A 246998-nucleotide genomic window follows, 5' to 3' on the forward strand; every position below is an offset into this window, starting at 1 on the left:
AAGGTGTTCTTTTAAGCTCCGGCAACCTAATAACTTCCCGGTGTAACACCGTTTGTTCTCCAGGAGGTAGTTTCCAAGGGCAAGACCAGCAGGCAGGCTTCTCTCGCTCCCCCGGCACCCGGCAGTCTCTGCGATTATATCTGTCACATGGTTGGAAAACTAAACTTAGAAGTGAAATGGAAAAAATGCAATGCTTGCCCCTGCGTTGTTCTTGATAATCATCTCTGCTCTGACTCTCTACCTTTGCAGGGAAAGCAGAACCCCTTTGCAGTCCTGGGGGTCTCGTTTGTACACACAGATGCCCCCTAGTGGCGGCACCAAAACTTGGACATTGTCATAACGGCCCCTTTCCCCGGGCAAAAATGGGGTTTCTTTAGCCTTAGAACTGAGAAATTGCCCAACGGATTTATTGTCTGCCTTTCGGCTTGTAGAATTCATTGCTATGTATTATTTTTCACCTCCTACATAGCTTGCATATCTCTAGAGAGAAGGAAGTTGCATTCCTGATGAGGTGGTTCCGTGTGTGTTTTTCTCTACAGGCAAAAAAAAAACAAAAAAAACAAAACACCAACAAAACCAACAAAACAAAAAAATCCGGCTGTGTGAATGCTAAGAGCTGAGGGTGCCCTGTGACTTTCAAAACCGCCCACGAGGCCCTTGTTCCTCTCCCGATCTTGCAGATGAAGGAACGGTGCCCCGGACGTGTTGTGGCCAAGGCCGCGCTGCTGTTCCTCGCCGAAGTCCAGACTGGAAACCTGATTGCTCTGCTCTCCCGGCTGATGAGCTCCTGGAGGACAGGAAGCTTGTGGGATCCTAAGTCTCCGAACCCCCAGGCACCTGGCCCTGCAGCTGGCGCCTCCCAGAACCTCCCAACACCTGGAGGAAAAAGCGGGGGTGGCCAACGTGGAGGAAGGGAGAGAGATGCAGGAAAGATGGAGACCCCTGGGGACCTGAGGGGAAGGTTATGAGTGCACTGGGGACTCCAGCCCAGGCTCCAGGGAACGAGGATGTGAGGTGATGGGCCGGGTTGGGGCAGAGGGAGGAAGGGAGGGAGGGAGGGAGAAGGAAATCCAGAGACTTGCCAGGACGGGCTCGGGCACATCCTGCCCATGTCAGCCCTGCTGTACCCGGAAGCTCAGGGTCTCTTATCTTCCATCAGAACCAACATGTACTGAGGACGCACTTTGCGTCTGTGGTACTTGGCAGAAGTGTTTTATTTATTGTTCTCAAAACACAGCAAAGGCTGCATCCTCGCCACAGTCAGAAAAGGAAGCCTGCGCCCTGGCCGGTTTGGCTCAGTGGGTAGAGCCTTGGCAGTGCTTCCTGCCGAGACGCCGACAGGTCCTTAAAGGGGAGAAAACAGGGAGAGAAGCAAAAGGAGGCTTCTCAGAAGAGCTGATACCAACCCTGGAGGAGCAATTCCGTATCCCCCTCGCTCACCCACGGAAGGGCAAGAGGTGGCCTGCTGAGTCCCCCCAGCTCTCCTGCGGTCAGTGGCTCAGGCCCCTGCTCGCGCCTCGGGGCTTGGTCATGTCTAGATAGGAATCCTTGATAAAGTGGAATCACAAGGCATCGGTTTCCTCGTCTGCCTCCCACAATGCATCAAACACTCCCCAGGGGCAAAGATCTAGTTTTGGCCATTCCCGCATCCTCTCAGGCTGCTGGGCACAGAGGCCGCCCTCACGTGGGTCCCTACGGAGGAGGAAGGAGAGCTTCTCCGGTAATGCAGGCCTATAGGCTCCCTTTTCTAGAACCCACCCCTTCCTAGGAGGTGGGACCCGCTCAGAAGCTCCTGGCCAGAGTTTAAGGCTGAAAATATTTGACACTGATGGTACTGGAAGGTGACTCAGCTGCTGACTCAAGACAATCGTCTTCCCCTTCCGAGATAATTGCCTAATCCTTTGTCCAGTTGTTCTGCCCAGACACATCCTGGCCTCGTGCTTTCCTGCCACCTCTGCGTGTGCCTTGGGGGACTGCCCGGTTGGCTCAAACACCCTTTTCTGTTCTGGTACCCTCTGTTCTGTTGCTGTCTTGGGTGACATCCTAATGACCTGTGCTGTAGCCCCTCAACACCTCCACCAGGAGACCCTGACCACACACAGGCAGCACCCGGGGACCCCAGGCTCCCACCCCCAAACCAGGATACAGTCCTTTGCGATCTGGGCTGTCCCGGAAAATCTGGGACACACACTCGTTAGTATAGAACCGACACTAAACCTTGATCCATTTTCAATTTGAATGGTTACCGCAAACATATGGGAGAAACCACACACATATGGGACAGAAACAGTAAACAAAGCTTGTTCAAGTGTGTCTGACAGTTCTTGTTTTTACAGGCCTGGTGGCCATATTCCTGTAATTTTCTAATGCAGTATTAATTCCAAATGTTCCATTAGTGGAAACGTTTTAACGCTGAATATTACGATCCTTTTCATGTTGTCTTTTTATGTTTTCAGTAAAAGTAGTTCTTTTGGTATATAATGAAGTATGATGGTTTCTACACCACTGTAGACTTTTCATCTAAAGTTACAGACCAGACCTAGCCTGTTTGGTTCAGTGGATAGAGCATCGGCCCTTGGACTGAAGGGTCGTGGGTTCAATTCCAGTCAAGGGTGCCTGTCTTGGCTGCAGGCTCGATCCCCAGCCCAGTTGAGGTGCGTGTTGGAAGCAACCAATCGATGTGTCTCTCTCACATCAATGTTTCTCATTCTGTCTCTCCCCCTCCCTTCCACTCTCTCTTAAAAAAAAAAATCAATGGATGAGAATGAACACTAAAATAAAATATCTGTAAAAGTAAAATTACAGACCAGATGAGAATGTCAGCAACCCCAGCTTTGGAGTCATCCCAGCCCAGATGCCAAATAGTGAGTGAAGAAGCCTCCGGAAGATCCCAGCCACTTGGATCGACCCAAATGGAGCAAAGACAAAGCATCCCCACTGCACCTTGTCTGAATTTCTAATCTACGAATTCATGAATGTAAAAAAAAAAAAAAGGTTGTTTTACACCAAAAAAAAAAAAAAATCACCAGTGTAACACTCTTCTCAGACCATTTTCCTCAATTTAGTACAGCGGTTCTCAACCTGTGGGTCACGACCCCTTTGGCGGTCGAACGACCCTTTCACAGGGGTCGCCTAAGACCATCCTGCATATCAGATATTTACATGACGATTCATAACAGTAGCAACATGACAGTTATGAAGTAGCAACGAAAATAATTTTATGGTTGGAGGTCACAACATGAGGAACTGTATTTAAAGGGCCAGAAGGTTGAGAACCACTGGTTTAGTGTATGAAGATAGTTACCACTGAAGTTTTACTAGTAGTTGAAGAAAAGGAGTATCTCCCTCCAGATTTTCCAGACCAAAAATTCCAGATATTCTAGTGCTCGGTGGTCCCATTCCATTAAGAGCAGAAGTTATTTCAACCACGTGAGTCACGCCCTTACGCTGGGGGAGCTCTCTCCTGTGCAGAGAGGAAGGTGCCCGCCTGGAAGAGCGTCTTAGGGCTGGACCAGTCGCCCCCGGAGTAGTGAATGCTGGATTTCCACACCCTTTCTGGCATCCTGGCTCTAGGACTCTCCCTGTGACTGTCACATTCTCTGAAGCACACGCGAGGCCCTGGAATCACAGCTTCGTCATCTATCAAAGGCCAGGTTTATGAGCCTCCAAGGCGTGACGCTACACCCAGGTGTGCTGAGCCTTGTGTGACTAATGCAGTGCCAGGGCTTGGGTACTTAAGTCTGATGGCCAGATCTGGGACGTTCAACAGGATGCAGAGGCCTAAGCCGTGGGTGTCTTTTGTTTTGGTTTCATACCTTTAGAGATAGGAACCAATACCTACTGTACATCTCCAGACGGGAGAGATGGGCCTCCGGGTCAGCATCAAAAGTAGTCGCTCGTTGAGGGTGACTTCAACCACAATCCCAAATCATGTGACTCAACCAGGAGTCTGGTGAGAACTCTGCTCTGATAGAGGCCCCAAGCCCTGCAAACTTTGCTTGGATCCATCTGGGTCACCCAGAAACACCCTCCCCCCTTACTTGTGTTCTAAACCCAAGTCATCTGGTTTCAGTATCAATTTTACCTCAACTTTCAGCATATTTTCAACCAAAAAGTCTAAATCAGAGTATCTAAACCTTTTCTAGTCTGTGACACTCACAGTATGTGTGTGTGTGTGTGTGTGTGTGAGAGAGAGAGAGAGAGAGAAAGAGAGAGAGAGAAATAAAAGAGAGTGAGAAAGGAGGAGAGAGAGAAAGAAAGAGAGGGAATTAGGGCGAGACAGAGAGAGGAGGAATTTCTGTGTCAGGAAGAGAAGTTGAGATCATTTAAAACTACTTTTCCACTAGTTCTGGAGCCCAAACAATTCACTAAATAAGAAGATTTTACAATGACTGGAGAACAGTCAATTGAGGTTCTTTAATGTCATTTTATAAAGTAATTTTTACTGCATGAGTTTTGAAAGAAATCAAACAATACTTGAGAGTCTTGGGCATGGATCCCCTTATATTTATAACTAGAGTCCCAGTGCATGAAATTGGTGCACTTGGGGGGGGGAGGTCCCCTCAGCCCCCGCCACCGCCGCTGTGCTCGCCAGCCATGAGCCTGGTTTCTGTCTGAGCAGCACTCCCACTTTGGGAGCACACTGACCACCAGGGGGCACCTCCTGCATTGAGCGTCTGCCCCCTGGTGGTCAGTGCATGTCATAGCGACCAGTCGTTTCGCTGTTCGGTTGATTTGCATATTACCCTTTTATTATATAGGATACTATTAAACAGCTCTTCAGCTCTAGAATGCATTCTGTGTTCATTGAGAAGTATAATTATCTTCACCTCCAACCTTAATTCTACAATATTTACTAAGCATGTTTATTAGAAGGTGGTATATTTAATTTATATGTTCAGTTATTAAAACATGCTGAACAGTGAAGCAGCTCAGAGCCTCCCTCCTCTCTCAGTTACCCTCTGTTCCAATGCCTTACCTCTGCCGATCCAGAGCCACCATGCCTCAGCTTCCCCATTCTGTCTCCCACCCTGGCAGATGGAGGACAGCATTTGGACTCAGGTGGACGCAGATCTGCAAATACACTCAAGGCCGTCGCAGAGCTGTCCGAGCCCAGGGCTCCACCCAGCCAGCGAAAGACATTTGAGAAACAGCAAGTGTTTCTTCTTTCTCCTCCCTGGTACCCACCCTCTCCCCTCCTCAGGAGCCCAGTTAGTTCATGGAATAAGCCCTGCTTTCGGACTTTCCCCGAGGACTCAGAAAGGCCTGCCCCCAGGTTCTGCCGCCCCTGGCTTGCTTCACCTCCCACACACATTCTCTGTTGCTGGGACCACAACATCCACACCATACAATTGAATTCTGGATCACACACTGTCAAGTGCCTGACAATCATATCACAGGTGCTAGTCTTGCCTTCACTACGGGAAGCCCCTGGAAATGTACTTCTCCTTGACAACAGCTCCTGGCACTGTGCTTCACTTATAGCAGGTGCTCGGTAGATGAAACACTTGCCTTTATAGCAAGTCTTTCCTGTGAGGGTGGTGAGTGGACTCAGACAACCAGCCCTCGCAGGCCAGGTGCTGAGCTGACGCTAGGCCTGTGGCGTCCCTGAGGTGCCCTGCCAAGCAGTGATGTCAGCAGTGCATTCCATAGCCATGCCCAAGGCCTGTCTGGAAGGTCCCTCTGGCCTCTCCTCGCCCTTGTAAATTCAGTTTCTTTGGAGCTCCCTCCTCCCTCCACCCCTCCACAGTAGCCCTCCTTAAGTTTAACCTGAGGCGTTTGTGAAAAGGGTATTGTTCTCTCTCCATCGCTGCTGCAGAGCACAGCCTCTGGCCTTTGAAAGGGCAGGTTGGATGAAGGAATTGCTGGACGAACAGGAGGGTGAGGAGGTCAGTGGGTGAGTAGAAGAATGAAGCAGGCATGCCCCGGGATGACGCCCTCAGGGGGAGAGATTCCTGCTGGTTCAAGACCCCACTGGGATGCCATTTACTCCTCAGGGCGAAATGTTTTCACAAACATTTTCAAACGTCTGTAACTTAGAAACTGGAAGATTTATGAACGTGGAATCAAAACACGGCAAGACACTTATAAGGTTAATTCTAGAATTCGGTACACCTAAGCATAGTCATTTATGCCTGGTTGCTAGGTGATCGTTTTTTGAAATGTTCAATGTTTTTATTCACCACCTATGCTAGAGGTCCATTACTTCCCTCGAATGAAAGCAAAATATGTCTGCCATCACCATCAATATTCTTTACCCTTGAACTTGAAGGAAGCTTTTAAAGAAAAAGGGCGAGGAGAGCTTTAAGACCCCGCGCAGTTTCTCGATCTCAGCGGCATCACCTGGGGGAGGCTTTTAAAAGTGTTGGGGCCCAGGGTGCACTTCAACTCTATTACATCAGCGTCTCCAGAGATGGGACCCAGGAATTGGTATTTTTCCTTTTTCTGTTTTAAAACATTTTTTTCTTTTTAAGGTTTTTTTTTAAGAACCGCTGGATTAATGGCAAGACGAACTGTGAAAACGCGAGAGGGTTAACGTTCCCTTTAAGAGTCAGGCCTGAAGCCGGCCTCTGCCCTCACTCTGGCCTCCCCCGCCCCCATCATCTCCTTTCTCCTCTCCACTTAGTTCTGTCTTGGCATCAAGAGTGGCTCCCACGCCGAAACCGGTTTGGCTCAGTGGATAGAGCATCAGCCTGCGGACTGAAAGGTCCCAGGTTCGATTCCGGTCAAGGGCATGTACCTTGGTTGCGGGCACATCCCCAGTAGGAGATGTGCGGGAGGCAGCTGATCGATGTTTCTCTCTCATCGATGTTTCTCTCTATCTCTCTCCCTTCCTCTCTGTAAAAAATCAATAAAATATATTTAAAAAAAAAAAAAAAAAAAGAATGGCTCCCGGGCCAGCTCCTGAGGACCCCAGCTCAGGTGAACAACACAGTCATTTTGTGAAAGCTGGACGTTCCACTCCGCAACTCCGAACTGGGCTTCGGTGCCTGGAAAGGAGGTTCAGGGATTGAGCCAAACGGAGAGTTGAAATAAATCCACCTGAGGACGTTGTAAACCACCCTGAACCGAGGCGGCCATGCCCCCAGGTCCTGGGCAAGCTGAAAGAAACGACAGCTGCATGGCCGCCCACCCTTGGTCCGTGGACATGCATTTCTCCTCCGACTGTTGCCCAGTAAGAAGGCCGACCGCAGTTTGCCTGGGGCGTCCCTCTCTCTCCAGTGCTCCCCACTGCAGCAGCTTCGCCAAAGCACCTGCCTTCACCCTAGCCTGCGCCTGCGCCTGCTTTCACGGTGTGGTTGCTGGGCTTGGCCATTTCACGGCACCATTTGGACACACAGTGTCTGGGTTTGCCCACCAAGAGCATCTTGTCCTGGAACTTGGCAGCAGTTGGGTGTCGAGGAGGACACGGGAGGGCAGATCTCTCCCTTCCATTCCCACCCAGGAACTCCTCCCAGGCCCTCTGGCCGGGCAGGGCTCCTGCCTGGGTGGGACCGAGAGACTTTGCACACGACACCAGCGAGTTGCACTTATGTATTCAGTTCCCTATGTACTGGAGTAACGGGCCTAGAAGGGGAAGAGAAACACTGGAAGAGCTGCCTGGCTGGAGTAACTACCTAACTACATCATGGCTTCCTACGCTTTACAGAATCATCTTCCTACAGGAGAATCGGCTGCCGCAGGGGTAGCAGGGGTTGCAAGGGTCGCAGGGGCTGCAGGGGCTGCAGGGGTTACAGGGGTTACAGGGGTTACAGGGGTTGCAGGGGTTACAGGGGCTGCAGGGGTTACAGGGGTTACAGGGGTTACAGGGGCTGCAGGGAGACGTGCAGGGGTAGCACGGAGACTCGATCTTGACGCAGCTGCCCAGCCCGTAGGAGTAGGTCACGTCCTTCTCGTCCACGCACGGGGGCAGGCTGAACTCCTTGCAGATGTTCATGTAGCTGTACTTCTTCGAGCCCAGACAGTCGTACCTGTTCTCCCGCTCAGCCGACACACACACCTTTCCATCTTTCACGCGGACCTTCACTTGATCGGGTTCAAAGCCGCACACGTTCACTGATCCTAAAATGTTACTGCTACAGCAAGAGGAGGCCAGAATCCTGTTGGTTGTTCTTCTCAGTCTGCGATGGAGAGCATGGAAAGGGTGAGAGGACAATCTCAGAACTCGGCTTGAGAAGCCATATGTTGATCTCTATTTTTTAAAATATATTTTATTGATTTTTTACAGAGAGGAAGGGAGAGGGATAGAGAGTTTGAAATATCAGTGAGAGAGAAACATCGATCAGCTGCCTCCTGCACACTCCCTCCTGGGAATGTACCCGCAACCAAGGTACATGCCCTTGACCAGAATCGAACCTGGGACCCTTCAGTCCGCAGACGATTGCTCTACTCCCTGAGCCAAACCGGTTAGGGCTCTATTTTTTTTTAATAGTGAAAGTAAACACCCATCAGTACGAACAATCAAATTTTACAGAAGTGTGTAAAGTAAAGCACAAAAGGCCTCCCATGTAAATGACACTCCCCACAGGTAAACCTCTGTTAACAACAGTTAGAGGTGTGGCCTTCCAGATATTTCTTTTGTATTTAAATCCCAGCTCCTCCTTTGATCAGTTACGGAAACTTGGGCAGGTTCCTTACCCTCTCGGTGCCTCAGTTTCCTCATCTGTAAAATGAAAATAGTAACAGTACCTACATCATAGTATTGGTTCAATGAAATGATGTATTTTGCCTAAAATTGTACTCGGCACATTATACACCCTGCTTAATTATTACCATGATCATTATTATTGTTACTGTTATGTGTTGTTTTTTAACAGGATCCAACTAATAAGATGCCGTTTAAAATGGTGGCTGTCAGCCTTAGAATTCAGCCCTGCTTACCCACGGGACTGGGGCCACCACTGGGCCATCACACAGACTCAGCCTCAACACCCCATCAACAAACGACAAGGCTGGATGCCAGGGCCTGCCTCGTCTCCTCCTGCCGGAGGCTGCTCCAGGCTCTGGATGGCTGGCCCAGCAGGGAAGTCCCCTTGCAGGGGCCTGTGTGCTGGATCCTAGCACCTCCTCATCTAGTGACTTCGTGCTGGCAGCTTGAAATATAGCATGGTGAGCACCTTTATACCATGGGAATTGGCAAACGCTACACATCAAGGTTTTTCTCTTCCCACCACCAAACTGATGGGTAGGTACCCCTGCTGGTGGCCCATGGAGCAGATCTCCATGGGTTATGTAGAGCGGCCTTGTTGCTGCTGCTCAGTCCGGTGCATAAATCCTGAATCATAAAACAACAATAACAACAGCTCACAGGAATCAATCACTGATGATACATCAGGAGGTGGTCAAGTGAAGTGCATACGAGCACAAGCCCTGCAACCCGTTTAGGTCCAAACCTTGGCTCTGCCACCGTGGACAAGTTACTGAATCTCTGTGCCTCAGTTTCCTCATCTGTAACTCTGGGACCTACTTCTGGAGTTGTTGTGAGGCTTAAATTAGTGAATGAATAAAAAGTATTTATAATAGTGCTTGGCACATGATGAAGATGTTGGGTTTTGTCTCCGCCCCCCTCCCCCTGCCCCCGCCCCCACAATGTACCATAGAAAGTGCTGACCTGGTAAAGGCATTGTTTTGTTTAATCTTCACAATAACCCTTTATTGCAGATGTAATTATCACCGTTTTACAGATGAGGAGAAGGGAACAGTGGTGAATGGCAGAGTCGGGATTCGTATGCAGGCCTGTTAATGGCAAGGTTATGAGCTCTCAGACTCTGGCCTGCCGGGGTCCATTTTCTAAATGCCCAGTCCTTCCCAAGACAACTCAGTGCTCTGAAATGGTCTTTTATCCCTTAACATGAAGACAATTTGTGTTCTAAGAGAGACTCCTGGCAACTCTTACATCTCTGTCTCCAAAGGAAGGCCTTGGTGTGTGGGATTCCTAGAACTTTTTCCAGTTTGAGGCATCTGGACTCAATGATTGGGCTATTGGTTTGAGATACATTTTTAATTCTTACTCTTTATGCTGAATTTTATTTATATGCTTCTTTTTGTTACATAAGTTAGGCAAGTTCATTGCAGAAAACTCAGGAAATACAGATAAGCAAAAAGATGGTGTATATTTTTTTAAATACCCATAAGCCTATATAACATTTAACATTTTGGGGTTAGACTCTCCATGTGTGTGTGTGTGTATCTATTTCTACATAGATATATAGTTTTGTGTGTGCTATTATGAAATCATGCTATACATATGGCTTCAACTCTGCATTTTTCTCTTGATAAGCCCTATCATGATTGGTTTAACAATGTGAGCCCTTGTACTGACAGTTATAAACCAGGGTTCTTACTGGCTAATTCCAAAATGGTCTAATAGAAGATGTTGAGGCTGACAAAGATCTTAGGCAAGGCACCCAGAGGACCGGGACAGTCATTCGGCTCCATTTCCACCCCTGGGGGTGGTATGGGGCCCGGGTGTGCCAGGATACCCATAGGCCATACTAAGAGGAAAGGAAGAGAATTGAACTGTCTTTGAAATCTGTACGTGACCCTGTGAGAACAACAGGAGAAAAAGCGTTCTAGCTGTCTGGATGGGCAGAGAGCAGCGCACAAAGGGGCTCCAGGCCTCTGTGGATGGAGCACAACAGCCCGAGCCAAGAGCGGAGCACAGAGCAGACGACTGCCCCCGGCCTCCAAGAATCTCCCTTGGTGTGTGGGGACTGAGAGCCAAGCTCTTCTGTTCAGCTCAGACCTTCCAGGCGGAGATAAGAAACATCACAAACATCAAAGCCCGCCATGCAGGCAGGGCTGGGCCTCACAAAGAATGGCCAGGGACCCCAAGCAGGACTGCTAGACCTGGCTACTGCCACGACTGATTTCACCGAAGCCCCAGGCCCTGTGCAGGAGGTGGATCTGGGAGCCAGATCTACAAGCCACAGCAGACTCCAAGGTCCATCTCCTCCTCTTAGCAACCTGCATCTTCGGGTACAATTTCATGTATTTTACTGCTTCGACTCCCCCCTTCTCTGTTCCCATCACTCTATCTCCTCTGTCCCTGCAGCAGCTGCACAGGAGTCTCTCCAAAGTGGATCTTCAGAAAGTTGCCCAGGAGGTCTTGCCACGGTGGGGTTTTTCTTCCTTTTGCTCCTAGGTCAGAGGCTAACAGCGAGGATGTGTGGGTTTCGGAGAAATTGCCAGAGCCACATTTCGCTCATCAGACTCAACTGTCAGCGTGCAACTTGACTCCTGTCTAGAGGTGTACTCATCATCCCACGTGGGACCGTCCGTGGCTCCGTGGGGACTGCCTCCTACACTTGTCATGATGGAGCTTAGCCACAATAAACAGGAAACTGGCCCCTCCGGTTCGTTGCGGAAGCCTCTTGGAAAGCTGGGGTAAAGCGAGTGGACGGCCAGTGTCTATGCCTGCCACCTCTTCTCCCTACTGACTCTGAATTTCACCTGAACGTACAACCAAGCTCCTGAAGGTGACACACACAGAGGCCACTGCAATGATGAGCTACACAGCCAGCCATCTTCACAAAGATATAACCGAGATGCAGCCTGGTGATGAATACAGTAACAAAGATGTCAAGAAGGCCTCTTGCCCTAGCTGGTTTGGCTCAGTGGATAGAGCATTGGCTTGCGGACTGAAGGGTCCCGATTGCAGTCAAGGGCACATTCCCCGGGTTGTGGGCTGGATCCTCAGTAGGGGGCGTGCAGGAGGCAGCTGATCAATGATTCTCTCTCATCATTGGTGTTTCTATCTCTCTCTCTCTTCCTCTCCCTTCCTCTCTGAAATCAATAAAAAATATATATGTATATTTTTAAAAAGGCCTCATTTTACCCAAGAGCCAAGGGAAGTAGGCCTTTCTCTAGTGGTCCTTGAGGTACTTGGCTCTTCTTCTCCAAATTTAGAGCCCTTTAGGACCTAGTAAACTAGATCCCTCTTTTCCAACATGTTTTTCCCCTTCTCTTTTTTCTTCTCCCTCTTCCCTTCTTTTCCGGCCTTGTCTCTCTTCTCCAGATTTTGGTTGATACCGAAGAACGATGCCATGGCAGGAGCAGCGTCCCCGATGCAGGTGCACCCCCCACAGAGCTGGTGGAAACAGGTGGCTCGGCCCCACCCCCAGAGTTCTGACTCAGCGCCCTGCCAGAGGAGCTGAGAATTTGCATTTCTAACAAGTTCCAGGTGGTGCTACCGCTGCTGGCCCAGAGACCGCTCTTTGAGAATCACTGACCAGACTAGGCAAGTCTGGCTTCAAGTCCCGGATCTCCCACCTCCTGGTGACCAAGGACATGGCTGCAAAGTCTGTTTCATGATCTATAAGATGGCCACGATGGTACAAGGATGAAACGAAGGTCGAGGGACAGTTTCACTCTTAAAGGGTAAGTCTATCAGGCTCCACCTTATTCAGGCTTTTCCAAAACCTGAGGTTTTAAGTGACCAAACCCCCGTCCTGTATTATCAAACAAGGCCAAACCAAATAGCAGACATGCACTTGGCCTAGATGGGCAGCAGCTCCTACTCCTGCCCTCCGGGGGTGGCTGGGCTCCGAGACCTGTGGGTATGAGGAGACTGAAATTCCTCCCTTCCCACGGAGGGAAGCCAGTCTTCCACCCGCCAGCGTTCCCCCCTTTAACGAGGCCATAGCTTCTGAGTCAAGGAACGGGGTGAGGGTGGGGGATGGAAAGGTTTCCCCGAGGGCTTAGAACTGGGCCAGGCCCTGTTAACCTGGCCAAGAAGCCACCATGAGGGCTGGCCATCATCAGCCTCTAGAGTAAGAGTGATTCCGTGAAAACCCCGTTCTCAGCGTGTGAAGGGACGAACCAGGAAAGAAATGAGAAGGCAGATGTGTGAGGTTCACAGAAGACGGGTGCCCCTTGTGTGGGGATCTTCGAGGGAATTTTTCACTCAGACTCAGGCCGACCACAGTGGTGAGCGGAGCGAAGTGCAACCCCAGGACCAGTTTCCCGGTGTCAGCCAAGGCTGCAAGTCAAGGTTCCTTTGTCCATGAAGACTTCTGCCAGGAGCAGAGCAGCTGCAGGGCCTCATTAATTAGGTACCAAACCCCGAAGGGCAGGGGAGCGTGGCAGCTGGCTCTGGTTTGTTTCTCCCACGTGAGCACAGAGCAGGGAGAGCCCACAAAGTGAGGCGCTGACCGAGGTGCAAACCAAGTCGGGTTGGCGGCACAGCTTCTTACAAAGGAAGTCCAATTCCGCTACTTCAGTCCTTGTACGTCCAGAAGAGGAAGGAAGGGTCAGGGGAGCCGCTAGCGTGTGCTTGCTGTGCAGGCGTTAATTTGGTGGGAAAGAAACCAGAGTACTTACTTGGGTCTCTACTGAGGAAGACCCCGCCAACGTGTCTCTTGAAGCAGCTGCTCAGTAAACAAGGGGAATGATCGGCCTTCCAGCCCCAGCGTCTACCCACATGCACACAAGTATGCAGGCTCACGCATCCATCGCGTAGATACACTCAGGGATGCTCAAGAAACTCGGGGTGCAATTCAACTGTCAGCAAACTCATCCCATCAGTTGGTGAAGGAGCAGCAGAGCAGAGCAGACGGACTCCCGCACAGAAACTCTATGCCGGTGAGGCCGTGGCAGCCGCAGACCACGGGACCTTACTTTCTGGGTCGACAAAGAACCTTCTGGACAACATCTGATAGGACACATCCTACCTAACCAAACAGCTAGCATGTTTTTTTTTAAAGGAGCAAAAGGTCATGAATATGATTGCTAAACTCAACAAGCCTCGGGCAATGTTTCACACCGAAAATTGTTTTTTTAAAACATCGAACCAAGCTAATATTTCTGGATCTGTTTAGTCACGGATTGGGCGTTCGCTGAGATGTAAGCACAAAAGAGGCATTTCACTGGAAGAAAAAATATGAACAGTGAGAGTCCTCTGGGATTGGGGCCAGAGCTTGAAATTTTCATCCATATTCAGGAAAAATGGAATATTTAGGATAGTGAAATGCTGAGCTGTCAGAAATAGAGCGTAGGAGGGTGTGCATGTGCTGGAAGGGAAGTGGCTTTGAGGAGACACAAGAGGGCAAGTCTGAGGTCACCTGTAAAATGGATCTACCAGTTTAGAGATCTAGGAATCACATAAAGACCTCACCAGCTTCCTGTACTGCCGCAGGCACAGAAAAAGTGAGCAAAAAATCCAGACATTGTCAGGGGAAGTATCACAAACCATTGAAAGTGTTACCTCGTGTACAAACTACTCTGCTGAGAATTAAGCTTGAGGTCTAATTCAAGAAGTAGGGCCTCCTGGAGGCAGAGGGTGCCCAGAGGATAAAATACAGAGGCTTCCTCCCCTGGAGTGCCTGAAGTGGAGGGACAGCCAGGGGACATGGGCTGAAAGGATGTGAATCCAAGGTCTTCAGGTGTTCAAAGGGAGAGGGAGAGTGGACACAGACCAAGTATTACAAAAGAACCCCTGGTTCAATGTGCATACTTCTTGTAACTTGGTACTCGAAGGAGTAAAAATTAAAAGTGGTTCAGGTGGAGTGTAGATGAGTTTATAGGCAGTGACCCCATCCTCCACTATTAAGGCAGGTTTGTTCTTGGCCTTTGGTGACTGGTGACATGAACAATAATTGCCTTGTTACCCTTTCCAGTGAAACATCACTGTCCAGGGTGATGTTTCTTTGTTGTCAAGGGTCCCACTCACTCTCTGTCTCCCTCTCTCCTTCTCTCTCCCTTCTCTCTCTCTCTCTCCCCCCTATTAATTAATCATCAGGATGGGACAATGCTGTTTAAAGATACAAACTTGCAATGAGTAGTAAATAAGTTCTAGTGATCTAACATTAGCACAGTATAGAAATATAGACAAGAATATTGTATTATAATCATCAAACTTGCTAAGGGACTAGAACTTAAGTATTTCAACCACTAAAAAGAAATGATAATTACGTTATATGACAGAGGTGCTAATTATCGCTACAATGGCAGTCATATTACATTATGCGAATGTAACATATTAACATGTTGTACACCTTAAATTTACACAATGGTATATGTCAAGTATAGTTCAACAAAAATATCTATTTGTGCACATCCTTAAAAAATAGCATATTAAATAGTTTTTTTGTACCTTGCTTTTTTCACTTAATACAACAATACTTAAATGCTTCATCAATCCTTTTTACATCTACATTATCATTTCAATGTATGGATGGACCAGAATTTATTTCACCAGGGGACTGGGCTTTCAAGCAGTTTTTTCAATAATTGTAACAGACTAAACAGCCTATGTGGAAAGTAAGAAAAAGGAAAGCTTCTCCAGACCAAAAAAAGAAAATGTAATGAAACAGAAAACATTTTAAATGACTTTTAAAATTACCCAATTCAATTAATTAAGCCTTTTCAGCTCTGTTCTGAAAGTGGAGACTCTCAGTTCTGTAGTTTATTTGCACGACCTTTCCTAGAATTGGAGAGAGAGGCCAACATAATAGAAGCCAACTCCAGATGAATTTTAAGTCTTTATCTGAAGTTGGGGGATGAGAGAAAGGTTTTCCGACATCACCCAGAAAATGCCTCTATTGTTCAATTTGCTCTTAAAGCCTCTGGCAGACTTTAAGGATTTGATCAATTATTATTACTTCTCCTGGAGTCATTTCTGTAAGTCCAAATATACTCAAATCACTTTATTCATAACCAGAAAAAATGTGTGGTTCACTGCTTGCAATAGCTTTTTAATGACACCTCCTGCTTCTCTCCCTCATTAAAGCCATATTATTTATCATGTTGGCACTCCTGCTATAAACCAACAACCACCCTGCCAATCGACATCATCACACTGTCTTTTGGGAATCTTCTAATCCCCATCACAGACCCTTTTCCTCTTCTTTTCTTAAATCTTTGCTAAGCCACCAGAGGCATTATCCTGAACCCTCTTCCTCTTTGTTCAAGTATCGATTGTCCCGTCCCCCCTTACCCTTACTCTAACTTATAAGGCTAATTATACCAACTATAAAAATCTTAAAAAGTTCCTTTACTTGGCAAGCTCTCTCTTTTCATCTTCTATGGCTCTAATGGCTTTCCTCTCCAAACTTCTGAGGGATGGTCGGAGACAGTAAAGCTTGAAGTCACACAGGCAACAAGGGTAGTAGAGATCGCACAGGCCGCAGGATCGTGAACGCTTCGAATAGCACAGGCAGTACGGGTAGGGGTGCAAGTCACAACAGCAGTACGGGTGCATATATAAGTCGCACAGGCATCTGAGCTCGTCGATGCATCTCAATTGCCTCAGTTCTCTGTCCACCTTCTTTATGTCCCTTCTAACACTGTCCAAAAGACAACTCAGTGCAGCCATTACAGTCACACCTTATTGTTCTGTGAGTACCGTTGGGAAATGGCACTCGGGGGAAAAAAATTGTTCTAAGCTCTTCTCAGAAGTTTCTTTTAAAAATAAATGAGGCACACATGCTTCACTTACTTTAAAGCTTGTGTTCTGTGACCTCACCACCCCTTAAGGATGTCATAGTCGCTTGGTTGCCGTGAGAACCGTACACAGACATGGTCTCCAGAGGCCCTCCTCAGGGTTATAAAGCTACTCTCAGAACTATACTATTGTTGAAATCTCATTCATCTTGAAGTGGGATGGGTCCCCCAAGCACTCACAGCTCCTTGGGGTTCATGGGGCTAAACTTGAGTGTCCTTGACTTGTGTGTGGGTGCCCTGAGGACTGGCTGAAGCTGTGAAGATCTTAGTGTGGGCGATGGAAGGAGCTGCCTGGCTCCTTTCTCTACATTCTAGCTGCTCAGCCTTGACCTCACACTTAGCCTTGCCCCTTACACTCTGGGATTCATTCTGGCTCCTAGTCTCTTCATATGTAGAATATAAAGAACTTTCCCATGGTTCTCCTTACAGAGTCATCCTCAATCAGTCTTTGTCCTTGACCTTCTGAGCCCCAAGTCTCTGAGTCCTGCCCCCCCCCTTTTTTATCCTCACCCAAGGATATATTTTTATTTACTTTAGAGATAGAGGAAGTGAGAGAGAGAAAAAATTGATGTGAGAGAGAAACATCGATCAGTTGCCTCCAAATGCACCCAGACCAGGGATCAAACCCGAAACCTGGGTATGTGCCCTGACCGGGAATTAAACGGGCGACGCTTCAGTGTACAGGGCAGGACGTCACTCCAGCCAGCTGAGTCATCCAGCCAGGGCTGACTCCTGCCCTTTCTTTAAGAGCTGGAGTCCTGGCCATCCTGGGACATCAGTTCTCCAGTGGTCTGGGTCCTGTTCCAAAGTGTCCATCTCTCAAGGCTTAGGGTCCTGTCCTCGGTCACCACTACCCAGCAACTACCCCTCTGGTCTTGTGTCCGAGTCTCCAATGCCTTGGCCCTGAGTGATTCCTTGATACTCTTGTGGCCATGCCTCACGTTGCTCGAAGCCAACTGCCTGAAGCCCCTACGTGGGCAGGTCTCCTGTGCTCCCAACGGGCTCAACACACTGGACCTCAGGCTCAGCCTCAGCCTTGGCTCGAGGACTTGGGCCCTTCCCCTCAAACTGCTATCCAGCTCTCAAATCCCCTTTTTATAGACTCAGGCCCAGGGTACTTGAGGACAAGTAGTTGGATGTGACACTGGAGAAGGAGACAGGGGCCAGGCTTGAAGTGACTTGTGGGCCAGCCAAAGAGTTTGGACTTTATTTTGAACACAATGAAGAATCACTGATTTTCTTTGTTGTTGCAAAAAGTTGAAAGGTAGGTCTGAGAGCCACACTGAAAGTACATTAAAAGGGGATAACAGTAGTGGTGACTTCTGCTAGAAGGCAAGAGACAGCCAAAGTCTGGACTGGGGGTCCCTGCTATAGGGATGTCAAGAAGGAAGCCAATGGGATCACCTTCCCCACATCCACTCAGGCCGCATCCAATCCATTCAGCTAGAGTGACTTTCATATATAAATCGGTCATTCCTTAACCCCACTCCCAAAAAAGTCTTCACTGCCTTTCCTGTCCTTACAGAAGAAGGGCCCAAATCCTTTTAAGGTGCTGAACAACAGGGCCTCTAACCTTCCTTTCCAGTCTCCCCTCCCATCGTTATTCCTGTGATTCATCAGGCTTGAGCCACAATGGCTTCTTTTTTTAAAAATATATTTTATTGATTTTTTACAGAGAGGAAGGGAGAGAGATAGAGAGTTAGAAACATCGATGAGAGAGAAACATCGATCAGCTGCCTCCTGCACACCCCCCACTGAGGATGTGCCCGCAACCCAGGTACATGCCCTTGGCCGGAATCGAACCTGGGACCTTTCAATCCGCAGGCCGACGCTCTATCCACTGAGCCAAACCGGTTTCGGCTACAATGGCTTCTTGAAGTCTCTCTCAGTCCATCTCATTTAGGACTGTGGGCGCTCTGACCCGCCTGTTTAGAAATTGAACTCCCACACCATGTCCTTGATCTAGTTAACTCCCAAGGAATTCTTTTGGTCTTCTCTAAAATTTCCCTTCCCCAAACTAAACACTCATGGCTTTGCATATTTCTTTTGCACCATCATTTGTCTGTTTCCCCAAATATAAAGGCAGGGAACTTGTCTTTTTATTTTAATTTTTAAAAAAATTGATTTGAGCTCTCTCTGCTTCCTGTCGCTGCGTCCGCAAGGTGGGGGAGCGGAGCTAGCTCGAATAAAGACTCTTATGCTTTTGCATCGGAAAAAAAAAAAAAAAAAAAAAAAAAATTGATTTGAGACAGAGAGAGGAAGGAAGGAGGGGGGGAGAGGAGAGAGAGAGAGAGAGAGAGAGAGAGAGAGAGATTTGTTGTTCCACTTATTTACATATTCATTGGTTGATTCTTGTATGTGCCCTGACGAGGGATCCAACCCTACAAACTTGGCATATTGGAATGACTCTAACCAACTGAGCTACCTGGCCAGGCAACCTTGTCTTTTTTTGCTCACCATTAGTTACCTACCACACTGCCTGGCCCAATACAGAATTTAATGAACAGCACAAGGATAGAGAGAGGGAGTAATGACTCCTAGGTTTCTAGCATGGCAGATTCATGGTGCCATTGACTGGGGTAAGAGACACAGGAAGAAGAATGAGTTCGGAGGACATGCTGAACTTGAGGCGTACATGACAACTTTAAGGTAGAAACGTGGAGTAGTCTGTGGATAAGTGCATCTGGAACTCAAGAGAAAGCTGGGCTAGAGATATTAATTCCGGAGCCACAGTTTTATAGGTAGTTGGAACCCTGAAGTGGGCAAGATCATTTAGAAGAAAGAATAGACTGAAAAAAGGAGAGGGTGGAAGAAGACTCCTCGGGAACAGTAATAAGAAATGAGAGAAGGACAGGAGTTCATGGAAGGCTCATAGAAGGAGAATTAGAGAGGGAAGAGCCCCTACACTGAAGTCCCTAATTTATCACTAGACCAAGCCCGGCATTCCCCAGGGCTCCCCAGCCTTGACCGAGGGGCCCCTTTCTGTGAGATGAAGTGTCTTAGTAAAGAAAACAAGTTTCCCTGGAGGTATTAGAATGGGAGGGTGGCCCCTGAGTCCCAGGGGATGAATAACACTCCTCCCTGGACAGTGTGAAGTCTTTCAGGAGTGATTCCACCCAGCTCTGAGAGTGGACTCCGCTGACAGGAATATGGCCTACTCTTTCCCGAGAGTTCATCGCAGGCGGACAGATGTCTCTCGCCCCAAGTGATAGACTTCTAAACTCTAATATTACCATGAATCTCATCCCTTAGCAAATGTCAGCAAAGGTAACACAAGCAAGTTCTCAGTTTTAGATTCTTAAATACACAAGTTCGGGAATTTAAGTACACACATCTGTATACACATGGCACATTATGAAGATGGCTACCGCTGTATTTTAACTAGGATTCTCCCACAATCCCATCCTTCTAGTGATTTCAGTCTTCATCATGATGCATTTTCTTGACATCACTTCAAGTGACTTAACAAAGGTACTGGTGACTCCTTTAAAGATCAGATGGAGCCCTAGCTGGTTTGACTCAGTGGATAGAGCATCACCCTGTGGACCAACGGGTCCCAGGTTCTATTCCGGTCAAGGGCATGTATCTTGGTTGCAGGCTCCTCACCAGCCCTGGCCTTGGTCGGGGCACATGCAGGAGGCAACCAATCACAGTGTTTCTCTCACATCGATGTTTCTCTTTGTCTTTCTCTCTTCCACTCTCTCTAAAAGATCAATGGAAAAATATCCTCGGGTGAGGATTAACAGAAACAAAACAAAACAAAACAAAACAAACAAAAAACGAAAAGAAAAAAAGATCAGATGGAAATGTGATCTGTTCATGTCAGAGGGACAATATAGAAACTCATCAAAACCTGCAGAACTGGGGGAGGAAGAGGAGAGGAGGAAGAAGGTATATGGGGTATAAAAGGTGATGGAAAAAATAAAAAATAAATAAATAAAAAAACCAAAACAGAAACCCACAGGAATGGTCTAGAGTCACAGCTTCCTGAAGCACAAACACAAGGAGCTTCTGTGGGCTCTAACATGAGGATGGGGGCCCTCCTGACACAGGCTGTGTCTGTGGAAGCTCCCGTCCACCTTGGCTGGTGTGCAGAATGAGCCTCCTCTGCGGTGGAGGGCAGGCCTTGGCAACTTCCCGGGCTGGGCACAGTGGATGCTGATCCCCCGTGTTGGTGGAACTGTGGGCCACAAAGAGTCTCCTCTGCCTCTTCCGCCAGGTAGGACAGTGGCAGGTCACACCCATTCTTCGGGCCAATGTTACTAAGATTCTCCTCTAGCAGCTTTGGATCCACGTGTGGCACTTAAACATCAAATACAAAATGATATACACAATGTGTCCTCAACTATGTTAACAGCAATTCATACAAGGAGAAAAGAAACCCTGAAAAAGGAACTGGCATTTCTAAGTCGTGGGATGACAGATAACTTTTAAATGTCTCTTTTCCAGGCTTTTCTGTGATTTCTAAGTTTCTTCAAAGAAGATGTCACCAAGTGTATAAAGAAAAAATGTTTGATGGTGTGCTGTCTGTCACACTAGCAACTTTGCATTGAATTGCTAAGCCCGCCTCTGGACCCTGCCTCTAAAATTGAGGTGGGCTTCAGAGCCATCCCTCTGCGAAGTCTGCTGTAGTGAATATCTACAGTTCGGCCTGCCCATCATCCATGGCACCTTCATTTAGTAAAATATCTTCCCTTCTACCCCATCCTCTGCTATGGGGTCCCACCAATACGGTTGCCCAGTCAAGGGGCAGGGCACTAACCAAAGCTGGCCAATCGGCTTCTCTTCTGGGAATTTGATCTTTCAAAGACTGAAGATTGTTGAAGCTGATTCATACTGAAGTGGATCCAAAGAGACTATACTATACTTTCGTTTCTGTCCTATTCTGTCATTTTCAAATTAGTTCTTCAGCTTTCCTTTGAGTACGTGAGCTCTCCATATCCTTCCAATAGACACCTGCCTCTCTTAAGCGACCCTGTCAGCTTCTGATACTTCTAAACAACAGCCTGTGCCCCCAGACCAGTCCAAGGAGGACCAGTCCAGGCAGAACTGATAGGTCAGCTGATACACCGTAGACTTGTCCCATTCTAGCCCAGCTCCTGTCTCTGAACCCAGAAGTAGCTGCGTCAAGGCCACCATTTCGGAAGCTCCTATTAGTACAGGACAACAGTGGGGGGGGGGGGGGGGGGGGGGCGGGGGGTGGAGAGGATGTCTGAAAACACCCTATCCATGGACTGTCCCTGGGGCAGGAGAGCCTTCACTGAAGTCAGAATCTCAGAACCTTAGCTTGGAAAAATGAAGTCATCCAGACTAGCTTCCTTCTTTTTTAAAAAAATATATTGTTATTGATTTCAGAGAGGAAGGGAGAGGGAGAAAGAGATAGAAACATCAATGATGAGAGAGAATCATTGATCAGCTGCCTCCTGCATACCCCACAATGGGATCGAGCCCACAACCCGAGCATGTGTCCTGACCGGGAATCAAACCATAACTTCTTGGTTCATAGGTCGATGCTCAACCACTGAACCACACTGGCCGGGCCAGACTAGCTTTCTTTTTAACAGGGATTCTTTGCTCAAGCACCCCAGGCAGATAAGCAAGGAAGAACTGGGGGCTTGTATATGGAATGGGGTGCCCGCTTATTAGTTTAGAAGGACCAGTACTCCTATCACCAAACACACAGGTCCATTCAGACCCCCAACCCCATTCGACCTTTAACAAATGTCTTCCTTCTAAAGAAGGTGAGGGAGAAGGAGCTGGAGGGTGTTGGTAGATCACTCTGACAGCTGCACCCCACAGGAGTGAGTGAACTTGGGGTCCAAGTTGTTGCAGCGGGAGATTGCTCTTGGCTGGCAGGGGCTGAACACACCTCAAGAGGTGATTTCCTTTTTCCTTCAGCAAATATCATGCAGGCATTATTGGGAAGGAGTCATGGGAATTCTATACACCAAGTAACTACATGAGTAAATTTCCTCAGTCAGATTTGCGGAGTGGATGGGGGTGTTAGTGGTCACCATCCTGGTTTGCCCTGGAACTGAACGCTTTCCTGGGATGTGCGACTTTGGTGCCAAAACTGGGGCAGGAGACACAGGCTGGAAATGAGGATAGGAATAGGAAGTGCCTGCGGTGGCCCATCCCGTGTGCCCCGTGTCAACGATGGAGCTGGCTGCAGCGGGGTGCAAACCTGTGTTTCTCCAGATCCTTCGTGACAACTGCAGTCTGACTCTTTCCCCCACTCTCTCATATCTCCACCTGCCCTTCCTCCCCTTCAGACTCATGAATTCTCCAAGAAAAATTGTTAGCTGCAATTTGGATTGTTCTTGAAAACAGAGACCAAAAAACTTCCTGAACTTCCTCAAACTTCACACCGGAATCATTCAAACCTACGAGCACATTTCCACGCCGTCCTACAAAAAGAAGGGCCCTCTTCAGCCACAGACGGTGTCCCACTTAGCGCCAGGGGTTGAGAATTTTATGCTCCTGCTACCGCCCCCACCGTAACTGCCTGACTCTTAGTAGACGCTTACTTGAGTAATAATATTTCACACTTAGTGAGTGTTCAAGTCTGTGCCAGGCTAATTCTCACAACGACCCTCTGAAGTAGGGTCTCTTTATCCCCATTTACAGATTAGAAGACTGAGGCACAGAGTTCCCACAGCAAGTGACAGGGCGAGGGTGCCGCCGGGGCAGTCAGCCTCCGGTCTCTGTCTCTGAAGACCAGGGACCCTTGAGAAGAAAACGTCGCTTTATTCTCACCTGCAAGATGAGAGAGGAATTGGACTTGAACCTTAGGACTCCCACATTCCCCACTTCTGTCACTGTCCACACACCTAGAGCTTGATTAGCTGCACGTTGTGTTGTTCGAATGGAGCGATGTGCTTTCCCGCTCTGGCCCCACCTGTGGCCCGAGGTAGTCGGTCACCTTGTGATGGGTGACTCAGTGCCTCTCCAGCACCTGAAACCCTCTCTCTGCTCTCAACAGCGGAAGTTTTCCTCTCCCAAAGGAACATTTCTGACCAAGGATTTTCCCTCACACAGCATGGATGCCTTATCTTACAGGGAAGCAAGAACTTTCTCTGACAATTCCCACCAAGGAAAATGCGCTCAGAACAAAATGTTCCCACAGAGGCGACCCAAGTCTTTCTGCCCAGGAAGTGGATTTCCTACCTCCAGCTGGGGTTGCTTTTAAGCAGAGGCTGTACCCAATGTTCTGGGTGACTCAGCTTTCCAGGAACATCTCCCTGGAGAGCTGAGGTACATTCAGATCCCTGACTCTTCCTCATCCCTGCGAAGCCCAGCAGAGAGAGAACAAGGTGGGACTCCCAGCGCCAGGAGCTAGACAGAGGCCAGGGACCAGGGTCCCTTTGGGCTGAAGGTCAGGAGGCCCCAGGAGGAAGGGAACAGACCGAGGAGGGAGAGCTTGTGGTACCGGTCTTCTTGCTTTCATTCAGTTGTTCTCAAACTTCTTATTCTTAGGACCACTGTACCCGTAATTATCAAGGGCCTCAAAGAGCTTTTGGTTCTGTGGGTTTTACTGGTATTTACTATATTAGAAATCAAAGCTGAGAAATATACAGAATATGTAATCATTTAAAAATAATAATAAACACAAGTAATGTTTTTTATGGGAAGTCTTTTCAGAAAACAAATGTTGGGAACAGTGGCATTGTTTTACATTTTCACAAATGTGTTTGAAGTCCAGCTCCATAGAGGACAGCTGAAATATCTCCTCTGCCTTCAGTCCATTACGACCTATCTTCTGTTGCAATATGTTTGCCTTTTAAATATATATATTATTTCAGAGATGATTTCAGAGATGAAGGGAGAGAGAGAGGAGAGAGAGATGGAAACATTAATGATGAGAGAGAAACATGGATCAGCTGCCTCCTGCACACCCCACACTGGGGATCGATCCCACAACTCAGGCATGTGTCCTGACTGGGAATAGAACCGTGACCTCCTGGTTCATAGGTCGATGCTCAACCACTGAGCCACACCAGCCAGGTGCAATATGTTTGCTTTAAGCATAAAAGAATCCAGCCTTACACAGATGTGGAGTTGAAAAAGGAAGGACCGCTCAGACCCCTGAAAGGGTGGGGGGATCACATGTGGAGAACCGCTGCTTTAGTTCGGATTCCGGAAGTTGCACGGCACTGTGACGCCACAAAGCAGCAATAACTAACCTCTTCCTAAACCATTCGATCTAGCCTCACATTGCAGAACTCTGTTGTAGAGCCTTTGGGGAGCCTGCCTATGCACTCACCCCTTCTGTAAGAATTGAACCCTCTCCCACCCGTCTGGGGAAAGGAGGGGAGGACTCTGGCTGAAGTCCTCCTAAGACAAGACCTGCCTCCACCCTGGGCATAAATTTCTGCACCAAGATATTTATGGGTACAAGAAACCCTCTTTGTACCCAATGTTCTGGGTGACTCAGCCCAACAGCAGCTGGTCAGCAGGTTCCCTGCTCTGGGACTTTGGCATTGGGGGACGTGGACTATGGGAGTTTGAACTCAGAAACAGAGGCTGACATGGTGGGGCCCTTGGTTCTTCAGGGCTTCTAGAACCTGCTTGGAAGCTCTCAAATGAGGAGGCTTCTGTTTCCACACATTGCTGATTGAGTATCTCATTCATTTGCTCTTCTAGCAAACATCCAAAGGCCAACAGCAACCCTGGAGCTCAGGAGCAGGAAGAGTTAAAAGTTCCATGTCCAGTTGTGAATGATGTGTGTGTGCACACCTGTGGGCGTGTAAAAGAAAGGGAGACGTTTATTTGTTATGAGTGAAACTTTAAAAACCTCTGAGGCAGGGGCCTGGCTTCCTGGAATGGTGAGTCCTGTTAGGGTCCATTTGCTTCTTGAGAAAGAACTCACCACCAGGAGCAGGGAGCATAGTCTCGGATTCGAGGGAAGCCTGGACTCGGTGCAGCATGGCGTCCGTCTGTGGCTCCATCTCCCCTGCCTAGATTCATGTTGCAGTCTTAAGTATGGGGAGAGGGCCAGGGTGCATGACAGCAACACCACACAAAGCCAGAGCGCCTTTCCTTAGCTATCCTGTATACTGAGGGGTTCACAGCAGTCTTCATCATGATGAAATGTGCTAGTTTGGTGCGTGGATCATTATGAGCCAAAGGCAATCAGGACCTGGAAGGACAGCAAAGGAAACCAACCAAAAAAAAAAGGACAATCCCCTGAATGGGAGAAGATATTCGCCAACGATACATCTGATAAGGGGTTAATATTCAAAATGTATAAAGAACTCAGACAACTCAACACCAGAAAAACAAACAACTCAATTGGAAAGTGGGCAGAAGGCCTGAATAGACACTATAGACTCTTCTCCAAGGAAGGCATACAGGTGGCCAATAGACATAGGAAAAGGTGCTCAACATCACTGATCATCCGAGAGATGCAAATCGAAACCACAATGAGATACCACTTCACACCTGTCAGAATGGCGATCATCAGTAAATCAGTAAACAACAGATTCATGTTGCAGTCTTAAGTATGGGGATGTGGCGTAAAGGGAACCCTTGTGCACTGTTGGTGGGAATGCAGACTGGTGCAACCACTATGGAAAACAGTGTGGATGTTCTTGAAAAAATTAAAAATGGGCTTGCCTTATGACTCAGAGATTCTACTTCTGGGAATATATCTGAAAAAACCCCGAAACACTAATTTGAAAGAATATATGCACCCCTATGTTCACTGTAGCATTATTTATAATAGCTAAGATTTAGAAGCAGCCCAAGTGCCCATCAGTAGATGAGTGGATAAAAAAGCCGGGTACATTCATACAGTGGAATACTACTCGGTTGTAAAAAAGGAGGAAATCGTACCCTTTGTGACAGCATGGATGGATCTGGAGAATATGATGCTAAGTGAAATAAGCCAGTTGGTGAAAGACAAATACCATATGATTTCACTTATTTGTTGAATCTAATGAACAAAACAAACAAACTGCACTCTGATAGAGAGAACAGACTGGCAGCTGGGTTGGGCGCCTGGGTGACAAAGGTGAAGGGATTAAGCAGCACAAATTGATGGCACAGAATAGTCACAGAGATGTAGATTACAGCATAGGGAATACAGTCGATAATATCGAGATAAACAGGGATGGGTGAGATGGGTCCTTGAAGTAGTGGGGGGACCACTCTGTGAGGGACATGGTTTTCTAACCACTGTGTTGTAATTCTGAAACTGATACAGAATAATACTGAGTGTAAACTGCAATTGAAAATTCAAAAATAATAAATACATACCCAGCAGATTCAAGAAGAACTTTTACCGCCCCCCCCCCTTAACTGCTTAAGAGAATTTAGGGAGGGATCTGACCCAGAAAGAGCTCTATCACCAGAGATAATTTTTATTGGAATGACCCAGCTGTGTGGCAGGACACATGTCTAATTACCAACACCTGTTCTTCTAATCGCCCTATGAATTACCTTCTCCCCTCCCTCAGGCCCTCTCCTGCTTTTTAGCTCAGGATGTAATTATATTTGTTTTCTCCTGCTAATTCAATTATTCCACCAGACAAAGACCCTAGAAGGGTGGCAGGAACATATTTCCTCTCCTAGGACAGTAATGGTAGCTGCATATCCCAGACAACATTCTAGGTGCTGGTCCTGCGTTTGTGCATTGAGTCTTCCCTGCTGACCCTTTGAGGTAGGTGCCAACATTGTGGCTTTTTCACAGGTGAGAACAGAGCAGTGAGGTCTCCACGGTGCCCAGGGCTCAAGTCCCAGACGCAGAAGGCGCACGATGCTGGCCCTGTGGCTCCAGGCGCCACCACTACCCACCTCTGCGGGCTGCCTGCTCCCCTGTGAGCCCTCCCATCACTTCCAGCGGGAGGAACAGTGTATTCCTAGAAGCTGGCACAAGGATTTCTCTTAGGGAGGAAATTCTCTCATTTCAAAAAGGATGGACAGAGAGAGGGACCCAGGGGAGTGAACCCTGAGGGGACAGGGGCTGGGCAGCCCTACAGCTCATGTCCTGAGCCTTAGACACCAACCAACAGGACCCGTGGCCTCTGGGAGAGGAGTGGGAGGAGAAGGAAGGTGAGACGCAGGCGGGCGGACGTGTTGGGGGGGGGGGGGGGGCGGCAAATCCCACAGCGGCAGGAAGGCCTTCTTTTACTGAGTGTAAATTTTACTGAAGAGCAACATCTACATAGAAAAGTGACACCTCGGTGTACAGCCTGGTGGGTTTTCACAAGGCAGCCAGCACCTACACTGGAAAACAGGGCATTCGGAGTAGACCCTGGTTCCTCTGCTCTGCTGCACCAAGTTCTAAGTGATGCAGGCTCTGCCACCACGTCTCCCCAAGGCTCCTGGAGAAAGACAACTGTTTCCTAACCGCTGGCTGTGTGGCTCACAGTTGCCAGGTTGAAGACTCCTTCATTCCCCAGGATTATAAGCCCTTCTTCCCTTGCTCTACCGTGGCAGAGGGCTTGAAATGCCCACACCTACACTGCCCTGGACATAAATGGACATGTGAGCTGTGAGTTGGTCAAGACAGGGACGGCAACCTATTTGAATAGACGTATGATGATGTCACCGAAACACTGCCTGGAACATGGAGCTGTGACATGGCTTGTGTCTCCTGCAAAATCCCTACGTTGAAGTCCTAACCCCCTCCCTGTGCGAATTGGATACTGGGCCTTTAACGAGGGAATTAAGGTCAAATGAGGTCATACTTCAATAGGACTTTCGTCCTTAAAAGACTGGGAGAGACAACTGTGTGGCGCACACACAGTCAAGGCCAGGTGAGGACTTGGTGGGAGGAAGGCCATCTGCAAGCCAAGGACCAGGCTGCTGAGAAACCAGCCCTGCCCATGCTCTGATCTTGGGCCTCCAGTCTCCAGAACGGTGAGAAAATCCTTTTCTGTTGTCTCAGCCACCCGGTCTGTGGGATTTTGTTGGGGCAGTCGGAGCTGAACTAAGACACATGGTTAGGACCCAGCCTCTCACTGGGATGACTGGCCAGCAGTGGTGATAGATCTGTGCAACCAGCTCTCCAGGGACAATGGCCTGATTTACAGGTTTGCCAATTACCATGTTGTAAATACTCTGACTGTGGCTGGTTTCAGGCTATCAGTGTGGCATCATTGAGTGTGGGGTTAGGGCTAGTGTGCACCTTGGACTCTCATACCACTGTCTGTCAGCCAATCCCAGGAGCAGGCATCCAGGTTGAAGACTCCTTCGTTCCCCTGCCTGTCCCTGTCCCACGGGGATGCCAAGGTGGCCACTTGGTGCTGTGGCTGTAGATCCTGCTGGAAGACATCCTTTGAATTAGGGACTGTCCTGAGGTGGCTGGAGCAGGCTCGTGCCAGCATGAATTGCTGATGGTGGGCCTCTCCCCCCAACCTCACGCTCAGTGGCATCACATGGGTGGCTTGAAATTGGACCATGGAGGGAATATTCACTTGAGGGAAATCATCAAACGCTACAAATCAGGGCTTTTTCTTACCCCCGTCCCCCGCCCCCCCCCCCCCCGTCCCCCGCCCCCCCGCCCCCCAAGCATCTTTTACAGCACACAACTGGAAATATCCCTTTAAAAAAAAGAGAGAGAAAAAAACCCTCAGCAGACCCAGCAGCTTGTGCAATCCCAGTCTTCTCCATCCCACCCTCCCCTCATCCCGGAAGCTCCTGGCGTGAAATGGGAGCAAAACAAATGTGAGCCACACAGCCTCCTTCGAAGGGACGCCTTTCTTTTCCGGCTCGTCGGTTGTGGTCCCTCGTTAAGACATCTGGTGGCCTGGTGGCCGCAGGGCTGCAGGCTCTCCCAGCACCCGCCACGCGATGGCTCCTTTCTGTTCTTTACATCGACTTCTCTGTGGGTTCATTTCTAATCACCTCCTGATCCTGCAAGCGGTGCTGTCTGTTACCCGGGAGGGCGGCGGAGTGGGGGTGGGGGGGGGCGGTGAGAGGGGGGCTGCTATGAATACAGATGGCAGGGCTCAGCCTCCAAGGCACTCCACCAGTGACACTGGGCTGGGGCCCAGGAATCTGGATGTTTAATCCGCCAGCCAGATCCAGACGCTGGGCTGGGCTGGGCTGACTTTTGGAAGCCACTACAAACACATCTGTGGACGTGCCGGCTTCCCTTCGGCAGCGTCGGGGAGTCTGAACCCAGCCGGGAGGCGGCCGCAGGCTTCCCGGTTGGCAGGCAGCACCTCCGAGGGCTTCTGTTCTGTCATCCTTCAGCCCACAGGACGCGGGAGTCCCGGGGCCGTTCTCGATGACCCAGGGACACAGCCGGACGCTGAGGCACAGGAGGGGGTGAGCCGATGAGCTGCCTCGCGGAAAGCGTAATTGCACAGCATTTTCTCATTTGTCATTTCCCAATGAAGCACCAGGCTGCCAGGGGAGCTCCGCTGCGTCCAATCAAAGGGCAGGCTCACCAGTGCAGAGTGACTCAGGGTTACACCCTAACCCCCCCCCCCCCCACAATGAGTGGGTGTCCCCCTCTCACTGGCTCCCAAACTTGGGATGCAAATGACCCCCGGGCAACTGTGAAAAGGCCCATTGTCGGCCCCTGCCGCCGCGTTTCTGTTCCCGCAGACCCCGGGTGGGCCTGGGAGTCCCTTTGTTAACAGCTTGCTCCTAGGGGATTTATTTGACTGAGCTCGTTTTACTGAAGCCAAAGAGGTTTTCCTGCAAAGTCTCATCTTGAGGGTATTAGCATCCCTTCAGGCAGTGGTTCTCAACCTTGGCTGCACATTAGAATCCCCTGGGAATCTTTTTAAAAATCCTGATTTCTGGGCCTCATCCTCTGGAAATTCTGTTTCTTTGTTACTAATGTGGTGGCCCCACCCCATCACAAAGAAACAGAATTTCCGGAGGACGAGGCCCAGAAATCAGGATTTTAAAAAGATTCCCAGGTGATTCTAATGTGCAGCCAAGGTTGAGAACCACTGCCTGAAGGCATGCCTCTGGGGTAATCATGAATCAGCCTTTTCCTTAGCTCTTTAAAAAATAAAATAAACACAGTGCCGAGTTTGGAAAACAAACCATGCCCTTCAGCTGAGGCAAGTGTGCGATGCCGGGGCCCCGGGCCGCCACGCTTCCACTCAGAAACTGGTGAGTGACAAGGGAACGTCCCCAAGCAGGTGGGCTGTTCCCTCAATGGATAGGGGGGGGTGAGGGGGGCGGTGCAGAAAACCCCTGCAGTAACCGATGGATGGACTGTCCCCCCACCAGGGTGAGTTCAAGGGATTTCTTTTTGTGAGGGTGATCGCCAAACTCAATGTCTTCATTCCTGAAATTATATGCGTGTTTCTTCTGAGAAGAGAGCGAACGGGAACACAGGCTCCCCTCCCCGCGGGGAAGGCTGCTTCGCTGGCAGGCAAGGGGCTGCCCGGAGGAGCCCATTTTAATTTCCCTATGAAACCGGCTTGCGAAATAAAGGCATAGACTGACAAGTATTCCCAGCCAGCTGTGACTTAATGAGCACCATTCAAAGCCTGGAACCTGCTAGCCACATCCATATTAATATGTCTGTGGAAAAAGGAAAAAAAAAAAAACAACAGAGGCAGCGGCAAACGGCGATTCCTAGTGTTTGAAATGAATTTGAAATGATTAAAATGGCCAACGCCGGTGAGCATCAGCTGAGGCAGCCCAGCTGTCCGCCCGCCGATCCCCAGTGCCCTCCTCAGAGCAAAGGCAGGAAGGAACTGTTTTCACACAGTTCAACCCCCCACCTCCCCACCCCCCCCATCCCTCCACCCCCGCCCCCAGTCCTGGGGCAGGTCAGCCCGTCTAGCCCGAAGCCATCCTCACCGCCCAGCCAGGCACACCGCCCGCCCGCCAAGGCTGCTGCTATTTTGAATTGTTTGCTGCAAAACCATCCAAGTCGTCATGATCGTAAGAGTCGTTGTGATTCTGATTTCCCCCGTCCTGAGCACGTGGGAATAATAAAAATGTCTTGTTCCAACATTTTGAGATCCTAAAAATAAAAAGTGCAGGGGAAGCCCGCACTGTTGACAAGTACAAGGCACAGGGAGGGTGGGGGTGGACGGGGAGACAAAGGGAAGGCAGCCCCAAGAGAAACCTCAGTCTGCGTATTTTGACATTCAATTCGAAATAGCCACCTGGTCAGGCTCCGGGAAAGGCCCCTGGCCGATGAGCCATTCCTGTAGTACCTCGGGGGTGGGGGGGAGGCCCTCTGGTTCTGGAGAGCGGGGCTTCAACACCCTCACGGTGAAGGTCTTTGGGTCCCCGTAGGCTTGAACACTGCTAGTGTTTGTTGTTGTTATTGGTAGTGGTGTGTGTGTGTGTGTAACTGGTGGGCCGTCATAATTCAGAGCAGGGCTTTCAAATCAAACAAAAATCCTGGGCCTCCATTTTTTTTATCTGGAACTGCAACCGAAATACCAATCTCATTGGGCATCCTATATAATAAAAGCTAATATGCAAATTGTCCCCTGGACCAGGAGTTCTACCGGAAGTTCGAACAGGGGGAGGGGTGGACCCACCAACCACCAGTGGCCCTGACTCCTCACCCACCTCGATCGGGGGTGGGGCCGGCCTGCCAACTGCCCGCAGCCCCTCCCCCATGCAGCCCCGATTCGGGGTGGGCTGGCTGGACCCCACCCATGCACGAATTCGTGTACCAGGCCTCTAGTTTTCGATAATTAAACAAGAAAATATGTGTGCATGCCGAGACTCAGGGCCTGGCACAGGGTGAAGATTTCTGATACTATCTCTGACGTGTCTCAGTGGCATGAAGTTGCAGGTGATTCCTCATTTGAAAACATTTTCCGGCACATGTTGGCTACTCAGAAGTCAGCGTTGCAATTCAGTGCCTGGTTATGAAACTCTGACAGTGTGACAACCTTGTGAAAAAGGGCAAAATATTTCACTTCTGCTTTCATATGATGCTCATGGTTAAATCTGGATAAAGGATGCAACCCAGTAAGTCATGTCTGAAACTAGGAGAGGGGATTAACTATCACCCTCATCACTGACTACATTCTAAAACTCACCAAGAGTCCATGGATATCGTGGGAATGGAAGTGACATAGTTACCAGCATGAACAGCAAACCCACTTTCCCGAGCAGACCACAACTAGAATCCCGAATTGATCAAATCCTAGCCTAATGACCGGACCTAGCCTCAGTTTTCTCATCTGTAAAATGGACACAATAGCATCTGCATCCCAAAGGGATGGTGTGGATTTAACAGGTGGAGTCTGCAACGTGCTTAATACAGAACCATGCGTATAACGGCACACTCAACACGTGCTGGTTCCCTTCTCCAACCCGGTGCAGGGACTCACACCCTTCCATAGCCCTGAGGCCTGGGGTGCTTAGCAGTCTTTTAAGCCCTAGCAGATTGGACATTTTTCATTGCCATCCGTTATGGGTTGAATTTGTCCCCCCGAAAAGTCCCAACCCCAGTACTTCAGAATACGATCTTATACGGAAATAGGGCTTTTACAGAGGAAATCAAGGGAAAATGAGGTCACTAGGGCGGGCTCTAATCCAATCTTGCTGGTATTCTTATAAAAAGGGGAAATCAGAACACACAAGACGACGGGAAGACACACGGGAATGCCACGTCAAGACAGGTGTGGAGTGCTGCCTCTGCAAGCCGAGGAATGACGGAGATTGCTGGCGCACCACCAGAAGCTAGGAGGAGGCAAGGACAGATTCCCCAGCAGGTTTCAGAGGGAGCATGGCCCTGCCGAAAGCTTGGTTTCAGACTTCCGGCTTCCAGAACTGTGAGCGAATACATTTCCGCTGTTATGAGCCATCTAGTTTGTGCTAATTCGTTAGGGCAGACCTAGGAAACTATTACACCATCCATCTTACAGAGGAGCCTTGGTTATTCGTAGAATAGAAATGAAGGTTTGGGAACCAGGTCAAAGTAGGGGTGTGGAAACCCAGCAAAGGGTTCCTCTGGGGTGAACTGAGCAACCAAACCAAAAGGAGGAGGTCATTCGGCTTTGAGACAAACGAGCACACACTCCTTTACACGCGAACCATTGTTTTTCAAACTACCGATGACCCTTCAAAACATGAGTTTGAATTGCATGGGTTCACTTCTATGCAGATTTTTTTCAGTAAATACTAGAAATGTATTTTCTCTTCCTTATGATTTCTAAATAACATTTTTCCCCTAGCTTATTATTTTTAAAAAAATATATTTTATTGATTTTTTACAGAGAGGAAGGGAGAGAGATAGAGAGTTAGAAACATCGATGAGAAAGAAACATCGATCAGCTGCCTCCTGCACATCTCCCACTGGGGATGTGCCCGCAACCCAGGTACATGCCCTTGACGGGAATCGAATCTGGGACCTTTCAGTCCGCAGGCCGACGCTCTATCCATTGAGCCAAACCAGTTTCGGCACCCCTAGCTTATTTTTTTGTAGGAGTACAGTATATAATACATATAACAAACTAGATATGTGTTAATCGATGCTTCATGTTATCAGTAAGGCTTCTGGTCAACAGTAGGCTATTAGTGGTTACGTTTTGGGGGCGTCAAAAGTTATGCTAGTTTTTGACCAGGAATCAAACTCCTGATCCTCCGGTGTGTGGGCTGATACTCCAACCACTAAGCCACAGCTACCAGGACTTAGCTTCCATTTTTGACAAAAATTCATGGAACTGGCAATAGTTAAGTTCACAACAACAACTGACTCTACTGGTTCAGTAACACATGATAGATTCAAGGGTTTCCTCCACGTAACAGCTGATGAGCAGTATAACGAATAACCATAGGTTTTCAATGCCCTGAATTTTCGCAAGCTTTGTAAATTTCCCCAACTAATTATTTTTCTGCTCCACACATATTATTTTCCCCCCATCATCATTTGTAACACATCTTAGCAGATTCCACTTCAGGTTGTACTGAATTCATTTTCTCAACTTTTTGGAAAATATTCTCACTTTTAGTTGTTCTGTACAGACTATTCATAGAGGCTAATTCTTTAGCCACTTCAGAGTTGGCATCGACTTCTCAGATTAACAATTGAGTATTATCTGTAACATCTATCAACTCATTATGGGCCAAAGAAAACCACTCAAAATCATTTGTTTGTTTTTTTTTAATTGACTACTAATGTTGCTTCCAAAGTCCTCAAATCTTCAAGTAATTTAAGAAAATCTAATAGACTTAAACATGTTCATTTTCTCTGGACATATTTCCTTGGCTGCTATAATCAAATATCATCTCATTAACTCGCCATTAATAAATGGCACTCCGTGCTTGGCTAATGATGGGCCACTCAAAAATGAGCCACTTTGGTTGCAGCCTCCTTTTCATTTTTTATTTTTGTGAAGAAATTCTGTTGTCATGAGATATGCCATTTTAAACTCTGTAATTTTTCTGATTGTTGCTTTTCTGTGACTTTGGGAATATTGTGATGTGTGTTTAGTCTAGTGATGTCGATGCATACTGTATTCTTTTAGTGTAGCTATAGAATCACTACATGCTTTGCCATCGGGTTCAATATCAAAATAATCCACACTTCACTGTGTCTAAAAATGTGACATTCCAAGTCCATTTTTCCCTTTTTGTTTTGACATGACAGGTATGCACATATTATAAACATATAAAATAAAAAAATACCTATGAATGCCACCACATAGTGATAGAGTTGACTCTCAAAATACTGTCCAGCTGTAACTACCACTGCACCTGCAACTTGTGGTGCACCGTTGCAATGCAATTCTGATGCTACCTGGAGTTAGGTCAGGTTTCACAGGTTAAGGGCACAATTCTCCACAAAACATCTTTCACTTCAGACACCAGTCTCAACCTGTGGGGTTTCCAAGATATCTACCTTTAACTGATTGGCTACAAATTTGGGGGTTCCCATTACTCCCTGAGGTTCAATAATTCACTAGAATGACTCACAAAACTCAGGAAAGTGCTATACTTACGGTTACAGTCTTATGTTAAAAAATACAAATCAGGATTAGCCCCATGAAGAGGGGAGAGAGAGAAATCGGGAAGGTGGCAAACATGAAGCTTTCCCCGTCCTCAGCTGTGCCACTCTCGCAGCACATTGATGCGTTTCAACAACCAGGGAAGCTCACCCATGGTCTGTGTTTAGAGTTTTTATTGGAGTTTCATTATGCAGACATGATTCATTGACTCAATGAGCAAGAGGATGAAGTCAATCTCCAGCTCTCCTCCCTCCTCTCACTGCCCCAGAGATCATGCTGATATCCGCCCCAAATGGTTCTAATCACGTGATTGGTCTTCCTGGTGTGGCCTGTCCCCATTCTGCCTCATCTCATCAGCATAAACTGTCCGGCATAAGTTCACGTAAGTCACCTTATTAGCATAAACCATCAGTAACCACCAAGCATAACAGAAATACTCCTGTCACTTGGGAAACTTTGAACTTAGAAGATACCTCCCAGGAACTAGGAACAAAGGCCAACCCAGTTCTTTACATACAACAGCCACTGGGCAGCACTGTAGATCAAAGAGGGTGCCACATACCATCTGTTACAACTACTCATCTGTGCCATTGTAGCATGCATGGGAGCAGCCATCGCTCAGACATAAACAGATGAGTGTGTGCCAATAAAACTTTATTGTTGGACACTGAAACTTGAATTTCATATAAGTTTCACATGTCATAAATCTTCTTCTTTTGTGTTTTCCAACCATTTTTTTTTCCAAATGTAAAAATCATCTTTAGTTCACAAGCTACAAAAACAGGAAGCAGGCCAGATTTGGCCCATGGGCTCTAATTTGCTGACTCCTCTGTCATCCTGATCGAGGGCTGGCAAACTACAGCCTGTGAGGCGAATCCTGCACACTGACTGTTTTAATAAAGTTTTACTGACACAGCCATGCTCGTTCATTAACGTACTGCCTATGACTGCTTTGGGGCTGCAACAACAAAGCTGAGTAGTTGCAACAGAGACTGTATGGCTTGCAGAGCCTAAAATCTTTACAAGGCAGCCCTTTTGAGAAAAATTTGCTGACCCTTTGCTAGATCAATGAAGGGGAGGAGTCCAGGTATATTGGCTTTATTAGTTCATCTAACCCTGTGAACACAACTAGGTAGGAGATATTATCATTACTTTACAAATGGGAACCCAAAGCTTAGAGAGATGAAGGAAATTGTCCAAGGTCCCTCAGCTTACAAATAAATGTTGACATTGGGGTCAGACGCAGACTTCTGGTGGCTGTTGGCATCCCTTGGGATGTGGCCATATGACTCCAGTCTGCTCTGTGTCACATTGCTTCATCTTCTTGCCTCTCTCTTATAAGGACACGTTGTGATTGCACACAGGATCCCCTTTGCAAGATCCTTAATTTAGTCACATCTGCAAAGACCTTTCTTCAATATAAGGTACACAATACTTAGAGGTTCCAGGGATTACGGACCTGATATTGTTGAGAGCCATTATTTAACCTCCTACAAGGGGTACTGCCCAGACTCTGTGTGGGTATGATAGAGAAATGGGTGCTTTTTCACACTGCTATTGATGTGGAAATGTTAACACACTCCTTTATGGTACGAAAGCCTCAGTTTGCTTCTCCAGATCCACTGTCTACTCTTCTCCATCCTTCTGTGCCCCTGGGGGCTGACGTGTGTGGACTGGCCTCTGGTTTCTGGCTGGGCCCTGCTGATGAGAGTCATGGGCGGACACCGTTTCCCCGGATTCCTCTGCTGACTCTCCAGTCAGGTGACCCTCCCCATACACCATCTCCAGGTCCTGGTGACGGCTCCTCCCTCTCCCCTCCAGTCTAGGGGTGGTAGTATCCCTAGCACTGTACTGTCCCTCGCTGGCTTTATGCCTTTGTACATTGTTCTTTTATTAGATGGCCCTTCATTACCCAATTTTAGCTCTGGCTGGTTTGCTCAGTGGATACTGCGTTGGCCTGCGAACTGAAGGATCCCAGATTCAATTCCAGTCAAGGGCACATGCCCAGGTTGTGGGCTCGGTCCCCAGTGGGGGGCGTGCAGGAGGCAGCTGATTAATGATTCTCTTTCATCATTGATGTTTCTATCTCTCTATCCCTCTCCCTTTCTCTCTGAAATCAATAAAAAAATATTAACAAAAATAAAATAAATTAAAAATTACCCAGTTTTAGTGTGCCATCTGTTTCCAGTCAGGCTCTGTGTGTCAAATCAAAGATCTATTTATAAGAAAGTTAATTGGCAACATTATTTATGACAAAAACTCAAAACAGCCCAAATAACCAAAATAAAAGACTGGTTAAGCAAATTATGATGTCTTCATATAGAATATAAAAATATATTAATAATAATATTGTAAAAGAATATTACTGAAATGATAAAATAGTCAGTGTATTCCTAAGTAAAAACCCCATAAAATTACATGTATAATAATGTCCCATTTTTGCAAAACAAAATTTAATAGGAAAGATTAAAACCATATGTAATGTTATATTTTACTAGAACTATATCAATATGTGCTTATATATCTTATGTATAAAATGTGTGTATTTTGTTATGTATATATGTCATATAATATATATCATATATGCTATGCAATACAATCATACATTTATATAATATACACTGTATTTACATAGATTTATATATAATGCTACTTTTCTAGAGAATTATTTACATATCTACTTGTACGTTTATATCAAACTTGTTTTTTTAAAAATATATTTTATTAATTTTTTACAGAGAGGAAGGGAGAGGGATAGAGAGTTAGAAACATCGATGAGAGAGAAACACCGATCAGCTGCCTCCTGCAACCAAGGTACATGCCCTTGACCGGAATCGAACCTGGGACCTTTCAGTCCGCAGGTCGACGCTCTATCCACTGAGCCAAACCGGTCAGGGCTATCAAACATGTTTTACATAATACGTAAGACATGCATGTTATAGAGAGCATGTGTGTATGTGCATGTGTATCTCTCTTCCAGTTTATTCAGCCCTTTAGGCTTAAAATGAAATTGGTTCTATCCCCTATCCCAAGTTTGTGGAAAGAACAATATCCTGCCCCAGATGTATCCAGATTCTCAGGGCTCACTGCTGCCTCCAGTCTCATTCGTTTTCTACTTCACTGCCCCAGCTCAGACGTGGGATTTAGCCACTTCCCTGAATTTCTCCAGAACCAGCTGCACAAGGCAAATGTGTGTGTGGCAGACTTTTCCTTAGTGTTCGGAGCACCACCTTTCCTGCAGTGAGCATCTCCACGATCCTAGGCTCTGACCACAGTGGGGGCAGGCTTGGCCCTGGCCGTGGGTGGGCGTGGCCATGGTGGGCATGGGCGTGGCCATAGTGGGCGTGGGCGTGGCCTTAGCCAAGGACTTGGCCATAGAGCTGGAGCCAGGGCAGGGCAGGTCCGCTCTCTAGGTTCTTCCCTCTTCAATCCCCTCCTCCCCACCCCCTCTTTACCTCGTGCTCTCCACCCCAAGATTACAAACCATGACTCCCTGATGACTGACAGAATTCAGCCCGGGACAGAAGAGACCAACACGGAGAAACGGAATCGTGAGTCCCTCCCGCCTCATCAGTCTCTAAGAGAAAGTCCTGCGCTTGCAGGCACAGCCCATCACTCGCTTCCCAAGTAAAGTAGCAAACCCCAGCTCTCCCACTTACTGGCTTGTGGTCTGGGGCACGGTTCTTCAGTGCCTCCGTTTCCTTAAATATGAAACAAAGATGCACTGACATTTCATAGGGTTGCTGAGAATTAAATGAGCGAAATGCAGAGCAGTATCTTCGAACGTGGCGATAGGCAAAAGTTCTTAGAGCTAATAATGTATGAAGTGCGTGGGGTAATGTTTGGCAAAAAGTAAATACTATTGAATGTTATTTTATTTTTTCTCTGCAAATATGAATTTTGCCTCACCTCAGCCCTCCCATGAACATGCAGGAACAGTTACAGGCAGTTTGATTTTGAATTACGCATTTCCATCTATAGCTATATCTAAAATACTGGAAAAGAAATTTCAATATGTTGGAAGTGAGATGATGGTATTTATTTTTTTCCTTTTATTTTCCTTGTGCCTTTTCAAGTTTTGTACATTGAGCATTTATTCTTATTTTGCAACTACGGAAAAATGCAAACTTTTTTCATAAGAAAGGCAAGAAAAGCCTCCTGGTCTGTAATGGTGTGGGTTAGAAATCTTCCCCCCGGGTACGTGGATCAAACCCTCAAGTCCAGGCACGGCTCCTTGTTTTTTTGGGAAATGGGTGGACTTGAAAATTAATGATGCCCCGCTGTTGGCATCTCAGGAGAAATCTGTGATTATTTACTGCTCTCTAGACTTGCCATTTCAGCACCTTAAAAAGAAACCAAACAAGGAAAGATTAAAATGCAACACTCGATTTGTTCCTACAAACCAAACTGTTCTAAAAACTTCCCCTTTGACTCCTAGATTGTAAGAGGCTAAACCTGCTTCCTGCCCCTAATTGCTCTATTAATTTAATCTGCTCAAAGTCTCCCCAGAGTGTAAGTCATGAGTCTCGGGGGCTGGTTCTGGCTGGGCTGGTCTCTTCCACAGAGTTGCATGGAGCTGCTTTTCACGTTCCCCTGAGTTCTACGTTGCTAGCGTTTTCCTTCCAAGACGGGTTCCCTGACCCAAGAAAAAGAGCTCTGGTGTTTGCGCGAAGTCACACATTAAGTGAAAGGATCTGGACTCGTTTTCGTTTTCTCCAGGAGAGACACGGGCTACACATTTGTCCTCATTTTCCTGTTTTGGTCCCTGATCATTTCGCTTATGAACACTCAGTAGCTTTACGTTCATCCAGCGTAAATCGGCTCTTTGCATAAAAACAGAACCCAAGCAAGTTAGTTCACTTTCATTTCCTTATCTGTAAAGTGGGGGTAAAAGCATATATATTGGTCCTAGGGCTGCTGTAACAAATGATCACCTGCTTGGGTTAGAAGGAAAGGGATGTATTCTCTCCATAAGTCTAGAGGCCAGAAGTACAGGCCTGAGATGGCAGGAGGCCGACTTCCTCCAAAGGCTCCAGGGAGAACCCTCCCGCTCCGGCCTTCCTGGGTTTGTGGTGACATCACTGCATTCATTCTCTGCTTCCATCACCACATGGCCTTCTTTGCTGTATCTTTCCTCCGTTCCCTTCTAAAGACATGCTTGAAAGTAGGGCCTACTCTAAATCCAGGATGATCTTATCCCAAGATCCCTAATTGCATCTGAAAGACACTATTTCCAGATAAGGCCACACTCAAAGGTACCTGGAGTAATGATTGGGTCATATCATGTTCAATGTCATGAGCTGAAGTGCAAGACCCCGCTTTTACTAAACCACTGATAAACTCACATACACACACACCCTTGAGTGAGAGGCTTTTAAAAAATACATAACTTTTTTTCTTTATTTCAGAGAGGAAGGGAGAGGGAGAGAGAGAGGAATGTCAATGATGGGAGAGAATCATTAATCAGCTGCCTCCTGCACAACCCCCACCAGGGTTTGAACCTGCAACCCAGGCATGTGCTCTGACCGGGAATCGAATCATGACCTCCTGGTCCATAGGTCGATGTTCAACCACTGAGCCATGCCAGCCAAGCTCAAGGATATGTTTTCCATTGCTTTTTAGAGAGAGTGGAAGGGAGGGATGGAGGGGGAAGGAGAGAGAGAGAGAGACATTGATGTGAGAAAGACACATAGATTGGTTGCCTTCTGCATGGGCGCTGACCAGGCCCTGGGATTGAACCTGCAATGGAGGTACATGCCCTTGACCAGGAATCGAACCCCTGACCCTTTGGTGTGCAGGCTGATGCTCTAACCACTGCCCACACCGGCCAGGGCTTAGCTTCCATTTTTGACACAAAAACCACCCCACAACCTACATGCACAGAAATTCTTCCCATATACCAGGCCTCCCTTGCATATTCACGTTTAATTTTAAAACACCAAAATTTTAAAATGATTATTCATAAGGAAAGGCTCTTTTTAAACTATTAAATTTGAAAACAAATCACCCGCCCCCCACCCCCCATCCCTAGTTTTTGTCTGGATATTAATTAGTAGGGGAATGTGGTGATGGTTTCGTGTTCTAGTTACTCTGATTCCCAGTTTCCCCATCTATAACATGAGGATATAATAGTACTTGCTTTGGAGAAGTGATGTGAGGATGAGTACGTTAATGTGTAAAGTCCTTCACACAGTACTTGGCACATGATCCCCAGGAAAATGTTACCTACACTTATGTGTTCCCTCTGCGAGCTCTCCCAGCCACAGTGAATCACTCACTCACTCACTCACGGCTTCTGATTGCTCCCTCCAGGCAAAGAGGAATGCAAAGATTCACCAGACAAGCCCCCAAATGGGTTTTCAACCTGGAGGGAGAGAGACAGGGGCATAGAGGAGGGATGATCCAAAGAAGCTAGGAAGGGGGCAGGGGAAGGACAAGCCAAGAGGTCAATGAACCAGCTTCAGGGTCACGAATTCAGAATCAGCAGCGTGGTCACGTTGCCAGGGCAGTCAGCCCGGAGTACCCTCACGCAGTTCTTCCGTCAGCTTGTCATCCGCTGCCTATTTTATCGCTGTGCTGGTGTGGGGCCTGCCACTGCTGCATTGCGTTGATGATTTCAACATGTGTGTGCCAGACAGGGCCCGGCAGGGAAGCAGAACCACTGTAAGTTATGGGATAAGGAATTCACTGTAGGTGTGCCGCGCCGGCACGGCCCAGGGTGAACCCGAGTGGGGGTGATGAAAGGCTTAGAAAAGACAGACAAGAGAACGAAAGTTGGGTCTCGGTGGGACGCTGCCTCTCTGATGGAGACAGCAACCACGCCCACAAGCGGTGTCTTTATTTTAGAGCAGATGCCACGAGGCAAAGTAAGGGCGTGATCAAGTTGTTTACAACATTCTCATTGGTTTCAATCCCACTCCACTACATGCACCTGAACTCTATCACTCAGGCACGTGGGGCCACGTGTTCGGACCACAGGCTCAAGCTTACAACTACAGCTGTTGGCTATAATTGTGCTGCGAGGGCTCTGCCATCCAAGCTGGGACTTGCACGTGGCAATGAGAGGACTGTGCCCTCTCAGTTGTCCAAGGCTTGAACCTGTCCAAACACCCTGGCCGCGCCCCACATATAGGAAATGGACCTTACATACTTCTGGGAAGAGCTGGGGAGGTCAAGGTCTGGAAAGGGGAGTTGAAGGATCGGAGTCAAGTTACCACCAGTCCTGACTTGCAGGGAAATCTGGACGACCAGGCACCACCAGCTGCTGGAGCAGGATCGGAGGGGGCTGGGGTAGAAGCTGAGGGAGGATGGTTGGCTCCTCATGACAGTGCCTCTGAGCTTCACAGCACAGCATCTGCTGGCTGCGCCCGGGCTGCTGTGGCTGGCAGAGCAGGCAGACAGGAAGAATGAGGGCAAACCAGAGCCTGCTGGCATGTCTGAGTCTGTCTCGCCACCTCTTACCAACAACAACCTTTAGACTGTGGTGCCTGGTTCGTTTCTGCTTCCTGAATCTCACACAGCTTCGCTTTTGGCCCACGCAACCCAGAATCATACAGAGAAAGGAATGCTGGGAAAGAGTTCCCAGGAGAGTCATCCAGCACAGCCTTCCCTGTGGATCTCAGCAAACTGGATACATGACTGGCCACTAATATCTACTTCTTGGAACAAAGAATACAAAACATTAAGAGGGAAACATTATAGGACCTGAGCAAATGGCGGAATCAAAATTTTAGAACAGAGCTCATCATGAGACTCCCACAAACACAGATAGAGAATACAGGTTAGAGGTGATTCTGCAACAACGGGGAAAGGACAGTCTTTTAAAATAAGGGATGCTGGGCCAATTGGATGTCCAAATGGCATAGACATGCATCTTGATCCCCTGTGTCACAACATATGTAAACATCAACGCCAAGATGTAGATCCAAGTGTGAAAAGTAAAACACTAAATCTTCTAGAAGATAAAATAGGAGACCATCTCCGTGATTTTGAAGTCAGTGAAGATGTCTTAAATGGAACACAAAAGAAGCACCACTAATCCCTTTTTGGAGAAAATGCAAAGTACAGATGTTGGATGGAGTATACTAAGTAAATCCAACCACTTTGGAAACCTGTGAGGCTGAGGGGAAGCAGAGATTGACTGCTACCCTAACATGTGCCTTTGGGGATATTGATTGCCTTAAGCTGGTTATTTTTGAGAAACTAAAGACTTGGGAAAAATCTTTGACCTTCTTAACTATCTGAAAGAATTCGGACAGAGGACCTGCTCCAGAAAGGGAGATAGCATCGCAGGTAACTATAGATTAACAGGAACTAGGTACTGTCGGTCGAAGGGAGGAACCTAGCAGAGCCCGTTTAATCAAACTCCCCCCTGTGTCCCATTGTTAAAGATAACCCAGCAAACATTCATTTGCCAAACATTTGCTTTTTCATCTTCTGTAAATTGCCTGCCTGCCTTTTGAAGTCCCAAACCACAACCCCCACTCTCTCCTTCACTCGAGGTGGCATATAAGCCTCAATGGCCTGAACTGTCCTTGTATCTCATATTCCTATGGAACCCCATCTGTGCAAAAGTAATACATTTGGTCATTTTCTCCAGTTAGTCTGTCTCATGTTAATTTGATTATTAGACCAGCCAAAATAACTTAAAAGGATAGAAATTTATTTTTTTCTTCAGTGGTGTTTATTAAAGTTTAATAGAGTCATATGCTATATTCCAGCAATTTCATTTCTACTTACGTATGCAATGTAAATGTATTATGTAGGTATACAAAAAAATATGTATAAGAATGTCTAGGCCTAGCCCGTTTGGCTCGGTGGATAGAACGTCAGCCTCCGGACTGAAGGGTCCCAGGTTTGATTCCGGTCAAGGACATGTACCTTGGTTGCAGGCACATCCCCAGTAGGAGGTGTGCAGGAGACAGCTGATTGATGTTTCTCTCTCATCGATGTTTCTAACTCTCTGTCTCCCTTCCTCTCTGTAAAAAATCAATAAAAAATATATATTTTTAAAAAAGAATGTCTATAGCTGCTTTATTAACAGTCAAAACCAGGAAGCAAGCTAAATGTCCATCCACAGTTGAGCATATAAATCCATTTTGGTAGATTCACACTATGGATGACTATACAGCAATGAAATGAGCAAACCCCTACATGCAACAACAAGGATGAATTGCACAAACATAATTGTGAGCAAAAGAAGCTACAGTGTTTGACTCAAAAAGCTCAAATGGGCAAAACTAATCTATGCTGCTAGAAGTCAGGATAGCCGTTTCCTTCAGGTAGTGAGGGTTAATGATTGAGAGAGAGGAGGGAGGCTTTGGATATGCTGGGCATATTCTGCTGTTTGATCTCAAAGTTGGTTACAATCTGTGATAATTCATTAAGCTATACATGTGTGATATATACTTCCTATATGTATGTTTTACTTAATGTTTTTTAAAGCTTATTTTTAGAAAAACTTCTAAAATATCCTGTTTTATCCATCATCAATCATCATATTTGGTAGTGTTTTTCTTACTTCTCAGTCTCTTTTATCTCTTCTATGTTATTTCCTTTCCCCTTGCTCTAAAAATGTTTTCTTTTCATAATTCTTCTTGCACCTTGGGCTCCTTTGTTACTCAACAACTATTTCTTGAGTACCCACAACATGCCCAGCACTGAGCCAGGCCTGGAGTTTATGATGGTGAATAAGCTAGCAAGGACCCTGACCTCCAACAGGTAATTACATTCTTTCCACCTCCCTGAATTCAGATCTCCCCCAAAGTTCTAGATTAAAGCCAGCTCCTCAAAATCCACTCTCTGTTGCCCATTGATGACCCTGTCTCTCCCACATCCTCATGTGTAAGACCTCGGCATGAACTGGGACGGGTTCCTCCATCTCACACCCCAAGGTCCCCCACAGCCTGCTCATTTCTACGTCTGAAATGTGCGCGCCCACTCCTCCTCCTCTCCAGCTCTGTGGCTTCCGTTCCAAGTTGAAGTCCTTGCTCCTCAGGTAGGTTTCCTTCGCAGAAATAGAAGCCACTGAAGCTAGTTTGAGCAGGACTCGGGTATAGGTGGCTAACAAAAATCTGGACAAGACATCCGAAACAGAGGAACAACACCAACTCTGACCTAGCAGAATCTTACTACCTCTGTCAAGAATTGGAAAGTGACTCCTGTCATGACTGAAGTCCTTGCATCCGGAAGCAAGTGACCCTGGCACCATGTTGCCTCTGTGTCATTCATGCCAGCCAAGGGGACCCTTGTCCAGGAGTTTAGGTGCAAAGAAGTGTGTGAGTTACAGTTTCCAGGTTTCCAACTTCAGTGGTGCAGGTTAGAGGGGATGTTGGTCTGCCAGTCCCCATGTCTCTCTGACCTCCTAGCACAGTGGTTCTCAGCCTTCTGGCCCATTAAATACAGTTCCTCATGTTGTGACCCAACCATAAAATTATTTTCGTTGCTACTTCCTAACTGTCATGTTGCTACTGTTATGAATCGTCATGTAAATATCTGATATGCAGGATGGTCTGAGGCGATCCCTGTGAAAGGGTCGTTCGACCGCCAAAGTGGTCGCGGCCCACAGGTTGAGAACCGCTGTAGCACGTCTCCCGCTTTCCTGCTCTTGCCCATAATTCCATCCTCATTATTGCTTCTGGCTCTGGTCACATCGCTCTGCAGGTCAAAAGCCTGTGCTGACTCATCCTCTCCACTGACTGAGGTTAAAATGCCCTCACCTGTCACTCAAGGCCCAACTTGTTCTCCTGGTTTATGTCCTACCCCACTTCTGCAATTTCCTACAGACTCTGCTCTTTCCCACCTCATGGTTCCGTGCATCCTCTAACCTCCCCACCCTCATGCCCCATTAAAATATGTAACAGCATTCTAGCCCATTCCTAATGTCACTTTCTATATTCTCCTCTGATCCCCTTAACCAAAGTGACCTCTCATTCCTGCTCTACAAAGAGCTCCTCTTACTTGGTTTAGACAGGATGTTTGGGGCTGGAATCCTAGCTTTGCCTGGGCAAGTGAGATCATCCTGAACTCAAAGCCTCCGTTTCCGGCCCGGTCAAAAGGAGATAATGATAGTACCTACTTCACAGGCATGTTGGAAGGGACTGGTCGAGATAAGACCTACACTGCTAGTGCACGCCCTCTACAGATGGCAGTTATCATATTGTCTGGTTTATCTTTGCACCCCCTCACCCAGGTACTGACTTAATAAGTTCTTGTGCAATGAATGGACAAGTCAAACCAAGCAGCAAGGTAACAAGGTGACCAGTGCCAGGGCCCTGGGCAGGGTAAGCTTAGGACCTGGGTATGAGCAGATGAAGAGTTTCCACAGTTCTATCAGGTCAGGAGAAATAAAGGCTAAGAGTCTTGGTAGCTGGGCTGGAACACAACCCCAGGGTGTAGGCCACAGCAAGTTACCTGTGCCTCATGGATTGAAAACAATTTGGGAATGATGTCCCCCAAAAGCCTTTATTTGAAGGGCTCTCATCTCTGTACTTGGGGACGTAGCTGTCAGAACACAGAGAAGTGAAAGGAGGCAGGAGGCCTCAGGTCAGGTGCATTTCCTTTAAAAAATTTTTTTTAATGTATTTCAGAGCGGAAGGGAGAGGGAGAGGGAAAGGGAGAATAGAAACATCAATGATGAGAGAGAATCATTAGGCTGCCTCCTGCATGCCCCCTCCTGGGGATCGAGCCCACAATCCAGGCAAGAGCCCTGACTGGGAATCGGACCTCCTGGTTCATAGGTCAATGTTCAACCACTGAGCCACACGCACCAGGCAGGGCAGGTGCATTTTCACCTGAGCCCTGTGGGTGGAAAATATTCACGACATCTCATGTGCTGCTGGAGGAGTGAAAACTCTGGAGACCCCCTTTGGCAGTTCTTATTAAGTATGAACATGCACATGCTCTATAGCCCAGCAGTTCCATGTCTAGGTGTCGACCCTAGGACACACTCACTCAAGGAGACTCCATCACGGAGATGCATTGCTGCATTGTTTGTAAGATCAAGAAATAAAAAACAACCTGAGTACCTATTGGCAATTGGATATAATTGCCAATTGTATCCATGGTGAATACAAAAAAATGTGCTGCATTTAAAGGTTAAAATACAGCCCTAGCTGGTTTGGCTCAGTGGATAGAGTGTTGTCGGCCTGTGGGTGATCAGGCCAGCAGGGGAGGGCAGTTGGGAGAGACCAGCCCTGCAGGGAAGGGCAGTTGGGGGGGGACCAGGCCTGCAGGGGAGGGAAGTTGGGGTGACCAGGCCTGCAGGGGAGGACAAGGGCGACCAGGCTGTCGGGGGGGGGGGGGGGGGGCGGGCAGTTAGGCATCAATCAGGCTGGCAGGGGAGTGGTTAGGGAGTGATCAGGCTGGCAGGCAGAAGTGGTTAGGGGCAATCAGGCAGGCAGGCAAGTGGTTGGGAGCCAGCAGTCCTGGATTGTAAGAGGGATGTCTGACTGCCCGAAGGTTCCCAGATTGGAGAGGGTGAAGGCTGGGCTGAGGGACACCCCCCCCCCCCCCCAGTGCATGAATTTCATGCACCAGGCCTCTAGTTTAAAGATATAAAAGCCATACTATATATTGCTCAGGGCTACATATATGTACAAGCTTTAAACAATGGGCTGGAGGGATACATGCTAAATTGAGCATTGTAGTTACTCTTGGGAAGAGAAATTAGATCAGGAATCATGAGGACTTAAATTGTATCTGTAATTTTTTTCTCTTTTAATTAAAAAAAACCTTAAAACCTTCAAGGACAAACATTAACAACTGAATTTAGGATGATGGTTGGGATATAAGAACACTACGCTAAATTGCAGAGGTTCTTTTATTCTCAGAAAACAAAAATATGACTACGAGTCTGATTTGGGGTATATGTGTTGTGTTGTATTGTGTTGAGCAGGAAGGCACTGGTGAATAACCTTGATCATGATCCTTCAGGAATATCTATTTTCAGGTGACAGAAATTAATATTACCATGGCATTTAAATGTGAACAACTTGCTGAGGTTCTTAAACACCTTCTAACCTTTTTGACGCTCTGATGACAGCCATGACCTCTTGCCTCTAGGAGGGAATGTTCATATACACAGTTGGGCACATAATTCCAGGGGTAGCCCTCAGGTTAAGTCTGCACTACTATAGGGTACCCAGAGGTTGGCTTTTTATGACCCTCAGAACAGCTGTTAATGCAAGGGAAAGAGACCAGGGAGACTAGTTAAAATGTAATATATAAATACAATGCTCTCTTTGCAGAATGACAGCTTGGAGTGTGTGTGTGTGTGTGTGTGTGTGTGTGTGTACAGCGGCTAAACCTTTTATGAGGTAAATAGGCACCGCTTTTCAAGAGCTTTCAGTTTTCACCCTGAAGTGTGAGTCAATAAGGCAGACCGTTCTGGGAAACTTGAGACGCAGGAAGCACAGTTTCTGCCAGTGTGAATGCCAGCGCACCAGCCCTCAGAATCAGCTTCTCTCAGCCCAGGGCAAGACATTTAGAGAAACCCATCTGGTCTTGCAGAGGGATTGCAAAATCTGCTCTTGCCACAGGGACCACGTGGTGTCCAGCTTGCTGGTGGCCAGCCTCTATCGCCCCTTGCTGGAAGGCCTTAGGGTTTCAGCCAGCATCCCTGAGGGGACAGTTTCCCATTCAGGGCCTATGCTGCCTTTTTTTTTGTCCCCAACCTCAGGCTGGGACTAAGATGGCTTTTTAAACTAAATATTTTGTTGTTGTTGTTGGTCCTCACCATAGGATATTCTTTTTTTTTTTCAATTAAATCTTTATTGTTCAGATTATTACAGTTGTTCCTCTTTTTTCCCCCCATAGCTCCCCTCCACCCGGTTCCCACCACACCCTCTGTCCTCACCCCCTCCCCCCCCCTCCCCCCACCCAGCCACTGTCCTCATCCATAGGTGCATGATTTTTGTTCAGTCTCTTCCCGCATCCCCCACACCCCTTCCCCCCCCCCCAAGAATAGTCAGTCCACTCCCTTTCTATGCCCCTGATTCTATTATAATCACCAGTTTAGTCTGTTCATCAGATTATTTATTCACTTGATTTTTAGATTCACTTGTTGATAGATGTGTATTTGTTGTTCATAATTTGTGTCTTTACCTTTTTCTTCTTCTTCATCTTCTTAAAGGATACCTTTTTGCATTTCATATAATACTGGTTTGGTGGTGATGAACTCCTTTAGCTTTTCCTTATCTGTGAAGCTCTTTACCTGGCCTTCAATTCTGAATGATAGCTTTGCTGGATAAAGTAATCTTGGTTGTAGGTTCTTGGCATTCGTCACTTTGAATATTTCTTGCCACTCCCTTCTGGCCTGCATAGTTTCTGATGAGAAATCAGCTGACAGTTGTATGGGTATTCCCTTGTAGGTAACTGAGTTTCTTTCTCTTGCTGCTTTTAAGATTCTCTCTTTGTCTTTTGCTCTTGGCATTTTAATTATGATGTGTCTTGGTGTGGTCCTCTTTGGATTCCTTTTGTTTGGGGTTCTCTGCACTTCCTGGACTTGGAAGTCTATTTCTTTCACCAGGTGGGGGAAGTTTTCTGTCATTATTTCTTCAAATAGGTTTTCAATATCTTGCTCTCTCTTTTCTTCTGGCACCCCTATAATTCGGATGTTGGTACGCTTGAAGCTGTCCCAGAGGCTCCTTACACTATCTTCATATTTTTGGATTCTTTTTTCATTTTGCTTTTCTGGTTGGGTGTTTTTTGCTTCTTCGTATTTCAAATCTTTGACTTGATTCTTGCAATCCTCTAGTCTGCTGTTGGAACTCTGCATAATATCCTTTATTTCAGTGTATGCTTAATTTCTAGTTGGTCCTTTTTCATAACCTCGAGGGTCTCACTAGATTTCTTGAGGGTCTCACTACATTTATCAGCAGTCTCACCAGTCTTTTTGAGGTTCTTACTAAATTTATCAGCGGTTTCTAGAAAGTTCTTGAAAAACCTTAAAAGTGTGGTTTTGAACTCTATATCCAGTCGTTTGCTTTCCTCCATTTCTGTCATTTGTGACCTGTTTCTTTGTCTCTGCATTTTTTATGCTTCCCTGTGTTGGTAGAGTGGCTTTGTGTGCTAGGTGTCCTATAGGGCCCAGTGGCTCAGCCTCCCCAATTACCTGAGGTGGACACTCTTGGTGCACCCCTTTGTGGGCTTTGTGCACAGTCTTGTTGTAGTTAAGTCTTGATTGTTGTAGGTATCACTGGGAGGAATTGACTTCCAGGCCAATTGGCTGTGAGAATCAGCTGTGTCTATGGTGGGAGAACTTCTGTGCTGAAGACACCCTTATGAGGAAAGACTTGCTTCAGTGGAGCTTTGGTGTTCACTGAGTCTGCCCCCTGAGTGTGTCTCTTATGGATCTGAGGAGTCGTAATCTGGATGGTCCCACTCTGACCACTGGGTACACTGGCTCTTGGATCTAAGGAGGTGCTAATTTAGCCTCTACCTGAGGCTACCCAGCAGGAGCTACGAGGAGATCTGCAGATTCCCCTTCCTTGTTTGGGGTTTGGAGGTGCCCAAATGAGGCCCAGCTGTGAAGCAGTGCAAGCTGCTGTGCGGCCTTGGGCCTTCTCTTGGAAGTTCTGGGTCTGTCTGGCCCAGCTGCAGTTTGTTAGGTAATTTTCAGATTGCAAAGAGCCAGGGCATTCATATGCAAAAGCCTCTGCCGCAGCTTGGGTGGGGCGGGGTCTCAGGGAATCAACTGGGCGGAGCAAGCAGCTATGGCTGATCCACAGCCCTGCCCTAAGGGGCCCCGCGTCTCAATGTCCCGGTAAATGCTGCAAGCACCTCTGAGGGAAAGCCGCCCTCAAATTCCGAGTTCTGCCTGCTGCCAGACAGTCCAGTTTCTCCCTGTATGAGTCTAGGTCCCCAGAGACTCACCCGGAACTGGAGTTCAGAGCAGTTGGGGGCTTGTGACTCCCTCCTGATTAAAAAAGACAGCTGCATCCTCAGTTGCCAGCCCTTGCTGCGTGTGCCTCCGTACCTCTGCACTTCCGCACCTCCTCTGAGTCTCAGTGTGCTTTTCTCTTTCCTTCTAGTTGTAGAATTTCCACTCAGCTAGCCTCCCTGTGGTTCTGGATGATGTCTGTTTTGTCTTTTAGTTGTATTTTTTTTTAAATTTATTTTTATTGATTTTTTACAGAGAGGAAGGGAGAGAGATAGAGAGTTAGAAACATCGATGAGAGAGAAACATCAATCAGCTGCCTCCTGCACATCTACTGGGGATGTGCCCGCAACCCAGGTACATGCCCTTGACCGGAATCGAACCTGGGACCCTTGAGTCCACAGGCCAACGCTCTATCCACTGAGCCAAACCGGTTTTGGCTAGTTGTATTTTTGAATTTGTTGTGGGAGGCAGCAATTTCCGGTGTTTACCTATGCCGCCATCTTGGTTTTCTCTCACCATAGGATATTCTTTCCATTGATTTTTAGAGAGAGTGGAAGGAAGAGTGGGATGGGGAGAGAAAGAGAGAGATAGAGAAAGAGATAGAGATACAGATAGAGATAGAGATAGAGATAGAGATAGAGATAGAAATAGAGATAGAGAGAGTGGCTGCCTCCTGCACATGCCCTGACCAAGGCCGGGGGTCAACCTACAACCAAGGTACATGCCCTTGACTGGGAATGGAACCCACAACCCTTCAGTGCACAGGCCGACGCTCCAACCATTGAGCCACCAACCAAGACACTAAATCTGTTTTTTTATTATTACAGATATCTCCCATTTCCCCCCCTTCCCTCCCCACTCCTTCCAGCCCCGAACCCCCAACCCAGGTCTTCACTATCCTATTGCATGTGTCCATGGACTGTACATATCCTATATAATAAAAGGGCAATATGCAAATTGACCCTAATGGTAGAACGACCAGAACAACCGCTCGACCAGTCACTATGAGGCGCACTGACCACCTCTCGGTCCCTTTCCCCATTGGCAGGCTCTGATCGCCCAATGGTGAAAGGGGAACCAGAGGTGGGTGGTGGGGGATGCAGGTGGCGCCAGGCCAAGGCCCCTGCCCCACCAGTCACCCCACACATAGAAGGCAACCCGTGGTGTGGGCTGGGCCGGCAAGCGAGCGGGAACAGCCGACTTCTCGGTCCCTCCCCCCGGCCGTCAGGCTCCTATTGCCTGATGGCAAACGGGGAACCGGGGTGGGTAGTGGCAGGGGGCAGGGGGCAGGGCCGGCTGCGGGCAACCAGGGAGGATGGCCCTGATTGCAGGCCAGGCCTAGGGACCGAACCTGTGCATGAATTTCATGTGCTGGGCCTCCGGTAAGTATATAAGTTCTTTGGTTTCTCTCTTCTCGTCCCCCCAACCTCACATCGAGGTATGTCAATCTGTTCCATGCTAAATATCTAAATATCCTTTTAAACAATCATTTTGGTATTTAAAATTTTTGAATTGGACTTCTAGCAAAGGAAGGAAAATAGAGTGAATATAATGAAAAGAATAATAATGCAGATTTTAGGTCTGCTGCATCTTTCCCAGTTGATGCAAAGGCCTGCTGAGTGGGGGTGACGAGCTGCCAGCACCCCAGGTGCAGAGCTCCTTGTCAGCATTCCCCCTGGCAGCGCTGTGGCAAACCCCTAGAGAAGGCATTAGGCATTTACAGGCAAATTCATCTCCTCCCAATACCCAAGTCGGATGGAGCCTTAAATATTTTATAAGATCACTTGCTGACAGAGACAGCTGGCATAATGATCCAGGCCCAGACTGTTCTGGAGCCATGAAAAACCTCTCAAGATACACACACATATATACACAGAGTGGGGCAAACATAGGCTTCCCATGGTTAGTATGGAAAAGAATACAGCAATTCATAAATACTGAGATGAGCGTAAACTCTGTGTCTCCCACACTCGTTGGCCAAGGTGAACTGGTTTGGGGTGGGGTGAAGGAAGCCGAGGTAGCTCTACTTTGAAACCCAGAGAAGGAAAGTGACAAGGGGTGGGGGGCGGGGCTCATGCAGAGCCCCCACTCTGCTTATGTGGAAACAAGAATGAGCCTCAACTCTCCTTAAACATCCCACCTGGGCAGATGGGGCAGGTCTGCAAGAATTCCTTGCCTGTGGACAAGCTGTAGTTCCCTGGGCCTCCCCTGGGACCTCCTGCGGGTTCTTGTTTAGAGACCCGACTGGGAAATGCACACGGCCCTCTGGTGCCAGCTCTCTGGGGAAACCATTCATTCCCAAGAACACGCACTTGGCAGTGTTAAGGTCCAGGCGGCAGCCGTACGCTGTGTACCTCTACCCCAGAAGGGATACCCTGGGCACCCCTACCACCCATGGTGCCTTCTTTTTGCTTCTAAGCTCCATTCTGCTAACTTGGATGCTAAGGCAGATGTCAAAGGCTCCTGGAGAGCAGTGGTTCTCAAACGTTGGCTTCAGAGTTACCTGGAGGGCTCACTGAAACAGAAACCATCTGGCCCCATCCCCAGGGTTTCTGAGTCAGTAGGTCTGGGGTGGTGGGAGCCAGCATTTGCATTTCTCGTGAGTTCCCAGTCAATGCTGAGGCTGCTGCTCCTCGGACCAGGCTTTGAGAATCACTGGTCTGTGCTTTGCAGCTCAGATGCCCCTAATTCCTCAACTTGGATCCAATCCCTGAATGAAGCCCTAAACACGCAGCCCTCCTCTACACAGATGATAGGGATGTAGTTAGCCAGACAGAGTCCAAAGTCACTTATAAAGCACCCCTTTCATTTTACATTCAGCAGAACACTCCATTCTAGAGACCACAGAGGGGCAGAGTCTGACATGTACTGTGGTGAGGCCTGTAATGGTTGCATCTGTTCTGAACATGTATAGACTGTTTTTTCTTGTCATTATTCCCCAAAACAATACCATATAACAGCTCCTTATATAACATTTACATTGTGTTCGGTATTATAAGGAATCTAGAGATGATATAAAGTATACGGGAGGATGTGCATAGGTTATATGCAAATGCCAAGTCATTTCATATAAGGGACTTGAGCATGCTTCGATTAGTAACTGAGGGGGTCCCGGCACCAATCCCCTTTGGTTGCTGAGCAATGATGTCCTTCACTTCTGTGGCATTCTTTCCCCAAACCCATAACTTCAGTATCGCCATAAGGAAAACGTGAGACAAACCCAAACTGAGGGACGTTCTACAAAATACCTGGCCAGGACTCTTCAAAGCTCTCAGGGTCGTGAACAGACAAGGAAACGCTAAGAAACTCTCACAGAGCAGAGGGGACTAGAACACGGCGACTAAACGTAATGTGATGTCTTAGATAAGCTCCTGGAGCAGGAAAGGGATATTGGTGGAAATCCAAGTGAAGTACAGAGTTAAGTCAATAATCAGAGACAGAAACAAAATGCCAGGCAGTTCTCAGGCAGCCAGCTTGGCTCCACGCTGCCATCAGGCACTTTAGAGCCATGTCGATAAGAGCGAAAGTTCTCAAACTTGGGTGTGTGGCAGAATCACCCAGGGAGTTAGCCCTGTCGATCCCACCATAAAAGTTCTGATGCAGTAGATTCATGGAATTTGGGGATATGCATATTTTATTAAAACAAGGGCCACTTATTTATTTATTTATTGCCCTCGAAGTATACTTCAATGACATCCTTTTAAAAAAACACACAATATTTTTATTGATTTCAGAGAAGAAGGGAGAGGGAGAGAGAGATAGAAACATCGATGATGAGAGAGAATCATTGCTCGGCTGCCTCCTGTAGGCCTCATACTGGGGATCGAGCCCATAACCTGGACATGTGCCCTGACTGGGAATCAAACCATGACTTCTTGGTTCATAGGTCAACGCTCAATCACTGAGCCACACCGGCTGAGCATCAATGAAATCTTTGGGATTCTTTACTATCTTTGTCCTTTACCACCACACAACTGCAGCCAACCAACCCACTCTGCAGCGTTTCCCCCACTGTCGTCTTTACCGAGGCCTGCCCATCTCCCCCGTTCCTTGTTGTCGTGAAATGTAAATAGGTTGGTTGGTTGGTTGGTTGTTCAGCACAAAGGGCTTCCACCAACTTGACATACATAGACTCATGACAGTTGGATGCAAGTGCACAAAGGTGGGCGTGGTGCCAGGACACTGGCGGCCTCGCAAATGCCCCCTGCCTGGCCACGCGAGAGAGGGACGCGCTCAGCACCTCGTGTGTGGCAGTGGGTTACACGTGGAGCCAAGTGTTGGATGCGCCCCAGCCTCTGCCTCCGTCCATCTAGTTGGTGTCGGGGAGAGAGGGAATATGCATTTTTAATAAGCACCTCATGGGCTTCTGAAATGCCACATGTTGTACACACCACGCGGGAATCCAAATTCTGATATTCTCCTCGTAATTACTACGTCCATCAATAAAATGTGAGTTCCATTGGAACACAGATCTTCTGAAGATGAGAAGATCATGAACTTCCATTCATTATGTAACATCTCTGGCCTATTTGGGGCATTCAGTTAGTTTTTCAATAGAATTCTTTCCACCATTTGACATGTGATATGTGTGAAATGAACAAATACTGAAAATAAGGAATTAATAGGAAGCCTCCTGATCCTAACATCATCCCTTCTGATCATCCCAAACTGGTATAACCAGAAGAGTTTATTTTTACAGCACGTAAGTGGCATTTAGGTCATATTCTTTTTTAACAAAGGCACAGTGTGAACCATGGATGTGTTTGCAGGGTAGAGCCTAGAGGTATGTTGTACTTCTAAATGCATCCGTAGCCTCTGTCTTCAGGTTCTCCCTGCCCACCGTTCCCTCTCCCTGGGACTGTATTTCCAAACCAATCCACAGCACCCATAACACACATTCCTAGTTAATTCCTACTCAAGTCTGAGCTTAAAGATCATGCCTGACCAGTGTTGCTCCGTGGTTGAGTGTTGACCTATGAACCAGGGGGTCACAGTTCAATTCCTGGTCAGGGCACATACCCAGTAAGGGGCATGCAGAAGGCAGCCGATCCATGATACTCTCATCATTGATGTTTCTATCTCTCTCCCTCTCCCTTCCCCTCTGAAATCAATAAAAATATTTTTTAAAAAATAAATAATACATTGAAATATAAAATATTTTATATAAGATATGGGAAAATGGATTCAAATTTGATCTTGGAAAGTGAACTTTAAACTTATAACAATATAATAACCTTTATTATTTATGTATATGTGTATATATATATATTTTATAAATCTTTATTGTTGGAAGTATTACATATGTCCTTTCTCTCCCCCATTGCCCTCTTCCACCCCCTCCCACCCTAATTATACATTTTTAACAAGAGTTAGGTAGTGATTGTGAGTCTGCCCTAATTTTTAGAATGAAAAACAGTTAGTGCTGATTTAGGGCTTGGCAGTGTTGGAGAGGGAGTTTTCCCCTTACCTCTCTTGCGTTCCTGTGACGGGACTAACAAGAAAATTGACACAAGACATTAACAGGAGAAGAAAAAAAAACACAATTTCATTTCATGTGCATGAAAAATCATAAAATTGATGTTTGGGAGTGACTGAAAAGCAGGCAGCTTTTATATATTTTTATACAAAGAAACAATAATTTGTGAGGAGTTGGTTAGGTTTGGGTGCCCATTATTGAGGAATCCAAGCAAAGTTTGGGCTTGGGTAGTAAATTAGTGAATGAGTGACAAGGTTTGTTTATCAGGCTCCTGGGCCCTGGATTCTCTAACGGTGGTGATAAGGATGTCTCTCTCAGCCCTCAGGTACGGGGTGGGGCTGGGGGTGGGGGACCTTTCACAGGGAGGTTTATTTCCACATTCAGGGACACAGAGGAGGATTAAGGACACATCCATCTTACACCAGCCATTTTTTAAGTAACTTTAATTCAAAATGATCAATATGCCAAAACAATATATTTGGGGGCAGCTTACTCTGGGCCCCAAGAGGAGTCCACTTTTTTAAAAAAAATGTCTGGTAGCCCTGACCAGTGGCTCAGTGGTTAGAGTGTCGGCCTGCATACTGAAGGGTCTCGAGTTCAAGTCCCAGTCAAGGGCATGTACCTGGGTTGCAGCATTGATCCCCTGCCCTGGTTGGATGTGTGCAGGAGGCAACCAATCAATGTGTCTCTTTCACATGGAAGTTTTTCTCTCTCTCTGTCTCTGTCTCTCTCTCTCTCTCTCTCTCTCTCTCTCTCTGTCTCTCTCTCCCCCTCCCTCCCTCCTTTCCTCCCTCCTTCCCTTCCTCTCTTCCCCCCTTCCTTCCTACTTTCCACTTTCTCTAAAAATCAATGAGAAAAATATCCTCTGATGAGGAGTAACAACAACAAAAAACCTGCCTGGTAGCACATTTGACAAATATGCTGAGGTCCTTCTTTTATATTTTTTTTCAGCTGCCTCCTTTAATCTATGATTTTCAAATGTTTCTCTTTTGAAGATCCTCTTATGCCCATTATTTCTCCTCTTTAATTGTTAACTGGTCTAACTCTGCAAGACTGTGATTTACCAGTGTTTGCCTGTGATTCTAGCATTTCTCAGACATTCCTTCCATCAGTTTCATGAAACCGTCCATCAGGGGTATTCATGTTATGGTGATGTTTGTGCCCAAACTCACTCACCCAGCTTTTGTGCTCAAGCTGACATTTGGATAATGAGTGTCTGCTCAAGAAGAACTGCCTACTGTTTGTGTGGCTGGCGAACTGGGTGTGAGGTAGGGAGCAGTGGGAAAACCCCTGGACACTGACCAGCTGGAGGCCTTCAGCAAGTAACTGACTTTCGGATTTCTCATCTACCTCGAGGAATCTGTTGCAAGGTTTCCATAAAAACTACATGAGTGAAAACACCTACCGTTATGCCAGAACAGGACCACCCCTCAGCACACACTCACCTTCTTCCTTCGGGGCGCTTCAGATATCCTGGGTTGCCTTTGCTTGATTAATTGATTTGTGCACCGATCAGATTTTTGTCTCGTCGCCCTGTCAAATAAACACAAAACCCGATCGCAGAATTTCTGTGCTGCAGAGAGACAAGAAGGAAAACATTTCTCAGCTTTTAAGACAGGGGTCCCCAGGAATCTAGTTTCCCACTATATAGGGAGATAAGGCAGAACAGGAATGTGAAATATTACATATGCTGAGGATGGTATCGCTGAGACTAAACACAGCTGGCACCGGCAAGGCAGGCAAAGATTTTTTATTCTGGGCCCAGGGATTCTGGAATCCAGCCTTCTTATGTGTCATAGAGAAATAAATAAATTAGACAGTGAAACAGGAGAATTGGCATGTCTCATCGCAGTCTTAAAATTGAATTTATAAATAAAAATAAGAAAATGGAGCAGCTTCCCGGGCTCTTCTGAGGAACTATTGACAAACGTAGGCCTCTACCGAGAGCCCATCCGAAGTGCAATTTTTCTAGCCTATTGTTCTCTGAGATCTTTTTTGAATTCACATTTTAATGCATTTGTTTTTTGAATGTTCTATTTCCCTCCAGAACAAAGGGATTCTTTGAAAAGAATTACATGTGAAAATTAGCTGAGTGGCTTGCAGCCGTTTACATGGGAAATTTATATGCAGTGGCAGTCGTCTAACATGCAACATTTACCTTATCCTACAATGCCCACTACTTCAGTGAGAGCTCAGAGACGAAAGTCACCAGGCAGTTAAGCAGTGAGGGCCTGATTTTATAAAGTGGCACTGAAAAATAACAATGAGATTTGTTATCAGATTAGAATCAGAAGATCGTGAACAGAGGAAGGAACACATTTGAGATTTTAATCTTTGTGTTCCATGTTCCAGCCACATGGTAATGTTATCACCAGAGAAATTTCTCATAGTTTCTCTGAGGTGATATTTGCAACTATTTTCCTGATGTGGGTTAATTTCATGGAAAACTTTCCCAAGGATGAATGATCGTGTCTAAAGGAGAAAAATGAGAATAGGCGGTCTTACTCCTACACACCCTCCTTGGGAACTTTTTAATCAAGAATTGAGCATGTAAGCATTAAAGAAATATGTAAAGAAACTACTGATTGGAGAAAATTTGGGAGGACCAAGACTAGATATTAACCACAGGGCAGAGAAAATCTGAGCTTCCCAATACAGATGTCAGAAAAGATCGGCCTGTTGTCTGTGACTTGCCATTTCTATTTCCCCATGTAAGAGCGTTCTTTGAGGTTAATTTTCTTCATATATAAGTAAACTTTTATAAGTTAGTGAGAGAAAGCTCAACAACCCAACAGAGGACATGAACAGGCAGTTCCCAGGGAAAGAATACAAACAGCTTTTAATCATGAAAAATACTTTTCTGGGCAATTATTAACTCAAAGAAAAAAAAAAAATAGGAAGTTGTACAAGAAATGCAATCTTAGTTCATACATGGGCTCCGCAACAAATAACATTGATGTAGAAATAATAACCTAAACGCTGAACCAAACATAACTGTAAGTAGCTTATTGAACAAGATGCATTTGGAAGGTTTCAGCTGCTCACCTCTCTGTTATGGTAGCTCCCTTTAGCTGCTAAAGTTTAGCAGCTCCGTGGATGAACTAGCAGACAGTATCTGTAACTTTTTAAAGTACTTTTAGGTTATTAATGAATTGCCTCAATTCTTTTCAGGTTACCCAAAGTCCAGTGTAGTCTGATTCCCAATTTATACTTCTCCTCTCCCACAGTTTGGGCCTGACCCAGGCTTGAAGTTTGCAGCGGGCAACAAGTACAGGTAGGGCTGCCAAATAAAACACGGGACGCCCAGCTAAATGTGAATTCCAGAAAGCAACAAATACTTTTAGGAGAACTGTGTACCAGATATTGCTTAGGATGTACTTATGCTTTAAAAAAAGCATTCATTGTGTGTCTAAAATTCAAATTTCACGGGGCTTCCTGTAATTTTATTTGCTAAACCTGGCAGCTCTGAGTGGAGGGTCAGCATCACCTTATTCCACCTTGCTCCCTGTGCTGCCTCTGGCTCCCCCAGACTGAGATGCAGACATGGAAAGAGTAGAAACAAGGGGGAGAGAAGCACCTGGCCTGCGGAGTAGTCATCTGCCATGGATGCCTTCTTTGTAGGTCACACGGCCAAGGCTGACTCGTGGGAGCCGCTCATCACTTAGGCTGTTTTAGCTGTAATTGCCTAGACCTGGACAATGCCTCGTTTGTATGACCACTGACAATTGTCCCCTCAGGGACAATTGTCCCCTAGGGCAGTGGTCGGCAGACTGGCCCCTTGAGTGTGGCTCTTCCACAAAATACCACGTGTGGGCGCACACATACAGTGCGCTTGAAACTTCGTGGCCCATGCCATGGGGCCAAAGAGCTGCATGTGGCTCACGAGCCGCGGTTTGCGACCACTGGCCTAGGGCTTCTGGTTGACTATTCTCTGTTGGGGTCACTTTTTACCCTTCAAGATGGCGCTGTTGTGTAGGGAACTTTTGAAAGCCACCTGTAGGCAGCTGTCTTCCACAGAATCCAATCTGGCCCATAGAAACCACATCCGCACCCCCCCCCCCTCCCCCCCAATCCCTGGAAATGTTGACCAACCTTAACTCTTTGTTCTGCTTCCAGGCAGGCTGCTCCAGGAAGCTCTGGCCTTCAGATTTTTTTTTTTTTTTCAGGTGTGACTCATGCACCAAGTTATGGGACTATTTCCCCAAACTTCAGGGAGCACATATCATACTCTGTGAAGATCCTCTTGAAATCCCCCTCACTCAGTGTAGGATGAATGGGAGGAGTCCTTCTCCCATTGTGCATGGAGGTGGGGTGGGAAACGTAACTCTCCCCAAACCCCGTTGCTCACTGCTGACAGTGCAGGAAGTTATCAGCGAAAGCGAGAAGAATCACTCTGGGGCCATCCAATTTGCAAGCCCTGCATGGATTGTCTAAAATCTCAACTTAGAACATGAGCCTATTTTTCTCAGCTTTGGAGTCTCAATTCAATGTCAGAGAATTAAAAAATCTATTTTAGTTATCTATCACATAACTAAAAATGGCTATATAATCACATCTTGAAAATGACAAGGGGGAAGTATGTGTGTTTGTGTGTGTAGGGGGTAGGGGTTTCCATAAATCACAATTCTTGTTTATCATAACAGGAAAGCAAAAGAGAATGTCTAAAACTGAAAAATTAAAAAGTGATAGTATAAGCATATTACTTAGAAATATAGGTAAAAACACCAGAAGGAAGACCTACGTAATTGAAAAATGCTTGCTTTTGGGAAGTGAGATTGGGGGTTGTAAGTTGAGTAGAGAAAAATACTAATATTTTTCATTATATAACTTTTAGTACTAATTTTAAAAACTGTATTGCTTTGATAATTTGTCTTTTAAATATAAATTTTGACAAAACCACCAAGAAAGTCATTAAAAGAATGAGGCATCAATTGCCTTGGCCAGGTAGCTCAGTTGGTTGGAGCACTATCCGGTATAGCAAAAGGTTGCAGGTTCAATTCACGGCCAGGGCCATTGCCTAGTTTGCGGGTTTGATCCCCTGTCAGGGCACATTTGAGATACTTGTCTTTCTCTGATTGGCTTATTTCACTTAGCATCATACTCTCCAGGTCCCTTCATGCTGTCTCAAAGGGTAAGAGATACTTCTTTTTTATAGCTGCATAGTATTCCATTGTGTGAATGTACCACAGCTTTTTTTATCCACTCATCTACGAATGGGCACTTGGGCTGTTTGATCTCACTTTTCTGTGGAAACTAAAAAAAAAAAGAAAAACCCAAATGAATAAGCAAAACAAAACAGAAACAAACCCATAGATACAGACAACCAACTGATGGTTGACAAAAGGGAGGGGAGTGGGGGGAAATGAGACAGATCTAAGTAATACTGACAGCTAACACTTAGTATTTGATGAGTATCAGGCATAGACTGAATTCTGCACATATATCAACTCGTTGGCTCCATGTGTATTTGTTTGCTAGGACTGCTATAACACAGTACAACAGAAACTTACTGGCTCACAGTTCTACAGGCTAGATGTCAGACACCAAGGTGTCGGCAGGGCCACGGGCCCACTGGAGCCTGCAGAGGAGGTTCCTTCCTTGCCTCTTCCAGCTCTGGTGCCCCTGACGCTCCTTGGCTTGTGGCAGCATCACTCCCACCTTCACACGGCATTCTCCCCACGTGCATGTCTGTGTCCGTATCCAAATTTCCTCTTTTTATGAGAACACCTATACTTTTGAATCAGGGCCCACCCTCATGGCCTCATTTTAACTTGATGACTCTGTAAATACCTATTTCCAAAGAAGGTCTCATTCTGAGGCCCTAGGGGTGAGGACTTCAGCATGTCTCTTGGCAGGGACAACACAATTCAACCCATAATGTCAAAAACGGGACCGGGACCAATGAGGTGGGTGCCGTCGTTAGTAGCATAGTATAGGCGAAGAAAGTGGAGAACGGAGAGATTAGGTCATTTGTTCAAGAATACATGACTAATTAACAGTGGCACTAGAATTTTAATTCTTTTTTTAATCATCACCCGAGGATATGTTTTTATTGTGTGTGTGTTTTTTAGAGAGAAAGAAAGGGGGAGAGAGAAACATGAACCGGTTGCCTCCCATACCCACCCCAACCAGGAATGGAACACAAAACCTAGGCATATGCCCTGACCGGGAATCAAACCCACCACTTTCTGGAGTGCAGGACAATGCTCCACCCGTCTGAGCCGCTGGGCCGAGCAGCGGCACTCCAATTTTAAACCCAGGAAGTCTGACTCCCATACTCTGTGATTTAGCCACTCGACACTCTTTCTCTACATTAGGTCACAAAGCAAGGTGAGAGCAGTGTGTAGAGAACGGTCGTTTGTGTGAAAAAAATTGGGTACCTCCGTCACATGCGTGCTTACGTGTGCACAGTACATCTTTGGAAAACGCCCAAGAAACTCACAGCAGTGTCACCTGTGAGGGGGAGAATTTGGGGACAGAGAAGGGACCCTTTTCTTTTAAATCTATTTTTCAACACGTTGACGTTTGCTTGGGTTCGTTTGTTTGTTTAACATGTACGGGGATTAATTTAAAACACTGAAAGTAAAAAATGAAGGCAGGGTGAATATTCTTTCAGTAAATGCCATCCCCGAGACCGCAGGGGTGACTTGGGTAATATTTTATGGAAGTGTGTGAGGAATCTATTTGGAGGAAATGATCTAACCCCTGGTTCCCAGACAACCTCTTGAAGAAAGACAATTGCTTTAAAGGACTATTTTGGTGTCTGTAGAACTTTGAGTGGTGGAATAGTATGCAGCCACCAAACTTGACATTTGTGTAGAATTTTTAAATGGTATTGGGAAATATGCTTATAAAATATAGAGTGAACTTGTATGGATAGATACTCAGTTACCTTTAAAAATAACACTGAGGGGGGAAAAGCTAGAAGGACATAGACCTAAATATTAATCATGATTATTTGGGGTGAAAGAATTATGGATGGTGTTTATTTTCTTTTTTTGTACTTTTTCTTGTTTCGTCTACGTCTGAAGATAGGATGTAAAACACTTTTTAAAATACTAGAAGTGTTTCTGGTGAGCTGGAGCCATTCCCACATCAACCACCGCCCTATAGGGCTACAACGGGCACAATGAGTGTGCGTGCCTCCGAGAATTTTCTCCTTCAACAGCCAGCTAGGAATCCACTTTCCCGTGTAGACGCATCTCTTACACTACTGCTTCCCTAACTTGATTCCTCAACAAGATTTTTTTTAAAGGAGAACCAGGCGTGAGGTTATTCTGCAAGGTATCAGCTGTCACACTTGGAACTCTGTTAGGAATGTTCTCTTCCAACTGGCCGCAGGATGTGTTTGTCCCGCAGGCCCAGGGTCAGCCACCGACGGTGGGGCCGTCCCCAAAGGCTCCTCGTGCTGTGCGCTGCGCATCTCAGGGCTGGGGTTCACGTCGACTGAGGTGCATAGTGTCTCCTAGTGAGACTCATTGGGGCTGCTCTCATCATAAAACTTGCCTCGTTTCCTGGAGAGGCTTGGCCTTCTTCTCTCATAGCCCATCTCATGTCACTGTCCTGCTGAAATAATATCACTGGTGACAGCTCTCTGCTCAGCTTCATCACAGAGGGGACCTGTCTGCAGGGTGGCTTCCCTGGGGCAGGTGGTGAATGACAGACATCATTAACCATCCTCAGCCCAGCCTGGCTGATTCTCCAGAGAGCTGGGGGTCAGGCCCTCAGGTCCTCGTCACTGGCCAGCAGCACTCCTTAGCTTGCGTTCTAGAAGGGATTTCTGTGGCATGCTGAAGGAGGGCTACTTTAAACATCAGACTGAAATAATTGCTACTGTGAAGTAAGACAAGGGTCCCTCAGGGGCTGGAAACACTGGGATCTCGAGTCCTCCCTCCTTATCAGGCCGGGAGGCACCGCTCAGCCCTCATCACTCTAATAACCAGAGAGATTGACGTAACACTTCCAAGTCTTCAGAGTGTTATTTCTGCTGACGTCCAGGTAATAGAGTGGAGGGGGAAAGGAAGTTACAGGAAAGTTTTGTGTGCTTGATCCCATTTATGTTATGATAATCACAAATCAATAATGATCCTAAATATATAAAGAGGTGTTTGGAGGAATTTAAATATTATCAGTGGTTATCTCTGGGTGGTAGAATTTGGTGCAATTTTTTTTGTTTACTTTTTTATTATAATTCTCGGTCTTATAGAAACTGTTTTTAACCATAAGCATGCATTATTTTTATAGACTAAAGACAAAAAATTAATTTTTTTCCAAAGAGCATTTACACATATCTCTCTCTCTTTTTTAAAAATGTTCTTATTGACTTCAGAGAGAGGAAGGGAGAGGGAAAGAGAGAAAGAAACATCAATGATGAGAGAGAATCATTGACTGACTGCCTCCTGCATGCCCCCCACTGGGGATCAAGCCCACAATCCCAGGCATGTGCCTTGATCGGGAATCAAACAGTGACCTCCTGGTTTATAGGTCAACGCTCAACCACTGAGCCACACCTGCTAGGCACATGCATCTCTTTTGATATGTGTATAACCTTAAGCAAGTTAGCTAACCTGTCTGTGCCTCAGTTTCTTCCATTATAAAATGAAGACAATAAAAGTTCCTACTTCATGAATCTGTGAGGGTGAGATGTGTTAGTATCTGTGAAGTACTTAGAACAGAGCTTAATGCTCTGAACACTGAAATGCTCAAGGCTCTTGTTAGTTTGGTGGTGGTTGATGTTAGTTTTATTATTATAATTGCACAATGACGTCGGCAGGTCAGGAATTACTCAGAACAAAAAAAGCCACATTATTTTTGCAAGTCCGTGAGATAGTATAGTTGGGAAAAAAAAAGATTTAAGTGTATCAGTATACTAAACATCAGGTGGCAAAATGCTTCAGTGAGGTCACTTTCTAAGAGACAACTTTCCAGGGAAAATGTGGTGATTTTTAGGTTAATGAATTTCAAAGAAATGTATGAAGGTCATAATGAACAAGAGCTTCTGTATGAAAAGCCTTTATAAGATAGGCCGTGGGCCACCTGCAATAATTCAGGATGTTTCCTCAACACAGACCCTTGAAGTAAGAATCTGGGAGGGATGTGGGACTGAGTGGTATATAGGAACCCCTTAGGTTTCTGTTTGCAGTGGGGGTCCCTGCCTGCCATGTGTATGTTATAAAAGGCCCGGAGAGCCAAGGGTTTGTAAATGTGCACAGCTCAAGGCACAGGGCTCTCCACGTGGGTGAGCTCATGAGCCTAACCTTGAAATACTAGCTCTCAAGCTCCCCTTAATTCAGCTGCTGGCTCGGATGCCTGTGGCCCCTGCATTCTGCTGATGAGGGCACCTTGACTTGCATTCCTGGTCCAGTCTTTCATCTGATGATGGCGACTGGTAGAGGATGTGGCAGCCCAAGTATGTCATCATTCAAGCTGATGCGAACCAGAGACCTGGGGGAAGAAACCAGTTTATGCCCGTATCATCGCCAGTGACTGCTCAGTAAGGATGTGCCACGACAAAGATGCATTATCATTCCACGGAGAGGAAATCTGTGCTTAAAACGCCACAGTAAATGTGAGCACTTCTCACTAGCAATTTCATGGCTGAAGAGAGGAATTGTTGTCAGCAGCACACACAGATAGATAATGTTTATGAACTCAGCCTCAAGAAGGGCGCTCGTACGTCTTTCTAGCAGCTGAATTGCTTTGTCACTCATTGTCACCCCTTGACAAAAGTAAGCTATCAGAGCCACTGGTAGAAAGCAGACAAAGACAGATTATTCAAAAGGGAGAAGAAAAACCCGTTTTTGTATACATGTATCAGTTCTTACAAAATAAAGACTAAATATAAATATTTTGAAGTACATTCTAGCTCAGTGACCTGCGTGTGCAGGCTCAACATGATGTTATTTTGTTTATTTGCACCGTGCTGAGAGTAGAAGTGATTATTTAGAAAACAATTTGCGACCTGGTCTAATACAGACCGTGGAAAAAAAGCCCCAAGCCTCCATCCCGTTGGCAATACAGAAATTACTTGCCCTTGAAGGGTTTTAGAACAGTTATACCAATGACCGCCTGGGTCAATAAAAGAAAAAAAAATCTTTATTGATTTGAGCCACAGAGCTTCTGGAGGTGGTTTCCAAGATAAACACGCTGCAAAATATTTGCTTGTCAGTATTTGTAGGCTACTGAACGGCATCTCAAGAGCTTGGAATAAGATGGTCCTCTGAGAGCGAAACTACAAAATCAGAACATAATGGCTTGCAGGGGAAATAGTGAAAATCTCCTTGAAGGAGGAGAATGCTGCCCAGGCAGGTCTTGACTATCCTACAAAAAGGATAGAGGGGCTGGAAAGGCTATTCCCCATGTGGGGGTAGAAGCAGGAGATTGTCACCAAGTGGCCATAAATGTTCAGATTCCTAGGCAAGAACCTCCCTAAAGTGAGCTGGGTGTGTCACGCTGTGTGTGCGTGATACCATTAAACATGCAATGAGTCCCTCTCCTCTTGTTCTCATTCCATGTTTATAAGCAATCTCTTGATTTCCCTAGCTTCTCATGTCCGTGTCCCTACAGAGAGATTTTGTATGGAGAGTGCAGGCATTATGTATTCCCCTCACAACAATTATCTTTGATGTTGTAAATGAATTTAATTGTTACTCCGTTTATGATTTGCCTTCCCATACAACTTGACTACAGGGAGAAAATGGGCTCCCCATGCCCACTTAGGTATTTCAGTCTATAATCTCCATTATGTTTTGATTTTGTAGCTTAAGTCTCAGTGGGCACCCTTGTTTCCTGGTTGTTAAAAGAATGCCTTCCTTGTAGCCTCAAAGCATTAATGAAAGCATGTTTGGAGCACACTTCTGAGTAAATTAATGCAGAGGTGTTTGGGTTTTCTAGCTAATCTCATATGCCTGGTTAAGGTGAGCATAACTGACAAAGCTAGGTTTCTAAGCCTGTAAGGCCAAGGACCACCCTCAGGTATCACCTGAGGCTTCTCCCTGGAAAAGCAGACCCTGTGTCTCGAGGGGGACAAAACACACCCCTCTTTCCTTTTCTCCATGAATCTTGGACCATCAATGATCTTCCTGGTTTTCTGGGCTTATTTGAGGTAAAACATTGAGGGATATCTCTTCAAAACAGTGGATTTGGTTCTTGAATAATTGCCCCTATGCTGTTCTTTCTGGCAATAATTAGCCATGAGGACCAAAGGCCTGTGAAGTCCCCTCTTTGATCATGATGACAAATCCCCACGGGTGGCCTGCACAGAAGGGCATGCTTGGGTCGCTATCCTCCATAACAAGCAGTTATGCATCCAGCTGACCCCAAAGCAGTAAAAATATTATTATGATCTAAGCCTAAAGGAGGGGAGGCCAAATTTTTTTTACACGTCTAGCATCCAATGATCTTAAAAATAGATAAGATAGAGCCATTGATAAGGTAGAGTCTCGTGGTGAGAAGACCCCCAAGCGGCTGTTGTCATTGTGAGTTCTCTGTTTTAGAGACTCCGCACCGTGCCGCTGAGTAACATCACTTGGGCACATAACCCCCCTCTCTGATCCCCTCTTTGGGCGTGCCCTGGTTCTTCTCTGCTTCTGGACAGTAGCCCTGTGGCCACAAGACTCTGGAGGTCTCCTGCTGTGAGAACTTCTCACATGCAGCCCTGTCCAATCAAGCTTGTATACTACTTCCCTTGTGGTTTTATCTTTTTCTTTGATCATCCCCCCAATTCCTTAAATCTCCTACGGACATCAGGATAATAGTAGCTTCATAAAAGGAATTGAGAAGTACTCTCTTCTGGCAGAGATCATGTAGAATTGATGTTATATTTTTCCTTAAGCGTTGGGTTACATTTTCCAAGGAAACGCTGAGCCTGGAAATGTCTTTTGGGGATCTTTTATTTAAAAATTCAATGTCCTTAATAGTTATAAGGCTATTCAAATAATCGATTCCATACTGGGTATGGTGGGGTTGTTTTTGTTTTTCAAAAAACCCAGTCCTTTTTCATTGTTGTTTTCTTTCTCCTCTCTTCCCTGAGGCACTGTTCATTTTCTGTCTGTCTTTTTTTTTTTTTCCTTCCCCTCAGACTATTTTCTCTCTGTGGTTCAGATTGGGTCATTTCTATTGTTCAAGCTTCAACCTCACTGATTTGTTCCTCTACCCCCTCCATTCTGCTATTGAGCCCATCCACCGAGTTTTTAATTTGTTACTGTCTTTTTAAGTTTGGTTCTCTTTTATATCCTCTATTTCTTTGCCGAGACCATTTATTTCTTTGCTGAGTCTATGTTTGTTTTGTTTCAAGCCTGTTCTTAATTGCTCATTGAAGCATGTGTACGATGGCTGCTTTAAAATCTTTGTCAAGTGATTCTAATGTCTCTGTCATCCTCGATATTGGCATCTATCTGGTGGCTCCTTTTTCATTCAGTTTGTGATCTTCATGGGTTTTGGTATGAGGAGTGATTTTTAAGATGTGAATCTGGGGTTTGGGGGTATTATGAGGCTTTGGATCTTATTAAAGACCTTTTGTTTTAGCTGGCTTTCTCTGACTTTGTTCTGGCAGGGGCAGGGGGAAGGTTCTGCCTCATGGCTGCCAAGTGGGTGTAGAAGTCCAGATTTCCCACTCGGCTCTGTTAACACTTGATTTGGGGTGGGGGTGGGGGGGGCGGTGCTCTTCACTATGGCTGGGTTGGGGTGGAGGTTCCCGCTTTCGGCCAGGCCTGCACTGACACCTCTCTGGCTGGGAGAGGTAGGAGTGCCTCAGTATTGCTCCTCATGTGACACCACAGAGTGGGGCGTGGCCTTGTTAGCACCAGGCAGTGGAAGTCCTGACTGTCCACTAGGCCTCCCCTGACATCACTCCAGTGGGAAGGAAGATGCTGCATCACTGTGTGTGTGTGGGGGGGGGGGGGGCGGGGGGCGCGAGACAGAGGCCAGGCTCTCCACATGGTCTCTCTCCATTGAGTCCAGGAAGGGAGTCGTGTTACCTCTTCTGGGGATAATTCTCGGCTCCCTATTCTGCCCTCTCACACCACCCTGGCAATGGGTTTTACATTTTGCATTTTATATTCATCATTGCTGTTACAGTCTCGAGAAGGAACCATCTAGGCTCTCCACTCGCGCATCGGTGGGGGTGGACTACCATTTTTTTCTGTGGTGTTTGGCAACAGTAGAGCAGTTTCAGCTAAGTCTTCTGTTCTTGCCAGGCTGCCCCTTTTCTGGTTCTTTGGCTGGAGAGAGCAGGCTTTTGTTGGGGCTTTTTTGTTTTTCTTAGCTTGTTGGCATGTCTGGGTTGTTGGCATCTTGAACTCCAAGTATGAGATAGACAAGGCAAACGGGAAGCCCAGAGCGCTAACCCCTGTGTTGCTCCTCGGGTCTCAAAGGCCCTAGCTCAGTGGTTCTCAACCTTCTGGCCCTTTAAATACAGTTCCTCATGTTGTGACCCAACCATAAAATTATTTTCGTTGCTACTTCATAACTGTAATGTTGCTACTGTTATGAATCGTCATGTAAATATCTGATATGCAGGATGGTCTTAGGCGAACCCTGTGAAAGGGTCGTTCGACCGCCAAAGGGGTCTCGACCCACAGGTTGAGAACCACTGCCCTAGCTGGTCTGCCTTCTTCTTTCCACCTGAGTCTCCTTATGTTCATTTTATATATTACAAGGTTTTCCATTGTACTTAGTGGGAAAAATAGGGAAAAGTGCCTTTGCTCTATCTTCGTAGAAGTCCTTAATTGGTCATCTATCTATATAAAAGGCTAACATGCTGTGTCCTTCTCACCTTCTGACCGGTCACTATGACGACTTGCTTTATAGCCAGGTGGAAACACTTTACACTGTAACCAAATGTCTGTGAAGCATTTTCCCATACCTCATCTCATTTGATCCTCACAGAAGTCCTGGAGTAGGTAGATAGGAGACTCGGTGAAATCCTATTTTCTTTTCATTAGCCAGAAAAACGGAGATTTAAAAAGCTTAGAAACTTGACCCGACTGAAAAGAAGTAAGAAATGGTGGACTTTGAAAATGACTTCAGATTTTCTCACTGCGCAGAATATAGTCAAACACTGCTGCAGTTAAATAATTCACCCTTTGTTCTCCCTGCGTGATCTACAATAATAATCTGCTTTGTGTTGATATTTACTGCTGTGTTGCTGACAATTACCTGAAAGAGAAGTTGGGGTGCTTCACTGGGGTGGAAAAAGTGTAGCTACATCAGAAAGCAGGTCTAACTAAGCAAGTTTATTTTATATCTATAAAAGGCTAAGTTGACTCGTGCATGAGCAATACATATAAAGCCCTCACTGGTGCCAATTGCACGCATGTGTTTCAGTCTGTCATTGTTGATCATGAATTTGGTTGACACTTCTATTATAGAGAAAGAGTGAATAGCAATATGAAAATATTTCTTCTAATTAATTTCCTTTCAATGTGCACGAATTTGTGCACCGGGCCACTAGTTTTGAAATATAGACAAAACGCACATTCTGGGTCAAACCAGCGAGCAGCGTATCCATGGGATTCATGAGGGGGACCAGATTGCTAATCATGTGAGCCAACTGTCCCAAGTGGCCCTACCTTGTAATATATAAAATGAAAACTCCTCCAGGCATTTATTCAGCTTGAAGTGTTTAATCAACTATGTGAAATGAGGCATAATTACCAGTTTCCAGTCAGAGGGAGATCTGAGCAATTGACCCTGTCCCATGAATCAGTGGGAGACACCCATATCTCACGTGGAAGTTTTGCCTCCAAGACCTCAGCCGTCAAGTTTATGGCTTTGCTGCCTGTCCCCGGAATCTACCTCGTCATTGTGTCCATCAGCCAGACTCAGAGCCTCCACTGGGATTTATAATTCCTACTATTTTTTTAGGTGATGAGAAATCTATAATTAGCCTCAAATCTGACGATACTTTAATCACATGTACTACTAGTATATCCTTAATCTTTGTCAACACAGACTGTTGGAGAGTGTGTACCAGGTTTACCAGGACTATCTACAGGTAGAACTGATTTTTGGTTACCCACAATTCATTTGTAAGTGGTAAGAGAAGAAGTTTCTCCCTAAAGACGGAGTTTTCTATAGATCTCAGACAGACAGTAACAGGTCACCAATTGTATTGAAAGGTCTTGGTCTGAACTCCCCGTTTCAATCTGATGGGCACCCAGACTGTGCGACAGCAAGAAAAGAAAAGCCCACTTCCTGCCTGGTGCACAATATTCGTTCCAAAGATGGGGACTTTATCCGGATTAGATTTAGTAGCAGGTGACAGCAGCATCACAGTGGCAGTGGCCTATACAAGATGGTAACTTAATTCTCTTACGGGAAAGTCTGGAAGGGCAGTCCAGAACTGGCATGGTGGCCGTGCCCTGAGCAGGGACCCACGCTCCTGTCTTCTTCTTGCTTTTCCATTCTCAACATAAGGCTTTCACGTCGTGGTTTAGAGAGAAAGAAGTAGACATACTCTTTCTCCATAGTGAGACTTCCTCGAAATCGTCATCCCTCCTTCCCACTGGTCTGATCTAAGACCCAGGAGCCAGTCAGAGGGCAAGAAGGCTGGGTAAGGTAGTGCTTCCTCTGAGTGGCCAAGTGCCCACATAACCATTCTATTGCTGAAAAACAAAGGGAGAATAAATATTGGGGGCAAAGAGCAAGTTCTGTCACTGAGACTAACAATAATAAAAATCCACAACATTAACTATGGGTGACAACCCCAACTCCTGATTTACTTCCACATGTTGCCATACCTAAGTATTTGAGGATTTGTGGTGGTGGTGGTTAATCCTCACCAGAGGATATTTTCCTGTTGATTTTAGATAGAGTGGAAGAGGGGTGAGAGAGAGAGAGAGAGAGAGAGAGAGAGAGAGAGAAGGAGAGAGAGAGAGGGACATCTAATGGTTGCATCCTGCACACACCCTGATTGGGGTTGGGAATTGAACCTACAACCCAGGTACGTACCCCTGACTGGGAATCAAACCCACAACCCTTGGGTGCATGGGCTTGTGCTCTAATCATTTAGCTACACCAGCCAGGGTGTAAGTATTTGAGGATTTTTTTGTTTGATGACTACATCTGTCTTGAAGAGTAGGGTTCATTAGGAAGCAGCCCTCCTCTTCTCCAGCAGCTCCATTTATTTATTTTTAAATATATTTGTATTGATTTCAGAGAGGAAGGGAGAGGGAGAGAAAGATAGAAACATCAATGATGACAGAGAATCACTGATCGGCTGCCTCCTGCAATCCCCTACTGGGGATCGAGCCCGCAATCCAGACATGTGCCCTTGACCAGAATCGAACCCGGGACCCTTCAGTCCGCAGGCCGTTGCTCTATTTGCTGAGCCAAACCAGCTAGGGCTCCAGCAGCTTATGGTGAGTGTGTGCTGACTCACTAGCAGCGTAATGATCAGGTTTCAAGAATGATTAATCTGCCCTGGAGTCTGTGGAATAATACAGAACAAATATCATGGCAAAGAGATCACAAGACCAAGCAAATAGCATGCCCTGGGCAGAGGAAATATGAATGTTAAAAACAAATCACATCCAGTTTGCCAGGGAGCCAGATCAAAAGTGTCGGAGCATTAGTTTCTCTGATGCTAACAAAGGTGCGAGTGATCAACCCCCCCTTCTCTTACTTTCCCCTCAAAATATAAATCCACAAAACGAGGACAGTCACTTTAAAGTCTGGCTTGATTATACGCAGATAAAGTGAAAACCCACCTGCAGAGCTAATGTTTAAGGTTTATGACTTCAGGGCACTCCCTTGCCATGGCACCCTGGGACTCAGCACTAAGTAACTGTCTGAAATTCACCAAAAGCATGTGCTGACACTGCTACACTTTGAAATAAAACCTTCATCTGTTTACAACCTCTCACTTCTCTGGAGCTCAGCAATCTACAGCCTCTTGGGAATACAGCTAAGAAACCCGAGTCTATGAGAAAATGAAACAGCTGGTATAAGAACTCATGTATTTTCCCCCCTAGGAAGCCCAGACTCCCCGCTGGGTCCTGACTCACAGCTCCTGTGTCCTGCGGGACACACAGCCTAATAAGCATGCTACCTGGCTTCCAGCTTACAGGCGTCTTGGAATTGTACAAGCAGGAAGAGGGCCTGCGGACTGGCACGAGAACAGCAACAGGAAGGGATGATTGTCACCCTGCCAGCAAGAGAGGGGGCAGAATTCTACCAAAGATAGACAGGGACTCCCACAAAGCTGGTTTTCGCAGACATTTACAGGGTGGACAAAGAGCCATGTACCTTAGCAAGCCCTGGTTAAAGTACCACATCTTCACTCAACATGGATGCGAGACTTGCTCTGTTACCCTTGCATCAGGACTCGGAATGAATTCTGGCCAATGGAATATAGACACAAGTGCTATGTGCTGCATTCCAGTATGATCTGTCAAATTTCTTGTAAAATACTTCCAGTTCTCTCTCCCTCCCTTATGTTCCCAAATGCAGAGGATTTGGGGATGGACTCCGAGGCCCTAGAAGATACTGGAGCCTCAGATAAAAGGATCCTGGGTCCTGAGTGACCGTACGGTGCAAAGTCCTTCTACGGACCCATGTCGGACTGTGACGTCAGCCAGAAATAGTTTGTTGGGTCAAGCCACTGAGTTTTGGGGGTGGTTTGTTACAGTAACCCGAATTTCTCATCCCAGATAATAGAGAAATTAGTACTAAAAATGCTGTAAAAAAAACCCCAAAAACCCCAAATAACTTGTGGCACCGTATAGTAAGCAGCACGAAAACAGATTCAGCAGGTTGATGTCTAGAAATCTGATGTCAGGGGCAAAAAAAACCACACCAAAAAACAACCCCAAAACTTGGGTAAAATTGTCACCTGTGATATCTTGGAGGCAGACTGTATGCCTGTTGGACTTGTAGCTCTGTGGGAAAAAAATGGGAAAACAACATATTAGTAGTGCATTGGTTCCTATTGGCTGCATTTAACAGACTATTGAAAGAAAGAGAGGAGCACAGGACACATTTAACCATTTTGTAAGCAAAAGTGACGAGAAACAGAGAAAAGTCCAGAAATTCAGGGTCTCACCGAGTTGGAAAACCCAGCTATGTTAGGCTCCTAGTGAAAGATATAAGAACAGATAAGGCTTTGAGCAACAAAGTCCCAAGAAAATTTCTCAATTGAACACGTGGCTTCGCCTTGCATTAAAGATCAGGTTGAGGGTGTGGCCTTCCAACCCAGGTCTGATGGTTTGAAAGGTAGACACCATTAAGCTGAAAGAGCCATGGGGGAAGAGGGCAGATTGGGAACAAAAAAAATAAGGCAGCTTTGAAAACTATGCCTGGAAAGGAATTTTGGGTAAGGTTACTGGCACATAAGCTAACTGACTGAAGGGAAAGCGACGAGAAGCCTACAAGCTTTCGAATCCAGCAACCCAGACGAAAAGCATTTTGACTATTCAAGCTTTGAGCCCTTAATCTAGCTTCCAAGGCAGACATCCTTCCAAATAGACATTTCAGTTGTAGCCAAAGACAGCGATGCACAATGGAGACCATGCCAGAGGGTAGGTGCAGAGCCACAGAAAACAGTGGAAACTTCCTCTCAGAGAACAGAATCGGGGCTTAGTCAAGGGTGTGAATGCTAGAGGATTGCAACGTTCTACGGACCAGTGATTGCTGTGTTTTCCGTTTTCCCTTCCCAATGTGAGTGATGCACGCAGACATTCTGTGTCCCGCCATTTTATCCGTATGTGCAGAAGGCAGGGCCGGGACCAGGGTGAGGCAAGTGAGGTGTCCCTGGTGCAAAGTCTGAGGACGAGCTCGCTCTCAGGGGCGTGCAAGTGCTGACGTCGCACACAAGGAGCCCTATCTTGAGACCTGGTGGAGAGCACTGCACAGCAACACGTGATCTGAAAATCCCGAGTTTTGAGCTGAATGTAGTAACTGACGGAGACTTTGGGTTGTTCCTTTCTGCAGGGCGAGGGGCAGTGTTCTATGTGTTGGAGAGAGAATGAAACAGACATTTGGTTACCAGAAGCAAGGGCGTTAGCAGGGACTGGCAAGGCATCCCCCAGTACCTCTGCCCTCTCTGCCTTGGCACGCCGAAAGCCACCTTTTCTTATCCCTTTGCATCCAGGTGGCGCCATGTGGCTGTGTTCTGCCCACTGGGATGTGTGCTGCCCAACACAACGGTGTGCAGCTTCAGGCCTGGCTCCCTGCCACGTGGCCGCCACAGGCAGTTGCCAGCATGGATGTTTGCTGGCTTCCAGGCCAGCAGGAGTGTGTCTCTTTAAGGACTCACCTGAGTAGGTTTGGCCCACCTGGATCATCTCTCTTTGGATTAACAACTGACTAGAAATCGATAATTGCAAGAGTGATGTCCCCTCACTTTCACAGGTTCTGCCTGCATCCGGGGGCGGAGGTTATACAAACCGTTCACACCAGGGGTGGGGGCCTTGGGGGTCCTTAGAATTCTGCCGGCCATCGCTCCTGTCTCCCAACTGCCTCCAGGGAGGCCCCTTGGGTTTAGTAAGAAGTTGTGGGGGTTTTTTTTTCTTTTTTATAGTTACCTTTTTAAAAATATATATATTTTTTTATTGATTTTTTACAGAGAGGAAGGGAGAGGGATAGAGAGCTAGAAACATCGATCAGCTGCCTCACCAAGGTACACGTCCTCGACTGGAATCAAACCTGGGACCCTTCAGTCCGCAGGCCGACGATCTATCTACTGAGCCAAACCAGCCAGGGCATAAGTTGTGTGGTTTTTGAAAAGATAAGACAAACATCACCATCCAATGGACTTGAACTTGCTTTGATGGAACTGAGGGTTGAAACCCGGCCTCGCTGAAGTCTGCGTAACCGTGGCCAGCTCAGCATGGGCGTGGGTCAGGAACACCAGGGTGCTCTCCAGCTCTTCAACTTGAACTCCTTGCTTCGTTTCCTTTGTTCTCGAGTCAGTGAAGTCATCTTTGGCAAGGTCGGCTTCACTGCCGCCGTCTCCGTCAGCTAGGAACGGATTACAGAGCCACTCTCCACTTGATTGTTTTGAGGAGAGAAACACTCAGAAGGGTTCTGAGGGCTTTGTGGTCACTACAGTTTTCTGGCTGCAGGAAAACAGAGGCCAGCCGGCACAGGCATTTGCTTCAGCGATGGGAAGTGTGATGCGTCCTCCTTCCAAGGTATTCTTTCAAGTGTGTAGGCTTGAACAAAAGAGTTTGTAATTTATTTTTCCCAGCAGAACTAGATTGAGGACTCCAAGACCTTTGTCTGAAAGATTTACCTCATTCAGCGTAACAAACACCTAATGCACCGCGCTGTGAGCCACCTCTCCCCGGTAGAATTACTGGGAGAATTGGCTTTTCGTTTTCTCAGAAGCACGCATACAGACTACTGCTTCGCATCCGGTCAGCACTTCATGACCTGTCTTACTCTGCCTGGTTGATATTCGGCTACTATTAGCTGACAAAGCCTCATGTGAAGATGGCAATTCAAGGCCCTGGCTGGAAGGAAGATGAAGACATCCAGGGCGTAGGCCAGGCTGTTGGCAGGGCCTTTGGCACTGATGCCTGCTGGCCAGCATGCAGGGCAGCTTTCTCCTCAAAGGCAGTGCGACCAGATGGGCAGCTGAGCTTCCAGGGGTGCCTCCTAGAACCTGAGCTGGAGTTTCCTTTCCATCTAAGTTTGCTTAGTGCCCAGCTGCTGTGGCTCAGTGGTTGAGCATCGACCTATGAACCAGGAGGTCATGGTTCAATTCCCCATCAGGGCACAAGCCTGGGTTGCAGGCTCAATCCTCTGTAGGGGGCGTGCAGGAGGCAGCCGATCGATGATTCTCTCTCATCATTGATGTTTCTTTCTCTCCCTCTTCCTTCCTCTCTGAAATCAATAAAAATATATTTTTTAAAAAAATTAATGAAAATAAAACAAATGAAAAAAAATATTTTTTTGAAAAATTTTTAAATTAAGTTGTAAAAGAAGAAAGGTATTCTGTGAAATATAGTTTAAAACAATCAAAACATAATTAAAATACAATGACAAATGAATTTTAACTGGTGATATGGTGTTTTATTTGTTGCTAGGGCATTTAGAAGCGTTATAAACATTCAAATCATGTGAACTTTCCCAAATAAAATAAAGAACTTTATTCTTTACCTCAAAAGTATACCCTGTGAACTCAGCATAGTGGTTATCCCTAAGGGTGGCGGGGCCGGGGCTGGGGCCAGGGCCGGGCAGAAGGGCCTTCTGGGGTGGGAAGGCTCTGTGGCACTGGAGATGGTTGCATGGTGTGCTCCCGTGATGTGCTGAGTCCATGCAAACCAGCTCTGAGAGCTCACTTAATCTTCAGGAATTGGTGAGCCAGTGTTAAACACAGCCATCAGTAAACTTTTAATTATCTAAACTTATAATTAAATGAATTAATACTAAAGGGTACTCAAAACTTCCTAATTATTTTACTACAAGTATTCATGTTCTTCAGGTTATTTATGTACATTGCATCTATATGTTGGGAATATAGAACATATATAGATATAGGAAATGTGTGTTCTTGTATATCTCTTTCCAACTCTGCATTCAGGGCTAGCACGTTGGTAGTTTGAAGCGAGTCACGGTGGCTGATTTCGTTGGTACCACAGAAAGTGACAAATGCTACAGTTTTGTTGATTTTCTAGATTTAGGAAGTAATGGAGAAAATGATAATAATGCAGATTAAACTTGAAAAGTGTATCACATTGTGAAGAGCATAGAAAAATGAGAAAATATTCTTCCAGTATTTGAAAACTGTTATCCAAGTCAACAAAGAACTTGCTCACATAATTGACAAAGTCAACAAAGAAGTTGCTCACATAATTGACAAATGAGTGACATTCAGACATACCTCTTCATTATTTTACTTTTGTGTTATTCAGGAATGTAAAGAAAAACATTAATTAACATTCATATTGGAATTACACTCATTAGTTGCCCCCTCAGATTTTAACTGTTGATATGGTGTTTTATTTGTTGCTATGGCCTTAGAAGCATTACAAACATTACTACAGACACAAGATTCAGTGAAAATCAATTCTATCCCATGATTTCTTTATTTCCACCCCTTTGTTTCTATTCTTTTACTGTAATTATAATTCATGAGATATTGACCTTATTACTCTCATATTTTCCTCCTCTCTGTTTATTTGTTCTACTTTCTGAGAGATTTTTCTACTTTATTTTCCAAAGCTTCTATTCAATTTTTTAAATTTGGCAATCATTTTGAATTTCTAAGGTTTTGTTAGATAAGTCAGGGTCTCAAGGTCTGGGCAGTTCTAAATGTTATTCTTGCTGAATGTTAAAATGTAGCACAGTATTTTGTAGACAAAGCTGTAAACAGGATGAGCTTGCAGGAACTCAACTGGATAAATGTAGCCAATTGCAAGTCAGAAAAAGGCAAATACCATATGATTTCACTTATATGTGGAATCTAAAGAACAAAATAAATGAACGAACAAAATGGAAACAGACCCATAGACAACAGGGAGTGGACTGGTGGTTACCAGAGGTGAGGGGATTTGGGCGACTGGGTGAAAGTGGTGAAGGGATTGAGAAGTACAAAATAGTCGTGGGATGTAAAGTACAGCATAGGAAATATACTCAATAATACTGTAAAAACTGTAAGTGCCAGGTGGGTACTAGAAATATCGGGGGAAACACTTTGTAAGGTATAGGATTGTTTAACTACTATGCTGTACACCTGAAACTAATATAAAATAATATCCTATATAATAAAAGGCTAATATGCAAATTGACCAAATGGAATGACCGGTCGCTATGACTCACACTGACCACCAGGGGGCAGACGCTCAATGCAAGAGCTGCCCTCTGGTGGTCAGTGCACTCTCACAGGAGGAGCCTGCTCAACCAGAAGCCGGGCTCACGGCTGGCGAGCGCCTCTGTGGCAGCGCTAAGGATGTCCGACTGATGGCTTAGGCCCGCTCCCACAGGAAGCAGGCCTAAGCCGTCAGTTGGACATCCCCTGAGGGTTCCCAGACTGTGAGAGGGCGCAGGCTGGGCTGAGGACCCCCCTCCCCCCCCCCACCGAGTGTACGAATTTTGTGCACCAGGCCTCTAGTGAAAATAAACTGTAATTGAAAAATAAAAGAAAGAAATCAACACGGAATTGAACAAATAGTGTATCTAAGGAAATGGGTGAGCCTCCCTTGAGGGAGACAGAGCTTTGGATATGAATCCCATATCCTTTACTCGCTACAAGTAAAACTACCTGGCAACAACCACGTCTTGTTCTTTAGTAGAGCACTCGAGGTGGAGAACCCTTTGCGTTCAGTAGCAATATCTTTCTTGTCCTCCCACTCTATCATTTTTACAAAGCTTCCTTTTCTTGTTCTAAAGTTACAACTTTTATTTCTCAGTGATTTCTGAATATGCAAAAGGATTTTTTAAAATTCACCCTCTGTTCTCTGAATTATTTGTCGTACGATTGATTTCTCTGTTTAATTTGCTCATTCTCTCTCTTGCTGCAGCCTTTTCTCTAATGTCTAGCGATCCTTGGTTGCTCATATATATTTTAAGACGAGGCCATAGGAAAGCTCATTCATTAGGAGGCTGGCTGTGTGGATGCGCTTGCTGAATTGCCCTCTGTGAGTGGGCCTCACTGAGTCGGATGAAGGCCCGGATATAAAAAGGCTGACACCCCAACAAGTGAGAGGGAATGTCTTCTTGTCTGACTGTCTTGAGCCTGGATATTGGTTTTTCCTGCCTTTGGGCTTGAACTGAAACATCAGTTCTTCCTGGGTCTTGTACTACTGGCGTCTGGACTAGAACCACATGTCAGCTCTCCTGACTGCAAATCTAGGGACTTGTCTGCCTCCATCATCACATGAGCCAATTCCTTACCATATATTAATCTATTTCTCTATCTGTCCTCTTGGCTCTATTTCTCTGGAGAACTCTAATACAGTAACTTTACCATTTACATGTATTTTAATTAATATGACATTAAGATTTATTTCTTATTTAACATTTCTTTTTATTTTTCTCCTTTCCTGCCTTCCTTTGGGTAGAACAAATTTTCTTCTCACAAAGAAAGCATAGACTACAGAAAGCCTCTCTGGTCAATGTTTTATCAATAAATTGATTCTTAATTTTTAATATTCAAATTTCATAGTGCATGACTATATTACAATCTGAGACTTTTGTGGCTGATATTTATATAGGAAAAAATTGTATTTGTACTCCCCAAGCTCAGTACATGTTAAGAACATTTTAACAATACAATGAGATGGAAGTGTCAAGTTACATTCCCAGTAAAATTAGTGAAATGTCCAGATCATGTGTGGACATTCTGAAAAATGCACTAAGTGCAAAATAGGGCTATCTGTTTCAGATGTTGCAGAAGCAGAGACAAGAGGGAACAACATTTCAAAGCTGGCGAAGCATATGGCTGAGTGGAAAGACTTAGCCGAGAGGAGAGAGCTGAAACCTAACTAATTTCAAGCAGGAAACACAACATGAACCAGCAGAATCAAGAAACTGGCAGCATCACGTCATGCTGAACACAGGGGTCAAGAACAGGCTGAGAACAATGGCGGGAACATTTTAAAAGTCTGCCTTCTGAACCACGGGCCCCATTCTTATTCCTATCACCACCTCCAACCCAGGCAGTTCTAGAGGATTAACCTCCAGAGAAAACGATCAGCCACAAAGAAGAAATGCTAGATACTTTAATCTGGGAGGATTGCCAAAGAGGCTGGGCCCTATCCAATTACCCTTCAGAAAATGCCATCAGAACAATCCCCAACCACTCAGAGCTTCTCATCAGCATCTATCAAAATGATCACATGGCTTCAATGCTTCATGCATTACAGGTTCTTCTTAACCAGCTTACGTTTGCCAATACTCACCATCTCTTGGGAGAACATACTGACACATGTTTACAGTACAGTTGACCCTTGAACGGTGTGGGAGTTTAAGCGCTGACCCCTGCGCAAACAAAAATCCGCATATAACTTTTGATTCCCTAAAAACTTAGCTACCATTGCTCCTTGGTATCCTTGGAGATTGTTTTCCGGACCCCCACAGATACTGAAATCCTCAGATACTCAAGTCCCTTATATAAATGGCATACAGTCACCCCTCCCCATGTGGGGCCACACCCACCACCTTCCCCCAAGCCTGACAAGTATCGCCCCTCTCCTGATTCCCAATGGCCCTGCCCTGCTGAGATGGGGCTCCTGGCAGACTTTGGGACAGACTGAATTGTGTGGCTCTATGTAGGACGGGAGAGGTTTTTCGCTTGCCTACTAGACCAGTGCAGCGCCTTCCATTTACATGGCCAAATCTTGGTCTATGAGGATCTGATAAACTCTGCTGGCCTCACCCTGATGACTCCCTGAGACCCGGCCTTACCACAAAGATTGCAAGCCCCCAGTGGGTGGCAGCTGGACTCCGTATACCTGGCACTTTCGCCAAGTGGCCTCAGACCCAGCCCTGGCACTGAGCTGGAACCTGTATCAACCTGGGGAACCCCACTTTTCCCTACTTGATGACTCACTGAGAACCTATCTCATGTAACTCCTTCAGTGACGGAGCCTAAAAGGCAGCAGGCAGGTGGAGGCAGCCTCGAGGGACCCTACGTGGAGCCCCCTGAACTTCTGATCTACAGACCAGTGAGATAGTAAACGGGTATTGGGTTAAGCAGCTAAGATTGTGGTAATTTGTTACAGCAGCAGTGGAAAACTAATACACTATTGAAGCCTACGCTAGGACTTTGAGAAGCTATAACAAGATGAGTAGCTAAAAAACAAACAAACTGCTTTGAATTTGATGTGAACCCAATTGTAAAAGATTGGAAAGGAGAGTGAAAATTTTGCAGAAAAATACGTTCGCTTTCCTTCACACGGGCTCTTCTGTTTTTGCTGCACTTTAGTGGCCCCTCACCTGGAAGTTGAAGGCAGTGCGTTATGGGGACAGCTTCTGCAGGAAAAGAAAAGGTAACTCAGAAACCCACGGACCCACACGAACAGAAAACAACTGAGCTCTACATGTAAAGACTGGTGTTTACGTGTGTTAAGTTAAAACAAAGTATGTAAGGTCTCTATGTCATTTTTAAAAAGGTTCTGTGCTCTAAGCAAGTTTTTTTGTTTTGTTTTGTTTTATTAATAGACAAACTCTCAGCCCTGTTGCCTCACCTGTAAAGTAAATCACCAACTGCTTTCCTGAGGTTTTACGTTTCAGTCTTTGCTGGCTATCGTGGGCTTGTGCGATGCTCCACCACTGTAAGCCTCTGCAGATGGTGCCTGTTGCCTTGGGGTGGTGGGCGGGGGGCGGGGGGAGTCTTCCTTCCTGGGCTGACCTGTCTGTGGTTCTCCCTCTGCAGCTACCTGTGTTGTAAACGTGAGAAGGCTTCACTGGATGCCATGCATTTTCATTCTCCAAGTTGGGCAGGGCCTGCAGCAGTCTCCCCATGCACAGAGGTCCTCGAGGTGCTGAGATGACGCATTCCTGCCTTCAGCTTTTCAGGTTTTTATTGCCTCTAGAGCTGCAAACTGAAATGCTTTCAGGGTGAGGCAGGTGACCTGAATGAGAAAGGGAGCAAGGAGACCTGGCAGAAGCAACAGGGAGTGGTCAGTCCCATGACAAACCAGAGTTCCTGCCAAGAAAGCAATAGAGTGCCTGTGAGTGACCACTGCGACCCATCTTAGGCCCACCACCGGCTGCATTCTACATCGCTTCTATTTCCATTTTTGAAAGGCCACTGTACCTGACAAAAACATAGACAATTTTATAAATAACTAAAAGTTATATTAATTGCAAGTAGTTGCCTAAAGTAAAGCTGTATTTTGTAACATAGCAAGACATCCTCCCCGCAACACTCACGCATTTTAGTGACTAACCGATGCACTACTTTGTCATTGGATGATACTGTCATACCAATGAGAAAGAACCAGAAGGTCTGGGAGGACCCCTATACTTTTCCTGGGGAGAAAGTTGAGAAAAGAAAAGATGAGAGGAAGTTGAAGAAGGTAGAAATGAAAAATTATGAAAGAGCACAAGAATTCTGAGGGGCAGTAGAAAAAGGCCTTTGACATTTTTAATCGCTAACTCGGAAAATACAGTGTCCTGGATTGAGTAGGTATACTGCCTACTCAAAAATAAGTTCAAATAACATGCAGTGACTTTTTAAATACTGCTTTCTACCCTACAGAGGATCTTGAAAATTTTCCAGGTGCTTTTGAGGAATTCTTCTTGAGCTATTCTTCTCTCATCATTGGTGAGAAATGAATTTTAATGACTTCTGAATCCCTTTTGAAAAAGCTGTGTATATTCTTTCCCACAGCTCTGTTGCACTGGAACATTAGAGTGGAGATTTTTGGCGCAGCAAGGAACTGGTGTATTTTGACTTTTGTGTCAAAAGTTTTAGGGCGAGGCTTCATTTTGTTCTGCGAAGTCTGCCAGACTCTGACTAACACAAAGCAAATAGGCCAGCAGTATAAAATTCGACAGCAGTTACATGTCTTTTTTCATTGTAACTAGATAATTGCATGAAGAAATTGTAATTATAAAGGTGATAAGAAATTTAAAAGTAACGACTAACAAACTTTCTGAAACATATCAGAACCAAAAGCCTAGAAAGAACTCTGCTTCATGGTTCAAGCAAACAATAACCAAAAGATATAAAAGTTAATTCCCTATTACAGTCTGTTTTAGAGCATTATTGAAGTTACTGAAGATTCAGGATATAGAAACAATTATAATTTCGGAGGCTGTCTTGTGATGTTATGTAGTTTGAAGCAGGATGTGATTAGGAGATAATTTTTCACTAATAGGATACAGAGGGAGGACTACCTAGAAAGAAATTTTAGAATAATTACAAATATTTGATAGTGTAACCTTGGTAACTAGTTAAAAATGAAATATTACCAATAGTAGGGGATTTTGGTTTTTTGACATTTTGTGACTTATGTGCACTTAAATAAGACTCTTTTTCCATAAATATTGAGTTGTTGAGGAATTATTTTAGGCTGTATGCCAGAACAGGAAATAAATTATTAGAGCAATGTCAAAGTGCAGTGCCTCCAGGAACCAGGCAGAGGACCTAGAAAAAATGAGAGTGGCTGGTGTGAGAGTAAGGGGAATAGTGGAGACAGGGGCCAACTGGGGTTGGGCATTGCATCTGAAGGGGCAGCTGTTGACAAATGTGAATGTGGGTGATGAGAGCTTCAAATTTCTAAAAGTGCTTTTGGATACTAGGATTGTATGTAACATCTCTTGATATCTAATTCAGCAAATCCATTTTTTAAAAAACCCTATGAGTCAAATAAAGCTCATATACTGTCTGGATTCAGCTTGACGATCATCTCTAGATGACACAAAGAGGAATGGCGTTAATATTACCTGAGCACCTAGTAAGCGCTTGGAGTATCACAGTAGAGTACACTGGAGCCACAGAATCACGTGAGGCTAAGCCACGGTGAGAAATGATCAGCTCTGACTCTTTTTCACCCCCACCCAGAGTCTGGGCTCAACAGACATGCTGCCTGGGGGTCTCCCGCTGCTGATGGGTGGGTATTTTCTAGTTCTTACCTTTTCCCAAGGACATAACCCTTCAAGGGTTGTAGCTCCAGGCACGGCTCTCAGATCCGTTTTTCATTTGGACCTTTGGGTTTCTCCTGCTTCCTTAGGAGCTCGGCTACCTATTTAAAAGGACGCTTGCTGAGTTTCACCCAACGTTTAAAGGAGTTTGTGAAGGGAAGGGTTTTGTATTCTCTAGCCCCCAGTAGTTCTGGAAACGGAAGCCCGCAGTTCCTCAACACTCCCATCTGTTCTCTTTTTCCGTTGACCTTTTCAGACCAAAGGCTCCTGCCTCTAGCATATGGAAGGAGTCCCAAACTGGGGTTGGCATTCTTCTTACACAATAAATCCCGCTCTGAATCTGGATGAAATCTTTGATTCCAGCTACAGGTAACTATAGATTCAGCACAAGAAGCCACCCCAGGGAATAGATTCCAGGGATAAGACCCCAAGTCTTTTCCTTTTATTCTAATTTTTGCAGATTCATTTAGAATTTTTTTTTAAAAAAAACTAATTGAAATGACTCTTATTAGGGTTAAATCTCATTCACATTTTAGAGATTCCCAGGAGCTGGACAGGAAACCCCTTTTGTTGGTCATATAAAAATGAATGGGACGGCCTCGTTCACAAAGCTGCTTTGAGTTGCTTTACATGTATTTTGAATGAAATTCACTATAAAAGAGAGTCTCTTACCCGCCCAGCTGCTGAGCCTGCAACCAGACATGAGCTTCCCCCCATGATGGTGAGAGGCTGACTTTACCTGACCTGCCACCCCCAGACTCGGAGCCTCCAACCTGTCATCAGAGGAGTTCCCTGAGTCACAGCTCATGAGGAGAGGCACTTTCTTCAGAGAAGGAAGGCAAGTCCAGTGGTTTGAATGACTCTGAAGACACATCCAGACAGGGCATCCTTGGTGGGCCTGGTGCTTTCCTGTCCTCTGTTCCTTGCACATTAGCTATAACCGTACAAAGGGAGTTTGCTGGAGAACTGGATCTCTCTTTTCCCAACAAGTCATCAGCTAAGAAAATGCCAGCGTGGTCAGTGGGAAGAGAGCGGACAGGCCGTCACCTGCCTTAGCGAAATCCAGGAAGGAGGCGCCTTGGGAGAAGAATCTCTAGCCGGCAGTATCCCAAACGTTGTCCTGGGGAGAACATCCCAGGCCTATATCGCGGGAGGACCCCTGACACCAGCAATTCCCCCCAAATCTCTGGCCCTCCAGTGTGTGGGATTGCTGAGAGTATTCCTTGGTCCCTTCGGGGCCCAAACAGCCCAAGCACAACTCCAGGAAGAAACCAGGGGTGAGTAGGACAAGGGAGTCCCAACTGGTGGCCCAAGAAGATAACAACCCACATAAAGAGCCAGCCCCAAAGGGCCAGCTTCCAGCAAACAGGCCAGGCCATCCAGCCTAGCCATGCATTGTGGGGGATATAACAGTGGAGACCCCAAGATCAAGACCTTCCAAGTTCCAGGACATCCACAGCTTTAGGCCATGGCCCAGGAAGGAGTCCAGCCCAGAGTGCGCCCACCCTCAGGTGACCAGGGGCCACTTCTCCATTCACCACGACAGGAAAGGAAGAGACCACGACCTGGAGCACAGGACTGCTCTCAATTTCCTGTGCTGCAGAGAGAAATCAACAACCTTAAAAATCAACTTGTGGCTGGTTTGGCTCAGTGGATAGAGCATTGGCCTGCGGACTGAAGGGTCCCGGGTTCGATTCTAGTCAAGGGCACATGCCTGGGTTGCAAGCTCAATCCCCAGTAGGGGGCATGCAGGAGGCAGCCAATCAATGATTCCTTCTCATCATTGATGTTTCTATCTTTCTCTCCCTAATCAGCTTGTGGCCATGCACTGCCACACACACACACACACACACACACACACACACACACACAGAAACAGCTGTACCTTTTCAATCCAGAACCTACAGTCACACTGGTTCCCTGTTCTCCTTGCCCACCTCTCATCAGAATGCCCACTCGGAGTGGGGGTGAGGCAGGGAATTAAGGTCGGGAAGCACTGCCTTAGGGTGTATTACTTTCATGCAATTTAACTAAAATGAACCCAGATGAGCACTAAAGGAACCGGCAGGGAAAAGATTAGGAGCTTTGAATTTACAGTGTGAGGAACAGAGGAGAGAAGGGGGAATGAGGGAGGGTCTCAGTGAAGGGTGGAAAGTGGACCCAGGCAAGTTGCAATCTTAGGAGGAGCAAGCTTTGGGATGGCATAATGGTTAGGGGCCTGCCTGAAATTAGGTAGCCCTCTCAAAAGAGGCCATTGAACAACATTTAATGAAGGGGCTATTTAGAAAAACCAGCAAGGGTTAGTGAAGCATGGTGGGGTGTGGGGGTAAAACAACTCCCAGGTCAGCCCGAAGAGCAAAGGAGAGGGAGTAGTTACTGGAAACTGGGCAGAGCCATAGATGTAGGAGTCCGCTGTGGCCTTCAGTCAGCAAGCCCTAGGAAACCCTGGCCCAGCAGAGAGGGAGATGGGGGTGGGGAATCGCCTGCTAGTGGCAGCCATCGGTTTAGCACAAATGGAGGCCTGGGCCAGGAAGCCCCATTGGTGCAGTCAGCTGGGATGGGCCTCCTGGGGTGAGAGCTCTGTGCAGAGTGGATCTGGAGAGGCAGACAGACTGGCCGGCAAGGGAGGGCCTGCGCCATTGCTTGGACGGCATGTGGGCTAATGTGGTTACAAGGCAAACACACAGAGCATGCGTGCTCTTCGGCGGCCTTCTTACCGCTTTGCACAGTCTTGCTTTCACGCTGCTTCTGCTTTTTCATGTCAGAATAGTCCCTAAATGATCGCTGGAAAGGCACCAGTTCTGAAGGCTGTCTTCAGGGGGTGTGAATGCTTCCCCTAGTCCCCACTTGCCCCTCCCAGCTACAGTTTTCATTGGAAGGTGACGAGCACCAAGTCATCTTAATGGCAGTCAGAGCAGGAATGAACAATAGGATCAGTGGTGAGTGGCCCTCGTATGGATGAAAATATTAAGGCAAATTGAGAACTCCACCCACCCTGTCATGTCCCAGTGGAATCCAGTCTCCCCAGGACACCTAGGTCAGGGCAGCCTTCTCAGTTTAATCTCTTGTCTCTGTTCAATCTCTGACCGTTCTTGCTAGGGTAGCTATACAGAGAAGACATGAAAAGAGGAGAAGGAAGAAGTGACAAAATGAGTGTGTGGCTGTTCTGCTTCCTCTCTTAATCACTGAAGTACTGCTCTACTGATTTCCCTCTGCATGGGACCATGAGCACTTGAACCCGGTCAAGGGAGGGCTCCATAGCCAACCTTTAATCACTTATCAATTCAATAACCATGACCTGTAATATTATTCTCAGCATTTTACAAGGACATTACTCATGATGATTGGTATCTTTGTGTATGGACAGGGCTCACAGACCAAGGCTAGGCTAATGTTCCCTTTTAGGCTGCGCATAGAAAATCTATTTGCTAGTCTGTGGAAATAGACACTAATTGAATCATCTGATGCATTTGCGAAGCTGCCCTTTTTTGCCCTGTGGTTGGTCACTTCCCTTCTGTAAATGTAGTCACCCCATTTCTGACGACAAAGTATCAGGCAGATCTCTCTGCCCCCGTCATTTCTCCGCTAATCACAAATACCATGTCCCAATTCTGGTAACGGTAGTCTGACCATTGTAACAAGTGCTGGGTCTGACACATAGGTGCTCAACAACATCTTTTGAATGAATAAATGAATGTTCTTGAGAGTTGCACGTACTAGTCGGAGGTGAAAGGGTATAATGATAATGTGGCTGAGAATTTAAAAACAATATTGGGATCATTAATAACAGTATCAGCCTTCAGGGATTGTGGGAGATTAAGTGAACTCTATGTGGAAAAGCCTGGTAAAACTTCAAAGCACAATGTACATGTTAATTAGTGTCATTATAGATAAAGATTGTTCATAACCAGTCTGTCTGGAAAGAGCATAAGATTTGGAGCCAGAAGATACTTCCCCCTTCTAAGCCTCCAATAGTGTGATCTTGAAAACTTGCTCAGAGGTGCACTCTGACCCTCAGTCTTCTCATCTGTAAAGTGGGGGTTTTAATATTGTTATTTTCCTCCCACAGGTAGCTCAGAGGTTATAGAATACTTTGAAGGCTGTAAAGCACAAGTAGACATTGACTTTAGTTTGCTTGTTTGAGTGATTCACACACCATGACTCAGGGGACAGAATTCAATGGGATAGACACGATTACCCCTAGGAGGGGTAATAGATTTGAAAATAGACACTTCTCAAAAGGTGTATCTTCTGAGCTTTTGATATCTTGCTCTCCTGCATAGGTCATCAGTTTGGCTCACAAAAAGTCTTATAAGAATTTTGAAAGAAAGAAAGGAAGGAAGGAAGGAAGGAAGGAAGGAAGGAAGGAAGGAAGGAAGGAAAGAAGGAAGAAAGAAAGAAAGGAGGAAGGGAGGGAGGGAGGGAGGGAGGGAGGGAGGAAGGAAAGAAAGAAAGAAGGAAGGAAGAAAGGAAGGAAGGAAGGAAGGAAGGAAGGAAGGAAGGAAGGAAGGAAGGAAGGAAGAAAGGAAGAAAGGAAGAAAGAAAGGAAGGGGAGAAGGAAGGGAAGGAAAAAGGGGGGAGAGAGGGAGGGGGGAAGGGAGGAGGGGGGAAGGGAGGAGGGAGGAAGGAAGGGAGGGAGGAAAGGAGGGAGGGAGGAAGGGAGGGAGGAAAGGAAGGAGAAAGGAAGGGAGGGAGGGAGGAAAGAAGGGAGGGAGGAAGGGAGGGAGGAAAGGAGGGAGGAAAGGAAGGAGAAAGGAAGGGAGGGAGGAAGGGAAGGAGAAAGGAAGGGAGGGAGGAAGGAGGGGGGGAGGGAGGGACGGGAAGGAAGGAAGAGAAGAAGAGTGTCTTTTTAAGGCCAAGGCCATACAGTTGTTGAAGCTGTGGACCACTCAAAGGTGAATGCCACAGCCTTGCTGCCAAGGTGGTATGCCCGAGCCAGCGGGCCCACAGATTTCAAACTGTGGATTACTTCTAATCATAGTGTCCGGAAACCACTCTCCCATCCAGCTCCTCCCGTGTCTTCTAATAGAGAGCCAAGTGGGAAATTAGCATTCTCTGATGGGTTTAACAGTAACAGCTCTGGACAGAGAATCGGAGGCTGGGTTCAATACCCAATTGATGTACTTTCTGGCTGTGCGGTGGCAGACAAGTCATTTATCATTGCTTCGCTGGAGAAAGAGAATCATGAAATCTATTGGGCAGGACTGTTAAGAAGCTAAAACAAGTTTGTGTATATATAATGCCATTTTGTAGATTGCAAAGCACTAAACAAATGTAAGCATTAGTATTCTTCCCAGACACGGAGGGAAATGTTACAGAGCAGTAACATTTCCTCACACATAAACAGCAGAAGCAGAGAAGAAAATGAGCAAAAGGCCCGGGTCGTGCACACACTGGAACCGCCAGCTCCTGAATCCTATAGACGTGGCTGGGCGGCGTCCAGTACAGAGCCCCGGTGGCAACTCCAGTGGCTGGAAATTTTTGCCCCTGAGCACAAGCTGAAGGGCTTATTTCGTCTGCAGGAAAGATAGATGGGAGGAAACCTAATGACTCCAAGTACACGTAGGGCAACTGTGGGAAATGCGGCCAGCGGTGGCACCATTTCCACAGAACACAGAGCAGTGGGGCAGGCCAGGCCTCGCCTGGGGGACCGACACTGTTCTGGCGTTTAATCATGCTGAGCAAACACAGGCTGACCTCTCCTATTGAAGGGCTTATCTGTGTGAGTTGCAGCTTAACGGTGCCCAGGGGACAGGACTCTTCCTTCGGCGGGTGGCTCCCCCGGGAACTAACCTGTACTTTAGTTCCGAAATCAGTTACTTGAAACAATTTATTACAGCCTCACATAACCTTAAATACAAAGCAAAGTTCGGAGAGTCGTCATTTATTCATTCGTTTTCCATCTATGGATCCGGAACCCATGATGGTTATGCCCGGGCAGAGAAGCCGGGGTGAACACGGCACAGTCCTCCCCATAAGGAAGTGAGCTGAGTGAAGAAGGGGGTGGAGCTGGTAAGTAACTGGTGTACAGCAGATGGAGAGTGAATTGTGGAGGTTCTGGGGAGAAAGCAAGGTCGCCTGACTGTGGAGGTGATGGCTAACGTTATGGAGAAAGCGGCATTTGGATCGCAGACTCAAAACGGGCAAGTTTTGGCAGGTGTTTGCAGCAATGGTCTAGCCGCTAGCGCAGTGGTCGGCAAACTCATTAGTCAACAGAGCCAAATATCAACAGTACAACGATTGAAATTTCTTTTGAGAGCCAAATTTTTTAAACTTAAACTATATAGGTAGGTACACTGTTGTTAACTTAATTAGGGTACTCCTAAGCTGGCCTTTGCTAAAAACGTCCTCAATCTGATTGAGGCACGTTCGCTGAGGTCGACCCCTTCCAACTCTCCCATCCACACTCGTCTTGTATACTTGTTTTGTCTGTCTCCTTTCCGAAAACCGACTTCTGTGCATGGGCCACGAAGTTTCAATCGCACTGTACGTGCGCGCCCGCGCGTGGTATTTTGTGGAAGAGCCACACTCAAGGGGCCAAAGAGCCGCATGTGGCTCGCGAGCCGCGGTTTGCCGACCACTGGTCTAGAGTGAATCTTTGTGTGGAAGTATTTGATTTTTTATTATTCATGATTTTTCTTGACTGTCATGTTTTTTAATCCTCACCTGAGGATGTGCTTATTGATTTTAGAGGGGAAGAGAGAGAGAGAGAGAGAGAGAGAGGAGTGAGAGAGAACATGGATCAGTTTGCCTCCTGTATAAGCCCCACTGAGGGATGGAACCTGCAACCTAGACATGTGCCCTGACCGGGAATTGAACCCGTGACCTTCTGGTCCATGATATAACTCTCCAACCAACTGAGCCACACCGGCCAGCATGACTGGCTCTATAATCAAAATGTAAATAACTTTGTTAAGAATGGTGACTGTGCATGTCACGTTTATGGCTGCGAGGCTTTTACACTGCGTTCCGTACATATCGGGAGTGAATGGCCCCTCTGTCCAGCTTCTCGTCCACTGTTCCTCCGCAGAGACTCTGTTCTGCTGAAACCCTCCCTCTCGGCTTGCGTCTGTCATTCTCATGTTCAGATCAGCCCCGTCTTGTGAGACTATTTTCCCTGGGCCGAGAGGACTCCGCCTCTCTCTAACTCCTATTTGTAAAGCTGAACCACATGATACTGTTGTTTCTGTAGATCAAAAATGGTCAAATACTGACAGTTTTATATGGTTCAACCTAATGGATTATCTTCCACTGACTTGGTACCCGCTTGGCCTGACTTTGTAATACTTCCCACTGTTGAAGTTTAAATTATTTTGTTTATTTCTTTCCTGGCTTTCTCCCTGCTCCCACCTCCACTCCCACCAAATATAAGCCGCATGAAAGTAAGACAGATACTGTCTTCTGTTCGCTGTATCCCTTGTTGCTAGCATACTGCACCAGGTATGTGTTCAATATTTTTTCGATGAATGAATAAACGCTTTGCCTTCCTGGTTCTATCCAGGGTTTTGGCATGCGCACACACATACACACACACACACACAGCTATTCCCAGGTTTGGGCATTAAACATATTTTATCTAGTTGTGGGAATGAGTGAGTCTTTCTGGGTCTTGCTTATCTTAGCTCTGAAAGCCAAGCTGTGGGGTACACTAGGTTATGGTTCCCAAACCTGGCTGCTCACCAGAGTTGCCGTAGGGAAGCATTAAAAATGCAGATTCCAGTCTGGCTGGTGTGGCTCAGTGGTTGAACATCAACCCATGAACCAGGAGGTCACGGTTCCATTCCCGGTCAGGGCACATGCCCAGGTTGCAGGCTCGATCCCCAGTGCGGGGCATGCAGGAGGCAGCCAATCCATGATACTCTCTCATCAGTGATCACTGCCTGGCTCCCAGCACATGATACAATGCCTAGCACCTGGCAAATAGCAATGAACAGTGTGGAATGCATGTTGGAGGGCTTTCCCATATCTGAGGGGCATCTTAAGCTGAAAGGTCTTACATGGATTGACCTTGAGAGTTTCTAGGGTCCCCTTAGGCTCCCAAACTTGAGATGCTTGTACGTTTGTGACAGTGTGTTACAAGCCATGTGTCACTGGGCAGTGTGACCTCTCTAAGCCTCAGATTTTTCTGTAAAATGAGGGCACTGGATGACATGACTACTACGATCCTGTTGAACTTGAATCTGCTTTCCATAAATGACTCCTCTATGTACTAACTGTGTGATTTGGGGCACAGACTTACCTTTTGTTAAAGTATTTTAACAAAGTACTTTTTCTCATCCCTCAACACTGGATTGTAAGCTCCACAGGGCAGAGACCCTGCCTACCCCATTGCACCTATCTGCAATACTTAGTGCTTAGCATATAGTTGTCACTCAATAACTCATTCTTTGAATGAATGACAGAGACATTTTTTTAAAAATTCAATGAGAAACCCTAGCTGGTTTGGCTCAGTGGATAGAGCATCAGCCTGTGGACTGAAGGGTCCCAGGTTCGATTCCAGTCAAGGGCACATGACTGGGTTTGCGGGCTCGATCCCCAGTAGGGGGTGTGCAAGAGGCAGCTGATCAATGATTCTCTCTCATCATTGATGTTTCTATCTCTCTCTCCCTCTCCCTTCTTCTCGGAAATCAATAAAAAAAAATTTTTTTTAAATTCAATGAGAAGATAGAAACTAACTTCATTAATTAAAAATTGCATATCTCAACCTGAATTCACTGTACTGCTAGGGGAGTATAAAGTCATACAATCACTTTTCTTTCTTTCTTTTTTTTTTGAATAACAAACGTATTAAGATATAATTAACATATCATAAACTGACCCTTTTCAAGCTATACTTCAGTGGTTTTTAGTATAGTCACAGACTTGTGCAACCATCACCACTCTCTAATTCCAGAACATGCTCAGTACCCCCATCAATAAAACTCATGCCTATTAGCATCACTGCCCATTTCCTCTTCCCCCTAGTCCCTGGCAACTGCTAATCTACTTTCTGTCTTTATGGATTTATCTATTCTGGACACATCCTATAAATGGAAACATGCAACATTCGGCCTTTCATGTCTGGCTTCTTTCACTTAGCATAACGTTTCAAGGTTTAGTCATGCCGTAGCATGCTCAGTACTTCATTCTTTTTTATGACAAGTAGTATTCCACTGGTGGATAGTCCACCTTTAATTTATCCATTTATTGGTTGATAGGCATTTGGGTTATTTCCACTATTTCTCTATCATGAGTAATGCCACTTTGGACATTTATGTACAAGTTTTTGTGTGGACATAAGTTTCCAGTTTTCTTGGGGCTATGCCTAAAAGTGGTCTTACCGTTTACGTCTATGTTTGACTTTTTGAGGAACTGTTAAAACTGACGAACTGTTTTCCAAAGTGGCCACTCCATGTTACAGTCTCATCAACAATGTATGAGGGTTTCAACCTCCACCTCCTCTCCAACATTTGTGATTGTCCATCCTTTTTATTTTCACCATCCTAGTAGGTGAGAAGTAATATCTCATTGTAGGCACGATTGCATTTTTCTAATGACTAGTGATGTTAAGCATCTTTCCATGTGCCTATTTGTATATATTCTTTGGAGAAATGTCATTCAAATCCTTTGCCCGTTCCCCCTACCCCATCCCCAAGATTTTAAAATCTTTATTTGTCAGTATGGCGTTATCTGGGTCTGGAGGCTTGACTTCATTTAATACAAAGCAATGATCTCTGATAGTCTTTTTTTCTAATATGAGCTTTAATTTTTCACCTTCAAAATATTTTCTTTCATTTCCTAGACAGCACTCTTTTTTTGTTGTTGTTAATCGTCACCTACGGATATTTTTTCCATTGCTTTTTCTTTTCTTTTCTTTTCTTTCTTTCTTTCTTTCTTTCTTTCTTTCTTTCTTTCTTTCTTTCTTTCTCTCTCTCTCTCTCTCTCTCTCTCTCTCTCTCTCTCTCTCTCTCTCTTCTTCCTTTTTCTAGAGAGAGAATAGAAGAGAGGAAGGGAGGGGGGAGAGAGAGAAACATATCAATTAGTTGCCTCCCACATGCGCCCAGAATGGGGCCAGGGATGGAACCTGCAACCCAGGTACATGCCCTTGACCGGGAATTGCACCTGAGACCCTTCAGTGGGAGAGCCAACGCTCTAGCCACTAAACAACAGCGGGCAGGGCTAGACTGCAGTCTTTGATGGAGCAGTCAGGAGTATATGCTCTTAGCATTACTACAGCTTCACAAACCAGTGCTTTACTCATTCTTATTCATCTTCTTTCATAAACTTTGGCTCACTCTCAGCTTCTTCTTTCCCCTTTGCCCATTTCTAAATTGGATTATTTGTCTTTTTATTGTTGAGTTGTAAGAGTGTTTTAAATATATTCTAGATGCTAGTTCCATATCAGATATATGTCTTATAAATATTATCTCCCATTCCATGGATTGCCTTTCTACTTTCTTGATCTTGTCCTTATAAGCACAAAAATGGTAAGTTTTTATGATGTCCAATCTATCTATTTTTTTAGTTGTTTGTGTTTTTTGTATCTAAGAAACTATTCTCTTGTCTGAGGTCACAAAGGCTTGCTTCTATCTTGTAAGAGTTCTGAAGCTTTTGCTCTTACATTTAGGTCTATGATCCATTTTGATGGGTCTATATGGTGTGAGGGAGAGCCACTTAAAAAAAATCTTTAAAAAATTTTTTTTATATGGTGTGAGGTAGAACCACTTTTCTTAAAACAATCTTTTTCTATAGTGAAATTTAGCATGCATACAGCAAAACACAAAATAAAAATGCATAGCTAAATGAATTATCAAAGAATGAACACCTTATAACCAGCACCCAGGTCAGGGATAGGAAACTGTCAGTATCCAGAAGGTCCCCTTGTGCTACTTCTAAATAAATACCATGACATTCTATTTTTGATGGTCATTTGAATTTATTACAATTTGGGGCTTTTATAAATAGTGCTGCTGTGGACATTCTTTGCCTTATCTCGGTGCATTTATGCACATCTGTTTGGTATATACCTTGGAGTCGAATATTTGGACATATGTATGTTTCACTTCAGTAGAAAGTGAAAAACTGTTTTCCAAAGTGATTGTATTGGTTTAAGCTCTCACCACCTGTAAATATGAGTTCTTGTTCCACACTGTCACTAACACTTTTATTTTATTTTTTTAAAAAATATGTTATTGATTTTTTTACAGAGAGGAAGGGAGAGGGATAGAGAGTTAGAAACATCGATGAGAGAGAAACATAGATCAGCTGCCTCCTGCACATTCCCTACTGGGGATGTGCCCACAACCAAGGTACATGCCCTTGACTGGAATTGAACCTGGGACCCTTCAGTCCACAGGCCGATGCTCTATCCACTGAGCCAAACCGGTCAGGGCTGTCACTAACACTTTCAATGGTCAGTCTGTTTGATTATAGCCATCCTGGAGGGTGTGCAGTAGTATCTCACTGGGATTTTAATTTGCTTTTTCCTGAGGAGAATGTGGTTAAGCACCTTTTCATATGTTTATTAGTCATTTATGCATTCCTTTGGTGGAGTGTCTATTCTAGTGTTTTGCCTATTAAAATTTTTTTTTCTTTTTTTAAATGTGTAATTTCTAAGAATTTAAAAATACATTCTGGATGTGAGCCCTTTGCCAGTAATGTGTATTGCAAATATCTTCTTCCATTCAGTGGTTCATTTCCCCCACAAACTCTTAATATTGTCTTTTTGATGAAAAGAAATTCTTACTTATGAAATATGAGACAGTCTAACATAATGATCCTCTTTATTTATGATTAGAGCTTTTATGCCCAGTTTAGGAAGCTTTCCCCTATTCTAATGTCATACAGCTATCCTTCCATAATATCTTCTTAGAGATTTTATTATTAGCCTTTTACATTTAGATCTATAGTCCACCTGGATCTTTATGTATGATGCGGGTAGGGGTTAAGGTAAATTAAAAAAAAAAATCATATCCAATCATCCCAGCACAATTTATTGCAATCACTTTCTTTTCTAGACTGCCTTGCAGTGCCTATGTTGTCATAGTCCTGTATTCCTTAACGTTTGGTCTGTGTCTGAGGTCTTTATTCTATCTCATTGATCTCTTTGTTTCTCTTTACATGTCTAGATAAGATTAAAAACCAACTTGTGAAGTTTCGCTGGGGTGGAAGAGAAGGGTTGGAATTGTTTCTGAGGTTGCACTAAACCTGTAGATGGTTTAAATAGACGAGGCAACGTCACAGTATTAGGCAGACTAGCCCATGAACACGGTACACTCCTGTATTTATTCAGACCATCTTTGATTTCTCTCAGAAATGTTTTGAAGTCCTCTATGTAGAGGTTTTCCACATCTTTCACTGAATTTGTTCTTAGATATTAGCTATTTTATTGTTTTTATATTATTTAAAAGTTGTTTTAAACATTTTATTTTCTTTATTTTTTTTGATAACATTTTATTTTCTAATTCTTGTTTTGCATATAAAAACAACATATTTTTGTTGGACATTATACTTATTTCTGCTATTTTGCTAAAGTTGCTTACTAGTGATAACTTTTATATATTAAAATATGTCCTGTGGAAATAATGGTATTTTATATCTTACTTTCTAAAATTTATATATATATATATATATATATACACACACACATATATATATATATATTTACATATATATATATATTTTTTGAGGTATAAACAGTTTTTATTGGGTTTAAATTAGGAGTCTATGAGCCTCGAGCTCCTCTGTTTGTGTGTTGGTTTCCTTCCCTTTGTTTTTCTTGGCTTGTTTGAGCTGCTTCCTCCAGGAGTGAATCTTGGCCTCATCCTGCCTCTTCTTCTCCAGGGTTGCTGTCGCCACCTGTTACTTTCAGTCAACTTCACAAATCAGGTGCCTCAGGCAGCAAACCTTTGCGTGGGCTTGAGACACAGAAACTTGAACAGAAATGGTCATCTGCTTTTTCCTGTCAAACACCTTGAGATGCTCTCAGGTGGCCTGGCCATGCTTCATCTTGTGGGGCAGCACGCATTGCATAGTCTATCTCAGTGGTTCTCAACCTTCCTAATGCCGAGACCCGTTTAGACAGTTCCTCACGTTGTGGTGACCCCAATCATAAAATTATTTTCGTTGCTACTTCATAACTGTCATGTTGCTACTGTTATGAATCGTAATGTAAATATCTGATATGCAGGATGTATTTTCATTGTTCGCGACCTACAGGTTGAGAACCGCTGGGAAGATGTGCTTGGGGATCCAGAAGTGACAGGAATGAGTTGATGTCTACGTGCTTGTGGAAGAAGGCCAAGGCTGGTATCTCCACTTAATTCTGTAGAAATTGCCAGAAATGTGCATGACCTCGCAGTGCATGGCCACCTTTTTCCAGCCTAGCAGTACCTGCCTGGCCACTCTGGCTTCCGGGTGCCCTGAAAGTGCTTTCAACCATCGATTGCCACAATTTGTCCCTCTGCTAACTTTGGCAGCTGACTTGGGAAAGTTAATTTCGGTATTAAAAATTTTTTTTTTCTTGTCTCATTGCATGACCTGGGACCCTACTGCAATGTTAAAAAGTAATGGTGAGAATAGACCTTCTGTTTCCAATTTTAGGGGCAAAGATTTTAACATGCCACCTTTACAAAAGATGTTTCCTGTAAGGTTTTTAGAAATGCCCTTTTCAAATTAAAGAAGTCTCCTATTCATTGTTTGCTAAGAAATTTTCTTTATGAATGGTTATAACGTTTTATAACACCCTTTTCTTAATAATTTTTCTTTTATTATATTTATATGGTGAATTACATTTGCTGATTTTCTTATTTTTTATTTATTTTTGTTAATCCTCACCAGAGGATATTTTTCCATTGATTTTTTAGAGAGAGTAGAAGGGACGGGGAGAGACAGAGAGAGCAAAACATCGATGTAAGAGAGACATATCCATTGGTTGCCTCCTGCACATGCCCTGACCAGGGCCAGGGATCAAGCCTGCACCCTAGATATGTGCCCTTGACCAGAGCCGAACCCAGGATCCTTCAGTCTGTGGGCAAACACTCCATCCACTGAACCAAACCGGCTAGGGCTTTGCTGATTTTCTTATGTCAAATCATTGAACTTGTTTATAGTCTACTATCCTTTTGAATTTGCTTTGCTAATATTTATTTGAAAATTTTAAAGTAGAGTTTATATTTTAGAGCAGTTTTAGGTTCACAGAAAAATGGAGAAGAAGGTATAGCAATTTCCCATATATTCCTGCCTCCACACATGCATAGCCTGCCAATCACCAACACCCCCCACCAGTGGTCCACTGGTTATAACTGATGAATGGACATGGAAACATCATTATCATCCAGAGTCCATAGTTCACATTAGGGTTCACTCTTGGTGCTGTACACTGTATGGGTTTGGACAAATGTATAATGACACGTATCCACCATTATAGTATCATTCCGAGTAGTTTTACTGCCCTAAAAACCATCTGAGCTCTGCTAATCATCCCTCTCTCTTCATTAACCTCTGGCAAACACTGAAATTTTCACTGTCTTCATAGTTTAGCCTTTCTTCAGAATGTCGTATAGTTGAAATCAGATCATATAACCTTTCAGATCGGCTTCTTTCATTTAGTTATATGCCTTTAAAGTTCCTCCATATCTTTTCATGCTTGATAGCTTAATTTTTTAGTGTGAATAATATTCTATTGTCTGGATGTACCAGTTTACTTATACATTCACCTACGGAAGGACATCTTTGTTGCTTCCAAGTTTTGACAATTACGAATAAATCTGCTATAAGCGTCCGTGTGCAGGTTTTTGTATGGATATAAGTCTCAAATTCTTTGGATAAATACCAAAGAGTATGATGGCTGGGTCATGTGTTAAATGCACGTTTAATTTGGTAAGAAACCCCCACACTGTCTTCTAAAGTGGCTGTACTATTTAGTATTCCCACCAGCAAGGGATTAGGGTTTTTATTTCTCTGCACCTTTGCCAGCATCTGGAAGTCTCCAGTTTTGGAATTTTAGGTTCCGTTGTTTTATTCAGTCAGCCATCACATACCTACATTCTTCTATATTCCCTTTTTCATTCTTCTATATTCCTTGTGGCCTCTTGGGCCTGCATTGGGGAATCATTTTCCTTTTGGTTGAATGATATCCTCTAGTGTGGGTTGACTAATAAAAGTGTCTCCTATATCTTTTTCTTTCTCTTTTTGGAACGTCTTTATTTTTCTTTCATTGTTGAGGCTGTTCTTTAGTAGTGTGCTTTGACCCCAGTGTGGAAAGCTTGCCGTCAGGGAGTTCACAACCCACGATCAGTCCTCAACTCATAAGGGATGAAGCTGATGGATAAATACCTACTGTGTCCTACCCCCTCAATGGGATAATTCTGAAGTGTGTGCCACACAGTCCCTCGGTGGTCCCCAGTGGGATGGAATTCCAGTTGCCCACGGTGGTAAAACATTCATCAGCTCATCTTGTTTTTTTCCCCTTCCGTGTCTCATTTCTTCATTCCCATATAGTGCTTTCTGCAATCACTTCCTAAATAAACTATGTAACTAAATCCTTGTCTTAAGGTCTGTGTTTTTGGAAACCAAATCTAAGACCTGGCTTATTTCAGAGGTATAGCTCTCCAGGGCTCAACACAAAGTAAGAGGGGTTCATTAGCACCCGCCACTGCACTGGGGGACCCTGGACATCAATCCCCGTTGTTTTAGCCCTGAGTGCTTGTCAGAACCACTCAGCCTCTTGGCTTCTTGCTCTGTCTTTCTGGAATTGGCGTTCATCCCAGAGGAAAAAGGGGCTCCAAACACAAAACTCACTTCTTTGGGTCTTATTCATCCCTTGGGTCCTTGTTTGGTAATTCATCATTATTTTGTTAACTCTCTTGAAAGCAGTAAGCAGGTCTACAGAAATATTTGGCTAACTTGTCTAGTTGTCTTCAGCGGGAGAAAAAGTCCGAATTATTAGGGGGAAAGCCTAGGCTTGTATTGCATTTTGACTTTTTCCAAAGCTTCTGCTTGAACCCTGCTTACCTCCATTCCCTATTAGTATTCCCTCCTCCTTCATCCATGCAATGGGCTTGCACAACTCTGCACCTTTATTCTTACTTTTCCCTGTTCAAAGTGTGACCCACCAAAGTGTTGAGGCCCTGGGAGACTAAAATTCTCCTTAACACGCCATTCTGGGACAAAAAGGTTGCTATGTCAAGGTGGTTGTCAGTCAAAGGCCAAGTGGGCAGTTTGAATGGGCTGCCTACAATCAGGAGGCCAGCCTCAACCAGGCCAGAAAGTCTCAGTGCTAGGAAAGTGGGAGGTGATAAATCAAGTTGGAAGCAGGGCAGGACACAAAGAAAAGATGAAGGTAGATTTGGAAGAAAGAATCATGAGGCAAAGTCCGGTGTGGTATGGGGTTTGTTAAGAGGCAAATCTAAAATGACTAGGGTTAGGCTAGATCAGTGGTCGGCAAACTCATTAGTCAACAGAGCCAAATATCAACAGTACAACGATTGAAATTTCTTTTGAGAGCCAAATTTTTTAAACTTAAACTATATAGGTAGGTACATTATTATTAACTTAATTAGGGTACTCCTAAGGCTTAGGAAGAGCCACACTCAAGGGGCCAAAGAGCCACATGTGGCTCGAGAGCTGCAGTTTGCCGACCACAGGGCTAGATGTTCTATTTGCCCAGAATCTTCTTGGAAGCTCATCTTAAATTAGGTGATTTTTCTTAATTTTCTTGACTGGAGTCACTTCCTTCTTTAACTCCATAGAATTCTTATTGCATTTATCATATAACATTTTTTTCCTATTGGCTTTGAATATTCTGTTCTTTCTGAATGATCTGTGCGTGGTACAGTGGAAAGAGCAACGAATCAAAGTTAGTTGACCTGGGTTTCAGCCTCAGCTTCAGTAGTTACCTAAGGTGTTTGAGCCTCAGTGTATAATGGGGATAATGACATATACCCCATAGTTGGAGCTGAGTATTAAGACATCCTATATAATCTCTATATATATGAAAGCCTAACCGACCAGAACGCTGGAACTACCCGTCACTATGACGCACACTGACCACCAGGGGGCAGGTGTTCAATGCAGGAGCTGCCCCCTGGTGGTCAGTGTGCTCCCACAGCCAACCTCCTGTGGCCAGGCAACCTCCCCTGATCCCTCCCCCCATCCAGCAGGCCCAGGCTGGCAGCTGGCAGCTGGCAGGAAGGTGGGGCCAGCCGGGGAGAGGGGCCACAGGAGGGAAGGCCCCGGCTGGCCCTGATTGCCAGCCAGGCCTAGGGACCCCACCTGTGCATGAATTTTGTGCACCGGGTCTCTAGTCCTATATAATAAAACCCTAATATGCAAATTGACCGAACAGCAGACTGAATGGCAAATGACTGGTCGCTATGGTATGCACTGACCATTAGGGGGCAGATGCTCAATGCAGGAGCTATCCCCTGGTGGTCAGTGTGCTCCTCCAGGGGGAGTGCTGCTCAGCCAGAAGCTGGGCCAACAGCTGGCGAGCACAGCAGTGGTGGTGGGAGCCTCTCCTGCCTCTGCCACAGGGCTAAGGACCCCTCGGGGGATGTCCAGCCAGCAGTCAGACATCCCCGGAGGGGTCCCGGACTGCAAGAGGGCACAGGCCAGGCTGAGGGATCCCCCCACCCCAGTGCATGAATGTTGTGCACGGGGCCTCTAGTAAGTGTATAAAGTGGCACATAGTGAGACCTTGGCAAATAAAAGTTCCCATTTGCAGAACCTACTAAGTGTCATGAGGTGCCCTACGTGCTTGACGTAAGTTATTTTACGAAGACCTCACCACAACCTATGTAGATCTATTCCTTAAAATATTTTACAAATGAGAAAAAAGATGCTTTGATAGGTTAAACAATTTAATCCATGTCCCATACCTAAATAACAGCAACGGGACACAAATCTAGGTCTGTCTGGGTCTAAAACTAGCTGTGTCCACTGGTCCACCCTGCCTCCCCATGGCTCATAGGGACATCTAACAAATAACTGGTCTTGAATTTACTTTTCGTCAACACTAATCTGTGCCAATTTGGGAGCTGGTGACCTACAAAAAGTGTTCCATTATCTACCCTGATTTACAAATAAATTTTCATGTATTTTGCTCAAAAGAACTTCCTAAGCAAAAGTGTGTGTATGTAATGCATCACCAGAGAAAAAGTGTCATTAACATAAAGAACTTTTCACAGGACCCCTGATTTTAAGAAACACCCACAGACTGGAGAAGCGAGCGGCTTGGCTTCACGTTTTCACTTTTGCTTTGAAATAGGTACCTGATTTTTTTTGGAAGAGGAATCATAGAAGCCTTTGAAGGGAAGCTATGAACTGGCAGAAAAAGCAACTAGATCCATTCGCGAACTGGCGTTCAGCTGAAGAACGCCTCTGCAGGGCGGATCATCTTTCATTTGAAAGTCGTCAGAAAATCATGAACTATTGGAAGTTGGTGGAAATTTCCATTTTTCCTTTGTGCGGCCACGGGATGGATGGATGGTGGCGGCGGGGTAACTGGGGAAACCCAGGCGGTAGGAGGCGTTGGCTCTGGGCTCCTGCCCCGGGGCCGGGTGGAAAGGCTCTTACATAACCTACCTTCGCCGACAGGCGGCGGTGCCTTTCCTGCCCCTGAGCTTCCACTTAAAATGTAACTGCGGAGGAAGGACGGGAAACAGCGCCCCCCCCCACCCCCCGCGGGTTTGCAGAATAAGGAGGGCGGCCCCCCCGGAAATCAAAGGGCATGCGGAACCCCTCTTCCTGCCACCTCCCCGGACACGCTCCCAGCTCCCCGCTCCCGGCGCGGGCGGACGCGCCCCGCCGCCGCTCACTCCCCAACACGTGCTCCCGGGTCACGCACCCGGGCGGGCCCACCCCCACCCCCGGCGGGGGCCGGGCTCGGGGCCGAACGGACCAATCGGCGCGCGCCTTACAGCGCCGTGGCCCGACGACGTTGAGCCGCCCAATCGCAGGGGCCTGACCGCCCGTTTCCCGGAGCCCCGCCCCTCGCAGTCGGACCCCCCGCCCGCCGGTCTCCTCCCTCCTCCTCCCCCCCCCCCGTTTGCCCCTCCCCCGCCGCTCGGGAGCCGAGCCTGCGAGGCGGAGAAACTGGGGCAGAAGTGAAGATGGCGGCGGCGGCGCTGGCGGCGGCTCTGGCGGCGGCTTCTCGCCAGTGACGCGCGGTGCGGGCCCGTCCCCCTCCCACCTCCCCAGTCCGGACCCCGTCCGCCGCCGGGACCACACCGTCCCCGCAACCCGGCCCTCCTCCCGCCCCGGGCGCCCCACCGCCGCCGGCCTCGCAGCCCTGCGCGCTCTCGCCGCGGAGCGGGTGGCGAGGAGACCTGCGCTCCTGCCCGCCCCGCCGGGCCGCCGGGCCGCGGACACACGCCCGGCAGCGAGCGGCGGCCCCTGCGCCTTCGCTGCCGTCCCTTTGGGGTCTGGGAGGCGGCGGCGGCGGCGGCAGTGGGTTTCGGGGAGGGGAAGTGGGTTCGGGGGGGCGGGGGGTGGCGGGCGAGAGCGGGAGGGGGCCGTCCTCGGGAGGAGGACGAGAAGGAAGCACCATGACGTCCATCCATTTCGTGGTTCACCCGCTGCCGGGCACCGAGGACCAGCTCAATGACAGGTAATGGGGCCGGCGGGCGGGGGAGGGGCGTCTCCCCGCCCTGCGCTCCCCCGCGGGGCCGCGCCGGGGCGGACGCCGGTGTTTACCCGCCGGCCGGTTGGCGAGGGGGTGGGGGAGGGAGTGGGGGTGGGGGGGGGCCGGTAGGGGAGTCCTCACTGCCCCCGGCTAGGCCCTTTCCGGGGCCAACTTCGGGTCCGGGGGCGCGGGGCTGCGGGGGCAGCGCGGGGTCCCCCCCCTTTTCCGAGGAGCCGCGTTGAACTCGGCGGCGATGGGGAGGGTCGGGCTCCGGGGAGCCGCGGGGGGTAGGGGGGGAGGGGGCCGTAATTACCGCCGGGCCCAGGCCCGAGGAATCCATATTAGTCAAAGTTGAATTGAGACAGACAATGCGGATGGGGGATGGTGGCGGTGAAAAGAGAGGGAAGAGGGGGAGCGGGCGGAGGGGCCCCGGTCGGCAGGGCTGGCCCGGGCCCCCGGGAGCGGTGTCCCGGGGGCGGCCTGGACCCGGGCAGCCTGGGGAACCCGGGGATCGGTGGGGCGGGGGGGGGGGGCGCTGGTTCCCGGCAGATCATCGCGGTGGGGGGGCGGGGAGGAAGCGCCATGACTGTTGTTATTATTATTAAATTGGAGCCCCTGCTGGGAGGCTGGCTGCCCGGGGTTGGGGTGGATCCGGGCGGGGGCGGGGAAGTGGGTCGGATTCCCTCTGCTCTCCTGCTCCCTTCCCTGTGGTGCGAGCCTTTCTTTTTTTGTTTGCTTTTTTTAAATTTTATTCTAATGATAGTGTTTTCCTGAGTTGTAATTTGACAGCTGAAAACCCAGCCTAGAGCAGCAGAGAAACTCCCAGACGTGTGCAGTTCGCAGGGCTGCCTGCCTTCACGCGCTGTGAATTTCTGGGGTGGGTTTGCTAGGGGCGGAGGAGGGATGGTGATTTTCGTGTGTGTGTTTGTTTTTGTTTTTTTTGTCTTTCACAAGAAGGCTGTCTTGGCCGTGGAGTCCTCTCTTTCCTCCTCCACCGTCCCCTGCCAGTTTAGGATATTGAATTGCAGGGCCGCATGCTCCCAGGGAACTGAGATAAAGCAGGAAAAGTTCCCTTTCTGATGTAAAACAGAGACTCCAAGGCGGTTGGGGGAGGCCTCCATTAAAGCGAGTCTTAGACTCCAGGACTCGGATCTGATGCTGGGCTGAGTGTTTACGGGGTCACACGGCGGGGGGGGGGGGGGCGGCATCCTGAGCCGCCTTCCCCCCTGTGCTTTCGCGGCCCCTTTTCATTTGCATGGCGGAGGCCATCGGGGTCCGGATTTTGAAGTTCGGGAGGATTTTAGCGAAGTGGCCGGGTGACCTAAGTTGTATGACACCCGATTTGTCATGCGCTTCCCGGGAGGGGGAGGGAGAGGCCTGACTCGCTGCTGAGATCCTGGCCTGGGTCCCGAAGGATCTAACTGCCTCAGGTGGGGCGACAGCCTCTCCATCCGACCGCTGGCTTGGGTTTCACGCATCTTGGTTGTAGCCATAATTTAACATGTTGGCGAAACTTTTGGAATACTTTCCGAAAATACTGAAAGAAGCTTTAAGTCATTTAAGATTTTATTACGGGATCCTTAATCTGATATTATCTCATTATCGTTAGAGATCTCTTGAAAGGCTTCTAACAGATTTTTTTGGTGAAATTTCGAATCTGGCTAGTAGTGAGGATAGAACCAGTTTGGTAGTGCATGGAGTATAACGTCTTTTAACAGAAAATTCCACCATGGAGGAGAGAGTCTTACTTTACCACATACCGAGAGTCCTGACTAGTCTACCCAAGGACCACACATGCCAGAACCTATTGTGCAGTAGTATTTGGGCAGTTTGGTTCATTTTTGAGCATTCCTTTTGCTTCAGCTAGTCTGAGAAATTGACCAGTAATGTATCTCTTTTTAAGCTGCCCCCCCCCCCCCCCCCCCAGCAAGTAATCCACTTTGGTTTTGATTCCTGTAGTGTCAGTATACAATATTTAGATCATCTTTAGTTTTCATTCATGAAATAAGATAAGTGGATTTGATTCAGATCATAAAATGTGTGCATCAAGGATGCAGGTATTTTGAAAAAATAGGGAAGTGCTGTAGGTAAAATTTTAGGGACCTACATTTGTATTGGAGTAGCAGTAAAAATGTCTGGTCTGTTGAGATTTGTGAAGGCAGCATTTGAGACAGCCCTGCACACTAAGTTTTGAAGTAATTGACTTGTGGTAGAGCTTTCTGTGTGTCTCCCCTTCAAAAAGAAGGAGCCAGTCAACCTATTGCTGCATTGCTTGGAAAAAGCCTGTTTCCAAAGATACTGCTGTTCTGGAATCTTAACATCTGGATCAAGACTAGCATATTTACATCTTCAGATAACAGCTTATCAAGGTTTAGCACGTTTTGATAATAGAAAAGAATGTGCTACTATAGCTTGATTTTTATACGGAAATGTGCCTGTGATAGTCACAAATGAAATGATAGTTTTGGGTTAAAAGAGGTATAAACAAGTAGACTTCATTGTTTACACAGAAATTGAGATTGGACAGGCAATGTGGTGTACTGCAAATAAATTGCTCAGTTAAAGAAAATTTAGGGGATTCAAAATATCAGTATTTTCTTCAAATAAGGTTTTTTTCTTTAGCCACATTCTTTTAAAAATCAAATATTTTGTTCAGTGTAATTGTGTGGTATCTCAAACATGTAAAACGCACTCAGTATTTAAAAAAGTTAAAACATTGATTTTTTTTCTTTGTGTTTTCAAACTTGCTAATTCCGCAGTAGTCTTTGTTTATTTTTGTGTATTAAAGCCTTTAATTATTGGCCCTGGGAGACCAAATAATGAATGCAGTTGATGAATATAGATGGAGATGGCTAGGGCAGAGATGAGGAGTTTAGAGATCCTTAGCCTGTTGGTTGGTTGTAGTTTCCTGGAGTGATTACAAGGTCCCTGGTGCTGAGTGGCTGGCCTTCTGCAAATATTCATTGTGTTGAATTGAAACCATTCCATGCTCAGATACGTTCGTGACCTTTCAATTTTCTTTCTAGGGAATTTCTGGAGTTAGTGCCGTTTCTGCTTAAAACATTGTCTCAGAAATAGGAAAAGGATATCAAGAGCATGGGTCTGCCTGTCCAGGTTGAGGGGAGAGCTGGAAAATGCCAGCTCACTGAGACCTGGAAAGGGCCCAGGAAGTCATGTAGACCAGTCTTTTCACTAATGAGTTGAAAAGGCAGGCCTAGAGATTGACGGAATTTATCCCGGTGCACAGTGAGCGACTGACTGATGAGGTCCACATGATGGCTCTTCGGACTTTTTCCAAGGTCCAGGGCTCTTTCTCCTGTTCCACATGGTCTGTATTCTGGGATATTTCTGCTTCCTGAGGCATGCCAGCCTTAGAGCAGTTACTTGACTTAGAGTTTTGATTTCCTCTTCCCTCCTACCTCCCTCATGGCTCCAAATTGACTTTTGCCTTTTATTAGGGTGCTAACCCTCTCAACCCTTTCCTAAAACTAGATTATGAGAGGGGAGGCCTTTTAAAGTTGATGTGGGTATGGCGTGGCTTGTCACTGTCCTGAATGCAGGTTGTTAACAGCACAAGCCAGTTCTACTGTTTTTTCTGTATGTGGACTTTTCCCGTGAGCTTTGCTTTGGGCATTGTCATATGTTGTGCAGTGATAAACAGTCTTGGTTGAGATTTTCATATCAAAATGGCTTTTCTCTAAGGAGCTTCCCCTGTAGGTGCTATAAGACTACAAGGTAAGATAATACAAACAGAAGTTTGAGATTTGGAATTCCTAAGTCTGGATTTGTTTTAGCCTTGCTGCTCATTAGCTGTGTTGTGGTAGTCTAGTCATTTAACCACTTAGAACCTCACTCCCTGTCTCTCTTTCCCACCCTCCACACCCCTGCCTCAAGGTCAGTGAGGAGCAGTTTAGATAGTGGGAAAACACAAATATTATAATGCAGATTCTGCAGAAAATATAATGAAGAGATGGCTAGTTGTAACTGCTTTTATGTGTAATCTGGTTCCCAAAAATGGCCCTAGAATATTCTTAGCACTGAGTACAGAATCCAGACTCTTAACCTTAGATCAATAGTTTTATAGTTTTAAACTGCGTGTGATTTTTGCACCCCCCCCCCCCCGGGGGCATTTTGGCATTGTTTGGGGACACTTTTTGATTGTCACAGCTGGGGCATTGCTGAGATGCTGCTAAACATCCTACAGTGCACAGGCCAACCCTCCCACAACAACGAAACTCCTGTCCAAATGTCAGTTGTGCTGAAGTTGAGAAACTGTCCAAGATTATTTTAAATGCATATAGTTATAAAACTAAATGGAAATAATCTTCATGAAGAAAAATCAAAGCAATATAAGCTAGTCTCATGTGACTATTTAAATTGAAATTAATTAAAATGAAATAAAATTAAAAAGTCAGTTCCTCAGTAACACTGGTCACATTTCAAGTTTTCTGTAGCCACATGGAGCTAGTGGTCACCATCTTGGACAGTGCAGATACAGAACAGCGCCCTCATCACTGAAAGTTCTGTTAGAGAGCAGTGACCAGAGGTCAAAAGTGCCTTTTTTTTTTTTTTTTTTTTTTTTTTGCACAGGGCATGACATTTAGTAAGTGCTCCTTACTTTTATTTGGAACTGTTGGGTTTTAAAGACTCAGGCATACCCTGGCCCTCTCAGTAGGAGTCAGAAAATATGCCAGGGATTTCATGGAGCTGAACAAAGGTTGTGGAGGGTAGTTGAAAGCAACCTAAAATTTCAGCGTGCTACATCAAAAAAGACAACTATTAGTCTGTGTGGGATAGAGCATCAATCACATCACCAGTGGGAAATCTCCCTATTTGATTATTGAGATCGTTACTACAAATAATACAGAATAACTGTACTGGGAAAATACAGGTGAGCTTCACTAACATGATTAAATGAAGTTGATTAAGAAAAGTAAGATTAAAGACAGGGTATGAAATAGCCAAACAAAATATTGGAAAGCAAAGCAAAGAAGGGCAGATCAATTTTATAAATGAAGAAATCAGTGACTATATTGTAGGTTTGGTAGTAAGCAGGCACCTGTGAAGGAAATTGCATGGTACACATGAATACAACTGGGAATAATGGGATGAACTTAAGAAAGGTCAGGATTTTCCCTTAATTATGTTATTTACGAAATAGTCTCTAAAGGAAAGTATAATTATTGGAGATTATCAAATTATACTTAAGTAGAATTTATAGGGTTATTGAAAGCAATTTTAAAGTTTTCCTCTGAAAATTATTTTTAAGCTTTTTATTATAGAAATTTTAAACATATACAAAAGATAAAATAGTATAATGAACACTCAGGTACATTACCCAATCTCAACATTTATCTTTTTATGGCCAGTCTGGTTTCAAGCCTCTTCCACACATACTCCTTTCCATTAGGTAATTGAATCAGCATACCTTCAAGATGCATCTCAGAGATGAAGACTTAAAAACAAAAAACAAAAAATACCTTAATATATCAGTCTGTTTAGATTTTCCTATTGTCACATAAACACTTATTTTCGATCAATAATTTTGATGATTTTACCTGATAAAACTAATTAGGTTCTAACATGTTACAACATTTGACATTCTTAAGAGAAAGTTTGTGTACATTGTATACTTAGTAGGAGGGTTAGCATCACACTGGAAATCTTAAGGTTCTCTTCAGTTTGATGCTCTCACTTCTTAACCTCCAGTGTTACAGCGTTTTATCAGCAGTCACTTGTAATGATTGTGTAATGATAAGGTGGGGTTCTTGAAATTTAAAGTAATTTTCTATGGAACACATTGAGGAATAAGATTGCCACATGAAAAGTTAGCAGCATTCTTCTAAGTTAATATATAGAGGTGAGACTATTGGTAATTTGAACTTGGCTATTAGAAATTATTCCTAATGAGGCCAGATTTCATATTCCTGGATAGATCAGTATAGAGGTAATAAACCCTTTAAAATGAGAAATATGGTAACTATGTTTTGTGACATTGTCATTTTTGTTGGCATCCTTCCTATATAATAATAGCATAATATGCAAATCAACCAAACGGTGGAACGACCGGTAACACGCACTGACCACCAGGGGGCAGACGCTCAACACAGGAGCTGCCCTCTGGTGGTCAGTGTGCTCCCGCCGCTCAGCCAGAAGCCAGGCTCATGGCTGGTGAGCGCAGAGGCGGTGGTGGGAGACTCTCCCTCTTCTGTGACAGCTCTAAGGATGTCCCACTCAGTCAGTCGGACATCCCCTGAGGGCCCCTGGACTGCGACAGGGCGCAGCCTGGGCTAAGGGACACACACACACACACACACACCCCTCCCTGAGTGCATGAATTTCGTGCACCAGGCCTCTAGTATTTAATAAAGCATTAGAAATCAGTGTTCTTTCATGTGTATTCATCTCTTTATGTAAGACAGAATTTCTTTTTTTTTTTTTTTTTTAAATATATTTTATTGATTTTTTTACAGAGAGGAAGGGAGAGAGATAGAGAGCTAGAAACATCGATGAGAGAGAAACATCGATCAGCTGCCTCCTGCACATCTCCTACTGGGGATGTGCCCGCAACCCAGGTACATGCCCTTGACCGGAATCGAACCTGGGACCTTTCAGCCCGCAGGCCGACGCTCTATCCACTGAGCCAAACCGGTTTCGGCTAAGACAGAATTTCTTACCTACCTAGCAAAATTTGCTTAATTTCAGATGGTATGATTAATCGTAATAAAATGTTTTCAACTTTCTCTACTCTTGTTTTGTAAATCAGCTTTATTGAAGTATAACTTACATACAATAAAATCCACCCATTTGAAGTGTATGGTTTGATGAATTTTGACACATGTATACAAAATTTGTATACCCCCCCACCACAATTAAGCTATATCACAGCCCAGCCTGTGTGGTTCAGTGGTTGAATGTCTACTCATGAACCAGGAGGTCAAGGTTCAATTCCTGGTCAGTGTACATGCCCGGGTTTGGGGCTCGATCCCCAGTAGGGGGCATGCAGGAGGCAGCCTGTCAATGATTCTCATTGATGTTTCTGTCCCTCTCTGAAACCAATAAAAAGTTATTTAAAAAAAATAGAACATTTTCATCACACCAAAAGTATTTTTTTGTGTGTGTGTGTGACAGCCTGCTTGTTGTGATGTGAAAAGTGGAGGATGATGGGTTTTGTAAGCCTTAAGAAAAAGCCAATTTTGAGATTAGGAAGTGTAATTAATTTGATGAGAAAGCCAGAACAGACAATATGGCAGGGCAATTTTGATGTCTAAATGATGAAAACGGTTTTATATAAAAGGCTTTGGGGGGATAGGATATTGGGCTTGTGCAGTTCATCTATTTTCTTATGTTGAAGGAGTAGCTTTGTTTCCTGTCCCAAAGTATAATGGCTTTGTCATCATCTGCATATGGAAACCCTACTTTGTCTTTAAAGGAAGCACCAATCAAGCGATTTTTCTTAAATTGCATGCAAATCTCGTTTAAACATTCATTCCTAGTATGCTTAGAGTTTTAGTGGTGTTTATGCTGGTCTTCATCGCCTAGAAACCCTTTGGTGTTTTCCTTAAGTGATTGCAGGTGTTGTGATGGTTCTCTATAGACAGAATAATGAGGGCGAGGGACTGCTTCCATGCTGTGCGCTGTGTGACCCTTTGTTTCTGTGGTCGTTCTTTGGGGAGGTATAGGAACTACTTTTTTTTTTTTATTTCAAGAAAAACGATCTTAAATATAATATTACATGCAATAAACAATATCTCAAGAAAAGCAATTTAAAATATAATGTTACATGCAATAAACACCAATTATTCAAGAAAAATGATCTTACATATAATATTACATGCAATAAACATTAATATTTCAAGAATAAAAGGATTTTAAGTGTAATAATATTACCAAAACTGTACTAACATAGTATGGGATCACAAAAGTTGTAGGAAATATTAAAAATCTGCAAATAACAGGATTATTTCTATTATATTCTAGAATGTCCTCCCCCCGCTCTATTTTTGTTCATCAATGTATGTTCTTTATATTCCACAAATGAATGAGATCATATGATATGATATTTATCTTTTCTCCAGCTGGCTTATTTCCTTAGATGCTTTTAAAGTCTATTTTGTCTGATACGAGTATTGCTACTCCAGCTTTTTTTCTTTTCCATTTACATGGAAAATTTTTTTCCATCCCTTCACTTTCATCCTGTGTGTCTCTTTATTTTGAGGTGGGCCTCCTATAGACAGCATAGTTGGGTCATGTTTTTGTATCCATTCAGCTACCCTACACCTTTTGATTGGAGTATTTAATCCATTTTCACTTAGGGTCATTATTGAGAGGTACTTATTTATAGCCATTGTAATTCTGTATGGCTAGATTTCTCTGTTTTTTCTCAGCAATCCCTTACAGCAATCCCTTTAGCATTTCTTGTAATGCTGGCTTGGTGGTGGTGAACTCCTTTAGCCTTTTTTTTTGTCTGGGAAGCTCTTTTTTTGACAGTCTATTTTGAATGATAGCCTTGCTGGATATAGTAATCTTGGTCTCAGATCCTTGCTTTCCATTACTTTGAGTACTTCATGCCATTCCCTTCTGGCCTGTAGAGTTTCTGATGAGAAATCAGGTGTCAGCCTTTGGGAACTCCTTTGTAGGTAACAGTTTTCTTTTCACTTGCTGCCTTTAAGATTCTCTCTTTGTCTTTAATTTTTGGCATTTTAATTATGATGTGTAGGAACTACTTTTTCTTTGCCTCTTGCAGTTGCCAGCAGGGATGAGTACACATTGCTGCCACCTGCTCCTACTAATTCCCTGTTAGGTCTCTGTCACTGCTGAGGGGACGCAGACACAGAACCAGGGTAGGGTGTCTTCTGTATGGGGAGGTTTACAGCTCATGGTCTGCAAGTCAGGGATGACATGTGGACTGCTTTTGTTGGCAGCTGCTTATCTTTCTGCCGCTTCTGAGAACAGAGAGCTACTGCAAGATACATACAACATGGACATTCAGAGACAGGAATCAGTCTGCAGTAAACAGCTAGCCCGTAACATCCCAGAATTTGTTTGGTTTCCCAAAACTGTTGGGGGGCTGGGACTCTGGGCAGTTGGTCTTTGGCTTTTCTTCACCGGGGCCTCTTGAGTCCTCAGAAGACTCTTTGGAAATGTAAAACCTCTTTTTATGACAGGAAGATTTAATCTTTCTTTGGTAGATTTTAGGACATTCTTGAGGGGTGATAGCATTTGTTTTTGGGTATGTTATGTTTAAACTTTTTTTTTTAATGGAAAGTTTTTCTGGCAATAATGTTGAGGTTTTTAAGAGTAACATAACCTTAACCAAATTGTAGTAAAAACATTTATTGTGGTGGCTTTTCCTGATTAAGAGGTTCTTTGATTGCCAAAACCGGTTTGGCTCAGTGGATAGAGCGTCAGCCTGCGGACTGAAAGGTCCCAGGTTCGATTCCGGTCAAGGGCATGTACCTTGGTTGCGGGCACATCCCCAGTGGGAGATGTGCAGGAGGCAGCTGATCGATGTTTCTCTCTCATCGGTGTTTCTAACTCTCTATCTCTCTCCCTTCCTCTCTGTAAAAAATCAATAAAAAATATATTAAAAAAAAAAAAAGAGGTTCTTTGATTTAAAGTAGTGCTTTAAATAATCAAATACAAGGTGGACTGACTACTTTATGGTACTAAATAGATTACTGTATAGAAGGCTCTTACCATTTTCTTTTTCTTTTTTTTAAAAATATATATTTTATTGAATTTTTACAGAGAGGAAGGGAGAGAGATAGAGAGTTAGAAACACCGATGAGAGAGAAACATCGATCAGCTACCTCCTGCACACCTCCTACTGGGGATGTGCCCGCAACCAAGGTAGGTGCCCTTGATGGGAATCAAACCTGGGACCTTTCGGTCCGCAGGCCGATGCTCTATCCACTGAGCCAAACCGGTTACGGCTCTTACCATTTTCTTAGTTTAAAATGAGTTGGTGACAGCAAATAGGGTCAAGCTTGTCAGTTCCTCGCAACTCTCAGCCATTCTTTCCCCCCTCAGATTATGGGTTCTCTAGATGTCTCAGTGAGAATAGGGTGTTTTTCTGTCTTTTGAGACTTTTTTGTTTCTACAGATGAAATTTTTAAAATTGAAGTTACATAAATATTATGTCATCCTCAGAACTGTAAGACCCTGGATGATAGCTTTTTTTTAAAAAAAATATTTTTATTGATTTCAGAGAGGAAGGGAGAAGGAGAGAGAGAGAGAGAGAGAGAGAGAGAAACATCAATGATGAGAGAGAATCATTGATCTGCTGCCTCCTGCACTCCCCCTACTGGGGATCGAGCCTGCAACCAGGGCATGTGCCCTTGACTAGAATTGAACCCCCCAGGACCCTTCAGTCTGCAGGCCAATGCTCTATCCACTGAGCCAAACCAGCCAGGGCATGGGATGATAGCTTTTTAAAAACAGATGTCAGTGCTCATAGGGTTACAGTTGAGGGAGTGAAGCTGATCTACTGACCAGTAGCAAACAGAAAGACTGGTGAAAGAGTTGGCCTGTGTAAATATTTGCTCTGTGTTGCCTGCACAGAGTTTGAGGGCAGTGTTAGATTAATTTTCCTTGGTCAGTAAATGTTTGTGTGCTTCTCAAACATTGTGCTATGCCAGGGGTGCTGCTAGACCAGGTTTCTGCACCAACCCTGCCTGGAACTTCGGGTTGAGAAGTAGTTGGAACTTTTTCTGGCTTATTGGGAAAGTTTGGAGAAAAGTGAGGTGATAGATTAGTGGGCCTAGGGAGTGGCAACAGGTGGGTGTGCCGTGTGCTTTTTTGAAAATTAAAGCTTTTTACTTTAAAACAAGTATAAACTCATAAGAAGTTATAGAAATAATGCAGAGAGGTCTCCTATACCCGTAACCCAGCTTCCCCCAATGGTAACATCTTGATTGTGCCAAGTATTTTTCATATCCTTGTCAAAATACTAGGAGGGAAAGGAACATTTTCCTTATATGCATTTAAAAAATATATATTTTTATTGATTTCAGAGGGGAAAGGAGAGGGAGACAGAGTCAGAAACATCAATGACGAGAGAGAATCATTGATCGGCTGCCTCCTGCATGCCCCACACTGGGGATCAGGCCTGCAATCCAGGCATGTGCCTTTGACCAGAATCGAACATAGAACCCTTCAGCCCGCAGGCCGACGCTCTATCCACTGAGCCAAACCAACTAGGACTTATATGCGTTTTTGAACATGGTTTATTTCTCTGCTAAGAAAACATAGATTAGAAGACAGATATTTAAAGAAAACTTGGTATTTTTAGATGATTTTAAATTGATGGAAGATACAGTAGGCAGGGATTAATTTTTTAGTCAGTTCATCTTGTATTTGATGGTGACTGGAATATAAATGGGAGGAAAACAGTGGCCGGGGATTTGTTCTTTTTTTATCTGACACCAACTGGCCATGTGACCAGGAGTAAATGATATAACTCATTTGTAAAATTAGAGAATTGGGCCAGATCCTTTAGGTTTTTCCCACTCCGATTTCTATTCTCTTAGAATTGTGTTAAAGGGTTTTTGTATTGTGGAATGACTTGGGGAAGAAAGAACTAATACTTAAATTTTGTTGATGAATGAAAAAAATGAACTAGGAAAGTGGGAAAATAAATTTTACTCTTTTGCTCAATTCAATGAGTATTTTGCCAACTAAATTATATACATTGGGATACAAAAATGATGATCTCTGCTTCATGGGGCTTTCAGTTTATTGGGGAGACAGACATACAAATAAAGATTAAGTAAGGGGTTAGATAAGGTCAGAAGGAAGAAGGAACTGATAATTAAACCTGGTGCTTCTGAAGGGCTTTGAAGACAGGTTTCAGGGTGTGGGGACTGGTTTCATTTTCTTTCCATTCTCTTGAGCCTAATGAATTTTCGTTTATAGGATTGAAGATACTGTCAGCAGCGAGGGGTTCATCATTGCTGCCTGTATTTGACCCTGATAATGAGAGTCCAGAAGTGTTGTGTTGTGTGAGAATAGTCAGTGGGTTTTTTGTTTTTTGCTCTTTATTTGCAAAAGATACTGTCTAGGGATAATAAGTCAAGATAATTGGCCCATCAGGGTATGAAAACTGGTTGCTTCATCCTTATGCTTTGACTATATTGGGAGTTGGCAGGGAGGGAGAGGGGATACCTGAGGAGTTTACGTGGGGAGTCTGCTCCTTCCTGTCGCTTGTGTACAGGGTGGGAGTGGGATCCTGTGGCCAGCTTGAACTGCCAGGAGAGCAGTGTAGAGTAGCAAAGACACTTAAAATGAGACCAAGTGTCCTCTGACTCTTTCATGGTTATTTTTGTTTATAATACTTCAATTCATCTAATGTACTGCCAATAACTATTTGAAGATTATGGTTGTAGATATTCATGTAATAGACAGGTTTTATTGGGTTTAGAATTTCATACCAGAATTAAGACCTCTAGGTGAGATGAAATAGTCAAAAATACATTTTTTTAAATTTAGATGTATCTGCTTAACTTTTAAGTTTTGTAATACATTTTTACCTATCTTCAGGTTTGTTTTATGGTTTTGACATTCATGATCAAGTATTACAATTCTTACAGAATTTGGGAGTGTTACTGTATATCCAAAAGATTTTGTCCTACAGACAGGTCCTGATGGGGGCAGAGCTCTGAGAACTGGAAAGATACTGGATTTGGAGGTAGGCGACTTGGTCTTCGTATTGACCAGTGGTGGGATCTTAGACAAGCCATTGCCTGCTGTGAGTCTTAGTTTACTCATTTGTAAGATGAGAGGGTGTATTTGATATTTGAAAGTTCATATCAGCTTTGAGTCTGTGTGATTTGGGCCCTCTAGATAGTGTTTGATGAGTTATAGTTGATGTATGTTGGTCACCTTTGACATTTTAAGATTTGGTATTATTTCCTGCCTCAGACCTGCTTTTCTGCCCTTTTGTACTTGTTCTAAGGGGTTTTTAGAATTGTGGGTGTTCTAAACTTCGCCTGTTGGTTTAACTGGAGGGGAACTCTTAAAAATCAGCCCAAATATTCTGTATTTTTCAAAAAATTTCAAGCGGCTAGGACTGATGTATTAGTACAATTATATTATCTTTTAATTGCACTTTTCATATAAATTTAATGGGGGAAGGTTCTATGTGACAAAAGCTCACTTGAAATAATGTGGGATAAAGCAAAAGCACATTGACTGTGTATCACCACTGGGGGTGGGAGTGTTTGCTCGCCTTTGATTTCTCTGGGTTGAAACTGTTTTCTTTCCCAAGGCTGCTTAGGAGGTCCCAGCGCTGTCAAGTGCTCGGTGGGAATTGAACCTCTATTTTCCAGGATACCTATTATCATCTGTATGTTAGGCTGTGGTAATTGATCTTACCTTTTGACTGGAGTAGTAGACTGCAGGTCTACTTGAGTTTGATTGCTGAGTAGGAAATAATATTTGAGATGTTCGACATTTTACACCAAGGAGGATTTTAGGATTTTTGTATTTATAGCTGCGGAAATTGAGGGCTGGAGTGCCCAAGATGATTAGTTAAGTGGCCAAGATTCTGCATCAATTCAGCTTTATTGCTTTTCCTTTTCTTGTTGGAATGAGCATGGGAAGTTACGTGTGTTTCTGATACACATACATATATTATATAAATGTAATTAAATATTAACATGGATACACTATATATGTATATATGCCATTAAAATAATTTCTCATTTACTTCAGTAAATTTTGGGGCCTTCTGCTGCATGTCGGTCTAGTCTTGAGTGGATGGTGGTAGAGCTGAGTCTGTGGGAAAGACTGGCTAGTATAGGGCAGTGAGATGAGTGCAGTGAAAAGAAAGTTCCAGATTCTTTTCCAGAGGCATAGGAAGAAGGAAAGCTTACTGGGAGAAGAAATGCTTAAAAGGAGGATCAGGATTCTGAATAGGAGGGAGGCTGAGGGGCCAGTGTGGGGGCTGTGTTTTCAGGGCAGGGTATTAAGGACTGAAAGAGTTTTCTGCACGGGAGGAACAACATGTGTGAAGACCCTTAATTGAGAGAGTCCGGTACATTTGAAGATCTAAAGCCCAGAATGCTTAGAATAATGAGTGCATAGGATATCAAATCAGTTGAACAGTTTTTTGGTAGAAAAAGATACCCTGTTAACTATCTTCAATAATGAGCTTTGTATTATCATGATAAAATAAATCTTATGTGCTAGGTCATATATTGGCTGTGACTGGTTAATTTAATGGGTTAGACTTAGGGTAAATGAACCAATGCAGTAAGGGGTGTGAATTCCATTCCATTTTAGGCCAGTTGCTTGATTTCATGACTACAAATAGCATCTTTCACCTCTGTCCAGCCAGGTTATTGGTGTATGCTATGGTTAATGAGGATGAGCAAGCTTGAATGGATGGTTCAGATCAAATGCCTCATTGCTGTTGGGAAAAACTGCAAATCTTGCATATGAGCCAATATCGCTGAGATAAAGCAGTCCATGGGGTTTACCATGTTAAAGACAAAAGTTTCATAAGAAGTGCTGAAAGAAAATGGCAATGCACTTATCTCTGGGTTATGAGTGATTACTTTTTTATATACTGATATTATTTAAGAGAATTTTTTTATTGATATCAGAGAGGAAGGGAGAGGGAAAGAGAGATAGAAACATCAATGATGAGAAAGAATTATTGATCGGCTGTCTCCTGCATACCCCACACTGGGGATTGAGCCCACAACTCGGGCATATGCTCTGACCTGGAATCTAACCGGGACCTCCTGGTTCATAGGTCGATGCTCAACCACTGGGCTGGCTATTTACTGATTTTAGAGTGAGGGAGAACATTGATTTGTTGTTCCACTTATTTATGCATTCATTGGTTGATTCTTTTTAAATTTTTCTCAGTCCTCACCTGAGGATATATTTTTATTGATTCCTAGAGAGAGAGGATGGGAGAGAGAGAAACATCAATTGGTCCCCCTCCTCCCCCATGTTCCCTGACCTGGGATGGCACCCTAAACCTAGATATGTGTCATGACTGGGAATCAAACTGGAGACCTTTTGGTGTACAGGACAACAGTCCAACCAACTGAGCCACCTGGCTAGGTCCATTGGTTGGTTATTGTATGTACCCTGACTGGGGATTGAACTTGCAACCTTACTGTATTGGGATGATTGCTCTATAACCAATTGACCAACCAACCAGGGTGAGTAATTACTTTGATGTCTTTTAATATGTGTTAGTATTTTATATACCTCTATTTGAGCATGTATTATTTTAATAATAGAAAAAGAATAAAACCATAGGAAAATGTTATAGTTTAGTTAGGTATCCACCTAAAAGAAGAACATGAAAAGCATTGAATAAAAAATACTGATTTAATTTCATTAAATTTCTTACTCTAGAAACTTCTTATGGGAAATACAATTCTTTGCATAAAACCGAGGAATGATTCTATAAATAGATTTATTATTTTGAAACATTATTGTAAGCTTAGATTTTGTACAAAGCCCATTAGAATCAGATCTGGGCATAATTTCTGACTTGAGCTTTTAGAATGTTTGCTCACAACCATGCCACAAAGAAATGGTGTGTAAGGAAAGCCTTTGGATTTTGAATGCACCCAGAGAGAAGACAGCTTGTAAAAATCATTGTGGTAAAATTTAAACTTTTTTCCCCTAGTAAATTGACCAGAATTTTCTTCCTAAATTAGAAATAGAAATGAACATTCTCATGAAACATTTTTTAAAAATTTGACTTAAAGTTTCTTTTATACATTCATTGTTTGTCAGCATATTTATTGAGGGCTTGTTTGGGCCAGATACTTCAGGGCAAATTTTCCTGTCCTTGTGGAGCTTACATTCTATTGACATGCTTTTTACTTGTTAATAATTATAAAACACTTCCATTGAAATGTATGGTGTTTAATATCCATATGATACATCTATTTGAAATACATTCTTATTAACATATAATCTATATAAGCCAAGCGACTGGAACGCTGGAAGGACCAGTCACTATGATGTGCACTGTGGCTGGCCAACCGGCCTGATCAGGGGCCCCCCAGCCAGCCTCGCCCCCAATTGGGGGCGGGACCAGCTGGCCAACCACCCGCGGCTCCTGCCCCTCACCGGCCTGGCCTAGTAGGCCTCCATTGGGGCGGGCTTACTGGACCCCACCAGTGCATGAATTTGTGCACAGGACCTCTAGTATATATATAAAACCCTAATATGCAAATAGACTGAACAGTGGAACAACCGAACAACTAGGTTGCTATGATGTGCACTGACCACCAGGGGGTGCGCATGGACCATGGCAGGTGCCGGCTCTGGTGCCGGCAGCGGGTGTGAGCACCGGGTGGGATTGCAGGGCACCGGAGCAAAGAATTTTCAGTATCAACCAGAGGCTCGCCCCGATGACAGCAACCGGTGTCCCGCCTTGGTCTGGCACCCCCCGCTCACCTGCTCCACCATCCCGCTGCAGCCAATGCCTGCCATGTTCCACACACGCCGCCTGGTGGTCAGCACATGTCTTAGCCACCGGTTTTTTGGTTCTGCTGTTTGGTCTATTTGCATATTAGCCTTTTATTAAATAGGATTGTCAGATAACATCTTACTATCAGCAGCAAAAGATGTGGAAGTGATAGGCCAGGTTGTGCACTTGTTAAACTTGCAGGGATGTTTGAAGACCATTTTAATTAGAAACCAGTGACTTGTGAAGTGTTAGGCCTTGTCAGTTTTTGTTTCCTTACATAGTCCCCTGACTGCAGGGATCAGGAAATGAGAACATTTTTTAAAAAAAATATATTTTATTGATTTTTTACAGAGAAGAAGGGAGAGAGATAGAGAGTTAGAAACATCGATGAGAGAGAAACATCTATCAGCTGCCTCCTGCACATCTCCTACTGGGGATGTGCCCGCAACCCAGGTATATGCCCTTGACCGGAATCGAACCTGGGACCTTTCAGTCCACAGGCCGACGCTCTGTCCACTGAGCCAAACTGGTTTCGGCGAAATGACAACATTTTATCAGTGTATGTTACCTGGGTGGTTGGCAGGAGAGTTGGCCTGTCAGTGTTATATTAGTTACAAAGGTGTATAGAAGTGTAAGGATTTTGTTTATGTTTACATAAAGATTGCCTTTTATTTTGAGCAAAGATTTACTTCAGATTAGTCTAAGGTTAAATAGATTTGTAAATAAGATACTTGAAATAAATGTTTAAGGAAGTCCACAGGTGCAGGGAATATACAGGTTTTGTTTGTTTTTTTACCTTGGCACAGTTAAAGGAAACTGTTAAGGAAGATATCAAAGATGAAGCATGAATGAGGCTTTATTCATGTACCAGTGGAATTAACACCAAAGAAAATGTTGAGTTTTTTATTTTTTATCATTCTGTGTTTGTTTTTATTGCTGTGTTATAAACAACTCTAAACTTAATGTGAAACGACAGTCATTATTTCTGGGGATTGACAGTACTCAGCTAAGTGGTTCTTACTCTAGGTGTCTTCTGCAGTTGCAGTCGATGGTAGCTTACATCATATAGAAGTCAAACAGCTGGGTCCTCAGGCATCTCTCCCTCTGTGTGTGTGGTCTCTGCAGAATGGATGCTTCCAGGTAGCCAGACTTCATATGTGTCAGCTCAGAGTTTCAAAGGCATGAATCCCAAGAAAGACCATCAGGCTGGAATGCCTTTTTATAACATAGTCTTAGAAGTCATGCAGAGTCACTCTGCCTCATTTTTTTCTCAAGTAAGTCATAGGCCTATTCAAGGAGGGATAATTAGACTCCACCTCTTGATGGGAGGCCTGTCAAAGAATTTATGGATTTTTTCTAAAACCACCGCAACCATTAAAAAATCTGATAAACTAATAGTAAAGTATAATTATTCAGAAGGAGATTTGGGTACCCTGAAAGTATTAGAAAAGATTTGGTATGCATTTGAAAATAAAAACAAGACTTGGCATTTATGGCACTGGACATTACGCATTTTGTGGAAGTAGTAACTGTTAATAAACTTAATATTTCCAGGCAGAAGTGCTGAACTTGACAGTTAACAACTTAACATCCCAGAGACAATCCACATCCCAGGTCTGAGTCCCAGGGTAATCAATCTAAATGTGCTTCTTTGACGTCACTGATATTACTCACATAGGCAGGTGGTTGACTGGGTGCATTATTTAGGGCAGTGGTTCCCAAACTTATTTGGCCTACTGCCCCCTTTCCAGAAAAAATATTACTCAGCCCCTGGAAATTAATTTTTTAAAATTTTAATAGCAGTTACTCATCGCCCCCAAATGCACCTGTGGCCATCACCGCCCCCCCCCCCGGATTGCTGCAGCGCCCACGGGGGGCTGTAGCGCTCACTTTGGGAATCACTGATTTAGGACATGTGAAGCATTTGATAAGTTCTGAGACTTAAAGACTGGAATATGGGCTACTTCTTTACTATGATTGTGCAGACACAGGGTGTATTTTGCTGTGAAACAGAATTTTCTTTGGATAAGAACTACTCAGCTTCATCAGCCATTTAATTAGCTTTAGGACTGAATTTTTTTTCTGTGTCCTGAGACAAATATACCATGAAGGTTTTGTTGCTGAGTCAATTTGTTTTAATGATCATTTGTATGCCTACAATGTGCCAGGCATTGTACTAGCTACTGGCTATAGTGGACTTCAGAATAAACTTTATAGCCAATTCCTAAAAGAGAGTTTCAAAATCTTTTGGGCAGGGTCAGTGATGAAATAAATATGTAGCTTACCAGTATGATTAATATGAAAATAAGGTCTATTTGCAGGTAAAGTACGTAGCTTTGTCTAAGTCAGCCGTGGGCAAACTACAGCCCCCGGGCCGATCCGGCCCGTTTGAAATGAATAAAACTAAAAAAAAAAAAAAAAAGACCGTACCCTTTTATGTAATGATATTTACTTTGAATTTATATTAGTTCACACAAACACTCCATCCATGCTTTTGTTCCGGCCCTCCGGTCCAGTTTAAGAACCCATTGTGGCCCTTGAGTCAAAAAGTTTGCCCACCCCTGGTCTAAGTGGTATTCTGCTATTATTTGTTGTCAAGTTTAAAGGGATATTAATCATTTGTTATTTTTCTTGCTGTTTTTATTAAATGGAATGAATATGTGAAGTTGCATCATCTTTTATGTGAATGTGAAAAAGAAAAGCCCTGTATTTTTTGTACATACAGTACTTTTTGTTGTTTTGCCAGTTTCTAATAAAAGAGGCCTTATTGTTGTCATTGTAAAATGAAGATGTGGGATTGGACTGTGTCTAAGGGTCTTACCAGGGCTAACACTCAAAAGTGGGAAAGAATGGGTAGAAGTTCTGGATGGTAAAGATGGTAGGAGGTGCCAGTGAAGTGTCAATTGAAGTTGAATCATATTTTGGATTTTCTGAAAGCTGAGACTAAAAGTAGTGGTAGCAAATGGCACCGTTTATTATGTTATACTAGAGGCGCTGTGCACGAAGTTCGTGCACGGTGGGGTCTCTAGGCCTGGGTATACAGGAGGCAGCCGATCAATGGTTCTTTCTCATCATTGATGTTTCTCTCTCCCTCTCCCTTCCTCTCTGAAATCAATAAAAATATACATATTTTTTAAAAAGCCCAATGGATAGCAAGTTTTGACATAAGTTTTCTTTATGTGATTATATAAAAAAAAGCAAAGTTATAATAAGATTGTTTCGTGGAGCTCATTCGTTGAAGATTGAGGATAGCAACTTTCTAGGTTAGAATTATGTAGTGTTTAGAGGCTGATCATGTAAATCTTTAAACATTATTTTTAGTTGTTACTTCTTACTGTCTATGGAGATCTGTTTTTCATTTAGCATCCTGGCAGCACTCTTGGGGAGGACATTTGAGTTGCAGGAGTCTCAGCATGGTTCCCAGGCTGTGCAGTGTGAGGGGTAGATCTCCCAGCACAGACCCTCAGATAGTAAGTCGCATAATAGGCTCTGCTGCTGAGAGGCTCAAGGGTACTTTTTTGAACTGCAGTTCTAAATATTTGTATGTAAAAACAAAACGTTGTGGAAAAGAACTGGGTTCTAGCCTTTAAAAGCAGCATCTTGTGCCTACACGAATATATTTTTAAAAGTTGCTTTAAAATATTCATCTGTTTGCAGAGGGCAGAATCATCATCATGTGCCTTTTCCTCCCTCTTGCCTGGGGTTTGAGGGAGGAGAAGGAACCATGTATAAATTGATGAATAGTTTCCATGCTCAGTTGAGTGTTGAAACTAGGAATATTGTTAATTTCTGAAGCCAGTGTGCCTATACCTATACATTAAGCTCTTCCTATAGACTCTTCATGCTAGAGTGTCTGATGGTAGACTGGGGAACTGTAGACTCATTATTGTAATGACACTGAATTGTTTCTATCTTTTATGTGTTGTTTCGGTGAGAAAGTTGTGAACAGTTGGTCTCTGGTGTATACTTAGGCAAACTATGCAGTACCTACAATGTGCAAAAAGTTAAGTCACAGGACACATTCTTAAGATGTGTACTATGTAGTTGGGAAAATAAAACTGAGTTATAAAAAATAGCAATATCAGTGATAATAGTTCAAAGCAGTAATTGATTATTTACAAAATTGAATAGAACTGATGAGTCCTGGATGAGCTCAAAAGAGGACGTGCCCTATGGATTGTAGCACCTTAATTATATTTCCTGTAGATAGTTGATATGTACCTTGGGTAGATAGGTAATTCTAAATTAATTTGTAGAAGTTGAGATAACCAGATCTTAAAAGATGCTATGGCTTCACATTATTTTTACAGTACGTGTGACCTAAGAAGTACATTTTTATCCATGAACTTCAGTTATGTCTAGTGGTATTATGTGCTAGTTATGAGATCTAGTTCAGATTTCTTTCAGTTCTGTTTTTTATTGGGACATAATGGTAGATATTTAGAATCATTCTTTGCTATCTTTATCCTAAGTAGTACACCCATCAATGATAGTTGTGCATCTTCAAATTCCTTTTTCACTGGTTCCCATTTAGCAGTTACTTTTCTTTCATTCAGTCCAAAGTAGTAATGACAGTAATAGCAGGAGCAGCTAATATTTTGTACCGGGCTCTGTATTAAGCATGTGATGTGCTATAATACCCTGTTAGTTCAAATGTGGAAGTAAGCTTTGCTACAATAGAAAATAAATTATTGTTTAAATTATTTCTTGGATGTGTTGAGGGACTCAACAACCTTTCTGGGATATTTCAGATCAAAACTCTTGATTTAGTTTAAAAGTGAGTCTTTTAAGAAGTCCTGCTTTTTGTGGTTAGAGTTTTTCTGGCTTGTCTACGTTATAGACTCTTGTCAAGCTTAATAACTCAAAAAGACACTGATAAGAGTTCAAAGCAGTAGGGCAAGATGCTTTAGATCAGCGGTCGCCAAACCTTCGGACCTCACCGACCACCCGTGGTCCACAGACCACTGGTTGGCGACCGCTGCTTTAGACTTACTGGTTTCAGAGAAGAGCTTGCAAGGAACTCCTCAGGTTTTTAAAGAGCTTTTACAAATCCTAGGCTAGGGGGTCTTTGGTTTTTGTTTATTTGATTTTGGTCTCTTGCTCTTCCTTACCCCAAGCTCTTGATTATGTAGATGCACAGTAATGTTCAGAATATTTAAAGGTATTTAAGTTTGCACATACACATTTTAAACACAAATAGTGATTTTTCTTTTCTATCACTTTTGGACATGAGACCACAGTTCCTGTGACATTGGTTGGACAAATGAATCTATATACTTTCTATATCCAAAAGGCAGGAGAGTGGAAGTTTTGTTTGTTTCTAACTCAGTTAACTGTTTTGGTGACATTTTAAGTAATTTTGGATCTAGTTTTGATAGTTTGTTTTAATAAACTTTTTAAAACCTTGTTTCTACTTTTATATTTTTTTAATCTGCTGAACTTTTAAATATACTTTTATTGATTTCAGAGAGGAAGGAAGAGGGAGAGAAACATCAGTGATGAGAGAGGATCGATCGTTGATTGGCTGCCTTCTGCAAGCCCGACACTGGGGATCTAGACCACAACCCGGGCTTGTGCCCTGATTGGGACTTGGGACTTGAACCATGACCTCCTGTTTCATAGGTTGACGCTCAACCACTGAGCCACGCAGGCTTGGCTCTATTTTTATTTTTGGTGTGCCATTTTTTGTTTTGTTTTGTTTTTTGCTTTATTTAGATGAAAACAAATTTACTTTTTGTCGATGCATCGTTATTGGTTTAGGATTATAATTTCTGATTGGGAATACTTTATCCTCAAAGTGATAGCTTCCAGTATTTCTTTTGAGGAGCTCAGTGTCATTCTGACACCTGATCCTTTCTGCTTGACGTCCTTCACCCAAAAAGTTTTAGGGTCTTCCCTCAGTTACTGGTGCTGAGAAATTTCATGTTGATATGCCTTGATGGTAGGGCCTTTTCTCATGGTTTGTTTTTTGGGCCCCACACACTTGGCTAAATTCCTTTATTCTGGGAGCGCGTATCATTCAATTCCAGGAAATCTTGTATGTTATTTAATACTTTTTTCTCCTATCTATTTTTTCTCTCTTCTTTTGGAACTCCTGGTATTTGGATATTTGATGCCTCTCTTGCTACTCTGATTTACTTATCTTTTCTCTATTTTCCATTGTTTTGACATTTTGCTTTATATTATGTTGAACATTTTTTTCCTCCTATTGGGCCAGTTACTCTAGAGAGGGAAATTCTAGAAGGTAAGTGTGGCTTCGAGCATTCTGGGATAGGGGTTGGCTGACTTCTGTTTCAATAAATAGCTTTCATATCTTCCAGTGTGCTCATCCCTGCCTAGGTATCCCCAGGCTATTATTCAGGTGGAATTTTTGTAAGCAGGGAACAGTTCTGTCAGAGACTGGGAAGGGCGGTCTCCTGCCTATAGGGTGGGAATCTTAACTGTTCCTTATTGCAAACTTCCAGCAGTCTTCCTGGTAGGGGTTACCCCCAGACATCAGAGGTACCCGGTGCCTTAAATTCCTAGAAATGGGTCTGCTAATTTTTGGCTCTTCTCTTGGTATCTTCATTTTTAGGGGCTTTTAAAGGCTGGGCATTTAGGGGAGTTCTTAGGGGCAGAGCAATAGAATATTCATCAGCTTTATGCTGATGTACCAAAATGAGATTTATTCACTTAATTTGTCCTTAGGTATGGTTGGCAAATGGTACTTTATTATATTTCTATTATTTCTCTCCCTGAATAGGGTGATTTAAGCTATTTACCCTCTGGTTGGGGAGGAGAAGTGCAACCCATGGTTTAGGACAGATAGGATTTCCTAGGTGGACAGAAACAGCTGTTTAACTGTCTGTCTCAGTTTCCCTGTTTCCCTTGTCCTGGAATTTTTCTAGCTTTTTACTATTATATTACAGAAGGATTGTTGGATCTGTGTCCCTTACATCTGCTTTCCTGTTAAGTGAAAAAAAAAACACCCCTGCATCTGTGACGTACACTGGTCTTTTCTTTTTGACTTAGACTGCTCTAGCACTATCCATTGTTAAGATGACTTGTAAGAAAAATGAAATAATTTAAATTTTAGAATTATCTTTTTGGCATCCTGAAGTATTTTGGAGAATTTTAACGTTTTTATTGCATAAGAGGGAGGGGTAGAATGTGAGAGAGGGAGGATGGGAAAAAGGAAGGAAGAGAAAGAGATTGATCGGTTGCCTCTCACGTGCTTCCTGACTGGGGCCGGGATCGAACCTGCAGCCCTGGTACGCCCTTGACCGGGAATCGAACCCGAGACCCTTGGATGCATGGGCCAACACTCTAACCACTGAGCGCACCGGCCAGGGCATGCCCCTTTTTCTGAGATGATGAATTTCAACACCAGTCAAGGCCTGCTTCCAAATTCTGACTCTCCTGAAGCCCTGGTCCTCATCAAATCTTCTAAACCAAAGTGAGCTCTGCCTTCTTGTAATTTTTACCTTTAGCATGCATCTTGGCACCTGGTTTACTATTTTATTTGTCTTTCTCTGTGTGTGTGTATGTATTTTTTTTGTTTGTTTTTTAACAAGTAGATTGTAAACTACATAAGATGTGTGGTTTGACTCAGTGTTTCTCAACTTTACATTTTTTCTCAGGCTTCCCAAGCAGTAGTGTACCACCTTTCGGGGCAGTATCCCCAGGTGTGTAGAAACCTCCTCAGGTGGTTATGTTAGTCTTCCCTTCTTGCCAGCGTATTTTATTGTGCAGTTTACTTCCTGTAATACTCAGCACCCAGCATTCAGGAAGGATTTGTTAATTGAATTGGACCTTTGGCAGTTGTGCTGTGATGGCAGGACTAGCGGCCTGAAGAGGTTTTTTTTCTCACGCCCTCCCTCCCACCTCTTCATTGAGTAATTACAGGTAAATCGCTTAACCTCTCAAATAGAAAACAAGGAAACTGTTGTATCAAGGACTTCTGTAGTAAATGAAAAACAAACAACAACAAAAACCAACCTCTGTATGTGTTTGTTTTCCTGAAATCAAAAAAGGTTAAGAAAGATGGAATTAAGTACAGTTCGTTGCTGGTGCTAGTTTCTAAGAAAGTTTTCACAGTCTGTGGTTAGTGAGAATTTTTATTGTAGACTAGGGTCCCAGTGCACGAATTTGTGCACCTTGAAAGGAACTGTGGGTTGTGAGGCTGTAGTGGACACAGGGTCCGGTCTCGGCCCATCCTCCACGCCCCCGCCCAGCCCCTCCCGCCATGGCCCCGGTCCCATGTCTGCTGGCAGCTCTGCTCCCGCTGTTGCCGTTGCCAGCAATGGGTGCAAGAGGCAGCTGCTGCCCTTATTGCCCCTCAGGAGTAGGGGGAGGTGGAGAAGCCCTGAGGGGCGATCGGGGCCAGCAGCGGGTGTGAATGGGGCTGGCGCCTGCAGTGGGTGCAAGTGGTGACTCTGACACTGGCAGTGGGTGCCAGCGAGACTGTTGCCAGCAGTGGGTACCAGAGGCAGCTGCTGCCCCGAATGCCCCTCAGGAGTAGGGGGAGGTGGAGAAACGCTGAGGGGTGACCGGGGCCGGCAGCTGCTGCTTGCACCCACTGCTGGTGCCGAGCGATCAGGGCCAGCACCAGGTGCCGGCAGTGGGTACGAGCGCCCAGTGGGACCATGGCTTGTGGGAGCAAAGAATTTTCAGTAACCACCAGAGGCTCACCCTGATGACAGCGATCGGCACCCCACCTTGGTCTGGCACCCATGCTCACCTGTTCCGCCATTCCACCACAGCCGATGTCTGCCGTGTTCCATGGTCTGCCGCCATGTTCCACACATGCCCCCCTGGTGGTCAGTGCACGTCAGAGTGACTGGTTGTTTGGTTGTTCGGTTGTTCCGCCGTTCGGTCTATTTGCATATTAGGGTTTTATATATATACTAAAGGCCCAATGCACGAAATTCGTGCAAGAGTAGGCCTTCCCTCCCCTGGCTGCTGGGCACCGGCTTCCCTCCAGTTGCCGGCAGGCACCCGGGACCCAGGCTTCCCTTGCAGCCCCGGTTTGGTCTGGAAGAATGTCTGGAAGGACGTCCGGTCTGATTAGCATATTACGCTTTTATTATAGATACTAGGGGCCCAGTGCACCGAAGGATTGCCAGGTTTGATTACAGGTCCAGGTTGGGGCACTTGCAGGAAGACAACCAATCCTGTCTCTCCCATCGATGTCTCTCTCTCTCTGTCTGCCCCTCCCTCCCTCCCCACTCTGCCCTCCCTTCCACTCTCTCTAAAAAAAATCAATGGAAAAAATATCCTCAGGTGAGGATTTTAAAAAAAGGCATTAAGGTTTTTTGTTTGTTTGTTTTAAGTGGTTGGGAGACCGAGAGATGGGGACTAAGATGGAATGAGAGCCTCTCCGTCAGAATTGTCAGTCTGTAAATTGGAACCTGCCTCTTGAGTCAAGGGAAGAATTGGAAGCATTAATGGTGGATCCCTGGGGTCAAAGGCCGGAGCCAGACCTTTGCTTTGGTAGCTGTGTTGCCAGAGAGGAGAAATTTGTGTGCATTTATGTCCTTAGTGATAAAACCAAAGGAACCTGGTAGAGCCCTTAAATTTGACTCTGGTGAGTTATAGTTTTGATGACATTTGTTTGACCTCTTTGGTTTAGATCTCTGAGCTAAACCTGAAGGAAGGCTTTCTGGATCAGAGGTTAAGAATGTGAAGAATCCTGGTTCTCGCAGATTTCAGAGAAGCTATTTGATGCAGCTTTCAGACGGCCTCTGAATATACTCATGAACATGCTTTCAGTAAAAAGCAAACAGGCTGTCCAACAGTTTGATTGTAAAGCTCACTTGATTAATTTGGCTTCATGGTAATAAAGATGCCCAGTAAGATTTTCTTAGATAGGGTGGGGAACCTTTTTTCTGCCAAGGGCCATTTGGATATGTATAACATCGTTCTCGGGCCGTAAAGAATTATCAACTTAAAAATTAGCCTGCTATATTTGATCAGACATTTAGTTAACTCACCCCTAATGCCTTGGGAGGCCAGAGCAAATGATTTTGTGGGCCTTACATAGCCCACGGGCCTGGTGTTTTCCACCCCTGTTCTAGAAGGAAATGATACTGAAATTTATTGCTGTCTATTGAAAGTAGATGATTTTGAATCATAGTCTTTTATTCTTTCACTTAAAGGAATGAAAATGCCTGTTGATATATAATTTGGATTTAAAAAATGATCTGCTGAAGGTAGTTTGCATTTTTTTACAATATAATTTTAGGCAGAGTGGGATTGTTTATCCAGGGGTCCTCAAATATTGTATTTGTTCCCGTTTTGTTTTTTTACTTCAAAATAAGATATGTGCAGTGTGCATAGGAATTTGTTCATAGTTTTTTTTTAAAACTATAGTCCGGCCCTCCAACGGTCTGAGGGACAGTGAACTGGCCCCCTGTTTAAAAAGTTTGAGGACCCCTGGTTTATGCTGTTTACCTTGTTCTTTATGTTGATTAAGCAATAAGAAAGTTGGGAAATCATTTTTGTTTAGATAAAGAGAAAGGACAGGAAAGGCAGGTTGTCGCTTTTGAGCTCTAGCTTTTTGAGAGGCTTTCTCTGGGCCAGGCACCCTCCAGGGTTCTGGGGCAGAGAGTAAGACATTGTCTGTCTCTACCTCAGGGAGCGAGAATCTCAAACCAGTGTTCTCTGGTTCCCTGAGATCTTACTAGAAAGAATGACCTGAACTGCGTTCCATGTTCAACTTCAAATTGGGAAACATAAGATTAAGCATAGTAAAACAGGTTTCTTTATTGTAGGACTTACCAGTCTTGTATGGATGTATGTGAATTGTGATGAATTTCTAAGATGGGACTCTCCTGAGCAACATTAACAAAACTTGAAACAGTAGGGTGATTAATATTTCATTAATCTTGTAAGTCATCCTTGTGTGTACTTGTATATTAGAGAAGTATTTTGCAAACCTAGTTGATCAGAATCACATTGAGTGCTTAGAATTTTTTAAAAGTTTTGAATTGATAATATAAGTTTTAAAATTCAAATAGTATATAGTGGCACACAGGAAGAGTTTTTCTCCCTGCTCTGTTCCTTACTTGCCTACTTCCTTTCCTCATTGGTGACTAATGGTATTCTTTCCAGAGGTATTTCATGCATGTGCCTTAATTTATTTAGCCAGAATATAAATTACTGAGCCTTGTATTTGGAGATTTCATGTTACTTTTGTATGTGGCATATTATCCAATTCTTAAACAACTCTGAAACAGATATGGTAATCACTGTTTTGGGCAGAGGTTGAAACATGAAAGTAGGGGATGTTAAATGCATGTTCCATCTTTTAGTTTGGAGCTGGGATTCAAAGCCCTGAGGGTTGGTGTTTTTTTGTTTTGTTTTGTTTTTTGTGGTTATCTGGGGAGAACCAGGTCGGCACTAATTCTGCCTTTTCATGGCTACAATACTTAGGATTGGCCAAAAGACAAACAAAACCCAAACAAATAAAAATTTAATATGGGTATTTATGTCCAATTCTCCCTAATCTGATACAGAAATAAGTGTTGTTTTATTGCTTTAGTTGTCAGTAGAAGATGTCCAGTGATTAGACTTTCTCTAGTTTGCATTTTAAGTCACTTAGCCAGATAGACTAGTTTTGTCAATTTCAGGCACTTAAAAGGTAGGCTCCTTAGAGACTTTCATCTGTAATTTTGCTTCCTGATGATCTCCTCTCTTTTCTTTGCTTCCAGCTTCCTTTAGCCACTTGAGCACATTTCCTTAATACCAGCCCAGATTAAATCACACAGGAAAGAGATGGGAAGGAGGGAGAGAGAAAGCAGGCCTCCCTGTCAGCAGTTCTCAACCTGTGGGTCGCGACCATCGGAAAACACATATAGCATATCAGATATTTACATTACGATTCATAACAGTAGCAAAATTACAGTTTTGAAGTAGCAACAAAAATAATTTTATGGTTGGGGGTCACCACAACATGAGGAACTGTATTAAAGGGTCGCGGCATTAGGAAGGTTGAGAACCACTGCAAGTGGAGGAGACTGGGAGAGTCCATCTCCCAGGACTGTAAAGTACTGTGTGGTTTTCCTGTTGGTCTGGTACACTCTTTCTCGGAATAATGCTTAAAGAAAGCATTTCAAAATTTCCTCCTAGCATTGCAGGACCATTTGAACTAGAGTATAGCCCCCAGGTGGGTTATTTTGTAGGACAACATTCCTTTGATGTATTTTAAAAAACCTAGTCTCATAATATTGGCCACATAGTAGAACATCTAAAATGATTGAAAAGAATAGAGAAGTTGTAAATCCACTATTTTGAAGCCGTGTGTAAATGTCCATTCATTCGTTTAGTGCTACCCATGTATTGGCAGACAGTTACTAAAGATTTACTGTGTGTCAGGTGCTGGGAATTAAGAAATTACTAAAACACATAGAGCTTGCCTGGTGGTGAAAGACAACTATTTCATCAAGCAAATAGTTATAGCATGAGAAGTGCTATGAATGAAATATGCCCCAGGTATTACTGGGACTCAGAAATGCCTAGTTTAGCCTGGAGTGAAAGGTGAGTTAAGGCTTTCCACAGTTTTTTTCAGCCCAGCCTTGAGAGACTAAGTCACTAGATATGTAGAAGGCAGTAAGGGTGTAGTTACAGTATTCTAGGCTGAGGGAATAGGCATGTACAAAAAAAAAAATAGAGTATTTTGGATGTATACTTTAGGTAGGGAATTAATGAGAGTATAGTGATGTTTGGAGTATAGAGTCATTTAGAAGAGTGAGGAGATAAGATTTGAGAGGTAGTAGGGGCCAGGAGAGAAGGAATCTTTTGCTTTTGTGAAATAAAAACCCATGCACAAGAAACAGAATTATAGTGTGTCTACAGAATTCCCAGAATTCTCTGCATCCTTAAGTTCCTACCAGATCTCAGGATTTAATTTGGGCCCTATTTAGTTTGGCATCCAGTTCAAGGCAGGCTTGGCAGATTTGAAACAGCAACACACACACACACACACTCTTTTCCAAGGATGAAAAATACAGTTCAGTAATAATGATAATGGCTGCCATTTTTTTGAGCATTTAAATTATATCCACTTAACAGACCAAGAAACTTTCCAGGCTCTGGGATGTTAAAGTAAAGCTTGCCTAGGGTTATAGAGCTAGTGAATGGTAGGGATGGAATTGAACCCAGGTTTGTCTGCCTGACACTGCAGCTCATTCTTTTCCCACTCCACCATCCTGCTCTTCACAAGGTGTGGTTCCCGGGGCAGATGGAATGGGAGCTCAGGAATGTAAAATGACCATTTCAAAGACAGTAAAACTGCTGTTTCATCTTTATGTTGAAAGGGCAGCAAGAAGGAATCCCAGTAGCTCTAGTTTAAAGAAGCTCGCTGAATCTAATGGCATCAAGATCTTGGTCAGGAATAGAACCTTCTAATTGTCTTGTTTCTATGGAAAAATCAGGTTTTTTTACAGGTATTTTATTTCAGTTTGCAGTTCTATTTTAAGGACCGAATATTTTGCCAAATGGCAGTGTTCTTTCTATGAAATGCATCAGTTACCTCATGAGAGGTTTGATTTGTATGTAGAGTTAAAATTGGGTTTGTAATGATTTGAATACATTATCTACATTGGGCAGATACTTTAATGAATGATGTTGCAGATATTCAGAACATGAACATGGCCTAAGAATAAAGAAAACCAAAAACATTCTCTTGAAATTTTGGCTGGTGTTGAACTTTTTGTACAGGAACTCTAAAGAAGTCAGCACAGTTTGATTCTTATATGTATTTACAGTCTCACATTAAGAAAATGAAATTAGATGAGACAGAAAGACATGAAATTCTCAGAAGAATTATCTTTTCCTATCAAATTTCTTTTTGTCCATTTGGCATGCATATTTCCCTTTTCCTGTTTTGTATGGAGCTGAAAATAACATGGTTAGTTTTGCTATAAAGGAAAATGACTCATTTTGTGTTCAGCATTTAGTTTCTCTGAGATGTGTTTATCTTTCAAATGGCACAGTAGTTCGGAATTTTGTTACTTATGACACTATATAGGAATTTCTAGCCAGAGACATTTTCCAGGTTAGAGGAAGAAATTATAAATATAATGTCATTTTTTTTCTATGATAGTTTGCAGAGCATTTCCATAACATGAATTTTGTTAACCTAGTTTTATAGAAATCTTTTAACAGTTTCAACAAACAATTTTAGGGGGGAAAGTAAAAAAAATTCCCATTTACAAAAATTTATATCATTTTATGAATTTATAACATTTATTTAGAAACTTTTTTTTTTTTTTGTCTTGAATGCGTCTTGAGGGTGAATGTCCTATATCATTTATTTAAAGTGAACACATTGTATAAACTGACATTTCTCATCTCCATAAGCATAAAGTATGTATAAATCTTACCTATAATTGTTCAGGAAGCTGACAGATGGATTTTTCCTCTACAAAAGCTGTCACTTGTGTGATTTGGAATCTTTTAAGAATTAAGTCAGATGTTTGCAACTTGACATAGTTTTCTTTGGCTAGGCAAAAAGTGAGAAAACTGAGGCTGTTATTTTAGAAATTTTCAAGTCAAATTTAAAGAAATAAAATGTGGTTAAGACTTATGGCTGAGCAAAGATATATTAGGGATTAATGTACAGGTGGAAATTTGTATTATAAAACTGCATTCAGATTACTCTTCATCAAGGAAGTACCTTTTTCCCTAGGTTGTGAGGAGGAGTAATCCTGTATCTGTGGTCTTAAATCTAGGTGCCTCTAGGGGCTAGGTAGATAAGAACACTTCTAGTAACCACCAGGAAATAAAAGCTCAGTTGGATAGAGCATTATTCTGATATGCCAAGGTAGTGGATTCCATCCCCTGTCAAGGGCATAAAGAGGTGGAACAACAAATTGATGTCTCTGTCTCTCCTCTTCTCTCTCCCTCCTCTCCCACCCTTTCATTCTCTAAAAATCAGTAAATGAAAATTTAAAGAAATGTAGCCATTTGTAGGCTGGCAGTTTGTGAGTTTCCTTAAGTGTGTCTGTAATGTCCCCGCCTACTTTTAGTAATTGACTGCAGCTTTGCATATAAATCTTAAAGAAGTTCTTTTATATCCTTGCCCCTACTGCCTAGTCTTCAGCTATTGAAAATCACTGGCAAGTAAATGCTAGACACTTAGTGCCTCACGAAAGTTGAATACTGAGGGAGGCAGTATTGACATTTTTAATATGCTTTATGGTACTTTGCTGTGCCCTTTTATATCTAAACAGATTCATGCATGGATAAATAATTTATTTACAGTGCAAGATAGACCGGTGGATTTTAGTATCACAGTATGAAAAGTTCATTGATCAGGTTTCAGATTCTACTTGGCAACCAACTTTTACAAAACTATCAGTTAGACAACTCAGGCCCACTGGCGTGGCTCAGTGGTTGAGCGTGGACCAGGAGGTCATGGTTTGGTTCCCGGTCAGGGCACATACTGGGGTTTTGGGCTTGGTCCCCATTGGGGCGTGTACAGGAGGCATCTAAGCAATGATTCTCTCTCATCTATGTTTTTCTCTCCCTCTCTCTCTCTCTGCCCCTCTCTCTTTCTCCATCTTTGAAATCAATAAAAATATATTTTAAAAATACAATAAAAATTATCACTTACTGGGTTTTGGTATAGTATCAAAGAATACCTATTATTTTAAATTATTTTAAAAGTACATAATAAAGACATTATTTTGATTATCATTTGTGGCTGTTTTAGTAAGCAAGAACAATTTTCCCCCCAATATTATTTTAGTAATTGGTTACTTTAATGGCACTGGCATTTTAGAATCCACTATAGCAGTTCTCAGAGTGTGGCGTGTAGACCCTGGGGACTCCCAAGACCCTTTCAGGGGCTCTGAAGTCAAAACTATCTTCGTAATAATATTGAGACTTATTTGTCTTTTCACTGTTTTGCCATTTGTGCTATTGTTCAAAAGTGATGGTGGAGAAAAGACCAACTTCGTAGCATAAATCTAATTATTGGCACCCAACTGTACTGGAAATTATTATATTCACTTTTTTTTTTTGTATTTGCAGAGGGGAAAATGTCAGTTTCACTTAAGGGATCCTTGTTGAAGCCATAAGATATTAATTTTATTAAATCTTAACCTTTGAGTATATGTCATTTTAATATTCAGTGTAACATTGGTTTTGTTAAGGAAACGCTTTTGCAGTTGTTTTAGTTGCAAGTTGACTATTTTTTTCATGGAATATAATTTTTATTTGATATATGGTTATTCAGATTCGGGTATTTGACAGACATTTTCTTGAAAATGAATAAAGTGAGCCTGTTACTTCAAGGAAAACAACTGAAGCTATTTGTTGTCAATGATAAAATGGATCTTTCAAGCAAAAATTAGCATTTTGGGAAATTTGTATCCAGCACTGTGAGTTTGACACTGTAAATTGATAGTGACTTGAGCAAATGTGGTTTTGAAGAGCTGTCAGTAAACCAATATTTTTCAAATGACCAATGCATGCTGGCTGTTATAGACTCATGTATGGGCAAAACATTTTTTCAGTTTATTGATAGACTAGAGGCCCGGTGCACAAAAATTTGTGCACTCAGGGGTAGGGGGTCCCCTCAGCCCGGCCTGTGCCCTTTCGCAGTCTGGGAACCCTCGGGGGTGACCACTTGCTGGCTTAGGCCTGCTCCCCAGGGGATTGGGCCTAAGATGGCAATCAGACATCCTTCTGGCAGTCCGGCAGCCCTCGGGGGATGTCCACTTGCCAGCGGGGAGCAGACCTAAGCTGCAGTCAGACATCCTTAGCGCTGCTGAGGAGGCGGGAGAGGCTCCCACCACCACTGCTGTCCTGGCAGTCGTCAGCCTGGCTTGTGGCTGAGCAGAGCTCCCCCCTGTGAGAGTGCACTGACCACCAGAGGGCAGCTCCTGCATTGAGCATCTGCCCCCTGGTGGTCAGTGTGTGTCATAGTGACCAGTCATTCCCAGTCTTTCTGCTGTTAGGGTCAGTTTGCATATTACCCTTTTACTACATAGGATTGAGGCCTGGTGCACGGGAGGGGGCCGGCTGGTTTGCTCTGAAGGGTGTCCAGGATCAGGGTGGGGGTCCCGCTGGGGTGCCTGGCCAGCCTGGGTGAGGGGCTGAGGGCTTTTTGCAGCTGGTCACACCCCCTTCAGGGTGGGGGTCCCCACTGGTGTGTCTGGCCAGCCTGGATGATGGGCTTATGGCTATTTGCAGCTGGTCACACCCCCTTCAGGGTGCGGGTCCCCACTGGGGTGCCTGGCCAGCCTGGATGATGGGCTGATGGCTGTTTGCAGCTGGTCACACCCCCTTCAGGGTGGGGGTCCCCACTGGGGTGCCTGGCCAGTCTGGATGAGGGTCTGAGGGCCGTTTTCAGGCTGGCGGGTGACTGAAGCTCCCAGCCTTTTTTTTTTCTTTTTCTTTTTTTTCTGGGATTTATTTACCTTCTATAGCTGTCACTGGAGCTGAGAGCCAGCTCCAGCTCTGAGGCCGCAGCTGGCTGAAAGCAGGTATGTGAGTTTGTTTAGCTTCTATAATTGAAACTCTGTTACCATCACTGGTGCCCTAAGCTCTGAGCCCGTTGCTGGCTGAAAGCAGGTATCTGGAGTTTGTTTAGCTTCTATGATTGCAACATTGTTGCATCCGGAGCTCAGAGCTGGGCTGAGGCAGGCGGGGAACCTTGGCTTCCTCCACCACTGGAGCAAGCAAGCCTCCTGCTCGCTTCAGCTGCGTGGCTGCCGGCCGCCATCTTTGTTGGCAGTTAATTTGCATATCCTGCTGATTAGCCAATGGGAAGGGTAGTGAAGTTACGGTTAATTACCATGTTTCTCTATTATTAGATAGGACTAGTGGCCCGGTGCACGAAATTCGTGCACGGGAGGAGGGTGTCCTTCAGCCCAGCCTACACCCTCTCCAATCTCGGACCCTTTGGGGGATGTCGACTGCTGGTTTAGGCCTGATCCCAGGATGTCCGACTGCCGGGATCGGGCCTAACCCGGCATTTAGACATCCCTTTCACAATCCTGGACCGCTGTCTCCTAACCACTCACCTGCGTGCCTGCCTGATTGCCCCCTAACAGCTCCCCTGCCAGCCTGATTGACGCCTAACTACTCCCCTGCCGGCCTAATCATCCCCAACTGCCCTCCCCTGCTGGCCCGATCACCCCCAAGGCTTTCATTAGTATAGATATGACCCTTCACAGAAAATTTCACTAACCCTGCTTTACAATAAGGGCTTGACGATTGAATCATTGGGGCCAGACACCAAGATTTCCTTTCTTTGAATAGTGGAGGGAATAATTATCTTGTCTTTAAATTGCCCTGAACATCAAATGAGATAATGACTTAGAAAAGTATAAAAACACCATATAAAGACAACTGTCTTATTATATACTGAAAAGACAATAAAGTGGTAAAATGAAAAACACTATTTTTATTCTCCCCCTTCCTTCCTTTACAGCCTTTATTTAAACTTTGAAATTTAGAAAAATTTCACTCCTATTTTCATTTCTTTACATTCAATATTATTATTATTATTATTATTATTTTTTTTTTTTTGGTGCCGAAACCCGGGAACGACATTCAATATTATTTTGTATTAGTTTCAGGTTTATTAGTTACAGAATAGTGGTTAGACACCACAAAGTGTTCCCTGATACTTCCAGTACCCACCTGGCTTCATACCATCATTACAACACTGTTGACTCTAGTCCCTATTTAAGTGACAATAGGTTTACAGGTTCCTTCCAACCTTTCTTTTGTGTTGCTTGACCTTCCTTTTCTTTCTCAGGTCTTCCCTTATTTTCTTTATATAGTATCTCAATTGGCCCTCAAAGCTCAGTGAAGGCTCTGGGACACGCTTAACACATTTTACGGAGCAGGAAACTGAGGCCAATTCCAGTTGGTTATGGAACTGGACTCCTCGCGCAGGGAGCCCTCACAGCCGGCTCTCCGCCTTTCCTAAGGGACAGCCAGGGCAAACAGAACAAACCTCCCCAAGAGGCTTCCAAGCCTCATTCTCCAGCACCTCTTCATCATGGATGCTCCACATTCTTTCCTCTCCCCCGCCCCACCCCCATTCTTTACTGCCCCCCCTTCTGGGGAGCAGGTGGTAGGCTTGCACTCACTGTGCAGGTGTGCACCCCCATGGGGTGGGCGAGAACTGGGAGCGGGGCGGGCACAGGCTTAGTTTTGGGGCCAAGGCGGGAGCAGGAGTCCTGGCCTCTCAAGTGTAAAGGCCGCAGGTATGCCCGGTCAGCACCGGGAGCTTCACCAAACCGCCGCAGTGGGGTACCCAGCATGGGGCGCTCCTCCACTGAGGTGGTGCCACCCCCTCCACCCCGCCTCAGGGCTGCGAGTCTGTGCCCCTCCGCCTGGGCGTCCTTCCACGCCTGCAGTCATCCCTGCAGTCATCGCCTCTTGTTTCCTGCCTATTGGGGCCAATACAGAACCTCACTCTCTGCAGGTGAGGCAGATCCCCGCCCGCCAGCACCCTGCCCAGGCCTGAGCCCCCTCCAGTGCACCCCACCTTGGTGCCGCTCTGCGCTCCTTGGGCCGCCCGCCTGCTGGCCAGCTGCTTCCCCCAAGCCATGGCGCTTGCCCAGGATCGCCCATCAGGCGGAGGCCGTGCGCGCGCCTGCAGACCCCATGGCCGTGGCTCCTGGCAGGGGCTTTGCCAAAGGTTCCTCTACCTTCAAGCTCTCTCCTCAGACTCCCAGGAGCTTGGCTCCCGCGGCCCAGCCCTTCCGTGGCTCCCTGCAGCCCTGCTCTACTCAGCTCTCCCGCCACCCACCTGTCAGGAAGCTTTCTGGAGCCTTGCTGCGGGCAGTGTGGTTCTGGGGCAGGGGCTGGGGTGTGGGGAGCAGCTCCAGGAAAGTTTAGTAAACCCCCGGTCCCCAGCCCCTCTTTGAGCAGAGCCCAGGGCAGGCTGGGGGCCTGGGTCCAAACACTGCAGCTGCGGAGGCCCCGCCCGCCCAGGGCCACACACAGGGGTCCCGGCTGGGGGCGTGGTTTAGGCCACTTGTTCGCACTGCCAAGGCACCCCCACCCCCTCCGCCCAGGTCGCACACGGGTCCCCGCTGGGGGCGTGGTTTAGGCGGTTTGTTCGCACCGCCAAGCCCCCCCCCCCCCCCCCCCCCCCAGGTTGCACACACAGGTCCCCCCTGGGGGCGTGGTTTAGGCGGTTTGTTTGCACCGCCAAGCCCCCCCTCCGCCCAGGCTGCACACAGGGCAGTTGGGGGCGTGGTTTAGGCGGCTTGTTCGCACCGCCAAGCCCTCCCGCCGCCCAGGTCGCACACAGGGGTCCCGGCTGGGGGCGTGGTTTAGGTGGCTGTTTGAGCCGCCAAGCCCCCCACCCCCACCCCGCCACTCAAGGCCACACACTGGGGTCCTGGCTGGCGTTGGGGCTTAGGCGCCACGCGGGCGGGATGATAGCTCCAGCTGGCCCAACCTGCCTGCATGCAAATTAGCCTCCATCTTGGCTGACAGTAATTTGCATATACTCACTGATTAGCCAATGAAAAGGGTAGCGGTCGTACGCCAATTACCATGTTTCTCTTTTATTAGTGTAGATAGGTTTTGGATTCCACATTGCTCCCAGTCTTTAAGAAACTGTCAGTTGTTGAGTTTTGGTGTAAAATCACAGAAGAATATCTACAACGACCTGAAAAGGGTATTAGAATATTCCATCCTTTTGTAACAATTTATCTATATAGGCTAGCTTTTCTTCATATACTACAACCAAAGCGGTGTACTGTGTGGCATATTGAATACAGAAGCCAATCGGAGAATCTGTGTTATATTAAGACTGATAACTAATAAAGAGGCCTGCAAAAATGGAAGCAGTCCCCATCACAAATAGTTTTTGGAAAGTAGTTGTTTTTCATAAGGTAGTTTATGTCAAAATGTAATGAATTTGTTATTTTTAAAATATTCAAAATTTTTCTTGGTTTTTACTTTAATCTTACAAATATCAGTGGATGTAGCCCACACAAACACAGGCTTTTTTGGGGGGTCCTCAATTTTTAAGAGTATAAAGTGGTCCTGGGTAAAAAGAAAGGTGTGAGAATCATTAAAGTACATTATGAGGGGTTGGAAACGGAGACTGTTGAGAACATGTAAAGAATATTTGGGGAGGTGTAAAATATGCATCCAAAGATTGATTTACTTTTTTTTAAAAAAATGCGTTTTTTATTGTTTTTAGAGAAAGAGGAAGGGAGAGAGAGAGAAAGAGAGAAACATCGGTCGGCTGCCTCCTGCACATCCCTCACTGGGGACTGAGCCATAACCCGGGTATGTGAGCATGTGCCCTAACCCGGGATGGTGCTCAACCTACTGAGCCACACTAGGCAGGGCTTAATTTTTTTTTGAAGAATACCCTCCTGTAGATGATACAAAGAAAGACAATTATGTTCTTTACTTTCTTGAAGCCTAAAATCTTTTGTTTCTGAGTAACAATTTTAGTTCTGTTTTGGCCATTGCAATAATTTTACTCCTTGCTTCATTGTTAAATTTGGGAGTTTTCTATGGTCAGCTATGACATGAGAAAAATAAAGGACATAATAGGGAGTTTTTAATATAGCAGAACTTAATTTATATTCTAAGATTATAGGCTTCTTACATTTTTGGTATGAAAATGAGGTATGGTAATACTTTTTCTGTGTGTGTGTTGTCAAAATAGCTGTATTTCTTCTCTCATTATCACCCATCCCCACTTCCATTTACTGTTTCATGAAACCCCAAATTTAGATAGAAGCACTACAGAATGGCTTTCAAAAAAATGTATCTGAAATTGAATGCTTTGAAGTCATATTTCAGACATGCAATGAGAGAGTCTTTCATAATCATAGAGATGAAGAAAATCATCCCTAATGTTCTGGTGCTTCTTGCTTGAGCCAGGCGACTCTAATCTTCCCATACTCTTCTCTGCTATCCTCAGCCCTAGGGGTCAAGGTAGCACCTAATATTTAAGTCACAACACAAAGTGGGTGGATAGAGGGAAAGGCTTTATCCCTTTTACACAAAAACAGTCACGTGCAACATGAGGAGACTGAGTTGACTCCCTCCATCTTGAAGCCCAAGACCACCTAATGGAGCTTCCCTGTGAGCATGCCTTTAGGTGGTTTGCCTTTAGCTTGCTCAGGATGGTGTGAAAAGGAATTTGGGGTTGGATGCCCTCTGGACTGGCTTGAGTAAGCTAGCTGATGCCGGCACAGGTATGACCATCTCAGAATGCCCTCTGCAGTTTTGCTGGAAGCACAGGCTTTTCGTCCAGTGACAGTGGCTGGCAGGTGGGCCCAGCAGGTGATAGCTTGAATTTATTGTATCCGTGATAATGTGAACAGGCATGCAGAGAACCAGTTCAGAGGTAGCAGTGTGAATAATATGGTGCAATAGTTGTGTAAAAAAGTGTGAAAGTTAAAGACTTTCTTTCTGCCTGTACTTAGGAAGGCACGTGATGAGATAGTAGAAAAGACCATGTTCTGTGGTTACACATGGATTTGACCCCTGTCTCTACCACCTGTCTGATAACATAGTTGTCCCCTACTCTCCCCTGCACCCCCCAAGTATGTGTATTTTTATTGCTTCCTGAGTTTTAGGCTTTAAGATTTTGAGGGTTTGCTTTTGGAAGAATGCAATAAATATTCCTACAGTATTTTTTTTTTTCTACAAGGAAATATCTGGGTACAGATTTTAATGTACTGTATTTGTATTTTGATGATACTGCCTTCTCTGACATGGATGACAAGAGGTGAGCTTTAAGACAATTTCTACAAGAATCTATGCTTTAGTGGAGGTAACCTTTACTGACTCTTGGCTATTGTTTCTTTGTATAGATTACTAAGTCCTTTAAGATAACATTATATGGGTGTGTAAAAGTTTTATTCTATGGATGGATATCTGGAGTGAGGTCACTTTAAAGGCCGCTTGCTAAGATGATTATTGGGTAAATGGTGAGTTATTAAATGTTTTCTCTATGTCAACTGGTCTGCTTATAAGAGTTATATAGGCAACTATCCTAAAAGAAATTTGAATATTCATAGTTTTCTTGCTTATTCTAAAATTTAATTTGAAGTGGAAAGACCTGGGGAGTTAATTTTGTTGAGATCATGATCAGAAACCTATTCTGCCTCTGAAATAGATTGTATACAAGTATTAGTTCTGTTGGAACTGTATCTAATGAAGTAGAAGAGCGGGGAAAGACTTGCTAAGTTTCATCCTGTCTTTGCTTGGAGTCTGTGAAGCTAATTCAGATGGAAACACAAATGACTAGAATGTAGACAGTGAAGGTCCAATAGGAGGAGGGAGCTGTAGACTTCTGTAGGCAGAAAACAAGGGCTACCAAGAAAAGTCTAGGGAGGAGGTTGTGTTGAAGTTGGATCTAAAATAACTAGGAGTGAGACTGGAGGAAATGTACTGGTGGCCGATTATGCCACTTGCTACCATTAGGGCGATTGCTGGTAAACATGAAACATGGGTGGTGTACCTTGTCTTAAAATTACAGGTATATGAAAGCCATCATTTTGTAGAAGGTGGGATGTCAGGAATATCTTTCTCTCCTGTGGGATTGAAGCCTTTTAGGGATCTAGATAAATCTATTTTTTAAATTAGAAATTCAGCTAGAAAAATACATTTGGTTTAGAAGTATGTGTGTCTTAACATGCAGGTGTGTTATGTGGCAGGGAGGGGGTTAGGCAGAGAATTATAAAATTGAAGAATCTGTACTAAGTGCTATTGCCGGTTGAGTAATAACAGTGAGAAGGTGAATTGTCTTCAAATTGTAATGTTAAATTTTGGGGGAAATGAGATTGAAGTTATAGGGGATTTTAAGGGCAGCACTGAAATGTTAGCTTCTGGTGAGTAGTTATACTTTGCTTTCCTATTTCTCTATTAACATCAGTTTGCTGTTCCCTTACCGTGATGCTTAAAAAAAAAAAAAAAAAATTCCAGACTCTGGATCTGTAAAATGTCTCTAAATTTAAAGGAATAACATAGATATTGAATTGGAATATCGAATAAGTCTTTGGTGTAGGAGTACTAAGATTGCCAGAAGCTTATTGCTAACCTACCTATCCATTGTGTGTTACAGCCACCTCACAAAGGCTTTCTTGTATGTCCCTGAATGAGATTAAGCGGAGTTATGTGGTTATTTTGTAATGTTACTCTTTACTCTTAAAATTGTTTCCTGTCACAACCACATGTAAAGATTTATTCTGAAATGGAATTTGCTGAGCTGTAGGATGGTTTTCCTTTTATTTTAAAAATGGGGAAATCTTTTGTTAATGTTACTATGAGAGGAAATACAGTTAATAACTTCAAGCATCGTAAGCTTTTGGGGAAGACCCTTCAAAGTAGACAAGGGCCTAATGATTATGTAGATAGAGTCAGAATTTAGTAAATTTAAATGAATGTGATTTGGTCACAGTGATTCTGTGATTTGCATGTCTGCTGAGGAAATGCAAAAGGGAACAAATACACATAGTTTACTACTTTTTTTGCTTGAAGTTTTCTGAGATTCATGTAAATTAATATGTAGGTGGCCAGTTTAGTCATGATAACTGTCTTGAGATTTGGAAGGATGATGCTTTTATATAAATTTTTGGGATTGAATTTAAGAAAAGTAAAAAAATTAATATTTGGGGAAACATTCTAAATTAGAGGCCCGGTGCATGAAATTCGTGCACTCAGGGGTGTGGGAGGGAGGTCCTCAGCCCGGCCTGTGCCCTCTCACAGTCCAGGAGCCCTCGGTGGATGTCCAACTGATGGCTTAGGCCCGCTCCCCATGGGAGAGGCTCCTGCCACCACTGCTGCACTTGCCAGCGGTGAGCCCAGCTCAGCGCTTCTGGCTGAGCAGCATTCCCCCTATGGGAGTGCACTGACCACCAGGGGCAGCTCCTGCGTTGAGCATCTGCCCCCTGGTGGTCAGTGCATGTCACAGTGATCGGTCGTTCTGCTACTAGGTTGATTTGCATATTAGCCTTTTATTATATAGTATAAGTGTCCCAGTAAAATCAATTTGTATATGAACATTTCAGATGGGTAAGATGAAATTGAATATGACAATTCATAAGTGCTATTTCCATAAAACCATTGCTTATATATCCTCCGCTGAAGCATTTGCTTTCATACATTCATAAGAATTTCAGAACTGAAAAGAACCAGAGATGACTATTCATCTTTCCTCACATAGGCGAGGACTTGAGATCTGATGGGTTTAAATGAGCCCAGCTAGTAGTAGATGAATTGGGTGTAATCCCCAGAGTACTTCCTAGCCAGTGGGTATTTCCAATACAGATGGGTGTACATTTCAGTTGTGCTTAGGAGTCTGCTATGATTTTTAAGATTAGAAAACTTAATTGATGGTGGTAACCATTTTCTCTGTCGCCTTAGTATCCTGAAATTTGCTGAGTTCTTGTGTTATTAAATATTTTCTAGCATTTTGATATCCTCAAAGCTAATTTTAGTTTTAGAAATATTATCTACCTGGAATGATATTTGGAACCATGAAAGGAGTGTTAATGCTTAATTTCAGTTGTTGTCCAGCTTTAAAAAAGCTTTGACAAGTCTCTCCCCGCCTCTCCCCCCTACTGTATACTTGGTGAAAACTCTAGAGATGGTATTGAGCTGAGAAAAAAGATATGGAAATGAATGGGTTTAGTTGTAAGTCAGTCAGTAAGTACTTTCTAAAAGTGTCACTACCATGGTTTTGGGGAAGTACAACCTTTCTTAGGCCTTTCTCATATTCTGGCTCTAGTTGGGTGAAAAGTTTTGTAAATTACTTGCAGTAAATGCGAGCCGAGGCGAGTGAGCTCCTGCCTCTGTTCAGAGTCTTCCAACGGCTGCTATTGCTCAGAATGGGAGCCTTGTAGTTTGGAGCCTCCCAGTTTCTCTCCTTGATTTCTCACCAGCATTCTCAGAGCTCATGAGTTCCACAGTGCATTACTCTTATGGTGTTTTCTCTTGTCTTGGGACATGGAAGTGTGCCTTGTAAATGAGGAAACGCTTGACATTCCAGGATCAATAAAACACATTTTTTGTTATTGAAAATAAGTGTAATACCGCACTATAAAAAGGAAAATGTGTTTTATTGGGGGCCATATCACACATGATCAGATGCTGTTCTTTGGGATTGAGAATAGTCACTAGTGAATATATGCTTTTTGGGAAAGAAATTATGGCATCATTTGAACGTCACTCTTGCTTAGGCATATGATTCGGTATTGGTCAGATATGTACACATTTTAGTGTTTGAACGATGCTGCTCAGCATTGAACAGAGGATAGAACTACCAGGAGAAAGTAACGTTGAGGGACAACTGGCTGCACCTAGATCTCTTACTAAAATAATTAGATGAATTGCCTGTATATTATATGATTTGTGATAGCTTTTTAATCCTAAACTGGCTGTAAGGTTTGATTTATTTATTTTAATTTTTATTTTTTTAAAGAGTATTTTTATTGATATCAGAGAGGAAGGGAGAGGGAGAGAGATAGAAACATCAATGATGACAGAGAAACATTGATTGGCTGCCTCCTGCCCCCCCCCCACTAGGGATTGAGCCCGCAACCTGGGCATGTGCCGTGACCGGAATAGAATCCGGGACCCTTCATTCCACAGGCCTACGCTCTTAACCGCTGAGCCAAACCGGGAAGGGCTGATTTATTTTTGAGTATGTATTCTATTTTGATCTATTAGTACAAATGATTGAACTTTGATTTCATGTATTTTTGCCACTTTTTAGAGAGCAAAGTTTATGGAATTCCATATTGACTTACTATCCTAATTTTTTCCCATTCTAAAATTGTCAGTATATTTTTAAGATAATTATTTATGAGACAAAGTTTGGGAAGACCACGCAGTTGTTTTTTTTTAACTTCATGGAATCAAACTCTTAAAATCTCTACATTTGTTTTCATCTTTATAAAATTACTTCTGTAGCTTGATAAGTATTTAAATGGGTATTATAGTATATTCAGAGCTGTTTGAGAGAAGCAGCAATATAATAGATAATATGAATTAATATCTTTTAATGCAGCCCTGAGATTTTTCTAAGAATATTCAGTACTCTTAAAAATGGGAGGTGTTGTCCTTGTTTTATAGATATGGACATTGAGGTTTTAATTTGTACCATTTTTGTGCCATAAAGCCCTTTAAGATGAAATTGAATATGACAATTAATAACTGCTTAAAGCATAATGATGTGCCCTTAGGCTTATGGGCTTTTTCTGCCTCATTATATTAAATTCTTAATAGATTTGTGCTTCCCATGTATTTTCATTTCATGATATACATGTACATTATTCAAGAATTTCTTGGCATATATAGGACAGTGTTTAAAAATTGGCTTTCCATTGGACGCTGATTCAAGGACCAGCTCTACTGACACATTTTGTTATATGAACTATAGAAGCCTCAGTTTCCTCATATGTAAAATGGAATTAACAATATTATTATTATTATTATTGAAATTGCTAATGGGATGGTAAGGGAAGGGAATTGCAAAATTGACTTGTGACTTTTTTGGGGGATGGATAAAATATAATACAAAAACACTAGAGGCCTGGTGCACCAATTCATGCACGGGTGGGGTCCGGCCGCCTGCCCAAATATGGGGGCCCATCGGGCCAGGCCAGTGGGGGTTAGGGGCCGCGGGCTGTTGGCCATCCTGCCCCACCCCTGATCGGGGTGTCGGGGGCCAATTGGGGGCCGGGCCAGCCAGGGGTGGGGGCCGATCGGGGCCCAGATCAGGCTGGTTGGCTGCCTCAGTGCGTGTCATAGCCACTGGTCTTTCTGGTTGTTCTGGTCATTTCACCTTTCTGGTCACTGGGCTTTTATATATATAGATTCTTGATATAGCAAACATTATGTGTACTATGGTTAAAAATCACCAAAATAATGGTATAAGTACCTATCAGAATAGAATTATTTTGTTTACAAAGGATCTGTACATGTGGTTTATTCATGTTTTGTTTTGTTTTTAAAGGTTACGGGAAGTTTCAGAGAAACTGAACAAGTATAATTTAAACAGGTAAGAGCTGTAAACTATTTAAAATTTCCTGAAAAGAATGTTTCTTTATTAGGAAAAAGAACTCATATTTAGGAAGCATCTGTTAGAAATATTTTAATCTAATTCAACTTCTTGTGAGTTGAGTGCATTTGAATTGCAGTTTCTGTTTATGCTGGCTTTTAAAAAATCTGGCATAGCAAGGAACTGGAATTATAATGACTATGAGGATACAACTGTTAATTCTTCAGTTATTGCTTTAAAATATGTAAATATTAGTTTTGAAAACAGTTTTTGCCAGCTCTTTTTTTCTTTGGTTACTTAGATTAAAAAAAAAAAGAAGAAGAAGAAGAAGGAAACAACCCTACGATGTATTTACTATTTACAAAGTAATTTTACTTACGTACTTTTTTTTATTCACCAGCCATCCCCCTTTGAATGTATTGGAACAGGCTACTATTAAACAGTGTGTGGTGGGACCAAATCATGCTGCCTTTCTTCTTGAGGTAAATTGTTTATTCAAAGATAGAGAAATGAAAATAAACAGTTAAAATACAGCTGTGCATCATCAGGTTTCTTTCTTTTTAACCATGGAAAATATCAGTTTCTTGTAAGAGTTATTTCAGAGATCACCCAGTTCCATTTCCCTATTGTGTAAATTCTCTGGCCCAGATAAAGCTTAAATGATATACTAGAGCTTGAAACTAATTAGTACCATAATAGAGAAGTCCCTGATACCCAGTCATTTCCTTACTCTGATTCTGTTAGATTGAGATATTTTAAATTATTTTTACTGGGTTCTTGATAATGTATGTAAAACACATTTCCCCATCTCAGGTGTTAGCACCTTCTGGAAGTGAGTTTATTTATTGTTTTCTGAATTGACAGTGATAGGTACATGATCAATCTCTTTGTTGAATAAATTCAAATTTTAACTCACATTTTTTACTTTGGAAATTTCTTCTATTTTCTTTGCTTTTAGGATGGTAGAGTTTGCAGGATCGGTTTTTCAGTACAGCCAGACAGACTGGAATTGGGTAAACCTGATAATAATGATGGGTAAGATGTCCTTTCTATTTAATATTTAGCTCTTACAAGGTATTATTTTAAACCTGTTTTGATTTTGGTAGCCCTCATGTTTTTAAAAAAAGCATTGCAGAAAATGAGACACTTAAAATAGAGTGAAATGGTTACTGTGTAGTTTGATTTTAATTTTTATGCACTGCAGTGATTTGTAGCTAAAAATACTAGCATCAAAGTAGCAGCAGAGTAGATGATCAAGAATAATGACATGTATTTGGTAGGTTCCAAGTCAAATTTGCTCTTTGATCTAAATAACTTGTTAGATCATGTTTTCTTTTTTTTTTTTTTTCTTTTTCCTTTGTAATATTTTCAAATGAAGTGACCCAACTTGAAAATGACAGGCTCTTTAAAATTTTGGTCTTTATAAATGATAGCATATAGAAAGAAAAGTTTGGACAATATATGATGAATTTCAATTAACTGCTTCTAAGGAAAGCATGATTGCTTTAAGAAATCTAAAGAATAATTCATCTGTAGTTAAACCTTGAAAATGTTTCAACCAGTAAAGAATTCCAGATTGTTATGGGGCTATAAGTTGTTGTTAGATTTGCCCTTTGATGTGAAGTATACGTTTTTAGTAGGATTAATCAGAGAATACATAGGTTGTGATTGTTCTACCTCTTATTTTTTCCCTAGGTCAAAGTTGAACAGCAACTCGGGGGCAGGGAGAACCTCAAGGCCCGGTAGGACAAGCGACTCCCCATGGTTTCTCTCAGGTTCCGAGACTCTGGGCAGGCTGGCAGGCAACACCCTGGGGTAAGTTGTGGCTGGATGTTGGCATCTATTGGTCTGGGCCAGTGCTCTGAGTGCTTTCACTGTGCTGTCTCGTCTTCAGTATCATTTAGTGATAGGATGAGGAAACTCTCCTGAACTCTACACAGGAGCTCATTGGAGCTCATGATGAGCCACCATAATAAAAATAACCCACACAGGCCGAACCGGTTTGGCTCAGTGGATAGAGCGTCGGCCTGCGGACTCAGGGGTCCCAGGTTCGATTCCGGTCAAGGGCATGTACCTTGGTTGCGGGCACATCCCCACTGGGGGGCGTGCAGGAGGCAGCTGATCGATCTCTCTCATCGATGTTTCTGGCTCTCTATCCCTCTCCCTTCTTCTCTGTAAAAAATCAATAAAATATATTTAAAAAAAAAAAAAAAAAAATAACCCACACAGGCTGGTTACAGTTAACCCAGGTTCTTGACCTTTTAAAAATGTAGTGTTCACATGTGTTTATAATGCCATTTATTATGTCAGTTTTATTATTTAAACATTTCAGTGATACCATTTTGGTTTTGTGACTCATTCTTGGGTTAAAAAAACCTAAGATTTTTTTCTTTCTGGTATCCAAATCTTACAGTTCTTTCTGAATTAACTTAGTGAAGTTTGAAATTCATGTAACTAAATCTTAAAGCCTTTAGTAAAGTTATTTTTGCCTTTTTTTTTTTTTTTAAAAAATTGAGGTATAATTGACATAAATTCAGGTGTACAACATAATGATTCTGTGTTTGTACAGGCAAAGTATTTTTGAGATAATTGTGAGTTTGGATCCAGACCATCACAGTAAAACAAATATTATAATAAAGCGAGTCATATAAATTTTTGTTTTTCCAGTGCATGTGAAAGTAATGCTTACACTATTTTAAGTCTGTTAACTGCAATAGCATTATGTCTGAAAAAATAATGTATGTACCTTAATTAAAAATACTTACTAAAACTGCTTACCATCCTATGAGCCTTTGTAATCTTTGTGCTGGTGGAAGGTCTTGCCTCGACATTGATGGCTGCTGACTGATCAGGGTGGTGGTTGCTCAATATTGGGGAGGCTGTGGCAATTTCTTACACTAAGACAATAGTGAAGTTTGCCACATTGATTGACTCTTCTTCTCATGAACGATTTCTCTGCAGCATGCGATGCTGCTTGATAGTATTTTACCTACAGTAGAACTTTTTCCGAAATTGGAGTCAATTCTCAGATCTTGCTGCTACTTTATCAACTAAGTTTATGTGAAATTCTCAGTTCTTTTCTTATTTTTTCAGTAATTTTCATAGCAACTTCAGGCTCCACTTCTAATTCTGGTTCTCTTGTTATTTCTACCACATCTACGTTTACTTCCTCCAGTGAAGTCTTGAACCCCTCAACCCCTCAATGAGGGTTGGGTTCATCTTCCAAATTTCTGTTAATGTTGCTATTTTGACATTTTCACATAAGTCACAGTTGTTCTTATGGCATCTAGGATGATTAATTCTTTCCCAGACCCACTGGAGGAATCATGACAGCAATAGCCTACGAAATGTATTTCTTAAATAATAAGACCTGAAAGTTGAAATTACTCTTTGACCCATGGGCTGCAGAAGGGATGTTGCATTAGCAGGCATGAAAACAACATTAATCTTGTACATCTCCATCAGAGCTCTTGGGTGACCACAGGTGCATTGTCAATGAGCAGGAATATTTTGATAGGAATCTTATTTTCTGAGCAGTAGGTCTCAACAGTAGGCTTAAAATATTCAGTAACCCGTGTTGTAAACAGATGTGCTGTTATCCACGCTTTGTTCTTCCATTTTAGAGCACAGGCAGAGTAGATTTAACCTGGATCTTAATGGCCCTATGCTTTTGGAATGGGAAATGAACATTTGCTTTGACTTAAAGTCACCAGCTGCATTAGCCTCTAATAAGAGAGTCAGCTTATCCTTAGAAGCTTTGAAGGCAAGCATTGACTTCTCTATAGCTATGTAAGTACTAGATGGCATCTTCTTTCTATGTAAGTAAGGCTGTTTTGTCTACATTGAAAATCTGTTGTTCAGTGTAGCAACCTTCATTAATTATCTCAAATAACCTTCTGGATAACTTGCAGCTTCTACATCAGCCCATGCTGCTTCACATCCTCCTCCAGTGGTCCATTTGTTATAATTGACAAACCTTTATGGATACACCATCACCCACAGTCTGTAGCTGACTGTGCATTCTATGGGTTTGGACAAATTTATAATGTAGTTTCCATTATATAGTATCGTACAGTGCTCTGCCTATTTTATCCTACCCTCATAACCCTTGGCAACCACTGAACGCTTCAGTTTTCAGGAGGTTGTTGGGAGGATAAATGATGATTTTTCCAGACTGTTACATAATTGGAATCATACACTTTGTAGCCTTTCCAGATTCGCTTCTTTCACTTAGTAATATGCATTTAAGTTTCTTCCACGTCTTTTTATGTCTTGGGAGCTCATTTCTTTTTTGTCACGATAAAAGTCCATTGTATGGATACACCATGGTTTACTTATCCATTCTCCTGCTGAAGAACATCTTGATTGCCTCCAACTTTTGGCAGTTGTGACATTGTGTGCAGGTTTTTGTGTGGGCATAAGGCTTTAACTCCTTTGGATAGATACCTAGGAACACAATTACTAGATCGTATGTTGAGTATGCTTAATTTTGTAAGAGCCCAGCAAACTGCCACAGTAGCTGTAGCATTTGTTTTCCCACCAACAAAAGGTGAGAGAGTCCCTGTTCCTCCATACCCCACCAGCATTTGGTGGTGTCCGTGTTCTGGATTTGGGTTATTCTAATAGGTGTATAGTAGTATCTCATTGTTTTAATTTGTATCTTCTTGATGACATGATGATGTAGAGCAATGATGGCGAACCTATGACACGCTTGTCAGAGGTGACACGCGAACTCATTTTTTTGGTTGATTTTTCTTTGTTAAATGGCATTTAAATATATAAAATCAAAATCAAAACTATAAGTCTTTGTTTTACTATGGTTGCAAATACCAAAAAATTTCTATATGTGACACAGCACCAGAGTTAAGTTAGGGTTTTTCAAAATGCTGACATGCCGAGCTCAAAAGGTTCCCTATCCCTGATGTAGAGCATCTTTTCATATGCTTATTTGCCATCTGTTGGGGAGGTATCTGTTAAGGTCTTTGGCCCATTTCCTAATCGGATTTATTTTTTTTCTTACTGTTTTAAGAGTTCTTTGTATATTTTGGATAAAAGTCCTTTATCAGATATATGTTTTGCAAATATTTTCTCTCAGTCTGTGGCTTGTCTTTTCATTCTCTTGATAGTGTCTTTTACAGAGCAGAAGTTTTTAATAATGTTCATTTACCAATTATTTCTTTCACTATGTCTTTTATTTTTTTAAAATATATTTTTATTGATTTCCTAGAGGGGAGGGGAAGAGAGAGAGAGAAACATCAGTGATGAGAATCATGGCTTGGCTGCCTCCTGCACGCCCCCTACTGGAGACCAGGCCTAAAACCTGGGCATGTGCCCTGACCGGAACTGAACTGTGACCTCCTGGTTCATAGGTCCATGCTCAACCAATGAACCAAACCAGCTAGGGTTTATTGTGTCTTTGGTATATCTAAAAAGTCATTGCCAACCCCATGGGCATCTAGATTTCTTATATGTAATCTAGGAGTTTTAAAGTTTTTTGGTTTACAGATAGGTCTGTGATCCATTTTGAGCTTATTTTTGTGAAAGGAGTAGAGTATATTTCTTGATTTATTATTATTTTTTGCATTTGAATGTTCAGTTGTTCCAGCACCATTTGTTAAGAGGCTGTCTTTGCTCCACTGTATTGTTTTTGTTAAAGATCAGTTGACTGTATTTATGGATCTATTTTTGAGCTGTCTGTTATGCGCCATTGATCTTTTTCTTTTTTCTTTTTTCTTACCAGTAACACACTGTCTTGATTACTGTGGTTTCATAATAACTCTTGAAGTTGGGTAGCATAATTCTTCAGCTTTGTTGTTTTTAATATTGTGTTGGCTATTCTTTATCTTTTTCCTTTCCCTATAAATTTTAGAATCAGATTGTTAACACTTGGATTGCGGGAAACGAGTTAAGTCGGCTCGCGTGAATTGCGCGTACTCCGCGGGAGCCGTCTTAACTCGGTTCATATAGATTTGCGGTGGAGTGCGGGAAACGTGTAAACTCGGGCCGATTGTAACTGCGTATTACCAAATATTTGTTTGTTTGCCGTTCACAAAGATACCTACCTGCGTATGCGAACCGTTTCATACCCATTGGGGTAATAGGTATCATAAAAATCCCTTGTAAGTAGAGAACACTTTATGGCGCTGGTCGAGTACAATACCGTTAGGGTACCAATGTATTGTTTTCTCATTTTATAACCGATATCCCTGGATATCTCACCATGCAAAGAGAATAGTTATTGAGAAATACTTCTTGTGTCCGGACGTCTTTAGTTTTGAGTTTTGTGAATATTATTACGTGTTTAAATATTTAAATATATTGTGATAAAGACATTCATATAGAATTTTTTAACCAAATAAAATAAAATCGTTCCGCAAAGTGTTCGCATAATAATTATTTTTTTATATCAGATATCTATCGGAGTACCGCTATTTTCAGTTAGTATTATTTTTATTTGCTTTAACCTAGAATGTCGCAGCATTCAGACTATAGTGATGATGAGTTTTGTGCAGACAAGTTGTCCAATTATTCTTGTGATAGCGATCTTGAAAATGCGAGTACAAGTGATGAAGATTCTAGTGATGATGAAGTAATGGTGCGTCCCAGGACATTGAGGCGACGAAGAATTTCGAGCTCCAGCTCTGACTCAGAGTCAGATATAGAAGGCGGGAGAGAAGAATGGTCGCATGTTGATAATCCACCGGTCTTAGAAGATTTTTTAGGGCATCAAGGATTAAACACAGATGCTGTTATAAATAATATAGAAGATGCCGTGAAATTATTTATCGGAGATGATTTTTTTGAATTTCTTGTAGAGGAGTCAAACAGGTATTATAATCAAAATAGGAATAATTTCAAACTTTCCAAAAAAAGCCTAATGTGGAAAGATATAACCCCTCAAGAGATGAAGAAGTTTTTAGGGTTAATTGTTCTCATGGGACAGGTGCGCAAAGATAGAAGAGATGACTATTGGACCACGGAGCCATGGACGGAGATGCCATATTTTGGTAAAACGATGACGAGAGACAGGTTCCGACAGATATGGAAAGCTTGGCACTTCAATAATAATGCGGATATCGTAAATGAATCAGATAGACTTTGCAAAGTGAGACCAGTACTAGATTATTTTGTGCCTAAATTTATAAATATTTACAAACCTCATCAGCAATTATCACTAGATGAAGGGATCGTACCTTGGAGGGGAAGATTATTCTTTAGGGTATATAATGCTGGCAAGATCGTTAAATATGGAATATTGGTTCGTTTGTTGTGCGAAAGTGCTACAGGATATATCTGTAACATGGAAATTTATTGCGGCGAAGGAAAGCGATTATTGGAAACGATACAAACAGTAGTGTCTCCATACACTGATTCGTGGTACCATATATATATGGACAATTATTATAATAGCGTCGCAAATTGTGAAGCACTTATGAAAAACAAATTCAGAATATGTGGAACAATCCGGAAAAATCGAGGTATACCTAAAGATTTTCAAACAATTTCTTTGAAAAAAGGTGAAACAAAATTTATAAGGAAAAATGATATATTGTTACAAGTGTGGCAATCAAAAAAGCCTGTATACCTGATTTCTTCGATTCATTCTGCGGAGATGGAAGAAAGTCAGAATATTGACAGAACATCAAAAAAGAAAATTGTCAAACCGAATGCACTCATTGACTACAATAAACATATGAAAGGTGTTGACCGGGCCGACCAATACCTTTCATATTGCGGAGGACGGTCAAATGGACAAAAAGGTTGGCAATGTATATGATAAATTGCGCATTATTTAATTCTTATGCAGTTTACAAATCAGTGAGGCAAAGAAAAATGGGTTTTAAAATGTTTTTGAAACAAACAGCTATCCACTGGTTGACGGATGATATTCCAGAGGACATGGACATTGTTCCAGACCTTCAACCAGTACCGTCTACTTCTGGAATGCGGGCTAAACCACCGATGGACATGAGAAAGCATACGTTACAGGCAATTGTCGGAAGTGGAAAAAAGAAAAACATTTTGAGAAGGTGTCGCGTATGTTCCGTTCATAAATTGCGCAGTGAGACACGCTACATGTGCAAATTTTGCAATATACCTCTACATAAAGGGGCGTGTTTTGAAAAATATCATACGCTAAAAAACTATTAATTTCTATTTGTTTTGATTTATTATGAAAATTTTATTTTAAACTTTAAAAATATGTGTATATTTTTAGGTAATAAGTATTTTTTGGGTTTTTCGTATTTAGTTTATATATATCGAATTATTTATGTACTGAATAGATAAAAAAAATGTCTGTGATTGAATAAATTTTCATTTTTTACACAAGAAACCGAAAATTTCATTTCAATCGAACCCATACTTCAAAAGATATAGGCATTTTAAACTAACTCTGATTTTGCGCGGGAAACCTAAATAATTGCCCGCGCCATCTTATATTTTGGCGGGAAATTCACCCGACACCGTAGTGTTAATATCCACAACACTACTTACTGGGAATTTGTTTTTTATGCTTGATTTTAGTCCACTGATGAATTTTTGCCCTAACTGTTTCTGTTGTGTTGGACAAATAGTGATTTTTTTAAAAATCCACCATTCCTTTTATATGTATTAATTGGAATTCTACCATAAGGAAGAGCTTTCCATCGACCATTTTTAAAAATTCTGTTCTATTATGTTCTTCTTTGATCATTTATATCCTTGTGGTCTCATGAATATTTTGTTTTATAGTTTATAATCCATTACTATTATTTATTATGTTGCTCAAATTGTCCTAGATCAGTGATGGCGAACCTGTGACACGCGAACTCATTTTTTTGGTTGATTTTTCTTTGTTAAATGGCATTTAAATATATAAAATAAATATCAAAAATATAAGTCTTTGTTTTACTATGGTCGCAAATATCAAAAAATTTCTATATGTGACACGGCACCAGAGTTAAGTTAGGGTTTTTCAAAATGCTGACACGCCAAGCTCAAAAGGTTCACCATCACTGTCTTAGATTTAAATCCTCTTCTCTTTATAAAACTTCTATATAACCAATTATAATAGGATGTGTAAAGAAGGACTCAAATACAGCGGTGGAATTTAATTACTTGGCTAATAAAATATTCAACAAATATAATAAAATATAGTACGTTTAAGCTTGAATAAAACCTTGGTAGACCTACTCCAAAGAAGATTAGGGCTAATTGTAAGACTTTGAGCCCTGGCTGTTTTGCTCAGTAGTTAGGGTGTCAGCCCTCAGACCAAAGAGTCTTGGGTTTGATTCCCGGTCAAGGGTGGTCAAGGGTATATACCCCAGTTGTAGGTTTTCCCCCCACTCCTGGTCAGGGTGCATGCAGGATGCAGGAGGCAACCAATTGATGTGTCTCTCTCATGTCAGTTTCTCTCTCTCTCTCTCTCTCTCTCTCTCTCTCTCTCCTCCTCCTCCTCCTCCTCCTCCTCCTCCTCCTCCTCCTCCTCCTCCTCCTCCTCTCTCCCACTCAGTTTGAAAAGCAATGGAAAAAATACCCTCAGGTGAAGATTTAAAAAAAAAAAAGACTTTGAAAATGCAGAGACTCAGTAATTTTTGAGTTTCCCCTTACCCATCTTTGCCCACATCCCCCCCCCCCACTCACACACACACACATACGTGTGCGCACATGCACACTCCAGAACAAACTGTGTAAAATTTCTTTTGCATTGGGTCCATGAATTGGAATATTCAGAAATGTCACAGTGCCCACTGACAACTCATTGTGAGTCATTGTTTGCCTCACTTGTAGATGTTTACAAAGTGAACACACTTAAGCGCTGATTGTTTCTCTTAACCTCTATGAAAAGTCTTCTCTGATGGTGAAATTGTAATCAGGCTATTTTGTAAATAAAGAAATTACATAGAGTCAAAAGTATTTTCTTTCATAATAATTTTTTCCTTGAGTTGTGTAGTTTCCCTCCCCCCCTTTTTGTGTTGATTATAATAAACTTGAAAGAAGTTTGCAATTTATAATTTGTAATAGAGCATCTAGGACAGGTAGATCTTGAGTCTACAAAGAGAACTTTTACCCGCAAATTTATCAAATGCAGTCAAATATGACAGATCATCCCCAAAGACCGTTGTCCCCAGTCTGTATCTTAGGAGTTGTGGCTTGTTCCCTTTGGGTTTAGAGAGGTGTCGCGAGTCAGGACGTGAGTGGTCTCTGTATTTGAGAACTGCATTGGAAAGATTTGGGGGTAATTGGTACTGTATTTTTCTTTTCATCAGAATGGATAATTGAGAATTGATCATTTATTTTACTCATAGGAATGCATAGCAGTCAAAATGTATGGGACTTTTTAAATATATTTAATATATTGGTGTTTTTACTAATTGGCAGGTTTGTGTGCTAAAGATTTCTAGTTGTTGCTGTTATATTGTTTACTCAAATTTATCCTGGGAGATATTTCAAAAAACTAGATATTCTTATTAAACTCATTTCAAACCAGGTTATGTAAGCGTAAGAACTCCAAGTGTATTTGGAGCGGAGAGAGGATTTATTTGTATTCAAGAGTAAATTTAAAATGGAGATATTAGTATCTAAAAGTCTCTTTATTCTGTTATTTGTTACTAGAGGCCCAATGCACGAAATTCATGCTCAAAAGTAGGCCTTCCTCCCACCCCACCCCCTGCTGCCCGCACTGGCTTCTCTCCGACCTCTGGCAGGCACCTGGGACCTGGGCTTCCCTCGCAGCCCCAGCTTCGTCCAGAAGGACCTCTGGTCTAATTAGCATATTATGCTTTTATTATTATAGGTCACTGGACATAATAGGTGATAGGTATAAGCTGCTTAAACTATCATATTCCTTTTGAAATTTAATCTGAGCTAATAATTTCTACAGGATTTGAAATGTAAGAGCCAAGCCAGGTCAACATAATTGTAAATAGTTGAAGCTGACTAGGTTGGTAAGATAGTAGGTAGTAGAGCTCTGACAAACTAGGTGGGTGCCCTATTTTAAAAAGAGATGATCAGCCCTAGCTGGTTTGGCTCAGTGGGCCTGCGGACTCAAGGGTCCCAGGTTCGATTCTGGTCAAGGGGTGTGCCTTGGTTGCGGCCACATCCTCAGTGGGGGGTGTGCAGGAGGCAGCTGGTTGATGTTTCTCTCTCATCAATGTTTCTAGCTCTCTATCCCTCTCCCTTCCTCTCTGTAAAAAATCAATAAAATATATTTTAAAAAAATAAAAAGATGATCAGCTGACTATTACTATAGGGTAATTGTTGCCAAATACAAATTCCAATGGCCCACCCCCCTCTTTTTGTCCTTAGAAAAGCTGCAGATCTGGATTTTTATGTTAAATCTCCTGATTTAAATGTTGGAACTAATTAATATTTTTATTTAAATAAATATGCGTGCACGCACACACAGGCACACGCATACCAATCACACATCTACAGTGTGTGTGACTATATAGTGTGTGTAATATACACTCGGATCTGTTTGTGTATGTATATCCTCTTTTAAATAACTTCTTTTAGAATAGGTTTAAATTAACAGAAAAATTACAAAGATAGTATCGAGAGTTCCCATATACCCTACACTCAGTTTTTACTCTTATTAACATCTAACATTAGTATGGTGCATTTTTTTCAGTTAACGTATACGTACTGATACATTATTATTAATTGGAGGCCTAAGGTTATTCACATTTCCTGAGTTTTCCCCTAATGTCCTTTTTGTGATCTAGGATCCCATTCAGGGCACCACATTATATTTAGTCATCGTTTTTCCTTAGGCTCCTCTTGTCTGACACTTTCTCAGACTTTCCTTATTTTTGATGATGTATATACCTTTTTAACCAACCAACCAATCAGGTGTATGGACAAGACTTGGCTCATGTAGCCCATGTAGATGTCAAATCCTTTCTAAGAGTAATTACCCTTGGTCAAGTTGGTTAAGAGTGCTAAATACTATTGAACAATGTATTATCTTTGCAAATGAATGTTTTATTCCATGCAAAGCACTTCGAGTCCTAAACTCTGAATTTTACTTTTTGTGTGACTGTGTTGGTAGTTACGTCTGATGTGTCCTTCATGCAGAGGTGAGATGTGTGCTATAACTCGCTTTAGAGTTGTGGCTAGATTATTTGGTATGTGGATCCTTTAAAATATATTTTAAAGATACAAAAGTATGGTGTTTACTAGTATCTTTCTAAAGGGTGGCTTTATATATAAACATTTTTTAAAAATTGGAAGTGTTATTATAAAGCTCAGTACTATTTTGTTCTATCAAAAGACTACCATATGATATCAGTTAGACAGCTTTCTCTTAGCTTAAGAGAATGAAAATGAGATCTGAAGTGATCTTTTCAGAATGAGTGTATAAACTGATAATTCTCTAAATTATCCTATTTTAGAAGTCGCTGGAGTTCTGGAGTAGGTGGAAGTGGAGGAGGATCCTCTGGTAGGTCGTCAGCTGGAGCACGAGATTCCCGTCGACAGACTCGAGTGATTCGGACAGGACGGGATCGAGGGTCTGGGCTTTTGGGCAGTCAGCCCCAGCCAGTTATTCCAGCCTCCGTCATCCCCGAGGAGCTGATTTCACAGGTATGGCCCTTGTAGAACACTTAACATAAGGATGAGGTTTAACTGAATATAGTGAGTTATAGTTATGACTCGTATCATGAATTGTGAAATACTGTTCTCCTATATTGATCCTAGAAAGATGATTTTGAGAAAGAATTTAATCAAAGGGGAATTAGGATAACACTCTTTTCATTTCAGGCCCAAGTTGTTTTACAAGGCAAATCCAGAAGTGTCATTATTCGGGAACTTCAGCGAACAAATCTCGATGTAAACCTTGCTGTAAATAATTTACTTAGCCGGGATGATGAAGATGGAGATGATGGGGATGACACAGCCAGCGAATCCTACTTGCCTGGAGGTTGGTGGATCACCATCATGGTTTTGTCATCTCTGAAGGGAAAGGCTGTTTTTAAACTGGGGAATAGAATTTTAAAGTACAATGAGTATTCTGACTTTAATATCCAAGGTGGTAGATATTTCTCCCTAGAGTGTTTTTTAGTTTTTGTTTTTAATCCTCACCTGAGGATAATTTCCCATTAATTTTCAGAGAATGTGGAAGAGAGAGAGAAAGACAGAGAAATATTGATGTGAGCGAAACATCAGTTAGTTGCCTCCTGCACATACCCCGACCAGGGCACGGGCTAGGAAGAAGCCTGCAACTGAGTTACGTGCCCTTGGCTGGAATCGAACCCATGACCCTTCGGTCCTCAGGCCGATACTCTATCCACTGAGCCAAACCGGCTAGGGCCCTGTAGTGTTTTTTTGTTTGTTTGTTTTTTAATTACAAATTCTTTTTTAAGGAAAAATGGGGAAATGTCTTCTCAGTGTACATGTGTTTGGTCCCAGTAAAGAAATGGATGTCTGTGCATGGCTTTATCACTGGCTCACAAATGACTCTGGACTTTTGTTTTTTGATGCCCTTATTACTGAATATGTCTTAACTGCATTTAAATTTTGACTGTATTATCTCTGTGATGTCACAAGTATCTTAAGAAATCTTATTTTCTTGTGATTATTTAGTAGGTAGCACCAGTAAGCAGACATGCAGTTGATGTTCCTTAAAATATTTGTTAAGAATGTTCACTTTATTTCCTAGGCAGTGACTGCTTTTTTTCTCTCAAGTTATGTCAGTCAGTTCCTGATTTTAATCTGTTTTAATTTGCAGAGATCTTTCGATGGTCTGCAGGTGTTTTCTCTATATCTGCTTCATTTTTATTTGTTTCTGTTTTGTAGAGGATCTTATGTCTCTTCTTGATGCTGACATTCATTCTGCCCACCCAAGTGTCATTATTGATGCGGATGCCATGTTTTCTGAAGACATTAGCTATTTTGGTTACCCTTCATTTCGTCGCTCATCACTTTCCAGGCTAGGCTCATCTCGAGGTAATTTTGCATTTCTTTGTGACTATTGGCTGGCTGTATGGAGAGCGAGTGATAAAATTTGCTGTATTTGTTAATATTACAGTAGATGAAAGAATTACTTATTAGTTTTTTTGGATGCTTTGGCATTAAAACTAGTTATTTTTTATTTTGAAGAGCCACAATACTTTGGAGATGATTATATCTACTTTGGAATGCTCATCAAGGGTTACGACTGTATTTTTAAATAGGATTATGGATTCTGAACTAAAAGCAGAATTCTACTTTATAGTGACATGCAGCATTCAGAAAACAAATCTCTTTAGTTTATTTGATTAAATTAAAGTGATTATTCTGTTAATTTTAAATCCTGGTTAAATGAAAGAGTGAAAAAACTTCTTAGGAAGGGATTGGCCAATTATAAATACAGAAATGTTTAGCTTAATGAAATGCTATTTTAAGAAGGTATAATAGAGCTTAGAAAGAAGATTTTGAAATCATACAAATATAGGACTTTGTCTATGTTGGTATAGATTTAGTTTGCATTTTAATTTTGTTAAATGTTTTTACTTTCCAGAATGTAAAACTGCTTGATTTAATAACAATCAGCTATATAATTTACCGATCATTAATAAATTGAAGAAGTTGCCATATTATATTAAGCTCTTGCTGCAAATATTTAGTACTTAAAACCAGTTTTAAAAGGACAAACCTATGATTTTTTAAACATACTGAACCTATTATGTAATAGCTTTAAAGAAATTTAAATGCATACTTTACTACCTTAAATGCATCAAGTACTGAGTTTTAAAATATTCAGTACCTAACACAAATAACCCTTGTAAATTTCTCCCTTTACTTTATGTCATTCTATGTCATAGTAGGCATTACTTTTAATTTGAACCATGTGAAATTGCTGGTACTTGCTGATTTTTGACCTGCATTGGTGGCAGTTTGAATGGATCAAATTAATTTTGTTTTTAATCTTTCTTATCAAAAACTTGGAGCTGCAAAAACTGGTTAGAGAATTTGTAGTCAATTGTAGGGAAAGCATTTGTAAGATACGAAAATTTTTTTATAAAGATTCTTAAAAATAAAAGCCTGTCTGGTTTCTTAAAAATTTCAAAATTACACTTATTCATAAAAATCCAGCCTATAAATTACTCTTAACTAGGCCTTGGATTATGAAAAGTTTTTTAGTTAATATTAATAGATTTAATCATTTCAAGGTTTTTCCTGTATGTATAGTTGTTTTTTTTTAAATAACAGAAAACATTCTAACAAATACTTTTGGTTTACATATGTATCTAACATGTTGAAATTCTAATTTATGCACATTTCTAATAAATAAATAAAAAGTTATGATAAGCATTTTTAATGAAAGCCCAAAATTTTAAATTCCATTTAAAAAATCTGTAGCAGTTTAAAGTAATTCTGCTATAAAAACATGTTGGGATTCAAAAAAGTCTGCCTCTACAGAGTTTTTAAAAATACTAGTTTATTATTTTTATACTTTCACTTGAAAGAGTTAATGTTTTGAATGTTGCATGTCAGGCTTATTAGAAATACATTTACATTTAATTTTTGTGAGTAGATAAACTGCTGTTAGTTGCATCCTGAAGGGTCTTTACTAGAGAGTGGCTTACTTTTATCCCACTGGTGTGACCCAATTGCATACCAGTTCTCCTTCTTCCCTTAGAGAGAGACTCTGAGCTGTTGCGTGAACGTGAATCCGTTTTACGTTTACGTGAACGAAGGTGGCTTGACGGAGCCTCATTTGATAATGAAAGGGGCTCTACCAGCAAGGAAGGAGAGCCAAACTTGGATAAGAAAAACACACCTGTTCAAAGTCCAGTGTCTCTAGGAGAAGATTTGCAGTGGTGGCCTGATAAGGTATTTGGAAAAAAATCCCCACCCTTTCCATTTAAATAGATTCCTGATAACTACCCTTCTTCCCCCTCCACACCCCCCCAAAAAGGATTCTATTTTATTTCAGATTATTGTACTATTATTAATAAAACACACACACACACACACACAGTGTTATTTTTGTTTTGTTTTAAGAAGTAAGTAGTTTTCTCAGTGGCTAGAGCATTGGCCTGAGCACCAAAAGGTGTTTGGTTCAATTCCCGGTCAAGGGCATGTACCCGGGTTGCACATGTGGAAATAACCAATCGACTCTCTCACATCAGTGTTTCTCTTTCTCTCCTTCTCTTCCTCTCTCCATTCCATTCTCTCCAAAAAATCAATGGGAAAATATCCTTGGGTGAGGATTAAAAAAGAAAAAAATATATGTATGTATTTATGTATGCATGCATGCATGCATGCATGTAGGGTATCTTTATTTGGCATTACATGAGTAGTAGTAACGGTGTTTCAGTGGTGCAGTTTTTTTTCTACTTAAAGTAAATCAGAATGGTAATTCTAGGTAATAAATCAGCCTTCTGTTTTAGAACTCTTTTTCTGGTGATAATTATACCTGTAACTGATGGTATATCACTAATAAGATTTGTTTTATAACGTCACGTGGACCCTGGTTTTTGCAGGGCACGTTTGTGGTCATTTGGATACAAGCATGCATGGGAGGGCAAGATCCGGGATCTGTTTTTCTCCGACTAGTTAGCTGTCCCTAGATGGCAGTGAATGCGGCAGCCTCTGTGCTTTAAATGCTGTGGGCGACAAACAGGCTGAACTGTAATGCCCTGGAGGAGTTCTGCCACTGGAGAGGCTCCATGTATAGGCTGTTAGAGAGCAGCCAGGATTTGTTAAGGTGATTTGAGTCTTTAAGAGCCCACCACTGCCACTAGTGATGCACCCTGTTGATGGTGTGTGGGTTTCATTGTCATAAGTGATGGGTGATTCATCTTCAGAGGGTCCTATCGGAAGCCGTAGGTTTTCACCTCTTTTGGGGTGCTGCTTCTTATTTCCAGAAACAGTTGGGTAGGAAATGTTCATAAGTAGAAATAAAAGAAGATAAGAATTTTGAGGTTCAACTCTAGCAGATAAGGAGTTTCTGATAAGGATTTCTTTTCTTTCTTTGAAGTTGATTTTGGAATATTAAAGGAAAATATTATCTAACCATTTTTCATAGTTATTATGAATCTTGACATAGTTCATTTATTTTCTTCAGTATTCAGCTCATGTAGAAAACTTGAATGTAAGAAGGAGCATGAATTTTAATCAGTCTCTTTGTAAGCAAAAGGTTATTCTGGTTTCCTTGGCAGCTGACAGATTTTCCCTGAGTTGAATTCTTTTACTTATTTCCATAAAACTAGAAATTTCCAAAGTTTAACTTTCACTTCATATGATAGAAGGTGATTTAAACCATGGGCTTTCTTTTTGTTTGTATGGTACATTGTTCTGCGTTTCCTATTTCTCTTGCCTGCATCATATTAGAGCTGTGTCTGCATATTGGCAGGGAGTCAAGAAGACTCACAATCTTATTTTCACAGTGCCATCGCATACATATTAGTCTAAGCTTCTTTATCATTTATTATTTTTGATTAATGAAAGTATTTTGAATTGTACAAATTTAGCAAAGTTTTCCTCTGGCCAGTGTACCCATTGTTAGATTTAGCCAGTGATTTGCCTTTACTGGTAGGCATGTTTTTAGGCACAACTTGTTTTCAGAGATAGTTACTAAGTGCATCATGAAATCTTGATACTGCACAGACCTTTCTTAGTATATTTCCTTGGTTTGTTTAGACATTGACTGGAGGAGAAATAGCAGTATGTGAAACAAGATGTAGCTTAGCTATACTTTTCTTTCTTACTAAACACCTAATTTAAAATATTGTCACTGAAAAAGAACCCCTTTTTATTAGTTTATGATTGACAGACATCAGAAATTTTAATTCAGGGAAAGAAAACAGCTTAAGCCTAATCAAACTATTAAGCATTATCAATTATCGACAAATACCAGTAGATAATTGTTTGCAGGGCTGGGTACTACATTCAGAAAGACAGCATAGAGTTATTTATTGAAGGGTAAAAAGACCTTGCCTTCAGGTAACTTTAGGGCAACATTCAAAGCTATCATAAGGGAGCATAGGGTGAATCCCATATGAAGGATCAGGCAACATGCTGGACCATAATGGTCCTTCAAAATTGGGACAATGATTCCCGAGGAGTAGAAGTTTTGCGGGGAAGGCTTCATGAGGTAATGGAGAGAGAGTTGGATCGTTCAGGGAGATGTCAGCATGCACTACTGGGAAGCAGTGTATCTATCTGTCTGACTGTCTTGGAAGCAGTGTGTCTATCTGTCTGTCTGTCTGTCTTTCTAAAAATATGCATCCCAGCTTATTTTAGATTATAAGTTTGGTTAGTACCCATAGTTGTTTTTTTTTTTGTTTTTTTTTAGTTAGGGTGCAATTCCATTGGTGTATTATCTGGATTAGTACTGACTTTCCCACCACCCACGTAGAAGAACAGCTACTTCAAAATTTTACCATTTTGTAGGCTAGTAAACTTCCTTTAAAGGTGGAATATTCTCTTTTCTTTAAGCCGTTATAGTATAATCTTGAGCTGAAAAATGTTTGAGATAAACTTAAACTTCATTTCCATGAATTATCCTTTCAGTTAAAAGTCAAAACTAGTATTAAAGCATACTTGAAATTTATCATAGGATGTTGAAAATTTCATGAAGACAGAGGTGTGAGGGTAATTAAATCAGTTTTAATTGAATGTGATAGGTTTCTTGCGTAAGTGTTAGGGTGAGAATTTTGTAGGAAGGCAGAAAAATGATATTAATACTTTCAAGTAGGTACAGTAATAAAATTAGATTCAAAAGGCTTTGGGGAGTCCCAGGAGGCCACACAGAGTAATTACTAAAAGTGTGGACTCTGCAGCCAGATTTCTGGAGTTTATATCCTGCCTCTGCCACTTACTGGTTGTGGTCAAATTCTAGAACCTCCCTGGGACTTTGTTTTTTTGTCTATGAGATGAGGATAATAATGGTTTTTATTTTATGGGATTTTCATTAGACTTAAATGAATTCATATAAGTAAAGTGTAAAGACCAAGGTTATGGCAAGGTCCTGCTCTACAAAGAAAGAGGAAGTTGCTGCAGGTCATGGAGAGTGAGAGAGTTATGTAGTGGGTGATGTAATTATTAATTACAATAATAATTTAGCATAATAGGACATTAAAAGGCAGTCTATATGCAACAAAGTAAGAAGTGGAGGGAGTGTTTCACGTCTGTGCCTTTAAATCCAGGCCCTGACGTAAAAACTAGCCAAGTTTATACTGGTTTCTGATTGGTATTACCAAAAGTATCAACTTTCTTATTATGCTCTCCCCCCCCCCCCCCCCCCATCAGTCCCCTTTCCTCCCTCCCAGCACTTTTTTCTCTCCCCTATTCCTGCCCCTCCCTCTCTTGGCTTATTGTACTTTACATTTCTGGAAATAGCTTTGATAATTCAGTTACTTCAATGAGAACATGAAATTTCTCAAAGTAGGTGATTATCTAACATGGCTCCATTTTCACTTCTCAGCCCCCCCCCCCCCCCCCCCAATATTTTCAGATTAGAAATTTAGTTCTGTGTTGCACATTGTAATCAAATATGTGTAACTATATGTGAATGTGTAAATTGTAGCTATATATGTATTTTTACCAATCTAAAGTGACTTATTCGCAAGGGGGAAAATGCAATTATAGAAACAAAGACTTAAAAGTAGAATGCAAAGATAAGAGCAGTGTAATAAATGTTGAAGGGAGAGGAAGGAGAAAAATTACACAGAAATCCATGCTAAGTAATTCTGCTGAAGCTGAACATAGAAGTTTCACTTGTGCCCTATCACAGAACACATCCCTTCTTTCCAGCAAGCTCGCAGAGAGGAGCTTGGTGAGAGTTGTGTGGTGGTGATGAAGAAACAGACTGAATCAGCAAGGCAGTACTGTTAATTTGCGGTCATGTCCCTGCTGTTCTGGATCTATTTTTACATAGTCTAGGGGAAATGAGAACATTTAATCCCACCAGCCTTTTGAATTACAGAGTTGTATGTAATATAGTCGCAGTTTCTTTGAATGGTGTTGAGAGGAAATAGCTCCATAACGTTTGGCTCCTTACTTAAGCTATTTGGAGCAGCCTCCTTGTTGGAACCAATTGATCAAACTCAGTCATATTGCTTCCCCTGCAGGGTTCCAGATGTGGAAACTGGTGGGAGAGGTCTTTGTTGTTGTTTTTAATTGACACTGGAAAGTTTCCAGGATAACTGTTACAAGTTAGCTAGGTGTGTCACAAATGTCTTACCTAATAATAGACAAACATGTAAATTGACTGTACCTTCCCTACGCCAACCAGCCAATCAGGAGAGTATGCAAATTAACCTAACAAAGATGGCGGTTAATTTGCATACATAGACTCCAAGTGGTGGAGCAAAGCCTCACAGCCCCGGGGCCGGCTCCAGCTGGAGCCCGGCCAGAGCGAAGGCGTGAGTGCCGGGTGCCGGAGGAAAACCGGTGCCAGTAGCCAGGGGAAAGGAAGGCCTATTGCACGAATCTCTTCGTGCAACAGGCCTCTAGTAATTTAATAATGAAATAAGAGCAAAAAGAGAAATGGTCCTGAAAAGGAACTGAAGGCAGGCAGAGGATCCTCTGGAAAAGTAGGGAGGCAGGTAGAACTGATGGTGAATAAGGACAGATGACCAAATGGCACTATAGCCTGTGTTGTATTCCATCTGTTTCAACCATAATACATAGTACGTTGCTTTTGGAGCTCAACTTACTGGGAAGACTAGTGTTTGCTAATAGTAGGAAAATTAAAATAAAAAAGATGAAAACCAAGTTTTGTGGGGAGAAATTTAGGAATAGAAAGGCCAACTTTTTCAAAATATAAATTACTAAATATAGATGAGTAGGAGTTCATGTTACTGGGCTGACCTTTTTTTTTTTTAAACATTTTGGCCAGGAGTTCATTTCCATCATATTTTTTAAGTTGTCCCTCTTCCTTTGGGGAAGAATTTTTAATTTGATTGATGACTCACTTATTGCTATCCAGACAGTTGTAAATTTTCTAATTAGATTCAACCTCTAATGATTTGATTTTTGTTAAATAGAGCTAAACTACTCATCGTTATGGAAACAATGCATATTCACCTTTCCAGTCGGGTTGAAGCAGGCCCCCAACTTGTTCAGAAGCAGCTGTTGTCTGTCATTAAAACAAGAAAAGCACTGTTTTCTATGACATTGTGAAAATGAGGGAGCTAAAACACTGTTCCCTTGTGTGTATTGGATGGTTTTGTATTTCTCTACCTACAATATAAAACAGGCAGGAAGCAGTCATTGATTTTTCCATTGTCTTCCCTTGGTTGGTGGTTGTCCCATCATCCACATATGTCCATAGTGGGTTTTCAGGACCTTCAGGGTTCAGTTGGCTCACTCAGGGCTTATCATCCTGGGGAATGTTGCCTCACCCTTGAAGGATACAGGCAAGTCAGTTCTGGGGGGGCCTGGTGCGTCATGCTTTTATCACAGGGATGGTTTGCTCAGATTGCACTGCTCTGGTAAGGCATTGACTTGTTTCATTTGTTTATGCAATTGTCAGTGTCTTCCTACTATGTGCCACGTGCCAAGCTGGCCTTTGGGAATATAGAAGTGAAGACAGTATGATTTTCCCCTGGAAACTTAGTGGGGAAGACAAACATTCAAATACCACATAATGTATTCACAGTGTGATCAGTGATACACTGAAGGTGAGGATACAGTGCCTCGGGCCCAGAGGGGAAGAACTAATAGTACATGAGAGATTTGGCAAAGACTTGCAGAGAAGAAGATATTTAAGCAGCATTTTTAAGATTAAGTAGGTGTTGACTAAGATGCAGAAGCATTTCAAACCTATCGAGCATGGGCCAGAGTCATGAAAGGTCACCGTGTGTTTGGTAACAATGAGAATTCGGAGTTGCTGCTTTGTAGCAGGGAGGAGAAGAGTAAGATGGAGCAAGACCACAGGGCCCTAAACACCTGGCCACGAAATTAGGATGTTGCTCTGCACTCCCCAGGACGTCAGTTGAGTTCTTGGAGAAGTTATCTGATGAGATAGGTGGGATTTTGTGTTGTTTATTTTTAAAGAGATGAACATTTTTGGCATTGAGGGAGAAAGAGAGGAATAGGAAAAATCTAGAGTCAGTTAAGAGACTGATAGAATTGTTAAAGAAAGGAACTGTGAGGGCCTCAAGCAAAGCAGTGACCATGGTAGAGAGGAAAGGAAGAATTTGAGAGGAATCTGAGACAAATGTGCCACTGGTCCACTAGTCATTAGGTTGTTGAAAGACGGGGGGAGGAGGAGGAGGAGGAGGAGGAGGAGTGGTGAAGAGAGTGCCCAGAAGGGGTGGTGATGTCATTTGTTTAGATGGGGACTGCGGGAGATAGGCAGCTGTGGAGGAGCTGATGGCTTTGCTTGGCAGTGTTACAGTACTTCAGGCATCCAGGTAGAGAGCTCCTCCAGGTTAGAAAAAGGAGGTTCACATGTTTAAAAGCATGGTGCCCCAGTGGATGCAGTCATTTAGGCTGAGGGTGGAACATAATTGGAATAAAGAGACAAAGACAGAATCTGGGGCAGGGAGTGCTTGGTAGTGCGAAGGAGAAAATAGTCACGAAGATCGGAGGAAGACCAATAGAAAGTGGTTACCTGTAAGTAGGGAAGAGAAGAGGTTCCAGAACTGATGATGAGCAGGGTCAGTGGTTCGAATAGAAGTTTAAAGAGAAGGTGGATTGATTAAATGAATGGGCATTGATGTAGCTGTTGTAGGTGCTGTTATGGCTGTTAAGCAAAGCTGCTAACGTGAAACATGCCAAGTGATCCTTCACTTTATTTGAGTAGCATGAAGGAGAGATCAGAATGGGTGGTGGTTGGTGTTACAAGAGAGGGTTGTATCCAGTGTGTGTGTGTGTGTTATCTTTAAATAGGCGAGGAAGACACTTCTTTCTCTCAGATGGGGTACTGTTTCATTAAATGAATCTAGAAGTGGGAATACTCAGGAAGCTTGTGCTTTCTGGGTGAGTAGGAGATGAAGTCAGGGGAGCAGGGAATGATGGTTGACTTGGACTGATCACTTGCTTGTGCTGGGCCCGGTGCTGTGTACTTTATACGTTACTATACTTGGTTTTTACCCTCCCCTCTCCATATGTGTTGTTATTACATTCATTTTAGAGGTGAAGAAATGCGTTCAGAGAAATGACATAAGTTACTTGATGTCATGTGCTTAGTTAAGTGTTGGGTCCCAGTTTTGGACCTACTTGGTCTGATTATATCATTCTTTGAACCAAGGGGTTGAGAAGGAAGTGTGGTGGGAAATGTTAAGATTTGATGCAGCAGCCATGGAGAGAGTGGATACGACTTTCAGATACCCCTGGGGAAGGGAAGAGAGGAATTGCTAACTTAGAGCATTTCAAATTTGGTCTCTCCCATCATGCCTTGAAAATGGGGCTGACAGGTACTGGTAAACTAGAAGGTGAAAATTAGTATTCTTTTTGTAAAACTCTGAGTCATAACCTGTTACTATTACATTTAAAATCTTGGCAGAATTCACAGGCTTTTTAGCTGAGCACTATAACCCATCTGACCAAATAAGATTGGAATTTGACAGAAAACCATAAAGACACCATTAGTTTAGCATACCTTAGAGCCAGAATTCCAAAGAAAGTAGTGCATAGACCAGTAGCAAAAAGTACAAGCGAAAATATGTTATTGGCAAGTTTGGAGGTGAGATTTCTGGGTAGCTTCATGACTCTGATCATATTGGTCTTATGTTTAAGAAATTATTATTGAGCTCTAGCCGGTTTGGCTCAGTGGATAGTGTGCCACACTGCGGACCAAAGGGTCCCGGGTTTGATTCCGGTCAAGGGCATGTACCTCACAGTTGTAGACTCCTTCCCGGCCCGGGCCCTGGTCGGGGAGTGTGCAGGAGGCAACCAGTTGATGTGTTTCTCTCACATCGATGTTTCTCTCTGTCCCTCTCTCTCTCACTCTCTCTAAAAATCAATAGAAAAATATCTTCGGGTGAGAATTAACAAACAAAAAAATTATCATTGACATTGTTTATTTACATTTATTGTCCAAGCTTTGTATAATTTAATTGCATTCCAACTCATTGCATCTACATCACCTTAAAACTAAACAAACTTTTACCTTAAAAACCAACACAGACATTTGTTTTAGCAGCTTGAAAAAGCCTACAGAGAGGGAATCTGTTTTGACACTAACTTTCCCTGCTTTACCTACTATGTGCACTGTTCTAAGAACTGGGAGACAGTAGTAAACAATACAAAGCTTATATTCCATTGAGATAGAGCATGAACAAGTTAATATAATATAAATTGTGAAATGCTATGAAGGAAAAAGGAGTCAGAGTAAGGAGATAAAATATGTGAGTGGTGGTTTTATAGATAGTGTGGTCAGAGGTCTCATCTGAGCAGACTTGATTGAGGAGAGGGAACGAGTCACACGAGAAACAAGACAAGAATAAGGACATGGTGGGTTCCTGGTGGACATGGTCCAGGAGCAGGAAGAAGGCCAGTGTGACTGGAGGGAGGAAGCTGGGGCCTTATAGAGGGCCTGGCAGGCTGTGCTGAAGAATTTCATAGCTGTGGTTTATGTGTTCACATAATCTAGGTTTTATGTAATATTGTATCCAAACCATTAGTTCAGCAACTGTTACATTTATACATTGTGATATTTTTACTTTATAGGATGGGACAAAATTCATCTGTATTGGGGCCCTATATTCTGAGCTTTTGGCTGTGAGCAGTAAAGGAGAACTTTATCAGTGGAAGTGGAGTGAATCGGAGCCTTATAGGAATGCACAGGTATTTCATATTAAATCTTTCATTGACTAGCTCTACATTATCAGCATACAAAATGGTGATCATTTTTCTTATGCTTTTAAAGAATCCTTCATTGCATCATCCACGAGCAACATTTTTGGGGCTAACCAATGAAAAGATAGTCCTCCTGTCTGCAAATAGCATAAGAGCAACTGTAGCTACAGAAAATAACAAGGTATGAAACACTTTGCATTGATTGCACATTTTATGCTTATTTTCTTGATTTTCTTCTCCCTTTTCCATCTTTTCCTTTTGTTTTTCTAAGTAGATCCACATATACAAAGTGTTTCAGCCTTAGTAGAGTAATCCAATATAGTCTCTTTGTTGTGTGTTTATCTCTATATTATAATCCAACTCTGGAGGTAGCTTTCTGTTTTAAGGGAAGGAAAAAATATTCACGGTAAGTGCTGACGAAAAGAGATACAAAAAGCATTGTAACTTGAGATTGCATTATAAATTGAGAAAGTATGAATATTATGCCTCAGATTATTAGTTTGGCTTTAAAAGAGTCATTAAATTCTTTTCAAAATTGTTGGAGCAAGTGTTTACTTTTAATTAATGCCTTACATGGCTTTAGACAATCATTTCAGTAACTGCTATTTTGATTTATTTGTGTAAAGAAAGTATTTTACTTTCTAGTCTTACTAAGAACCTTTTCTGAATTATGTTTTTTTTTGTTTTGTTTTTTTTAGCATTTAGCTCAGAACTGGAATTTTAGAATTCCAGCCCATAGAATATAAAGTTTTGACCACAATTCTTTGGAAAAGGTTACTTGTTTTTATTTAAACCTTTGCTATTTTATTCTTTAGGTTGCTACATGGGTAGATGAAACTTTAAGTTCTGTGGCTTCTAAATTAGAGCACACTGCACAGACTTATTCTGAACTTCAAGGTGAACGGATAGTTTCTTTACATTGCTGTGCCCTCTATACCTGTGCCCAGCTAGAAAACAATTTATATTGGTGGTGAGTATCACTGGGAGGGGGACTCTGAATGCTTTATGTGCATAGATAGGTGCTTGGAATACCAACATGAGAAGGTCAGCAAAAGATGCTTTATAGAGAGGGAAGGTTCACTTTGGAGCGAAATAACATTAAAAATACTGTAAAAGAGAAGCCTATAAAAATAATTCATACTTAGTGCATTAGAAATTTTATAAAAATATAAAGTAGTAACAAAAATCACCTATAATCCTACACCTTAAAGATATAACTACTGTTAACATTTAGTGGTATTTTAGTCGTTCTTTCTTATACGTAAATGTGTCCCTTCTTTTACATAATTGAAAGCATAGGCTATAGGGGACTTTATAATTCAACAGTGTTAACTTAAAATGTAATTTTAAGGGTTATTAAAGTATTTCAATTTATGAATATTGTATACCTTAGTTATCCTTTTACTATTAAAAGGAATTTTAAATGTATTCTCTCTTGTGTCAGTAAGTTTGCATTGGCAGAAATAATATATAGGGAATATAATAAAATATCAACTGATGAATTTTCTGTAAATTTTAATACTAAAGGTTTTAATAAAAATGGATCCAGTTATGTATTAAACCTATGAACAAGTTATACTTAAGAATGAGCTGAACATGTTAATATTCTGAAGCAAAAATATTGGAGAAGGAATGTACCAGAAATGCCTAAATAGTATCTATAATTTCAGATTTGTTTAATGGGTTTTTTGGGGTGCTTATTTGACCAGTTCATGCTTTGTCTTTTCAGGGGTGTAGTCCCTTTCAGTCAAAGGAAGAAAATGTTAGAGAAAGCTAGAGCAAAAAATAAAAAGCCCAAATCTAGTGCTGGTATTTCTTCGATGCCTAACATCACTGTTGGCACCCAGGTAAGTGATTAGAATTAATCCTGTCCTAAGGGACATTATTTCTCTTCAAAATCACTTTCTTCCCTGTAAGTAATTCCCCTCTAAACTGAATGTCAGTTAAAGGGCCAGGTTCCAGTAGCATGTATGTGGCACATCACTCTCTTTTCAGTAGTCATGTAACATACAGAGAGTCTGCTCCAATGTCAGGAGGTTTCCCCATGGGGTAGGGTTCCCAGACTTGTCTGGTTTTAACAATCATTTGGTACTTAGATGCCGAGTCTGGAGCCTCTTACCGGAAATGTTCCTGTTCCTTCAGTTTGTCTGGTGGTGGGGCCCAGGCATCATTGTATTTAACACACATTCCAGGTGATTCCTAATGATCAAGCCTTTCAAAACATACTGCTCTCTGGGGACATGATCAGTGGAGGCTGGAGGCTTCGTCAAATTACCCAGGTTTCCACCAGTTTCTGTTTCTTGACTCAGATGGTTTAAGACTCCTGCAGGTATCTTATGGAAGGTGCTTTTTCTAATACCGCAACCTTCCCAGGAGTCTGCAGCATCCACCTTTCTCCAGTTACATACCTGTGTTAGGCTGAACTGTCATCCCATATTTACTCAAAAGTCACATCACAGCAGATGGGATGCAGAAGCAGACATGGGATTCCAGCTGTCTTCTGTTAAATTGGACGTTAAGAGACTTGCAAACATGCAAACAATGCCACTTTTCTTGCTGATTCTTTGAAAATGTAGTTATTTTTTTTCATAAAAATTATTTATATCAACATGGGATATATTACTGTTAAATGAATATTTTAAAATTTCTCAGTTTTAACTATTTACATATTAAAAACCAACTATATGACCCACATAAACAAAATATTTTTAGGTTCTCAGTGATGTTTAATAGGGAAGAGTTTGAGGGCTATTGTTACATGATTCATTAGACTCATAGAAGTTTAACTTCAGGATAAAACTTGACATTTATATTCATTATAGTAAGTACTGTAGTGAATGTTTAAGGACTTTATAATCCCTAACACTTAGACAAACGGTGGATTTTATTACATAATGTGGAGCTAATTTCCTCATCTGACACTTTCAGTTCATTTTTTTCTCTCTACTGCATTACTTATATCCTCTGAGTCTTAAAAAGTTTTAACCATTTTAGCTGTTATTTTTCTCCAAAACACAGCTGATATGGAGCTGTTCTTTTTGTTTGTGGCTATTTTTTGTCTATTCGTGGTTGTCTTGTTCTGATCCTTTGTTGGCCTTCCAACTAGAAAGTTTTCAGCAAATTACGCACTGTTTTGACTATTTTTTTTTTTTAATATTTTAATAATTTTTATTTCTTAAAGTATTACAAAGAGTATTACATATGTCTCCTTTTTTCCGCCCCCTTGACATTCCCCCGGCCCCTACCCCCCGCCCCCCCCCCGCCCTGTGTCTTGTGTCCATTGGTTAATCTTATATGCATGCATATAAGTCCTTCAGTTGGTCTCTTAATCCCCCCCCACAACCCTCCCCCGGCTTCCCACTGTAGTTTAACATTCTGTTCAATGTTGCTCTGCTTCTGTATCTACCCCTGTTCATCAGTCCATACTGGTCCCCTTTATTTGTCCCAACCTCACTGGAGTAGTCTCAACCTCACCAGGGCCGTCTGAGCCTCACCAGGGCTGTTTCAACCTCACCGGGGCCGTCCCTACCTCACGGGGGCCGTTTCAACCTCACCGGGGTCGTCCCTACCTCACGGGGGCCGTTTCAACCTCACCGGGGTCGTCCCTACCACACCGGGGCCGTTTCAACCTGACCGGGGTTGTCCCTACCACACCGGGGCCGTTTCGACCTGACCGGGGTTGTCCCTACCAGACCGGGGTCGTCCCTACCTCACGGGGGCTGTTTCAACCTCACCGGGGTCGTTCCTACCTCACGGGGGCCGTTTCAACCTCACCGGGGTCGTCCCTACCACACCGGGGCCGTTTCGACCTGACCAGGGTCGTCCCTACCTCATGGGGGCCGTTACAACCTCACCGGGATCGTCCCTACCACACCGGGGCCGTTTCGACCTGACTGGGGTCGTCCCTACCTCACGGGGGCTGTTTCAACCTCACCGGGGTCATCCCTACCACACCGGGGCCGTTTCAACCTGACTGGGGTCGTCCCTACCTCACGGGGGCTGTTACAACCTCACCGGGATCGTCCCTACCACACCGGGGCCGTTTCGACCTGACTGGGGTCGTCCCTACCTCACGGGGGCTGTTTCAACCTCACCGGGGTCATCCCTACCACACCGGGGCCGTTTCAACCTGACTGGGGTCGTCCCTACCTCACGGGGGCTGTTTCAACCTCACCGGGGTCGTCCCTACCACACCGGGGCCGTTTTGACCTGACCGGGGTCGTCCCTACCTCACAGGGGCCGTTTCAACCTCACCGGGGTTGTCCCTACCACACCAGGGCCGATTCAACCTGACCGGGGTTGTCCCTACCACACCGGGGCCGTTTCGACCTGACTGGGGTCGTCCCTACCTCACGGGGGCCGTTTCAACCTCACCGGGGTCGTCCCTACCTCACGGGGGCCGTTTCAACCTGACCGGGGTTGTCCCTACCACACCAGGGCCGATTCAACCTGACCGGGGTTGTCCCTACCACACCGGGGCCGTTTCGACCTGACTGGGGTCGTCCCTACCTCACGGGGGCCGTTTCAACCTCACCGGGGTCGTCCCTACCTCACGGGGGCCGTTTCAACCTGACCGGGGTTGTCCCTACCACACCGGGGCCGTTTCGACCTGACCGGGGTCGTCCCTACCACACCGGGGCCGTTTCAACCTCACCGGGGCCATCCCGACCTCACCGGGGCCATCCCAGCCCTACCGGGGAAACAGGAAGTTTGGCCCTCTGTCCCCTGCCGGCGGCTCCCCACCAGACAAAATCTCCAGGCGTTCCTGGTGGTTGAACATCCAGCACTCCTGCCCTCCACCAAGTGCACAGACTGCCTGTCTGCTGTCCCCCAGCGCCCCACAAGAGACTGGGACCAGTGGGCATGTTTGTGCGCTTGCTGGTACAGCAGTTCCACAGTGCTGGCCCAGTCAGGCCCAGCCCTGGCCGGCCCCGGACCCGACTCCGCCCCCCGATTGCATCCCTCCCAGATGCAAGGAGCTGAAATCTGCAGCCTGCTGGGATGGGCTCTGTACTTGGTGCCTCTGCACATCCTACTCAGTCTCAATGCGCTTCTTTCTATGCGAGGAGTTGAAATCTGCAGTTTGTTGGGTTGGGCTCTGTACTTGGTGTCACATCCTACTCAGTCTCAATGTTCTTTCTCTCCTTCCAGTTGTAGAGCTTCCACTGGGCCAACTTTCCCATGGTTCTGTATGATAGGTGTTTGTCTGATATTTGGTAGTTTCGATGTTGTTGTGTGAGGTAGCACGCACAGGTCTCTTCCTTATGTCGCCATCCTGGTTCTCCTGGGTCTGCTTCTTGAGTGTGTCTCCCATGGCTGCGAGCAGTTGAAGTCTGCAATTTGTTGGGATAGGCTGCAAAAGCGCAGGTGGGTCTTTTTGTGCACCTGGCACAGCTTGGATGGGGATGTAAATTGATTAGGGCTGAGTCTCAGGGAGTCGCCATGGCGGAGCAAATAGCACTGGCTGAGTCTCCGCGGCCCCTTGAATCTCTGCCAGGGCTTTGTGTCCCCCAGTGCCGGCGAGCAGCTGTGCAACAGAGTCTCCCTCGCTTTCTGATGGCTGCAAGGCCGTGCTGCCTCTCCCCATAGGGTCTGGTGCCTCATGATCCCGCCTGAACCAGCTCAGTGGATTTGAAAGTTTGCAGAAGCAAATGCGTTTCTACTTGTGAGTCTGGCACAGCCCAGATGGGAATGTAAATTGCGTAGGGCGGGGTCACAGGGAGTCGCCGGGGCGGAGACTCAGCGGCCCCTTGCCTATCCAGGACACCAGGACTTTGCGTCCCCCAGTGCCGGCGAGCAGCTGAGCGCCAGAGCCTCCCTCGCTTTCTGACTGCTGGAAGGCCGTGCCGTCTCTCGCCTTGGGGCCTGAGGCCTCAGAGACCCGCCCGAACCAGCTCAGTGGATTTGAGAGTTTGTAAAAGCACAGTCATTCCCTCTTGTGCCTCTGGCACAGCCCTGAGGGTAGGGCGGGGTCACAGGGAGTCGCCAGCGTGGAGGAAATAGCGATGGCGGCGTCTCCGCGCCCCTCGCCTCCCTGGGACACCAGGACTTCTTGTCCCTCAGTGCCGGCGAGCAGCCGCGCATCAGAGCTTCCCTCGCTCTCCGACCACTGCAAGGCCGTGGCCGCCTCTCCCTGTGGAATCTGGGGCCTCAGAGACCCGCCCCGAGCAAGCCCAGAGGATTTGAGGGTTCGTAAAAAACCGAGAATCCATTTGCAGCCCGCGTGGCGTGTGACTGCGTACCTCTGGTTTTGGTGCCTCCGTAGCTCCCACTCAGTCTCACTGCGCTTCTTTCTTTTCTTCCAGTTGTAGATCTCCCACTGGGCCAACTTCCCCATGGTTCTGAGTGGCGGTTGTTTACTTCATAGTTGATAGTTTCAATGATGCTGTGAGAGAGCAGCACACACAGGTCCGCTCCCTACGCCGCCATCTTGGTTCTCCTGTTTTGACTATTATTGTACTATTTATGTCAGTTGCTTTGGACAGTTCTCTCTCTTCTTGGAGCTCCCCTTTTCCTAGTTAGTTCAAACATTGCTCTCTGATGTTCTCCAAGTTCCTTGTTCACTGGACTCACAATTGCCTTATTACCATGTAGGATGACATGACTATAGACGGGGCCAGGGGGGTGGGGGGCCTGAACAAATACTTTAGAGATATATTGAAGAAAAGCTGAACAAAATAGCATGGCATGAAATTGCTGAAAGATAGCAACATGTTAACAATTTGGTGTAGAGCTAAGATTTTGTTTTGAACCTACAAACAACTGAACACACAAGTGTTCATGTGTTAGCATCAGAAAAAATTATTGATCATGTAGAGTTTTTAGCTGCACCTGCACTCACAGATCATATTGTTGAGAGAAATGTACAGGCATACCTCCTTTTATTGTGCTTTGCAGATATTGTGTTTTTTTACAAATTGAAGGTTTGTGGCAACTCTGCATCAAGACATTTTATCCGCATTATTTTTCCAACAGGCTCAGATGATAGCATTTGAGCAATAAAGTATTTTTAAATTAAGGTATATAATTTTTTTAGACATAATGATAAAGCACACCTAATAGATTACAATAATAGTATAAACAACTTTTATATGCGCTGGGAAACCAAAAAATTTGTGAGACTCGCTTTATTGTGATATTAACGTTATTGTGGTGGTATGGAACAGAACCCACAATACCTCTGAGGTGGGCTTGTATTTTCATTGTATATCTTGTTAGATGTTGGACCCTGGATATACAACTCCTGACTTTAAGGTGCATTTATTTTTATTAGAAGGCTTTAATACATCTAATATGTCTCGCCACATTTCTTCTTCAAGTATAGCCTTCTTATTGGTCCTTTCAGACTTTAAGCTTTCCACCATTCTTTCCTGAAAATTTGTGGATGAGACTTCCCTTTAAGTCACAGCAAAGCAGGATACACCTTTTTCAAGAAGCTAGCTATTAAGAACTATTCATTAGAGATCATAGAACTACACTTGGTGATGTATAACTGTTCTTTTGATAGAACTGCGACTCTATGCCATTGTTTCCAGTTGTCATACTTATCAAATGTATAGCTTCTGTGTCACTTTAAGTATAAATCACCAAAAAACAGGATCTTCATATATGCCACTGTCAAGTACAACATGATCATTAGTTATTAGGTAATTGAACAGAACATCAGTAAGATTAGGCTATTAGAGAAATCAAGAGATTTCCAGAAATGATGTTTATATCTTTTTTTGGTGCGAGCATTAGTGCATTTGACAGTGCGACCTTGCAGGTTATTTCTCGCAGTGAAAATTTATAGATTGTTCTTAAATTGAACTATAGATTGTTATATAGATTGAACTCCGCTAAATGCTAACACTAATGTCTGCGTACTCTTTTAAGAGAAAACTTAGATTATCCCAGGAAGCTTCTGGACTGTAGAAAACAACAGTCTTCTGTGGGAAACAAACATTAATAGCTGTGAAGTGATAGAATCTATATAGGGTCATGAATTAAAGAAAATAATTCAAATTACAAGAAACAGACAAAAAGTGTACTTGTGCCCTAACCAGTTTGGCTCAGTGGATAGAGCATCGGCCTGGGGACTGAGGATCCCAGGTTCGATTCCGGTCAAGGGCATGTACCTTGGTTGCAGGCACATCCCCAGTGGGGAGTGTGCAGGAGGCAGCTGAATTGATGTTTCTCTCTCATCGATGTTTCTAACTCTCTATCCCTCTCCCTTCCTCTCTGTAAAAAATCAATAAAATAGATTTTTAAAAAAAGTGTACTTGTTTTGTTCACATTTCACTTTTTATATTACCTTGTTAGTTCTTCTCTACTATTTCTATTGTTTCCTTATGGCAGAATGGCAGAATATTTGGTGCCTGAAATGTTAATTTTTAGCAAATGTGCTACAGTTATTCTTGCTCCTTATTTTGGGGAATAAATGTTTTTAATGGAGACCTTGAAGTTAATGCTTTATCAGCCTCTTGATTTGTAAAATTGTATTTGGAAAACCGAGGAAGCAATATACTCTCACATGTTGTATTTTTATACACTTTTGAAATAACTTCTAGTATGTCATCTTGATGGTGATTTTTCTTTTGTTTGTCAGGTATGCTTAAGAAATAATCCTCTTTATCATGCTGGAGCAGTTGCATTTTCAATTAATGCTGGGATTCCTAAAGTTGGTGTCTTAATGGAGTCCGTTTGGAATATGAATGATAGCTGTAGATTTCAACTTAGATCCCCTGAGAGCTTGAAAAGTATGGACAAAGCTAGCAAAACTACTGAAGCTAAGTAAGTACTGTACGCTAACTAATCTTGATTTTATACCACTTCTAGTTTGCACTGTATGAAGAGGATAACTAAGGGAGACTTAGAGGTGTATAGTGACTCAGAAAAGTGTTAATATGATGGATTCTTGTTAAGATCCTCAGGAGTTTGTAAAAGAATTGGTAAAATTTACTGTTTGCTGCTTGGTTAATATTCATATATTATAGTTCTTGATTAATTGCCAGAATAACAGTGTGTATGGTTCTCTTTTGTTGTCTTTGTTTTGTTGTTAGAGTGTGTCTGTTGAAGGTGTTATGTAGTGGTAACAACACGTTCAGCCTTACTATGTTAGGTCAACTTTCTCCCCCTCTCCCTTTTAATTATCAGTTTCTAATTAACATCTTGCCTGCATCGTGATCATTGGAAGGGATTTGCTGGTCAAATGAGCTGGGGAGGGAAATTCTGTAAAGGATTTGTCAACTTTTGGGTCGGAGGGATATGTGAACAGAAATATCACTAAATTGTAGATAACCCATGTTCTGGGACTGGCTTATGGTGTGGGAGCTCAGTACACTGATCTTAACACCTGTACTATTATAAGCATCTACTCACCTTTAAAAATATTTGTGTATTATACCCAGGTCTGTGCTGCTTAGTGGTTAGAGTGTCAGCCTGAGCACTGAAGGGTCTCAGGTTCGATTTCTGGTCAGGGGCACAAACCTGGGTGCCGCACATAAGCGGGAAGCAACCAGTGGATGTGTGTCTCTCACATTAATGTTTCTCTCTCTCCCTCTCTCTTTCTTCCCCCTCCTTTTGTCCCTCCCTCCCTTCCATTCTCTCAAAAAAAAAAATCAATGGAAAAAAATGTCCTCAGGTGAGGATTAAGTTGAATAAGAGTTTTTATATAACTATTTTTTTAATCTTATAAAAATATGTGACTATTATGGAAACATGGAAGAAGAAAATTATACCCCAGAAATAACATTTTAAATATTTTGATGTATTTTTTTTCTAAATATATACAGGCATTAAAAAGAAATAATTGGAATTTTACTATACATATAGTTTTTTTAAAAGTTCTGAAAACTTTTAGTTTGCTCAAGTGAATATAATGATTATAAATTTACTACATCTATTGCTGTTATTCCTCTTACTGTTAAAAAATGCAAGTTGAAATTCTGAAACATGGGGATTACCATTAAATAAGTTAAATAAGAATCTTTAGCCCTGGCTGGGCGTCTCTGTTGGTTAGAGCTTCATCTTGTACATCAAAAAGGTTGAGGGTTTGACTCCCAGTCAGGGCTCATACCTAGGTTGTGGGTTCGACCCCTCACCCTAAGCAACCGATTAATGTTTCTCTTTCACATTGAAGCCTTTCTTTTTCTCGCTCTCTCTCCCGCTCTCTCAAACCAAAAAAACATATCTTTGTATGAAGATTAAAACAAAAAAGGAATCTTTAATAAGCCAAAACTATTGTAATTTATGTCTAAAGTTTTTTGTTTGTTTTAGATCTTCTTTTTAAAAAGGTTTATAGACTTTCTCCCTAATTACATTGATTTCTTTTTAATCCTAAAAATAAAAGTAACAAAAACACATTTTTATTTTTTATGAAACTTTGTAAAGAGCGTTTGAAATATTTTTGATGTGCATAAAAATAGTGTAAACGAGATTAAAATGGAATATGCTTTTTAAATTCTGTACATAAGTTTTTCAAGATCTTCCTTGAAATTTTCCATCTATATTAATAAATTTAGTAAATGAACTAAGTGAAATTAAATGCTAAGAAGATAATCATTTTCATGTCAATCAATTCTTTTTAGCAAGTCATTAAAATGCATTCACTTTAAAGGCGTGCTAGTGATTAGTCAGAATCGGCTTGCTTCCACCATCACAAGATTTGCATGCGCCAGCTGTTCATGTGTGCTTGCACGAACACTTTGCTAAATGCTGGTGAAAACGGCACTGGTTTTCTGTAGACCGTGTCTAAACTCAGATGAAGTTCCTGGTGGGGGGAAGAAGATGAAGGTTAGGTTAGGATGATGGCCCTGATTATAATACATGCCAGGATGATCAATATATAACACATTCTGGCTAAAAGTGACTTTTCTGGTTAAAAATTGACTTCTGCTCTTTAATGAATAAAAATACTTATTTTTAGCAACTGTAGACTAACTCAATGAAGAGGGGCAGTTTATTTAATTCTATAATTAATTTATCATGTTAGTTATAGCAGGTGATGGTTCATCACCAGATGATTCAAGAATAAATTGTGTAACCACTGTGAGTAGAGTTCCTTCTTTGAACTCCAAGGAATTAATGATCTAGTGGACGTTTTTATTTATTTGCCTTTACCATTTTTTTCAATTAAATTGTTATGTGTCCACTGAAATGTGAAACTTGTTTGCTCAAGAGGCTTTTGATGAAACTATGTTGATAAGCCAAGTGTAGCTTTCATTGTTATTCCTTGATAAGGCTTATTTGAAGCATTATTCCAAGTTGTTGACAGCATTATATGGTATATTTTTCTTCCCTATTTTAAACCAATACTAAAAATTTGAAGTAGGTACTGTGTACCCTCCTCAGTAACTTGAGTCCTAAAAATATATCATTTTGTACAAATTTTTAATATTTTATTCCCTTATGTAAGAATAAACGTGAGTCTTAAAAATAACGATTTGACAAGTGCCTGATACTTCACATTCCTAATTATAAGGAGAATCTTATTTCTAATCTCAGGCCTGAAAGCAAGCAGGAACCAGTGAAAACAGAAATGGGACCCCCACCATCTCCGGCATCCACGTGTAGTGACGCATCCTCCATCGCCAGCAGTGCGTCAATGCCATACAGTAAGTGTTATGTGTAGTACCTGTTGGTCAATAGGTCCCAGGTGGACTGCTATGTTACCTCAATTATGTATCCCTTTACGAATGATCTTTTATTCATATACTTAGATGAAATCTATAAAGTCTCTTTTACATTTTCTTTTTGGTACTTACCATTTTGTTGTTGTCTAAGAACGACGACGGTCCACCCCTGCCCCCAAAGAGGAGGAAAAGGTGAACGAAGAGCAGTGGTCTCTTCGGGAAGTCGTTTTTGTGGAAGATGTTAAGAATGTTCCCGTTGGCAAGGTGTGTTCAGAATATCTAAGAACTAATTACTAACAACTGTAATGCTATTGGTTATCCAAGAGTTTATGGTTGGTGAGTGTTCATCAGCTCTTTCTTCAAAGCTGCTTTATTTCTCACCTTCAATGACCTCTTAAAGTCCCATCCCTAATGAGATGCCGGTATCTCCTCTACGCATGACAGATAGATGATTATTATGCCTCTCCTTGAACATTGATGCTATTTGATTTTTAAAGAAATAATGTTTTGGAATAATTTTAGATGTGCAGAAAAGTTGCAAAGATAGATTACCTTTTTATATAGTCCATTCTTTGGAACTATTAGATGGTTCTAATGGAGATCATTTTCCATAACATTTAAAAATCTTACTACTCTAAGTCACCTTTCACTTCCCTTCCTTCTGGAATGCGTCTTGCCTTCTAGGAAACAAGTTAGTAGAGGCTATCAGCTGGAATGCCATTAATTTCCTCTTTCTCTCTGCATATACTTAAAACCAAAATAGATCTATAGTTGTAAAATATCTGCAAAGTAAAGGTTTTCCTGATTGCCCATTAATTTCTGAAATATGATGTTCTTTCATATGTTCTTAATGGAAAGAATAGATACACCCACCGCACTCGGCAATTTACAAAGACCTTTTTCATACTCCATTTTCATTTGATTGTCAAAATAGAACTATAGTTTATGGGCAGGTTTTTCTTCTGAGAATATCTCACTGGCTCAAAATCAAAAGCAGTAAGTAGCAGAGGTGGGACTCAGGTATTCTAGTTTCAAGTCCTGCGCTTGCCTTTCCGTGCTTTGACTGTATACCTGTGCTGTCCAGTATGGCAGCCCCTCGCTGTGTATTTGGCTAATTAATTTTAGTAAAATTAAGTAACATTAAAGCCAGCTACTCGGCCACATCAACTCCCATTTCAAGTGCTTAATAGCCACTAATAGCTCTCAGATAGGACAGCACAGGTACAGAACATTGCCATCATTGCACAGCGGGGCTCTAAACTAATAAAGAGGAATGAGTGAGGATTCTGTAGATTATACTAATTATTTCAGTTGATTGCCAAACATCCACAGGCTATGTAGTTTAGTTTTTCTCTAGAAAATAAGCCTTGCTAATAGATATCAAGCTTTGGCGAGTTTGTTCAGGTTAATTTTACAACTTGGTGATTATTGAAGAAATACAAGGAATTCAATGCCTCAATGTTAAATTAATGAATGAATGCCGTTTGCGTACTGATTTCATATAAGTTATTAATGTAGCATATTTATTTACCTCTATTTTTAGGTGCTAAAAGTGGACGGTGCCTATGTTGCTGTAAAATTTCCTGGCACGTCTAGCAATACAAACTGTCAGAGCAGCTCTGGCTCAGATGCGGACCCTTCTTCGCTCCTGCAGGACTGTAGGTTACTTAGAATCGATGAACTGCAGGTAAGCCTGGTGGACTCACTAAGCGGGTGAATACTGGGACTGACTCCTTGGGGATGTTACGAATTTGAGAGCAAAATTCTTTTCGTGTCATGCAGGTTGTCAAAACTGGTGGAACACCAAAAGTTCCTGACTGTTTCCAAAGGACTCCTAAAAAGCTTTGTATACCTGAAAAAACAGAAATATTAGCAGTGAATGTAGATTCCAAAGGTAAAGATTCGACAAGTTTTTCAGCTGGCATATTCTATATCCCCTTAACACTTGTGTGCAGCAAATGAGCAGAATCAAGTGATTTGGGGCAGTTGACAGTTTTTGTTCCCTGAGTGTAATGTTATGGAATAAAATGTAACTGTTGGAATTGACTTACAAATATGGGCAGAAAGGTCAAAATTTGGTATTACTTATTAGAGATTACTAAAGACATGTAATAACACTTTTACATTTATATGTTTTAAAGGTGTGCATGCTGTTTTGAAGACTGGAAATTGGGTACGGTACTGTATCTTTGATCTTGCGACAGGAAAAGCAGAGCAGGAAAACAATTTCCCGACAAGCAGCATTGCTTTCCTTGGTCAGAATGAGAGGAATGTAGCCATTTTCACTGCTGGACAGGTACAGAGGCTTATTTTTGCTTTTGAAAAGTGACATGACAACATTGTTATTTATGTGAAGCTTGGAGTCTGGCTCTTGTTTGCTTGTTATTAAACTATTGAAGAATTTAGAATTTTCAGCACATTTGAATACAAAGTTTCTTATTTGGTTATTATTACTAACACACACACACACACCCATTATCTAATTAAAAACAAATATACCTATTGGAAAAAATCAGGTACAGTTTGGTAGCCATCTTTTATTTTCTCTCTGTTATAGGAGTCTCCTATTATTCTTCGAGATGGAAATGGTACTATTTACCCAATGGCCAAAGATTGCATGGGAGGAATAAGGGATCCTGATTGGCTTGATCTTCCACCCATTAGTAGTCTTGGCATGGGTGTACATTCTTTAATAAATCTGCCTGCCAATTCAACAATCAAAAAGAAAGCTGCTATTATCATCATGGCTGTAGAGGTAATGTGACTTTGGAAACTACTTGGTATTTGAATTCAGAAGATACTGGAGTCCAGGGAAGCAATCTTGGGAAATCATTCATTGTCCCTCCCTATAGGAGCTAATAGTCAGGACAAGAGAGATGAGTAAATTAGTGATTACATGCAATTTAAGTGTTGAGAATGGCACACACAGTCCGAGGACCATTATAAATCAGACTGTGATTGTAGAGAAGGCTTCTCTGAGGAGGCGATGTCTACATGGAACTCTGAATAATCAGAGAGGGGTCTTTTGGACACAAGATGAAGGTGAGAGTTGTTATCTCAGGCATGGGAGAATGTGTACAATCTCTTTTTTTGGTTAGTGTTCATTTTTAGAAAGAGTGGAAAGAAGGGAGGGCAAGAGACACACACATTGGTTGCCTCCCACACATGCCCCAACCGAGGGCTTGGATCAAATGTGCTACCCAGGTACATGTCCATGACCGGGAATTGGACAAGACCCTTGGGTGCCAGGGCCAGCGCTCTAACCACTTTGCACCACCGGCCAGGACATGCACATTCTTTTGATAGAACCAGAAGGTAGGGCCCGTAACGATTAGTGAGTCTGGAGAAAGGTAGTAGGGAGTCTTGTGTGCTAACCTAAGGGGTGTCAGAGTTCCCCTGAAAGCTAGGAGGAGAAGAAATTTAAGCTGGCTTTTCATAAGGAAGATTTAGCAGTGGATGAAGAAGTTCAGAGGCCAGATAAACAGGCCAATACAATTATCCAGTGAGAAACAAAGCTTGAATTACTGAAAATGAAGAAGAGGGGATAGATTTGAGAGATATTGAGGGAGGAGAAGCTATAAAGTGTGGTGACTGGATGCCAGCAGTAAATGAAGGAGTTGGTTGTGCAGCTTCTGAGTTGGGTGAGGTTGATGTGGAGAGGAAACATAGGAGGAAGAAAGGGAGGAGGAGGAGTTTCGTTTCGAACATGCTGCTGTTGAGGTATTTGTTAGGTGGGGAGGTAACACCTTTGGAATTTATTGGAGCAATGTGAGCAGAGATTGACCTGATTGGACTTAGAGAGGATCACTGCTGACATGCTGGGAGTACTAGGAGGACAGGGGAAGTAGGGAGGCCATAGGAGGCTACTAAAATAGTCTAGGTGGGAGGAGATTATGGTGGCTTGGCTCAGGAGGCAGCTATGAGTCAGAACTGGTTAGATTTTAGATAATTCTAGATATGTTTTCAGATAGAGCCAACAGGATTTGCTTATGGCTAAATATATGGTGTTAAATAGAGGAAGCAAGAGGGTGAAAGTTTTTAGAAAAATGAAATTGCCATTCATGGAGATGAAGACTAGTGATGAAGCAAGTTCAGGGGCTGGGGTGTGATAGCAGGAGTTTGGTTTTATTTATTTTTTTAAAAATATTTTTTCAGAGAGGAAGGGAGAGGGAGAGAGAGAGAGAGAAACATCAGGGATGAAAGAGAAGCATTGATCGGCTGCCTCCTGCACTCCCCCCTACTAGGGATTGAGCCCGAAACCCAGGCATGTGCCCTTGACTGGAATCGAACTCTGGACCTGTCAGTTCACAGACCAGTGCTCTATCTACTGAGCAAACTGGCTACGGCAGGAGTTTGGTTTTAGACATGCTAGATTTAGATGCCTTTAAGATATCCAAGAGGAAATGGTGCAGAGAGTTAGATGTGTAAGTCTGAAGACAAGAGAGAGAGGACCAAGCTGGAGAAATATACTTAGGAGATGTTAGTATGTATATCTGTGATATTTAAAGGAACTATGATGCAATTACCAAGCTTATGGAGAAGAGAAAAGGTCTAAGGACTCAGCCCAGCATTTAAATGCCAGGAGATAATAAGGAACCTGCCTAAGAAACTGAGAAAAGGAGCATGAATAAAGGTTGGAGGAAAACTAGAATGAATGTTGTCTTGTTCTCCAATTCATTGCAGCTCCTGCTGTTTAAAATTTATTGCTCTGAGTCCACATGTCATTTATTTACTATACAGTTTGTCTATCTTTTTACAACCAGCCTCCTTCATTCATTTATATTACTTCAGATGCTTCTGCAGGCATTTGATTCCATGACCCCTTCACTTCTTCAGCTTCTCAGGGGTAAAGATGAAATGTGTCCTCATCCCACGGGTAGGGATGAAGTGTGTCATTTGTCTTTGTACCTCAGGGCTCGGTGCATAGTAGACCTGCAAGAATTATTTTTAGTGAACTCCCCTCTCCCTGCGTTTTGCTGTACGAATAAGTGACAAATACAACGTAGAGTGATGCAAAATAAACTTCTTTGCTTGTAACAGTTGAGTGTGGTACTGACACTCCGTGCAAGAGCGCGTGTCCAGTCCAGCAGGTTGGAGATGGAAGTTCCCTTAGCAGCTGCTTCCAGCCAGATGACTGGCTGGCTGGTTGCTTGTAAACATTGTGTCACAGCGGTGTGCTGCAGAATGTCTGGGTTTTCGTTACTTTTAAAAGTACTGTGCTTCTTATTCTTTGAACAGACTTTGACGTTTTCTCAATATACTGATTAATGCATATACTAGTATGTCATCAGACTTTGTCAAGGTTAGTCTTATGTGGCCCTCATACTCTTGAACTGGAGATTGTAGTTTATGGGTTCACCTCAGAGTCTTAGTTTTAATTCCACAATCAAAATGGTTTATTAATGTGGCGGGTACTGAAAATAGTTTTTAGCTATATTTTCTTGTGCCCCTCCTCCCCTCCCCCAATCCTGAATTCTCCTCCCCATGAGGATGGGGGAAGGGATGGGTTATTTAGGCTGTTTGGGGTGGGGGAGATAGCAAGTTGTTCAAATGCATCTTTCTTCTCTCCTTTGTGTTTCCACACTCTTTTCCCACCTGCTTTCTTCCAGTAATTTCTAATTCTAGTTTAAATGAACAATAGTACTTGGTTTGTTTTCCAAACCCAGAGCTTTGGATTCATTCCATTAAATATTTCATAACTATAGTTTTACGTTCTGAAAGAAGCCCATTTGAATTTTTTGGTATGTTCATGCTGTGGCTTTGTCTGTTTATGCTGCTGTAGACTTGAGTGGCTTATAAACAGCAGAATTTTATTTCTCACAATTTTGGAGGCTAGAAATCCAAAATCAAGGCGTGGGCAGATTTGGTGTCTGGTGAGGGCCTGCTTTACCCTCATATGGTGGGAGGGGAGAACTCTGCTTTCTTTAGTCTTTTTAAAAAAATACATATTTTTATTGATTCAGAGATGAAAGGGGGGGAGAGAGAGAGGGGGGGAGGGGGGGGAGGGGAGGGAGGGAGGGAGGGAGGGAGGAAGGAAGGAAGGAAGGAAGGAAGGAAGGAAGGAAGGAAGGAAGGAAGGAGAGAAACATCAGTGATGAGAGAGAATCATTGATCGGCCACCTCCTGCATGCCCCACACTGGGGACTGACCCCACAACCTGGGCATGTGCCCTGACTGGGAATCCAAGTGCAACCTCCTGGTTCATAGGTTGATTGTCAACCACTGAGGCTGGGCCTTCAGCCTTTTTAAAGTGCATTAATCCCATTCATGAGGCTCCAAATTGATGACCTAATCACTTCCCAAAGGTCTTACCTTCAAACACCATTGTATTGGGGATTGGGTTTCAGCATTTGAATTTGGGGGGGAGAGGGGACGACACAAATATTCAGTCTATAGCATGCTGTCTCTAATAGTTATTATGTTCTACTAGAGGCCCGATGCATGAAATTCATGCAAGGGGCCCGGCCCTCGCAGCCCCAGCTTCATCCAGAAGGATGTCCGGAAGGTCGTTCGGCTGTCCGGTTTAATCAGCATATTACGCTTTCTATTATTATAGATGCTTTATCAGTAATACCATGTCTTTGACAATGAAGGACATTCGTTGTCACGTTTGGGGGACTACATGTGTCATAATTTCTGGGGAGTTGAAGATTTTGGTTTTCATGTACCATAGTGTGATATAACCTTTAAGACGGTATGAGTAGACTTGAAATAAAATGTATACGCTTAATTGATTAACAATACTAATTAAGGTCCTAATTTGATGGTTATATACCACTTACATCAGCAGTTGCCAATCTTTCGGACCTCACGGACCACCAGTGGTCCACCGGTTGGCAACCGCTGGCTTACATGACATAAACCAGGGGTTGGCAGAATATGGCCTGCAGGCCAAATCTAGCTGCTGCCATTCAGTTGTACATTGTATATGGCTGCTTCCCCACGGTAGCCACAGAGTTGTAGTTGCAAAAGCTGAAAATATTTACTGTTTTGTGTGTGTTTTTTTAAACAGAAAATTTACCCACCTTTTTTCATTCCTGTCAATTGTATACTTTATTTAATTTAAAGTGTACCCTTAAGTTCAGCTCCTTTTGCTAGGCTACCTCATATTGTCTTTACTTATTTGCAGAGCTGATTATATCATTTTGTTGGCCATGAGAAATTTTTGACATGTGTAATGTTATTCAAATTTATTGAAGATATTTTCCCTAATTTGTCTGAGCACAGAAACAAACCTTAATGCAGCACATCCTACGCTGTGACTATGAGGCCTGTCGACAATATCTTATGAATCTTGAGCAAGCGGTTGTTTTAGAGCAGAATCTACAGATGCTACAGACATTCATCAGCCACAGATGTGATGGAAATCGGAATATTTTGCATGCTTGTGTATCAGTTTGCTTTCCAACCAGCAATAAGGAAACTAAAGAAGAAGAGGGTGAGATTAAAACCTATATCGAAGTCTTTAAAAGGAATTTTAGAATATAATAACTATTAAAGGAAAGAAAAATCACTATAAAAAATTATGGTACTTTTATTTTTCTTCATAAAATCTAGGAGTTTTGTCATTCTTAGAAGGTACAAATTTGTGTCTTATTAGGATTGAGTATGTGACATAAGCAAATAAAATTTTAATCAAATGTGTTTTTGTTGTTTTGAGTTCTATTCTCTGATATGTACAGACTGTATGTGTAATACTTATGAGACTTACAGGTTTTATAATTTCAGGTGACTAAGTGAAGGCAAGTTATATTAAGGCAACAACCTTTATCTCAAATTTCAGAACGTAGAGGGAAAAATCACCTGATTATTTGTTAGGTGTTTTTGGAAAAGTAAATAAGTATTTTTGCCTTAATGTTTTTAATTGATGAATTAAGGGAAAAACTGAAAACCTGAAGTGCAACTGTGTAATTCATGTTTTTTCTTATTTTGAATTCTGCCAACCATCTTCTAGTAGCCACATTTTAGAATAGTGATTTGAATACGTAGTATATAAACTAAGATTGAGGTACTGATACGGGAGTCTTTTTCTTCCTTAGTAGTGAAAGCTATTTCATTCTACTTATGAATAACAGTATTCTTAACCTTTTGGGTTTGAAAAGTAAGGCAGATTAAAAAAGTAATTCATATTAAAGGTTGTAGTTCAATATATCTTAATTGCTTATTGCTTTAGAGAGGAAACTTAAGTTATTAATTATCTCTGGTATGTGAATTAGAGCATACTCGAGAATACATAGCAATTAGCATTTACTGGCCTATACACATTTAATCTCTTAGTTATGTTTGAAGTTTAAGTTGATCCTAATTTTTTCTTTTATGTTTCAGAAGCAGAGCGCTCTGAAAGAAATACTTTTGCTGAAAGGCTTTCTGCAGTTGAAGCCATTGCAAATGCAATTTCGGTCGTTTCAAGTAATGGCCCGGGTAACCGGGCTGGATCATCAAGTAGCCGAAGGTAATGTGATTTTTACCAGGAAAGTTTAATTGACAGAAACATAACCCAAGTACAGAAATAAATGTATCTCTTACCTATCATATGCATGATTGGTGGGTCCTTTTATTTTATTTGTGTTCCTCCCTGGGAATAATATCTGATAATACCTACTTAGAATTTAAGCATAGAACAGTAGGACCTAGGATGCTTCAAAAATTTGAGATAATTTAGACAAGTAGTTCAAACTTGATTCTTTGAATGTGTTTTAAATTGATCATTTTTGTTTTCTAGGAAGTTATCTTATTTAGTTGGAGAACAACTAATAACAGTAATTGAAAGAACCTCAATCTTTTATTTACAGATTGCTTATTTAGGTCAATTTCTCAGATGTCTTAATGATCTGGGAAGAAATGAAAGGCTGGTGTATATTATGAGTAGTTGGTATTATAAACTTTCAGGCTTTCTGAGTTGTGGGATGGACAAACCTTAATAACACATTGACAATTACTAGGTGTTTGAATAGGTAACGAATATAAAGAATTCAGGATATAGTTGTTTTTCTGAAGAAAAAGCACACTCATATTAGACATGACAGCCAAAATTGGATACTTGACAGATCATTAATGGAAGCACTGCTCACTGTGCTAATGTGATAGTTGTAAAGTCTATTCAGAGTGAAGAGTCTCTTTGCCTATTTTCTGTTCCATATTCAACTTTCCCTTTAGAAATGATTCTTCTAATATTGGTACCAACTTGATAGCTTCCCAGGTTCAAAAACATCCCAAAGTGAGATTTATAAAAAAGTTATTTTTGGGTGACCAAATTATAACTTAAAACAGTACATAACATTATGTAGACTATACAAAATGGAAATGATGACCAGCTTATTTGTTTAGGATTACACTAAGCAAAGTATTTGGTCTAAAATGGAGAGCAACTTAAATTCTTCATGAAGAAATTAGTGTCTGAATTATTTCAGGTCTTTCATTTCCTCAGGGAATATACAGGTGCAAATCAAGTTGGACTCTGATATGGGTGGTCCAGTGCCAGTGCTGCCATCTTTTTTTCATATAAGGATTATTTTTGAAGGCAAAGACTAAAAGGAGCTTCAAGAGTGGGTGATGTGTTGCTCACAGAAATAATTTGCCAGTAAGCTCCTTTGAGGCATTTGCCGAAGATTTCACTGCAGTGCTCTTACACAATTCAAGCTCAGGGCTGCCGATTGAACAGATGAAAGCACAGGAGTCTTATTATCCACGCCGGGCAGTAGGAAGTCCACAGACTGCTTCATTGAAGTGAAACCCTCCTCTAGCCTACATGGATTTTCTAGGCGATGCCCCTTGATGAGTATGCAGGCTGGGATTCATGAGCTCTAAGCTCAAAACTGATGCAGTTTCAATGTTGACTGGAGTACTGTTAAATGCCTTCAGATGATGATTTGACTCAGAAGTTTTGTTGTGTGACTCACTAGTTCCTGAGTACAAAGGGCAGAGTTAGTGGAAGGCTTGATTGATGCATCTGATTGCAGGTGTATGTACTCTAGAGATTGTTAATCTGGAAGACACATGACCTTCGCTTTTTTGTCACAGTGGTATGTTTGAACATGACTGGATTCTCAGGCTTCTGTAGCATGGATATTACGTGCTTACAAAGAGGAAATTACATCATCCTTGAATTCTTCCATATTGTCAGAAAATACGATGACTTCCAGGCAAGCCTATACGAAGAAATGTCAAAACTCTGAATCTTAGCAGCCAAGGTGGTATCTCCTCAGTATTGTCCTCAGCCACTGAGGATACAGGTGAATCTTCATGAATTGTGTACAACATCTTGAAGAATAATTTTCTTTTTTTTGTTTTTTTGTTTTTGTTTTTAAAGAATCTATATGAGGAGCTGGGCATTGTACTTAAAAAATGTTCCCAAGACCTAATGAAGAAAAGAGGTTAAGGACAACTTTTTTAAATGACAAGGAATGGTCCCCTCATTTAATATTGAATTGACTACATCACAACAACAAAGTTGGGAGTTTGAAAGTTCAAGATGAGACTGTGGTCTCCATTTATCTTCATTTATTCTTAATCTACTCTAAATTAGAGGTTGGAGAATAGCCCACATGTTTTCTTTGGCCTGTGCAATGTTACATTTTTTTCTTTAAGATTTGAATGCTTTTAGATGAGTGTGTACACCTCTAGTTTGTCATTGTTCCCTCCTCCTTACACCTGCCTGCCCTTTCCTTGACTTATTTTATCTTCCGGGCCCAGGAGGCATTGAGTTTGTGACCCTGGTCTGGTGTAAGCCTTCTTCTCGTTAAGCCCAAAACATGCATTTATTTTCAGGTCATTGGCAATGCTTCCCAATTATTGCTGATTCTCTGTGTATGTTTTGAGTAAGGCACATTAGGATACTAAGTGTCTATGTTGAGCTTAATTGAAATTGCATAGGAGCATCATAGTGTGGACAGTCACCCTGGTGTGCGCTGTTCCTGGTAAGGAGCCTGCATTCTCTCTGGGTGATGTCTTTGGACATGACGGTGACTTCACCCGAAATAATCACTGCAACCTACTCCCTTCCATATTATAAAAACTCTTAAACTCAGATTTCTGAATTGGGAGAGAGAGAGAGAAGACATGGATAACGTAAAATAATTTACTGTAGGTATTTTTAAATAGTGAATGTTATAATAACTAAGATACTACTTGAGACACTAAAATTTGCTTCCAAAGAATGTTTCTGTTCCCAAAAGTACATCATCATGCAAAAGCCTTGTAAAATAGACATGTTCCTGAAAGTAGTCTCTAAAAGAAATTTTCGTAAATGCTTTAAATAAAAATATACTTAAAAATTTAAAAATGTATTGCTATGGAAAAACACATTTACTTTGGATTAAATAATCATAATTAGAGATTCAAACATTAAGAATCTTTCTAAATCACTTATTTATAGACATAATGCTCACCTGGTAAGGTGTTAGGTCTTTTACATCAGAAATGTCATATCTTTGGGATTAAATCTGCAAGGGAGAATGAAATCCCTTGTGTTGCCTGGCCCTTAAAATGGAATTTTTACTCTATTCAGAAGCTCTAAAGTTGTGTCTGATTTGCCTCATGTGCTCTCTTAATTGCTGTTAGTTATTAATGTATTAATTCTGTAGCCTTTGTAAGCTTTTATTCAGAGGTTCAGATTTTTTAATAGGTAGGTAGTTACCAGTTTCCCTAACGAGGTCTGTGTTTATGATATTTTTCTTTTTAGTGATGTGCACATCTGTGCAGTACTTTTTTTTTTTTTTTAGGAAAAAAAAAAATCACGCCCAGACATTAATCTAACAACACATTTTACAAGCTCCAGTTTCATTCGTTAATTTTATTGTGATGCAAGTTGTACTGTTAAAAAAAAAGTGTATAAAAAATAAATTTAAATTGGTCTTCGTTGTAAAATTACTTACTCTGAATATTAATTCAATTGCTTTTGAGATCACAGACAAGGGATTTAGTGGGTTAAATCAGTCTGTACTAGTTTTGTGCTTAGTCTCTTCGCTGATGTCTATTATTAAACTTAATTCTTACTAATTATAAATGGGACAGAAAATTTTTTTTGTTTTAATATTCAGCTGCTCATTTGTCTTAACTGTATGAGAAATTATTTTCTAATCTTCACGGCAACTTTTGTTCCCTGTGCTTAAGTTAGTGGTTTTAATGCTGAACTGGGGACTAGGAGCCCCCAGTTTCATTTCTGTCCCTCACTGACTGATTCTGTGATTTCAGAATTGGCATTTGTACTTCACTGCCTTTGCCTGGAGCATTTGCTTATAGAACAAACTTTGATCTCAGATGAGAAGTTCTGTGTACCTTTTCATTACATTTAGTCATGGTAGTGAGTTTTGATTTTGTCCATGTTCTTCTAGTTTGAGGTTACGGGAAATGATGCGACGTTCATTGAGAGCGGCTGGTTTGGGTAGACATGAAGCTGGAGCTTCATCCAGTGACCATCAGGATCCAGTTTCACCCCCGATAGCCCCCCCTAGTTGGGTTCCTGATCCTCCTGCGATGGATCCTGGTAAGATCTGTTTATTATTTAGTTTTTAACAAAAAGGGTTATGAAAGAAGAGAAATTGAGCATTTTAAATGGGTTATTGGTAAATCTGAAATATTTAAAAGTAGCGTAATGTGTATTGTAACTAATTTAGTTACAAAGATTTGGTTTAAGGGGTTTGTAATTTAAAAATTAAATTTCCAGAAAATCTTGTCAGGTATTCCTTACTGCAATATTTCCTTACTGATAAGAAGCTACTTAGCAATACATCTGGGTAAATCAGTAAATTATCTAGTGGATTCCTTCTTTTATAGTTAGGAAAATAAGTTTATATTTAAACCTCTGTCTGATTTGTCGTTTGGCTTGTACAGAAGAGCCTTAAGTCCAGTTAAGAGAACAAGTTAGGGATATGTTGCCTATAATGATATGCATCCTGCTATTCTGTTTACTGAAAGATGGTGACATTGATTTTATCCTGGCCCCTGCTGTGGGATCTCTTACCACAGCAGCCTCTGGCACCGCTCAAGGACCAAGCACCTCCACCATTCCAGGTGAGAATCTGTACTACTGCATTTGCTTAGACATTTGGAGGAACACACTTCACAAATGGGTTTGACAGAGCCACACTTTTATCTCAAGGAGATGTTCCTTGGCTTGAGAAGCATCTCATTCTCTGAATTGTCTTCCATGTGTCAGTGAAATTGTGGTGTGGATGCACATGCATTTCATCAGTTGAGATGTGTCAAATGTGTTAATGTTTTTAAATTCTCTTTAATGAAGTTATTAATTTATTACAAATACTAGAATATTTTTCTCGTGGTATATTTAATAAATAGTTGGTATGTTATTCCAGAATATTCTTTCACTTGGTCTTGTTTATTCTTGTTTTGTTACCAAATGGATCTGCTTAATTACAGGTCCTTCCACAGAGCCATCTGTAGTAGAATCCAAGGATCGAAAGGCCAATGCTCATTTTATATTGAAATTGTTATGTGACAGTGTTGTTCTGCAGCCCTATCTACGAGAGCTCCTTTCTGCCAAGTAAGAAGTTTAATATACTTAATAGAATCCAACATTGTATGCCCTCTGTTACTATGCTCTCTTTAGTGAAAGATGCTTTCTCCATAAAATTCAGTGTCCACTAAATGAATATAACGTGATTTTATGTCAGCTTGATTTGAGTGTATATATGTTAAAAAGATGTGTTTTATTCTCAAATGTGAATCTGTAAGTTAGTTCTACCACTGTCGCTTGGAAAACTTTGAAAATTATACAGATTCTTCCCCAAAGCTCTACACTAGAAGTATGACTCAGTAGGTCTGGGATGGGGCCTGGAATCTGTATTTAGAACTGCATGATGATTCTGATGGTTTCTTTGGAAATTTTTTTGGCTTGCAGAATGCATCATCATGAGATTATGCAGAGTTTTTGATAAGTATTCTGTGGTAAATGCTCATTAACCATTAATAGATCATATCCTGCTTTCAGCATGATTGTTTATCTTTACAAGCTCATAACAATAAACATTTTTATAAAAATTAGTCATCATCTGTGCCAAACTCTACTTGCATTAACTCCTAATTCTAGAAATAACCATCTGAAGTAGGTGATATTATTCCCATCATACATTTGAAAATCCAGGCTTTCAGAGGTTATTGAACTTACCCAGGGTTATAAAACTCTAGTGAGTGGCACAGCAGGAATTCCAACCTTGGTTCATCTCTTGCTTCCAGAACTGAGACATTAATTTGGGACAGGAAGGACACATGTATTTTGGAATAAACATAAGGGAAACATGTGTTCTGAAGTAGGAAGCTTTATGAAGATGAAGTTTGAGTAGAACCATGAGGAATGAATAGGGAGAAGAGTGAGCAACAACATTAAAATGAAGAAGTATAAATATTTTACGACAGTAACTCATCTGATTGAAGGTGGACGGTCAGAAGAGAAGAATAGTAGCCAGCAAATCTGAAAAGTTAGGTTAAAGTCACCACTTCGGTCTATTCTTTGGGCTTGGATCCTCTGAATAATGGCTTTGTTTAGACTATAACAGTATCAAGTGGGGTTATAAAAATAATAATATGAATGTGGTATAAAGAAGTGTTAAAATTAGGCAAGAGTAGAGAGTAAAGTTGAGGCTATATTGTGTATGCCTACTTACAGCCTTCATTTTGTGTGTTGCAATACACTGATTTGTTAAAGATGGAAAAGATTAGAAGCAAAGGTAAAAAATTGATTTAGAAGGAAGACTTTCATAAAGAATCCAAGTTTTGTCTTAGTTACTAGCGACAGTGATGCTGTTGGTTCTCAGAGAGAAGTCAGGTCGAGAGCAGATCTGGGAGAAAGATGACTTTAGCGATTAGGTATGTTGAATGGGAGGGGTCACTGGGAAATCCTAACTAGATTTATCAAGTGAGCAGGTGTAGGTGCTGGGACTGTACTGACCTCATAGAAGTGGCAGCTGCTGTGGTGGATGAGAGAGGGAAGCACAAATGTCTGAGGTTGGGATTTTGGAAATTCCAGGGGGGAGTAGAAATTCAGTAAAGAATATTGAAGCATGTGTGTAAGAGAAAATACATAATAATAGCTAACACGTATTGAGTACAAATTATTTGGCAGGCATTGTACTAAAAGCTTTTTAAGTAATTTATTTAATCCTCATCACAATCTTACGAAACAGAGCCTTATTCCTATTCCTACGTTTAAAAAGAGTTGGTTTGACTCCAGAGCCCTTACTGGTCAATAGTGTCACTAAAGGCTAAGAAAGGAAGCACGGTTTAGAGAGATGGGGGCTTTCTTTCCTAAGTGAGATAATATGAGACCAGAACATGCTTTTTGAGTGGTGGGACATTATTTAACAAAACATAATTAGTTACTGCATCATGAACATGCCTTTCTTTTTTACAAGCAGTAAGGAAAAGTAATTGATAATTAATATTTTTATGTACAATTTTTCTCATTTTAGGGATGCAAGGGGAATGACCCCATTTATGTCAGCTGTAAGTGGCCGAGCTTACCCAGCTGCAATTACCATCTTAGAAACAGCACAGAAAATTGCAAAAGGTAATTTATTTCAAGTCCTAAATGAGTTGCATATTTTAAAATTTGAATAGATTCTCTTCTATACGCATAATATCGTAATTCTTCAAAACTAATTTCTGTATATTGGAATGATATGATTGATTAGAAATTATCAAGATAATTATTTTGTGCATGTATATGTTAGTGTTTGTGTGTAAAATTCATGTTTACACTTTTTCCAAGTGAGTTATATATTCTAACTTTCTAGCAAAAAGCAGCTGGTACAGATTTCTTAAATTTCAAAATGTTTCCATAATATATAATGTAATGACCTATCTTTTGAAAATAAAGATGAATTATTGATAGAACCTGCCAGTGGTTAAAATGGTGTTAGTGATAACATTTTATAGAAGTTAGAAGTCAGATATCTTATTGTTCTTCTGACTTGGAATACTTGCTTAATAGAAAACATTACGGAATATCAATTCCTGTCATGTAGCCTTTAAAAGATTAAAGTAGTTATCCTCTTTAAAATACCGGCTATAAATACTTGATGTGATTGTCTATACTTTGTTAAATAGGTTGGACTTGAATCTTAACTGCATAACTCAGTGCAGGACTCAGGTGGCTGATGTGTGGTGCATTTGTATTGTCCTCAAATGTGGTTATGAGATAGTTACACTTTGCACAGAATTGACTGGATTTCCTTGCATGTTGACTTTGTATATCAGGTTTTTTCTTTTTTCTTTTTATTAATATGTAGTAGTTTCTTATTTATACTATGTAAATGTTAGAGCTTTTCCATTTGAGGAAAGTAGCAGATGGCTGTGATTAAGTCCTTTCTTTAATCTTTGTAGCTGAAGTATCCTCAAGTGAAAAAGAGGAAGATGTTTTTATGGGAATGGTTTGCCCATCAGGCACCAACCCCGATGACTCTCCATTATATGTCTTATGTTGTAATGATACCTGCAGTTTTACATGGACTGGAGCAGAGCACATTAACCAGGTAAATTATTTTACATGTTCCTATATTTACGCTATCTTCAGGTTTTCTTTTTTTCCCCTTTGACCATCACTAGAGTTATAGTTTTATCTTGGTATATTACAAGTCTGATATTTCCTGTTACTCTGAGTTATAAAATTCTCCAAAGAAAATTAATTTTTTATTTAATTCCTAAATAAATGAAGCAGAGAAGTTGATTCTTAACTTAGTTATGGGATATCATGAAAATGAGAAATCTTCACTGGGTTGTATAATCTGATCCACTACTCTTGATGTAGATTTTATAGCTGTAATTCTCTTTTTTGGATGGTATAAATTATTTTTGTCCTACTGGTAGAATAAGATTATATGATTTGCATTTGTCTAATATTGTAAAATGTATATTCACTATAACAGCCATTACTTTGTTTCCAGAGCGCATTAATTTTGCTCTGCTATCATCATTGAAATGTTTTAGAAAATGCCAGAAATAATAATTATATATATATGATTGTGTGTTTCATTGAAGTATACCCTTTATTTTTAGGATATTTTTGAGTGTCGAACGTGTGGCTTGCTGGAGTCACTCTGTTGTTGTACGGAATGTGCCAGGGTTTGCCATAAAGGCCATGATTGCAAGTGAGTACAATCTGGTTTACTCAAACATTGTAAACTGCTTAGATTCCTATTGTTGCATTAAAATGATCTGTACCAAGTTATGTTTTGTTCCATAGTTCAGAAAGCATGAGGTTTTATCATCTAGTCCTCTTTCCTCTTTAAGCCAGTTTACATATTAGAATGTGGCTCTTGATTTAAAGTGTACTTTGAAATGTTTGTTCTTTAAATAAAAGAAGGCTAATATGCAAAGGAATATGTGGTCATACATTGTGACTAGGATCTAGTTAATCTTTTGAGATGTAGTGATAGGATGATTTTGTCTGTATTCTCCAGTATTAGGTCCCTTGTAGCAAGAAATCACATTAAGAGAATCATAGTGGATGTTAAACTAAAGGTGATAACCTTTCAATTCAGCAGTAAAGTTACCGTAGCTAGTTTGTTAGTTTTCACAGATCTGAGAAGCAGTAAGTACCCGAGTGCCTCAGAGTCTCGTAGGGACATGAGTGTAATTGGTGCAGGTGGGTAAGTGTTACAGATAAGGGAGACTGGTTTGTAAAAACCACCTATTCTGCTTTAAAGTAAGCAGTTATGTAGGACAAGTGGAAAATTTTATAGATATTGTATTAATACTTAGGATTTTTATTCAAAGAATTTTGGCTGTTCGTCTACCTTATTTTAGGTATCTAAAATTGATCGTCTTTATTCATTGATTGCCTTTACTAAGTGCTCTCATTGTGCTAGAAGTTAGGGTGGTGGTGGACAAAGTTAGTCCCTGTCCTCACAGGGTTGACACTCCTATCAGAGGACACAAGCAAGAAACATCTGCCCATAGGGTTTTGGTTCATGAGAGGCACATAGGAAAATCACATAAACTGAACGGGCTGTGGGGAAATAGGAACACACTCCAAAGGAAGTGACTATACTGAGTCCTATTTGAGATACCTCTTCTCATAAGAGTTTTGTGTAATTCTTGTTACATATATTTTAACAGTTGCACTTTGCATTCAAAAATTAATAAGTTCTGTTTGGTTCAATGCCTCTATTTTTCAATATAATGTTTGTATCTTTAAAAAAATTTCAGTTTTTATAGTTGTGTATGAATTCTTTCTAGACTCAAACGGACATCACCGACAGCCTATTGTGATTGTTGGGAGAAATGTAAATGCAAAACTCTAATTGCTGGACAGAAATCTGCTCGTCTTGATCTACTTTATCGCCTGCTCACTGCTACTAATCTGGTCACTCTGCCAAACAGCAGGCAAGTGGGGTTTTTAGGACATAAATTAGGTGGAAAAAGGATGCACATCTGAGTGCCGTCCCCAATCCCCCCTCCCCAAACACACACATAGTCCCCCTGACAACAGTGTTCTGTTTTGTATAGGGGCGAGCACCTGCTATTGTTTTTAGTGCAAACAGTTGCAAGGCAGACAGTAGAGCATTGCCAGTACAGACCTCCCCGGATCAGGGAGGATCGTAATCGAAAAACAGCCAATCCCGAAGGTGAGTAAATTTTACAGTTATGGAAAACATCCACATGTGAAAAATGGATGTTTATTCTTCTGTCTTACCCATTATTTCTTTTTAGATTCAGATATGCCTGATCATGACTTAGAGCCCCCAAGATTTGCCCAGCTTGCGTTGGAGCGTGTTCTACAGGACTGGAATGCTTTGAAATCTATGATTATGTTTGGGTCACAGGAGAATAAAGATCCGTATGTATTCATTAAAATCTTTTTAGATTTATCTACTTCCCATGTTAGTGTAGTCAGTTATAGTGCATTCTCTTTCCTTCCCCATTCAGTCTCAGTGCCAGCAGTAGGATAGGCCACCTTTTGCCGGAAGAGCAAGTATACCTCAATCAGCAAAGCGGCACGATTCGGCTGGACTGTTTTACTCATTGCCTTATAGTCAAGTGTACAGCAGATATCTTGGTAAGTAAGTCCTTTGAATGTTATTTATAAGCACATGAAAAGGCTGTTTTTCATACTTAACTTCCCATAATTTTACTAATCTAAATTCCTAAGTACTGATAAGCTCTAATTAAGCAGTACATTAAGAGGAATGGAATTTTGGGGTGATTTAAATGTCTCAGTTAACAGCAGAAACTCTTTTCATTCTAAGTAAATTCCTAAATACAACAGTGTAAAAATGATTGGAGCAGTGTTCAAATTAAACTTTTTAACACTTGGGTTACGGGTGAATTTCCCGCCAAAATATAAGATGGCGCGTTAAAATGCCTATATCTTTTGAAGTATGGGTTCGATTGAAATGAAATATTTGGTAATACGCAGTTACAATCGGCCCGAGTTTACACGTTTCCCGCACTCCACCGCAAATCTATATGAACCGAGTTTAAGACGGCTCCCGCGGAGTACGCGCAATTCACGCGAGCCGACTTAACTCGTTTCCCGCAACCCAAGTGTTAAGTATCTTTTTTGCTGTGAAATTAGAAAAGGATATAAACTATAAAACCCAGTGTTGATGAGGTTATGGTAAAGACACACTTACACTGATGGGTGGCATTGTATTTGGCACTCTTTTGGAAAACAGCTTAGCAGTGTCAAGAGCCATAAAAATATCATTGTCGTCAGAACTTGTCATCTATATATATAAAAGCCTAAGCGGCCTACTGGCTGACAGGCCAACTGGCTGGTAGCTATGACGCGCAATGACCATCAGGGGGCAGACGCTCAACACAGCAACTTTGACGAGCTGACCGGCGACAGCAACTTTGCAGAGTGCCCTCTTGCACTCCAGGACCCCTCAGGGGATGTTGGACTGCCGGCTTAGCCTGATCCCCACAGGCCAGGCTGAAGGATCCCACCTGCCAGAGAGACCCCGCTCACTCCGCAGATGCCCTTCAAGCCCCTGCACTGCCCTAGGTGTGGCCGGCTGGGGAGAGACCATGGGAGGTTGGCTCCAGGGTGTGGCCAGCCCTTCTCACCCAGTCCCACCCTGCTGGCCACCTTCTAATTAATTTACTTTCAATGTGCACGAATCCATGCACTGGGCCTCTAATAAGGTAATAATTTATTATATAAGAAAGAAAAAGTTGTATCATAATGTAATGTAAAATTAAAAAACAAAATACTTTATGGATCCAAAATTAATATTAATGGACAAATGAATCAAATTAGAGTTAAACCACTACTGAATGTAATGTAGCAATTTACAAATAAGGGTTATTTTGTCAGGCCAATATGGCTCAGTTAATTGAGCATTGTTCCATGTACCAAGAGGTCACTGGTTAGATTCCCAGTCAGGGCACACGCCAGGGTTTCGGGCTCAATCTCCATTTGGGGCGGGGGCGGCGGGTAGGAGGCAGGTAATGGGTGTTTCTCTCTCATCGGTATTCTATCTCTCTCCCTCTCTCTCAAATCAATAAAAATAGTTTTTAAAAACAGATATTTGAATTAAAAAAAAAATAAGAATAAGGGTTAAATAACATTAAAAAAAAAACAGAAAATAACATGAAATTGGGTGTTCTCAGTAATTGATACTTATATGGTAGACCATGCATGGAAATGAGACTAGAAAGTAATAATAATAATAGTTAAGTGATAGGGATGGGATTATAAATTTATTAATATAAATAGTTAACTCTACTTTGGTGCTTCAGTAAGTACCCTATAGTGAATGAAATATATTCTTCCTCTCACCTGACATACTTGGTATTGTTCTTTTAAATTTTAATTGCTATCCATAGGACTGTGAGACTGAACACAAGAAGTCGGGCATCTGAGACCTATAGGCCCAGCCCTGGTCAGCATGTGACATAAACTAATCACTGACTTTGTAAATGTTTTGGTTAAATTTATTTGGAGATTTTTATTATGAAATGTGAACGTTGAAAAGGGTTGGAAGTTTTTGCGTAATGAATGTGTAAACATCTTCTGCGATGTCTCAGCACTAATGGAGTGGTTATAATCTCTTAAAGCTTCTGGATACCCTCCTGGGCACGCTGGTGAAAGAACTCCAGAACAAGTACACACCTGGACGTCGGGAAGAAGCCATTGCTGTGACAATGAGGTTTTTGCGCTCTGTGGCAAGAGTTTTTGTTATTCTTAGTGTGGAAATGGCTTCATCCAAAAAGAAAAAGTAAGGCATCCCTTTTGACTTTTGCATTATTTTGCACAAACTTTTTATGAAACTGACATCATGTATATGAAAGGATTCATAAAAGATTCCTGTGTTTTCCTTTTTGCTCTAGCAACTTTATTCCACAGCCAATTGGAAAATGCAAGCGTGTATTCCAGGCACTGCTGCCTTATGCAGTGGAAGAATTGTGCAATGTAGCAGAGTCGCTGATAGTTCCTGTCAGAATGGGGATTGCTCGTCCAACTGCACCTTTTACTCTGGCTAGTACCAGCATAGATGCCATGCAAGGCAGTGAAGAATTATTTTCAGTGGAACCACTACCACCACGACCATCATCTGATCAGTCTAGCAGGTAAATTTCTACCTGGTAACAGATTCTGATTAATTCTTTCTCTGGAAACGTCACATTTGACTTAACGAAAACCTTTGCATGAGCATTCAGGTGGTGTACATAATCATTTGTATATCAAATGGTGAAGATTTTACTTTGTTTGGAACATGTAAAAGTACTTTAAAAATTATACCTCCATGTCTAATAGACATATATTTGTGTGTTTTGGTTTGGAAAGGCACTATTTTTATTAGGCCATGACGGTAACCTGATAGGAAACCTTACTTAAGACTTCTGTAGACATCGTTATTTTCTGTTTTTTCTTACCTTTAAGTAACAGCCTGTTGGAAGGCCAAGTTAAAGAATGAAAAGATAAAAGATCACTTTCTCTGTGTCCAAAGGCTGGGGCTATGGGGCGCAACTTTGTAGATAACAATCAGAATGATAGAATTTTAAAATATTTTCTACAACAGCCATATTAACTAGGAAGGGGCTAAAACAACCCAGTAATAAAAATTTCTAGTTACAAAGTTACTTATTCTTAAATCTCATCTTTTCCATTTAGTTGATAATTTACCTTGCTAGACTGAAGTTTTTGAGTCAGAATGTTTGGAACCTAAAACTAACTGTTCTGGTACCTTTTATTTAGCGCAGTGCTTCTCAAGCTTTAATGCGCATGCAAATCACTTGGGGATCTTATCAAAAAATGCAGAGGCTGATTCTGGAGGGCTGGGTGGGGCCTGGGATTCAGTATTTCTTAAAGACTGTCAGATAATGCCAAAGCTGCTGGTTTAGGGGTCACACTTACGAGTGGCAAGGCACTAGAGGCCTTTAGCAAGTAACTTGTTTATTTTGTTGGTTTTCTTAAGTCTGATTTTGTTACTGTGTATATATGTAATAATGTTTTAATAAGGATCTTTAAGACCTAAAGACCCTTCTTCTTTCTGAACACCTATGTGTTAAGGATGGCCTTCTTTAGGATTTGGAGAGTTCCCAAATCTTAACCCCTGAGTTTCATTTGAGTTGATGTTGAGTATCTGCTCTCACTATTCTCCTTATACTCCATATGCCAGTATGTGTCCCAACTTTCCATTTATTATCAGGTCTTGTAGGATACCCTGGAATCTAAATCTAGGTGTGTCTGTCAAAGCTCTCCCACGGTAGCCTTGTCACTGATGTACTTCCAGGATTTGCTGAAAACTGTTACAAATCAAGCTATATATTTTCAGAGTTGCCAGATATACCTTAGTATCCAAAGGTTCTGCTAGTGAAATCTTCTTGTACTCTTGTGATGTTCCTGATTCTCATACCCTGTGAGGAACCCCCAATTACTTAGGTGGTATTACCTTGTGAATTCCTTGTGCCCTTCCCTTGTGTGTCCCCCCCTCCCCAACCCCCCAAAGGACGTAAAAATTTTTATTGCATTGAACATATTTTGGAAGCATCTCATCTCTGAAGAGTATCCATGAGCCTAGCCTGTTCCTACTAAATTTTAAGATTTTTTTCACCTTGCTTAGTATTAAAGTATTGTACACTCTTAAGCTCTGCTCTTTACTCCATTCCCCTTATTGTATTGTTGGGCCAACCTCTTACGTCTTTCCAGAAGTAGATCTCATTTGATATCAACACTTATCAGTGCTAATGTTTTCTACTACTTCATAATATAAAAGTCCATTATAATACAGTACAATCACTCCTTCGAATAGGTTGTCTTCTGACCAGGGTTCCAAGCATGTCTTAAATAAAACATATACACTTGACCAGTTCCTGGGATTTCTCTTATGTTAGATGGTAGATGGTGTTTACCACTACATTGAGTATAAATTCTTAAGTTCAGTTGTTTTGCTTTTCTGTTGCTTCCTCCCACCTCTTTGAAACTCTTAATGTCTTTATTAATTCATTTGTGTCTACTCTGTCTCTGTGCCTCATCTAATAACTGTCACTGAAACTTTAGCATAAACTAGGAACTTGCCTCAGCATTACAGCTGTATTACCTGTTTTGTGGTACCCAGTAACTGTTAGATACCACTATCACTCCAGTTTTAAAAGGGAGGAAACCGAGGCTCAGAGAGGTGTTAGATAGCAGGTTCCACAGCTATTGACGTTTAGAAATATTTAAAAATCTAGACAGGTATTTTCCTTTGCTGTTACATTAGGCAGAGTATTAGAAGGCAGAGTAGGGAGAGAAATTGCTGCTTGGTGCTTACTGATAGTGTTGAGGTATTGGGTTGACCAACACTGAAGTCCACCCTCCCTCAAAGTGCAAATTTCAGCTCCAGACTCTCAGGAGCGCAGGCTTGTAGTTAGAAGTTCTCTGAAAATATGTTTTTCCTGTCTCCACCTTGGCTGATATAGGATAAGTCTCTTGAAATCTTTTGTCCTTTCTTGATTTATGTTTGGCTCATGTACTTGATAGAAGAGAGGATTGCTATGATGTAACTTCCAATTTTGCTCAGACCCCAGGCTGTCTTCTGTGACAACTATGGCTCCTTTAACCCTTCTAGTCCAAGGGACATGTTTCTTGAAGGCTGTGTCTCAGTTGATGACTCTTCATGTATAACTGGTTTGATTTTGTTTCTCAGAGCAGCTGAGGTGAAGTGATTTAAAATCTATAATAATCTATAATAATAAAAGCATAATATACTAATTAGACCAGACGTCCTTCTGGACAAAGCCAGGGCTGCAAGGGAAGCCCAGGTCCCAGGTGCCGGAGGGCGACCAGAGGGAAGCCTGGGTCCTGGGTGCTGGATGGAAGCTGGTGCTGGCAGCCGGGGAAGGAAGGCCTATTCTTGCACGAATTTCATGCATCGGGCCTCTAGTCTGTAAATAAAGGATAATAAGTAGGTCACAGGGTAATTTAGCCACTACCTGCCTTTTAAGCTGCACTCTCTGGTTCTCCCGTTTTTATTTATTTTTTAAATAATGGAGGCTTCTGTCCTTTCTTGGCTGTTTCTCAATTTGATTTTTAGGAAAGTAACATTATTTTGTCACCCACCTTTTATTATGATTCTATTTTAACATCACACTTTTGAACTGATGTGTTCCCCCCGTATACACCCAGCAAGTCAAAGGTTTATAAGCTGATGCAAAGTAGGTAATGTCAGGTCTCTTAAAGAGTGAATTATTTATAGTAAGCACACTTTTGTTAATGAGTGAATGCTTCTTGGAGCCTTTGGAAGTTAAGGACTGCTGGAGTTAAAAGCATGGAAAAGGGAAAACTTCTCTTTAAAATATTTCAGTGTAAGGACTCATGAAAAGTAAAGTAACAACAATTCTGAGCCTGGCCAGTGTTGTTCAGTGGTTGAGTGTCAACACCTATGAACCAGGAGGTCATAGTTTGATTCCAGTCAGGACACATTGCCAAGATGCAGGCTCGATCCCCAGTAGGGGGCGTGTAGGAGTGGACTAGTTGATGATTCTCTGTTACTGATGTTTCTATTTCTCTCCCTTTCTCTCTCTGAAATCAGTAAAAACATATCTTAAAAACCACAACACAATTCTGAGATTTATGACTTATTCTTTATGATAAAGTAATTTCTTTGGGGCTTATATTTCCTGAGAGACTAGATGAGTTTTTACTGGTTTCCAAGAATTTTCAGGTCCGATTTAAAATAGCATCCTAGCAAGTGAATCACACCGAGTACCATTATGTCCGAGGTGTGACTGCAGTGTACTCCTGACCTCCGCTTCCTTACAGCTCCAGCCAGTCTCAGTCGTCCTACATCCTCCGCAACCCACAGCAGAGGCGCATCAGCCAGTCTCAGCCTGTTCGGGGCAGAGACGAAGAACAGGATGACATTGTCTCAGCAGACGTGGAAGAGGTAGTTTTAACTGGGGTGGACAAGAGGCTTTTATTTGGGAGGGGAGGAGGGGAAAGTAGAAGTTTTATTGATAGTAGCTTACTATTGTTGAATGCATTTGTTGCCAGCTTCTGGATTTTTGTTCTCATTTGTGGTTATACATCTTAAAAATATTTTAATAGTGCTTGATTAACTGGGTAATAGGAAATTGGAAACATTAACTTGTTTTAACTTAAGGATTAATAGAAAAGATCTTCTCAATGTTAGAAACAGTTTTAGTAGTTTTGTGCAATGTATTTGAAGTAAAGAGAAAACTGCATATTTTTTGGGTAAATTTTATAATTGCAAAAGTTAAAAAACTATACATTGTTATAGTTCTAATTTTGAGGTTCTATATATGGACAATAATTATAAACATTGAGATAGGTCAACATAATTTTGATAGCAAATTGTCACTAGCAAATGAAGAGTTCAGTTCCCTGTATTTAGGGATCCTTGTGTTTTCGTTGACTAATTGCTGTGGAGGAACATGTGTAGAGAAGGGGGTTTATTTAATGCTTTGATGGTCTACAAATAAGATTCTGGGTTTAGGTTGAGGTGGTAGAAGGTGTGGCTGGAGAAGAGGATCATCATGATGAACAGGAAGAACATGGGGAAGAAAATGCTGAGGCTGAGGGCCAACATGATGAGCATGATGAGGACGGTATGCAAGTTATTTGAGAAATTTTTCAACATGAGTAAATCGGGTACCTTAAAGAGAGATTTTAATACAGAGAAAAGCCCCATTTGATGTTTAGCAAAATGTTCAACTTATTTTCTGCCAGGGGATTCTGTAGCATGTTTCAACTGTTAGGAGGTAGTATGTGTGTATAGATACAAACAGTTGTTTGTATGGAAAATAATACAGTAATTAATAAATAATAATACAAGAATGAATACTGTTTCATGTGCTCACAACTAGCAACCTACTTTTGCCCCACTATTGTATGTACATACACGCATATATAAATATATGTATATTTATAACATAATTCTCTTCTCCCTCTCTACCTTTTGGTTTAAGTCACTTTATTTTTTTATAGGGCTTTTAGAAATTAAAATAATCATAACTGTATTATGAGACATTTGGAAATTAGAGAAAAGGAAAACATATGACCCATAATGCCAGCTGTATGCTAACAGTTTGTATTTTACTTTCAGTCTAGCCCTGTACTGCCCTATTCCCATTTGTGTCCTTTAGATATTGTATATGAAATTTTTGTGACTTTCTTTTTAACTTGAAAATAATCATTTTGGCCTTTTTGCTACATAGTCACCTTAACCATTTTTATCAGAGTCATAGAATAGACTTTTTTTGGAACCAACTTTATTACAGTGTAACTAATGTACAATAAATTGTACATATTTAAAGTTTATCTTTTTGTATGTTTTGATACTTGTATCTACTGTTTTACATGAAGAATAGACATTTTTAACTTTCTTCCCCATAGATGAGAAAGAAGCAGTGGGCCTAGCCCAGAGCTCTTCCCCCTGCTGAAGTCGTCAGCTCAACACTTTTTACATAAGGCTCTGCAGGGCAGACTTTGAATTGCTGTATGATAATCCACTTAGTGCCATAGTTTACCGAGGCATCCTTTTCCTGCTTACAGGAAGTTATGCTCACTGTAGTGTATCTATCCCTTCTCTTTGCCCTTCCTTCCCCCTCTTTCATAGTTCCCTCCCTTATGATACTCTGACTTATAAGACCCAGTCTGGACCCACAGGGAGTTTGTACGTCTTTTTTCTTTTTTTTTTCCATTCTAAAATTTTATTGCGTTACTAGAAATTAAGTAAGGTCAGATGGCAGATCACAAACGAAGCCATAACCCATGGGCATAATTCTCCCAGACAGCAGAGAGGTGGTGCAATTTCTTTTTTTTTTTTTAATATATTTTTATTTATTTTTTTGAATGAAGCAGTTTTTTTTTTTTTTTTCGCTAAAAGTATTACAAAGGGTATTACATAAGTGTCCCCCCCCCCCCCCCCGCCCTTGACAAACCCCTGCCCTCCCTTACCCCCCAGTGTCTTATGTCCATTAGTTATGCTTATATGGATGCCGTCTTTTTTCTTATTATTTAAATGTATTTGCTAGGGAGTGACATGGAGCTGGACTTGCTAGCAGCAGCTGAAACAGAAAGTGACAGTGAAAGCAATCATAGCAACCAAGATAATGCCAGTGGGCGCAGAAGTGTTGTCACTGCCGCAACTGCTGGCTCAGAAGCAGGTATGGTGCCTTATCCCAGCAACTTCCTTACTTATACTAAGACTCTGTTGTATTTAGCATGAATTGGTTAAACTGTATTCTGCATACTATGCACACGGGTGACTAAATCTTTATATAACATCATTCTTTTCCCCTGTAAGTGTTAGTAAAGAAGGTACTATTTTAATAATTTTTTGCTTTTTTGTTATTTTAAATAATGGATTAATTTTAAGGTTCATTTAAAAGTGTTCTTTTCTAATTAAACTATTTTAATGATATGTTTTGTGGATTGTTGAATACAGCCTGACATTCTGTTTAGTACATATATTTTCCTGAATCAGGGGGTACACTAGTTTTAAATGTCAACAAACTCACAATGGTTTTGCTTTTAAAAATTAAAAATTTAGGTGCAAGCAGTGTTCCTGCCTTCTTTTCTGAAGATGACTCACAGTCAAATGACTCGAGTGATTCTGATAGTAGCAGTAGTCAGAGTGACGACATAGAGCAGGAGACCTTTATGCTTGATGAGCCTTTAGAGAGAACCACGAACAGCTCCCACGCTAACGGTGCTGCCCAAGCTCCCCGTTCCATGCAATGGGCTGTCCGCAACACCCAGCATCAGCGAGCAGCCAGCACAGCCCCTTCCAGCACATCCACGCCAGCAGGTAAGTCTGAAAATTTGGTATTCCTAAAGTGTTGACTAGGTATTTTTGTGAAGTTCCACATGTTCCTCTAGAAAACAGATAGTTTCATAATAGTTTCTATTTTGCTGAGGTCAAATATAAAAATTATTTCTATAAGCATATATCATGGTTTCTCAGTCTTTGTACCATTGCTAAATAATTGTTTATTTTTGTAATTGTGCATTGCAGGATGTTTAGCATCATCTGTGCTGTTTACCTACTCACTAGATGCCATTAGCAACCCCTCGCTCTCATGTGACAACCAAAAATGTTTGCTTATGTTGCCAAATGTCCCCCCCTTTTGTGGGGGCAGTGGCAAAATTTCCTCTGGTTTATAGTAATTCTTGTCTCCCTTATCATTCGTAAATTAGCATGGCTTTAGAAAGTTTTTGGCTGTTTCCACATTTGCAAGTACATTTGATCTTTTAACTCTTTAAAATATATATAGTGCTCAAGAAACATAGTTAGCAACTGGCATTAGCGTATTGTGCTTGTCCTTTTTTCCTTACAGCAAGTTCAGCAGGTTTGATTTATATCGATCCTTCGAACTTACGCCGCAGTGGTACCATCAGCACGAGTGCTGCAGCGGCAGCAGCTGCGTTGGAAGCTAGCAATGCCAGCAGCTACTTAACATCTGCAAGCAGTTTAGCCAGGGCTTACAGCATTGTCATCAGACAAATCTCAGACTTGATGGGCCTTATTCCTAAGTATAATCACCTAGTATACTCGCAGATTCCAGCCGCTGTGAAATTGACTTACCAAGATGCAGTAAACTTACAGGTATGAAACTTCTGAAAACTTGTTCAAATATATTTTTTGGCTGTCAATTATGAGAATTTCAGTATAATGGGAATTAATGTTACAAATACTTAAATGTTTACATAATACTACTACCGTAAGTCCTCCCTATAGGTTATCGATAGGTTCTTTGACTTTAAGCAAAATGAAACCAATTTTACCATAACACTAATGGATATAAATAAGAGTTAAGTTCCTATAGTATCACATCAACAAAATGACATTATTCAAGACCTGCTGTGTATCAAATTTAACTTTATTTTGTTAGTTTTAACTATATTAGTTTGGTTTTTACAGTTTTAACTATTTTAGTTTGGTCTTCATAGAACTATGTAGAAGAGAAGCTTATTCCCACGTGGAACTGGATGGTCAGTATTATGGATTCTACTGAAGCTCAGTTACGTTATGGTTCTGCATTAGCATCTGCCGGTGACCCGGGACACCCAAATCATCCTCTTCACGCTTCTCAGAACTCAGCACGGAGAGAGAGGATGACCGCACGAGAAGAGGCTAGTTTACGAACCCTTGAGGGCAGACGGTATGGAAGTCTTCAGTTATGCTTGTATGTTTTGACAGACCCTTGTATTCTAGAATGTTTTTTACATAAGATCTCAGTTTGTTGTGAAGGAGGAATTTAGTACCTTACATTACTTCTTTTTAACTATGTAGCTGAAGCAAAACAACTAAGTTATAACCCAGGCTATTTTTTAAAAATTTATTTGTATTATAGGAATCTTATGCTAAACTAGAGGCCCGGTGCACAAAATTTGTGCACGTCGGGGGGGGGGTCCCCTCAGTCTGGCCTGTGCCCTCTCACAGTCTGGGGGCCCTGGGAGGATGTCCGACTGATGGCTTAAGCCCACTAGGCTGTCAATCGGACATCCTTAGCATTGCCACGGAGGCGGGAGAGGCTCCTACCACTGCCTCTGTGCTCGTCAGCCATGAGCCTGGCTTCTGCCTGAGTGGCGCTCCCCTTGTGGGAGCACACTGACCACCAGGGGCAACTCCTGGATTGAGTGTCTGCCCACCGGTGGTCAGTGTGCATTATATTTGCATATTAGCCTTTTATTATATGGGACTAGAGGCCCAGTGCACGAAATTCATGCACGGGGGGGGGGGGGGGTGTCCCTCAGCCCAGCCTGCACCCTCTCCAATCTGGGACTGCTGGCTCCCAACTGCTCGCCTGCCTGCCTGCCTTATTGCCCCTAACCACTTCTGCCTGCCAGCCTGATCACCCCCTAACCACTCCCCTGCCAGCCTGATCGATGCCTAACTGCTCCCCTGCCAGCCCGATCGCCCCCACTGCCCTCCCTTGCAGGCCCAGTCACCTCCAACTGCCCTCCCCTGCAGGCCTGGTCCCCCCCAACTGCCCTCCCCTGCTGGCCCAGACACCCCTAACTGCCCTCCCCTGCTGGCCTGGTCCCACCCAACTGCCCTCCCCTGCTGGCTTGGTCCCCCCCCAACTACCTTCCCCTGCTGGCCTGGTCACTCACAACTGCTGTCCCCTGCAGGCCATCTTGTGACCACATGGGGGCGGCCATCTTGGGTGAGGGTGTGGCGGTCAGTTTGCATATTACCCCTTTATTATATAGGATACATCATCATTTTTGAAGTAGTTGGTTTACATCAGGGGTGGGGAACCTTTTTTTGGTCAAGGGCCATTTGGGTATTTATAACATCATTCTTGGGCCATACAAAATTATCAACTTAAAAACTAGCCTGCTATATTTGGTCAAACATTTAATAAACTCACCCCTAATGCCTTTGCAAGGCCAGACCAAATGGTTTTGCGGGCCTTATATGGCCCTGGAGCCAGACATTCCCCACCCCTGGCTACGTCCTTGTCTTAATCCCCAAGTTCCTTATCTTAATCCCCAAGCTCTGCATTCCCGTTCTCCTTGAAAGGCATATATTCATGGAAAAGGCATAAATTCATTGAACATGATTGAATATGAATGTACTTTGTACTCAGGAGGGGGAAATTCTGTAATTACCATAGCCGTTCTTTGGTTCTTCAAATCACATTTCTTTTTCTACCTTCTCCAGCCTGCTGAATCATAATTAAAGAATACTTCTTTGTGGATTTGTTATGTTCTTTCTATTCAGTTATAAAATAACCTTTTTCAGGACTGGGAATTAGGTCAAACATTGATCACTACTAGAGCAGTGGCAGTGCTATGTAGTGAAAGTGCCTGTACCTCACGTCAGAGTCCTGGGATTTGGTTCTAGCTTTGGCTCAGGCTAAACAACCTTGCTTCTTTGTGTGGATCATAAAAGGGGGAAATCAAGGTCTAGGAGACTGCTTAGGAAATTTAACCAGACTATGGTTGGAGTGTAATAGTTTCTAAACTAAAGTGGCAGGTAAAAGTCAGGAAGGGAGGAGAGAGAAGCTTTGAAATCATAAACAGGTTAGGGCCTTGTTGAGGGATAGAGCAAAAGGAGGCAGAATTTACTTTGAGATTTTCAGTCTTTGATTATGAATAACTAATAGGAAAATATAAAGGAAAAGAGGAGTGTAATGAAAATACATACTTGATTTTGAACTTAAGAACTGCGAGAGAATTTGATGGAAATGTCCATTATGCAAAATTGAATTCTTGGCAGAGAGATCTGGACTAGAGGTAAGATTTTGGTGGCATCAGCTTTCCTGCTCTAGGAAGCCTGCTCTACAAACAGGCACAAGCCTTGTCGTCATTAGGCTAGTCTACTCCGAAGAACAGAGTTCTGGTAATAGATCTTTCATTGGTCACAGGGTTCTCCCTTTTCTCTTGCTCTCACTCTACTATAACAGCTTTATTGAGATATAACCTGTTTAAAGTGTATACAGTAGTTCCATAGTTTTGAGCATAATCATAGCTATGCACAACCATCACAATGAATTTTGGAATACTTTAATTTTCTACACAAGAAACCCCATGCCTATTATCAGTCATCCCCCATTTCCCCTACCTTCCAACCCTAAGCAACCACTGATCTACTACTCTCTGTCTCTCTAGATTTGTCTATTCTGGACATTGCACATAGATGGATTTGTATAATATGTGGTCTTTTGTGCCTGGCTTCTTTTACTTAGCATAATGGTTTTAAGGTTCATCCAGGTTTAGTATGCATTAGTACATTATTCCCTAGTAATATTCCTTTATATGGATATGCCATATTTTGTTTATCTGTCCATAAGCTTATGGATACTTAGTTGTTTTTGGCTATTATGGCCAAAATATGCCTTTGGCCACCTTTTTTGCTGTTATGAATAATACTGCTATGAACACTTGTGTACAGGTATAGACATGTATTTGTGTGGACATGTGTTTTCAATTATCTTGGGTCTATACCTGGTCGGGAGATTGCTGGATCATACAGTAATCTGTTTAACCTTTTGAGGAACTGCCAGGCTCATTTCTAAAGTGGCTGTGCCATTTTATATTCCCAGTACCGGTGTCTGGAGGGTTCCAGTTTCTCCACATCTTTGCCAACACTTGTTATTATCTGTCCTTTTGATAATAGCCATCCTAGTAGGTGTGAAGTGGTATCTCATTGTGGTTTTGATACTCATTTTCCTAGTTGCTAATGATGTTGTTGAGCATCTTTTCATGTGTTATTGGCCGTTAGTATATGGTCTTTGGAGAAATGTCTACTGGTATTTAGATCTTGGTCCTTTTTTAAGTTAGCTTGTCCTTTTATTATTGAGTTGTATGAGTTCTTTATATATTCTGGATACTCGTTCCTTATCAGAAACAGTATTTGCAGAAATTTTGTCCTATTCTGTGGGTTGTTTTCACTCTCTTGATGGTGTCCTTTGAAGGACAAATGTTTTTACTTTTGAGAAAGTCCAGTGCTATCTCTGTTTTCTTCTGTTGCTTATGCTTTTGGTGTCATTTTAGGCAGTGGCTCTCAAATGTCCCCAGAGCAGCAGTAAGAGTATCACCTGAGAACTTGTTAAAAATGCAAATTTTGGGGCCCTACCCTACACCTACTTAAAACTATAAGGGTGGGGCCAACTATCCCCTTTAACACGCCCTCCAGGTGATTTTGATGGATGCTAAACTTTGAGAACCATTGTCTTTAGGGAAGGCGTTCCTTCTGCCATTCCCAAGGATACTAGAATTTCTTTCCTGTATAAAAGTACAGGACTGTAAATCATACACAATGGTCATATTTCTGAAGCAGAGCCACAGGCTTAATGGATAGTTTAAGCCTGTGGGTAGTTTTTATCTATGGACTAGAGGCCAGGTGCATGAATTCGTGCGCAGGTGGGGTCCTTCTGGGTGGCCCGCAGGGATCGGGCTGAAAACCCGCAGTCCAATGCCACCTGCTGCTCCCACTCATGCTGGCCCCACTGTGCCTGCCACGGGCTTGCACCCAATCAGTCCCGATTGGGAGAGGTTCGCACTGCCACAGCAGCATCCACCAGCCATGAGCCCTGCATCTGGCGCCCTCCCAAGGGGAGTGGCCTGTGGGATTGTGCTGAAACCGGCTCTCTGACATCCCCTGAGGGGTCCCAGATTGTGAGAGAGTGCAGGTCAGGCTGATGGAACCCACCGGTGCACAATTGGGCCGGGGAGGGACCACGGAAGGGACCACGGAAGGGCTCCACGGCGTGTCCAGTCCTCAGCAGCAAGCTAACCTACTGGTCAGAGCATCTGCCCCCTGGTGGTCAGTGTACATCATAGCGACTGGTCGGCCAGTTGACTGTCTGCCCTCTGGTGGTCAGTGCACATCATAGCGAGCGGTTGAGCAGCATTAGCCTATCATTAGCATATTATGCTTTGATTGGCTGTTCGGTTGTTCTGCCGTTTGGTCTATTTGCATATTACCCTCTTATTATATAGGATAGTTTCAGTTCCTAATTTTGCATATTTATAATGGTGGTAAATTTCATGTTTGTGTTCTTTTTGTAAACATTTTCATTTCTTTTTATTCCTATAGCCGTGCCACATTGCTTAGTGCTCGCCAAGGAATGATGTCAGCTCGAGGGGACTTCCTAAATTACGCTCTTTCTCTAATGCGGTCTCATAATGATGAGCATTCGGATGTCCTTCCAGTTTTGGATGTTTGCTCACTGAAGCATGTAGCATATGTTTTTCAAGCCCTTATATATTGGATTAAAGCAATGAATCAGCAGACAACATTGGATACACCTCAACTGGAACGCAAAAGGTATCCATACTTGCCCTGAGGTTGCTTTAAGAAATACTTACTTGCTCAGTGTGGTCTTCATTAGTATATTGTCCAATACCTGGAGTAAGGAGAACAGCTTTGCAAAAGAGAAATAGTGCAGGAATATTTCATGTGGGAAAGTGGACTTGAGTATACCCAACCTTTCACTGTAGCTAAAGCCTCACTTAAAACAGGAAACCTAAGAATCCAGTTAAGCTTTATATTCGAGCTAGTTTGGTCTGGTTGATCATATATTAGAGTTTGTATAAATACTCACTCACTGTTTCTTGGTCTGATTAGCTTTTTACTTGTATTTAAATCTATTTTGTAATTGTGACACACATAGCTGGTCAGTCTATCATTCCCAGAGTCTGAAACTTTATCAAAATGTTTGAAGTTGTTTAGATACTTAACGCTTTTCATTGTTTTTTGCTTATAATTCCCATCATCTTTGCTTCTGTTCATATTACACAAAAATTTCATGTAAAACAACTCATTTGTCTTTTTAAAGGACGCGAGAACTCTTGGAACTGGGTATTGATAATGAAGATTCAGAACACGAAAATGATGATGACACCAATCAAAGTTAGTGCACAGAAAATCTGCTAATCTACTGCAAGAAATGGCTGCCTCAGTAGTTCCCCTTCAAGCTTTTTAACTTCATTATTTTCTGTCTGGGTGGGGATTTCTCTATTCTTCTCTATGTTCCATTTCTTGCCTTTTCTGTCCATTTTCCTTATAAAACCTTGCATTATTTGCTTCATAAATAAGAATGATTAAAGGAACGTTATGAACTTTTCAATAATCAGTATTTTTCCTGCATAATCTTTGCATCTCTCCTGTACATTCCTTAATTTTATTTTTACTCTTAAGTGTGTAGGCATTGCATTAAAGTCTTAGCAGAACCTTTGTTAATATTGATGCAAAATAGATTTAGTCAAGAAGATGAGAAATATCAAATATCAAAATCTGTAATAAAAAGAGGTATTCCAAACTCAAGGAATTTGGGGGATTTTCTGCAGTTTGTCGTTTTTAGCTATTCAAGTGGAATTAAAAAAGTTTTTTAAATGGGGTCAGTTAGTCCACTTGACCCTTACTATCAGCTAGCACTTTCACCCAACCCAGGGAAAGACAACTGAGCTAACTGGTAGTTTTGAGTACCCAGCCATTGCTTCCTATTGTTTTCACAGCACACAGTAAGCCCCTCTCAAAGTTTAATTCCATTAAAGGGAGTTGGTGTGCTGACTTCCTATCGGGATTCATGAGTGCCCAGAGAATTTCTCTGTTTGTCTTCTTATAGAGGAAGCAGAACTTACAAGTAAGCAAATGCTCAAATTTCAGCTCCTGACCATTTCCTCTTTTTGGAGTCATGTGAGCCGGGTCATGAATATGCTCAGGAATCTACCTGTATTCGGGTCTGAATCTTTATAGAGAGATAAAGAGAAGGATATGGGAAACCTCCATCTAATATAAAATGGAGCAATATTTGTTACTGCTAATTATTTTTTGGCAAGTTCTTATTGTTATTTAAAATACATAAAATTTACCATTATTATCCTTTTGAGCTGCTAAAAATTTAAATTATTTAAAAATACTATAAAAATTTTGGACTATTAACTTATTTTTGAGTGCCATTAAAATTTATAGAGGTAATTTGGACTGAGCAGATTAAGCTTCTTTTACCCTTCCCCAGTGATTAAATAATTTTTCTAAAAACCATACGTTTCATCTCTTTATGTTTAGGTGCTACTTTGAATGATAAGGATGATGACTCTCTTCCTGCAGAAACTGGCCAAAATCATCCATTTTTCCGACGCTCAGACTCCATGACATTCCTCGGGTGTATACCCCCAAATCCATTTGAAGTGCCTCTGGCTGAAGCCATCCCCTTGGCTGATCAACCACATTTGTTGCAGGTGATTTAAATTAACTGGTATTCAGGTTTCTTTTTAATTTATTTTTTTCAAATGTACAATGTAACTAGAATATTTCTGCTAAAATTGCAGCCAAATGCTAGAAAAGAGGATCTTTTTGGCCGACCAAGTCAGGGTCTTTATTCTTCATCTGCCAGTAGTGGGAAATGCTTAATGGAGGTTACAGTGGATAGAAACTGCCTTGAGGTAAGATAGTAAAAATCTTTGCAATACAATATTTGTAAATAAGCATTTTTTTATTTTTGGAACTGCATTAATTCAGAATATTGTATTTCCTCAAGTAATTTAAGTATCATAAATTCCTGTTTTATGTCAACAAAAGGAATTCCAACTATTTTATTAGCCAGCTTTGAGACTAATTGTGCTATGTCAGGTTACTTCATCGATAAAGCAGGAGTTTCATTATGTGCTCTTCCTATTTTACAGTTTATTGTTATAATGTTCCTGAAAATTTAAATTTATATGTACATATATGAATACATACTTTATATGAGCATGTATAATAATAATTAGCTTGAAACTTTTCTTTTTGAATTTAGAATGTGAATAAATAAGATAATATTAATAATTTTTTCAATAATTCTACCTCCTAAGCACTGTCTCAATTAATTCTTATAGCCATGTTGGGTAGAAAACATTGTTATCTTGATTTTATGGGTAATAAATTCGAGAGATTACATATATTTTATGTGGTAATGTGTATTGTTATACAGCTGGTTAAGTGAAAGATCTAGATTTTAGATAAAAGTCTGATTTCAGAGCCTAAAATTATTCTGTACTGTATCTCCAATGAAAAAAGTAATAACATGTTTAACAGCCGTCATCGAAGAAATTTAGTTGAATATAATTTTTTATTATCTAAATGATAAAAAAAACAAAACCTGAAGATGCGTAAGAAACTTAATAACCACAGATATTACAGAGATTCTTTTAAAAGTTCTTGGAGGCTGCTGTGGTAGATGCACTGGACTTGGTGGTCAGTGAGGGGAATCAGACAGACAAGAAACAGCTGCATCTTTGTAGGTGAAGTGCCAGAAAGGAATTCCATCACTTGCATGTGATTGCTATGGAGTAGTAGTAAGTTGAAGACAAAATCTAGTTATTTTAATATGTAACTTTTAAATGTAAAAATTCATAGGTTCTTCCAACTAAAATGTCTTATGCTGCCAACTTGAAAAATGTAATGAACATGCAAAATCGGCAAAAAAAGGAAGGGGAAGAACAGAACATGGTGCCAGAAGAAGCCGAGAGTGCAAAACCAGGGCCATCTGCTCATGATCTTGCTGCACAGCTGAAAAGCAGTTTACTGGCAGAAATAGGACTGACTGAAAGTGAAGGGCCACCTCTTACCTCTTTCAGGTATTTGCTAAGTGAAGATAGTTTTTCTGTTGTATTACTTTTATGGCTATGATATAATTGTAAGAATTTTTTATTTAGAAATTTTACAATTTTATTTCATTTTTTGACGAATAGTATAATTAAATGTTATTTTATATTTTTGTGTTTTCATAGGTTATAAGCAGATATTTAAATACTAAATTTTAGTTTTATGGATTGTTGTCTTTTTGTGACTGTGTTGTCATTATTATTTTGGTTGGCATTATTATTTTCTCACTTTGAGGAAATTCTAAGACTGGTTTTTAATGTTTAGTACTGAGTTAAAGTATATATATATATTAGAGGCCCGATGCACAAAATTCATGCTAAGGGCTCAGCCCTTGCAGCTGTGGAAGGACGTCTGGAAGATTGTTCAGCTGTCTGGTCTAATTAGCATATTATGCTATTATTATTATATATGTATGTATATCTCCATGTCAAATAACGAATTATAGACTTATTTCCAGCAGCTCAGTTAAGGGGGGGACATGTGAATAACTGGAAAGCTTTCTAGATTTGTGGTTCTCACACTTACTTGAAGTTCTTTGCCAGGTCCACAGTAGGTCATTCTCTTGAAGAGATAGGCTCTTTGCTTTCCCAATAAAAATTTGCCAGTATACACTTGCTCAATATGGCTAATCACCAAATGATTTGTAGATTATTTGCTATATATATGCTCTGTGTTTTTTGCTTACATAATGTCAGATAATATTTTTGCTTAGGAGGAATTAAACTAGTTTAGGAAACTATATATACTTTACATACATGGCCTAACAACCATAAAAGGCAAGGAAGAATCATGGACTAGGGTGGCCCAAGTTTCCTAGAGACAGTATGGCTTGAGCTGAGGTGGTTAGAATGTGTAGAAGCAGGTGGATTGATAGAAGAATAGAGGTAGGGAGATAAATTAGAAAGCTGTTATTAGTTCTGGCTATTGGTTAAAAAAAAAAAAAAAGAGGCTGAAGTAGATTACTGCCTATGCCTTTGCGGGGGGGGTGCGTGGAAAGGAAATCATGGAAAGGAAGGAGAAGCTCATGAAGGTCTTGCCTTGATCACTCTGGAGGAACTCGGGGAAGAAAAATTAGAATTTGTTTCATGTTGATGCAGTAAGGAAGTACATGTTACTGCTGAAAGAGGTCTGGAGGCACTGTCACTGTAGCAAAGAGGCCATATTCAGTTTACCATGTTGAGTTGAGTATCATTGGAGTGGTTATATTTAACATAGTGGAAATTCTGGTCCATTGTGGAAGTGTGAACTAGAGAGGTGTCTGGGAATCACCTAATGGGTATAGACATTGTACTTGGAGAAGAGGTAAAATGAAAGTTGGAAATAGGAGGTAGCCTGATTTAAAAGACAGCAGGAACAATTGAGTAAAAATGAGACGTTCTGTGAGGAAGGAGGAGCTATAAAAAGTTCTCCATTAGAGAAGATATGGTTTAACATACTTAAAGCCTCAGAATATTAAAAGACTAAGTAAATTACATCATTGGCCAAAAGTCAGGGAATTTTTAGAGTTGGCTAAATTACTTCCCCCTTCTCCCCTTAAATTTCTTACAGGCCACAGTGTAGCTTCATGGGAATGGTTATTTCCCATGATATGCTGCTAGGACGTTGGCGCCTTTCATTAGAACTGTTCGGCAGGGTATTCATGGAAGATGTTGGAGCAGAACCTGGATCAGTATGTATTTTGAGCACTTTAAATTCTGTTTTGTCTATAAGAACGTATTTCAGAGAATAATTCTGTCATGCATTTTTTTTAAGATCCTAACCGAATTGGGTGGTTTTGAGGTAAAAGAATCAAAATTCCGTAGAGAAATGGAAAAACTGAGAAATCAGCAGTCAAGAGATTTATCACTAGAGGTAAAGGTATTTAGAATTTCTTATACTATACATATAGTATGCCATTTATATTAAGTTTAAAAACAAAAATTAATCTTGCTTAGGGATATGTGCTGTATAATTCAAAATTTAAAGAAAATAAATGGTAGTTACCACATTTAGAATAGGGGCTGTCTGCTTCCTAGCATCCTCTAGTGATGATCAGTGATTTTTTTGTTTCAGTTTCTCTCTCTCTTTTAAAGTATCATTAAGAACACATGGATTTAAATGTTTCTGATGGGCATTTCATTGGGGATATTATTCCAATTGATGCTCAAATTGTCTCTTCTTTGATTAGTGGGAGTCTGATTCCTTTTTGGCTCTTGAGTCCTTTTGACATGAATAATCTTTGATAACTTCCTTCCTTTTTGGTATGTCTCATCTTGTATATATATCCCGTCACAGACCTTAAGTCAGCCATTTCTTCAAGAAGTCCTTGTTCCTTTTGGTAGGAAATTGTATTTTGAGATTATAATCTGAGCTCTTAAGGTTTCTCGCTGCCTCCTAGGGCAGTCATTGATTCTAGGCCTTTTTAGTGGAGAGAGCTAGGAAATGCTTTTTAACAAACAAAGCAAACAAAAGAACAAGAAGAATATTACATCATGAGTTCATCCTGATAATCGCAATCAAATTTAAGATTAGGGATCAAACAGTTTTTTGTTGATTTTCACCTCTTAGTCTTGATTGCCTTTCTTTCAAACTGAATATCCAAATTCCCAACAACACTGATAACTTCACTCATTTGCTTTTATCCTACAGCATACATGTATCAGTCTGAAAATCACAAGGTCAACACTACCACAAAATGATAATTGAAAATAGCTTAAGATTTATTTGCAGTTTTTTTTTGTTGTTGTTGTTTTTGTCCTTAGAGCATATCCAGTTGGGAGATGTACAGTCAAATTACTTTGTTTTAAAGTTACTTGAAATAATTTATCTTCGTGTGGTTTTGCTATCATCTCCAGATAATTAGGGCCTTTTGTTTTATTTTGCTTTCAGCTTTTAGGGGTTGCTTTCTCCTTTTATTTTTTTATTTTTCATAATGAATGTAAAATATCTACAATGTTGCAAGGTCAACTCTACAAAGAAGATGTATGTATTCAGAGAAATCTAGTTTCTATTCCTATTTTTGTCTCTTTTACATGTCCCCTGCCCTTCAAGTTTTAAATTAAAGTTTATTTCCCTCCTCACTTTAAAAATTTATAATCATGCATGTGTATTCATTACCTTTCTCTCTCTCCCCCTTCCCACCCCAACTATGCTATACATTTTACTCCATCTTTATTTTACCAGTAAAGCGTATATCCTAGAGATAAAGCCTTAACTGCATGTAGAGATATTCTGCTTCCTGTTACAGCTGTTTAGTCCTAGTGTACTGCTAAGACATTTTATAATTGTATCTGGTTGTTTTTTTGTTGTTGTTGTTGTTTTTCAGTCAGTCTCCTATCGATAGGCATTTTGGTTTGTTTACAGTCTTTTTGCTGTTACAGTAACTAGTGTGATGAGTAGCCTCCTATGTTTCTCTTGTGGTCTAGTATGTCCTATATTTTACCTAGGTTGAGAGATTCCTAGACATTGAACCTAGATATGAGTCAAAGGGCATGTGCATACATAATTTTGCCAAGTATTGGCAAACACCTCTGCATAATGGTTGTATATTTTTACACTTTGAACATCAATACGAGAATAGTCTTGCCAGCATTTTGTCAAATTTTTAGACTTTACCAATCTGACAGATTAAGAAGTGGCATTATAGTATAGTTTTAATTTGCGTTTCTTTTACGAGCAAGGTTAAACGTTGTTTCATATATATAAGGATATTTCTTTCTTTGTGAATTCTTTGTTGATGTATCTTGCCCATTTTTTTTTTCTGTTTAAGTTGTTTGTGTTTTAGAATCATATTATCTTTAGGTGATAATTCATACTACTCATGAATACGTATCTTTGTATTAGAAGGTGCAAAAATTTTCCCTAGTTGTCATTTCCTTTAGCTTTGTGTGTGGTGTTCCATATTTTCTTTTAGTATTTGCTATTTTAAAAAAATTTTCACACTGTAGATCCACTTGCAGTTTATTCTGGTGCATTCCAAAATTGAATGAATTGCTGTTTCTAGTAGACCTTTTAGGAAAGTGTTAGAATTGAGTTAAATTCCATTATCCTGATTTAATACAAGACATTCTTGTATACTTTTGAATGTTGTTTATTTGGAATGTATAAGTCTCTGAGAACCTAAATTACTTTTGTTAGTTATTTAAATCAGTGGTCACCAACCTTTCGGACCTCATGGACCACCAGTTGGCTGGCGACTGCTGATTTAAATTATTAAGAAAAAGCTAAAATTAGTTGTTCAGATGTTACATAGAAAATCTTCAGGATGGTTCCCGACACTGAATTTATTACTCTTTGATGTTTTAATAGGTGGATCGGGATCGAGATCTTCTTATTCAGCAGACCATGAGGCAGCTGAACAATCACTTTGGGCGAAGATGTGCCACTACACCAATGGCTGTACACAGAGTAAAAGTCACATTTAAGGACGAGCCAGGAGAGGGCAGTGGTGTAGCACGAAGTTTTTATACAGCCATTGCACAGGCTTTTTTGTCAAATGAAAAATTGCCAAATCTAGATTGTATCCAAAATGCCAACAAAGGCACTCATACAAGTAAGTACCCGACAGATAGCAAACATCATAAAAATCTTTTCTTGTTTGATTAAAACAATGATAATCATGGTTATATGTATTTATAGTGAGAGAACTTTAATGTACATTTACATTTTTATATACTTTCATTCTAGATTAATGAGTTAATCTTATTTACACTATTCTAATCGATAGTTTAGCAGTTTGCCCTTTTGTCACATATGTTTTCCTTAATGTTAATGAAAACTAAAATTTCTCATTTTAGTTGTTACAGGTTTAGGGGTGGGAGGTTGTAAGACCCATGGTACATTTCATAAAGTAAAATAAAGATCCATGGAAATATACAAGTTCAGCCTCTATATTTAATTAGTTCAGATACTTGAGAAGAAAATAATGTTCCCCAGAGCAGTGCTATTAAACGTATGCTTTATAGAGTTGCTACTGGCTCCCAGTAAGATAAGAAGCTTGGCAACCAAATGTAAATTGGTTGGCTTATATCACTAACCTCACTGTTTGTATTTTGGTAGTGAGATTTCTATTAACACTCTGGTGTAAGCTCTTTACCTCCTTTGAGGAGCAGCACTTTGGGATTAGAACTCTTGCCTAATTTTTAAGATTCCAATTAGCAAGTAAAAAAGTGAAAATTGTGAAAGGCTTGAGTAGGTGATAATTGGTCATTCATGAATAGGGGACAGAATATTATCAGTTTTGTAGGTGGGAGGATATAATAATTGAGGGGGAGAGGGAGTTACTAAGAAAATCCTATATTTTACCTAGGCTGTAGATGCATTTTATTGGGATTTTGTAAACCACTGTAGAGGCTGAATGAGCTCTAGAAAGGATTGAGGATGAAAAGATGGGGCGTGTACCCCAGCCTTTCATCATTAGTTTTACCATTTGACTTTCTATCTCTAATAATAAAAGTGTAATATGCTAATTAGACTGGACAGCTGGACGACCTTCCAGATGAAGGTGGGGCTGCGAGGGCTGAGCCCCTTGCTCGAAATTTGTGCATTGGGCCTCTAGTAATCTTACAATAAGAAATTGGCAAATGTAAATGAGGAAACCTGGGGAGTCATAATGATTCAAAAATAATCTTTCTGCATATTCTTTGGAAACCATACTCAGGCTTATGTTTATAGTTTTAAAAGTAATGATAGTTAATGTTCTGGATGGCCTATAATATATAAAATCAAATACTAATAATAGGAAAGATGTTTGAATACGATTCTAATCCTATAAGAAATATCAGCATTATTTATGGTGAAACTAACATAGCCCAGTTGCTACATATTATTTCACAGCTTTGATGTGACAAAGGAGGAAAAATTCATTAAACAAATACTGAACTAACACCTATTATATGCTAGGTACATTCTGCACAGTCACCCCAACCCTCAAAGCCATAGGGAGAGTGACGCTCTAACGCTGTCATGTCTTACTATGTTAGGTCATGTCTCACATTGGCTTTGAAGTAGTGGAAATTACATTCATCTAAACAAAGTGTATTTCATATTTCCTTCCAGGTTTGATGCAAAGATTAAGGAATAGAGGAGAGCGGGATCGGGAAAGGGAGAGAGAGAGGGAAATGAGGAGAAGTAGTGGCTTGCGAGCAGGTTCTCGGAGAGATCGGGATAGGTGAGATAATTTTTTATCTTTTGTTGAATTCTACCTTTTCTGATGAAGGCAGGTTTGTAAATAAAAGAATCTTAATTATGGACTATTTTTTAGAAAATTAAAATTAATATTTGGATACATATATATAATAACTAAAATAGTCTCACCGTTTTTAAAATGTTCTGCTTTAAAAACTCAAGGGCAGTTGAAATTGTATTCGCTTTTTATTTATCCTTCTCATGTTCTTAATTGTTGAAACTTCATAGCATTCTTTCTTAAGTTTGTTTTAAAATTATAATTGTTGCAATTATGTTATTTAAACCTTTCAGTTTTTCTCCTGGTAGGATGATTGGCATTTTACTTTTGACTACAATCTCCAGGAATCATGGGTGGGCTCTTGATTCTGGTATTTTAAGGTCCTCTTCCCTTAGAATCAAATTGAACTATGCATTGTGAATCTACCTTCATTACCTGTTGTGCTGATATTTTCATTTTACAGACAAAGGAAATAAAATCATAATAGCGTTGTTCTTCTTTCAGAGACTTTAGAAGACAGCTTTCCATCGACACTAGACCCTTCAGACCAGCCTCTGAAGGGAATCCTAGTGATGATCCTGATCCTCTGCCAGCACATCGTCAGGCGCTTGGAGAAAGACTTTATCCCCGTGTACAAGCAATGCAACCAGTATGTACAGTGCAGTTGGCTGCCCCTTAATTAAAGTTGGTATTTTAAAAAATTGTCAGCTCCTGGCAAGTCATGTGGTTGAGGACTGTAGTAAGAATAAAGCTTAGGAAGGAACATGCTTGCTGGAGGGAAACTGTGTAGATAGCTTGAGGTTTGTTCAGTTTTCCTACCTATGCTACCTTGGCATTCTACCTGATAAGTTCCTTGTGTGCTAGAGGATTATCTGTGCATTGTATTTGTGCCATATTTGCACACATTGTTACATTTTAAAGTACACTTTTTATCTGTTATCAAGCTGTAGTTAGAACACATTGCAAATATTGTACCTTAACTGTTGATAAATATTATAAGATTTTTATTTCGAATGTTCTCTCAGAGGTTTCTTTCATAATATGAAACAAACTGGTTGTGATTTTTGTCTTTGTACATAACTATATGTACAAGTTATAGCAAAAGAATAATAAAACAGAAACCCAATTATATTTCTGTCAGTAAATCCTTAGCCTTAAATATCAGCATCTTTTTCTCTCTCTTCCTCCTTCACTTCTTCCCTCCCTCTCTTTTTTTCTACCATTAAATGAAAGAAAGGTTTCTGGCATTCTGATAGGAAATAAAAACAGGGAAATTATTTGTATGTTAACTCATGAATATCAAGAGCGTTACAAAAAGGCTTACTATATAAATATTAAAATAGCTTTAACAAGACTGCTAGTGCATGGACTATTCATTCCCTACCAAAGTTCTCTATAATTAAGCTTCTAGTTTAATAAAATACCTTATTGGTTCAGAAGTTTTTGAATTGTTATCTAAATTTCTTATTTTCCTTTTTCTTTTTGGAGCGTGCAAGATTGCTGATTTAGACAAATTTCAGAGAGTAGGGGCAATTAACATTTATTCATCATTTACAGGCTTTTGCAAGTAAAATCACTGGCATGTTGTTGGAATTATCCCCAGCACAGTTGCTTCTCCTTCTAGCAAGTGAAGATTCTCTGAGAGCAAGAGTGGATGAAGCCATGGAACTCATTATTGCACATGGACGGTAATGTGTACATTTGGGAAGGCATTTCAGTTTACATATCAGCTGCTTTATTATTAGGATGTGGATGCCACCATATCTTAGAATTTATACTATAAAGTATAAGACTTTAAATGGCTTTTCAAGAGATGGCTTAAAATCCATGATTGAGAGAGCCGAGTTTCACATTTATTAGAAAGTAGAGTTTAAGCATCCCTTATGTACGAGATATTTAGAAATTATAAGAAACACATCTCAAATTCTCCCATCACGATACCATCCTCATTGCAGAAACTAAATACCTCAAGAAATTGGGGTATAGTCCCTGAGTTCTTGCTATAAGAATGAAATTTCTTTTAGGCTTCCTGATTTATCTCAATCCATGCAAGCTTTTGCTTTCCATTGTATAATTTATTTGAATAGAAAATGTTTAAATTTCTAACAGTTAAATTACTTACCCTTCTTTTTCCAAGGTGACAAGTGACATTAGGAAAATATGTCGTACTTATATTGTGCCTTCTATTCTGGGACTACCCTAATATCCAGTTTGAGGCTTTGAGATGTTACTTACTTTAGATGAAAGTTTATTTTTTCTTCTTAGTCATGATTTTGAATGAGGAACTTAGTTTAGATATAGTCCTAAAGATGGAAAGCCAGGTAGGCTAACCTCTGAAACTAAACAGCCACTTCCCTTATTTCAGACTTTGAATGGTCCAAGCCAAAAACTATTGCTAGAAACTTATTTTATTTGCTATTACTACATTTCTCCTCTAGACTTTATGCACTATTTCTTTATTCCTCTTTCCTGTCTCTGGAAGTATCAGCACATTGATAGAGCTCAGCCCATTATAGAAAATATTGAGAGGATTGTACATTTTTGATGAGAAAAAGTTTTATAAATATATGTAAGGTTTGCTAATTTAGTAGTGTTTTCTATAGAATGCAAATAATACATAATATTGACTGCTTTCTTCACCTACATGGGTTATGGAGTGAGTATGAAGTTATTAGTATCCTAGAATAATACACTAAAGAATTTGATTCCAATTGTGATTGCTTTCTGAACATTTTTCTGTTCTTTATAATGCTTCCCCAAGCTTAACTTTTAGCACCCCTATGAAGACCACATTATTTTGTCGTAGCCTTTAGTTCATTATTTTGAATCATGGCTTGGAACATCTAGTGCTTTTTATTTACTTCAAAACGTAAATGTATTTATAAATTATAAATAAGTTTAAATTTACATGTTTTCTCTACACTAAATTCTATATTTCACTTATCTGGAATGTGAAAGGTATTTTGTTTGTTTTTTAGGGAAAATGGAGCTGATAGTATCCTGGATCTTGGATTATTAGACTCCTCAGAAAAGGTACAGGTAAGGGATATTTTGTATATGTGCTATTAATAAGCACTTGTAATTTGATTACAGGAGGGGAGAAAAGCCATATTTATGAAGGAACTATATCTTTATAAGTAAAATGCTTGATTATAGTAGAGAAAAAAACAAAGATAGGTGTCATGTACACAATCAAGTAATGAGATTGGTTTAGTTAGGGCTCAATATAACCCCATTCACTGGCTGCCTCCATTTAATCACAGCCTGAATTAAGCTTTAATTTAGAGATGTCATGAATTAATAGCAGAGGAGAGGCAATATGGAAGCCTAGAGCTTATTCTTCAAAGAAGCAGTGAGTGCAAAAGATGCAGACAAAATATGATGTGTTATAGCAATAAGGAAGGCTTTTTAGTGCAGATATGTTATTCTTAAGCTACAAAGGACTTCATTGTCAGCCAAGATGGAGCAAACCCAGTATAATCTTATCTCTTTCACTGCTTACATCTAAAAACTCTAGACAAATACAAAATGGAACTGCCTGAGGATCCTGAAAAGTAAACAGTAGCAAACAGATTGGAGCAGGAAAGCAAAACTTGAAAAAACAGTTGGTATGATCATTGCTACTCCATCTTAGCTAGAAGATAGAGCAAAGGCTTTGAGAACTATCTTACAGTGTATAAATCACTGTCCCAAATCCCAGACTACATCAAATGGCGAATATGCAGAGCGGGCCCTCAACGGTAAAATGAAAAGCTTTGGAAACTTAATTGGTATTGGAACCACTGCACACAGAAGGTGACACTTCCAATCTGAAGCTAACCAGGTTGATTGCCAAAATATCAACATTCTCAACTTTCACAATTTAATATTCAAAATCTGGGAAACACTCCAAAATTACTCAATATCAAAGAACCAGGAAAGACTGACCAATTCTCCCAGTAGATGTTAACTTAGAGATGACCCTCTTGTTGGAATTATCAGACTTTACATCTCATGTTCTTTCTGTGAAGTAAAGGAATGACAAAATAGAGGTTCTAAGCAGAGAAATAGAAACTTTATAAGAGAATGAAAGGAAAATATTAGAATTAAAGTATAATGTCTAAAAGAAAATATTTCACTGGATAGCTCAGTAGCAGAATGAAGACAGAGAAAAGTGCCAGTCAACTTGAAGAGAGCTAGAAATTATCCATGTTGAAAAACAGATTTCAAATGGAACTATTTTCGGGATCATGAGTGATCAAACATTCATGTCATTGTAGTACCCAGAAAAAAGGAGAAAGAGCTTGCTACAGAAAAAATAATTGAGGAAATAATAGCTGAAACTTCCAAATTTGATGCAAGGCAGATTTATAGATTCAAGAAGGTCAGTGAACTATAAACAGGATAAACTAAAAGAAACCTATGTCCAGACACATTATAATAAAACTGCTTTTATAAAAAATAAAACAAAGCAGCCAAAAAACAGTGCCTTAAATAGAAGGAAATGATGATTTGAAAGACTGGATTTCTCATCAAAAACTGGGAAGGTTGGACGAGAATGGAACATCATCCTTAAAGTGCTTTTAAGAATTATCATTCTAGACTTCCAGATCCAGGGAAAATTATATTTAAGGAATTAAGGTGAAAGAAGCTACCAGAGTTTCATTAAAATGCTTTTATTTATATGAACAGATAAGTGAAAGACTAGTGTTGCTCTACCTACCTGACTTCACTTTGAGTGATTTTAAGTTCATATGCTTTGTTTTTAAAATTAACTTTGGCACTTAATCTCTGATACTCTATTACTAGGAAAACCGAAAGCGTCATGGCTCTAGTCGAAGTGTAGTAGATATGGATCTAGATGATACAGATGATGGTGATGACAATGCCCCTTTGTTTTACCAACCTGGAAAAAGAGGATTTTATACTCCAAGACCTGGCAAAAACACAGAAGCAAGGTTGAATTGTTTCAGAAACATTGGCAGGTAAAATACCTCCCATCTTATATTTGAATTTTCAAAAAATTTCAGTTAATTAGACTTTTAAAATACATTAGTTTTTTAAATGTATATATATTCTAATTCATACTGATTAAAATGGGGCTATAGAAAATGTCTCAAAATACTGTATGTATATTATCTCCATATGTGAGGGGTTATACATGTTTTAGAATTATTTGTAAATTTAAATATTTCCTGGTTTTATTTTTAGGATTCTTGGACTGTGTCTGTTACAGAATGAACTATGTCCTATCACATTGAATAGGCATGTGATTAAAGTGTTGCTTGGTAGAAAAGTAAGTGTTTTAATGAACCAAACTGCTCTTGTAATTGTAAAATTTTTCTTTTATAAAATAATTATATACTAGCATATTGTTTATGGCATTAATTTGATACTAAATTTTAATGCATTATAGCCATTATAAATCATTTAAAAATGTTTTTTAATCAAGCCCACTATTGTTTTCTATTAATACAACAATAGCATATTACATATTCTTTTTAAAAAAATAAAACAACCCTCTGACCCTATTGAATTCTTAAAAGTGTCCTACCTAAAATGTTATAGAATAAAAGTTCAGCAACATATGTTCAGTTGCTGTGTCTAGCCTTTGATAATGTTTATGGAAAAGATCATGGAATCAAATAGATTCAAGTTTAACCCAATGACGTGATCTTCAGCAAGTTACTGAATTCATTTGAGCATCAGATTTATCATCTGGAATTAATCTATATTTTATAATTATTGTCAAGACTAGGATTCATATTTAATTTAGGATCAGTTGCTCAGCATAATCATTGTTTAAAAATTAGTGCTGGTTTTTGCAAATATATTTTTTTGGAACTTCAAATTATACTATGGGCTTTAAATTGTTTCAAAAAATATGTTGTACTTGCTTTAAAAATTAAAATGTATTATCAGAACCAAAGATTAAATTTTTACCCCTTTAGATCAGTTATTAGATATTTACTGGAAAATTATTCTTTATCAGTATATCTCCAAATTATTTTTATCATACATTTTAATTTACTTATGAATAAAGTAAAAAAAAATTTTCATATGATTACTTTCTTAGGTCAACTGGCATGATTTTGCTTTTTTTGATCCTGTGATGTATGAGAGTTTGCGGCAACTTATCCTCGCTTCCCAGAGTTCAGATGCTGATGCTGTTTTCTCAGCAATGGATTTGGCATTTGCGATTGACCTGTGTAAAGAAGAGGGTGGAGGACAGGTAAAGCAGTTTAAAGTAGTTTTCTGATCCTGGAAAGAGCATTTGGTTGGTCTGTTGTGCTTGTTTTATATAGAAACAATTTAAATAAACAGGAGCAGAGAGAGAGAGGGAGGGAGGGAAAGGGAGAGGGAGGGAGGTGTGTGTGAGGGGGTGTGCAGAAAAGACACAGGAGATTAACAGACAGATTTGAAAGGAAGAAGAGGAGTGTTTTTTGTTTGCACTTGCTTGTTTGTATCTTTAGATACCTGTGATATACAGAATTGTTTTTAGATTAAAAAATGTAGGAAATTGCTTTATGAACTGTGTTATGCAAAGTGCTGAGGTCCCAGAAAACCTCAGCTATTGTTCGTGGACTCCAAAGAAATAACCTGGAGGACTGACTGTGGAAGACAAGGGTTTATTAGGATTTAAGTGCTCACTGGCAGCAGCTGACTGGTGCAGTTTACTGCCAGGGTGGCTAGCCAATGCTGTTGTTTTACCACCACCCAGACTTTCCCAGCACACGGTTTTATTTTTTTATTTTTTTATTTTTTTTATTTTTTATATTTTTTATTGATTTTTTTACAGAGAGAAAGGGAGAAGGATAGAGAGCCAGAAACATCGATCAGCTGCCTCCTGCACGCTCCCCACTGGGGATGTGCTCGCAACCAAAGTACATGCCCTTGACCGGAATCGAACCTGGGACCCCTCAGTCCACAGGCTGACGCTCTATCCACTGAGCCAAACGGGTTGTGGCAAGGTTTTATAATGTATAGAAGATAGAGAAAATCCGTGCACGCATGGGAGGGATATGCATGAGGTCAAAACACGAGCTGTTTACAATCCAGGCTAACTTCTTTTTATATATATATATATATATATATGTATATATATATATATAGTATTCCATTGTGTTAATGTACCACAACTTTTTTTTAGGGCATTTTTTAAAAATTTTATTTTATTGTTTAAAGCATTACAAATAGTAGTCCATATGTCTCCTTTTTCAGGCTAACTTCTAGAAGCAGTTTCTCTTTGGCCTTATTTAGACTGAGTTGCTGGCCAGGTTCCCAAGGTCTCACAGTCTGCTTACAGAACTCCTTCACTAAATTTCCTACAGGGTGGGAGCAGGAGTTGGATCATGGAAAGTGACCCATGTTCCAGTTTACCATACAAACTGTTAACTTATTACTGCTTTGACAAAATTGCTTTTAAATTGCATTGCTGAATTTTTCACAGGTTGAACTTATTCCTAATGGTGTAAATATACCAGTGACTCCCCAGAATGTGTATGAATATGTGCGGAAATATGCAGAGCACAGAATGTTGGTAGTTGCAGAACAGCCACTACATGTAAGTGTTTACTAAAAAAGTGTTACTTGATCTGATGAGGCTCTGTGTATTCCTGTGTGGTAACCTAACTCAGAGTATATTCACCTGTCTATAAATGGTCAAAAATTTTAAACCAAAGTGCATTTATTTACAATGTAAATTGCACCTGAATTCAGACCTATTACTTTCCTTTGGGTGAAACTACATGAAAAAAACATGTAATCATCAGAAAGTTAATTTGATGGGCAAAAGTTTGTAAAGGATGTTTATGGGACTGAAATGACTACTGTTTTGGGGTCCTATGACCATCCATACTTTTGCTGACCTACTAGTTGGACTCCTAGGACTCAGAGGCAGTTGTGTTCATAGTTATGGTTTATTATAGCAAAAGGGGAAAAAATACATCAGGCATAGTATGGAGGCATCCAGGTGCAGGCTTCCAAAGTTCTTCCTCCAACAGTGAGTTACGGCAGTACATGTGCAGTGCTTGTGCTTAGGGGAGCTTGCTTAAGAGCCAGCCTAAGGTTTTTTAATTGGAGGCCAGTCCCGTAAGCATATTCCTGCCTGTACAACCAACCATGATTACTGGAAATCAGACTCCCAGAGAAAAGCACGTGTTCATCGTAAATCACCCTGTTTGCTCAAAGAGTTTAGGCAAGCTGTACAGCAGGGTTCATTGCTCCAGACATTCAGTACAGCCACATCAGTTAGTCATGTAGGGAATATTCGAAAAACCAAGTTAAGTTCCTAGGTGCCGCCAAGGGCCACCCAGGCCCTTCTGAAGAGCAACATCAAGCTTGCTACATTAACTCCCCTTCTGGGCTAAAATGTTTGTTTATGTAGAGTTGGGACTGATGCTTGGGCTGGGAGTAACTGCAGGCTCTGGAATTGTACTGTCAGGGTTCAGATCATGGCTGCAGCACCCTGTAGCTGTGTAACATTAGCTACTACTTAAGTTCTTTGTGCCTTGGTTCCCTCCTCTGCAAGATGAGGATAGGGTTGAATGAATTAATACATGTAAGGTGCCAACAATTCTTGGCACATGGTAATTTCTCAGTAAGCTTGTAGATTTTGGGCTTGTGTTGGAGAAGTTTGTTTTGTCATTATCATACCTAGCTTAGGATGTTGACAGAATAGCATATTTGACAAATTGAAGTTATTCTTATTATTCAGTGACTACCCTGTTTGTTATTAATACGGTTTAAACAATTACTTTAGTTAATGACTGGTATATAATACTAGTTCACTTTTGAAATGAAGCCCATTCCTGAAGCCATTTTCCCCCTTTGCCTCTCTTTTGAATCTATTATTAAGAAATTAAAAATACAGAACCTAATGTTTTTCTCTCTGGTTTAAAATGAGAACTAATATTTTTAGAGAGAGGCTGCTAAAATTAAATATTGGGACTTATCAATAAAGGCTATATGGAAAAGTACCAACAGTAATAAAAAGATGATTTCTGAAATTCTCTAGGCAATGAGGAAAGGTCTACTGGATGTGCTTCCAAAAAACTCATTAGAAGATTTAACAGCAGAAGATTTTAGGCTTTTGGTAAATGGCTGTGGTGAAGTTAATGTGCAGATGCTGATCAGTTTTACCTCTTTCAATGATGAATCAGGTATGAAATTTTTGAAATGTTTATTTAAGGAATAAGATACATAGATAGTTTGGTCAGTCAGCATTTTCTGAGTTTCTAGTTTTTAGATACATTTACAGGGCTTTGGAAATGTATTACTGATGCTTAAAAGGTTTTTTTATATTATTTTTTTAACATGATTGAATGATGATGGCTTAGTGTTAGGTTATTTTTTATTGCTTAATTTTCTTAGATTTTAAAGAATATATGGTTTGTAAAAAAGTAAAAATTCCTTATGGTGAGCAACTGGGTGAGAAGGATTTTTTTATATACTAGTTAAGAAAAAAACAATCCATGTGTCAGTTCCATTAAACTTATCCAATTCATGTCTCTCAAACTCTGATTAAAGAATTTGACTGCATGATGTTTGCTTTGTAGAACTAGACCTAAACACACAAAGATATAGCAGCACACAAATACATGTGGTATCTAGAAAGAATAAAGAGAGGTAGTGATAATAATCCTCCTAGAATAACATTTACCTTTAGTGCTTGATTTGCTGCAACTCTCTTTTTTCAAAGTCCTGTAGTCTCAGAATAGACTTTTTAGTTGTGACTACACAATAAAACACTGGAAGGTTCAAGAATTTCATTATGAGAGGATTATACCTATAGTCCAAGATTATTGCATACATTGAAGGTACCAAGTTTTCTCCCTTTTTTCCCCCATACTTTGCAAACAGCTTCAGCCAAATTATAGTCAGTTAAATTTGGATAAATTTTCTTGTTTTCCTTCATGCTTGGCAATGTATAAGACATCGTGTAATTGTTTTGAACTACTTTTTAATACAGTGTTCAGTATTTCTCAGATAAGAATTTGTCTCATTTACAAGTAAAAAAACCTAGGAGGGGAAAGAATATATCTAAAGATACTCCAAGTATGATCCTCAGATCAGCAGCAGCATCTGAAGCTTTCTAGAAATGTAGAATTTTTGTTTTCCCCCCACTCTCTTCCCCCTACCTAGATGAGAATCTGCATGTTAAAAAGATCCCCAAGTGATGTAAACTCATTAAAATTTGAGAAGCACTGGTTTAAGAACATGGGAATAATCATGACTTATCAAATGGAATTAAAATCATGTAATTATCAGTTTTGAGACTGGTGGTTCATTTTTCTTGGTCATCTTGAGTTACCATTGACTAAGAAACTGTAGAGGTGTTATATTATGCAAATGGTTCTAATTTTCTATATTAGGAATTAGACCTATATAACGTGTGTGTGTGTGTGTGTGTGTGTGTGTTTATTGCTTTCAGAGAGGAAAGGAGAGGGAGAGAGATAGAAACATCAATGATGAGAGAGAATCATTAATCAGCTGCCTCCTGCATGCCCCACACTGGGGATTGAGCCTGCAACCCAGTTATATATGCCCTGACCAGGAATTGAACCACGACCTCCTGGTTCATAGGTCGACACTCAATTACTGAGCTATGCCGGCCGGGCTATAGAACATTTTAATTATATACATTTTTTATAATAAACACTCTAAAATATAACTACTGATACAGTATATTGAATTTATATTCTTCATTCTTAGGAGAAAATGCCGAGAAGCTCTTACAGTTCAAGCGTTGGTTCTGGTCCATAGTAGAGAAGATGAGCATGACAGAACGACAAGATCTTGTAAGTTAAGTTCACAGAATTTGTATAACAAAATATAAAAATTTAAAATACTGCGTATGATAGCCTTTTGTTTTAAGTTTGAAATGGTGAGTTATTTTAAGTTTGGCTAAAGAAATTACAGAGAGTTAGAAATAATAGGCAGTTTTGTTTTTCTACTCTATAACAGAACATTTGAAGTATTAATAAAGCTGTAAGCAGAGTGAAATAAATACATCTTAGCTATTAGTCTTAGAAAATAATACCAGCATATTGTTGAGACCCCCGCCCCCATAGTGCTTATATATGTTGGCTGCTCCGTCATCCTTTTGACTAGTAGTAAGCCTCTGCAACATTTCTGAATAGTATAGTGTCTTGACTGTTATCTCTCACTAGGAATAGAGTAGCTTTATTGTGATATGTGAATATTAAGCCTATGATTTTAATCTTACGATTATTAACTTAGAAGCATAGATTAGGTAATATTAACTTTGGTCATAGTGAAAAGTTGATCCTAAAGTCAGACCAACCTGGAATATATCCATAACCAAATCAACCTGTCCATTAATCTTGAAAGAGAAGTCTCCACTAGACCAGCCTTAGTGCTCAGTAATCTAAACTAGACTGTTCATGGAATGTATAAAAATGATCACATATCTAGTATAGCCCCAAATTTTATTCAAGAGGGGGAAATGGTTACTTGTACTTTTAGTATTCCTTAATCTTTACATGTGCACACCCCCTCCCCCCTGCCTTCCAGTATTTCTTCACTAATATTTCTGTTTGTTCAGCAGTCCTGGCTGTCACCAGGTTCTGTTCTTGGCTTAGCCGTCCTGGTTATTGATTTCCACTTAGATTATTCCCTAGGTGGTGAATTCTATGTGATTGGTTCCATGTTATTTGACTTTCCCAATCTTGTGGACCCTAAATTCCCTACCAGGCTAATACCATATCTGTCCTTGTTGCCGTCAAGAGCACCTAAATAGCTTGGTAGAGTTATATCACTTTAGTCAGTCTTTGGATTTGGGAACTTTGTTTCCCTGTAACAAGCAACGTATTAGTTTTGTAAAGCCTACCAAAAACAGAAATAGAAATGATTGGCTATCTTATATGAATTCTTATCTATTCCCTAGTTTTAATTTTCTGCTGTTTTTAAACTAATAACATCCTCTTCCAGTTAGCCAAGTTAAATCTCACTGCAGTTTCTGCTTTCCCTAAAAGAAATGTGCTAACTCTTCAGTTTTGAGAGAGCGAGCGAGAGAGACTCTCTCAATATAAGGGCCTTAATATTTCCTATCCATAGCTGTAATTTATGAGCTCCACTCTTTAAACGCCTATATAAAATCTATTCCTAGGGCGTAAGCAGTTTATCAAGGTGTCTTTTCCCTCTTTTCCCTTTTCCTTCACATATTGTTGGTTTTATCCTGATGTGTCTGAGGGGAAATGCTGAGGGATATTAGACTATAACAGGGTTTCTCAAATGGTTCTCCCTTGAATTATTAGTTCTGCAAATTATAGGGTTTCTAGAGTTACTGGATTTCTCATAAAACTATTTGCTTCAGGAATTACAGCAAGTTAGTTCATTTAGGTTTCCTCTGGGATTTTGGATATATTTGTTTAGCTGTATACTATAAATGTGTTAGATTTAAAAGGCTTTACCTTAGCCCTGACCAGTGGATAGAGTGTCGGCCTGTGGACTCAAGAGTCCCGGGTTCAATTCCGGTCAAGGGCATGTACCTTGGTTGCGGGCACGTCCCCAGTTGGGAGTGTGCAGGAGGCGGCTGATCGATGTTTCTTTCTCATCGATGTTCCTGGCTCTCTGTCCCTCTCCCTTTCTCTCTGTAAAAAAACCAATAAAATATATTTTTAAATAAATAAATAAATAAAAGGCTTTACCTTAGAGATTGGCACTATTTTATTATCACTGAAGAGTGATATGTATGTATATATGTATGGGCCAATGATGAATGGAATGTATTAATAAAAATAAAGATTATGTTATCATATTTAAGTAAAAAAGTAAAGTAGAAGTTCACATTCATCTTACATCACACAAAAAAGATGTGTAGTAAAACATAATGTTATATGGCTTATTGCATGGATTTTCATGTACAGTAGATGTTCTCATTAATTACTTTTATAAAGTTACTCTGTGTCACAGTGTAGCACTGAAATTACTGGGTTGTTTTGCTAATAGATAAACTGCAAAATAACTTTTCTTAAAACCTGTGTGAATTTTGAGCCTTTGGTGGTGGTGGGGGGGGGGGGGGTGAGATGCTGCATTTTTCCATTATGAGGTATGCCATGCAATTTAGCCCCTGGAAAGACCCTTAGAGAACCTTTGGTCCAACAGTCTCATGTTACAGATGAGAAACTGAGAGCCTGAAACATAGTTTCTTTTCTATATCTGACACTTTTTTTCCCTTCTGACCCTGAATCTTCCCTTTTCAGTACAAGAAATAAATTTAAAACTCAGTTCAAAAAGTACAGTACCCTTATGTAGATTTTAATAATAGAATGGGGCTTTGTGAGTATATTGCCAGAATTAAGGGTTGAGGGTTAATCTGTTAAAAACCAAAACTGTAATTATTATATTCCTGTTTAGGTTTACTTTTGGACATCAAGCCCATCATTACCAGCCAGTGAAGAAGGATTTCAGCCTATGCCCTCAATCACAATAAGACCACCAGATGACCAACATCTTCCTACTGCAAATACTTGCATTTCTCGACTTTACGTCCCACTCTATTCCTCTAAACAGATTCTCAAACAGAAATTGCTACTCGCCATTAAGACCAAGAATTTTGGTTTTGTGTAGAGTATAAAAAGTGTGTAACTGCTGTGTAATATTACTAGCGAATTTTGTAGATTTTTTTCCATTTGTCTATAAAAGTTTATGGAAGTCAATGCTGTCACACCCCCCTGGAGGTAACTTAAAGAGATAAATACAAACATTCCTTGCTGAGTTTGTAGCATAAAGGACTGAGGAGCACTAGCAACATTTAACTATGATTTGCTAGTTAACAACTTCTGGGTCTAACCCCAGCCAAAGATGACAGCAGAACAACATAATTTACACTGTGATTTATCTTTTTGCTGAGGGGGAAAAAATGTAAAATGTTCTGAAAATTCACTGCTGCCTTTGTGAAAAGTGTTTCAGCAAAGGTTCTTGTATAGAGGGAATAGGGAATTTCAAAATAAAAAATTAAGTATGTTCTGTGTTTTCATTTTAACTTTTTTATGGTGTTGAATTTGTGGTTGGCTGCAATTGTGTATCATGTATATGGAACTTGTAAAAAGTTCTAGACATTCAGATCTTAGAGGTAAAATCACTTTTACCTATAAAAACCACTTATTGCGGTTTATTTTGGCTGCATTGAACTCTAGGATATTACATGAAATCACTAATATTTTGCATGTAATTGTTCATTTGAGTGAGGGCACTTTTTGTACATATGATGGGGCCAATGCACAATACTTGATCACCATCACCCTTTCCCCTTTGTATCCTTATTCAGTGAGCAGTCAGTCAAGAGGTTACTGCACTTCAGTTCTAACTAGACATTTGTACTGAGGTATTCAGTTATGTAAACTCAGCCTGGGCACTTTCTGATAACTGTAAAATGTTTTATAAGATCATGATTACTGAAGACACATTTTGGTAATTTTAAATGTTCGTGAGCAGCTTAACTACTTTTGTATCTAAAGCCTTTTTTAAGTATCTTGTTACATTTACTTTTTTAAATAAATTACAGAAGAAATGTCAAGTAATATTGAAGAAACAATAGTTTTTATTTTATCTAGTTGTACATTTTTAAACTAAGGGTAATACACTGACATGGTTATGTGCAAAAAATTTTTGATTTGAAGAACTGAAAGTTTATATACACATGGACTGTAAGAAACAAAATCAGTCCACATTTTACAGTTAGCAGAGAATCCTGAATGGCACTGGCCAGGCCACATTTTCTTTTTATAAATGGGGAAGTGAAGTTGGGACCCACTTGGCAAGGGAATTAACTCACCTATGTGACAGGTTCTTTTTTGATGACCCATTATGTAACCTCGGACCAATATCTAAATTCTTGTGGTACCTTCATTCAATGGCACAATATGGAACACGGTTTTCTTCACAAAGTCTTCAATAAAGTGACTTAAACTAGTCACTTCACATACTGAAAATGAGCAGAGATTCTCTGGAATCTCTCCTACCTCTCAGTTCCTTCATAGGACTCCTGGCCTTCAGGATGTTTTTCATGTTCAAAGGCACTACACTTTTATTATATAACTTCCTTCAGAATGAACTACATGCTGTCCTCAGCCTTGCTGACATATATATATTAAAACTAAAATGATAGTGCAACTTGTATTACTCAAAACTTACACAACATGCTGTTAGATTTGTGTAAATTAACCAAAGGTTATTTTACAAAGTAACATTGGTTTTTGTGTCTAAATGCTATTTCTGAGTAAGTGAAATAGTAGTTAGATTAAGAGCTGATTATTGATATGTCTGAAATAGTAACATATCACCTTCACTTCTGTATGTACATTATGGGATTGATAAAGTATGAAATGAGAACAAATCATATGATTAGGACATTTGAAACCCTAATTGTGAACTTATTTTTAATAATTACTGAGAAAATGAAATATTTAAAATAATACAAAATGTCTTAAGTCTTCCTAAATCAAGATTTTGGTTAAAATGCTTTTAGGAATATTAAAAACAGTGAGTTTTTTTTTTTTTTTAAGTAAAGCATAAAATGATTTTAAATGTAAAATAAAGTCATGTAAAATAAAGTTCTCTTTTGGTCTTGCTTAGTGATTAAATCTAATAGAACTGAAAACAAATTTAGGAAAAGAAGACCAAGAATGAACTTTACTGAGGGTTTTCAGAGTGTTGCTACTTTTAATTTTCCCCCTAAGTCATCTGATTATCAAGACTCCAGCATAATGGCTTACTGGGACAGACTTCTGAGAGGGCTTTTTAAGAGTATGATTTCACTGCTTAGTATTTGCCCCTAAACATTTCTCTCCTAAAGATATTGTGTGTTTAAAGGTTGTCAGCAATTTCTAGGTCTAAACTTAAACTGAGAGGTCTTCCCTCGAGGCAGTTGTCCTCGCGTGACTGTAGGCCCAAGATTCTCATGTGGAATTTGTTCATGCAGATCTCAGTCACGGTCTTGTTCAGTAAATCTTAAGTGGAAGACAGAAATCTTTATTCTTAAACAGCATTCCAGGTGACTATGAAACACTGCCCAAAGAGCATTACTTTTTTTTTCTTTTTTCACCCCCAAATATAAATGCCCCCGTTTGCAAACTCCCACGAGCCAAATGGCTACAACTTATAACCTATTTAAAAGTGCTTCTGTTAACCACCTTATCCTGAATTAGATTCTTCCTCCTGATAAAGGACTGGTTAAAGTGCTTTCAAAACCTCCCTGAGCAGTAATTGAAAATATTTTCAATGTTTACATTAAGTAGGTAGGCATACAGATTAATTCTTCTCTAAACATCATTTGATTAACGTAGAAACTTAAAGTGTGACTTTATGTCGATACCTTAAAGGACAGTATCTTACATTACCTCTTAAAATTAAAAAATATATATTACTGGATTGTTTCCTGGAGTTTCTTAATTACTAACTTGTGTTAGTACTTATTACGTACACATGTATATTTCACTTTATCCTATGAGATAAAGCCTGTCCATCCTCAGGTAGGGAAACACAGGTTAAACAACTTGGGTAACTACGGTTACGCAGCTCCTACGTGTGAAGTATGTACTCCAGGTGTCTGGAGCTTGCATTCTCAGTGGGCTGGACACTGCTCTGTGGAAGGTCTGATGGTAAGCGAGTGAGTTGGTCATTGGAGTTTCTGATCACCCAATTCCAGTATGGGGGGGGGGGGGGTGGCCCTGCACACCCACGAAGCGCCGTGCCACCGCGGGGTGTCCCACAGGTCACCTCCACTCTGACCCTGTCCCCGGGCCCAGGGCTCAGCCTCACAAGACCCGTCCAGGTGCCCGCCGCAGGCCCAGGCCCCGGGACGCCTTCCTGGGGTTTGAGTAATTTGCCAGCGTGGCTCACAGGACTCAGGAGAAACATGTTACTTACTAGATCACCGGTTTCTTATAAACGGATATAAACGAGGAACAGCCAGACGGGCCATTCGCGGAGAAAGGATGCGGTGCTTCCCTGTTCTCTCCCCGCGCGGATCTCCCCGTGTTCGCCGCCTGGGAAGCTCCCCGAACCCTGTCATTTTGGGGTTATGGAGGCTTCATGACAGAGGCATGATTGGCAGAGTCGCTGGCCGTTGGTGACTGATTCAGCCTCCAGCCCCTGGACCTCGTTGTCTGTGAGATCAAATGATTTTCCCTTTCTGTAGATTTCTTTAGATCAGTGGTTCTTTCTCAACCTTGCCTGCACATTAGAATCACCTGGGAATCTTTTTTAAAGTCCTGATTTCTGGGCCTCATCCTCCGGAAATTCTGTTTCTTTGTTATGGGGTGGGGCCACAACATTAGTAACAAACAGAACTTTCGGAGGATGAGGCCCAGAAATCAGGATTTTCAAAAGATCCCTAGGTGATTCTAATGTGCGGCCAAGGTTGAGAACCACTGCTCTAGATGGTTCCCTTAAGAGCCGGTATCAGTAATTCAAGCAAATGGTTGTGCCCATCAGTCGCCACTGCCCGCAGCTGTGACCAGCGGCTCCCTACGCGACCTGAGCGAGCGCTTGGCAGGAGCCCGCCGCCCACTCCTTCTAGGGCCTGCGGTTCTCAACCTGTGGGTCGCGACCCCTTTGGCGGTCGAAGGACCCTTTCACAGGGGTTGCCTAAGACCATCCTGCATATCAGATATTTACATGACGATTCATAACAGTAGCAACATTACAGTTATGAAGTAGCAACGAAAATTAATTTTATGGTTGGGTCACAACATGAGGAACTGTATTTAAAGGGCCCGAAGGTTGAG

General features: G+C 42.0%; 2 protein-coding genes across 13 annotated transcripts; one reads left to right on the plus strand and one right to left on the minus strand.

Annotated features, from left to right (window-relative positions):
• Positions 1 to 7642: 7642 nt before the first annotated feature.
• On the minus strand, positions 7643 to 16312 carry ODF1 (outer dense fiber of sperm tails 1). The gene is made up of 2 exons (XM_070392325.1): positions 15996 to 16312; positions 7643 to 8120 (listed from the first exon to the last, which is right to left on the minus strand). Exons 1-2 carry the CDS (start codon positions 16310 to 16312, stop codon positions 7643 to 7645), a joined length of 795 nt encoding a protein of 264 aa, XP_070248426.1.
• An 87972-nt stretch (positions 16313 to 104284) lies between these two features.
• On the plus strand, positions 104285 to 243234 carry UBR5 (ubiquitin protein ligase E3 component n-recognin 5). 12 transcript variants are annotated; one of them, XM_070392390.1, is made up of 59 exons: positions 104291 to 104813; positions 149216 to 149260; positions 149661 to 149742; positions 150219 to 150295; positions 150956 to 151075; positions 161638 to 161827; positions 162005 to 162164; positions 163040 to 163189; positions 164847 to 165058; positions 173852 to 173968; positions 174051 to 174161; positions 174796 to 174950; positions 175710 to 175827; positions 182568 to 182752; positions 185465 to 185574; positions 185744 to 185856; positions 187136 to 187279; positions 187375 to 187486; positions 187734 to 187888; positions 188150 to 188347; positions 192820 to 193030; positions 193918 to 194044; positions 197925 to 198076; positions 198508 to 198603; positions 198970 to 199093; positions 201018 to 201115; positions 201931 to 202079; positions 202603 to 202694; positions 203785 to 203931; positions 204055 to 204173; positions 204259 to 204385; positions 204475 to 204604; positions 206611 to 206771; positions 206884 to 207123; positions 210800 to 210923; positions 211494 to 211605; positions 213034 to 213165; positions 213552 to 213809; positions 214339 to 214607; positions 214952 to 215163; positions 219552 to 219782; positions 220294 to 220367; positions 221526 to 221698; positions 221789 to 221902; positions 222855 to 223075; positions 224652 to 224772; positions 224856 to 224960; positions 227391 to 227634; positions 229140 to 229251; positions 229771 to 229915; positions 230824 to 230954; positions 232245 to 232305; positions 234055 to 234230; positions 234457 to 234541; positions 235322 to 235477; positions 236696 to 236809; positions 238262 to 238406; positions 239959 to 240044; positions 242626 to 243234. In XM_070392390.1, exons 1-59 carry the CDS (start codon positions 104752 to 104754, stop codon positions 242836 to 242838), a joined length of 8403 nt encoding a protein of 2800 aa, XP_070248491.1. In that variant the 5' UTR covers positions 104291 to 104751; the 3' UTR covers positions 242839 to 243234. The 12 variants fall into 12 exon arrangements, 11 of the variants coding, with proteins under 11 accessions (XP_070248500.1, XP_070248501.1, XP_070248498.1 ...); XM_070392392.1 differs by having other exon boundaries at positions 232245 to 232299; XM_070392391.1 differs by having other exon boundaries at positions 224856 to 224954.
• Positions 243235 to 246998: the final 3764 nt, after the last annotated feature.

The sequence above is a fragment of the Myotis yumanensis genome, unplaced genomic scaffold (assembly GCF_028538775.1).
Source record: "Myotis yumanensis isolate MYYU_CA2020_CCGP unplaced genomic scaffold, mMyoYum1.0.hap1 SCAF_15, whole genome shotgun sequence".
Classification (NCBI taxonomy): domain Eukaryota; kingdom Metazoa; phylum Chordata; class Mammalia; order Chiroptera; family Vespertilionidae; genus Myotis; species Myotis yumanensis.

Excerpts from the sequence above, each read along its gene's own strand:
- ODF1 (XM_070392325.1), bottom strand. The coding sequence starts at position 16,312 with ATGGCTGCACTGAGTTGTCTTTTGGACAGTGTTAGAAGGGACATAAAG. Across the intron at positions 8,121-15,995 it reads GAAAAGAGAGAGCTTGCCAA|ACTGAGAAGAACAACCAACA; the intron begins GTAAAGGAACTT and ends TCTCCATCGCAG.
- UBR5 (XM_070392390.1), top strand. The coding sequence starts at position 104,752 with ATGACGTCCATCCATTTCGTGGTTCACCCGCTGCCGGGCACCGAGGAC. Across the intron at positions 185,575-185,743 it reads CAGTGCGTCAATGCCATACA|AACGACGACGGTCCACCCCT; the intron begins GTAAGTGTTATG and ends TTGTTGTCTAAG. Across the intron at positions 204,386-204,474 it reads TCACAGGAGAATAAAGATCC|TCTCAGTGCCAGCAGTAGGA; the intron begins GTATGTATTCAT and ends TTCCCCATTCAG.